Source organism: Medicago truncatula, chromosome 7 (assembly GCF_003473485.1).
Source record: "Medicago truncatula cultivar Jemalong A17 chromosome 7, MtrunA17r5.0-ANR, whole genome shotgun sequence".
Classification (NCBI taxonomy): Eukaryota; Viridiplantae; Streptophyta; class Magnoliopsida; order Fabales; family Fabaceae; genus Medicago; species Medicago truncatula.
Genome location: NC_053048.1, coordinates 30,842,815 through 31,128,203, shown reverse-complemented (window position 1 = coordinate 31,128,203; position 285,389 = coordinate 30,842,815). Strand labels below are relative to the sequence as shown.

The 285,389-nt window shown below is 34.1% G+C and overlaps 31 protein-coding genes, 2 long non-coding RNA genes and 4 other non-coding genes across 45 annotated transcripts; 25 read left to right on the top strand and 12 right to left on the bottom strand.

Moving 5' to 3' along the window:
- The first annotated feature begins 10,953 nt into the window (after positions 1–10,953).
- Positions 10,954–13,709, top strand: LOC25498706 (protein OCTOPUS). Its single transcript, XM_013593638.3, has one exon. It carries the CDS (start codon positions 11,246–11,248, stop codon positions 13,484–13,486), a length of 2,241 nt encoding a protein of 746 aa, XP_013449092.1. The 5' UTR covers positions 10,954–11,245; the 3' UTR covers positions 13,487–13,709.
- A 5,648-nt stretch (positions 13,710–19,357) lies between these two features.
- Positions 19,358–22,604, bottom strand: LOC25498705 (uncharacterized). The gene is made up of 3 exons (XR_003006889.2): positions 22,480–22,604; positions 22,254–22,353; positions 19,358–19,640 (listed from the first exon to the last, which is right to left on the bottom strand). It is a non-coding gene; the product is annotated as an uncharacterized lncRNA (long non-coding RNA).
- Positions 22,605–26,209: 3,605 nt separating this feature from the next.
- Positions 26,210–42,648, bottom strand: LOC25498704 (E3 ubiquitin-protein ligase HAKAI homolog). The gene is made up of 4 exons (XM_013593636.3): positions 42,635–42,648; positions 28,761–29,029; positions 28,469–28,527; positions 26,210–27,353 (listed from the first exon to the last, which is right to left on the bottom strand). Exons 2-4 carry the CDS (start codon positions 29,013–29,015, stop codon positions 26,363–26,365), a joined length of 1,305 nt encoding a protein of 434 aa, XP_013449090.1. The 5' UTR covers positions 29,016–29,029; positions 42,635–42,648; the 3' UTR covers positions 26,210–26,362.
- LOC25498702 (mitochondrial uncoupling protein 1) lies at positions 30,968–35,348 on the bottom strand. Of its 2 annotated transcripts, none has more exons than XM_013593634.3 (10): positions 35,217–35,348; positions 35,024–35,109; positions 33,629–33,847; positions 33,448–33,526; positions 33,225–33,358; positions 33,016–33,114; positions 32,822–32,926; positions 32,438–32,512; positions 31,806–31,892; positions 30,968–31,281 (listed from the first exon to the last, which is right to left on the bottom strand). In XM_013593634.3, exons 2-10 carry the CDS (start codon positions 35,105–35,107, stop codon positions 31,246–31,248), a joined length of 918 nt encoding a protein of 305 aa, XP_013449088.1. In that variant the 5' UTR covers positions 35,108–35,109; positions 35,217–35,348; the 3' UTR covers positions 30,968–31,245. The 2 variants fall into 2 exon arrangements, with proteins under 2 accessions (XP_013449088.1, XP_024625342.1); XM_024769574.2 differs by having other exon boundaries at positions 35,024–35,112; positions 35,217–35,265.
- Positions 38,862–40,273, bottom strand: LOC25498701 (uncharacterized). The gene is made up of 3 exons (XM_024770957.1): positions 40,144–40,273; positions 39,878–39,957; positions 38,862–39,785 (listed from the first exon to the last, which is right to left on the bottom strand). The coding sequence occupies exons 1-3, from the start codon at positions 40,271–40,273 to the stop codon at positions 38,862–38,864; spliced, it is 1,134 nt and encodes a 377-aa protein (XP_024626725.1).
- A 14,546-nt stretch (positions 42,649–57,194) lies between the features above and the next one.
- Positions 57,195–68,618, top strand: LOC25498698 (receptor-like protein 14). 2 transcript variants are annotated; one of them, XM_024769462.2, is made up of 10 exons: positions 57,195–57,500; positions 57,580–57,717; positions 57,828–57,998; positions 63,744–63,893; positions 63,999–64,067; positions 64,161–64,256; positions 64,358–64,504; positions 64,780–64,854; positions 65,170–65,319; positions 66,402–68,618. In XM_024769462.2, the coding sequence occupies exons 1-10, from the start codon at positions 57,215–57,217 to the stop codon at positions 68,507–68,509; spliced, it is 3,390 nt and encodes a 1,129-aa protein (XP_024625230.1). In that variant the 5' UTR covers positions 57,195–57,214; the 3' UTR covers positions 68,510–68,618. The 2 variants fall into 2 exon arrangements, with proteins under 2 accessions (XP_024625230.1, XP_024625231.1); XM_024769463.2 differs by lacking the exons at positions 63,999–64,067; positions 64,161–64,256.
- Positions 68,619–74,935: 6,317 nt separating this feature from the next.
- On the top strand, positions 74,936–75,793 carry LOC25498696 (receptor-like protein 56). The gene is made up of 3 exons (XM_013593628.3): positions 74,936–75,307; positions 75,390–75,527; positions 75,656–75,793. Exons 1-3 carry the CDS (start codon positions 74,953–74,955, stop codon positions 75,733–75,735), a joined length of 573 nt encoding a protein of 190 aa, XP_013449082.1. The 5' UTR covers positions 74,936–74,952; the 3' UTR covers positions 75,736–75,793.
- A 625-nt stretch (positions 75,794–76,418) lies between these two features.
- Positions 76,419–79,795, top strand: LOC120577162 (uncharacterized protein NKAPD1-like). The gene is made up of 2 exons (XM_039828243.1): positions 76,419–77,030; positions 79,745–79,795. Exons 1-2 carry the CDS (start codon positions 76,452–76,454, stop codon positions 79,748–79,750), a joined length of 585 nt encoding a protein of 194 aa, XP_039684177.1. The 5' UTR covers positions 76,419–76,451; the 3' UTR covers positions 79,751–79,795.
- A 17,203-nt stretch (positions 79,796–96,998) lies between these two features.
- LOC25498695 (receptor-like protein 15) lies at positions 96,999–116,136 on the top strand. Its single transcript, XM_039827310.1, has 10 exons — positions 96,999–97,771; positions 97,854–97,976; positions 98,098–98,268; positions 98,369–98,518; positions 98,611–98,679; positions 98,771–98,932; positions 99,886–99,960; positions 113,223–113,372; positions 113,513–113,662; positions 113,831–116,136. Exons 1-10 carry the CDS (start codon positions 97,444–97,446, stop codon positions 115,987–115,989), a joined length of 3,537 nt encoding a protein of 1,178 aa, XP_039683244.1. The 5' UTR covers positions 96,999–97,443; the 3' UTR covers positions 115,990–116,136.
- Positions 116,137–117,454: 1,318 nt separating this feature from the next.
- On the bottom strand, positions 117,455–119,085 carry LOC25498694 (uncharacterized). The gene is made up of 3 exons (XM_024770956.1): positions 118,588–119,085; positions 117,643–118,410; positions 117,455–117,535 (listed from the first exon to the last, which is right to left on the bottom strand). The coding sequence occupies exons 1-3, from the start codon at positions 119,083–119,085 to the stop codon at positions 117,455–117,457; spliced, it is 1,347 nt and encodes a 448-aa protein (XP_024626724.1).
- Positions 119,086–124,377: 5,292 nt separating this feature from the next.
- LOC25498693 (uncharacterized) lies at positions 124,378–127,017 on the top strand. Its single transcript, XM_024770955.1, has 6 exons — positions 124,378–124,770; positions 124,882–125,022; positions 125,119–125,865; positions 125,938–126,018; positions 126,136–126,330; positions 126,943–127,017. Exons 1-6 carry the CDS (start codon positions 124,378–124,380, stop codon positions 127,015–127,017), a joined length of 1,632 nt encoding a protein of 543 aa, XP_024626723.1.
- Positions 127,018–127,249: 232 nt separating this feature from the next.
- LOC112416803 (Werner Syndrome-like exonuclease) lies at positions 127,250–128,355 on the bottom strand. Its single transcript, XM_024771556.2, has one exon. It carries the CDS (start codon positions 128,196–128,198, stop codon positions 127,488–127,490), a length of 711 nt encoding a protein of 236 aa, XP_024627324.1. The 5' UTR covers positions 128,199–128,355; the 3' UTR covers positions 127,250–127,487.
- Positions 128,356–131,877: 3,522 nt separating this feature from the next.
- Positions 131,878–137,845, top strand: LOC112416502 (Werner Syndrome-like exonuclease). Of its 6 annotated transcripts, none has more exons than XM_039827560.1 (3): positions 131,878–132,619; positions 136,526–136,577; positions 137,443–137,845. In XM_039827560.1, exons 1-3 carry the CDS (start codon positions 131,969–131,971, stop codon positions 137,574–137,576), a joined length of 837 nt encoding a protein of 278 aa, XP_039683494.1. In that variant the 5' UTR covers positions 131,878–131,968; the 3' UTR covers positions 137,577–137,845. The 6 variants fall into 6 exon arrangements, 5 of the variants coding, with proteins under 5 accessions (XP_039683494.1, XP_024626177.1, XP_024626178.1 ...); XM_024770409.2 differs by lacking the exons at positions 136,526–136,577; positions 137,443–137,845 and adding exons at positions 135,312–135,361; positions 136,111–136,507; XR_003007036.2 differs by having other exon boundaries at positions 131,879–132,619; positions 136,514–136,577.
- Positions 137,846–140,644: 2,799 nt separating this feature from the next.
- Positions 140,645–141,653, top strand: LOC112416371 (uncharacterized). The gene has a single exon (XM_024769979.2). The coding sequence runs from the start codon at positions 140,844–140,846 to the stop codon at positions 141,504–141,506; it is 663 nt and encodes a 220-aa protein (XP_024625747.1). The 5' UTR covers positions 140,645–140,843; the 3' UTR covers positions 141,507–141,653.
- A 4,944-nt stretch (positions 141,654–146,597) lies between these two features.
- Positions 146,598–147,395, top strand: LOC112416654 (uncharacterized). The gene has a single exon (XM_024770954.1). The coding sequence runs from the start codon at positions 146,598–146,600 to the stop codon at positions 147,393–147,395; it is 798 nt and encodes a 265-aa protein (XP_024626722.1).
- A 5,784-nt stretch (positions 147,396–153,179) lies between these two features.
- LOC120577134 (uncharacterized) lies at positions 153,180–153,827 on the top strand. Its single transcript, XR_005643187.1, has 2 exons — positions 153,180–153,290; positions 153,446–153,827. It is a non-coding gene; the product is annotated as an uncharacterized lncRNA (long non-coding RNA).
- Positions 153,828–156,646: 2,819 nt separating this feature from the next.
- On the bottom strand, positions 156,647–159,644 carry LOC25498690 (uncharacterized). Its single transcript, XM_024770953.1, has 5 exons — positions 159,089–159,644; positions 159,007–159,047; positions 158,713–158,866; positions 157,000–157,427; positions 156,647–156,745 (listed from the first exon to the last, which is right to left on the bottom strand). Exons 1-5 carry the CDS (start codon positions 159,642–159,644, stop codon positions 156,647–156,649), a joined length of 1,278 nt encoding a protein of 425 aa, XP_024626721.1.
- Positions 159,645–164,399: 4,755 nt separating this feature from the next.
- On the bottom strand, positions 164,400–166,883 carry LOC25498689 (uncharacterized). Its single transcript, XM_013593621.2, has 4 exons — positions 166,245–166,883; positions 164,928–165,482; positions 164,786–164,843; positions 164,400–164,674 (listed from the first exon to the last, which is right to left on the bottom strand). The coding sequence occupies exons 1-4, from the start codon at positions 166,881–166,883 to the stop codon at positions 164,400–164,402; spliced, it is 1,527 nt and encodes a 508-aa protein (XP_013449075.2).
- Positions 166,884–173,760: 6,877 nt separating this feature from the next.
- Positions 173,761–177,725, top strand: LOC120577059 (uncharacterized). Its single transcript, XM_039827965.1, has 2 exons — positions 173,761–177,191; positions 177,476–177,725. Exons 1-2 carry the CDS (start codon positions 173,761–173,763, stop codon positions 177,723–177,725), a joined length of 3,681 nt encoding a protein of 1,226 aa, XP_039683899.1.
- A 50-nt stretch (positions 177,726–177,775) lies between these two features.
- LOC120577058 (uncharacterized) lies at positions 177,776–181,221 on the top strand. The gene is made up of 3 exons (XM_039827964.1): positions 177,776–180,287; positions 180,510–180,904; positions 181,168–181,221. Exons 1-3 carry the CDS (start codon positions 177,776–177,778, stop codon positions 181,219–181,221), a joined length of 2,961 nt encoding a protein of 986 aa, XP_039683898.1.
- Positions 181,222–186,372: 5,151 nt separating this feature from the next.
- Positions 186,373–188,059, bottom strand: LOC112416653 (Werner Syndrome-like exonuclease). Its single transcript, XM_024770952.1, has 2 exons — positions 187,474–188,059; positions 186,373–186,539 (listed from the first exon to the last, which is right to left on the bottom strand). The coding sequence occupies exons 1-2, from the start codon at positions 188,057–188,059 to the stop codon at positions 186,373–186,375; spliced, it is 753 nt and encodes a 250-aa protein (XP_024626720.1).
- An 8,369-nt stretch (positions 188,060–196,428) lies between these two features.
- Positions 196,429–198,410, bottom strand: LOC25498686 (uncharacterized). Its single transcript, XM_013593618.1, has 3 exons — positions 197,787–198,410; positions 196,662–197,423; positions 196,429–196,551 (listed from the first exon to the last, which is right to left on the bottom strand). Exons 1-3 carry the CDS (start codon positions 198,408–198,410, stop codon positions 196,429–196,431), a joined length of 1,509 nt encoding a protein of 502 aa, XP_013449072.1.
- Positions 198,411–202,516: 4,106 nt separating this feature from the next.
- On the bottom strand, positions 202,517–206,190 carry LOC25498684 (uncharacterized). Of its 2 annotated transcripts, XR_005643199.1 has the most exons (4): positions 205,296–206,190; positions 203,633–203,806; positions 203,036–203,544; positions 202,517–202,925 (listed from the first exon to the last, which is right to left on the bottom strand). XR_005643199.1 is itself a non-coding variant. In XM_039828200.1 (3 exons), exons 1-3 carry the CDS (start codon positions 205,308–205,310, stop codon positions 202,842–202,844), a joined length of 870 nt encoding a protein of 289 aa, XP_039684134.1. In that variant the 5' UTR covers positions 205,311–206,185; the 3' UTR covers positions 202,517–202,841. The 2 variants fall into 2 exon arrangements, 1 of the variants encoding a protein (XP_039684134.1); XM_039828200.1 differs by having other exon boundaries at positions 203,036–203,806; positions 205,296–206,185.
- Positions 206,191–210,269: 4,079 nt separating this feature from the next.
- LOC25498683 (uncharacterized) lies at positions 210,270–211,472 on the top strand. Its single transcript, XM_024771598.2, has 2 exons — positions 210,270–211,217; positions 211,326–211,472. Exons 1-2 carry the CDS (start codon positions 210,270–210,272, stop codon positions 211,425–211,427), a joined length of 1,050 nt encoding a protein of 349 aa, XP_024627366.1. The 3' UTR covers positions 211,428–211,472.
- An 8,422-nt stretch (positions 211,473–219,894) lies between these two features.
- LOC25498679 (uncharacterized) lies at positions 219,895–221,499 on the top strand. Its single transcript, XM_013593611.1, has 3 exons — positions 219,895–220,524; positions 220,636–221,283; positions 221,398–221,499. Exons 1-3 carry the CDS (start codon positions 219,895–219,897, stop codon positions 221,497–221,499), a joined length of 1,380 nt encoding a protein of 459 aa, XP_013449065.1.
- Positions 221,500–224,875: 3,376 nt separating this feature from the next.
- LOC25498678 (uncharacterized) lies at positions 224,876–227,158 on the top strand. Its single transcript, XM_013593610.1, has 4 exons — positions 224,876–225,520; positions 225,620–226,264; positions 226,353–226,422; positions 227,088–227,158. Exons 1-4 carry the CDS (start codon positions 224,876–224,878, stop codon positions 227,156–227,158), a joined length of 1,431 nt encoding a protein of 476 aa, XP_013449064.1.
- A 1,119-nt stretch (positions 227,159–228,277) lies between these two features.
- Positions 228,278–228,358, top strand: TRNAL-AAG (transfer RNA leucine (anticodon AAG)). The gene has a single exon. It is a non-coding gene; the product is annotated as a tRNA-Leu (tRNA).
- A 10,174-nt stretch (positions 228,359–238,532) lies between these two features.
- Positions 238,533–239,779, top strand: LOC120577057 (uncharacterized). Its single transcript, XM_039827963.1, has 2 exons — positions 238,533–239,186; positions 239,285–239,779. The coding sequence occupies exons 1-2, from the start codon at positions 238,533–238,535 to the stop codon at positions 239,777–239,779; spliced, it is 1,149 nt and encodes a 382-aa protein (XP_039683897.1).
- A 9,157-nt stretch (positions 239,780–248,936) lies between these two features.
- On the top strand, positions 248,937–251,066 carry LOC25498672 (uncharacterized). The gene is made up of 4 exons (XM_013593605.1): positions 248,937–249,590; positions 249,684–250,346; positions 250,436–250,505; positions 250,969–251,066. Exons 1-4 carry the CDS (start codon positions 248,937–248,939, stop codon positions 251,064–251,066), a joined length of 1,485 nt encoding a protein of 494 aa, XP_013449059.1.
- Positions 251,067–252,048: 982 nt separating this feature from the next.
- On the top strand, positions 252,049–256,954 carry LOC25498671 (protein SSUH2 homolog). The gene is made up of 7 exons (XM_013593604.2): positions 252,049–252,248; positions 252,373–252,570; positions 253,387–253,453; positions 254,160–254,491; positions 254,608–254,749; positions 254,914–255,039; positions 256,339–256,954. The coding sequence occupies exons 1-7, from the start codon at positions 252,227–252,229 to the stop codon at positions 256,721–256,723; spliced, it is 1,272 nt and encodes a 423-aa protein (XP_013449058.1). The 5' UTR covers positions 252,049–252,226; the 3' UTR covers positions 256,724–256,954.
- Positions 256,955–258,194: 1,240 nt separating this feature from the next.
- Positions 258,195–259,378, top strand: LOC25498670 (DNA-directed RNA polymerases II, IV and V subunit 12). The gene is made up of 2 exons (XM_013593603.3): positions 258,195–258,319; positions 259,029–259,378. The coding sequence occupies exon 2, from the start codon at positions 259,031–259,033 to the stop codon at positions 259,184–259,186; it is 156 nt and encodes a 51-aa protein (XP_013449057.1). The 5' UTR covers positions 258,195–258,319; positions 259,029–259,030; the 3' UTR covers positions 259,187–259,378.
- On the top strand, positions 258,359–258,450 carry LOC112416879 (small nucleolar RNA snoR26). The gene has a single exon (XR_003007392.1). It is a non-coding gene; the product is annotated as a small nucleolar RNA snoR26 (small nucleolar RNA).
- Positions 258,506–258,594, top strand: LOC112416880 (small nucleolar RNA snoR27). The gene has a single exon (XR_003007393.1). It is a non-coding gene; the product is annotated as a small nucleolar RNA snoR27 (small nucleolar RNA).
- Positions 258,650–258,752, top strand: LOC112416858 (small nucleolar RNA R32/R81/Z41). The gene has a single exon (XR_003007369.1). It is a non-coding gene; the product is annotated as a small nucleolar RNA R32/R81/Z41 (small nucleolar RNA).
- A 1,030-nt stretch (positions 259,379–260,408) lies between the features above and the next one.
- On the top strand, positions 260,409–260,914 carry LOC112416233 (DNA-directed RNA polymerases II, IV and V subunit 12). Its single transcript, XM_024769393.2, has one exon. It carries the CDS (start codon positions 260,583–260,585, stop codon positions 260,769–260,771), a length of 189 nt encoding a protein of 62 aa, XP_024625161.1. The 5' UTR covers positions 260,409–260,582; the 3' UTR covers positions 260,772–260,914.
- A 1,779-nt stretch (positions 260,915–262,693) lies between these two features.
- On the top strand, positions 262,694–263,418 carry LOC25498668 (uncharacterized). The gene is made up of 2 exons (XM_024771538.2): positions 262,694–262,851; positions 262,940–263,418. The coding sequence occupies exons 1-2, from the start codon at positions 262,788–262,790 to the stop codon at positions 263,197–263,199; spliced, it is 324 nt and encodes a 107-aa protein (XP_024627306.1). The 5' UTR covers positions 262,694–262,787; the 3' UTR covers positions 263,200–263,418.
- A 2,288-nt stretch (positions 263,419–265,706) lies between these two features.
- On the bottom strand, positions 265,707–267,177 carry LOC25498667 (L-type lectin-domain containing receptor kinase VIII.1). Its single transcript, XM_013593600.3, has one exon. It carries the CDS (start codon positions 266,930–266,932, stop codon positions 265,874–265,876), a length of 1,059 nt encoding a protein of 352 aa, XP_013449054.1. The 5' UTR covers positions 266,933–267,177; the 3' UTR covers positions 265,707–265,873.
- Positions 267,178–285,389: the final 18,212 nt, after the last annotated feature.

The window sequence follows — 285,389 nt, the reverse complement described above, 5'->3', positions numbered from 1 at the left end:
GTGTTTCAGCTATATATGACGTTTTTTGTTTGTATTCTCACTTTCATCGATCTCTATTCGTCTTGAGCAAATATATAATTGTTTAATAAAATTTGTTGTTAAAAAAATTGTAACAAAAAATAAAACATTAATTTTGGGGAATATTTTTTTATTAATATTTATGCTCTTCAAAAGAAAACAGTACAATTTTCTTATCGGCCTTTGAAACAACAACAAACTTCAAATCCCAAACATGCACCACCTTTCTTAAAGCCCTAACGAATACATGTTTCTTTGCATTGTACACATTGTCCATGGTTAGTACAGTCAATTTGTGGATCCGTTGAACATGTTGCTGGTCCTGTCATAACAACAAAAATCATAAATTCAGAACCCTTGTTTTGTTTTCATAAAATATCACTGTATCACATATGTGAAAGATATCTTTTCTTTTATGAGATTTGAATCCATATATTTAGGTGTGTGTTCACATGGGAAAGGTTAATCATTTCCCACTATGGGAAATTGGATTCAATAATTAGATTAAGTGAAGAACATATTCTTAACATGTTCTCTGAACACTAGATTTTTCTTCTCACTATCTTCCAACAATTTAAAAATTCTGAAAATTAATTTTCAGAAATTAAAAAAATATAAAAAAATTCAGATTTTTTTTTTAAATTCTGTAATTCATTTATTGAATGTTAGAATTTTTTTTTTGAAAAAATAAAATTATTTTAATAAAAATAAAATTTTGGAAACTAAGATAAGTTTTTATTTTTCTAAAAAGAATATATTTTTTAATTTCATAATAAAATAAGATATTCTGAAAAATAAATTAAAAATCCTAAAAAAAATATTTTGAAATTGAAGTTTTTTATTTTTCTAAGAAAATAAAATTTTGGAAATTTTTTTTTTTCATTTTTTCAAAAAAAAAAAATTCTAACATTCAATAAATGAATTACAGAATTTTTAAATTATTGGAAGATAGTGTGAAGAAAAATCTAGTGTTGAGAGAGCATATTAAGAATATGTTCTTCATTTAATCTAATCATTGAATCCAACTTTCCCACACTTTCCCATGTGAAATGCCACCATATGTTTATGGTAGCGTTTAATTTTGGAAAGGACAGTTTTTTCCCACCATGGGAAAGGGTCCTTTTCCTGGACAGGTGGCAGTGGTAAACTGGCTAAGAAAAAAACAAATAAAAATGAAATTGGTTTTTTAATGTTTGTATTTTCTAGTGTATCTCCTCTGCTTCAGTTCAATTCTTTTCAGATTCATAGAACACAAATTACCTCAGCCACTTGTTAATGTTTAAACTCATTTCTTTCCACCCATTTCAACAGCTGAAATCTGGATAAAAATCTGCTGCAATAACAGCTTAAAGAACCTAAAAACATATTATATAACAACATATTTTGTTACCAATAACACCATAAATTCATATCATATAATCTGAGATTGGAATAGAAAAGGTGAAAGCTTTGGAATTGAAAATTGTTGAAAATTGAAAAGTGAAGTTGTTGTTTTGAAATAGTTCTGGAAAGTGAAGTTGTTGTTATGAAATTGAAATTGTTTTGGAATTAGAAATTGGCATTGGAAAGTGAAATTGAAACTCATGAAATTCTGACAATGTTATATCACCATTGTTGTTCCTCCTTCTTCTGATGCTGGAAACAACCCTTTAAATTTCAGAGATCTCGAACAGGAATAAGAGAAAGGAATATATATATATATATATATATATATATATATATATAGAGAGAGAGAGAGAGAGAGAGAGAGAAGGAGACGAGGGTGTGGTCGATGATGGTAACAACGCCGGAGAGGGTGAGGCAAGCGGCGGAGAGGAGGACAGAAGCGATGGGGTTGTCTGAGAAAAGCTTGAGGATGGTGGTGGCTGGTGTCAATGGAGGATGCGGTGGTGGGGATGAAAGAAAGTGTGTTGGGGATGTGAGATTACCAAAATAGCCCTCATTTTTTGTCTATCAACAAGTTGCAAAGAGGTAGCAGGTGAAAGATCTGGACCATTCAATTAAAAAATAATAAATCTATGGTTGAAACACTCGCTTTCCCATGATGGGAAAAAAGTTTCCTTTCCCAAATTAAACACCACCTATGTTTATGTGTTAAAAAGGTGGTGCCATTTAATTTGGGAAAGGTTAGTTTTATCCCACCATGGGAAAGGTTTTTTTGACCGTTAGATCAAATGAGGAACACATTTTTATCATACTCTCTCATCACTAGATTACCCTTTTCTTCCCTTTTTCATTCATTTTTTCATCCCAATCTCTCTCTTCTTTTTCTTTTCACGTTTTCTCTCTCTTCTCTCTCTTTATTTCTTTCTCTTCTCCGATGGGAGATTGGTTTTTTTGGGGAAGAATATGAAGATAATTCCATCACTCTCCTTCAAAAACACTTCTTTTTTCTCGATTTGGCTGAAGGGAATTCTATCACTTTGAGGAAAATAGTTGCAACAAATCTACGTAGATCTACAAATTGATGAGTAGCAGGAAAAAAGTGATGGATCTACAAACCAATTGAAGCTAATTTTATTTTGATATATTCTCATATCTACACTTTCATAACCACCCATTGATCTATGAATGTGAAGAAAGATAATGAAAATGAATTGTTTTGGGTTTTTTAAGAATCTATATTTTGAAAAAGATGGTGATGTCGAATTAATGATTTTTGAGTTTTACTAATAAAAGATTAAGATGAATGGATGAATCTGGATCGGTTGTGTTGTGATTATGGTGTTTGGAATTTTTGTGTTATTGGACTTGTTGATTTCTTGCAGGTATATGGATTTCTTGAAGGTATATAATCACTCCGGCGCGGCGGCGCGGCCATCTTGATCGGCCGGCCACCGTGCCGGCCACTGTCTCTCCCATCGGAGAAGAGAAAGAAATAAAGAGAGAGAAGAGAGAAAAAACGTGAAAAGAAAAAGAAGAGAGAGAGTGGGATGAAAAAATGAATGAAAAAGGGAAGAAAAGGGTAATCTAGTGATGAGAGAGTATGATAAAAATATGTTCCTCATTTGATCTAACGGTAAAAAAAAACCTTTCCTATGATGGGATAAAACTAACCTTTCCCAAATTAAATGGCACCTAAAAAGGTATTATTGATCATAGAAATTATATTCCTAAAAACTGTACATAATTCATTGAATATGCAAAGAAAAGAATAAAGTAATTTAATGGTAAATAATGAATGATATACCAAAAAGAAATAATATCTTTGCATGAGTTACTTCCTTCAATTCTGGCTTTAAATTATTTTGCTTGATCTCTTCTTTGAGAAACAATTTCACTTAACCTATAATCACAAGAAAAGACGCAAAAATACCCATTCTCCTATCTAAAAACATAATACTAAATATATATACAATAACTGGGGTAAAGTCAAGTGTTTTCTGGAAACAAAAATGCAAAACAAAAATCATAATTTTAAATAAAATAAAGAACCACAATTGCATATTTTTATTTTTATTTTGTAATAAGGGAGGGTTGACACCTAAAAACGAAAAAGAATTTCGAAGTTATTGAATGTTTCTAAACATACAAGCCTCATATATGTCATAAGAAAGGAGACTAGAGACCTCACTAAAAGATGTCTCCGTAATATGAATGTTAAAAGAATCTAGAGAAAATGTTTTTTTTTTTAACAAATCAAAATGATATAAATTTTAACATTGAATCATAAAATTAGTTAGCCAATTAATTTTGACTTTCCTTATAATCACACGTTTAGTTAGAATAGAAGCTAAGAGATGGCTTCGTGACAAACAAAGGCTTAGACTTGAAACAAAAATTTGAAAATTTATTTTAATGTGAGAATTGATTTTTAAACTTTAATTTATTTATTAAAAATAACTAACAAAATTTTGGTCATCTCTCCTTCTCAAACCTTACTCATCACCAGTGGCGGAGTCAGGAATATTGTAAAGCCCGGGCAAAAAAATTTTGCAACACATTTATAGGGCGTACATAAGAAATTGCAAGCAAATAATAAAAAATGTAAAGAAATTGCCCAATTTATAGGGGTTTATATAAGAAATTCGTAGGAATTTACACAAGAAATTGCAAAAAATTTGGCCCGGAGCCCGGGTTCGTCGGGCCTTAGAACCGCCCCTGCTCATCACCCTTTTTTTTTTTCTTCTTCTTGTTAGAATGGTTATTTAAGGTCAATTTTGACTCAAAAATCACTCATTCGAGTTGTTTTTCCTTCTATCTTAATTTAATAAGTGATTTCACATATTTTTTGTTTTCTTTTGTTTGTTTTTGTGATTTCATCGTCTCTGCACGACTCTGTTTGTTTTGATTTCCCGTCTTTCTGCGGTGTGTTTTTTATTTTCCGTCTTAGTGCGGTGTTTATTTGATTCAGGTTGAAAGATTAGCTTTGAGCAAGTGCAGATCCGATCTATGACAATGACTTTGGTGTCGTCAACATTGCAGATCTGATGACATGAGTATTCTGGAAACTTGAATATAGTCATATTAATCATATTTGTAGGCATAGGTACTTTGCCGTTTTATGCTATCAACATGGATGTTGTGAGTTTGTTCACATATTCATCTTTTTTGTTTTTAGCGAATTTAGATTTGTATTGTATCGATGTACTCTATCAATTTAAATGAATGAATATCGTTTATTTTTATAAATATATATATATAAATATATATATATATATATATATATATTGTTCAAGTAACTTTTACATCACATTAATCAATTTACTTTCAATTGTAGTCAAAATCTATTATTCAAAATAAATTGTTTCCATCATATATAATCAAACACAATTATTGCAATTAGGTAGACTTGAATGGAAGACATTAGGTATTAGGTAATGTTAAGTGTAATTAACCAGGTAGAAGTTTTGCTTATCCAAAAGTTGGCATGGTTGAGTTAGGCATTTGAGAAACTATAGTTTTATGAATAAAGCATGTTTCCTTTTGTAGTCAATGGATGGAGGAGCTTATGGTCTTTCAAATGCTTTGAGGGATACCATTTTTGTCTTTTAGGGGATGTGGGACTTAGTTGATTAAATTGTCTAGTCTTTATAGTTACCTACGTACTCTTTCTTGCCAAATGTATAAAAGCATGCCAAGATAAAGCCATTTTCCCTACCTTATGTCACATTCTTCAACCCACATAAGGCAAAACATCTTTGACAAAACACAAACAAGAAATCAAACCAAGACTAAGAACAAAGAAATTCACATACAACATACTTCGTTTGTAAGGAAAAATCTTTTGTGCGTTTTGAGATTCTATGCTCAATTTAAAAAGCATGCCTTATTTAACAAAAATATTTTCATAAATTTGATCAAATGTATTTTAGATTTGATCGTAAATTTTGGATGAAGCAATTGTAATAGGTCATATTTTTAATTTTTTTTAAGAAAGGTCATATATTAAATATAAAATCATACATTTTTAGAATGGAGGAATATGATTTAAAGAGGAATATTTGAGTTTTTTTTCTATGTAGAATTAAATTTTATATTTTAATACGTAAGGTCATATATTTCAATGAGGAATATTTATCACGGATATGTTTGACCACTATGAGTTTTAGGTGTCTATAGTGGTTCATCATACAGGAATATTACTATGAATTTTAATGAGGAATATTTATCTTTTATTTTAATATTTTTAGGATGTTGCAAAGGGTTTAACATATGCATCTCATTTGCTTGAAAAAAAATTGTGCATATTGTTTCTTTTGTTGAGGAAATCATGCGTACATTGTTAATTTGTTGTGTCCACCATTGTACTATAGCCTATAGCTAAGATTTTGTTATGAACTTGTCATATGTATCAAAAGTCTCCCTGTGCAATTACTTCCCTACACGATCAAGATTTATTAGATGTCTTTTAAGACTTAGATAAGGTTTCACTTTATAAGCAGCAAAATTAATTATAAAAATATAAAATGATTTTAAATATATTTTTGGTATGTTTGCATTTTATGAAGTAAAATTGATTCTAACTTGAATTTAAAATTGATAGGTTTTGTCTCCATAATTGAACTATTTTTTGGTGGTTCCTTAATTGAATATAACTTTAAATATATTGGTCATATGATTTTTATGTAATTTTTTTTTTTTATATTCAATATACTTTTGATTATAATTGTTATAATTTATTTGTTTAAGATATAGTTTTCCCATCATACTATTCAAAAGCAAAGACGCTCTCATTCATTCATCAATTTAACTTTATAATAAAACTATTTTTGGCTATGAAGTGAAGTGGGGTCTATATCATGTACCTTGTGTTTTGTACACTGATGGTAGCAACAGTATATGTTTTCTCACTAAGCAGAAACCAAGTGGGAAAATTGAAGAAAAAGAAAGCCGAAAAACAAAAAGGAACTTGAAACAGGAAAAAGAAAAAGAGAAAAAAAAGAAAGTGAAAGATAGAGAAAAAAATATAGAAAAGGAAAAGAAGGTAGTGAGAGAGAGAGAGAGAGAAAGAGAAAGCAAAGAAAGAAAGCGAAATGTGAGAAAGGAAAAAATGTACATAGCAGATGATTTCTTTCTTTTTCTCACTCTCTCTCTAAATGTAAATTGTTTTGGTCTAATTAACTTTTGCTTTTTCTATTGGCATGGAATCTTTAAAAATTGGAAGCATCCACATGTAACAAAAAAAAGACCAAGTAGTATATGTCACCAAAACAGAAAAAATATTTAGAGCATCTTTAATAGTTACCCTCCATTCTATATATAAGAAAAAGTTTGGTAAAAAAATATTAATGTATGTGGATAAACTTTTAGATCAAATACATCAATTTTTGTTGACTTTATTTTTTTTATATATAAGATCGGATGTAATATTTTTTTTTTTAAAAAAAAAAATCCTTTTTAGTATCATGCACTAATTTTTTTTTTTTTTTAGGGAAGTTTCATGCCCTATGATTAAGTGATCTCTCAAGGCCATATCATATGCAACTCATACTCATTATGGTCAAATGGTAAAAAAAAAACATTAAGCAATTTTTTAAGCAACTCACACTATTATTATTATTATTATGCATTAAATGAATAGACTTAATTTATTATCGAATTTGTGATTACATGATGTATTTATAGGCAAGTGATTCTATGCATTGAGCTGCTACACATTTGTCTATAACTAATCACTCTATTGCACTTCGTTGCTTAACATTGCACTTCGTTGCTTAACAAGCAAGTAAACTCTATAGGAGCTTAATTAAGATATCTAATCAAATTATATAAAACTCACATTGTCACGTTTGGTTCCACCGATGAGAAGAAAAATAAGATATAATTCATCTTGTTATGAAACCATTTATCTATACCTTCATTGAAAATGTTATTATATTTTATCGTCATGTTTTAGGCGAAGGCTACATTGAACTCTCTTTGTAAGTGTCTATTCCACCATAGGCCATGCTTGACAACATTGAATTAAGCAGATTTTTTTTAAGAGGCTAAAATGAAATTTATATAACCATCAAAAGAGTCAACCAACACATAAGATATTAAAGATTCAGTTAAGTTATAATAGACTAAAAGACAAGAGAGAGAAAAAAAAACAGAAGAGAATGAACAATTAAGTTACAGTAGAAAGACAGAACAAAAGATTTTGCCTCCACTTATTACAGTGGAAACCAAAGGAAACAAACTTCGCTTTGAACCACCAAAAAGTTGTGAGCTTAATATGTTCACAGATATCATGAATAGATGCTTCCTTGTTACGGAAAATTCGTTCGTTTCTCTCCTTTCAAATAACATAAACAGCTGCCAATTAAATCATCTTGAGAGCTAAAACAGTAAATTTCAATCCACCCCCAAACTGCAGAAATGACGCATATGCGACAAGAGGTTCGGTGAAGAGGCCGTAGAAAAACCAAGCCAGACACAAATTAGAACCCAAATATTACCATAAAATGCACACAAGACAAACAGATGATCTCTATCTTCAGTGCTCCCACACCCTCTTATACAAAGTTGAATTAAGCAGACTTAAGACATGTTTGGTATCATAGTAGGTTGTTGGAATTACGATGAGCATTACGCTTTTGCAAAATCATGATCACTTACCCTAATCTAAGAAATTCATTGTAATATCAAACACGCACTTATAGGTATTTCTTAATGAAATATATTAACAAATGTCCTTAAGGCATTGTTTAAACATCCATAATTAGTAGATTTTATCTTGGAAATTGTGTAATTATAACTTTTATACATATTTGACTTGTATTTTCAAAACAAACTTTCTTTTTGTAGATTCCTCAAACAATATCATTAGGACACTTGTTAACCAGACCTTTTCTTAATAATATAGCAATCGCAAAATTTATTACTTCCATCTAGCCTCCTCCACTGCAAACACAGAAAACCAACAGTTTGTAATTCGGTTAGAATTTTTAATTTTGTTACAAGTAATTCCGTTAGAATGGTTTGACAGGTCGGTCTTGACAAATGTTGAATTGAAGTTTTGGTTTTACCACTTGTTTAATCATTAAAATCTCTTGAATATATTCATCAAACAAAATACATTGCAAAAAGACAAAAACAATTTTACCGGCTTAACGGTCATTGGGAGTGTTCCATTTGTTGAAACAAAAATCTAACTATCAAAACAAAAACAAAAAACACAATTTTATTTTGACAAAACAAACATAGAAATTAGAATGATAAAGATATTAATTTAATCACATTTATTTTTTTTTAATTATACTAAATTATTTATTTATTGATTATTTCAGTCGTAAATCAAATGAGACTGGATATTAGCTAGCTGCCGAGCTTCTCAACCACTTGGTTACTCCAAACTCACTTTATTTTCATTGATTATTTATAAATTTTAAATGCTCTTAATTAACATTTAATATTCTATTAAAAAATTGTACATGATTCACTAGATGCTGGTAGTACTAATATCAATTAATTAATCAAACAATAAAAGACACTAATTACTCATAAACTTAACGTGACATACTTCAAGTAACAAAGGTTGCAAAAATCATAAAGAAAGACTTGTCATTAATATATCGATGTTTCCTAGTAGGCATAAACTATAGTATTAATAATAGCACTCAGTTCCCGTGAGCTTAGCTCATTTAGTAATGGATAATGCACAATATGTGTAGGGGTCGGGGTTCGAACCCCATACATTCCACTTATTTATTTTAAGGTGAACTTCTCTAACCACTAGATTACTTGATAAAAAAAAACACTTAAAATACAAGTGTCTTGTGTTAATTTTAGAAGAAAGATCTTATTAATTTAGAGTTTGATCGAGACCTAAGTAATATCAAATATAGAATTAGTTCATTAGAGAATCGAATTTATATTTTTTTTGACTAATCCATCTTTAATAAAAATCATTAATCACTTGAGTTTAAATATAAGTGCTAAGGAAGAAGTCGTGCATCAATCTATGAAATGAAACCTACATCTAATCTTTAAGTGTATGTTTGATTATATACATTGACTAGATGTTTGATATTTGGAATGAATGATTATATGAAATTAATTTTGATTAAACTCAAATTCAATATAAAATTGTTTATACTAGAAAACGTTTATGCATAAGTGAGATGAACAAAAAATTCAAAACTAAAAATCAACTACTGAGGTAAAATTAATTATTCTTGAAAATATTCAAATATATCAAAATTAATTTTATAGGACTAGAATTATTATTTTTTATTTGTTTGAATTAATATCACATCATTCAACAGTGAAACACAAACATACAATTAATTCTCCTTTATATTTTCATTTTCATTTTAACTGTTCTTTATCATTTTACAATGATTCGATCTCGAAGTCAGATCACCAAAATTGAAGAGTTAATTTTCAACTAGATGACTTCAAAGAAAAACAATTAACTATTCTCTAACTAAAGTATCATGTGTAAAGCATTTACTTATAGAGCATTCCTCAATTTAAGTGTCATGTTTGGCTCATCGATATAATGTCGTGCATGTTTGGGTTTATGGTGACACTAATTGTTTTGAATGAATTGATTTTGTAAACTTGATTTCGATTAAACGTAAATTGAAATTTAAGTTAAAATGATTTGTGTTTGGATACTTCTTTTTAGAATTAAGTGTCTTTTGGTAAGACATAGTTTTGAGTCTATAAATCATAGCTTATGTCTTAGAAACTTATTTGACTAAAAAAATCATGTTTGGTAATGACCACTTTATCACGAACTTATATCTTATTTTTACTAGTTTATAACTTATCATCGTTTATCTCAATTTTACTCTTTGTAATCTTAAATTGAAAAAATTAAATATTCATTAAATATATCACTTTTATGCCATTTCATATTTACAAACTAATTCAACCGTTAATTTTACCAAAACTACAAATTCAATCAGCTAATTTATCCACTTTCAACCATAAGTTAACTTATCAGTTATTCATTATAAGTTCATCCCTATAAGTTAACTTATCAGTTATTCACATTTTTTACCAAACAAAGCTTAAAAACTATAAGTCATTCCTTCAAAAAAATAAAAAAAATAACTATAAGTCATAATTTCTAGTAAAATCAATTCAACTTTAAAACAATCAAACATATTATAATCAATTCTATACATTCATAATACTTTTGTCCACTCTAAAAATGAAATCAAACATACACATCATCTAAAGCACAAACAATGTTAACATCATATTTTAAGTTACTTTTGTAGTTTCACACAAATTAAAAAAAAATAAAAATTTGAAAAAAGATACAATAATAAATAAATATTAATATTTTATTGATAGTATTATAAAAAGAATCATAATGTGAGACAATTAGTTTTTCAACTAAATTATAGTTTGGAACATAGTAGTAAAACACAATTTTCTTAAAAAAGTCCAATATTTATATTGTTTAGAGATGTATAATTATAGTAATATTTTAGTTAAAGCAAATATAATATTTATGACGGTGGTGTTCATAACGATTTTATAATTTGATTTCACACAGCATTTTCTTTCTTCCTGTTGAGTCCCCAATCACACAGATTCTCTCTCTTCACTTTTTCTCTGTGTGTGTCCGTTGGAACTAAACACTTCTCTTTCTCTCTCTCTCTCTCTCTCTCAAACACACACTCACTCTTTCATTTCTTCTTCATTCTCTTCACTCCCATCACCTCTCTTCATTCTCTCTCAGAGAAACAATTTCACAATACACCCCCCCATTTTCTACTCATTCTTCTCTCACTCACCGTAACATGACCACACTATTTTCCAACACACACCCCCATTTTCTGTTATGAATCCCCCCAATCAATCACAACCGCCACAAATTCAACCACAACCACCACCACCACCGCAACAACCGCCACTAATTCTCCAACCAAACCGTCCGTCCACCTCCTGCGAAACTCACCCGCAAGAAGTTTTCACCGGTTTCTGCCCCTCATGCCTCTGCGAACGCCTCGCCGTTCTCGATCCAAACAACACCTCCACCACCTCCTCCACCCGTAAACCTCCCACTTCCTCAACCGCCGCCGCCGCTCTTAAAGCCATTTTCCGTCCCTCCACTTCCCAACGCCGTCCTCCAACTTCCACCACCGCATCCTCATCACTCTTCCCAGAACTCCGCCGCACTAAATCCTTCTCCGCCTCCAAAAACGAAGGGTTCTCCGGCTCATTTGAACCTCAGCGAAAATCCTGTGACGTTCGTGGTCGTAGCACTCTCTATACTCTCTTCAATCAAGCAGACGAACGCAAAATCCCTAAACCTCAAGCTCAAGAGTTTGAAGCTTCATCTTCAACTGTTCAGAAAACGTTCATTGAGTCTGAAGAAGAAAACGAAGAAGAGGAAGAAGAAGGTAGCATTGTTGTTGAAGAAGATTCAGACGAAATTAGGGTTATAGAGCCACAAATACAACAACAACAACCGCAACGAGAACTCTCAAATGTGATTGAAGAAAGTTTTCACGAAATTGTTGAAGAGGAACCAGAAATTATACCCGAACCAGAGCTAGTTTTCACAGAAGAATCATTGAAGCCGATGAAGGAGCACATGGATCTAGATTCGCAACCGAAGAAAAATTCCGGTCGAGATTTGAAAGAAATCGCCGGAAGTTTCTGGTCCGCCGCGTCGGTTTTCAGCAAGAAGCTTCAGAAATGGAGGCAGAAGCAGAAAGCGAAGAAGAGAGGACCACGTAACGGTAGCGTTTCGGGTTCGTCAACGCTCTTGCCGGTGGAGAAACCAATTGGTCGGCAATTCCGGGAAACACAGTCGGAGATCGCGGATTATGGCTTTGGCAGGAGGTCTTGTGATACTGATCCGAGGTTTTCGCTCGATATTGCTCGAATGTCGTTCGATAATGATCCGAGGTATTCGTTTGACGAGCCACGAGCTTCGTGGGATGGTTACTTGATTGGAAAAACGTTTCCAAGAGTGCCTTTGCCTACTATGCTTTCTGTGGTTGAAGATGCCCCTGCTGTTCATGTTCAAAGAACAGATTCACTTATACCCGTTGAGGAGCCACCGGTTTTGAATGAGAATGGTGAAGAGATTAATGTGAATTTTCCGGGAAATCAAACGCAGACGAAAGAGTATTATTCGGATTCTTCTACAAGGAGAAGGAAAAGCCTTGACAGGTCTAGTTCTATCAGGAAAACTGCTGCTGCTGTTGTTGCTGAGATGGATGAGCTCAAACCGGTTTCTAATGCTAAGGTTACTCCTGCTACTGCTAGTGTTCATGCTAGTGCTAGTGTTAATCCTGTTGTTAATGCTAATGCTGGTATTGATTATTTGTTACATGGTCAGAAAGTTGTGGATAGGGATTTGAGGGATTATTCAAATAATTCGAATTCTAATTCGAATAATTCGTTGAGGGATGATTGTTCCGAGAGTTTTGAATTGGGGGGTTTTAGAGATAATGGTTCTGTTGTCGGGAGTAATAATGGTGGTGGTGATCGGAAAGGAGGGTCGAAGAAGAGTTCAAGTAAATGGAAAGCTGCTTGGAGTATTTGGGGTTTTATACATCGTCGGAGTGGAGGGAATAATAATAAAGAGGAGGAGGATGATAGGTATAGTAGTAGAGGAGGAAATGGTAATGGGGTGGAGCGTTCTTATTCGGAGTCATGGCAGGAGTTTAGAGGCGAAAGGAATGGGGATGTTAGAGGTGGTGTTGGAATTGGTAGTATTGGCGGTGGTGGTAATGGTTTCGATAGGAAGATGTTGAGGAGCAATAGTAGTGTGAGTTGGAGGAACGCGCCGAGCATGGGAATGGGTGGAGGCGGAGGAGGAGGAGGAGGAGGAATTTTTGGCGGGAGGAAGAGTGATGTTAATAGCAGTAATGGGTATCTTGGCAGAAAAGGAAGGGATGAGTTTGTGTTGGAGAGGAACAGGAGTGCCAGATACTCTCCTACCAACAGCATGGATAATGGTGGTCTCTTGAGGCTCTACTTAACGCCCAGTGGCCGGAGAAACGGTGCCTCGAAAGGAAGGTCCAATCAGGCTCATTCTATTGCTAGAAGTGTACTTAGGTTGTATTGAAAGGAAAAAAAAAAAACAAAAAATTGAAGTTCCATAAAATGTTCTTTGGTTTCATGCTGTTGCATTTGCTGCATTTCTTGTGTAAAATTCACACATGGCTATGTATTCTTCATGGTTGGTTGGTTGGATTGGATAAAAACACCCTGCATTTTTCTTTTACTGTTATCAGCTATACTGCTTCTTAGATTATATTATTAGATTAGATCACTCTCAATAACAAGTATTTTTCGGCGTTTCTTTCTTTTCCACTAACCATATGCTGATCATGATGTTGCTTGAGGGCTTGTGAGATTAGTCTCTACACTAGTGTCACTGGTTTGTACCGAACAAAATATGTATATGTTGATGATGTTAATTAAACGAGTCTTTTATTTTTTTGCTCCATAGTGTTGTGTATGTTTGGACTTGCGGCAATAAAATCTCGACAAACCATTGTAATTTTGCAAAAATTACACTTTTGAGCATCTATGAAGTCATATTGCACAAACCCAGTGTGATACCATACATGCGAATTCTTTTCTTTTATTGCCTGAAAAAGGCCCGGGAATATGGTATGGCAGTATGATGCCACTGAAAATTGTGCTCTAACTTTGGACAGGATGTGTTTTATTTTTGTGTCTTTATTCTGCAAAAGGTTAACTGATTGGTGCAATGTTGGGAGGGTTTATAATTTGGGAGCATTTTAACTTGAATTTTTGGAATGTTATGGATTCCTGCAAAAGTGATAACAAGGTGGGCTCATGCCACCTGGTTTTGCTGCTTGTCATAAGTTGTAGTTTTGAGTACAACATGATAGATATCTGTTGTAGTCGAGAGTGCTTTTTTCTTGCTTAGTTGGTATCAATTAATCAAACTTTATTTACATGTGACTTACTTCAGACAATGGTCCCAAACAAAACATTACCTTATTAGCTTTGTGTTATATCAATATATTCATTCATACCTTTATGTCTATTCCTTGCTGGCTTGTGTGATGGAAAGGTAAATTTGAAGCTTAAAAAATTCCCTGCAGTTTATGAGCTCTACAGTGATTCAATTATGTATTGCAAATTTCTGCAATCTTGTCTCTTGGTATTTTTAATACTGTTTGGATTTTGTTACTGTTCTTCTGAGAAGTTGATTTATTTTCATTTATACGTACACAGTTACCTCTATGTGATGTTTTTTCGGCGTTTGTTATTTTAGTGATGCATGGGCCTTGAAGGCACTGAGTTACTGAACAAGTGTTTTTGACATTGTGGAAAAGAACAGGGGTTAACTGTAAGAATTACAGTGTTTTTGGTTTTATGGTGGGTAACGTTAGAATCAGGATGATCAACTATGATTTTACAGAAACTACAAAGCGTAGCTAATCATGGTGGGTCGTCGTAATTTTGACATATCCACCATGATACCGAACATTGGTTAAAGTTTATGTTAGGTGTCACTGAATGTGATGTGGCTATTAGAGTAACACTTTGAGTTTGACGAAACTACTAAGTATAAGTTTTACAAAATTACAACAGTTCATTGTGATTTTGTCAAACTTATTGTGTAACAAACAAACACTAACTAGAAATATTAAGTAATAAAAAGGTTTTTCCTGGTCTCCCTGCATGTAGAAAAAGAACAATTTTGTAGATTTTTAATGTTGGAGCTATTATTTTATTTGAAACTAGAATATGTTGTTGCATGTGGTATGAAAGGTCAACATCGTTTGAAGCTTTATATGATTTTCATTAATGTAGAGATTTGTTTGGTATATTTAAAAAATAGAAGGAATCTACTCCTTTATTCTTTTCTAAAAATATTATTGTCTCTAATTATTTGCTGTTCTTCATACATACTTCAATACTTCCTGTATATTTTATACTATTTTCTTGATGAATCAGGAATAATTTCAGTTACTTTACTTTCCAATGAAAAATGTCTTTGTTGGCATTGGTGTGCTTGAACATTTTAGAATTTATTGGGTTGTTCAATTGCTTCTTTTTATTTGCATATCATAGACACTACGATCAGAGCTTGCAGTTTATGGAGCATTTTCTATGGTAATTTGTTTAAGGAATTTTTAATTTTTTTTTAAAGAAATTTGTTTAAGGATTTTTTTTTTGAGGGGTTGTTTAAGGAATTTGTTGAGTTTCATACCAGTGGTTCTCAGAATGTCACATCATTCTTATAGAATTTATACACAGTTTGATATAATGTTAAAAAAATTATGCAACTCTTAAGCAATCTCATTTTAACAGTTCTTGTTTGCATGAAACATTTTTTTTTTTATTCTAATGTTACCGTATGTATGTTCAAATACAATTTTATTTAAACCCTCTATTTTGAAATTTGGAATTTTAGTCCACCTATTATGGTTAGGACATCGTAAAAAGCTTCAATACTTAGTGGCGGAAGTTCTTATGATATTTTAATCATGCCTAAAAAAATTAGAACATGGAATTTGACTTGTGAGTATATGCGTACTAAGAACAAAATTGCAATTGTGTACATTTTGGTTGAAAAATAAAAATAAATTGAGCTTAGTCAGGATGCCACAAAATTGCAATCAAAGTGATTTGTTGGGGTATAAGCACTAAAGACATTAAGTTTAGGCAAAATGGGTTAGTTACCGGACAAAGTGCGACGCATACTACGAGCCACTCATCACACAAGAAGGAAAAATAGGATGTTCAACTAGTGTCTATGATACGACGTGTGCTTTGAGCTGCGAAATTTTGCCGCAACAATAAATTTTGAAATGCACAACCGTTGTCTATCACACAATGCGTTGAAGCTTGTACGCGTCGTGCAACTATTACATAAAATTAGGGTTTTGCACACCTACAAATACGAAGGCCTTGCCTCATGAGAGAAAGGCAAAATCACAATTTAGGAAGGTTAATAATAATTAGAGGCATCCTGGAGGTGAGGAATCAACCAACAACGATTTCAATTCATGTATTTCTTAAAAGGATTATAGGTCCAACATGAAACTAGCTACTATGATCAAATGTCTTGAAAACTTTATTTTATTTAAAGAATGTAAGAATCACTAGGATTCTAAAGATGTCAAAAGAACTTCATTTGAAAAAAACGGAGTTGATAAAATTTGAAGAATCACAAGGATTATAAAGATGTCCAAAGAATCTCACGATTCTAAGGATAGTGGAAATTCAATAACGACAAAAATCTCCATTTTACTTGGATAGCTACTGTGCTTAGTTGTAAGTGAAAATGGTTCTTTGAGGTGGAGTTTAGTATGGGAAAGGGGAGTTCTTTTCCTTCATGGGAAAGTTGAACCACAACCATAAATTTATTTACTTTTTTAATTGAATGGCTAGAATTTATGACCTGTTAATAATTGTGAATTGTTGCATGACATTGTGGACTGCAGGAGTGGTTCCCACCTTCTGATTAAACAACAATATTTCATTTCTTTGTTCCCTTGGTAATAATATTTCATTGATATTTACTCAAAAAAAAATTCATTGATAATTAATTTCACTCATTTTTTTACCAATTAAAAAAAAAATTGACTCTCTGTATCTGTATCGTGTTCTTCATCTTCTCTCTTACCCTATTTCATTTTAATTGGGAAAAAAAAGAAAAAAAAAAAAACAATTCCATATACAAAAGAGTATACTAAAAAAAACCTTGAAGAAGGAGAAATCTGACACTATAGATGAATAGATTATGTTATTCTAACTATGACGATCACTTTAACATTGACAACTTGACTTTTTTTTTTTGTTGAGACAAACACTTATTTTATGTTAGACTAGATTAATATTTATTGCATTTTTCATTTGAGACTTGTTTACGCTATAATAGATTGCTGTTTTTCTTAAAACTTTTAGACAGGTGTTTATTTAGTCTCATTTATTTTAACATATATAAATGTTGGGATAGGATCAAATGACACCATGATGTCAAAATTAGTTTGACATCAAATCTCATCCATTCATTTCATTTAATCCAAAGGTTTAAAACTATCACCAAATTAATTAATATACACCAAATACTCTCTATCACCTAATTAAGAAACATATCTATCATTATTAATTTATAATCAAACATTCCATTTTTATTTCCCCAAATTTATAAATTTTTCCAATTTCTATAATCATACTCAAACTTTTTTTCTAAACTTTTTTATAAAATGAATGGTTGAACTCATATACCTATGGTTGTTTGAGTCATCATCACCATCAATGATTTTTATTTTTCTTTATCTCATATACTCATATTTTTTTAATAATTAATTAAATTGTATTAAAAAAAAACCAACAAGCTCGACAAATGATTCTTGAATTGTTCATGCTAATTAGATTATTTTGTCACTCATAGGTCTAATGTTTTTTTAGAGGACTCGTTGTGTCTCATGTTTAACTGAATTAAGATTTATCATGATTTTATAAAAATTATAAAGTTTGAGTTTGTGCTTATGGCCAAAAGAAAAAAATTAGGGGAAAATAAAAAGGGTTTGAATCTACCAAAAACAAGAAGGTATTGTTTAATTATGAATTAATGATGATAGATATGTTTCTTAATTAGGTGATAGAGAGTATTTGATGTATGTTAATTAATTTGGTGATAGTTTTAAGCTTTTGGATTAAATGAAATGAATGGATAAGATTTGGTGTCAAACTAATTTTGACACCATGGTGTCATTTGATCCTATCCCATAAATGTTATAAAAAATAATATTTTTTGTTGTTTACATATCATTCAATCTGAAACTTTTGATCAATCTAAATATTTATACCCCTGTTTTATTTAAATATGTATTTGTTTTTATTATGTTTTTAGAAGTATTTTACTACTTTTTGTTTATTTTCCAATACATATGTAATATCAAGATAATTAAGTAAATGATGAAGAATTAGTGGAAAAAATGCAATTAATGAAGTCTTGATGACCAATGATCCATTTATGTTAGTAGAGAGCTTCTTCAATTCAAAGTAAATAGAAAATGACTTCTTGTAGTTACATATGATTTTTTACCATGTGTAATGACATAATTTCTTTTATTTATCTTCTATAGTGACTTGAGTGTAAGTACTACATTGTCGTATTCTTAGCATCATGACCCTATTTAAAATATTTTTTTTTGCAGTATAAAAGAAATAGAATATCGATAAATGAGTCAACAATATTAAGTTCTTTATATTATAAGACAATTAGAACTATCTTTACTTCATATCAAGGTTCCTTGTTAAACACCTTGTTTAGATCCTAATTAACAAGTTAAAATCTTTAGGTCAATCACATATTCATCATTTTTTTTTGTTACAACTGAACTCTTCTAAGACTTACTTTACTCTATTTTGTAATCGTTACAACTGCCCAACCCAAATGATAGTTTAAATTTGATGACTTTGCTTAAGGACATGTCTCTTTTTTTCATTTATAGTAGATTTTCATCAAGTATCAACTTGAAAGCTCAAATCTCTAGTTTAGTCACCAAAGAACCGTAAAATAGTTCACCTAAAGTGTTCAACAATCTATAGGGCTTCAAAATCATTTCATAAAAAAGGCACAAGACATACAACAATGACACAAAATTGTACAATAACATCTAACATGCATATATACACAACCATTATTTTTATTATTTTTTAGACATTATCAAGCGATTGCGTTAAAAGGAATGAAGTTACTTAAACATAGTAGACACATAACATACGTAAGCCTAATGAAAAATATAGGCTTCGATACTACTAATATGACACCCTAAACCCAAAATACTTATTACATAAATTATTCAAAAGTATGTAATTTTTTTTATTAATAGTAGTAAAAACCAAATAAAATACAATTCATAATGGTAATAAATTTTTTTGCAGACTATATTAATTTTCATGCAAGATAATATATCAAAGCATCGCCATAAATAATAACTTAATGTCATCATCCAAAATAAATTATTTTGACTTCTTAAAGGTCTTACAATTATCCTCGTAATAAAATAATATATGTAATATTTTCTCAAGATCCAATGAAATAAATGAAGACCAATTATTCAGCATCGATGTTACAATATTGAAGCCTTAAACCCTATTTAAATATAAGAAATAATATGATAAAATTTCAAGAAAATCATGATGTGGGCGAGAGAATTATAATCCATTTTATTCTCATCAACAAACACCTTGATACTACACAGTCTCGTCTTAAGGATAGTCTTCATGTAATTCATTAAAAAAAACATGTAGAAAACAGAGAGTAAGATATAATCCAAATCACTTAAAGTGGTGTAACAATATGAATAGATGGAACAAACATAAAAAGAAATTTAAACTTACTGATATTCAATTTTCAAAAAATATAAACGTGAATCCTATCTCCTTCATTATGCATCCAACCCCAATTTATCTCTTTATCTCTCTAGAAATAGTTTCCCAATATCACTATCTCTCTAGATTTTTTTTAACTAAAATACTTTTATCCAAATAAATATTATTCTAATTAAGATGTTGTCGATATCTTGGTACGACTTAGGGGTTTGATCCAAAAGGTTGATAGTCTTTTTTCTCTCTCTTGATAAGATGTTGTTGCCTTGAGCCAACTATGCCTATTTGTTGTTTTCAAATTTCTTTAATCTTTTACTAAGTCATTTTAATGCCCTAATAAAGTTCTCACTCATGTCCCCGTAAGCATAGCTTAATTGACAGGAACAATGCATTATTATATGCAGGGGTCGGGGTTCGAACTCCGAACACCCCATTTATTCACTTTAAAAGTAAATTTCTAGCCACTATGTCATTATCCATAGTGAATTTCTAGCTGACAAAAAAAAAAATTTCTCACTCATAATTAGAGTTTTCAATGTTACATGAGCCTTTTGTTGCCAATTATTTTCTCTCTTGGTAAGGTGTTGTTTCCTTAAGCCTACTATGCCTATTTGTTGTTATCAAATTCCTTTACTAAGTAATTTTAATGCCCTAATTGGGTTCCCACTCATAACCAGTTTCCAACGTTATAAGGGCCTTAATAGACTTTTGTTGCCAATTATCTGTAAGTCTTTAATTCTCTATATCTAATCTATTTAAATATTAAAGACACCTTATCATATGATGTTTTTAGCTATGTTATCGCGTCTTTTCCTTATCATTTGAGGACTTTCCAGAGATTTTAGAGTGGGTTACTTCTAGTGTGGAAAATGTTTTGTAATGTTTTAATTTAGGTTGTTGTAATTTGTTTTTTCCCCCTAGCCAAACTAACTTAATGTGTTTTGAGTCCTTTTAATATAAATCATGGTATTAGGACAACCAAGACATCTCATTAAAGTTATCGAAGTTCAAGAATCAAGTTGAATAAAGAATATGTAGACAAATTTTTTTTTAGGGAATTCCGTCCCAAATCTCAAGCTCATATCAATGATGAAAATCTGATGAAGGATGAAGAAAACAAAGGAAATCGCCTCTGATCCATGCACCCCACACACAGACCCATGCGCCTTGCACATACTTAAGTTTGGGGATAAATATAATATTTCTCCCTAGTTCCTACTACCCACATGTTGTTGACAAGTTATTTTTTTCTTTTCAGCCATGCGCATTCTGTGTGCGAATTTTTGCCTATTTAAATCGTGTTTTGACCCAAAAGTATTCATTCAAAAATCTGACGGTTCAAAAGTTAAGGAATATGACCACAACCACAAAAAGGGGTGTTTTTCAACCCCCCCTTCCACTATTTATTGTGAATTTTCACTTTCTTATGATGTGTTTAGTTACCATGAGTAACTAAAAACTTTAGGTTAGAATTCAAAGATGAACCTCTATTATATGTTGGATATTTTTCCAGTTTATGACACACTCTTTTATCGATGTTATTTGAATTATGTTGATTCAATATAAACCATTCTTCATGATTTTCATAAAGGAATTTTTTATTTTTTATTTTGTGTGAAAAATATCCAATATACACCGAAAACGGTTAGACTAAAATAGCAACAATAATATGCGTAGGATGATCTCAGTCCTACTCAGTCCTACTATGGATATATAAATAATAGAAGCTAATGCTCATCTGGTGATTTTAGAGAGTTATGCTGTAATTAGTCGTTTATCAATATGAATGACAGTAACATTGATTTTGAGTATAATTGTGTTGTTTAATTTTTTGTGTGCATGTTCTTGTGACAGTAGGAACTTGTTACTCCTTCCGTCCCAAATTGTATCTCGCTTTAGGAGAAAAAATTTATCCCAAATTATATGTCGCTTTACAATACCCATGCAACGTTAATGTTACTTTTCCAATTATAACCTTAATTAATTATTACTCACTCTTCTTTCAATTCTTTCATTTATCTTTCCCATATTATTTATTAAGGACAATTTTGTAAAACAACTCATAATATCTATTTTCCACACAATATTAATTGCATTTCTTAATATGTGTGAAATATCCAAAACGTCATACAATTTGGGACGGAGAGAGTAATTTATTAGATTATATATTTAAGACGTAGGTGATATTTATCCTAAAACATATATACATTGTTTTCTAGAAAATGAAGATAACAACAATTTCATAATATATTTAACATGATTCTCCTTTATATATATATTATGATCTTGCATTGGTTGGAGTATCCCTTGTACTGTTTTTATTTTTATTTTTTATTTCAACATATATTTTTCATTCAAAAAAATATTTAACATGCGTCTAAGAGTAACAGAGAAATTGAAAGGTTAGATAAATATATGAAAGTGTGAGAGAAATTACAAGAGTAACAACATTGTGATGGGAAAATAAAATAAAAGGTTTAGACATAATAGAGAAATAGTGTTACCTTAACTAGATATGTATTTTACAAAAACCTTGAATGCACTTCATAACTGCGCGTTGAAGAGCCGGAAGTTTTTCATAACAATCGGCATCAGTAACACACTCTATTGTAATGTACAATAAAAGCAAAGAAATATTATGAAAAAATGAAAGATTGTATATAAGATTAATTAAGGCATTGTCAAAAAAAAAAAAATTAATTAAAGCAAATTGTATGAGAATGAACCTACCTATATCGTCTTCCTTGGCAACTATAACAAGAAATAGGGAAACAAAAAGGATCCATTTATAAACAAATTTGAAAATTTCAGCCATTTATTAGCACTTTTCATATAGTAAATATAAAATTATTTGGTTACTTTATATAGTGAAAAATCTCATGCAAGGTTTATGTCAATTAAATATTTTTAATAATAGTATGTTGCTACAAGAAATCAATCATTAAAATTAGAATAATTATTACATGTCTTTAAAGTATCTTGATGCATCATTTTTGTCCTTTTAGCTCATAGAATAGATCTCATATAAATATATTGCTTGTAATTTAATGAGAGAGAGAGCCAATAATATATTATGTTGGTATGTGTAGAACTTGAATCACATATTTTGAACAATGTCTTGGTTGGAATCTAATGGTTAAATAAAATGTGATTAGAAGGACAGACCCCATTAAAGATGGGCAATAAGATTATATGGTTGAGATTAGTCCTTAAACTACTAACTAAGATTGCTTCCAAAATACAAGATAAAAATGATCAAGATAAGCCAAGTATTGTCATCCCAAAAAATGAAGTGGTCAGAGGTTAAATCAGAGTTTGCAAGATAATCTGTTACTTGATTTCCTTCCCTACATATATTGTCCCTACATGCTTTGTCTATGTCTTGTTATCATCAAAACTTACGATTTTTTTTAACCAATTTTGATCTAACCTAGTTGTGGGCTAAAATCGATTTTTACAAGTATTGTTCATCAACTACCATATAAGATGTGTGCTAGAATGGTTAAATTAGTCAAGTTAACCTAAATGCATAAATTTATGGTTAAATTAAGTCGATCTTTGGATCGAATATCGATGTTAATCAAGTGAACCTTGAAGCATAAGATATGAGCTAAAACTCTACCCATGTTAAGTTAATGAAGTGAAGCTAGCAACAAGGTGGGAAAGCAATTAACCAAGAAGTCCAAAACAGAAGCACTATACTTGCTTTAAAACCCTACAAAGCTCAAATCCCATGAGCTGGACATAAATTTTGAAGCTAATGATTGTAGCTCAACATTTAAGATCATTACATTGTCCCACTGGGATATTGAAAAGAATCAAATCTATTTACATTTCAATTACCAAGTCTCTGAGCTTTGTGCTTTCTCCCTTTTCAATACAGTTTGTAAAGCTCCATTACCACCGATTTTGCCACAAAAGTCAAAAAAGCAGTAGAAAAACATCTCACTATGTTGTTCTCTCATGGAGAAGGTAAGAGATAAAGAAAGTATGTGATGGAAAAATTAAAAAGAGAGGCTCGTAAACCTATGCTATGTCTAACTTGACTAGGCTCAATTTGGTAAGTGGAGATGTAATTATTTGTATTAAGATATTTGTTTGTTTAATTACCCCACAATTTGCTTAGTTATCGGTCTCTATTTTATAATTTGAGTAAATTTCTTTTTTCTCGTATTATATAATTAATTATTGTAGGTGCAATTATGAAATATTACTTCCGTCCCTAATTATAATATCTTTTTGAAGAAAAAAATTGTCACTTTTTATAAGACCTCTTTGCTACTTTCAACTATATTACTCCCTCCGTCTTTGAATAAGTGACCTATTTGTAAAAAATATTTGTCCCACAATACTTGACCTTATCAAATTTCTAAGCAAAATTTGACAGATTTACCCCTTATAAATACTTTTTGTGGTCCCCATGTTAAAGTTTGTAGTGAAACAAAGAAAGTAATCATTACTTAAAAGTGAAAAAGTTTACAAGGGCAACTCAGTAAAAGTATCACTCTCTTTCTTTCATCTTCACACTTTTCTTAATCTGTGTGAAATGGTCAAATATGTCACTTATTTATGGATGGATGAAGTAATTATTTCTTTACATACATACCCATATTTATTATACATCTTTTTCTTCAATTAGCAACAAATAACATGTTGAAAACATAAACCAACCCTCTCTTTTAAAGGATAAAATTATAAAAACAATAGTAATTACAAACATATTTAATACAAATATTCACTATCTTAATTCCCGTTATTTTTTTAAAAGGGCTCTATAATTAGAGACGGAGGTAGTAGTACATATTTTCAACAAATTTATCATTTCAACTAATTTTTATAATATCTTAAATTTTGTGAGTCTTATAATAAGAGACTGATGGTGTATAATTTTATTTTTATGTCTTCTAAATATTTATCAGTTTAAATTCTAACGTATACCAATTTTAAGAGTCAAATTAATGCAAATATCATTTTTAGCATTCAAAATTTTGAGAACTAAAATAAAAATAGGGGCTCCAAAATGTTTAACACAACCTGCTTACGTCGACAATTTTTTTGGTATTAACCCTCTGATTTTTAGGAGAAAGTGATTATAGTAATCCGAAGTTCGTTAAAAAGGTAAGTAAAGTTTAACAAAAAAAATTATTTTCATTAGAAATCGAACTCTGGATTCTCTCGAACAATTCAGAACGACAATTAATTTAGAACGAAGAGAAAGGTAATGAGTAACTATACATAATTAGAATAATGATGAATATTTTCAATAGTTTAATGAAAATCATTAGTTTAACCTTATTTAGGAGACATAAATTTCAACTTTATTAATCACACAACTACATTAGACATTATATCTTCACCCAAAATGACATTGGATACATCATATATGAGTTCTATCTTAAGGCATTGTGCATAGAGATTCTTCCACTAATATATTGTTCAACACTCACATTTTTTTTTTAATTAAAAATAGGGTTTTGTTAACGAATGCCCCCGAAATACTTTTTAAGCATGTTAAATTAAGAAATTATTCCTTAAAAATGTCAAATTTTTTAATTTCCAATGCACTGATTATACAACTTTTCATAAAAAGTTATTATTTAAGGCTCTTAACTTATGCCCGAGGGCACTAATTAACATTTCCCTTAAAAATATACATTAATAATAGACCAAATTAACAGCATCAACGCATGCTGCAGCTATAAAATGTGCTTACTATTCTCTAACACCATAATATGAATATGGATGTATGCTTGTAAAACCTTGGTGGTGTTGAACTTCTGATAGATCCATTTCATTTCCATTTTGTGATAACTAAAGGGGAAGTATGTGTGAATTGTTTGATTTATTTTGTTTGCCTATTTTGCCCTGACATACTTGTGATTTTGTTTTGATTGATCTTCTAGTTTGTTTTTCTGCATTTTCCTCCTTCAGAAAAGTAAAATAAGTTAAAAAAATCAACGTAGCTTAAATGAGATTGATTTTGAATCTTAAAAATAATTAACTCGTTTGTTTTGTAAGCAATTTTTAATAAGTGTGCAGTTATAAGATGAGAGCCGCTAGGCTACTTGAAAAAAAAAGAGTTTTTAATGTTGAATTTTGATCTCCTACCTTGAACTCCTTTGAAGGCCCTTTCTCCAAAAAAAACCAAAACTACATATTTTGAATATTAATTCTCATTCTTTTCAATCTCTTCTCTTTAAAATGATTTCAAATTTTAAAATGTACGGAAATAACATTTGGATTGATAGTACATTTTAGGTTTCATGCTTTAGTACTAACCACACTACCATCAAATAATTGATGAAGGGAAACTTTGTTACTCATATAGTTCGATCTAAATTGATGGTTGTCATTCGCATTCATACCACAAAAAAAAAAATCGATGAGGTTGAAGAGCCATATTATCCCAAGTTTTCGAACACATTCGATTCCATTTTCACTTGATGATTCTAGTGCAAAATACGCAAAATAAAACTTTTGATTACCTATGGTAAACAATAAAGGAAAAACTCAACTCTATCAGAATGTACAAATACAAAAAGACCAAAATGTAATAGAAATTGCAGTTTAGTGATTTCAAATATGCAAGAGACATGACATGAATGAAACCTTATCAGCCTTGAGCATTAAAGCTATCACGGTTATCATGCTGCCAACCATAACTTTTACCATCATGTCCATGATCACCAGGATAGTAGTTTGGTTTCAACATGTGGGCCGGAGGTGGTGGTGGTGGTGGCAGAGCCATGGGCTGTGGTGCCAATATATCTTTGGAATCCCTTGGATCCACAGCCATACCACCACCTTGTGCTTGTTCAAAAGGAACACCTGCTGCATTCCAGGGCTGGGGATAATTTCCTTGAAAGTTTGGGCCATTTGGGACCCCTTGTGGGTAACCCATTAATGAATTTGGGTCTCCACCAATATCAGAAGACGAGTCCTGCCTAGGCATATCATAGGGAGCAGCATAAAATGGTTGAGCTCGGTCTTGCAGGAAAGGGGGATAACCAAATGGCATAGGTGGGTTCAGCATTGTGTTTGGGTGTGGGGGAACATTGGTGGGTTGTGCAGGGTGCATTGTTGGATACTCAGGAAATGAGTTATCTGGACCAACTGATTGCTGCCTGTCAGTAAACTGAACAGGTTCTTGTGGGGGGTGCTGCTGCATGTCGAAACTTTGTTGATGAAAGCCCTGCTGCGTACCTCCGACAGAACCAGACATGGAATCTGAAGGGTGATGTTGTTGGCCGAAAAATGGTGGCTTTTGCTGCATTGCTGGCCTTGAAGGAGCTTGATCTCTTGGTGGTTGCCGACGGGTTCTGTCTTCCAGATCATGTTGAGAATTTGAACCTGGAGAAAAAACTTGCCTTATGGGGCCTCGAGCAGTGGAGTCTGAGGCTGTAGGTTGTCTAACACTTTGTGCTTCTGACTCATTTCCGTCTTCTTTATCTGCATTGGGGCGAAGAAGATCGGCGTGGAATTCATGGATATGAGATTCAAAATCAACTCTCTTCAAGAATGACTTGAGACAATGAGGAGCTGCACATATCAGGATTCCTTCCATCACTTTGATAGTCTGAATCTTCTGGATTCGTTCTTCACACCTGTGTACCAAGGAAGATGAAAAACCGTTTTTAACATACAAACAATATGCCACACAGAAAAGAGAACTTCTACCAATGGAACCTATCAATTGCAAAACATAATCCCTGAAGGTCAACATTAAGGTTGATATCATCCCGAAAATTCAAGTTTTTTAATATAAGCGTGTGAATGATTTAACATGCTTTATCACGAAAGAGCCTATTGGCCTTAAAGCATGCATAATGCAACAGCCTTACACTTGCACATAGGCTCATAAAGTACCATTAAGCTTTTTATTAGTGGACGGAACTCAAAGTGCTGAACTCCATTAGAGTTTAGTACTTTAGTTCATATAGTAGCAGAAACATCTTGAGATAAGCTATCATGCTTCTTACACTTGCACATAACACTCGTAAATAACAGAATGTGCTGAGGATTCTCTTCAAGTACTAATTTACTCAGTTAGTTCTGTTAGGCTGAGTCAGCTAGGCAGTTATGACTTATGATAGGTCGTCTTAAATATAAATCTATGTTGTACAAACAAACAATTCATGCAATATTTTATAGATTTTCAGTTTCATCTCACACAAATGCTCTCTTCCGTACTCTAAATTTTAAAATTCAGAGTTACCTAGATTTCTTTCAAACTCTAGACCACTTGATATCATTTTATAAATCAACAATCCTTAAACAAAAAGTTCTTCAGTTAGAGATCGTTAATAATTTTATATCAGAGACAAAACACAAGGAAAACAGAAAAAATGATTGAATAAATGTGCCACTCTAGTATCTATTTTATTGCAAAGTGGGGACAGATATTGCTACATACATGCCAAAATGAAAAGCATGTGTACACATTACAATTAAGCTTAGTTAATGTGTGAAAGAAATTTACAAAACAACTAAACGAGGGGCAATGATTGTGAAAACGAAAAAAACAGAGTAGTGAAGCGAAGAACTCAAACAGTGAAAGACAGCATGCGAACAAGACGATTACAACACGGAACAGTGGCGACTGTTTTCTAATAGCTACCTTACTGCTTAAGTAACTAGCAAACATTAAGCTTCAAAGTGAAGAGTCAATGGTCTTCATTACTTTGCTGTATGAAGAGAATAAGATAAGAAAAATACTTACAGGTAGCACGATGAATCACTTCTAGCACAATCGAGACAGAAAGCATGGTCACAAGGGCTCTGCAACAAAACAACCCTATAGTAAGCCAACATCAAGGAAACTAACAAGTTCTAGGCTTCTAGCACATATTCAACGAGAAAACCCATTATCAAAATCAAAATTTTAAACATAGCAGCAAAATCACAAAACAAACCAAACCACCTTTGGAGTCATGCATAACATCTAGAACACTAAACATCAAAAGAAAAACTACATAAGAAAAAAAGGTGTTTTGATGCGGGTATAAAATTACCAGCCTTCCATAAATCGCAATCGGAAAATCACATCGAACACAGAAATGAACTCGCTCACCAAGCTGGCGACGAGATCTGCGACCAATATTCCTAACAACGGAAGAAGCAGTAGCTATACCAATGCCCTTTGCAACAGGAAGATCAGCAAGGACCAAATGGTCAGGGCAGGCAACCGTAACAGTCTCAACAGGCGATTGCTTCACGCCTGCCGACCCATCAGAGGATGGATTCTTACTAAGCCGAATCTGAAGCATATTTCAATCGACCTCTTTCAATGCAATACTACAAATTGTAGTATAATATTGAATTCAATCTAAAGAATCTTGAATGTTTCAATCTTGAATTTGAATAGCTTTGAGGTTCTTCGTTCTGCAATTCAGGAACTGATGGTACTAATTATAAACATGGATTGATAAACTAATCAAATTTTAAAAAATTAAATAAAATAGAAAAATAATTTTGAGAGGAGGGAAAGAAAAGAAAATGAGTTATAATTTTGAGTAAAGTAGCAAACCCTATTTTTCGATTTGTGCGTGTTATCTTTGAGCGTGGGTCAATGTTGAAGCTTGGATTTAATCGGCTGAAAAACGAGTAAGATTAAATGAAAATTTCAACTAAGTTGACACGTAGTCGCGTACTTTCACGAAAAACACCCAAATATTATTGATGAAAGAAGGTAGGGTAAAAGATCGAAGATAGGCAAATAAAAGTCGAAAAACAATAAATATATATTAAAAAATTATTCTAATTTGGGTTTACGGATAATTGAGCTTTTAACTATAGTTATGAGTATGCAAAATAAAAAATGTGTTTATATTCCTCTGAGGTGTGAGTATAACTCAATTGTTAGGGACGTTGCATGTATACAAAGGTCGGGGTTCGGACCTCAGATTCTTTGCTTATTCACGTTAGGAGATGAATGTCTACCACTAGATTATTTGACAAAAAAAAAGTGTCTTTATACAATGTATATACATATATATTGAAAAAGATATTTCCAAATAATTTAATCAACAAAAACAAAATTACTCCCTCAAAAAAAAATTTATATAGACGACATGGCAAATAAAATTTTACATCTGATTTTAGATTTAAATTCGATAAAGATGTTCAACCTAACAATATTAATTTTATAAGTTGAACTAAGTCTTAGTGACCACCAAATCAGGTCTTTTGATAACTCTATCAAACTATTAATAATGTATTGTATTGAAACATTGCTTTATCCTTGTAATAATCAACTTATTTTAGATTTAAAGTTTTGATACTTTTTAATCAAGTGGTTAAGGTTGAATCTCATACTTTTCAAATATAAAAAACTTAGTTGGAAGGGAAGAATCAACCTTATACATCAATCAATCTTTCAACGAAGATTAATCATTGTTCAATGATGTGAATATATTTCTTACCTATGACATGGTTATAATAGAACAATTAACAAAATCTAATTTGTTGGAGCAAGTTATATGCAACACATGCCTCGATAGTCTTAAAATGATAGTAATAGTTGAAACTTGTGGTCTCAAGATTATAAACTCCAGTAGTGATTTGGCCATAAAATCTCTACCGCTCTTTAGAGGTTTCTGTATGTGAAACAATGACCATTCTATCCTGTAACAATCACTGCAAAAAGTATTGACATTACCAGCAGCAAAGGCCCTCAGAAATGCTTAAAAGTCACCGATAATGTCACTTTTTCGAGGGTGACCCTGGGTTGTTGGCATGTTAGAAAGGAAACTGTTTGCTGCAAGAAGTTGTCAAAAATAATCGGGTACCCGTGGCTGCCAGAAATTGGTGCCAAGGCAGCCGGAAATGCGATTTTTATATTAAATTTTTTATCGCGTCGCATTATATTTTTACTGATTTACCTGAGTCTTATTTTGCTTTCACAGTTCACCCTTGGATGCATACAACATTCTGTCTCATAATAACATTTTATATAACAAGTTTATGAAAAGTGATATTTTTTAAATTTTGATGCCAACGAAACAAAAAAACCTTCAGAATGTTAACTTTGAGAACCTATTTAGTCCAAAGCATTCAGAAGTTATATCATTTTTAATAAACAATATATTTTTAAAAATTCAGATAAGAATAAATTTCCCGAAAATGCAATTTTTTTGAGAAGTATGAGGCACATATATGGGTGTATTAGAAAAAAAAATAATAGTCACGAAAAGCAACCCAATTTCGAAGCACTCGGATATCAAACAAAACCAAGCCCAACTCGTGATAAAATTGTACTGAGTAAGAGGATTATAAAGAAATTAACAGTAATTTGAAGGTCTAAAACTAACATTTATGAATTTGTTGATGTTGGTGGTATCTAACATGGACCACATTACATTATTTTCATTTATTAATACTACTTAATTTTACTCCTGCAAAAAAAAAAAAAAGAGAAGAGATTTATTTTCTTGATGATTTCTGTTTGCACCCCCGGTTGCGGCCTTCTAATAAAATCCTAGTGGTCCTTGTTTGAGCTCAGGCTGATTCCAATTTTTTGACGAACTTTTTAGTCTGTATCAAAAAAAGAAGAAAGAAAACAACAAAATTAATGCATGTAAGAACATATTCAATTAAAATGATTGGTTTTGATTTAATGTGAGATAACATATATTTTCTTTTCAATAACTCTCTGCGAATTTTCAATTATAAGTCAATAGATTAAAGGTCTAACTCAACCCCACAAAACAGAGTAGTAAAGTGAATACTATCATGCTGTATAAACTATATATGTATTTAGGCCTCATCTTTAGTGTCGGCCAGTTTAAGAGAATATTTCTTTTCAAAAGTGTCACCCTTAAGAGTGACACATTTTTTATTTTTATCCAATTTTGTCACACATGCTTCTCAAACCATTGTCAATATCTAAGTCATCTTGATACTAATGACGAAAATTGTTTTTGCAAATTTTGGATTTTCTGAACTCTGCTACAACAAACATTATATGTTATAAAATAATCTAGAAATCCATGAGATAGGGTGTGACAAAAAGTAATGGATGATGACTCAAAAGCTATCACAAAGTACCCAACTCATACCTGTTCTAGTGTTAAAAACATGATCACATTCCACGATCCTAGCCGTCCGAAATTTGGTATGAACCCCTTATAAAAGGCTAAAGGTCCCTGCAAACCAATTGAACGAGATAAATGATACCATTGACTAATACACACATAATAGACAAATGCAAGCCATGTAAACACCGAAGCAAATCACGTGTTCTGGCTTTAATATTTCTTCAATTAAAACAAAAAAATGAAACAAATAAAATAGCAAATGTTAATGTTTAAGAAAAGAGAAAATCCATTAGTGATGTGTTGTGTTCCCACTAGACAGGGAAGGGAACAAGCAAACGGGACAGGTGAATTAAAACCGTGACGACAGGTACATCATCCAATAATAATGAAAAATTCTTGGACTATTCCTACTGCATTTCCCAACAAAGAAATTCATGCAGAGAAAAAAAAAAGGCATATCATGCAACATAAGAAATAAAGATATCATAAAAACCGAAAAGTCACAAGGAGGTCTGTTTAGCTCACAGACACTAACTAAGCTTAAAACTTGATGTGATCAAATTCTGCGAAGTATTTTATTCGCATACTGTTGGTGATTAAAATTAAAGAAAAACAGGGTGAGAGGAAAGTAATGATAGGAGAAAAAACCATACATCATTTTTTAATGTTTTGACGAAACAATCAATCGTGCTTTTGTAACTAGAATCTCCCATCATTCTTGACTTAACCTGCATATTCATAAGAAAGAAGATGGAATAATTAAATCACGGGAATGATAAGGATGACTTCACAGTGAAGAAGCTCACTAAGCAACTGAATGGCGATAGAAAAGAAAAAACTGTCATCTGCCTGAATGGAACTTAAAACGATCTGCTGTCAAATTTACTTTTATTTATATTAAGCATTAAATGTCAAATTGAAGTACAAAATTCAAAGCGAATGGTAGTATATAAATTTATCAACACACTATATATATTACAACGAGACAATAAAAAGTTTTCCAATCAAATATTCACAAATAAACACCAATAAATTACCACATCAACTGGAGAGCCAATACAGACTGCAAAGAAACCTGCCCCAAGACCAGAAAGAAGATGTGTGACAACATTATCAGTGAATCCTGGAATTTTCAAAATGGTCTGCAGTAAAAAAGATCAGGTTATTAAAATTACGAAAGAGAAATAATAAAATTTTAATTGAAAGTGCAGTTTAGTATCTTTCACATTACCTGTTTCACTTGATCGTAGCTGGCTAGCTCAGCAGCATTAATGATAGCATTTCTTGCAACATTGGGGCCAATTCCAGTCCAAAGAGCTCCGATTCCTTCCTGTTTGTTTGATACAGATTAACAAAACTTATTAGTACGAGTTTAGAGCCAAAAAAAATGACTTACCACATCTTATCTTTCAAAAACCATAGAAGGTTAAAGAAGTATACCTGTCTCATAATTGTTGAATATGCATTCAACGATCCAGTGTATCGCCTGGGCACGCCTGGAGGCAATTTCCCTTCCGCTTGAAGTCTAACTTTGACAAGATCAGTAGGATTTGCCACCGCAATTGCCACAGCACCTGTCGATAAGACAAATTCAGAGGGTTCAATATCATAATTTTGCATTATATATCGAGAGTTTTAGAAAAAACTGAATGGGATTAATTACCAGTTGTTAGTGCAGCAAGAATTTTTTTTGTCAACGGAGCATCTCCAACATGGTCTTTCCCAACATACAAATTCTTAACCTGTTCAATTCCAAAGTAATTAACACATCAGATTGCATATGCAAAAAATTAGATATGAACTCAAAGAAATGAACAATCTTTCAGACACGGTTGATTACTCACAGGTTCGTATAACCCAATTCTTAATCCTCCATACAAACATTGACGATGTAACCCTGGCACAATTCCCTTCCAGAGTGCTGAAAGACCTTCTTCCCTGGCAATGGTTCCAACTGTTCCCAGCATACCCTTGTATTTAGGTAAGCTCACCGTATCACCAGCTACAGCTTGCTTTTGAAGTTGAAGCCTAACTTTGGCAGTGTCCAAAGGAATAGTACATATCTATATCAAAAATAAGTATGAGTATATAATTTCAATATAAGCTAGGACTGAGTTTTTGAAAAAGCACAGTGAAACGAAATCCAATAAGCAAACAGAACATACAAAACAGCATAGTTAGTTTATGACAAGCTGAACCAATCTCCATAAGTAAGGAGACTGAATAAATGGAAAGCTTTCCCATAGTGTAGATTTATTGAAAAAATTTCAATCATTATGCCACTTTTTCACCGTTGATTCAGTCTGTGATTATCAAATACAACAATTTCAGAATTTTCCGAGCCAAAGTACCAAACTGATAATTAAGATTTTCAATAATAAATTTATGCCAAATATCCAATTCCATGATCTGCAATTACAAATCATCAAGCATAGAATGATTGTAATCCATGTCAAGTGTTGAAAAATAAACAGCCAAGATTGTAAGCCAAATGCCTTTAATCATATCACTGTCACAGCACTGAACATAACACAGTTCATCTAGGACTGTTCATGTTTGGAATCACAGTCAACAAGTTTGACGAAATCACGGTACCAGCGTAATTTTGTTGAAACTACAAAGTTTTGTTCTCAAAATCACTGTAGCACGCCGTGATTTCACCAAACTCACTGGCAATCCAAACAAGCACGCTACCCGCCACTACCAACCGGGGTAGGCACAAATAGATCCAACCTAAATAAAATCCTATTTGATCACAAAACAGATTCACTCACCATCTCACATTCAATTCAATTCTCACCTATGAAACACGGACACTCCTCAGATTAGGAGTGTGCGACAGAGACACTGAATTATGTAATTTTCTCAAATTATTGGCGGTGTCGGCGTGTGTGTCCGTGCTTTATAGATTCTCACCAACCAAAACGATAATAATCAAAGTCAAAAACATGCAATCTTATACATCAACAACAACAACAAAGAATCACATTAATATTTTAATTAAAAAAAATGCACCAAACAGAGTCCATTACAGTTAAAACAGTGCAATTAATTACGATCCATTAGAATCATTCATCACTACATAACAAAAATCAATAGGGTCCAATTCCGAAAAAAAACCAGATGGGTTTTACACAAGATCACAACAAAAAATGATCACAACAAAAAACAGAATCGAAAAATAACGAAAACCCAGACGAGAATTTACGATAAAAGGGTGTATACAGCGACATGCATACCTCAGCGAAACATGCAGAGAAAGCACTACTGGCGAAAGTGCCAACGAATGAGATATCGGAATTCGCGTTACCACCTCCCACCATAGCTGCTTCAAAAACGAAAATGTTACGATTAATGAAAGAAATTAGTGAAGAGAACGATGAAGATGATGGAAGTAGAAAAATGGTGGTTTTAGAGGAAGAAGAGAAAAACCTGGTTTTGTTGTACAAATGTAAAGGAATGAAGTGAAAGGGTTTTTATGCCACTGATCTGTGGCTTATATGAATATTTTGCAATATTGGGTGCATTTTTAAATGGAATTTTGAGAATAATATTTATTTTTAGTCTTGATTGATGGAATCTAGTCATATCTTACGTGGAGATATATGTTTTTCTTTTTACAACATTTGTGAACATATCTCAGAAGAATTCATAATAAAACCAAAGAACTTGTCAGAAAATGTTTGCATAATTTCATACAAAAAATGAAGGTGTAATTGATATCATTAAATTCTTGAGTAAATCGTTTTGCTGTCACAAAGATCTCTAACTCAGGATTAATTACAAAGTAGTCCTTGAATGTGCACTTCCATTATCACTTTATTCTCTGGCGTTATATAATTCTGTTAACTGATGATGTGACAAAGGTTTTATGCTGACAAGGAGTATGATGTGTGACATGGACTAAAATAAAAGTAGAAAATGGTAATTTTGATCCTTGAACCGAAAATAAATATCCCTAAACAAAAAATCAATATCCCAAACTCCTCCCAACAAAGTGTTGCTCTTCGTCAAAGATTATGCCATCCACCTCAATGAAGTTGTTCTGTGGTTGCGGGTGACTTGTTCTTAGGTCCATGACTGTGCATACTTACTACTCCCTCTGTTCCAGTTTAACTGAGCCAGTTCCATTTCACACAGATTAAGAAAAGTGTATAAAGTAAAGAGAGATAAATAGTTTTGAGTGCCTTTTTCAAGTATTTGTGCATTCTTCTTTATCATAAATGTAAAGTAGAATATATTGAATTGAAAGCTGTGAATGTAATATTAATTAGAGTTATAATTGGAGTAAAGTAATTAATATGTTGCATTGAAAAGTGAAATGGGTCAAGATTCTTGGGACAATATTTTTTTTACAAATGGGTCAGTTAAACTAGGACGGAGGGAGTAGTAGTCAGATCCCTGATAGTAAACATTTACTATCACAAAGGTCATTGGCAGTAAGTTTATGTTCATAGTTTATTTATGTACTGAAGTTGCTAAATTATAAGTACAACTGTGGTGAAATATTTTGTTGAATCATTATGTAATGATTTATTCAATTATATGCATAAATATGGTGCAATTTTTTGATTACTCTATGGTTGACCTTTATGTAATGACTTAATAGTTGTGTTATGAAAATATTTTTGTATTCAATTATGAAATCATTTTGGCAAGTGTTATACTAGTTTACAAACTTTTAACATGGATATAAAAAAAATCAAATGCTGCAACACCTCTTTCCTATTTATTTTAGATACGATCACTATTTGTAAATGGAAACCATGCTGTGATTTATATGTGTATACTATGTGATGCTGCCACACTTTGTGCCTGTAAGTGTTTACTGTCAGGGATTTTAGTGACATTAAGTGTTTACTGTCAGGGACCAAACTGATAGTAAGTATGCATAGTCAAGGACCTAACAACAAGTCTCTCGCACTTTGTTTGGACGAGTTTGAAGATATTGATTTTCGGTTTAGGGATATTGATATTCAGGGATATTCATTTTTGGTTCAGGGACTAAAGCGACCATTTTCTACTTTCACTTTAGTCCCTGTGACACCTCATACTCCTTGTCGGCATAATTTTTTTGCCTCATTATCAATTAACATAATTATTTAACGTCAAGGACTAAAGTGATAACTTAAGTGCACATTCATGAGCTACTTTATAATTAATTATGAGTCACGGACCTTTGTGACAATGAGGTATAGAGTCAGAACCAAAGATACCATTTACTCTTAAATTCTTTTAACCATCTGATTCTTAAGAAAAGAGTTTTCGTAGTTTAGAGTTCTGCCGTAAATAAAACTTGGTTGTGTTTTTACCAATAGAATTTGAGTTTTCCCATTCATCTTTATAAAGAGAGTTCATTAATCATTTGAATTCAATCACTTGTTTAATCTTAATTTTAGATGAATGATATTTGAAAAACTAATTGTAAACAACTCTAGTGATAACATTTTTTCCCTCTTCTTATTGGACAATATCATTAGAGAGAGATAAAGGGAGAAAGAATTAATGTACAATAAGAGTATGAAAGAGAAAACTGTCTCTTTAAAACGATTGTTTAAATATCATTTCTATAATTTTAACATTATTTTGTTGTTGAAGAATTTTCTTTTATGGAATACCATTAATATCCTTAAATATTCAAAGTAATTTTATATTGTTATTTAATCTGTTATTTTGATGCAAAAAATTATAATCTTTTTGTAATTTCATTTACTTATTCTAGATCATTTTTTTTAAGGATTTAATTATCCTAGATCATAAGATGGATAAGGGACACACGCGTATTTGAGTCAGATCATTCTAATTAACCATATTTAGTGATACAAATCCATTAAACTAGGGGTTTTTATATATAAGGGGGCCGTAGAGTAAGTGCATGAATGTTTGACTAATTAAAATAGAGGATAATGATCACTGCATGCACACACAGCCTTGACGCTATAAATAGATTTGTAAGTCTACCAACCATAAATTTTTAAGTGAGAGATAATAATAATAACAACATAAAATTTAGTAATTTTATAAAATTAACTGAAAATTTATTTACATTGGTTAGTATTGAAATCTCAATAGGAATAGGGACGTATGAGAGAGGGTACTATGTAACTAAATGGCATTATTCCAGATCAAATCATAGATTTTAGTTTTGGAAGAATATGGTGCAGCTTGGGGTGGGCAAAAATATCATCTTTAGCATGAATATCACCTTCTTTTAGAAAAAAAAGATGGATTGAAAAAAATTCTCCTTCAACCACGAAAAGGAAAGAGACTTTATTTTATCCACTATTCGCATAATCAAGCATTCTTTGACCTTGAAAATTCTATTATTTCTTTCTTTCCATATTTCCCAAAGAGTAGCAAACCAAAATAACGTTTAATAAATTGGACCGCACCCGAGTGCCACCAGCTATGAATTGAGTAAAATGATCCTTTACATCGAACGGGGCGACCATGGAAGTTCCAACCCAATGAAGAATACCATTTTACACTGATCTAAAAAGAGAGCAATGTAAAAATAAATGATTAGCAGTTTCCTACGAGCCGTATCCAGACGCACACAAACAAGAATTATTATCTAAAATGTTATGCCAAAGCAATCTTTGGTTGGTAATCTATTATGAAATAGACGCCAAGCAAACGTTAATTCTATAGAGGACGGAAGCATAGAAATCAATTCCACCGCAAACAAGGAAATCCAAGTAGTAGTGAATTTTCTTATAGCCTCTAACCAAGACGTGTTCAAATTCTAAAAATTGGACATAAACTCAGCAAGGAGAGGTAGTGTCCAAGATTACCCTTCATTCAAGCAAAAAAAATCAAGAGCCATCTCCAACTCTAAGAAGAGTTGAGAAGAACCATAATAACCATTTTCAATTCTAAAAGTATAACCGCGGTGCGTTGAATATAGAAAATCAATTATGGAGAGATGGAAATATAAGTATGAGATGTTCAAAATAATTTAAATAAAACATAGATAAAATATCTGATGAAATAGTAGTCGATATATCAACTATACAGGTCTAATTATGTTTGTAAACCAAGTGTTCATAGAGGAAAATAATTGGTCATTTCGCTTTCTTAATGGTTGTTGTTAAGAATTGGTTGAGAGTTGAGACCATTTGTCAAAGCAGACGTTGATGTCAATGAAGCCTTCAGAATGCTGAGACCTTGCAACATGTAAACAAATAAAGCATTGTAATAATGTATGGAAATGAAAATTAATTGCAATAACAACGCGAAAAGTCTTAAGTTGTGAATTACCTCGTTCACACCAATTCTAACCACTTTTTCCTCTACATCAGATAGGGGAACGTTTAAACTCTTCAGATGTGAAATAGCATTGAAGGATGAGGTTGGAGTCACAACTAAGTCATCTGTAACCATGTATACTGATGGTCCTTTTGCAAATTCTCCACAACTTGATGATTTTGAAGCAGAATACTTAGGATCAACAAAATTCAAAAGCACACACCTATCATCAGAAACACAACAATAATATGTAATACGAAGAGAGCGAATCCACTGGGAATTATAGTAAGTATGATAATAATAGACAGGCAAGGTATCTGCAGAAATTGGTGAAGTTGGATTGCTGAGCTCAAATTGTGCTGCAATGGGAGGCTTAGTTAGTTTATCTTTAAGTTCTTGTGACGTTAGATATGTATCTGGACTCAATTCAGTTACGCTTTTATATAAATTATCAATGCAGCTTAAAGAAGAGAATCCTTGAAGCATATGCAACACTCCCCCCAAGGGGAAGGTTAGAAAACTAAAAATAAAGTCAATAAAATCTACCCCTCCTTCAACAAACAAAATCTCTCCGGTTGATTTTCTTTGCAGTACTTTCACTGACATCTGCCTACCCTCTTTGGAAGTCACCTCTCCATTCTTATACTCTGGTTGGTTTATCTTGACAAATTCATCACAGAAACGTTTCTTCTTGAAGATAAAGTCAGTTAAAGGGGTCTTTGAGACCAATGGCATTTTGAGAATATCAATTACCTACAAAAATGAAAATATATTGAAATATTCAATGAGAAAATTAACCAACTAAACAAATTAATGATATACAAGATGAGAGTTATAGAGTATGCCTCTTGCTTGCTGATTTCAACAGATTCTTCAACAATAGCACCAATGTTTGTGATTTCAAGCTTTTGAAGTAGTGGTATAACTGTTCCAAAAACATTAGGCATCACAGTAAGATCATCAGAAATTATAAATGTGGCGGTTTCCTTAGCAAAGCCATTTCCTAGACTCAAAAATTCTTTTGGTGGGAACATTACTAGGTTCATTACTTTTCCACAACTGCACTTTTGATTCCTAAAAATGCTCAAACGGGCTCCACTTTGTTTCTAACACAATCCCAGTTCTCGCACACGAAGTGCTGCAAAGGTTCTGTGTCGTCTATATTCAGCTGGAGCTTTTGACAATAAGCTTCCATAGAGCTTCTTGGCTGCAGCAGCATTTCCTTGCAGGTATTTGTGCATAAATATTGTTGATCAAGATCTTTTACACTTTGATACAGTGAGCTAATGCTGCCAAAATTGAACTGCTTCAATATTTGAGTCTGTAGCAACGAGTCTTGCAATAGTCCCTAAGGGCAAGGTAAAGAAGCTGAAGAGGACATCAACAAAATCCTTCACTGCTTCAGGATATAGAACTTTGTTACTTTCTTTATCCACCATAACTCTCAAACGTAATTTTGTCGTTTTGTTCAACCGATTCAGTTGCACCGTCCATAGTAGTAACAAATTAGCAATCGCAGAAACTATACCTTTGTCAAAATGTAGAAAAAGTAAATTAGTACTTATAATACTTCTTCAATTAGTGGACATTTATATCTATGAAGAAAATTAAAATTGATACTATACCTCCGTTCCTTTTTAATTGTCATTTTTTTACCTTTTACACAAACTAAGACAATTAATAAATGTTACTACTTTTGATATAATTATTTTACTTTTACTATAATGACTTTGTTAATTTAATATTTCAATTTATATGTTTCTCTCCGCAATAAATATCTAAGGGTAATATTGATAAAACATCATTTAATGTTGCATTGAACTTTGAAAGTGACAGGTAAATAGGAACAAATTTTTTCTCTAGAAGTGACCGTTAAAAAGGAACGGAGGGATTCCTTCATTGTGTTCTACTAGTTCTAGTTTCTAAACTATATGACCTTGGAAAGGAAAATATATTTAATAACCACAACAGAGAGAGTGCAACAGTTTAAAGGCTCGGTTGTTAGTTAGCCAAATCCCCAAACAAAAGGCTTGGTCATTGTGACGCTTCATTAAGCATTTACTTAGAGAATAACAATGGCTTTGCACTTAGACATAAATATAGCAAGTCAGAGCAACAATAACATCTTGAACAAAAATGGAAAACTCGGAGTATACTTCTACTAGTATATGCATTCATTCAAGTTTCTATGCTATTCATTCATGTTACAAAATGAGTGGTACATTTGTTTATCGGGAAATGCTAACATCTACTCTCTCCAGTCACATTTATAAGTAAAACATTTGTTTAGGTTCACTAAATATTCAATGTATCCGGTTTATATATATGTCAGATACATTAGTTATTCAATGAATTTAAAAAAGACTTATTTGATCCGTTGGTTCTCCAAATAATTTCAGATTTTCATTTTGGTTCCACAATTAAAAAACAGGCGCTTTAGTCCCTCACATTTTCCTCCGTTTGCCAAATAAATCCATGGGTGTTAACTTTAACCCCAAATGTCTATGGTGGATCAACATTATAGATGGTCCGTCGTAAACTTTATCAATTTTGTTAATTTTAACCCTTTGATCTTTGTTTTAAAATATAAACCATTGGATCGTGCAGGTCTATTTTAACTTACAGTGGACCACCTACAACTAATTTATTTTTGCTTTCTTCATCTTCTTCCTCATCTTATCCTTAATTTTCATACTCCCTCCGTCCCTTATTATAGGACCTTTTAGAAAAAACACGGGTTTTAAGAAAGTTGATTATTTTGTTAAATTTGTTGACAAATGACATTTTTTTTTCATGTTTGCCCTTCTAATAATTGAAATCACAATTCATTATTTTCCTATATTAATTACCCACTACTACTTGAATGTAAACTTGGAAAGGCCATTGCAAAAAAAAAATAAAAAAATGGAACGTGAATAACCACTACTACTTGAATAACCATTCCATTTTTTTTTTTGTCCACAAAAATTTGGAATCATTCTTTTTTTTCCCAAAATTTCAAATAGTGCATGACAGACATCAGCAACTTCAAGACCTTCAAAGGAATCCTCAATCATCTCCACTTCAACATCTTCCATAGAATCTTCAGCAAGTTCCATTACAAGCTCTTTGACAGACATTATAAGTAAAAAAAAATTGAACCAAAGAGGTGCATGAATTGGGAGTTACCACTATTTGGGACATGAATATCATAATTATAAAGGCAGCCTTCAATGCATGAATTGGGAGTTCCCACGTAAATTTATTGCTATTTTTTTTATCAAAGGAAAAAAGAATTTATTATTGCTTTTCAAAAAAATATGTAGGGTAAATAGGGGTAATTTTGTAAAGAAAAAATTAATGCACTTGAAAATATCAAAAGGGTCTTATAAAAAGGGACAATTTTTTTTTCTTCTAAAAGGGTCCTATAATAAAGGACAGAGTAGTACTATCTTCACAAACCTTCATCATCTTTCATAAACCAAAAGAACTCTTTCATTTTACCATAAATCAAAGGTATGGTTCCTCGTTACAGAGTACCAAAACGTGAATATTGCATATGCATCACAATCTTCTTCCTCTTACTTGGCATTATACTGCTCATCTTATGGCTTGCATACCACCATCCCTCAACCTCACAAGTAACACATTCAACAAAATAAAAAAAAAGTAACACATTCAACAACCTAATCAAAACCCAGAAAATTACGAGGTTACTGTAGCAGCCAAGTTGAAAGGAGATTTGTGAGTACTGTTCATTGGTTCCAGAATCACAATAACAATCAAATTTGCGAGTTACTGTTCATTGCGGTTACTATAACAATCAAATTCCAGATTGCAAGTTACTGTTCATTGAAGAAAAAAAAAACTAATCTTTTTCCCCATTTTCAATTTCTTCACCAATTCTCAGATTCGAAATTCGAATTTTGCAGATAATGAAGGAATTTCGCAGCGAAACGAATCGAGGAAGAAGAAAACGAATCGACGAAGAAGAAAAAAGAAATTCAGATTGATGGAGGTTTGGTTGAATGAAATTGAATTGAAAAGGGGCTTGAATTTTGGGATTTTATTAGATTTGATAAATTTAGGGTGTTTTGGGAGAGAGAGAGAGAGAGAAGGGAAATTGTAAAGGGTATGAAAGTGTTTTGTTTGATGACTTTTTTTTTCTAGGTATTTTTTTTCATGAATCCTATGAAGATGATGAAGAACACAATGGAAGAATCCTATTTTCTGGATTTTCTTTTGCCACATAAGCTCTTACTAACGGAAGTGTTAATTATCTGATAGAAGGGATTTATTTGGCGAACGGATAAAAAATTGAGGGACTAAAACGCTTGTTTTTATTAATTGTGGGACCAAAATAAAAACATGAAATTATTTAGAGGATCAAATGATCTAATAAACCTTTAAAAAATTAGTTTTTGCTTACAAATGTGTCCGAATGAAGTACTCTAAAGGCACAAATTAAAGAAGTTGTAATTTTTCAAATTAATCTTATCAAGTTCCCTGTTACACTCTTAGGTCACTATTATAAGTAAAAATCTACATTTTAAATTCATTCAATTAATGATGTATATAATATTTATTATAGACCACATACATTATTTAAAGTTCAAGGGAGTACTTTAAAAAGGAAATATTCCGACCAAATATAATTAGTAGTTTAATAATCAAAGGGCATTATTGGAATGTCATTCCATAAAAAAAAATCTAACCAATTATCATCTTACATTTTCCAATTTTACATTTAAAGAATAAAAATCTTTGATCTATTTTTATAGGAAAATGTTACGTGAACACCCTTTATTCATACACCCTATTCTACATCCCATGCACTAGAAATATTTTGGTAAATTCATCTCACAATCACACTTTCTCTTCTATTTGTGTGGGGTCCAAGTTGCCATATATCAGAATTTTGTGCGAGTGTAAGAGGTGTATTATCACGTAAAGGTGTACATGTATCACCACTCATTTTTATACAAGAAAAGAAGTTGTATAAATTGTTAGTAAGGACATATTTTCAATGTTTGTCCGTCTGTTTACTATGTGACTCAATTACATATATAAACCATTGTTTCTTAAATCAATAGCCGAGTTTGTTTAAAATTAATACATTGTGTTATTTGAACTGTAGGATCTCAAATTAACGATTTAGTATGACTTAGAGAGAAATGAATGAGAATTAAGAGTTTCATTCATTTCTCTCTAAGTCATAATACCATTGAGATCGCCTACAACGTATCCAGGTCTTTCTTTGTTTGGTAGCCATACACACACTAAGAACTAATATGTAATTTTAGCAAATACTATCTTCACCCTTATATATGAGACCACGATGATTAAATCACAATAATTAAAAAAATTGGTTGTAATATTGAGATATAAGACCCCGTTATTATTCCAAAGGCTCGTTATGCACTTAAGCTTGGATGCATTTTCTATCCCCATTTTCATGTCTTGTGTGTTATTAGCTAGAATTTTGATTGAGTATTATTTATTATTTTTTTTGGGTATGGAATAAGGACCTTTAGAAGGGTAATTCCAATCACCTAATAGTGTTCATCTCATCATACTCTAAGAATTCTAGCTACTCGTCATGTTTGTGGAAGTAAACATCGGAAAATATGAAATTCCATAACTAGTTAGCTCAGTGCAACTGAAATAAAAGAAATAACTGAAATTTAATAAGCTAAGTTAAAAATTTATAGGTTCTGTGAATTTCCCTTCATGCTCTATTTGAATTGACGGAGCAGAACGGAGCAAGCAGAATGAAATGAAACGGAATGGAGCGGAACGGAACCGATATTCCATTCGACCGTTTGAAAATTTTATGATGTAAGGGAATAATATTTTATACTAATCATTTTGATAATAATTTATAATTTTAAATATGCTTATTTCCACTTTTGATCCCCTATGTTTTAAGAAGTTGCGACCCTATGTATTGGATCTTTGGCAGTTTTGGCCCACTAGATCAATTTTGACTCGGTGAACGCTGACATGACACTTCAAAGCCGCCACGTGCGCATTGTTTTAATTAAAAATAAATAAAAAAATCACATATAAATTAAAGAATTAAATAAATGAAAAAAAACAACAAATAATAATAAAAAAAGAACAAAAAAGGAAGGAAATCGTGTTCCAAAATCTGATTCTCCCTCTTCTTCCTCTCATCTCTCTCTAAAATACTGATTCTCTCTCTCCAAAACCCTTTGTTCCAAAATCTTGAAGCTTTCTGCCACTGGTTCATCACCACCATGGATTTGCTCCGATTGAATCCCTCTCGTATTCGAATTGTAACCAGAAACACAAGGAAGTAAAGTGACATTCTAATTTTTCAAACACAGGTAAACTAGTTGTATCATTCAGGAACAGAGTTGATGAGGAAATATAAATATAAACTATCATTATACTTTTAATAATGTAAACAGTATGTGATTGTTCTGATTTTTTGGGAGATCATAAAATTGATAATACATGGAGTTCTTATTCATGCATTCAAGGTAACATGTAAGAGTTATTGTGTCTCAGATGAGGAGTTTTAAAACACTTTTTAAGTGATTCAAGAATAGATATTCATACTATTAAAGATTATTCAGATATTCTTGCATTATTCATGCTGACACTGATAATATTGCATTTATGACTGCAAATTAACAAATAACTGACCAATTTATAATAAATATACAGATAGGAAACGACACAGTAAGGGAGGAAAAAAAGAATTTATATGATAAATATATCAGGCTATTGGATTGTTAGTGAACAATGGAGGTGTAATTCTTATTCAAGTTATGTATATGCAACATGCAACTAATATAGCTGCCTTGTTTTGTGCCCTTTATATATGTCAAAGTGCATGTGATATGCTCCTTTTTCTTTTGATAAAAACGAAACTTTCGTTTCGTTCAATAGAACATTATTTCATTATCATGCTTGCATTGAGCTACTCATCATTTTTACACTTTTCCATGCTTCTGTCAATGAAGCAGGTTCTTGAATCGGTGTTTTAGAGAGAGATGAGAGGAAGAAGAGCTAGTATCAGATTTTGGAACACAATTTCCTTCCTTTTCTTCTTTCTTTTTTATTTTTTTTAATTATTTGTTGTTTTTTCATTTATTTAATTCTTTAATTTATATGCGGTTTATTTATTTATTTTTAATTAAAACAATGCACACGTGACGCCTTTGAAGTGTCACGTCAGCGTTGACCGAGTCAAAATTGGTATAGGGGGCTAAAATTGCCAAATATCCAATACATATGAGGCTATTTTGTATTTTAATTAGTTAGGGATCCAAAATCGCAATTTCTTAAAACATAAAGGATCAAAAGTGCAATTAAACCTTTTAAATATTATACTATCCTCTACTCCTTAAAAAAAATTATATTCCCAACATTTTGTCTTTATAATGGATTGATCATTGAAAGTGAGAGACCTCTCACATCACAACTGTTATGGACATAGTCATATTCCACATAGTGACGCGCTTATGAATAAACAATTCTATTTGCGATACAGTAAAACCCATGAAATGAAATTATGTGGAAGGAGAGATGTGTAGCTTATTTCTGATGTGGACAACAAAATAAATATAAACAAAGGTAACAATAAAGCAACTTGAACTTCTCAGAAGTAGCCAAGTTGACTACTAAGTCAATGAATGCTATCCTTTTACAAAGAAATAGATAAACATTACATACTTATTTACTTCAAAGGCCAATCGCATTCTCTTACAAAAAGTGAAAAAGAAAATGAAGAGCTTAATTTGTGTGTTTTTGTTACTTTTCATTTTTTTACTTGAAGTGATGTATTGTGTGTTTTTGTTGTTTTTCATACTTTTCATTTTTTTAATTTGTGTGTTTTTGTTGGAAGCAAAACTCTTAATTCAAAGTTTGAACAATAGATAAGTAAAATCTTGCCAAAAATTGTCTATATGGCTTTAGCACCCTATAGAAGGATCTCTTTTTATTCTATTTGATAATGTAATATTTATTTTTCCCTGTCATTCCCATCAAAGAACACCTTTTTCTATTACTAGTAATAGTAAAAGAACAGCATTTTCTCGGAAACTTCACACAGAAAAGTTTTTCTTGTTATTTCACATAGAAAATCCATACTATCTAAATCTGTTGGGTGTTGCGAGGGAAATGTCCGAAACCAAATCTATCCTACTTTTTGTTAGGATTTTCTCTCATAGTATAGGTAATTCTTTTGTCCTCGTCAAAAAAGAAAAAGAAACGCGATTTCTCTAAAAGCATATTTTGATATTGATTTATGATTGTGAGATAAACATATGAAGTCGTGTCACTATTTGAGTTACTTTACTAATAGATGGAAATCAATGAACGTAGCATAGAAAATTAAGCCACCAAAGATGACTACCAAGTCAAGAAATACGTATAGGCATCACAAACTAAGCACCATTTGAGTATCTAAGCATATTTGTTTTGATACAGGGACCGTTTTACCACTCGGCGAGTTTGGGCACATGCTCGGGTTAAACCCAAACTTTCTTTGTATCACTACAAGAAATTTACAAAAAAATTGAATTTTAGTGATAGCCAAAATCCTTCACTATAGGGAAAATTTCCGTAGCGAAATCCATCTGTCATTGTCAAATGGCTATCACTAAATGTTTTTCATCTTTACTTACAGACAAAACCGTAGGTAACTCTAAGGAGACCATTTTAAAAACATTATGAACATCTTCCTACGGTTGCGGCTGTCAGTAAAACTTATCATTGTTTTATTTCATTTTTTATATTTTCTATTCTACTTTAAATTCTAGAAAGGAATAATTCATAATATTACCTCTAAATTTAGTTTAATCAATATAATAAAATATTATAATCAATATTATTGGAATTTTAAATTGATTACTATAATCAATTTTTAGAATAAATTCTTGAAGTGACTTAACTAGAATAATTATCCCTAACTATAAACTAATATAGCGGGTGCACCAAAGCTATAACCAACATCAACAAAAGTTGGAAGTCCACCAGTTGTCAAGACTCTATCAATAAGCTAGTAAATTAATCTTATAACCTCGTTAGAAAGAATTGTTACCAACAACATTATAAGAAATATAGCATTTTGCGACACCTACTTTGCGACTCTTGTCTCAAAACTTTCGCAAAGCACACATTTCCAATGGTTATTGCGACCTTTATGCCCAACTATCGCAGGTTTTAAGCCAAAAAAGTTTAGCGCGTTCTCAATTTGTCAAAAATTCATTTGGCCCAAATATTTTTGTCACTCCCTCCATCTTTCTCAATTTAACCATCAACCACCTTGCTGTTCTCTCCCAAAAGGGAATTACTCTTCAATGAACTTGATGAAGTCCAAGCAATGCTTGAACCTTGATCTAGGTAATGACTTGGTAAACACATCCGTCGGATTCTCTTCCGATGCCACTTTTTCCACCACAATCTCTTTTGATTCAATCATGTCTCTTACAAAGTGCAAGCGAATGTCAATGTCCTTTGTCCTCTCATGATACACTTGATGATTTGCCAAGTGAATGACACTTTGACTATCACAATGTATCTTCACACATTCTTGAGTAATTCCTAACTCACCAATCATACCTTTTGTAACGCCCTCTTTGAAATATTTGATTTATTTGATTGTTTTAATAAGTTTAGAATATATTTATATGATTATGTGATATATTAAGTGATTTATTTTATTATTTAATGGAATAGGATTTGAAAATAAAATAAGATTAAAGTTGTGGGGGCTGTTTTGGAAATTAGATGAGTAATATTTTGTTATGTTATATGTTGGTATTTATTAGTATAATATATATGTTATTTATTAGTATTATATATATATATATATATATATATATATATATATATATATATATATATATTATAATAGAATATTGAGACTTGTATGGCATATTTGGAATAAGAGAAAATAAGTAGGTTAATGATTTATATAAAAGGGGAGAGTTAGAATTAGAAAATAAGGATTACGTGCAAACTGCTTTTGGGAAAAAAAGCGAGAAAGTGAGAAACTAAGAGAAGTGAGAAGTTAGAGAAAAACAAGAGAAGAGAAGAATCGAGAGGAAAGGCTGCCGATCGTTAATCTTAAGGTAAGGATGGGACTAACATTCAATAATCTTAAGTCTATGATTCTAAAAATACGATATTGTTCATGATTGATGAAGTGTTATATGTATATATGATGTTTTAAGATGTTGATTACCATTTGATGTTGTTATATTGTGATATAATTATATATGCATTACTTGAATTATATGTGAATAATTGAGACGTTGTTGACTTGCATTTGATATTATTATGTCATGCTGTTTTTGTATACTGCTGTGTTGCTGTTGTTATTTAACTAAGCTGCATGAGTCGGTCTAAGTTGATTAAGATGTTGATGATTATGTTCCAAATTATTGGACTATTTAAGAGGTCGTTGAATTAAGACGTTTAAGAGGTCGAGTCCATGCATTAACATTTAGCGATTGGGGCTTGATGCTCCAGAAGTATAATAATACTCAAATAGCGATTGAGGCTTGATTCTCCGGAAGTATAATAATACTCAAATAGCGATTGAGACTTGATGCTCTGGAAGTATAATAATACTCAAATAGCGATTGGGACTTGATGCCCCGTATTGGTACCACATGCATATAAGAGGTCTAAGTTGCGCATAGTTGAGTTGAAGTTGCATTGTCGAGTCAAAGTCGTTGTTGATGAATTATCATCCATGAATTGTTAAGTTGTTGTTGAGTTGTCTTCTATCCATGTGTAGTTAATGAAGTACTTATGAATAATTATGATTATGACATTGTTATGTTTGTGATATTGATTATGATGATGTTTACGATGTGATGATTATGTTGTTATGATGCTTATGAAAATTGATTATGATATTGTTTATGATATTAATATGATGTTGATTATGATGATGTTATGATATTGTTATATGTGATGAATATGATGTTTATGTTGTTATAAGATGATGTTTATGATGTGATGATTATGTTGTTATATGTGATGAATATGATGTTTATGTTGTTATAAGATGATGTTTATGATGTGATGATTATATTGTTATATATGATGAATATGATGTTAATGATGATTAGAAGTTGATTGATGATTACATGAAGTATTATTATTGCTAAGTGATGAAGTTTAAGTTGTTAGATGTAATTGATGAATTATATGCTTAATATTATTATTTGTGAAATCTCACCCCTTCTATGTTGCCCACCATGGGTAACTTGCAGGTAACAAAGAATAGTTGATGTCGTGTGAGGTTTCTCTCTCGTGGGTCTTAAGTGCTCTGATACGTAACGGGAAGGGAATTTTGTTGTTGCTTTCTATTCCTTACGTATTTCTTAATGAAGTTTATGACTATGTTTTTAGATTGGATTTTTATGTGACATTTACGAAGAGGCCTTCATGCCAAAGACTACTATTTTTAGAAGTTGAAATAAATTCCGCTGCGAAGTTTTGAATATTTATGTTGATTGAACTTTGAAGGAAAATTAGTTAATTATTCCATGTATGATCTTTTAGAAGTGTAGCATCCGTTTATATGTGAATTACTCTGATTATCTTTATGAAATTTTTATCTTGGGAAAACGGGGTGTTACACCTTTCAACCATATGGCCTCTTTGACCCCTTCAACAAGGGAAATATACTCCGCTTGAGTTGTTGATAATGCCACCACGGATTGTTGATTTGCCTTCCAACTAATAGTTGTGCCATAGAGAGTAAACATAAAACCCGATAGAGATTTTCTTGTGTCCACATTTCCCGCATAGTCCGCATTAACATACCCCTCCAAAGCGTCTTCCTCTTGAGCTGCTCTTGTGTACTTCAAACCGCCCTTCAAAGACCCATTCAAATACCTCAACACCCACTTCAAAGCTTGTCAATGCACAATACCCAGATTTGCCATAAACCGACTCACAATGCTAACCGCATAAGCTAAGTCCGGTCTACTACAAACCATTCCATACATGATGCTTCCAACCCCACTTGCATAGGGAGTACCTTCCATCAATTGCTTCTCATCCTCGGATTGAGGACATTGTTTTGTGGACAACTTTGTGTGGTGCCCCAAGGGAGTGCTCACGGTTTTAGAGTTAGACATTCTAAAACGCTCCACCACCTTCTTCAAGTAAATAAATTGAGATAAGAAAAGTTCTCTTTTGTCACGATTCCTCAAGATATCAATTCCAAGAACTCTCTTTGCCGGACCAAAATCTTTCATCTCAAATTCACCATTTAACCTTTCTTTGAGCTTCACAATCTCATCCTTGCTAGAGCTTGCCATCAAGATATCATCAACATATAAAAGAAGATAAAAAAATGAATTTCTCATTCCTCTTCAACATGTACACACAATAATCATATCCGCTTCTCATAAAACCGGTCTTCAAAAGAAATTCATCAAACCGACGATACCATTGCCTAAGACTTTACTTCAACCCATACAAAGATTTCTTCAATAGATATACCTTAGACTTGTCCTCCACAAAATCTTCTGGTTGCTCCATGTAGATTGTCTCTTCAAAGTCACCATGTAAGAAAGCGGTCTTCACATCCATTTGTTCCAACTCGATCAAGATTGAATTGATTCACAATAGCCATAAGTATCCTTATGGAACAATGTTTCACCACCGGTGAGAAGATCTCATTGTAGTCGATCCCCTCCATTTGAGTGACACCCTTAGCCACAAGTCTTGCTTTGTACCTTGAACCTTCAACACCCGGAATACCTTCTTTTTTCTTGAAGATCCACTTGCATCCAACTACCCTTTGGTGTTTAAGTAGCTTCACAAGTTTCCAAGTTTGGTTCTTTTCCAATGAATCCATCTCTTCATTCACCGCCTTTAACCAATACTTGCTCTATTTTCTCTCAAATGCCTCTTTGAAGTTTCTAGGCTCCGAGTCTTGCACATCTTCAGCCGCATTTAGAGCAAAACACACCAAGTTCGCATAACCATATCTACTCGGAGCCGTAATGGTCCTCCTTTCTCTATCTTTAGCCAAGAGATAATCAAGATCCACTACCGGTTGAGTTCCACTTGTATCCGATGTCGAAGCTTCATCTTCTACATCATCTTCTTCTTCATTTGGAAGCTCCACCTCAAACTGAGTTTTCTCCACCATTGTTTCCGGTACTAAAGTCTCTAGGTCTTTACACTTCATCCCCATACGGGTCTCATCAAAGGTAACATCCCTACTAATCAAGACTTTTAATCCTCAACTAGATTCCAATTTCCACAACTTGTAACCCTTCACACCTTCCGGATAACCAATGAAGACACATTTCAAAGCTCTAGGCTCAATCTTGTCTTGCTTGATATGCGCATAGAAAATCAAATGAAGAACTAAACTAAAAGGGTTAAGAAATGACAATGGCCTAGAGTTTGTTTCAGAGCAATTTAATGAGTTTTGCAGGTTAAAAGGAATCAAGAGGCATAGAACCGTACCGAGAACACCGCAACAAAATGGTCTTGCTGAACGCATGAATAGGACCCTTTTGGAGCGTGTAAGGTGTATGCTTCTAGGAGCTGGGTTACCTAAGAGTTTCTGGGGTGAAGTAGTGACTTGTGCTAGGGCGCAGTCTTCGTCAAGGTGATCCTCTTTCACCTTATATGTTCATCATTTGTGCTAAAGGACTCTCCTCCCTTATTCGGGAAGCTGAACGTCGTAATGATATTAGGGGTACTATGATATGCATTGATGCAACAATTATTTCCTACCTTCTCTTTGCAGACGATTGTTTTCTTTTCTTTAGAGCTTGTGAACGCGAGGCTATTTGCCTGAAAAATATTTTGGCTACTTATGAGGAGGCTTCGGCTCAAGCCATTAATCTACAGAAGTCAGAACTATTTTGCAGTCATAATACCCCAGATGATCTAAAGAGCCTCTTTGCTACTACTCTTTATAACACCCCGTTTTCCCAACATGCAAAATATTACATAATAATCAGAGTATTCAACTTAAACAGGATGTCACACTTCTTTAAAAGATAAATAGAGTAAAATTAATATTTATTTAAACATCTTTTATCAATAATTCAAATTACATCGCAGCGGAAAAACATTTCATTATTCAACAAAATGACACTACGACTTCAACATAAACAACCTCTTAAAAATTCCATTTCAAATGGTTCATCAACATAATTCATAATAATACGTAACAAATGAAAAACAATACAAATATCCCCATCCCGTTACATATCAGAGCGACCCTAAGACGATGCGTGAGAGAGTCAACTCACATCCGCAACTAATCCTGATTATCTGCACGTTACCCACGTAGAGGCAGCATTAAAACAGAAGGGGTGAGATTCACATTCAATAATAATACGCATATAATTCATCAACATAATTTAACAACATAAACAACAAAAATTAAACAATGTTAATGCTTCACATAATTTCTCAATAACAACTCATTAATTATTTCGACAACTTGACAACATGACGACAACACCGACAACTCGACATCAACGACAATGCAACGAAAACAAAATCAACTTGACAATGCACTATGCATGTGGTACCAATCAGGGCATCAAACCCCCAACTTATAGAGCATAGGCTCTCAACGTGGTATGAATGAACAAGCATTCAACAGGGCATCAAGCCCCCAACTTTATATGAATGATTATACATTCAACAGGGCATCAAGCCCCCAACTTTAATGATTATGCATGGACTCAGCAACAAATGCAACAAAAACCAACAACTTCAACGACATCGACAACAACTTACAACTTTAACAACATTGACGACAACAGCGGCAACGACAACAACAACGACTTCGCATCATAATATCATAATTCATCAATCAAAGATATTCACGTCAAACCAAGTTAAATTCATCACAACATAGGTTAAATACTCTTAAACACCTTAATTGAACTCACAATACACAAGCTTTGAAGTTTGGAGACAATCCATAAGTTTTCGGTTGACTTAAAAATAGTTATGCGGAATTTTCATAAAATTTCACTAAGACCTCATTGGAGTATTTTCATCATATCTCAAAAACCAAAAATCATTTTCAAGTCAAACCAAAGCCAATGGAAAGCTAACACAATTATCTAAAACTTTCATGTTTACACCCAAGGCCAATTCAAAACATAAACGTGTGAAAAAGACGCAAGAACATGAAACAAGGTATGTTGTCACTGTGCAATTTTGCTAACGGCAAAAATCTGGCTATTACCGAAATTGTTACAGAGGATTTCGCCAATAGCGAACTTCTAGCGAGTTTTTCCCCTTACGATTTCTACACATTTTTCACCAAAAAAACTCAAATTTCATCTACTCAAATCCCAAATTTGATAGGAACGTTGCACTATGAATAACCTATGGTCTGAACATCAATTGTACACAAATTCAATGGATTTTCTACTCTATTAACAACCAATTACGACTTCAAAACCTAATTCCCAACTTCACAAATTCACAAACAACAACATGCTAAACTCAATTTCAGAATTATACAACTTAAAATTAGAGAAAGTTAATCCCACCCTTACCTTAGATTGGTTGATTACAAGGTTCTACAAGCTTTCTCTTCTCTGACTCTCCTCTTTTCTTGAATTCTCCCTTTTCTCCAAAAACTTGTTTTTAAGTGAAAAACTCTCTGACTCTTAGTTTTCCTATTAATTCTTATTTCCTTAACCAATTCTCTTAATTCTACTTAATTCCACTAAACTTTTCTAAATTATAATTCAGCCCCTCAAGTCTAATTATTCTATTTTTAATCGTATTCTACTAAATAATAAAATAGAGCCATTTAACAAAATAACAACATACCACATAATCAATTAAATCATATAATTAGACTCTAAACCCAATAAAATAATTAAATAGATAAATAGGGCGTTACACTCTTCGTGTTCGTCAAGTCTTAGATACCGATAAATATATTAGGTTGCCATCTATGATTGAAGGTAGAAAACATGCAACCTTTAAGTTTATAAAGGATCACATTTGGAATAAAATCAACTCTTGGAGCAGTAGGTGTGTCTCGTAGACTGGAAGGGAGGTTCTCATTAAATCTATTTTGCAATCTATTCCTTCCTATGTGATGATTGTTTTCCTTCTTATGGAATCCCGCATTAATAAAATAGAAAAATTGTTAAACTCCTTATGGTGGGATCATAATTCAACAAACTCTAGAGGATTGCACTGGCTTTCTTGGGGACGCCTTTCAGTTCCTAAGGTGTTTGGATGAATGGGTTTTAAGGGCCTCAAGGCATTCAATATGGCTATGGTTGGCAAGTAGGCTTGGAAGTTGGTTTCTTCTCCAAAGTCTCTAATCACTCGTTTACTCAAAGATAAATATTTTCCTCGAAGTGATTATTTTGGAGCTAGAATAGGCCATAATCCTAGTTATGTTTGGCGTAGTATTTGGAGTGCAAAAGATGTGATTCGTCGCAATTTTCAGTGGAGTATAGGAACATGTGAACATATACCAATTTGGAATCATCCATGGCTCAGTAATGTTGCACAAATTGTACCGTCTAGTCATCATTTAGAGTGGCCACATATCACTATTTCTGACTTGTTGGTTACATCTCAAAAACAATGGAATATGGAGCCAGTTAATGTTTTTTTTGACAATGCTACTGCTAGAAATATTTTCAACACCCCGTTGCTCCCTTCGGTGACTCATGATGTGCCTGCTTGAAAGTTCGAGAAGGATGGTGCTTATTCATTTAAAAGTGTTTATAAGGATATTCTAAATCATGATGTGGAAGTTTCACAACACCGTGTGTTAGGTAATTGGAATTGTGTTTGGAGCTTAAAATTATCCCCAAAGGTTAAGAACTTCCTGTGGAGAGCTTGTCGTAATTGTTTGCCCACGAGAATCCGCTTGCAATCAAAAGGAGTTCATTGTACTGATAGGTGTGCGGTGTGTGATGAATTTGGTGAAGATAGTACTCATATGTTCTTTATGTGTAGTAAAAGCATGCTTTGTTGGCAGCACATTGGCTTATGGAGCCCTTTGATGTCTGCCTTTGATACTAATACAAGCTTTCCACCCGATGTGTTTGCTATTTTACAACATCTGGATCAGCAGCAAAAGCAAGTATTTGGTGGGACTCTATGGAGTATATGGAAGCACCAAAACAATAAGGTATGAAACAATGTTACTGATACAGCTCAAACTATCTGTGATCGTTCAGGTTCCTTCTTACTAGCCAGAGGAATGCTCAGATTATTCGTCATCCCATCCCTCAACACTCCATTACATTGAACGATTTGAAGTGGGTCAAACCAAGTCCCGACGGATTTAAATGTAACATAAATGCTTCCTTTTCTCAAGCTTTGAATCATGTCGGCATTGGTATGTGTATTCGAGATGATGAATGTCGTTTTGTTTTAGCCAAAATTGAATGGATGACTCCACTCATTGATGTGGATTTGAGTGAGGCCTTAGGTTTACTATCAGCAATGTATTGGGTTCATGATCTGCAACTAGGTATTGTGGACTTTGTGCTTGATTCCAAAATTGTGGTGGATAGTCTTTATGGTGGTAAAAGTGGCGTCTCTAATTTTAGCGCAGTAATTAATGATTGTAGACGCTTGTTAGTTTCTGATTTAGTAACCTCTAATGTTAGGTTTATTCAGAGACAAGTCAATGAAGTCGCTCATAGTTTTGCTAGGATGACTTTGCGTCATGTTAGTTTCCATATTTATGTTAGGATTTTATGAATGTATATATTTTTTTATTATTTCATTTTTTTTACACTTTTTTTTAAGAGAAATGATATATGTACATCCACTTTTTGACAACTTTTAGACAACTTTCTCTCTCATACTCACATTATATCATTAATCTCTCTCTTTCTTTTTCTCTCTCTATTGTTTTGGACCAATAGAAAAAGAGTAAATAAAAGTTGTCATCAAAGTTGTTAGATATGGTTGTACAAATATCATAACTCTTTTTTTTAATGGATTTTGAGGTGACACTTTTTTTTATTCTCTAAAAAAAAAAAAGAGTGGTATGGAAGCCTTCAACACGGCACGTACAATAAAACCATTTGAACGGGTTGACTGCCAAAGGGGTTAACTCAACGTTTCCCATTGGTGCATTACTGTTGCTATCATGGCTGGACCCCAACAGGGGTTTTCTTTATTTAAACGGCCAATTAATCCAATTATCTTACACAATTAAACGTGAAGAAAAAATGAAGAGCTTATTATGTGTGTTTCTGTTGGTTTTGGTTTTAGTGGAAGGGTGTTGGAAGCAAGAGAGAGAAGCTCTTATTGCTCTGTCTTGGGTAAACATCGGTACTGATTGTTGTGAGTGGGTTGGAATTGAATGCAACACTACCACTGGAAGAGTCACCAAAATCAAACTTCAATCTTACAATACCGGATCACTTAACTATTCGGATTTTGCAATCTTCAAAGATTTGACGACTCTCGACCTGTCCGGGTCTGGAATATCCAATTGTACAAGAACTGATCAAGGTTATTTTTCAAGCAAAGTAAAAATCAATAGATTTTTAACATAATAAACCATAATTTTCATTTACATATTATTATGCAGGGTTGAATAATTTGGAAGTTCTTGACTTGGGTTTCAATCTTTTCTATAATGCTATCAGCATTTTGTCTTGTTTGGATGGACTTTCTTCTCTTAAATCTCTATCGTTAGCTGATACGAGCGTTATGGTTTCATTTCACGGTGAGGACAGGCCAGTTTTAGTTTTCTTTCTTAAAAAATAAAATAATAATTTTTAATTGCTTTAGCAAATTAATTTCATAACACTAATACATATTTGTATTGTACCATAGATTTTCAGACAGTTTTGGAGACAATTCCATCAAAGTTGCTACATTTGGAGGTCCTTGACATAAGTTACAACAATTTGAGTAATGAAATCCTGCCTTCACTAAGGGGATTCAAATCTTTGAAGGAACTCCATTTGAGTGTGATTGGATTGGACTCAGATCTTCATATACAAGGTAAGTCTATGTTGTGAATCCGGCTCAACTAATGAACCTTCACACCAATGAGAATAAATCAAAGATGTGTGGAGCAAGAGATAGAGGTAATCTATGAGTGCAAATGGCCTCCAAGCTAATCAACAACAAAACAGCCTAAGCCTAATGTAAGCAAATCCACACTAAGAGCTAACAAGCATACAAGATAAACGATAAAGGAAAACGAACAAAACACCAAGCAAGATTGTTGACCCAGTTCAGCCAATGTGGCCTAATCTGGGGGAGAGAGCAGCTCTCCAATCCAATATGTGAATGAGTTACAAAAGAGTTACAAGAATCTAGCTTATCAAGCTTTACACAAGACAAAACCCTAGACCTACCCTTGAGTAATTTCCCAACCTCACACTATGAACCCATAATCCCAAGATGATTACAATGTTGTTTTCCCAACCTAAGATTCACTCTCATCAAAGGAACACACCCCAAAGGATCCCATCTTTGATCTCCAAGTTTCCTCTCTTAAGTTCTCTCAAGGTTAACCTTCAAATGAGCACAAGAACACTTTAAATACTAGTCCTGTCCTGAGGAAATCGTGCCACGATTTCCCTAGATCGTGTCACGATATGCAACGGTCCCCAAGATGACCAGTCCTTATCAGAGATACTTAACCAGCAAGTTTCTGAATCGTGTCACGATTTCCCAAGATCGTGTCACGATTTTGCTTTCAGAGAACTTGGCTCACTGCCTCCCTGATCGTGTCACGATGGCCAAATCGTGACACGATTCCTCTGTTCTCCCAAACCACAAATTTGAAGCCAATTCCAACATTTCTCCACCTTGACTTCTAATTTGGTGGTGATGTCAATTTAACCATCAACCACCATGCTGCTCTCTCCAAAATGGAATTACTCTTCGACAAAATTGATCAAGTCCAAGCAATGCTTGAATCTTGATCGAGGCAATGACTTGGTGAACACATCCGCCGGATTCTCCTCCGATGCCACTTTTTCAACCATGATCTCTTTAACTTCAATCATGTCTCTAACAAAGTGCAGGCGAATGTCAATGTGCTTTGTCCTTTCATGATACACTTGATGATTTGCCAAGTGAATGGCACTTTGACTATCACAATGTATCTTCACACATTCTTGAGTAATTCCTAACTCACCAATCATCCCTTTCAACCATATGGCCTCCTTCACACCTTCAACAAGTGCGATGTACTCCGCTTGAGTTGTAGATAATGCCACCACGGATTGTTGATTTGCCTTCCAACTAATCGCCGTGCCATAGAGAGTAAACACAAAACCCGACAAGGATTTTCTAGTGTCCACGTTGCCCGCATAATCCGCATCAACATACCCCTCCAAAGCGTCTTCATCTTGAGCTGCCCTTGTGTACTTCAAACCGCCCTTCAACGACCCATTCAAATACCTCAAAACCCACTTCAAAGCTTGCCAATGCACAATTCCCGGATTTGCCATAAACCGACTCACAATGCTAACCGCATAAGCCAAGTCCGGCCTACTACAAACCATTCCATACATGATGCTTCCAACCCCACTTGCATAGGGAGTACCTTCCATCAATTGCTTCTCATCCTCGGATTGAGGACATTGTTGTATGGACAACTTTGTGTGGTGACCCAAGGGAGTGCTCACGGTTTTAGAGTTTGACATTCTAAACCGCTCCACCACCTTCTTCAAATAACCAAGTTGAGATAAGAAAAGTTCGCCCTTGTCACGATTCCTCTTGATATCTATCCCAAGAACTCTCTTTGCCGGACCAAGATCCTTCATCTCAAATTCACCATTTAACCTTTCCTTGAGCTTCATAATCTCATCCTTGCTAGAGCTTGCCATCAAGATATCATCCACATATAGAAGAAGATAGAGAATGACTTTCTCATTCTTCTTCAACATGTACACACAAGAATCATATCCGCTTCTCACAAAACCGGTCTTCAAAAGAAACTCGTCAAACCGACGATACCATTGCCTAGGGCTTTGCTTCAACCCATACAAAGATTTCTTCAAAAGACACACCTTAGACTTGTCCTCTACAAAACCTTCCGGTTGCTCCATGTAGATTGTCTCTTCAAGGTCACCATGTAAGAAAGCGGTCTTCACATCCATTTGTTCCAACTCAAGATTGAATTGATTCACAATAGCCATAAGTATCCTTATGGAACAATGCTTCACCACCGGTGAAAAAATCTCGTTGTAGTCGATCCCCTCCACTTGAGTGAAACCCTTTGCCACAAGTCTTGCTTTGTACCTTGGACCTTCAACACCCGGAATGCCATCCTTTTTCTTGAAGATCCACTTGCATCCAACTACGCTTTGGTGATTAGGTAGCTTCACAAGTTTCCAGGTTTGGTTCCTTTCCAATGAATCCATTTCTTCATTCACCGCCTTCAACCAATACTTGCTCTCTTTGCTCTCAAATGCCTCCTTGAAGTTTCTAGGCTCCGAGTCTTGCACATCTTCCGCCGCATTTAGAGCAAAACACACCAAGTCCGCATAACCGAATCTCTTAGGAGCCGTAATGGTCCTTCTTTCTCTATCTCTTGCCAATAGATACTCAGGATCCACTACCGGTTGAGTTCCACTTGTATCCGATGTTGAAGCCTCATCTTCTACATCTTCTTCTTCTTCATTTGGAAGCTCCACCTCAAACTGAGTTCTCTCCACCATAGTTTCCGGTACTTGAGTCTCTAAGTCTTTACACTTCATCCCCATCCGGGTCTCATCGAAGGTAACATCCCTACTTATCAAGACTCTTGATCTTCCACTAGATTCCAAATTCCACAACTTGTATCCCTTCACACCTTCCGGATAACCAATGAAGACACATTTCAAAGCTCTAGGCTCAAGCTTGTCTTGCTTGATATGCGCATATGCCAAAGCTCCGAAAACCTTCAAAGAGGAGTAATCCGCCGGTTTCCCACTCCATACCTCCATAGGTGTCTTGAAGTCTATTCCCGTTGATGGACATCTATTGATCAAATAAGCAGCCGTTGTCACGGCTTCACCCCAGAAACTCTTAGGTAACCCAGCTCCTAGAATCATACACCTCACACGTTCCAAAAGAGTCCTATTCATGCGTTCCGCAAGACCATTTTGTTGAGGTGTTCGTGGTACGGTTCTATGCCTCTTGATTCCTTTCAACCTGCAAAACTCATTAAACTGCTCTGAAACGAACTCCAGGCCATTGTCAGTTCTTAAACCTTTTAGTTTAGTTCCCATTTGATTTTCTATGAGAGTGTGCCATTCTTTGAACTTTTCAAAGGTGTCACTTTTGTTTTTCAAAACAAAGACCCACACTCTCCTAGAATAATCATCAATGATAGAAAGAAAATAGGAACCTCCCCCATGAGTAGGAGTCTTAGAAGGACCCCAAAGATCCGAATGCACATACTCAAAAGGTCTACTAGAATGATGCATGCCACTTCCAAACTTCACCATATGTTGTGTGCCTAGTATGCAATGTTCACAAAATTCTAGCTTATCCAATTTATCTTTCCCTAGCAAACCTTGTTTAGCTAGTTCAACTAAACCCCTCTCACTAACAAGCCCCAATCTCAAATGCCACAATTCAGAATTATTATGAGATGCAACACTAGCTACCGATGCATTACCAATTACTATGGAACCATCTAAAATGTATAAATCATTCATTCTAGACCCCTTTACCGTAATCAATGCACCATGCGAAATTTTACAAACCCCATGCTCTATTCTAGTGCAATAACCTAGATTATCAAACATGCTTATGGAAATTAAATTTCGCTTAAGTTCGGGAACATACCTCACATCCCTTAAAAGGAATTCACGGCCATCAAACATCTTTAGACGAACGTTGCCCATGCCTTGGACTTTGCAAGCTTTGTTATTTCCGAGTCGAACAACTCCTCCTTCTTTTAGAATCAAAGTCTCAAAATATTCCTTTCTAGGGCTCATGTGATAAGAGCATCCCGAGTCCAAAACCCAACTCTTCTCCGGTTCCCAACTTGTTACCACTAGTGCACCCGCACTCTCATAACCTTCTTCATTCGAAGCCTCCGCAACTTGAACCGAAGGACTACCTTCGCCCCCCTTATCCGGACAATCTTTCTTGAAATGACCTTGCTTGTGACAAAGAAAGCACTTATACTTTGATTTGTCAAAGCCTTTGGACCTAGACTTGGATCTTGATTTCCCTTTGCCTTTTCCTCTATGCTCATTCCTCCCTCTTGTAACATTCAAGCCTTCACTACCTTCATCAACCCTCATGTCCTTGAACTTGGTCAATTCTTTGGTTCTCAAAGCCGCTTGGACCTCCTCCAAAGTAGTAGTGCCCTCCTTACCATAAAGGATGGTGTCCTTGAAATGCTCAAAGGACTTTGGTAATGAACAAAGTAACAACAAAGCCTTATCCTCATCTTCCATGTTAACCTCAATATTGGCCAAATCATCAAGAATCTTGTTAAACTCCGTTAGTTTCTCCGAGATCGATTTAGACTCCACCATCTTAAATGAATAGAGTTGTTGCTTCAAGAGTTGCCTATGAGCCAAAGATTTCGTCATATACAATGACTCCAACTTTGCCCACATCGATGCCGCGGTAGCTTCCCTCGCGACATCCCTTAAGACCTTATCTCCGAGACATAAGACAATGGCACTCTTTGCCTTGTCTACCATCTCACGCTTCTCCTCTTGTGTCAAGGTTGCCGGCATCGCCGCTTCACCCTTCAATGCTTCTACACACTTTTGTTGTGTCAATACCGCTTGCATCTTAACCTTCCATAACCCGAAATCATTACTTCCGGTGAACTTCTCGATGTCCCACTTTGACCCCATGATACCTCCTATCAATCACGCCTATGCCCCACGGTGGGCGCCAATTGTTGTGAATCCGGCTCAACTAATGAACCTTCACACCAATGAGAATAAATCAAAGATGTGTGGAGCAAGAGATAGAGGTAATCTATGAGTGCAAATGGCCTCCAAGCTAATCAACAACAAAACAGCCTAAGCCTAATGTAAGCAAATCCACACTAAGAGCTAACAAGCATACAAGATAAACGATAAAGGAAAACGAACAAAACACCAAGCAAGATTGTTGACCCAGTTCAGCCAATGTGGCCTAATCTGGGGGAGAGAGCAGCTCTCCAATCCAATATGTGAATGAGTTACAAAAGAGTTACAAGAATCTAGCTTATCAAGCTTTACACAAGACAAAACCCCAGACCTACCCTTGAGTAATTTCCCAACCTCACACTATGAACCCATAATCCCAAGATGATTACAATGTTGTTTTCCCAACCTAAGATTCACTCTCATCAAAGGAACACACCCCAAAGGATCCCATCTTTGATCTCCAAGTTTCCTCTCTTAAGTTCTCTCAAGGTTAACCTTCAAATGAGCACAAGAACACTTTAAATACTAGTCCTGTCCTGAGGAAATCGTGCCACGATTTCCCTAGATCGTGTCACGATATTCAACGGTCCACAAGATGACCAGTCCTTATCAGAGATACTTAACCAGCAAGTTTCTGAATCGTGTCACGATTTCCCAAGATCGTGTCACGATTTTGCTTTCAGAGAACTTGGCTCACTGCCTCCCTGATCGTGTCACGATGGCCAAATCGTGACACGATTCCTCTGTTCTCCCAAACCACAAATTTGAAGCCAATTCCAACAGTCTATATAGAAGTGATTAACAGTTTCCATTTTATTAAGATATGCAGCAACACACACTGCTAATTAATTAATTTAACGTGCAGGATTATGCGCCATATTAAAGAATCTCGAGATCCTTGACCTTTCGAACAACAACTTCAAAGAAACTGATATTGCATCTGCTCTTAGTGGACTTTCTTCACTCAAGAGTTTAAGTTTAGGATGGAGTCAACTTACAATGAGATCAATTCATAGTATGTGTTTCTTTGCATAATAATTATTAATCTTATTTTTTTCTCGGTTTTTGTTTGAAAACCATATAGACAACCAATGATGTATGTTTTATCATGTATCGATAGATATATCAAAACTGAGGTCTTTGGAGATCCTTGACTTATCTTCAAACAATATGAACTTATGGACCCTAGGTTTGTTGTCATCTCATTTGATAATTTCTGGTCTCTAAGCTCCTTATTCCTAGTGACTACAGATAATGACATTTTCTCAATTTTATTTATCAGAGAATCATGGATTTGAATTTGCATGGCCCTCCAGTTTACAAGTTCTTTCGTTGAGCCACAACAGTTTGAGCAACAATATTCTTTCACATCTAAATGGTATGTGTTTCTTTGCATATTAATTATTAATCTTATTTCTTTCTCCATTTTTGTTTGAAAAACATATAGACCTCCAATCATGTATGTTTATATGTTGCTAGATATATCAAAACTGAGGTCTTTGGAGATCCTTGACTTATCTTGGAACAATTTAGGCAACAATATATTTTCATCCCTAAATGGTCTTCCACGTCTCAAATCTCTTGACTTAAGTTACAACAACTTGAATGGATCGCTTGATATTAGTGGTGAGTACTACTGATATTTCGATTATATTTCAAACTTATTGTAAAAATAATAAAAGAGTATATTTCAAACTCTGTACTTGCATGTGATCATCATGGCAATGTCATTAGAAAATCATGTACAATATTCCTGCATCAATTGTTGATAAAATTAGACAAACAAAAGATAAATTTTTATTGATCGATAAGTGCAATTTTTTATACCATTTTTTTACTCTTTTCTTGGAAGGAGTATTTTAATACTTCTGATTAATCAGTTCATTATTTACGTCTTGCAGGATTGTCAAATTTAACCAGCTTGAAGATTCTCGATTTTACTAGTAATCAATTAGTCGATTTAATTGTTCGTGAAGGTATTTAAGCATTTAATTTTAAATGTTGCATAGTTACAGCTCCATTACTCTTTGAATTGAATGTATATTGGCTGCCAAGTGCATTTAACAAATAAAAATAACTGCATGTATTCGACATACATTTAGAAGGGTACCCAATATTCTGCTATACCATATTTCAATCATTTGGGTTCGTGTTACAATGGTGTTTTAATTTTTAATGATATCTATTTATTTACATGTGTAACTTAAGTTGGGACATATTTGCTTGACAAATTTTATCCAATTAAAACAACAATTATTGAGTTTTTAGTCAAACGAACTTATGTTTTTCAGGATCAAAAAATTTAAGCAGATTGGATATTCTTAATTTAGATTCCAATATGATAAATGGAAGCAATCTACAACAGTGGTTATGGGCTTTCCCATCTATTAGGAATCTTACTTTGAGAAATAACCAGTTTAAAGGGACAATTCTTGATGGAGGTAATAATGCATCTTATCTAATTCATGTGATTGATTATTATGCACCAACATTGTAAACTATCTTTAAACATTGATCCAATTATTTTACACATTTCATATCCTATAATGTTATTTTTTTAAAATATCTCCAAAAATATCGAGATTTTAATATATGATGGGATGCACCTCGTTATCTTATTTGTGGTAATTCCATTTGCTTTTAACTAATATGTCCATCCCTCTTTTAACTAAGAAATGAGTTTTTCAAAAGTATTGGAGACTTGCCTTCTTTAAAAGTTTTGTCTATGTCTTATTGTTGGATAAACGGTGTCCTTCCAAATGGAGGTAATTGTTTTAATCATTTCAATTATTAGAACAACTTTTACATTATGAATTAATGAAAAGAAGAGAGAACACAAAAGAATTTTGTTCATCTAATTCGGTCCAAATTGACCTAGTCTGAAAGAGAGAGCAGCCCTCCGTTCCACTATAATAATGATGAGTAACTTTACAAAAGAGATATCAATGGGTTACAAGAATAAGTTTTCCGCCTAATTCTATCCAAAGTCTCAATCTTTTCCCGTGACCAAGAGACTCAATCCTAATAGTGTTTTCCAAGGTGAATCAACCCTCAAACCATAGTGTTTGTTGCCAAGAGACAAACTCTATACAAACCCTAATTTTGTTGTTGCCTTTCTAAACCCTTGTTTCAGCCCCCTCTATCTCAATGTTTACTCTGATACAAAACCTATATTTATAGAGAAATATAACTCATAAATTTGGAACGAATATCACACACTGAAGATACATTTCTTTATTTTTTTCTCCTTCAGTGAAAGAATATTTACATCAAAAATATAATATTCCCTTTCAAAATATATTTGCATCAATCGTCCTTCATACTGTACAAAAATATATTTATTGTCCATAAATATATTTTCAGCACAAAATATATTTGAAACAAATCTTTTATATTTTTAGCAACAATATTCTTCTTCCATCAAATTTTGAGTCATAATGCAAAACCTTTTTATTTGTTGAAATGTATTTTCATCAATATGCCACGGTTTTAGTGAAATTTTTGTCAAACTTTTATTTTTCAGATTGGTCGAAGCTTAAGAAGTTGGAAGAGTTAGATCTATCAGGCAATGAATTTGTGGGGAAACTCCCCTCATCTTTTTTCAACATGACATCACTTCTTACCTTGAACCTTTCTAATAATCACTTTATTGGTAATATTGGTCCTAACCTTGCAAGTTTTACTTCCCTTGAATATCTGAATTTTGAAGGAAACCAATTCGAATTCCCTATTTCATTCACACAATTTTCCAATCATTCAAACCTTAAGTTCATCTACGGTAATGGGAACAAAGTCATCCTTGACTCACACTCAACTATGAAAACATGGGTTCCCAAATTTCAGTTGCAAGTGCTTCAGTTGTCATCAATAACCGAGTTCAATTCCATTCCACTTCCAAACTTTCTTCTTTACCAATACAATTTAACTTATGTGGATTTCACTGGTTGTAAACTAAGAGGAGAGTTCCCAAATTGGTTATTAGAAAACAACACAAAAATGGAAAATCTTATTCTTCAAAATTGTTCCTTTGTAGGAAATTTCCAGCTTCCATCCCATCCTCCTCTCAACATGGCAACAATTGATGTATCTTACAATGCAATAACAGGTCAAATGTTGAGTAATAATATCAGTTCAATTTTTCCAAATTTGGTTCATCTAAACATGTCTAGAAATGCAATTCACGGTTCAATTCCTTATGAGCTATGCCACTTGAGCTCTTTAAGGGTTTTGGACCTATCTGATAATGAATTGTCTGGAGAAATACCAAATAACTTGTCTGGAGATGGGAGTCAACTCATTGATTTGACATATTTGTTGTTGGGTGGAAATAGCCTTTCTGGTAGCATCCCAAGTAACCTTTTTAACTTATATAGTATCAAAGGTTTGGACCTAAGTAATAATAATTTCACCGGAAAAATTTCAAACCAAATAAAAAATAGTTCAAGCTTGATTGAGCTTTCCATGTCCAATAATCATTTAGAAGGGTCAATTCCATCGGAGGTTGGAGAACTTGAAAGTCTTACATTTTTAGATCTTTCACAAAACAATTTCTCAGGCTGTGTTCCTTCTTTTGTAAACATTTTTCCCACCGTTATCCATTTGGGCAACAACAAATTAAGTTGTTTATCCAAAAACATGTTCGGGCGGAATCTTGTTTTGTCTTTTCCCCTACTGACTTTAGACCTTAGCAGCAATGAAATATCAAATGGAATTCATGATCTAATACATGACCTCCGTGATACCGGCTTGAAATTTCTCCTTATGAAAGGTAATAACTTCACAGGGAATATACCAAAGCAATTATGCCACCTTACTGATTTAGATATACTAGACCTTTCTTACAATAATTTTATTGGGGAAATACCTAGTTGTTTGGGTAAAATGCTTTTTGAGAATGAGGATCCAGATGGAACAGTATTCTATGAAGCCATATATGGTGTTGATAGAATATATAACAGATTTGGGAAAGAGAGAGAAAACTTTACTTCAAAGAAGAGATTAGAAACGTATACAGTAAGTATTCTTATTTATATGTCTGGAATTGATTTATCTCATAATAAGTTAAATGGTAGCATCCCATATGAACTAGGAAACTTGACAAGAATTCGAGCATTGAACTTGTCCAACAATCTTTTAACTGGGAAAGTTCCAGCAACATTCTCCAATTTGGTACAGGTTGAGAGTTTAGATCTTTCTTTCAACATGTTGAGTGGCCAAATTCCTCCTCAGCTAAGTGGATTGCACTACCTTGAAGTATTTAGTGTGGCGCACAACAATTTATCTGGTGCAACACCTGAATGGAAAGGACAACTTAGTACATTTGATGAAAGCAGTTATGAGGGTAATCAATTTCTTTGTGGGCCTCCATTGCCAAAAAGTTGCAATCCAAGTGAACAAGCACCTGCTACATTACCAAATGGTTTGAACAATGATGGAGATAATGATATTTGGGTGGACATGTATGTTTTCCGTGTGAGCTTTGTTGTGGCATACACATCAATAGTGTTGGTAATTCCAATTGTTCTGTACATCAATCCTTACTGGCGGCAGGCATGGTTTTATTATATAGGATTGGTGTGTATGAATTGCTACTACTTCATCGTGGACAACTTGTACAAGTTTTTTTATTAGTGGTAATGTATTACATTTGAGGTTGTATGTCATGAATATCTATTTTGTTTACGCTATTTGTAATTCAATAATGAAGTCACTTTGGTTTAGTGTAGGAAAATGATTTAAAGATTTACTGTCAACTCCATTTAAAATAGTTTAAGTGTGAAAACTTGAAAGAGTTTAGCCAATTGCATATGGTATCTAGTATCTGCATCAACAAAGAGAGTATTTCTGACTTTTATTACTCTATTGATTTGAACAAGGAGAGTATTTCTTGGCGGCAGTAGCATTTCTTTGCAGGTATGTGACCATATATATTGTTCATCAAGTTCTGACTTCTGACACACTTTGATTCAGCGAGCTTATGCTGCCAAATTTCACTGCTTCAATAGTCCCTAGAGGCATTGCTAAGAAGATCAAAAGAACATTACTAAAATCCCTCACTGCCTCAGTATACAGAACATTGTTACTTTCTAGCCACCATAACTCTCAAGGTAATTTTGCCAATTTGTTCAGCAGATTCAGTTGCACGGTAAGCCATAGTATTGCAAACCAATATTTTTGCCAACTTGTTTAACTTTGTTACTTTCTATTAACTTGTGCATAATTTTGTTGGCACAGATTACAAACAAATTTTAGAGGGATTACAAAGAGTTTTCACACGACATAACTGATTTCTGTTATCCACTAACAGGTAGATATAAATACAGTAATCAAACCGTCTTGAACAATGGGGACTGTTGTCAATATGATTGAAAAATCACACTAATACTTTGATGGAGCAAAATTAACTGTATCTAAAATCAAAGTGATCATAAATGATAAATGGGAAATATTAACAAGTGTCGTTTGGGTACTTGTTTAGGTAAAAAGAAAAAACTTCTTGAAAATTGTGTATTCAACACATTGAAGCCATAGTAACATAATTCGTTAGTTTTATGAAAGAACCACGAATTGGTTCGCGATTCTTCGACGAATTGGTTTGTCGAAATTCGTACCAAAGTTCGTGCCACTCAACGAACAGAAGTATTGAAAGTAAATTACATTCCATAAATAAACCTTGGTGATTTAGAGATTGGGATTTAGATATAATTGGTGAAATTCATCATTCTTCGTCTAGAGGTCATCGTTTTATTTTAGTTGGAATAGACTATTTCACTAAATCGATTGAAGCCATTCCTTTGTCTAAAGTCGACCTGGGTGATTGTGATTAGTTTTATTCAAAATCATATTCTTTATAGATTTGAAATTCCTGAAACTATCACTACAGATCATAGATCAGTCTTTATTGGTCAAAATTAAAGATGGTTGATTTTGCCAACCAAACAGGTTAGTTGCTCACTTCGACACCACATTATGCTCAAGCAAATGGTCAAGTCGAAGCTGCCAATAAAATTGTCATTACTTTGATCAAGAAGCATGTACATGTTAGACAAAAAATTGGCATAAGACTTTAAACCGAATCCTTTGGGCATCTAGAACATCTCCAAAAGAGTCAACAAACTCTACACCATTTCGTTTGGCTTTTGGGCACGACACAATTTTACTAGTGGAAATCTATGTACAATCAACCATAGTTCTAAGACCAATGGAAATTCCGACAGATGAATATTGGAATATGATGTTGGATAAGTTGGTTGATGTAGATGAAGAAAGGATGATGGCATTGGAAGTGCTTTTAAGGCAAAAGGAACGTGTCACAAAGGCCTATAATAAGAAGGTAAAATTAAAATCTTTGAACATTGAAAATTTTCTTTGGAAAGTACTTTTGCCTATGGACAAAAGAGATAAGTCTTGAGCAAATGGTCGCCAAATTGGGAAGGACAATTTAAAGTTATACAAGTATTTTCAAATGGTGCGTATGAGATAGAAGAATTAGCTTCCGACAATAGAATATTCAGAATAAATGGGAAATATTTGAAAAAATATAAGCCTATATTGCAGGAAGTTAAAATAATACAAGAATAGTTTCGACAAGAAACAAAAAACTTGGCATTAAAATTAAAACTAAGGTTAGCGCCAAGAAGCAATTATTCTGAGTCATGCATGTTGTCGAATATTGCAACAAGAAAGCATAGGAAATAGAAATGGCACTTCGATTAAAATTGGAAGCCAACTAATGGGCCAAATACATCAATGTCGAAATTAAGATAAAACCATCAAAATTAATTGGACATCCTAGTTACAAAAAACTATTTCTTGGCCCTAAAAAATTAAAAGTTTAAAATATTGCGTCCTCTAGGAAGCGGAAAAGGACGAGGAACCAGGCAATCTCGACATCAAGGCAGCTGAAATGGCAGAGGTTCGTCATCGAATATTCCTCATATGTCCCTGGGAGCGGCCAAAAGATGTTGGTCCTCCTCCCATACCCTTACCAGGTCCCATTTGAAGTGCAGGTGAACCTATAATCCAAGGCTTCGACCAATAATACCCCATTTGACGACTATATAATACACTTGTTATCTTGTCCACCAGTGTCCAACCTCATACTCACGTTCATAAAAAAAAACACTTGTACTCTAGTCCATAACCTCATGGACAACAAGTTGGGTGCCCAACCCCGTACCCGGATGCCTAAGCTTCCATTCATGTATCATTAATGTTTAAACTTTAACAACAATAAATAACAAAAAAAAAAATATCACAATGTAATTGAAATATGATCTAAAATCTTTAAACAAACTTATAAAAATTTAGACGCCGTAGTACAAAAACAAGTGCATATGACAATAAATTTAAAAACTAATGATTAATTAATTTTAATATTATATAAAATTACGGTCATTATTTATATAATGTGTGGGCTGCAGGGTGGGTTGAACACTACACTGTTCGTACCTGTTTAATTATGTTTAATTACAGATGTCTATTAAACATAGGTCTAATTGTCATCCCTACATGTATGTTCTCTAACATTGCCACGTTTGTCCTTGTTATTAAGTTAGGGATTGCTCATTCATCGGAGGTTAGAGACCTCGCAACAACCATTACGGAGACATATGAATATACAATTCTTTTTGCTACAGTGAATATGTGTGAAATGGAATGGGGAAGGAAAGGAAATGTGAATATCCAATTTCATCTTTATGTGTGAAATTCTTTCGAAAAAAAAAACTTTATGTGTGAAATGAATTGTCGAAGGAAAGAGATGCGTAACTGCTTTTGGTGTGGAAGGAAATGAGTATAGACCCTACCCTGTCTTTGACCGTTTGAAAAGCTTTCTAACTAAACCATGGGTGGGAATTCATGTTAACTACTTATGTTAATTATATTTAATTTGAGGTTTGCTAACTTAAGCCTACTCCCATTTATCATTTACTAAAAATCCAATTCCACACTAGTTCAATAGTATTTAAATGAATATTTTTTTTTTCATGCATAAAAAGGAATTGTGTTATTCTAATGAATCATTTAACGGTTTTGACAAAATAAACGGTTTATTTGGCCACACTAACACCGTCGAAATACAGGTATGAGGGAAAAAATGTTTGTGACATGTTGTGCTTTCAAAAAAATGAAATGTAATTCTCTAAAAAAATGAAATTGACTAAATTGTCCTTAATCTAAAACTAACTCAAAAGAGTGTGATTGATTATCTACTAAAAAGTAAGTCGAAGTAGGCTTGTTAATTTACTCCTTCATGTTTTTGGGTCGGAGTAAGTTAACAACCCCATTGACAATCTTGATCATATTATTTAAAAAAAAGGTAACAATAAAATAAAATTAGGTGGAATAAATGCAGAACTAATTATTTAAGTTTGTACAAGTTTTTTTTAGGGGTTAAGTTTGTACATGTTGTAAATTTGAATACCGTGACGTGTATACCCTTAATCCAACTAATAAATAATACTTTTTTTGTTCAACTTTCAATGAAAAAGAGTGGTGCCGATGATCCAGTGAGATTTATCTTCATGACATCAAATAAATCAAGTTATTTACTTTCAATTGAGTTTTGCTAATAGGAATTATCGTATACGAGTTTTGCTAGAAGACGAAGGTGTTTTTTAGCAATTCACGCCTTACCTTAAGATGTGATAATCAACTTTTTAGTTATAACTTGTTAAAAGACACCTTCATAAAAATTAATTGGTGTCTTTTAGCAAATGCTTATAGGATAACTTGCTAATACACCTTCATAAAAGGTGTCTTCTAGCAAAACACACACACACACACACATATATATATTTTACCAAAACAAAGTTAACTATTATCATTAATCAACCAATGTTCAATACAAGGATAAGAATTAAAAATACGGTGACTAGCTCAAGAACAGGCCGCCCTAGCTAAAGTATGAGCAACCATGTTCGCTTGTCTCCTAACAAACTTCACCTCGAAGTTGGAATGTAAAGATAACTGATAAATAATACTTAAAAACTCTAGCAGCCAGAGAATCAGGTTTAGATGGGAAACTCCATCCTTGCTTAGCTACCATAGCGAGATTAAAAGCTTTGAAATTCCAAAACCCCATTCCACCAAACTCTTTTGGGCATGCCACACGTTCCTAAGCCATCTATTTAACCCCTCGGTTGTTACTCCTTCACCAAAACGCATTGATCATCTTCTCAATATCATTTATAACTAAATTCGGCAAAAGATAAATGCTCATTATATATGAAGGAATAGATTGTAACACAGATTTGATCATAACTTCCTTTCCTGCCTTCGATAATGCTCGACCCCTCTACATATTTAATCGTCTCCAGATACGATCGTTGATAAAAGAAAAAATCGACCTCTTATCTCTACCAATCGTCGAAGGTAATCCCAAATACTTTCCGGTACCTATCACATGTCGGACGCCAATAATGCGTGACAAACCCTCCTGCGCTGCCCCACTCATATTGCGACTGAAAAACACCTCAGACTTTGATAAATTAATTTCTTGCCCAGATGCTACCTCATAAGTTTTAAGAATAGTGAGTAAACGTTGTGCTTCCACCACATTGGCCCTGCAAAACAAAAAACAATCGTCTGTAAACAACAAATGGGACACTACTGGTGCACCGCGACATTGTACCCCATGAATATCACCTCTATTAACTGTTTTATGTATTAGAGTTGAGTGGCCCTCGACCACTAATATGAATAAATATGATGATGATGTGTGTTAGTTCTGTTACTTACTCAGTGCTTATGAACTTTGACAGGGTGCCTATTGTGCCTGAGTAAGTAACAAAACTAACACACGCCATCATCCACTGAATCCATTTCTCACTGAACCCCATTCACATAAGCACGTCCGGAAGAAACCCCCAATCCACTCTATCATAAGCTTTGCTAATATCAATCTTGAGAGTCAATTCCCCATGAGTTTTTCTATCATGTGGAAATTTGAACATGATAAGAAGTTTAAAGTAGTAACTTTGACTTGGAACTTGTGTTTTTATATTAAGAGCATTGCTATCTATCTAAAGAGATTTTATCAAGAATTGATCAAGAAAAGATCTTATCCAATTTAATTTGTTATTTGTCGGAAATCAAGGGAGGTAATGGTTTGTAATTAAGAAAAGATATTAGTAAATACGCTGTCTTGAAATGATAAAATTTGTCACTGTATCAATCATTTCCCTTATATTAAATATGTAGCTTTTAATAAATAATTGTTGGTTTTCAATGAAAAGTTAATACTTTTAGTTTCCTTAACATGTGCAATATTGCACATGTTAGACAAACCCTATATATATATATATATTTATCATAGTTTTCTCTAATAAAAACTCGTAGTTTAATCTTGTAAGTGTAACTCAGTTGGTAGCTACCATGAACATTATGTGCAGGGGCGGGTGTTCGAACCCTGGATTCTCCACTTTTCCACACATAATGTGTGTGAATCTAGTCACTAGGCTATCTGGCAAAAAAAAAAAAAAAAAGAAATCGTAGTATAATTGCACTTTTGCTCTTTTCTTGATCTTGAGCCTATTTATATATTTTGCTTAAATTTTTTAATTTTTTTAAATTAGGTATCCGATGTAAGGACCGACTAATCCGAAGAAAAAAAATCTTTTTAAATGGAACTTTTTTATTTCTAAGGTATTACATTTATTACAACTTTTGTTAAATTGCAGATCTTTTGTCCAAAAATTACAATAAATATGATGCCTGATAAAAAAGTTGAATTTTATAAAAGAGATGTTTTTTATGGTACATGAAGTGGCCTATTTTCATTAGATAAATGATATTTATACAATCATTTTATAATAATTTTTGAACAATTATTATAAAAACATCACATATATTATTAAGACACAGAACAAGTGGAAAGGAGATACAATGGATAAAGATAATTCAACACGGTGAGTGTTTGATTTGAACTTCTCAGAAGCTTAGTGCAAGAGAAACAATCAAGTTGACCACTAAGTCAATTCTCGAATTTATTATTATTAACTTAACTTTATAAAGAGATATAAACATATAAACATCACATATATGGACACCCAATCTCTTAAAAAAAATTGAAGATGAAAATGAAGAGCTTATGTGTGTTTCTGTTGGTTTTCGTTTTACTGAAAGTAATGTGTTGTGAAGGGTGTTGGAAGCAAGAGAGAGAAGCTCTTAATGCTATGAAATCCAATTTGGAAAATCCTAATGGTGACACTTTTGATATGGGAAATGCTCTGTTTTGGACAGCCAACACCGATTGTTGTGAATGGGAAGGAGTTGCATGCAACAACATCACAGGAAGAGTCACCAAACTCAAACTTCAATATTCCTATACTCGATCACTTGATTATTCGGAGTTTGCAATTTTCAAAGATTTGAAGACTCTCGACCTATCAGAGTCTGAAATATCCAATTGTACAAGAACTCATCAAGGTTATTTCTCATACAAAGTAAAAGTTAATCTAATTTTGACATAGTAACCATAATTTTCATTTACATATATATTATTATGCAGGGTTGAAAAATCTTGAAGGTCTTTACTTGAGTGCTAATCCTTTCGATAATGCTATCAGCGTTGTGTCTTGTTTGGACGGACTTTCTTCTCTTAAGTCTCTATCATTAGCTGATATGTACTCTATGACTTCATTTCAAGGTGAGGTCAGGCCGCATATAGTTTTCTTTCAGAAAGGGAAATGGTTAAGAATTCTATTAATAGAAACAAATTAATTGCTGCGACAAATTAATTTAATAGTACTAATACATATTTGTACCGTACCATAGATTTTCACACAGTTTTGGAGACACTTTCATCAAAGTTGTTGCATCTGGAGGTCCTTGACAATTTCCTTCTGAAATGGTAAGTGTTATACCCTGTTTTTGGACCTAAAAATACTGGGCCCAATTTCATTTCAAACTTTGTCAATTATCAAATTTCAACTGCACAGTTCAAATTGTCTCTGCCTCGCAGTATTTCCAATCGCAATTTTACCTATGTTTTTCTTGCATAAAACCTTTTGAAATGTCTTTACTTGTCTTACAAGTCATTCAAAAGTGTCTCTGAATCATTGCGTTGCTTTTTCTACAGTTTATTTCAAAATTTGCAAAAAGTCATACAGAAGGGTATTTTGGTCATTTCCTGCAGTGGGACCCATTTTCATCCTTGTGACTGTCTCTGAGTCTTTTCAGATTGTTTTTTTTACATTCCATCAGTAAACCTTGCTAATTTCATTTCAAACTTGCATCTGAGTCAGTGTCGAGTTAATTTGAATCTGTTTAGGTCATTTTTAGCCCTAGGGGCATTTTGGTCATTTCACACAAAATTTTGGCATAGAGAGGTTACTTTGAAGTACCTCATTTAGGCCATTGGTTCGTTTTAGTCCGTTTTGTCAATTTTATTTTTGTTTCGCTTTACGTTTTATCAAATTTGTTTTTTAGTCCAATTTTATTTTTAAAATTACATTTAAGTCCAAAAGTTCCTAAAAATTGCATTTCAGTCCTTTTATTATCATTTTTTTTTGCAGAAACGCCCAAAGGGCATTTTGGTCCAAATTTTCGCACAAATTTTAGTCCAGTCCAGATGTCACTTTTTTATTGGTTCAGGTACACATGGCAGCATATAAAAGGGAAACAGTGTCAGATTTTTTCAAGGATCCCAATTACACAGTGCCACATCACAAACAGATCCAAACTTTCTCTCTCCATTCTGTTAGATCAAAAAAACAGATTCACCAAGAACACAAGAACCAAAACCGAAAATTCATCAGAAATTCTCAGAGATTCGTGTACGAATCTTCATCATCGAATCGATTCCACCGCAATACAAGGTGCGAATTCCTCACCGGAGGTGAAGAACTCCAGCACCGATCACGGTGGGAGAAGAAGAAGGCAAACCGAATCTGCACAGAGGAAGGAGAAGAAGACAGAACCAAAGAAACAGCAAGCAACACGCAAACAAGCAACGCGCACGCAAACAAGCAACGCGCACGCAAGCAAGCAACACGCAAGCAAGCAGCGCGCACGCAAGCAAGCAACACGCAAGCAAGCAGCGCGCACGCAAGCAAGCAACAAGCAAGCAAACACGCGGAGCAACAAGAACGTGAAGAACGCGAAGAACACGAAGCAACAACGCCAAGCCAAGAGTCACCGCAATCGTGAGGTAACCGCCGTCGTTCTCCCTCTTTTCCTTTCCGTTTTCTTAAGTTTTTTCATCAAGGTTCAAGTTTAGATCTACTCCGATTCAAAGCTCTTTTGAAAAATCTAAACTCGGATTCGAGTAGTACGTAAAAAAGGATGTTTAAAAACGTAAAAAAAATTTGAATCGGAGCAGTTTAGAACTCCGGCGCGGAGGCGCCACCGCCGTCCGCCGCGCCGGAAAAGCCATGCCAACCGGAGAAGATGACCGGAAAGTTAGAGAGAAGGTGGAGCTTCTCTCTCTAAAAGAGAGAAGAAAGAGAAAGAGGAGTAACAAATGAGAAAAAACCGGATTTTACATATATATATAGAGATTTAAACCGGTCCGGTTTATTTTCGGTTTTACTCCCTCGTTCTCAGCCTTCAGATCAATCTAACGCTCCCTGATGCTCCAGATTTTCTTGTTATGGTTTGGGCCTTTCATTTTCGTTTTTGCTGCTTTTTTTGCTATCTGCACCCTATTTCTTTGCTGTTTGAACCCCTGCATGCTTAAAATTTTCTCTAAAAATCTCCAAAAATTATCACATGTTTCTTGATGTATTTTCATGACTTTTTTCTATATTTCTCAATGGTTTTAAAATGATAAAAAAAACATGTGATATTTCTTGGTTAACTAGTGTGTTTGGACATAAACTTGTGTATTTTTAGTAGCATGTCCCCTATGAATTGTTGGCATGTGATTTGAATTTTTGAAATGCAATTTTATGATAATCTTGTTGCTAATCCTATGTGTGGCTTGCTGTTTGTGAATATGAATCTTATTTTTCTTCTTGCCTTGCAATTAGTATGTGTTTTAATAATTAAATAAGGTGTAAAATGGCTTAAAAATGTGCCATGAGTTTTAGCTTGAGTATGTCCTATTAATTCTCACCTTATGGCACAAAGTAAGACTTCTAAAATTTTGCCATAATGAAGGGGTCATAGATCATACACATGCTAGAATCTTATGGCCACTTTCATGCACATTTGGTCACTTTATTAGTCTCTTTTATGTCTTTCCTTTTAATACTTTTTTGTGCACTTCTCTTATTCTATGCTTTATTTTACTAATCACCTCATTTCTTTTGTTCCATTCATTTCATGAGCATTTCTCCATATCACCACCATCTCCTTCACTTCCTTTAGTTTAGTATTCATTTTTGCAAGTTTTAATCCATTTAGTGATGTAATTTGTTACCATTGGTTTGTAGCTTGGCAAAGAGGCCATAGAATGTATTTAGGCAATTTTTGTAATATGGACTATGGACACTATGACGCACCGACACGCACACACTCACCTTAGATGTATGCATAGGATTGTATGGTTAGATAAGCGTTTAGGTTTAAACACTTAGAGAAAATCCATCTTTTTTAAAGAAAAAACAATTGAACTTCACTTCAAAAAATTTCATAATAAATATGAAGTCAACACTTCATTTTTTTTTCCTTTCTTTTTTTCTTAAGAAAAATTCAATTCATCTTAATCATTTAGACTTTCTTTTTAATCACTAATCAAACCTCACTTTTTTTGCTAAATCTAATGCTCATGAAGCCTCCCAATCTCCTTCTTCAAAACCTTTTTTTTCAAAACTTAAAACCAAACAATTAAAACAAAAAACAAGTCTTTTTAGCAAGAACTACGCCGGTTTTGATCCCGTAAGACGGTACGTAGGCAATGAGTCAAAACTCATCCAAGCCGAAATAAAAAATCAAATTCTACTTCTTCTCACCCCCCATTCTTAACTAATCACACTTTCTTTTTTACAAATAAGCAATAAAACTAAAGCGTAGAAATCAACTTAGGAAAGCGGTTCTTATGGAATACCATAATCGCTCCGGGTGCCTAACACCTTCCCGTAGCGAAAACGACCCCCGAACTTAGAATCTAAGGGTTTTTTCTCAATTTTTCCCTTCCCAAGAAAAAAGAGAGATATCAACGGTCAAAAGGTTCAAGTCCAATTAATGGCTTGGCACCCGAAAACCATGATAACAGAAATGGCGACTTCACTGGGGATGTCTTTTTAGCGGGTCGCGCCTAGTTTTCCTTAGTTTATATTTACGCTTTGTTTTATTGCTTACATATGTGAATACTTGTTTACTTTCATTTGACGTGTGGGGTGAGAATATCAAAAGTCCTAACCCGGGCTGAGTGAACTTATGTTTAGGGAGAGATATAATCGACAATTCGATCCGGGGGTTGCCTCGTGTATTGGATTATGCGATCAATCTCACATAGCTGAGGCATTTTGAAGGTGATATTGTCGGCGTGTGTTGTCATGCTTAGGCACTTCACTTTCAATTGTTCGACGAAGCTATGAACCGTAGTTACCAAACCCATCCTAGCCTTTTTAGGACGTAGTGCGGTGGCTAAATTGAGTGTTGTCTCAAACTTTAGTCGTCACGCGATACTACACTCAAACTAGACCTTCTCACAAATAATCATGGAACGGGTGTCGTCCTGTACTACCATGATATATGTGAGAGAGGTTGCAGTTTGGGAACTGTGTTAGAACCTTGGTTACTACTATCCAAAGCCTTAGTTCACCGGACGCCGTGTCCATCCGTGGCCCTGTTACTTTGAACCTCAACCCACTTTGTAACTAAACAAAACAATCATGCATACATGCATTCATGCATAAACATTTTTCATGCATTCATCGAAGGGTTTAAACAAATGAGAATTTTTGTAAATAATCACAGGTATGAAGAAAACTAAGTGCTACAAGTTCAAGGAAGTGGATTTGGTTAGTTTGAGAGAGTTGGCACTCAAGGTCAAGAGTCAAACAGGGTTCCGACTCCGATATGGGGGATTGCTTACTTTGCTCCGAACCGATGTGGAAGAGAAGCTAGTGCACACTCTAGTACAGTTTTATGATCCGAGCTTCCGTTGCTTCACTTTCCCGGACTTCCAGTTGGTTCCTACTCTCGAGGCTTACTCCAATCTAGTGGGTTTACCTATAGCCGAGAAGACACCTTTCACCGGTCCCGGGGCTTCTCTTACTCCTCTGGTTATTGCTAAGGATCTCTACCTCAAGACTTCCGACGTCTCCAACCATCTTATTACCAAATCTCACATCCGGGGGTTCACTTCGAAGTATCTTCTTGATCAGGCTAATCTCGGTACTACTCGTCAGGATACACTCGAGGCTATTCTTGCTTTACTTATCTACGGGCTCATTCTCTTTCCGAACCTCGACAACTTCGTGGACATGAATGCTATCGAGATCTTTCATTCCAAGAACCCGGTTCCTACTTTGCTAGCGGATACTTACCACGCCATCCATGACAGGACTCTCAAGGGCCGTGGGTATATTCTTTGCTGCATATCTCTTTTGTATAGGTGGTTTATTTCGCACCTTCCGAGTTCCTTCCATGATAACTCGGAAAATTGGTCCTACTCTCAGCGGATTATGGCTCTCACTCCTGACGAGGTCGTCTGGATCACTCCCGCCTCTCAAGCCAAGGAAATTATCATGGGTTGTGGAGACTTTCTTAACGTACCTCTTCTTGGTACTCGTGGAGGAATCAACTACAATCCCGAGCTTGCTATGAGACAGTTTGGTTTCCCTATGAAGTCGAAGCCCATCAATCTTGCTACATCTCCAGAGTTCTTCTTCTATGCGAATGCTCCTACCGGACAAAGGAAAGCTTTCATGGATGCTTGGTCCAAGGTTCGAAAGAAAAGTGTGAAGCATCTAGGTGTGAGATCCGGTGTCGCTCATGAGGCCTATACCCAGTGGGTGATAGATCGAGCTGAGGAGATTGGTATGCCTTATCCAGCTATGAGATATGTGTCTTCATCCACTCCGTCTATGCCTTTACCTCTACTTCCCGCAACTCAGGATATGTATCAGGAGCATCTAGCTATGGAGAGTCGTGAGAAGCAAGTGTGGAAAGCTCGGTACAATCAAGCCGAGAATCTAATCATGACTTTGGATGGTAGAGATGAGCAGAAGACTCATGAGAATCTGATGTTGAAGAAAGAGCTAGCTAAGGCCCGGAGGGAACTAGAAGAGAAAGACGAGCTGCTTATGAGGGATTCCAAGAGAGCCCGAGGACGACGAGACTTCTTTGCCAGATACTGTGATTCAGATTCCGAGTCCGATGATCCTCCGACTACTTCCTATGCTTGAGGGCTTCATGTGTTTATCTTGTTGAAATTTTAAAGTCTTCCTGTTAAAAATACTATGTAGTTTTGATTATTTGCAAGATTTCTAATTTGTTTAAAATTCCTTCGATGAAAAAATAAGTCTTTTGCATTTGCATTTGCATATCATGCATCATATGCATCATGCATTGGTCACAAAGGCTTCCAAGCGCTCACTATCTCCTGGTTTCTCTGCCTCAGTGTGAAAAGTGGCTCGTGCTCAGAGAGTTTACGAACCAGATAGAATTGATCGAACCAGAGAATACAGAAGAAAGAAAAGGGCTATGGAAGAAGAGAACGCTCAGCTTCGCACCGAGTTAGCCTCTCTAAAGGAGGAATTGGCTAAAGCTAATGACGTCATGACTGCTCTACTAGCTGCTCAAGAGCAATCAGCTACAGCTATCCCTACAACCACAGCTGCACCAGTAACTACAAGCGTGCTCCCTACCACTTCTGCAGACAATCGCTTTACTATGCCAGTGGGGTTTCCGTATGGGCTTCCACCGTTCTTCACTCCCGTTGCTACAGCAAGCACCTCGGGCACTGCTAACAATGTTCTGATCCCTGCAACAAATGCCGCCTCCATCATTGCTACTTTGCCACAAACAACAGCAGCTGTCACTGAGCCTCTGGTACACACTCTGCCTCAAGGTATTAACATCAACACACAGCACAGAAGCATCCCCGTAACCAAGACTATGGAAGAGATGATGGAGGAACTTGCTAAAGAACTCCGTCACGAGATCCAGGCCAATCGAGGGAATGCAGACTCTGTCAAAACTCAAGACCTTTGCTTAGTGTCAAAAGTGGATGTTCCTAAAAAGTTCAAGATTCCGGACTTCGACCGGTACAACGGGCTAACTTGTCCTCAAAATCACATCATCAAATACGTCCGGAAGATGGGCAATTACAAAGACAATGATTCCCTTATGATCCACTGTTTTCAGGATAGTCTGATGGAAGATGCCGCAGAGTGGTATACTAGTTTGAGTAAGAATGACATCCATACCTTTGATGAGTTAGCCACCGCTTTCAAGAGCCATTATGGGTTTAACACTCGACTGAGGCCAAATAGGGAGTTTCTCAGGTCCCTATCTCAGAAGACGGAGGAAAGTTTCCGTGAATATGCGCAAAGGTGGAGAGGGGCGGCTGCCCGTATCACTCCTGCTTTAGATGAAGAAGAAATGACCCAGACGTTCTTAAAGACGTTGAAGAAAGATTATGTTGAGAGGATGATCATCGCTGCCCCGAACAACTTTTCGGAGATGGTCACCATGGGAACCCGCCTTGAGGAAGCCGTCAGGGATGGGATCATTGTGTTTGAGAAAGCTGAATCCTCTGTGAGTGCATCGAAGAGATATGGTAATGGACACCACAAGAAGAAAGAAACTGAAGTGGGGATGGTGTCAGCTGGAGCCGGTCAATCAATGGCTACTGTTGCTCCTATCAATGCAGCTCAAATGCCTCCGTCATACCCATATATGCCGTATTCTCAGCATCCGTTCTTCCCACCGTTTTATCATCAGTACCCTTTGCCGCCGGGCCAGCCTCAAGTGCCCGTCAATGCAATTGCCCAACAGATGAAACAACAGATGCCGGTTCAACAACAACAACAAAATCAGCAAGCTAGGCCTACTTTCCCTCCGATACCGATGTTATATGCTGAGTTGCTTCCAACTTTACTCCAGAGAGGGCATTGTACAACTAGACAGGGTAAGCCCCCACCTGATCCGTTGCCTCCAAGGTTCAGGTCTGATCTCAAATGTGACTTTCATCAAGGTGCCTTAGGTCATGACGTCGAGGGGTGTTATGCTTTGAAGTATATCGTGAAGAAGCTCATCGATCAAGGGAAGCTGACTTTTGAGAATAATGTCCCACACGTCCTCGACAATCCTCTTCCAAATCATGCCGCTGTGAATATGATCGAAGTGTGTGAAGAAGCTCCGAGACTTGATGTCCGCAACGTCGCAACTCCTCTGGTACCTCTACACATCAAGCTGTGCAAAGCTTCTCTGTTCAATCATGATCATGCCAAGTGTCTGGGATGTCTCCGTGATCCTTTGGGTTGTTATACTGTTCAAGAAGACATCCAAAGCTTGATGAATGATAATCTTCTGACTGTCAGTGATGTTTGCGTGATTGTGCCGGTTTTTCACGATCCGCCTGTCAAGAGTACACCTTTGAAGAAGAATGCTGAGCCTTTGGTGATAAGGTTACCAGGACCAATTCCTTATGTTTCGGACAAGGCAGTGCCATACAAGTACAATGCTACTATGATAGAAAATGGAGTAGAGGTGCCTCTAGCCTCCTTTGCCACAGTAAGCAATATTGCCGAAGGGACTTCTGCAGCGCTAAGAAGCGGGAAGGTTCGTCCGCCGTTATTTCAGAAGAAGGTAGCTACACCGACCATTCCACCAGTTGAAGAAGCAACTCCAACCGTTGTTTCGCCCATTGCTACAGATGTGAACCAGTCCGGCAAATCTATAGAGGATTCAAACTTAGATGAGATTCTGAGAATAATAAAGAGGAGCGACTACAAGATCGTTGATCAATTGCTGCAGACTCCTTCAAAGATATCTGTATTGTCATTACTCTTGAGCTCCGAGGCTCACAGGAATACCTTGTTGAAAGTGCTGGAGCAGGCTTATGTTGACCACGAAGTTACGGTAGATCGTTTTGGTGGCATAGTGGGAAATATTACTGCTTGTAACAACCTCTGGTTCAGTGAAGAAGAGTTGCCGGAAGCGGGAAAGAGTCACAATCTGGCTTTACACATATCGGTGAATTGTAAATCAGACATGATATCAAATGTGTTGGTGGATACCGGTTCCTCTCTCAATGTAATGCCCAAGACAACTCTAGATCAGTTGAGCTACCGTGGGACCCCGTTGAGGAGAAGTACTTTCTTGGTCAAAGCTTTTGATGGATCTCGAAAGAATGTGCTGGGAGAGATAGACTTGCCGATAACCATTGGCCCTGAGAATTTCTTGGTTACTTTCCAAGTGATGGACATTAATGCATCCTACAGTTGCCTGCTGGGAAGACCGTGGATACACGATGCAGGTGTGGTTACTTCCACCTTACATCAGAAGTTGAAATTTGTGAAGAATGGAAAACTCGTTACAATCCATGGTGAAGAAGCATACTTAGTCAGCCAATTGTCTTCTTTTTCTTGTATTGAAGCAGGGTCTGCTGAAGGGACTGCTTTCCAAGGTTTGACCATTGAAGGTGCAGAGTCTAAGGAAGCTGGGGCTGCTATGGCTTCATTGAAGGATGCTCAGAGAGCCATTCAAGAAGGTCAGACTGCCGGCTGGGGCAAGGTGATACAGCTCTGTGAGAACAAGCGTAAAGAAGGTCTCGGGTTCTCCCCGTCATCAAGGGTTTCCTCAGGAGTCTTCCACAGTGCTGGGTTTGTTAATGCTATCTCTGAAGAAGCAACTGGATCTGGTCTCAGGCCTGTATTTGTTACACCAGGAGGCATTGCGACAGATTGGGATGCCATTGACATTCCTTCAATCATGCATGTTTCTGAGTAATGTGTCTTGTTGCTTTAATGCTTTGTTTTCAAAATAACAATCCTCTCGCTCTGCCCAAAGCGAGAGTGATATTTTCTGTAAGGGCATGTTTGTTTCGGCATTGCCGTTGATTAATAAAATTTTGTCGTTTCTTCCACGACTACTTTTTTTTAGTGCTTTTTCCCTTGGAAACAATGGTAATGCCAGAAAAAACCAAAACGTTTGTATTTTCTTATTAATTTCAAAAATCTGCATGAAAAAAAACTCTTTCTAAAATCATCCAATCATTATATGCAGGTTGAACCATAATAAACCCGTTGAACACAGTAATCCTACGGTTCCTCCAAGTTTTGATTTCCCTGTGTATGAAGCCGAAGATGAAGAGGATGATGACGTACCATATGAGATTACTCGGTTACTTGAGCAAGAAAAGAAAGCCATTCAGCCTCACCAGGAAGAGATTGAGCTTATCAACATAGGTACCGAGGAAAACAAGCGAGAAATCAAGATTGGTGCTACTCTAGAGGAAGGGGTTAAACAGAAGATCATCCAACTCCTCCGGGAATATCCGGATATTTTTGCATGGTCCTATGAAGATATGCCAGGTCTAGACCCTATGATCGTGGAGCATCGGATCCCTACCAAGCCTGAATGTCCTCCCGTCAGGCAGAAATTGAGAAGGACTCATCCTGATATGGCTCTCAAGATCAAGAATGAAGTTCAAAAGCAGATTGATGCGGGTTTCCTCATGACAGTTGAGTATCCCGAATGGGTTGCCAATATTGTGCCTGTGCCAAAGAAGGATGGTAAAGTCCGGATGTGTGTTGACTTCAGGGACTTGAACAAAGCCAGTCCAAAAGACAACTTTCCATTACCTCATATTGATGTGCTTGTTGATAATACTGCTCAATCTAAGGTGTTCTCCTTCATGGACGGTTTTTTCGGTTATAATCAGATCAAAATGTCTCCTGAAGATAGAGAAAAGACATCTTTTATCACTCCATGGGGTACTTTCTGCTACAAGGTGATGCCGTTCGGCCTAATCAATGCTGGTGCTACCTACCAAAGGGGAATGACCACTCTGTTTCATGACATGATTCACAAAGAAGTTGAGGTATATGTGGATGACATGATTGTGAAGTCAGCAGATGAGGAGCAGCATGTTGAATATTTAACAAAGATGTTTGAAAGGTTGAGAAAATACAAGCTGCGATTGAATCCCAACAAATGTACATTCGGTGTCAGGTCTGGAAAGTTATTAGGCTTCATTGTCAGCCAAAATGGCATTGAAGTCGATCCTGATAAAGTCCGGGCCATCCGAGAAATGCCAGCTCCACAGACAGAGAAGCAAGTCAGAGGTTTCTTGGGACGTTTGAATTACATCTCCCGATTCATATCTCATATGACTGCAACCTGCGGGCCGATCTTCAAGCTACTTAGAAAGAACCAGCCTGTTGTATGGAATGATGAATGCCAAGAAGCTTTTGATAGCATCAAGAATTACCTGCTGGAACCACCTATCCTTGTCCCACCCGTGGAAGGAAGGCCGTTGATCATGTATTTGGCAGTATTTGATGAATCCATGGGATGCGTGCTTGGTCAACAGGATGAAACTGGAAAGAAAGAGCATGCTATCTACTATCTAAGCAAGAAGTTCACCGACTGCGAAACTCGGTATACAATGCTTGAGAAGACTTGTTGTGCTTTGGCCTGGGCCGCTAAACGCCTGCGTCATTATTTGGTGAATCACACAACTTGGTTGATATCCAGAATGGATCCGATAAAGTATATCTTCAAGAAAGTTGCCGTCACTGGAAAGATTGAACGCTGGCAGATGCTTTTGTCTGAATATGATATTGTGTTCAAAACTCAAAAGGCAATCAAAGGTAGCATTCTTGCCGATCATCTTGCCTACCAACCTCTTGATGATTATCAACCAATTGAATTCGATTTCCCCGATGAAGAGGTCATGTATTTGAAATCCAAAGACTGCGACGAACCGTTGATTAATGAAGGTCCAGATCCCAATAGCAAGTGGGGTTTAGTCTTTGATGGTGCTGTCAATGCTTATGGTAAAGGAATCGGGGCAGTCATTGTATCCCCGCAGGGGCATCACATTCCTTTTACCGCCAGAATTCTGTTCGAATGTACCAACAATATGGCTGAGTATGAAGCATGTATCTTTGGGATCGAGGAAGCAATTGACATGAGAATCAAACACCTCGACATCTATGGAGATTCTGCGCTCGTCATCAATCAGATAAAGGGTGAATGGGAGACCCACCATGCTAAGTTGATCCCTTATCGTGATTATGCGAGACGTTTGCTGACATATTTTACAAAGGTTGAGCTGCACCATATTCCTCGTGATGAGAACCAAATGGCTGATGCTCTTGCTACTCTATCCTCCATGTTTCGAGTAAACCATTGGAATGATGTGCCAATAATCAAAATGCAACGCCTTGAAAGACCTTCACATGTGTTTGCTATTGGGGATGTGATCGATCAGGCTGGTGAAAATGTGGTTGACTATAAACCCTGGTACTATGACATCAAGCAGTTCTTGCTGAGCCGTGAGTATCCGCCGGGTGCTTCCAAACAAGATAAGAAGACCCTGAGAAGATTGGCCGGTAGATTCCTGTTAGATGGAGATATTCTGTACAAGAGGAACTATGACATGGTATTGTTAAGGTGTGTTGATGAACATGAAGCAGAACAGTTAATGCATGATGTACATGACGGTACCTTCGGGACCCATGCTACAGGGCATACTATGTCAAGAAAGTTGTTACGAGCAGGTTATTACTGGATGGCTATGGAGCATGATCGCTACCAGTACGCCAGAAAATGCCACAAATGTCAAATCTATGCTGATAAGATCCATGTGCCTCCGCATGCTCTCAATGTTATGTCATCCCCATGGCCGTTCTCAATGTGGGGCATTGACATGATCGGAAGAATTGAACCGAAGGCTTCAAATGGTCATCGTTTCATCTTAGTGGCAATTGACTACTTTACCAAATGGGTTGAAGCAGCATCTTATACCAATGTGACCAAGCAAGTGGTAGCTAAGTTCATCAAAAACAACATCATCTGTCGATATGGTGTTCCCAGCAAGATTATTACCGACAATGGTACCAACCTGAACAACAATGTGGTGCAAGCTCTTTGTGAAGAATTCAAAATTGAGCATCATAACTCTTCTCCCTATAGACCTCAGATGAATGGTGCAGTTGAGGCCGCCAACAAGAATATCAAGAGAATTGTCCAGAAGATGGTAACCACTTACAAGGACTGGCATGAGATGTTACCCTATGCTCTGCATGGCTACCGTACTACCGTGCGCAGTTCAACCGGGGCAACCCCTTTCTCTCTTGTATATGGTATGGAAGCAGTTCTTCCTTTGGAAGTGGAGATCCCATCTCTCCGTGTGATAATGGAAGCAAAGTTATCTGAGGCTGAATGGTGCCAAAGCCGGTATGATCAGTTGAATTTGATTGAGGAAAAACGTATGGATGCCATGGCTCGTGGACAGTCATATCAAGCAAGAATGAAGACTGCCTTTGACAAGAAAGTCCATCCTCGAGAATTCAAGGTAGGAGAACTTGTTTTGAAAAGGAGGATAAGCCAGCAACCCGACCCAAGGGGCAAGTGGACGCCTAACTATGAAGGTCCTTATGTTGTCAAGAAGGCCTTCTCCGGTGGTGCTTTAATCCTTACACACATGGATGGTGTAGAACTTCCAAATCCAGTGAATGCTGATATAGTCAAGAAATACTTTGCCTAGAAATATGAAAAGAACAGCGTGGTAGGTCGAAAACCCGAAAGGGCGGCCTAGGCAAAAATGCGCTTCCCGGTGGATCGAAAACCCGAAAGGGCGGTCCAGGCAAAAATAAGGGACAAAAAAAACAAATATGAAAAGCTCGCTGAGATTGTACACAACTCAGGCAAGAATGAGCGTCTCGATGAGCCGAAAACCCGGAAGGGCGGTTCATGCAAAAATGAGATTGAAACAAAAGGCAAGTAACTATATCTGGCCAACCACCGTCCCCCTTGGGGTATCTGCAGCTGTCAATGCCTATCTTCATCAAAAGCTTCTGTACTTGTGAATTCAAAGTTTCTAAGAACTGTCATGATTACTGTGTTCAATGTACCACCAACCAATAAAATTACCATTTTCCAAGCTTTGTAAATCCGTGGAGTCACGCCTTCGGCTGACCACCACTCTTATACATCAATTTGAGCCTGTGCTTTTGTTTGAAACTCTGTTTTCTTTTTACTTTCAAAGCTATGTACAAAAACATTTTCTTTCTATTTTGATAATGACAATGCTTGAAACAAACATTTTGAAAATTGAAAACTTTTTGTCTATTTTGAAAAGCAAACCTGAGCAACAGGGTACATTCAAATGAAACATGCATGAGTGAGAGTATGTTGATGTCTATTTCAATAGGTGTTACAAGCAGGTTCTCCTCCAGGATAGTCTATGGTCAATGGCAAGAATGAAAAAACAGAATGAAAATGCATGAAAATGAAAAGGCTCGCTAAGTTGAAAACCCGGAAGGGCGGCTTAGGCAAGAATGAGCACCCCGCTGGATTGAAAACCCGAAAGGGCAGTTCAGGCAAAAATGGGGCATTGAAAAAAACTTATTTCCCCGGTGGATCGAAAACCCGAAAGGGCGATCCAGGCAAAAATGGGATGCAAAAAATGAATGAATGAAATTGAGAATATAGCATGCAAAAAGCATTGACCACAGATGCAATGTCTACAACATACCCAGCACTGAAATGCCCAGCACAACGGCATTTTCCCCAGTCAGGTCTTCCAAGATTCTATCTCCAGCAAGTTGCATATCTACCTGCCCTCAGCTATGGTTCCGACACGTCTCCCAACGATGTCACCTCCAAAGAGGATTTCCAAGAATGTGTAATATAGCACGAGCCACTACGTGCCCAATGATCTGATGTCTTGTCTTCCCCGTGAAGTCGTGCCTACAAAATGCCAACAGTCATGCATTACAAGCATTCATACATGCATAATCATGCATATTACGTGCCCATGCATTTAATGAAACTGTTATATCATCCATGCATATCGCATTTCCAATGTCAACATCAGTCTCAATTCAATACTCATGTCAGGTTCTCTGTCAAAACCTTGTGAGCCAATAACATCAGTCTCAATTTCTACCTTTCAAATCAAATCGATGTCAAGCCAATCTCAATCTATATTTTGTCAAACAAACCAATCCCCAGTGAATATGTTTCTGTTTGGTCAAGTGGCTAGTTCAAGTCCAAGAACAGCTTGTACCCGTCTATCTGTTTCTGTTCGCTCAAGTGGCTAGCTCGATCCAAGAGCAGCTTGCGCCTGTCTATTTTGTATTTGTCTCCGGTGGAGTAACCAGTTCGCATCCAAGAGCAAGCTCGCACCTGTCTATTTGCCTTGCTTTCAGTCGAGTAACCAGTTCGAATCCTTAAGAACAACTCGTACCTGCCAATTTTACATGTTTTCAGTCGAGTCACCAGTTCGAATCCATAAGAACAACTCGTACTTGTCAATTTTCTCTTTTTCCAGTCGAGTCACCAGTTCGAATCCGTAAGAACAACTCGTACTTGCCAATTTTCTCTTTTTCCCAGTCGGGTCACCAGTTCGAATCCATAAGAACAACTCGCACTTTCCAACATCCCCAAGTGAGTTACCAGTTCGAATCCATAAGAACAACTCATGTTTGTCCAGTAACCTCTATCCCCTGTGAAGTGACCAGTTCGAATCCATAAGAACAACTCGCAGTTGTCTGTTTGTTTCATTCCCGGTCAAGTGGCTAGTTCGAATCCAAGAACAGCTTGTACCTGTCCAACTTGTTTCTAGTTTCCCGTTGCTCTGCTATTCACTACCTTTGTCAATGTCTACCAATCCCGCAATGGATACGACATATTTTGTTAATTCCAATCCCCATGAGGTCTTGCATTCATAATCCAAATGATGCATGACATGCATATTATTTGAAAATGGGTAGGCGTATTTTTACGTCCAAACACAGTGCAAATGCTAATATTTAAGTATCTTCGTCCTGTCAAGCCAAAGACTCCGTCTCTTGACTCTCCAGACAAAGAAACTTAAATAGGGGCAGCTGTTATACCCTGTTTTTGGACCTAAAAATACTGGGCCCAATTTCATTTCAAACTTTGTCAATTATCAAATTTCAACTGCACAGTTCAAATTGTCTCTGCCTCGCAGTATTTCCAATCGCAATTTTACCTATGTTTTTCTTGCATAAAACCTTTTGAAATGTCTTTACTTGTCTTACAAGTCATTCAAAAGTGTCTCTGAATCATTGCGTTGCTTTTTCTACAGTTTATTTCAAAATTTGCAAAAAGTCATACAGAAGGGTATTTTGGTCATTTCCTGCAGTGGGACCCATTTTCATCCTTGTGACTGTCTCTGAGTCTTTTCAGATTGTTTTTTTTACATTCCATCAGTAAACCTTGCTAATTTCATTTCAAACTTGCATCTGAGTCAGTGTCGAGTTAATTTGAATCTGTTTAGGTCATTTTTAGCCCTAGGGGCATTTTGGTCATTTCACACAAAATTTTGGCATAGAGAGGTTACTTTGAAGTACCTCATTTAGGCCATTGGTTCGTTTTAGTCCGTTTTGTCAATTTTATTTTTGTTTCGCTTTACGTTTTATCAAATTTGTTTTTTAGTCCAATTTTATTTTTAAAATTACATTTAAGTCCAAAAGTTCCTAAAAATTGCATTTCAGTCCTTTTATTATCATTTTTTTTTGCAGAAACGCCCAAAGGGCATTTTGGTCCAAATTTTCGCACAAATTTTAGTCCAGTCCAGATGTCACTTTTTTATTGGTTCAGGTACACATGGCAGCATATAAAAGGGAAACAGTGTCAGATTTTTTCAAGGATCCCAATTACACAGTGCCACATCACAAACAGATCCAAACTTTCTCTCTCCATTCTGTTAGATCAAAAAAACAGATTCACCAAGAACACAAGAACCAAAACCGAAAATTCATCAGAAATTCTCAGAGATTCGTGTACGAATCTTCATCATCGAATCGATTCCACCGCAATACAAGGTGCGAATTCCTCACCGGAGGTGAAGAACTCCAGCACCGATCACGGTGGGAGAAGAAGAAGGCAAACCGAATCTGCACAGAGGAAGGAGAAGAAGACAGAACCAAAGAAACAGCAAGCAACACGCAAACAAGCAACGCGCACGCAAACAAGCAACGCGCACGCAAGCAAGCAACACGCAAGCAAGCAGCGCGCACGCAAGCAAGCAACACGCAAGCAAGCAGCGCGCACGCAAGCAAGCAACAAGCAAGCAAACACGCGGAGCAACAAGAACGTGAAGAACGCGAAGAACACGAAGCAACAACGCCAAGCCAAGAGTCACCGCAATCGTGAGGTAACCGCCGTCGTTCTCCCTCTTTTCCTTTCCGTTTTCTTAAGTTTTTTCATCAAGGTTCAAGTTTAGATCTACTCCGATTCAAAGCTCTTTTGAAAAATCTAAACTCGGATTCGAGTAGTACGTAAAAAAGGATGTTTAAAAACGTAAAAAAAATTTGAATCGGAGCAGTTTAGAACTCCGGCGCGGAGGCGCCACCGCCGTCCGCCGCGCCGGAAAAGCCATGCCAACCGGAGAAGATGACCGGAAAGTTAGAGAGAAGGTGGAGCTTCTCTCTCTAAAAGAGAGAAGAAAGAGAAAGAGGAGTAACAAATGAGAAAAAAACCGGATTTTACATATATATATAGAGATTTAAACCGGTCCGGTTTATTTTCGGTTTTACTCCCTCGTTCTCAGCCTTCAGATCAATCTAACGCTCCCTGATGCTCCAGATTTTCTTGTTATGGTTTGGGCCTTTCATTTTCGTTTTTGCTGCTTTTTTTGCTATCTGCACCCTATTTCTTTGCTGTTTGAACCCCTGCATGCTTAAAATTTTCTCTAAAAATCTCCAAAAATTATCACATGTTTCTTGATGTATTTTCATGACTTTTTTCTATATTTCTCAATGGTTTTAAAATGATAAAAAAAACATGTGATATTTCTTGGTTAACTAGTGTGTTTGGACATAAACTTGTGTATTTTTAGTAGCATGTCCCCTATGAATTGTTGGCATGTGATTTGAATTTTTGAAATGCAATTTTATGATAATCTTGTTGCTAATCCTATGTGTGGCTTGCTGTTTGTGAATATGAATCTTATTTTTCTTCTTGCCTTGCAATTAGTATGTGTTTTAATAATTAAATAAGGTGTAAAATGGCTTAAAAATGTGCCATGAGTTTTAGCTTGAGTATGTCCTATTAATTCTCACCTTATGGCACAAAGTAAGACTTCTAAAATTTTGCCATAATGAAGGGGTCATAGATCATACACATGCTAGAATCTTATGGCCACTTTCATGCACATTTGGTCACTTTATTAGTCTCTTTTATGTCTTTCCTTTTAATACTTTTTTGTGCACTTCTCTTATTCTATGCTTTATTTTACTAATCACCTCATTTCTTTTGTTCCATTCATTTCATGAGCATTTCTCCATATCACCACCATCTCCTTCACTTCCTTTAGTTTAGTATTCATTTTTGCAAGTTTTAATCCATTTAGTGATGTAATTTGTTACCATTGGTTTGTAGCTTGGCAAAGAGGCCATAGAATGTATTTAGGCAATTTTTGTAATATGGACTATGGACACTATGACGCACCGACACGCACACACTCACCTTAGATGTATGCATAGGATTGTATGGTTAGATAAGCGTTTAGGTTTAAACACTTAGAGAAAATCCATCTTTTTTTAAAGAAAAAACAATTGAACTTCACTTCAAAAAATTTCATAATAAATATGAAGTCAACACTTCATTTTTTTTTCCTTTCTTTTTTTCTTAAGAAAAATTCAATTCATCTTAATCATTTAGACTTTCTTTTTAATCACTAATCAAACCTCACTTTTTTTGCTAAATCTAATGCTCATGAAGCCTCCCAATCTCCTTCTTCAAAACCTTTTTTTTCAAAACTTAAAACCAAACAATTAAAACAAAAAACAAGTCTTTTTAGCAAGAACTACGCCGGTTTTGATCCCGTAAGACGGTACGTAGGCAATGAGTCAAAACTCATCCAAGCCGAAATAAAAAATCAAATTCTACTTCTTCTCACCCCCCATTCTTAACTAATCACACTTTCTTTTTTACAAATAAGCAATAAAACTAAAGCGTAGAAATCAACTTAGGAAAGCGGTTCTTATGGAATACCATAATCGCTCCGGGTGCCTAACACCTTCCCGTAGCGAAAACGACCCCCGAACTTAGAATCTAAGGGTTTTTTCTCAATTTTTCCCTTCCCAAGAAAAAAGAGAGATATCAACGGTCAAAAGGTTCAAGTCCAATTAATGACTTGGCACCCGAAAACCATGATAACAGTAAGTTTCGTCAATTACTTCCCTGAAATTAACAAAACTTCAATTACCCTTTGAAATTGCATAACGTTAATTAATTTACCCCTCCGTCAATTTTTTATGTTAACTGTTTACGGTTATGATCAAATAACCCCCTGAAATTTTGCACTTATTTGCAAAATACCCCCTAAACTTAAAAATTTAGATTTTTTTCTTACCAAAAATCATACATTTAATTCTTCAAGTAGTATATTGTACCTATTGTCATAAAAATTCTATTCACAAGAAAATGAATGAATATATGCCAAAGAAATCATGGTTTTCTCATTTGTAGCATTTTCATTCATATTTTATATTTATCAACAAGGAGCAAGATAAATTTTTTACAAAGAAGGTAAAACTAAAATTCAAACATTAAAAAGATATCAAGCTGTTGAAATAGACCAAGACAAGAATGTCATAGCAGCCGGAAATTGATATGTATCACATAACTTTGTAGTACAATGTGATATACCGACTTCATGCAGAAAGTCTATGACATATTCTATTTAACATGATGCAGCTAACAAATATGACATTTCCTGCATTATAAAAATTATATCATTAATTAAGTTGCAAATTCACAAACTTAAACATTGTTTCTTCTTCCTTCTGCAGATATTAACCTATGAATTTTCTTTATGGACACACAATTATCAAAGACTTGTGTACTTTATGACTGCATACTCTAACATAATTACCAACTTGTGTAAAAAAAAGTATTCTAAATATGTATATATTTAAAATACATGATAGTAACATATCGTCCAAAAAGATTTATATGACCAAAACTGCATAAACATACATTCCATAAAGATTTATATGATCAATAATTGTTAATTGTTTGCCTTTAATATCTTTTGAGTCAAAGATAAAAAAAATAAATTTTCAGGTTTAGGGGGCATTTTGCACATAAGTGCAAAATTTCAGGGGGGGTATTTGATCATAACTGTAAATAGTTAACTGAAAAATTTGACGGAGAAGATAAATTGATTAACGTTATGCAATTTCAGGGGGGTAATTGAAGTTTTGTTAATTTCAGGAGGATAATTAACGAAACCTACAATTTCAGAGGAAAATTGACTATTTACTCCAAAATTGTCAATATAAAAAAAACTTATATATATTAAGTTTACTTTAAATTTATGTTGATTTATTTGTCAAATAACTTAAATATTCACTAAACTTTGTGTGATATATATATATTTTTTTTTTGTGTGAATTTTCAATTGAATTTAAATTATTATTTTTATTAAAATTTTGTTCAAAGATATGGGCTTATCGAGTCCTTGTTATAAGAAAACAGGTGACTTTTTAGGTTTATTATGCAACTGATGTATCTAGTTTATATTTATAACAAGAGGTATAATGTGCAATTGATGTATCTAGTTTATATATATAACAAGATATATTAATTATTCAATTTATCTACAAAATCAATTGTTTCTTATAAATAAGAGTCAAAAGAGGTACTCCCTCCTTTCCTATTTATAAGAAAAAGTTAACTTTTAAATTCATTACCTAATTAATGTACTTGCTATATAATACAGACCAAATACATCAATTATGCAACAATAAAGATAAATAGAAAAAGAGTGGTATGGGTCGTTTGGTTCCGCAATGGATAGAAGTCTTCAACACGGTGCGTGTACAAGTAAAAACCACTTGAACTTTCCAGTAAGCTTCTGTCCCCGGTCCAAACAAAAAAAGAAAGATCGAGTTGACTACAAAGTCTACTCTAGCTAGTCAAGTCATTCTATATTTTTTTTTGGTCAAGAGTCATTCTATATTTTTTAAAAGCCCATTAGGTATACATAATATGATAGAGACAAAATATAATTAGAAAATTGATAAAGATATAGTATGATAGTGACATGATAAACATTTATCTTGTCATGTGTTTGGTGCACAGTTGTTAATGACATGATAAAAAATTAACAACATTGCATAATATTCATCTCCAATGTCCGTCTCCTTTGTCATTCCATCAAACCAGATTCATAATTTTTTAGCACCGTCGTCGAACATCATCTCCGGCCGACGAAGCACCTCACCTTAAACTCCTGACTTCACCAACTGGAATTGGAATATAATTGATTGGGAATAAAATATTCAAACTGTTATCGAAGAACATATTGGGAAGCCCCTCACGATTGGAATTGGATGAAGTAGTTGGAATTGGAATATAATTATTATACGAATGGAGTTGGAATTGGAATTGGAATTGGCATTGGACGAAGCAATTTTCTTCCCAATAAGTCAGAATTGGAATATAATTGAACGACGAGGTAATGTGAAAATAATTGTAAAAAAAAAAAAAAAATGGAACAAAAACTAAAAGAAGTGGGAGCCAAAAATCGACCTACTATGGGGGGAGAGTAGTTCTTTGTTCTACTTGATGAGTAACTTTACAAAAGATTTCAAAGGGTTACAAGAATTAGTCTTTAAACTTAAGTCTACCCAAAGTCTCAAATAATCTTTTCTTGTGAGCAAGAGACTCAATAGTAATAGTGTTTGTTCAAGGTGAAACAATGAAAAATTCAATTTCAACCTTAATGTTTGTTACCAAAATAAATCTCTATAAACCCTAGTTTTGTTGTTGGGTAAAAATCCTTGTTTTTTCTACTTCTCACTTTTCATCTGATACCAGATCTGTATTTACATATAAATATAACTCGCAAATTTGAAAACGGATATCACGCGCTGAAGATATATTTGAAAATATATCTTTTATATTTTTAACAACAATCTTTTTTATCCATCAAATTTTGAGTCAATTTCAAGAGGACAACAATGGAGAGAAAATCAAATGCTCCACAATCTTCGATATAACTAGTTGAATTATTGATGAGTTGAAAAAGGAAGTGTGTAGATAGCTTCAAACTTGTTGATGTTGACGATGGTTTAAAGGTACCGACGGGTAGGACTGGGAAGGAGGGTTGAGATTGAAATCGACTAGACTTTGGATGATTCAGAAAATAAAGCAATGACAATTGAAGATGCCAGAAATAAGAAGAAAAAAAAAAAGTATGTGTCGTTTTGTCATGTATGCAGTTAATGGAAATCTTCAACATGGAGCATACTAGTCAAGAGAAAAGGCTACCAAGTCAAGTTATACAATTATGATAGAGTTGAAAATAGAGAAACAATAGAGTTGACTAGCAAGTCAAGCAAAGTTACACTATCTTTTCTCTAATAATTTATTAAATATTTTACTTTTCAAAGGTATGATATTCTTTATTTAAACTGCCAATTAATCCCGTTATCTTAAAAAACGTAAAGAAGAAAATGAGGAGCTTAGTAGGTGTGTGTTTTTTGGGTTTGCTTTTCCTTGAAGTAATGTGTTGTGAAGGGTGTTGGAAGCAAGAAAGAGAAGCTCTTATTGCTCTGAATTCCCAAATGGGCAACTATCTGTCTTGGGGAAACACCAATGATTGTTGTCAATGGTATGGAGTCGAATGCAACACCACCACAGGAAGAGTGTCCGAACTCGAACTTGAATCCATGGATGGACGAACTTGGCAAGTTAACTACTCGGATTTGATATCCTTCAAAGAGTTGAAATTTCTCAGCCTGTATCTTACTCAAATATCCAATTGTACAAGAACTGGTCAAGGTTATTTCGCAATTACTAAAGTAAAAAGTGAATCTATTTTGTTATAGTAACTATCATTTTTATTTACATATTATTATTGCAGGGTTGAAAAATCTGGAAGTCTTACACTCTCATGATAGTTTTATGATGGATAATGCTATTTGTTTGGATGGACTTTCATCTCTTAAGTCTCTATCATTAGCTGTCGACAACACTTCATTGCACAGTGAGGCCAAATATAGTTTTTTATTTTTTCTTAAAAAAATAATAATAATCAAAGGCAATCAATAATTTTTATTTCCTTCAGCAAATCCATTAACCAGCACTAATACAAATTTGTACCTTAGTTTTTCAGACAGTTTTGGAGACAATTTCATCTAAGTTACTGCATCTGGAGGTTCTTATCTTAAGTGCAGAAAACTTGACTAATGAAATCCTGCCTTCACTAAGGGGATTTACATCTTTGAAGGAACTAGTTTTGGATGGCATTGGATTGGACTCGGATCTTCATTTTCAAGGTAATTAACACTTTCCATTTTCTTTTATCGGAGGAATTAATGTTGATTGATTGTTGCATACCAGTAAGTCGGTAACACAATATATTAATTTAACATGTAGGATTGTGCGCTATATTGAAGAACCTTGAGATCCTTGACCTTTCAAACAACAACTTCAAAGACACTGATATTGCATCTCCTCTTAGTAGACTTTCTTCCCTCAAGAGTTTAAGTTTACAAGGGAGTGAACTTACTATGCAATCAATTCAAAGTATGTGTTTCTTTGCATAATCTTATTTTCTTTCTCCATTTTTGTTTGAAAAACATATAGACCACCAACCATGTATGTTTATATATTGCTAGATATATCAAAACTCAGATCTCTGGAGATCCTTGAATTGTTTGGGAACAATTTGAACTTATGGCCCCTAGGTTTGTTGATTTTCATTTGATAATTTCTGGTCTCTGATATTCCTAGTACTGAATACATATAATGACATGTACTCAATTTTTTTTATATCAGAAAATCATGGGTTTGGATTTGCATGGCCATCCAGTTTACAAGTTCTTTCCTTGAGCCGAAACAGTTTGAGTAACAGCATTCTTTCATACCTAAATAATCTTCCACATCTGAAATCTCTTGACTTAAGTGCCAACAACTTGAAAGGATCACTTGATATTAGTGGTGAGTGTTATTTCTATTTAGATTATATTTAAAACTCATCTTTTGTTCTACCAAAAAAAAAACTCATCTTTTGTTTCATATGTCAATTGAAAATGTCTTTTTTTGTAAAAAAAAAAATGACGATGTCTTTTGAAAATCATTTTAGTGTTATTTGTGTGTCACACGCATCAATTGTAGATAGGTTAAACTGCACTTTTTGCCCCTTAAATTTCAAAATGTTGTTTGGTTCCCTATTGAAAAAAATGGCAAAAGTAGCACCACATGTTTAGGAAAATATGCTCTTTTGACCCCCTAAACATAAGGATGATCTTTCAAAAATTTGCGATTATGGCCCCTGTTTTGGGACACGTGGCATCTTCTCAGCAATTTTGGGATTTGATAGTTTCCAAAATTGCCATTTTTTCTTAAGCTTAATTGCACTTTTGGACCCCTATCTTTCCAAAAGTTGCGGTTATGGACCCCTAAATAATTTAAATACAAAACAGCCCCCTATGTTTCTTTGGCAGTTTAGGACCGCCAAGGCAAAAAAAAAAAAAAAAAAAAATTGACACATGGCACCTCACTTAGGGTGCCACGTCAGTGTTGACCGAGTCAACAATGGACTGGGGGTTCAAAACTGCCAAAGAATCAAAACATAGGGGACTGTTTTGTATTTAAATTAGTTAGAGGTCCATAACCGCAACTTTTGGAAAGATAGGGGTCCAAAAGTGCAATTAAGCCTTTTTTTTAATAAGGGATCAAAATCGCAACATTTTAAAATTTAGGGATGAAAATGCAGTTTAGCAGATATTAATTAGACACTAAAGATAACTTGTGATTGAGTGATAAATAATAAGAGCAATTTTTTTACAACATATATTTTTTACTTTGTTCTTGAAAGGAGTATTTTAATAAGTACTGCTAATTTATCAGTTGGAAAAATTATTAATCAGTCTTCTATTTATCTCTTGCAGGATTGTTGAATTTAACCAGTTTGAAGATTCTTGATTTTAGTTATAATCATATAACCAATTTCATTGTTCATAAAGGTACTTAAGCATTTGCTTTGAAATATTTAGAACTTCAGTACACTTAATTTATTATGTACCGGCAATCAAGCGTGTTTAACAGATAAAAATAGCTACATGGATTCAAGAACAGATACTTTTTATTTTGAATCTATACTAAAGAAAATAAGTTTAAAATACATGAGTTTTAGCTGACTTTTATATTTTAGTGCTTTGTTAAAAAAAAAATCTATGTTACAACTATGTAAGTGTACTTGCAATGAGTACAATATTAGAAATTAGGATTTAGTCTATTTTTATCATGTCTTAAGAATGTTCTCAAGAGATGTATTTATAGCCCTATATAGGTTTGTTTTCTCGTGACTTAAGCCCCAAGCATCCTGGGCCTTAGGTCATTTTACAATGCTCTAGAAGCTTTCTAGAAGTCTGTTGAGGCGGTATAATGTCCTAAATAAATAATGATGGCTAGAAAGATATTCCACATCCATCCATTAAAATCCACACATAATATATGTGCGTATATGAAAGTGGCGTGTGTGTGAATATAACATCATGTAATTAGTTCTCCTTGAATAATCATAGTGAACATGCATCATGAACGGCAACTCGAAGCAATTCGATTTGCTCCTTCGAAACAGATATCTCCTGATCATTTGAATAAAGCATGATTTTAGAGAGAAATAACCTGATTTATCTATCAATCGTTGCTTCTGAGGAGCTGTACGTGGATCTTGAGGTTGGGCGAGTAACAACCTTTGGTTCAGTCTTTGCCGGTCATCGTTTCTTCGAGATGAGGTTTTTAGGTTTAAGAGTGTGGCCCGGGTTAGTTTTACCGAGGTTCCCACAAACGGTGCCAACTGTACAATACAACATTAGAAACTAGGTTTAGTACGTTTTTGTGTATTTATAGCCCCTTGTGGGCTTGTTTTCTCGTGACTTAACCCCAAGCAACATGGGGCTTAAGTCATTTTACAGTTCTCTAGAAGCTTCTAGAAGCCTGTTGAGGCGGCACCCCAGGAGGAACGCACCTAGGCTTTAGGAGCCCTTCTGAAGGGCGCCTAAGTATTTCTAGAGGGAATTCGTGCCCTTAGGAATAGATTGACGGATCTACAGCCCCCCAAGCACGAGCTTTGGGACAAGGCGAAGTGATGAATTTGTGAAGATGATGGTGAAGGTGTGAAAAACACAAGAAGGGGGGGGGGGGGGGGGGGGGGTTGAATTGTGTTTTCTTTTTCTCTCTAAAAATACTTCTTCTGATAAAACTTCAGAAGCAGTTTGTGAATGCTTATGATGAAATGATCAGAATCAGATATGCAACGGAAAAGATCAAAGCAGAGAAAAGAAAAGCAAGACACAAGCAGTTATCCTGGTTCCTTCCACAAATCGGAAGTAGTCCAGTCCCCCTTGCACTTCCAAGGAGATTTCACTATAATCACAAAGATTACAAATGCTCAATACTCTCTAAGTATGAGACTTCTCAAAAATGCTCAAGCACACACGCAAGAGTCTTCCAATGCTCAAGCACTAAGCAAGAGTCTTCTAATGCTCAAGCACGCAGGCAAGAGGCTTCTGATCAAACAAAAATACAATGAATTAAGTTTGACTTGAACACTTGATATACAATCAGTGGTGTTCACAATACAATACAATAAAGACTCTAGACTTATGAATTTCTAAGATGTATCAAATCAGTGCAGAAATTCAGTGTGCTTTGTAGAATCAAATTGACAGAGTTTTGGCGCTTTTTAACTTGTGTATGTCTCTCTGCAATCTTCAAGTCTTCACTCCTTTATATAGAGGCATAAAAGAGACGTTGAGATAATTAGCACGTCTAAAGAGTCGTTTGAAATCCTTTGATCATTCACCAATAATCCTTTGCCTGATTTGGGTGTAGTCCTTTGAAGAATTAGCTTCAAATTCATTCCCATCTTGAAGGCACAAATTCTGCAGGCATAGCTGTTGTCTTGTCTTGTAGCGTGGACAAAACAGAGTAGTGGAGGTAGTGGTTGTACACTTGTACTTTGTCAACTCTGTTAACGAAGGACAAATGCTCAGCGCTATCCAAATGACCGTTGATACCTCCCTTTCAATTCTTCGTTCTTCTTAGATAAGGTTGAAATGAGAAACAGCTACTTTGGATCTTCAGTTTGAATATATGGATTAAATGTAGCTTCTGGTGATGATTTCGCTTCTGATGAAAACCTTGCTTCTGATGACCTTCTGCTTCTGATGACGTCATCACTTCAGAAGCACTTAAGCTTCAGAAGCACTTCAGCTTCAGAAGCACTTCAGCTTCAGAAGCACTTCAGCTTCAGAAGCACTTCAGCTTCAGAAGCACTTCAGCTTCAGAAGCACTATAGCTTCAGAAGCACTATAAGCTTCAGACGCAGTTTTCTTCAGATGCTTAGAATTTCTTTTTCTTTCCATTGTTCTTCCAAGACCTATTGAAATAACTTGACTAGCCTTTGGTCCTGTACACTTGAACAATTATTAGCAATAACCAATTGACAATTTTTAATACCTTGTTATCATCAAAACTTATTAAGGTTCATTGTGAAACACATTTTGTTCCAACAATCTCCCCCTTTTTGATGATGACAAACAATAGTATTTAAAATGTTCAATTGTTGTTGATCTAATTAATAAGTTGACTTCTGGGGTAGAGGTTTGTAAGCTCCCCCTGAGTCCAATAGATCTTTAAGGTGAGGTTTGTAAGCTCCCCCTGAGTTCTATTCTTATTAATTAAATTTCAATAAAAATACTCATAAAATATCAGAAGTATTAAAGAAAATGTTTAGAAGAGGTTCTGAGCAAAGCTCATCAAAAAGTTAACTTAATCAAGTTATTATAATGGGGCTCAGAGCCTTAAAATACTATACATCTACTCCCCCTTTTGTCATCAACAAAAAGTAAGTAAAAACAAAAGAAAGAGTTTCAAAGCAACAAAAGGAAAAACCTTAAAATACAGTGTATCAGAGCAAACAACATAAGATGCAGCAACTATTATTAGAGCAAAAGCTTATAAATAGCATGATTCAGAAGCAATAATAAAATATATTGATAAGCAAGTCAAAGTACAAAGTCAAAGCAATGATAATACTTAGAACAAAAATCTAAACAAGTAACATATGTGTGCAACTAAGGTTTGGCTAGCTTAGACATCTGTTCCAATAGATATTTAATCTGCTCATCCTTCTTCTGAAGTTGTTCATTCTGTGCTCTCACTCTTCTTTTCAGCCCAGCTTGAATTCTATCAGCCCTTGAAGTGTAATCATCTTCTGGATAAAAAGGAGAGTTGGCTAACAGAGGCACACAATCAAGCTCTTTCACTCTAGCTGCTTCATGCATATCATCCAACATTTTCTTCAGCATTGCAGAGTGAGATGAGACACATTTCGTGCTCAGTTGATCCAGCAGCTCATTAAAACCTTTCTTCAGATCCATCCATTGATCAAGATAGTGAATGGGAGGTACAGGAACTGTTCTGAGAAGAATCAGTGTATGAATCTCATCACTAAGCCTGATAAGCTGTTCATCTATATACTCAGATTCTAGGATGGTGTCTGGGATTGGTGTTTGAGATGTAGAAGGTTTATTTGAGGCTGTTTGATGGTCAGAAGAGGTTAGGTCAATTATTGGTGGTTCTGGTTGTTGTTGTTGTTCTGTGTTGGTCTGGGGTTGTTCTGTGGTAGTTTGATCTAGGTCAGAAACATCCTGTTCAGGAACAGTTGGTTCAGGAACAGTTTGTTCTTGGTCAGAAGCAACTTGTTCAGGAACAGTTTGCTCGGGGATGGTTTGAGTTTCTGTTTGGGTTTCTGTTTGTTGGTTTTCCAAAACAGTCTTTTCAGGGACTGTCTTAGAGGCCTTTGTGGGTGTAGGTTACATTTCACCACCTAAATGCTTTTCTAAGTTATGAAGGGTTGATGATTCTTGGTGTTGGGGGGTTTCTGAAGTAGTTGCTTCTGAAGCTACTTCAGAGGCTTTTTGTGGAGATTGGTTATTTTGTGGGTTGGTTTCAGGAAATTGTATACTAACAGCTTCTGGAATTTGTGGTTGGAAAAAGTGATCTGGAGGCAAATTGAATTTTTCACAGATTTTTATCCTCTGTTTAGAGAATTCAATTTGTGTCTGCTCATAATCAATTGTTCCATAGGTTGTTAGTTTGGTAGGTTTGCGATTTAGTAGTTTTTCAATGTGTTGACTAAGGGATTGGTCATCTGATTCAGTGGATGATGATGAGGGTGAAGAAGGAAGGTCAGGAATCTGAGTATTGATATCAGCTTTTAGAGAAGTACCTGAAGAGTGAGCTTCTGGATGAGCTGCTTCTGAAGCTTTAGATGCTGGTTCTGATGAAGTAGCTTCTGAAGCCTGCTTGTCTTTCAAAGCTTGAGATAGTAGTTTCACTCCCTCCTGGACAGTTTCCTTTTCAACCTCAGCAGCCAACGCAGCAAACTCAGCAGCCTTCTCAAGAGCAAGCTTATACCCTGCAGCCTTGAGTTGTTCCTCTCTTTTCTTCTGCTGTCTCAACTCCTTCTTCTTAGCCATCTCAGTTGCAGTATAGTTTCTAGCATATAGCCATTGTTCTGCTGTAGGAACAAACATTGGCATTACACTAGGCTTATTCTTAGCCTTTTTAGCACTTGGCTCTTCTTCTGGCTGATCAACTTGATCTTCTGTGCTTCCTTCAGAAGCTTTCAGATCCCTTGTTCTCTTGTTACTGATGGTTTGAAGAGCAGCTTCCCTAGCATCAGATTTCTTGACTTTCTGCTTCTGAACATCTTCTTCAGAAGCAAGAACTTCTTCAGAAGCAGAAACACTTGCTTTGGATTTCTTGGGCTTTGGTGCTGCAACCTCAACCTTTTTCTCTTTTCTTGTCCTCTTCCCTTTAACTTTGAGAGGAGCACCTCCAATCTTCTCAGGGATAGATGCAACACTGATGATTTTCCCGGTGAGCTCAAAGTGAGCTTTGATGAACTGATACAGAACCTCAGGATTATCCTCTTTAGAGATTGAGGGGAAATCCATCATAAGATCTGATTGAACAGTTTCTATAGTCAAATCCCTGTTGGACGTGACTACATCATCAATTAACTTCATAGACCTCAGAGTCCTTCCATTGATGATTTTTCCAACACATGTTCCTAGCTCCTCATCTGAAGATACTCCTGTTTCTCTGAGATACTTCAGAAGCTTCCCTTGAACAAAAATTTCAGAAAGTAGCCTTCCAAAGGGAATTTGCCTTCTTCCGTTCTTTTGGCTTTCCTTCAGAGCCCAGCACATATGATGAAGGATATACTTTGGCAAATTAATTCTTTGATAAGTTGCAAGGCAGTACAAAACTACCTTGTGATCCAAAGATGGAGCATCTGTACCTCCTCCCTTTTGGAAAATGCATTCTGACAGAATTTTCTTGAAAACCTTGTGAACAGGTGATAGTTCTGAAGATTTTCCCTTTGCATTTCCTTGAAACAGGACTTCATTGACCTTGTCTTCCCATTGGCTCTTAACAGCTTCCACCTGATATAAACCAGAATTTTCACATCTGCATACTCTTGCAATGATGTCTGTAGTAATACTGATCTCCATTCCCATCACAGCAGACCTTATCTCAGTTCCTTCAAACGGTTTCAAACCCATTTCTATTCTTGATTTCCCTTTCAGCTTAGGGTTCTTCTTTACCATCTCAGATTCTTCTTCTTCAGCAGCTTTTCTGTCAAATACCTCTGCCCTGACCCAAAAGTTTTTTACCAAATTCATATATGTAGGACCATTCAGCATACTAACATATTGAATCATATGCTGAGCGGTAAAATGATTTTCGATATCCATCCCATTCCTTTTTAAAGAACCAAAGTCTATGGAAGATTCCACTTGAACGTCCAATCTATCCAAGGGTACAGTCATAGTTCTTTCCTTTAGAACATATGATTTGTTGGTGTTGATTCTGATAGATGGAACTGAGCTAGAAGATGCCATTTGATTGATTGAAGATTGAAGAGGGTTTCTAGGGTTTGAAGTTTCTTAGCAACGAAGGTTTGAAATGAAATGAGAGTGTGAGTTGTGAAGTGAGTAGTGTGTGTTTTTGCTTAAGTGTATTTATCAAAACGTTTGCAATTCAAAAGAGACAAACAAACATAGCATTAATGACAAATTGGGGGCGCGTGTTAGTACGTTTAAAAACAAATAAAACATCATTGCCCTTTTTGTTATACTCCAATACAAATAGACCACGTCAGAAATTTTTCAAAAAACTAACCTTTGGGTAATGGGACAGCTGTTACAAAAAGTAACTGCCAACGTTCCCACTAGCCAGCTATTCAGAAGCAAAGAATACCGCTTCTGAAGTTTTAGTGCTGACGTCATCTTTAGAAGCACATTTTCCTCAGAACCTCAGTTAAGAGCTTCTAATGGACCAGATGCTTCTGAATGGACTTCAGAACAAAACTTCTTATTCAGAGGCAAGCAATTTTTCAATCAGAAACAAAGTGCATGTTCAAATTTTTCTTAATAAAATCAAATCTTTCCACAGATAAAGGTTTTGTAAATATATCAGCCCATTGATGTTCAGTATCAATGAATTGTATATCTAAAATTCCTTTTTGAACATAATCTCTGATAAAATGGTGTTTGATCTCAATATGCTTGGCTCTAGAATGTAGAATTGGATTCTTTGACAAGCAAATAGCAGCAGTATTATCACAAAAGACGGGAATACTGTTAGCATTAATCTGATAATCTTCCAACTGATGTTTCATCCATAGTAGTTGTGTGCAACAACTTGCAGCTGAAATGTATTCTGCTTCTGTTGTAGACATAGCAATAGTTGCTTGTCTTTTGCTTGCCCAGGATATCAGATTCTCTCCCAGGAACTGACAATTTCCACTGGTTGATTTTCTTTCAATCCTGTCACCAGCATAATCAGCATCACAGAATCCAACCAACTTATAATCTAGAGATTTCCTATACAGGAGTCCAAGATTAGTTGTTCCTTTCAGATACCTGAAGATTCTCTTAACTGCAGTTAAATGAGATTCTCTAGGATCTGATTGAAATCTTGAACACAAGCATACACTGAATAAAATATCAGGTCTAGATGCAGTGATGTATAACAGAGAACCAATCATACCTCTGTATAGCTTCTGGTCTACTACTGTTCCAGTATCTTCTTTGCTTAAGGTGCAGGTTGGATGCATTGGAGTGTTCATCACTTTACAATCTTCTAGCTTGAACTTCTTCAGAAGCTCCTTTGTATATTTTGTTTGATGAACATATACTCCTTCTTTTCTTTGGTTGATTTGAATTCCAAGAAAGAATTTCAATTCTCCCATCATGCTCATTTCAAATTCATCCTGCATTAGCTTAGAAAATTCTTTGCAAAGAGATGCATTAGTAGAACCAAATATTATATCATCAACGTATATTTGCACAATCAAAATGTCTTTCTTAAGAGTTCTTCTGAAGAGTGTTGTGTCAACTTGTCCTCTTTCAAAATCATTTTTAATTAAGAAATTACTTAGTCTATCATACCAAGCTCTGGGAGCTTGTTTCAAGCCATATAGTGATTTCTTAAGTTTATAAACATGGTCAGGATGCTTAAGATCCTCAAACCCAGGAGGTTGTTTAACATACACTTCTTCTTCAATGACACCATTAAGAAAAGCACTTTTGACATCCATTTGATATAATATTATGCCATGATTAATTGCATAGGATAGAAGTAACCTGATTGCTTCCAATCTTGCAACTGGAGAAAATGTTTCAGTGTAATCAATGCCTTCTTGTTGACTGTAACCTTGAGCAACAAGTCTGGCTTTGTTTCTGGTTACCTCTCCTTGTTCATTCAGCTTGTTTCTGAATACCCATTTTGTTCCAATAATGTTCTTCTGACAAGGTTTGGGTACCAGATCCCACACATCATTTCTCTGAAACTGATTTAGCTCTTCTTGCATAGCTAATATCCATCCATCATCTGAGAGAGCTTCTTCAACAGTTTTAGGCTCAATTATTGAAAGCAAACCTATTAAATATTCTTCTTGTCTGAAATGAGATCTTGTTCTTCTAGGACTATCTTTGCTTCCAATGATTAGCTCCTCAGGATGTGAAGATTTGTGCTTGAATTTAGGTTGAATAACCTTCTGAGTGTTATCTTGAATATCCTCATAAGCATTTTCATTCTGTATTATTGGACTAGGTTCTGCTTCTAAAATAGACTCAGCTTCTGGAGTAGTTTCAGCTTCTGGACTAGATTCAGCTTCTGAATGCTTTTCAGAATCAGAAGGTTGATCAGATTCTGATGCATCTTCAGAATCAGTTGTACCTGCATTACTTTCACTTTGCTCTGGGGTTTTACTTCCAGGCTCTCTATCATCAAATTTAACGTGCATAGATTCTTCAACACAATGTGTTTCTGAATTATACACTCTGTACGCCTTTGACCTTTCAGAGTAACCTAAAAAGATTCCTCTTTGAGCCTTGGCATCAAATTTCTTCAGATAGTCTTTAGTGTTTAGAATGTAACAAGTACATCCAAACTGATGAAAGTAAGAGATATTGGACCTTCTTCCTTTAAAGAGTTCATATGCAGTTTTCTCCAACATAGGTCTGATATAGATCCTATTTTGAATATAACATGAAGTATTAACTGCTTCTGCCCAGAAATGTTTAGCTAAATTGTTTTCATGGATCATGGTTCTGGCCATTTCTTGTAAGGTTCTGTTCTTTCTCTCTACAACCCCATTTTGTTGTGGAGTTCTAGGAGAAGAAAATTCATGGAGAATCCCATGTTTTTCACAAAAAGATTCAAATGGCTCATTTTCAAATTCACCACCATGATCACTTCTGACTTTCAAAATTTTCAATTCTTTTTCAGATTGTATTTGAGTGCAGAAGCTGCTAAACACTTCACATGCATAGTCTTTACTTTTAATGAATTTTACCCAAGTCCATCTGCTGTAATCATCAACAATGACTAATCCATATTTACTTCCATATAAAGATGCAGTGTTAACTGGTCCAAAAAGATCAATATGGAGTAATTCTAAGGGTCTTGAGGTTGATACAATGTCTTTGAATTTAAAAGAACTTTTCACAATTTTCCCTTTCTGACATGCACCACAAAGTGCATCTGAATGATAATCAATGTTAGGCAATCCTTTGACAAGTTGTAACTTGCTAATTTTAGAAATTAATCTCCAATTAGCATGTCCCAACCTTCTATGCCATACCCACTTTTTATGATTCAATGACAGAAGGCAAACTACCTTCTGATCAGCCAGATCTGAGAAATTAATTTTATAGACATTCTCAACTCTCTTTCCCTTGAATGTAATGGATTTGTCATCCTTGTTGACTAGTGTGCAGTTGGTCTTACTGAACATTACATCATACCCATTGTCACAAAATTGACTAATGCTCAATAGGTTATGCTTCAGACCATCTACAAGCCACACATTATTAATTGAAATGGAGGAATTACCAATAGTACCTGTACCAATGATATTTCCAGTTTGGTTGCCACCAAACTTCACTTCTCCTCCATCTTTCATGGTGAGGGTAAGGAACAAAGCTTTATCTCCAGTCATGTGCCTTGAACACCCGCTGTCTAGGTACCATGACCTTTGTTTCTCTTTTGCCCTTAGGCACACCTGCAGTTTTAACCAATTCAGATTTAAGTACCCATATCTTCATGGGTCCTTTTGGGTTAGTTCTGGAGGTTTTACTTTTCCTCCCTTGTACCTTGAGGTGAGTGCTGGGTAGCTTCTGATCATTCAATACTTTAGGTTTAACACCTTTGGGTATTGTTTTCTCAGAAGCAGTAGCTGCTTTGTTCTTCTGATCCTTTGGCTTTGGGATTTTAGATTCTGGTTTAATCAGATTCTGAGGAACAGGTTCTGATCTTTTCAGAATTTTAATCTTTTGAGTCTTAGGATCAGATTTTGTCATAACCTTAGACTTGAGTTTTTCTGGCTTTGATGTGATCTTAGCCTTCGAACCAGAAGCTTCAGGTTCTGACTGAACAGCAGTTACAGCATCTGTACCTTCAGGCACAAAGGTGGATTTCAATCCATCCTTGATACAATCACAGTAGCTCTTGAGACTGTATTATTTGGATTTCTCCTCAGAGTATCCAATCCCTTTGCCATTGTTCTTGTATGTGCTGTAGATCATAGAAGAAACTTTGCTTCTGTCTATTCCAGCCATAATAAAATCATCCAAGGCAATCTCATGTTTATTGCATGAACCTTTATCACATTTTTCTTGTAGCTTCTGACAAAGAATCTTGAGTCTATCTTCATATGTTGTTGATATGAGGTTAAACCCTTTGAGTTCTTCTTCAGAAGCTTTCAGTTCCAATAGAGTTGTCTTTTGTTGTTTCATTAAATCAACATATTTTTCTTTTAAATCTGTCAACTCATTGGTTCTGTGTTCAAACAGTGATAAAAGTTCTTTTAGAGAATCAACAAGTTCTTGTCTAGGAATTTTGGAATATACCTCATTTTCATCTTCTGAATCTGATTCAGCTTCTGATACTGCTTCTGAAGATACTGTTGCCACTAACCCCATGGCTGCCTTAGCATCATCATCTGCTTCTTCTTTATCAGAACCAGATTCATTATCCAAATCTTCCCAGGTCGCCATCAAGCTCTTTTTGATTTGCTTTCTGAATTTACTGGAGCTGAAGCTTGATTTCCTGGATTTGCCTTTATACTTCTCCTTCTGAAGATCAGGGCAATCAGCAATGAAATGACCAGGATTCTTACAATTGAAGCATCCCTTCTGATCTTCTTTCTTGGAGTTCTTGTAGCTACCTCTCTTGCTCAAAAATTTATTCTGCTTCCTTGCTAGATACTCAAGCTTGTTGGACAACATAGCCATCTTTACAGATTGATCTTCATCAGAATCTCCATCAGGTGATTCTTCTTCAGATTCACTGGCTTTGTAGGCTTTGGAAGATTTTGAAGTCTTTCCTTTAGATGGTAAAGCAATGGATTTACTCTTCTTAGAGGTTTCATGCTCATTTAAACTCATTTCATGCACTGTGAGTGAGCTAACAAGATCTTCAACACTTAAAGTATTTAGATCCTTAGCTTCCTCAATAGCAGTTACTTTGGGTCTCCATCTTGAAGGCAAGCTTCTCAAAATCTTACTAACATGATCAGAAGCAACATAGCTTTTCTTCAGTATTTGCAATCCAGAAACTAAAGTTTGAAATCTTGAGTACATTTCTTCTATACTCTCATCATCCTTCATTTTGAAAAGTTCATACTGATGAACTAGCATTAAAGCTTTAGCCTCTTTCACCTTCTTGCTGCCTTCAAAGTTGGCGCATAGTGACGCAAACATAGCCTTCGCAGTAGATTTGTCACTCATCTTCATGTATTCGGTGCGAGGTATAGAAGCCACAATGATTCCTCTGATCTTGTGGTGTTTCTTATAAAGCTTCTTCTGAGCAGGAGTATGTATTGTTCTGTCTATAGCAGCTCCTTCTTCATCTAAATCCAGATCATCAACTCCATCTTCCAGTATGTCCCATAGCTCTTCATCCAATCCCATGATAAAGCTGTACATATTTATTTTCCACCATGAAAACTCTTCTGGATCTCCATTAAACTTTGGAGCTTTTCCAGAGTCTGTTTTCTTGTCAGCAGTATCATAGTCATGCTTGACACTTGTGTATTTTGTAGTAGTTGATTCCTCTCCTCCAGACATGTTTTTCTTTTGGATCTTGAACTGTCACACGGTTAAGTGCTTATGATAACAGAGCAAGCTCTGATACCAATTGAAGGTGTGAAAAACACAAGAAGGGGGGGTTGAATTGTGTTTTCATTTTCTCTCTAAAAATACTTCTTCTGATAAAACTTCAGAAGCAGTTTGTGAATGCTTCTGATGAAATGATCAGAATCAGATATGCAGCGGAAAAGATCAAAGCAGAGAAAAGAAAAGCAAGACACAAGCAGTTATCCTGGTTCCTTCCACAAATCGGAAGTAGTCCAGTCCCCCTTGCACTTCCAAGGAGATTTCACTATAATCACAAAGATTACAAATGCTCAATACTCTCTAAGTATGAGACTTCTCAAAAATGCTCAAGCACACACGCAAGAGTCTTCCAATGCTCAAGCACTAAGCAAGAGTCTTCTAATGCTCAAGCACGCAGGCAAGAGGCTTCTGGTCAAACAAAAATACAATGAATTAAGTTTGACTTGAACACTTGATATACAATCAGTGGTGTTCACAATACAATACAATAAAGACTCTAGACTTTTGAATTTCTAAGATGTATCAAATCAGTGCAGAAATTCAGTGTGCTTTGTAGAATCAAATTGACAGAGTTTTGGCGCTTTTTAACTTGTGTATGTCTCTCTGCAATCTTCAAGTCTTCACTCCTTTATATAGAAGCGTAAAAGAGACGTTGAGATAATTAGCACGTCTAAAGAATCGTTTGAAATCCTTTGATCATTCACCAATAATCCTTTGCCTGATTTGGGTGTAGTCCTTTGAAGAATTAGCTTCAAATTCATTCCCATCTTGAAGGCACAAATTCTGCAGGCATAGTTGTTGTCTTGTCTTGTAGCGTGGACAAAACAGAGTAGTGGAGGTAGTGGTTGTACACTTGTACTTTGTCAACTCTGTTAACGAAGGACAAATGCTCAGCGTTATCCAAATGACCGTTGATACCTCCCTTTCAATTCTTCGTTCTTCTTAGATAAGGTTGAAATGAGAAACAGCTATTTTGGATCTTCAGTTTGAATATATGGATTAAATGTAGCTTCTGGTGATGATTTCGCTTCTGATGAAAACCTTGCTTCTGATGACCTTCTGCTTCTGATGACGTCATCACTTCAGAAGCACTTCAGCTTCAGAAGCATTTCAGCTTCAGAAGCACTTCAGCTTCAGAAGCACTATAGCTTCAGAAGCACTATAAGCTTCAGACGCAGTTTTCTTCAGATGCTTAGAATTTCTTTTTCTTTCCATTGTTCTTCCAAGACCTATTGAAATAACTTGACTAGCCTTTGGTCCTGTACATTTGAACAATTATTAGCAATAACCAATTGACAATTTTTAATACCTTGTTATCATCAAAACTTATTAAGGTTCATTGTGAAACACATTTTATTCCAACAGATGGTCCAGTAAGTAATGGATATGATATTTGGCAATCATATCACAATGTGTTCTAATTTCTAACGATATCTTTTTATCTCATTGTATGACTTAAGTTGAGACAAATTTTCTTAAGTTTTGTATGATTAAAAAGTTTAGTCTAACAAACTTGCATTTTTCAGGGTCAAAAAATTTAAGCAGATTGGATATTCTTGCACTAGATTCGAATATGATAAATGGAAGCAATCTACAAGATTCGTTACAGGCTTTTCCATCTATAAAGAGTCTTACTTTGATAGAAAATGAATTTAAAGGAACCATTCTTGCCGAAGGTAAGAACACGTAAACTATCAATTCCTCCTGACAATGTAAACTATCTTTTCACATTCATTCAATTAAATAATGCTATACTGCTACTTTTGTAGTTCTATTTCCTTTTGGTCAATATAGACTTGTTTCATTTTGTGTGTAGGATTTCGTGGTTTAAGTAACTTGGAATACTTGGCATTGGACTACAGTTCTAACCTGGGAAATGAGTTTTTCAAAAGTATTGGGGACTTGCCTTCGTTAAAAGTTTTGTCAGCGTCAGATTGTGAAATAAATGGTACCCTTCCAATTGGAGGTAATTGTTTTCATCACTTCAATTAATTATTAGAACAACTTTTACGATATGCATAACAACCCAAAAAAAAAAAATCTTCTTCTTTGTTATTTTTTGATTTGTCAAAACGTATTTTCATCAATATGCCTCATTTAAAGTGGATTTAATTTTCAAAATTTCATTTTTCAGATTGGTCTAAGCTTAAGAATTTGGAAGAGTTAGATCTATCCAACAATGAATTTGTGGGGAAACTCCCTTCATCGTTTGTTAACATGACTTCGCTTCGGTCTTTGACACTTGCTAATAATCACTTTATTGGTAATATTGGTCCTAACCTTGCAAGTCTTGCTTCCCTTGAATATCTTAAATTTGAAGGAAACCAATTTGAATTCCCTATTTCATTCAAACAATTTTCCAATCATTCAAACCTTAAGTTCATCTATGGTAATGGGAACAAAGTCATCCTTGACTTACACTCAACTTTGGAAACATGGGTTCCCAAATTTCAATTGCAAGTGCTTCAATTGTCTTCAACAACTAAGGCAAATTCCATTCCACTTCCAAACTTTCTCTTTTACCAATACAATTTGACTGATGTAGATTTCACTGGTTGTAAACTAAGTGGAGAATTTCCAAATTGGTTATTAGAAAACAACACAAAAATGGAAGATCTTACTCTCGAGAGTTGTTCATTTGTAGGAGATTTCCAGCTTCCTTCTCGTCCCAATCTCAACATGGTAAGAATTGATATATCCAACAATGCAATAACTGGTCAAATGTTGAGCAATAACATCAGTTCAATTTTTCCAAATTTGATTCTTCTAAACATGTCTAGAAATGCAATTCATGGTACAATTCCCTCTGAGCTATGTCACTTGAGCTTTTTAAATGCATTGGACATGTCTGATAATCAATTATCTGGAGAAATACCATATAACTTAACTAGAGATGGGAATGATCTCACACATTTAAGATTTTCAAACAACAATCTTCATGGACTTATACCTCCTATGTTGTCAATGTTCCCTCTTCAATCGTTATTGTTGGACGGTAATAGTCTTTCTGGAAACATCCCAAGTAACTTTTTTAAATCATATGTCATCCAACATGTGGACTTAAGTAATAATAATTTAACTGGGAAAATTCCAAGCCAAATGTCAAATTGTACAAATTTGATTGAGCTCTCGATGTCCAACAATCATTTTGAAGGATCTATACCATCAGAGCTGGCAGGACTTGGAAGTATTAGTTATCTGGATCTTTCCCAAAATAATTTGACGGGTTGTGTTCCATCTTTTGTAAGTAATTTTACCAGCTCTATCCATTTGAGCAACAACAAATTACGTTGTTTGTCCAAAAACATGTTCAGAGAAAGGTCTTCCTTAGTGACACTAGACCTTAGCAACAATGAAATAACAAATGGATTTCATGATTTAATTCATGACATCCATTATACAGGATTGAAAATCCTCCTTTTGAAAGGCAACCACTTTAAAGGGAATATACCAAAGCAATTATGCCACCTAACAGATTTAAATATACTAGACCTTTCATATAATAATTTTGTTGGGGAAATACCTAGTTGTTTGGGTAAAATGCCTTTTGAGAATAAAGATCCAGAGATATCAAGGGATCGATTCAATGGTATGAATCTACATGGACAAAATGGCAGTGAACGATTAGAGAAAGAAAAAGCAACCTTTACTTCAAAGAAAAGGTCAGAAACTTATACAACAAATGTGCTTATTTATATGTCTGGAATTGACTTGTCTCACAATAAATTAAATGGAAGTATTCCATCTGAGCTTGGAAACTTGACAAGAATTCGAGCATTGAACTTGTCCAACAACTTTTTCACCGGAAAAATTCCAGCTACATTCTCTGATTTGGTACAGGTTGAGAGTTTAGATCTTTCTTTCAACATGTTGAGTGGCCAAATTCCTCCTCGGCTAAGTGGATTGCACTACCTTGAAGTATTTAGTGTGGCACACAACAATTTATCAGGTGCAACACCTGAAATGAAAGGACAATTTAGTACTTTTGATGAAAGCAGCTACGAGGGTAATCAATTTCTTTGTGGGCTTCCATTGCCAAAAAGTTGCAATCCAAGTGGAGAAGCACTTGCTACATTACCGAATGGTTTGAACAGTGATGGAGATAATGATAGTTGGGTGGACATGTATGTTTTCCGTGTGAGCTTTGTTGTGGCATACACATCAATAGTTTTGGTAATTCCAACTGTTTTGTGCATCAATCCTTATTGGAGGCAAGCATGGTTTTACTATATAGGATTGGTGTGTATGAATTGCTACTACTTCATCCAGGACAACTTTTGCAAGTTCTTTTAATATTTGAAGTGTATAACATTTGAGGTGATATGTTTGGATGTCTACTTTGTTTGTGTAACATGCAATTTCAAATCTTACTATCTAAACCTTGCATTTAAAGTAATCTTGTTTTTGTGAAGAAATAGTTAGTACGTATATTTGTTTTTAGATGCTTGAAAATACTTCATTAGGGTGAAGTTTTGAAAAAGAGTATTGTCTGATAATTTTAAACTTATCTTGTAATAACATATACAATTTATCAGGGTATTTACACGTAAGTGTTAATTTTGAGCAGGATAATTGGTACATAAGTTTTAAAGTTGAGGGGGGTATTTGCCTATTTTTATAATCACAAAAATTTTAAACCAAAAAAAGCAACAAAAAAATTAAATAAAAAAGAGTCAATTACCCCGCTATGACGTGGCATAACTTTCAGTCCACATGGAGGTGCCACGTGTACAGTTAATTGCCACGTCACAGGGTGTAACAGCCAAAACAGACAGAGGGGGGTAATTGACTAACATTTAACAATTTCAGGGGTTTTTTTGAAGCTTTGCAAAAATCAAGGGGGTTTTTGACAAAAGTTACAATTTCACGGTTTTTTTTGCATATTCACTCGTTAAAAATATAGGACGACATCGACACCGCTACATATACATACATAGATATGTTAGCGGCCAACTCTCGGGTGGGATTTAGTCCCACATCGGATAGATAGGAATCTTAAGAAGAGTTTCCTCACCGTACAAGCCGGTTTTGTACGGATGAGTTAGGCCTTGATGTTCGTTACATGGTATCAGAGTCTATCGAGTCCATGTCGTTGGGCTTCCTGCATCTACACGCTTCGTCCCATTGGACCGGGCTGAAGCGTGAGGGGGTGTGTTAGCAGCCAACTCTCAGGTGGGATTTAGTCCCACATCGGATAGATAGGAATCTTGAGAAGAGTTTCCTCACCATACAAGCCGGTTTTGTACTGATGAGTTAGGCCTCGATATTCATTACAAGATACACATAGGATCCCTTATTTTTTGGATCAATTAACAAATTTTTCTTTTATGTAACCAATTTATGAACTTACTTTAATGAATTGACTCTCTGTCTCTTGATATCATAGCACAGTGTTAAAAATCAGTCCGGACGATGCTTGTGGAAGTGTTTTGTGGAATGAAGTTTGGAGTTTAGTTTTTGGTTTAGAATATGATGATGATACAAATTTCAAGGTTTCTATGGTTTTTACATGTTTGGGCTTAGCAGTTAGACCCGTTTGCTCCTTAAAAAAAAAACATATAAAACCTGATAATGTAAGAAAAATCACAATGTAAAATTCATTTTATCTGATATGTTAAGAAAAGAGCACTAAATACTTTTATATAAGAAATGAAAAGATAACATTGACAGATTCAAAAAGGAAAATAAAAAGACAAAATATTGATAACTTCATGTCCATCAACAACTATCAAGCAACAAAAGCTGTAAAACAAATGTTTTACAATTCTACAAGATTAGTTCTTATAATCTGGCTGAGACCATTTGTTGAGATCAAAGAAGCTTTTAGTATGCTGAGACCCTACATTAACATAAAAATAAAAATACTAATCAATATCAATGCCATGAAAGCCAATGAAAATACATAACGATAAATGACAAGGATCAAATTATTAGGATGTTTCTTACCTCCGTTACACCAATTCTGATGACCATTTCCTCTAAGTCAGATAGAGGGACGTTTGAGCTAATTAGATATGAAAGAGCAGTTACAGAAGACATTGGAGTCACTGCCAAGTCGTCTGTCACCATGAACATTGATGGCCCTCTAGCATATTCTCCAGAATTTGATGATTTTGACATACAAAACTTAGGATCAACAAATGACAATTGTGTATTTTGTTGAGTGATACAATCATTCATATACTTTGGTGTAGAAGTAAGAGTGCCGGGGACAGGCCCCCTTAACCCATGCACACCATTCAATTGGTAAGTATGACAATAATATAAAGGTAAGGAAACTGCAGATATTGGTAATATCTGGTTCCTGAGCTCAAATTGTGCGGCACAAAGAGGCTTCACTAGTTTGTTTTTAAGGTCCTGTGACATCAAATACCTATCTGAACTCAAAGCAGTCATGCTGGTGTATAAATTATCAATGCAGCTTATAGAAGAAAATCCTTGAAGCATATGCAACACTCCTCCTAAGGGGAAAGTGAGAAAACTCAAAAGAAAGTCCGCAAAATCTTCCTCAGCTTCAGCATACAAAACCTCTCTTGTTGATCTTCTCACCAGTACTTTCACAGACATTTGTCTAAATTCATAGGGTGATACATCTCCAATCACAAATTCAGATTGGTGTCTTAGGTTACTATGAAGGAATTGATTATTATTCCCAAATATAAAATCAGTTGAAGGAGTATTTGAGAGAATTGACAACTTGAGAAGATCAAGTACCTACACAAATCAAATATCAAATATAAAATAATTAATTAAAAAAAAATCAACAACAAAGATATGTACAGGCTAAGAAAGCATGCCTCTTTTACGCTGATGAGATAAGTTCTTTCTTGAATTGCTTGAATGTTTCGGACTCCAAGGTCCTGAAGTAGACGAAACACTTGTTCTGATAACGTTAGGCATGACATAAAGATCATCACAAATGATAAATGTAGCCGTTTCCTTGACATATCCGTTTTCTTGAATCAAACCAGAACCCGGGATTACTACTCTGTCCATTACTCTTCCACAAGAGCAATTTTGATTCCTAAAAGTGCTCAAAAAGCCACTTATACTACTACAGTAACAAGACCGATTCTGACAGAGGAAATAATTCATTGGTTCAGTATCGTCAATGTTCAATTTCATATTCTGGGAATAAACTTCCATGGAGTTCCTTGGCTTGAGTAGCATTTCCTTGCAGGCATGCGTCCAGAGATATTGTTCATCAAGATCTGCTACACTTTGATGCAGTGAACTCAGGCTTCCAACTGTTACAGCTCCGATATTCGACTGCTTAGCCGCAAGTCTTGCAATAGTTCCTAAAGGCAATGTTAAGAAACTGAAGAGAGCATCGACAAAATCCTTGCCTGCCTCAGCATACACAACTTTGTTCCTTTTTCCGTCCACCATAACTCTCAGCCGAACATGGTTAACTTGTTCAATGGGTCAAGTATAATTATCTGTCATTGTAACAAATATTGGCAATTCACCTAGAGAAGTAATATTAATGCAACTTTGTTTTGTTTTTTTTTTTCAATGGCAATACAACTATGCTGAAACTTGCTTATAAAACGTTTGGTTTTAAAAATTGACTATTTATTTCTTTAGCGTGTGCAACTTTGGAATGTGAAATGAAATTATTAATCACATCGGATAATGCTAAAGCCTTGGAGTAGTTGGCCAGACAAAAGGTTTGGTTATTGTTATGATTTATGATGATTCATTGAAAGCATAAACAAATAAAAATGAATTTGTGGTTATCCAAGAGATTGTTTTGGAATTGATTACAGTAATTACAGGAATGAAAAATTTAAAATTTAAAAATTAGTAGTTTTTCAACCATGGTAGTCAACAGCGGCACTATAGCGGCCGCGCGTAGCGGCGACGAACCGTTACGTTAATTTTCGTAGCGGTGCGGAATGAGATAGCGGCCGCTTCAGGTGCTATAGCGGCATAGCGGATAACGGCCGCTTCAGCCCCTATTTGATTTTAGTTGAAAATTTTCAAATTGACATTATTTTTCAAACATTCTGTATGGTTTTCAAATTTCTAAATTTATTTTAGGGTATTTTGGGGATTTTAAAAATCAAATTGACTCTATTGTATGGTTTCTCTGTTCTTTTTTTCTTCTTCTTTTTTATGGTTTCTCTTGTTTTATGATTTTTTTATTTGTTTTTCTATCTTTTGATTTTTGGCATTTTGATTTATGGAATGTCTCATGAGATTTGAGTGATATAATTAATTTTATATTAAATATACGTAAGTTTTTTTAAAAAAATATGTAAGTTTGTTTATACTTTATAACATTATTCATGTAATTTGTTCAAAAAATAATCAAATATCGGTGACCACTATTTGTCATACCACTATACGCTAACTTGATATCCCACTTTTGAGGTCGGCCTTTACGCACTATGCTATCCGAGATTGACTATTATGTTGAATTTTGATTAAGACTTTTGATACTATGTTGGTTACTTTAAAGCTTTCAAAAGATTTAGGTGTTTTGTATGATTTATGAATGATTCATGAGTAAAAGCTTTCATACGATTTGGGTGTTTTATATGATTTATGAATGTTTCATGAGATTTGAATGTTATATTTAATTTTATATTAGATATATGTTTTTTTTTTATATAATTTATAGTATTATTTATGTAATTTGTCAAAAAATAAGACTTGTTTCTTCTTTATTTGATAAACTAAAACTTGTTGAATACTTTAGTTTTTTGTTTTTTATTTAGATAAAGAGAGGTTTTGTGGAATAATTTGTCAAACCAATTGGGTGCTATTGTGCGATAAAAATTGAAATGTCGATGACCTTTGTTAGTATGTTATACGGAGCTTTGCTAAAAAATTATTGTTTGTTGGCAAGAATATAAGTATTTTTTAACAGGAGAAAAACTTATAGCATTTCATTCAATATAAGATTCTGAATACAAATTTAGATGTAATTATAACATACAGTACTAGTATGAAAACAGGATGCCTTTTTTAGATTATGAGCCACTCGATTAACTTGCCTCTTAATACAACTCTCAGTTATTAAATATAAGGCTTAATTGCATTTTTGCACCCGTATCTTTCTAAAAGTTGCGGTTATGGACCCCTAACTAATTTAAATACAAAACAACACCCTATGTTTTGATTCTTTGGCAGTTTTGGACCCCCAAGGCAAAAAAAAAAATTGACACGTGGCACCTCACTTAGGGTGCCACGTCAGCGTTGACCGAGTCAACTATGGACTGGGGATCCAAAACTGCCAAAGAATCAAAACATAAGGGGCTGTTTTGTATATAAATTAGTTAGGGGTCCATAACCGCAACTTTTGGAAAGATAGGGGGCCAAACTCGTTAAGATAACATCTTGTTTTGTTGACAGTCTCCACTGCTTGCAAGCAGTCTAGTTCAATGACGACATTGTTAAAATCTTGTTCCTGCAGCCATACCAGCAGACCATAAGCTTAAGCAGCTCATGGATTCCCCTTGAAATGAGCAAGCAGTGCGTGGACAAATTCACTGCCATACGCCCATACCCGAAGCAGTTCTGATCAATGAACAGTGCCGCATCAGAATTACATTTTAGCATACCTGTATCGAGTTTTCTCTCTCTATCTGAACCTGTCTTATTGATCTGAACTGCAGTTACATCCTATTTCAGATTTGTTTATTTTCAATCTTCCAATCTAGTAATATAGCTCTCCCAGACGATGTTACTTCTTTTCCAACCGTAACCTCCAAATGATGTAATATCTTGTAATATTGACTCTTTTTTTTTCTTTTACAATAGAGGAGTATTAACTATATGTCTAGTAATATTGTAAGTCAATCCCCTACAGTCATGCAATCGAGCAAGCAAATTACCATTATTTGAGGGATCATAATTACAGAAAATAAGATTAACATTGCATGGAGAATAAGGAGCTCAGATATAGTAAAAAAATCTGACATCCCCAAAAGTAGCCTATTGCATTGTGTTTTTTTTTATATATATATATATATATTTCAAAGGTAACAGGCCTCACATCGGATAGTTTTATGAGTTGTTGAGTCTTTATATATTGATGTTTAATGCAAATTAAATAAGCAGTTGGCAATAGGGTAATTTTGATAATGTTAAAAAAAAAAATTAACCTTATAAATGAAATTACTTTAGGTTGATTGTTTTTTATAATATAATAATTTACATTACATTTTTAATTTTTTAAAGAGTTTAGTGACGATTAAGATTCTTCAAATCCACTATATCTCTTTATTTGGATTAATACAAATAATTATCTATTATGAAATGATGGATCTTATTCAAGTGGTTAGTTTGATGGGATCTAACGTCCTCTAGATGTCTTGTTGCTTCTCAATCACCCAAAATGTCATACATGTAATACGGGGTAAAGGGTCGTCACTCCTTTGGAGTCTCATTCACGATCGGATAGTTATTAAGGTAGGGAATCACACTCTCGCAAGTAATTGAAACAAAAAGTAGACTAGGTATTCCTACATTGCCATATAAAGAAACCACTTTTATATATGAATCTTAAAATTTCACCACATACCTTTGATTGACCTTAACATATTAAATGGATAGGCCTAACCCTATCTTATTAGAGTCCAAATATTTTGTTACTTTTATTGATGACTTTTCTTGTTGCACATGGATATTTTTAATGAAAAATAGTTTTGAATTATTCTCTATTTTTGAACAATTTTATCATGAAGTTAAAGCTCAATTTGGAGCGTCTATTCGAACTTTACATAGTGATAATGCCAAAGAATATATGTCTCACCAATTTCAAAATTTGATGTCCTCCAATGGTATTATTCGTCAAACATCATGTGCCCATACACCTCAACAAAATGGGGGTGTCCGAACGAAAAAATTGTCATCTCATTGAAACCACTAGAACTCTTTTACTTCATTGTAATGTTTCGTTTCGTTTTTGGGGGGATGTTCTTATGGCATGCTATCTTATAAATTACATGTCTTCCTCGGTCTTAGGTAATCAAGTCCCACACTCGGTCCATTTTCCTAATACCCTTTTACACTCGCTTCCACCCCGTGTGTTTGGGTCCACATGTTTTGTTCACTATCTTTCTCTTGGTCTTGACAAACTTTCAGCCAGATCATTGAAATGTGTCTTTCTTGGTTATCATCGGTCTCAAAAAGGTTATCGTTGCTACTCTCCTACTCTTCGATGGTACCTCATTTCAGCTGATTTTACATTTTTTGAGTCCGTTCCTTTTTTTGGGGTCAACTAATGTACCTCTTGACCCACTTCAGGCTGATATTCAACCTCATCTGATATTGTCCCTCTTCAACCTATTGTGTATGTCCAGCTTGACTCAGATTTCCCTCCAAGTTCTGGATCTTCCCTCATATTCTAGTATTGAGCAACGGGTATACGCGTTCTTGTTCATACATCCATGTATCCTTGCCTTGTGCATGTTTTTCTCTCTCATCAAACCTCGCTGTCTGTGTTACTTAGTTACAAGTATGACTTTTTTTAACGACAATGATCAACAATTTTATATATGATAGATATGAGTATAAGTAGTACTATCCAATATTAAGGAAGAGTATAAGTGGTACTAAATCTAGAGATGATGTAAATGTGGTAAACTTAAGGGTAAAGTTACTCTTAAACGAAAAATTGTTAAGTTGTTATTATTGGTTAGCAAACTTATACAAGTTATTTATATATCCTTTTTAATTGTCATTTTTTAACATTTTACAAAAATCAAGACATTCAATAAAAATTACTAATTTTAATACAAGAATTTACACTTTTACTATAATAATCTTATTCATTTAAGGGTTAATAGTGTTTTACCCCCTATAATATAGGTCATTTTCGATTTTCCCCATGTAATTTTTTTTTGGATTTCGATCCTTGTAATTTAAAGATTTTTTGGTTTCGGACTTTCATGACAAATTTTGCTCCCTGTAATTTGAGAAAATTTTGGTTTACTCCCTTGTAATTGAGGTAAATTTTGATTTACCCCCTGTTGATTTGAGTAAATTTCAGTTTACACCCCACCATATCATCGATTTTATATAGTCAAAATTCATGAAGGTCTAAAACCAAAAAATTTCAAGTTACAAAGACGAAACCCAAAAAATAAATTTTACAGGGGATATCCAAAATGATCTATATTATAGGGGGTAAAACGCTATTAACCCTTCATTTAATATCTCATTTCATAAATTCATGTCTTTGTAGTAAATAAATAAGTAGTATAGATAATATTGGTAAAACAACTTGTAATGTTGCATTAAACTTCAAAAATGCTAGTTAAATAGAAACAAAAAATTTATTAAAAGAGACACTTACAAATAATCGGAATGTTGCTTTTAATTAATTCCACCGAGTTTTTTCCTTGTCCATTGGATAGCCCCACACCGATTGTTATCTCTACGTTTTAAATCAAGCATACAAAATGATCAAGTGTTTCGTTTGGCTAACCAAGGCTTTTAATGGTTCCACTATCTCATGTGTGTGATTTAATGGTTACACTTTTAATTTCACTTTTCAAAGTCGTCTAGAAACTAGTAGAAAACATTGACGCCGTAGTAGTAACTTTTAACTTCACTTTTCATAGAAGAAAGAAAACGTCAATTTAAACAAAAATCTCTTTATTATAAGCACATTTTGGATAGTTGTTTTAGGATCTCGCTGTAATTTGTGTCTTCTTCCATTGATATACTATGGCTTCCATTCAAACTGAATCAGTTGAACAAGTTGATAATGTTCGCCTGAGAATTTTGGTGGACAAAGAAAAGAACAAAGTTGTGTATGCTGAGGCTGGGAAGGATTTCGTTGATGCTCTCTTCAGCTTCTTAACATTGCCTTTAGGGACTATTGCAAGATTTGTGGCTAAGGACTCAAATATTGAAGCAGTGAAATTTGGCAGCATTAGCTCATTGTATCAAAGTGTGTCAAATCTTGATCAACAATATTTGTCCTCACTTACTTGCAAGGAAATGCTACTGCAACCAAGAAACTCGATGGAAGATTACTGCCGACAGCTGAAACTGAATATAGACGACACTGAACGCTTGCAGTACTTTGTGTGCGAGAACTGGGATTGTAGAAGAAAGGTTAGTGGCTGCCTTTTGAGCTTTTTTAGGAACCAAAAATGCTATTGTGGGAAAGTAATGAACAGAGAAGTATTCCCAAAGTTTTTCAATATAGAAAATGGTTTTGTGAAGGAAAATGCTACTTTTATCATTTCTGATGATCTTTGTGTTATGCCTAATGTTTTTGGAGCAAGTTTAAATCTACTTCAAAAGCTTGGAGTCGAGACTATTGATGCTATTGAGGAACAAGCTGTTGACATCAACAAGAAAGAGGCATGCTTTTTTCGGCTTCTATATCATCTACATTATACATATCATCTTTGAATATTGATTATTTTTTCTAATTGATTATTTCTTATTTTTGTATAGGTAGTTGATCTTCTCAAGTTATCATTAATCTCAAAGACCCCTTTGACCGATTTTTTTTTACGAAAGAGCCAATCTGTTGATAATTTGAATCTAAGAAACAATATTGAGTTTCTGATTGGAGACCTACCATCCGATGAGGATAGACAAATGTCTGTGAAAGTGACATTAAGAAAAACAAATGAACAAATTCTGTTTGTTGAAGCAGGAGATGATTTTATTGACTTTGTTTTTAGTTTTCTAACATTTCCCTTAGGAGGAGTGTTGCATATGCTTCAAGGATTTTCGTCTTTAAGCAGCATTGATAACTTGTACAAGAGCTTTTCTGATTTGAGTCCGGACATATATTTAATGTCAGAGGGACTCAAGGACAAACTATGTAAGCCTCTCATTGCCCCACAATTTGAACTCAAGAACCCGATATTACCAATTGGCGCTGCTTTCTTACCTGTGAATTATTGTCATACTTACTATGATTACACAAGAATGAGGTATACCGACCTTACAAAAGAAATGGTGTATTCTAACTATAATAGAATTCATGAAGAAAAGCATGTACCATTTAAAGTGGTTGATCCCAAGTCTTCTAATGCAAAATCATCATATGCCAAAGGACCATCAATGTATATGGTGACAGACGACTTGTGTGTGAGTCCAATGTCGTCCATTTCTACTATGTCACTTCTAAAAAGATCAAAAGTCCCACTATCTGATTTGGAGGAAAGAGTTATCAAAATTGGTGTCAAGGAGGTATGGACATGTTCATCTTGTAATTGTTTTTTATTTGCGAACACTACACTTACTTTTGGTTACATATTACAGGGTCTCAGCATACTTAAAGCTTCACTGACCTCAGCTTCTGCTTTGACAAATGGTCTCAACCAACTTATAAGAACTGTTAAGGTGTAGACATGACTAAATATTTTCCTTATCAAGTTTAGATTACTCTCTTCTCCATAATAGGGTTATTCTGTGCTAAAGATGTACTAACCTAACAAACTTACTTTTGTTGATCATAAGGACATACAGGTCTCAACTTCTGCCTTTTCTGCTCCTGAAGATGGGGCTGGACCAGAATCTAACTTTGAGGCATTAGGCATAAATAATGCTTCAAGTTTGAGCGTTCAGCTTCCAGATTGTTCGAGTGGTACTCAAGTTTTGCAAGTTCCAACAGCCACTTTGGTGGAAGAATTGCCCCTGCCCCCTAAAATACAGGTATCACTCGCTATTTTTTATTTATTTACATCTTTGTTGATATGTTTATTGCTGAACCGAATTCTCTTTTTGATAGAGCCACACATCAATATTGCAAAAAAGTTTAGTTTGTTACTCGGTACATAATAGTCCAATATCTTGATATATGTCAAACTCCTGCTGACTTTTTGCTTCCCAAATTATTTTTCATTTCTTTCATGGATTTTTACTTTCATTGTGTTTTTTGTCATTAGGCGTGTCTTCATGTCTTACATTCATCGGTTTTCAACACTTGTATGACACAAGTCCGACAGTTCAAACATTGTCTTAATTTTTTCTTCTTTACTTCACACTTTATATATTCTTTAGACACGTCTCTATGAGATTTAACGATATGTAGAAGCAACGATACTATGAGATTTTAAGAAGTATAGAAGCAATGATGAACAATAACAAAGGTTGAAAACACATTAAATACATGTGTATAATTTGATTAACAATATAGGTAGTTTTGGAATAATGTTTGTCTTTTATTTAGTGTCAGTGTTGCTATTGTTATGTATTTGTAGTGTTGATATGTCAGTATCTATATCTTTTTGGAAGGGGAAGCTAACACTGGTCTTTTGAATTCAGGAGAAAGAGAACAAGACTCCTGCATTGGCTTTGCGAAGATCAACTAGGAAACGCAAAGCTAGCGATAATGCTTGATGATGCACAATAGACAAAACATGTAACAATTGATGCCTTGTTATTCCTTTGACTAAATACCTCTCTAAGAGTGTGTTTGTATTAATGTATGCAAATGCATTTTTTATTTGTTAAGATTAGACGTTTGTGACATGTGAAGATTTGACATGGTGGCCACTGGTCTTAAGCATGCAAGTCTTGGTTGGTGCTAGCAAAATAGCTGAATCAATTTAACAAAGTAAACTTCCGTTAATGCAGAATCAAACAATAAAATACTCACCTAAGATTCGAAGAACAAATTTCTGGCACAAATGATAAACCATAAAATAGTAACTACTTCAACCCCAGAATAATCATATCGATTACATCATCAAATTCACCTAAACATAAAACTAGAATTCTACCAAAAGAACACTTGCAGATCCTAAAGTTAAAACGACACCAAACACATCAAAACGACATAAAAAAACAGAGGAATCAATCATCTTCAATCATTCAATAACCTGATGAGAATAAAGACGACGAGCAATCTCAAAGGAAAGAAAAGCATCAACAGTAGCATACTTAACCTGATCCCAATCAAGCATTGGATTATCCCACCTACTCCTCGTAATCCTCGACGGCTTCTCAACAATCTTCCCAAGAACACGTTCCGCCAATGTCTTAATCCCACTTCTCAACAAATCACGATCCTCTAACACATCAGCAGCAAGGTTACGCAGATCAACATAATTCGCAACGGTGAGGTTGTAGTCTTCTATAATCTTCTCGATGTCGGATTCAATTCCGACGCCGACGAATCTGTTGTTAGGGTTAGAGAGGAAGGTGAAGAGGAAAGTGGGGATGGAGGGGGAATGGATGAGTTGGAATATAAGACAGCGGTTGTTGGTGTAGAGTTGAAGAGTGGCGGCTGGGTTGGATTGGCCGCGTTGGGAGTTTGGACGCCATTCGATGTCAAGGCCGATGATTGCGGGGGAGAGGGATTGGGTTTCGAGGAGCCAAGATTCGACGTGGATGGGGGAACAGGTGAGGAGGGTTTGGATTGTGAGGGTGGTGTCGATGGTGATGGAGTAGGTGTTGTGGGTGTCGTAGGGGAGGTGGTTGTCGAAGAGGGTGATGTTGAAGGGTGATGGTGTGGGGTTTGGGTTGGGGATTGGCATGTAGATGGGATTGTCGTTTTGGTCAACGAGGGTGATCGGCATTTTGAAATTTGGGTGATTGGTGAAGAAAAGAGAGAGAGTGAGATTGGATTTTGGAAGAAGAGGTTGAAGAAAGGGAGAAAGAAAAAGTATTGTGGGGTGGACGGGGCGTGAGTGGAGGAGTGAGTGAGACGAGTGGGGTAGTCACGGAAGTGAGGTGTAATAGTGTAGTGTTTGTTAAAGATTTGGATATTTGATTGGCTGATTTTTTTCTTTTTAATCTATAGTATATATTAAAAATGAGGTGACAATTAGGCTACCCATGAAAGAATGATGGATAATTTACCCAAACCAATACACATTAGCCACATAAGCATATATTCATGAACTATCTTGACCCCACAAATAAATTGCTCATTTTCATTGGTTGGTTGGTAAATTACCCACCATTCTTCAAAGGTAATTTAGAAAAAACCTAAAAATGATTAATACCTCAATTTCGTTCTTGAATTTTAAAAAATTGGCCAAATTCGTCCCTGAATTTTGCGAAATATCTATTTAGTCTCTGAATTTTACAGACGTCCATCAAAATGGTCCCTTCGTCCAAAAGCTCCATTAGTGGTGATGATGTGTCCTCTTGCATGTTGTGTTGTCATATACACGTGTCAACAAGGCAGCCACGTGTACGAAGACTAAATTGATGGAAATTGTAAAAATTTGAGATTTAATTTTTCAGTCTAATTTTTTCTGTGTTTTCAATTATACCCCTCTATTACATATGTTGTCCTAGATCGATTTGCGACTTACTGTCATAGTTTGAAGACTAATTTGATGGATATTGTTATAATTTAAGGGTTGATATGACTGATTTTATTTGCAGAGAATGAGTACAAGGAGATATGGCATGAGAGGACCAACGACATGCATAAACAAACATCATTGAGGGGTTCTGCTCCACAAAATCCAACTGCTCCTGGAGTTATTAGATTTCCAAATCCAAATTATGGGCAATCCTCTTCCACTCAACCCCAATACATGGAGTTTATCCCAACTCCAGGATTTTCCGAAGCATTGATGCATGTTTAAATTATGTTTTTGGACTAGTTTAATTAATGTTTTTTGGATATGTAATTCCTTAAGAATATCGAATGATTTGATGACTTTATGGCAATGTAATGTTATTTTTTTGGCTATGTAATGAATTTTATGAACATCAAATATATGATTTATGATGGTATACAAATGTCTGTCTTTTTGTAATCAAAGTGTCTGTCTTTTACTTTTTACTTTGTTCAGCAAATGTATGTACCAATGATCACAGTGATATCTGTTGTGAAAATTAAATGTCCTATTTGATGGTATTTTCACTAATTTGAGGATTGATATGATGGATGTGTATATAATTTAAGGACATATTTGATTGAAATTTTTTGACAACAAGGTTTGATTCATTCATTGACAACCTCTTTTCATTGCAACATTACATGGACTTGGCACAATACAATAGCATTTTAAACAACTCAATGAAACAAAATACTCCTATCAATATCTTAATCAACCTAAGCTCACTTCCTACACAATCAACTTTATCCATCAACCTTGCCCTCCAAACTTCTTCTCTCCCCTTATCGTTTGACTTCTCCATCAAACTTGCATTTCTTCCATGACTAGTACCATTGTTTTTAAAATAGCCTAGTTCTTCAGCTTCATCAACCCACACAAAAAATTCACAATTTCCACCGTCATCCTATACAATCAAAAGACAAAATCAGTAATATTTAAACAAATCATTCACACATCACATAATCATTGTTAACAGTGTTGGCTTTTCTTACAACACAAATTCTAGGACACTAACATTGAAGCTCTCTCATCTCATCATTGTACATAGAGCTTGAAGATGAAGACCGACTGTTGTAGTTGTCCATACACACACCTCCCATCATTTCTGAACACCGAATCTTCAACAATGACCACTGATTTTCGAATTTCGAATTGAATCAAAAAAATTAGGGTCTTAAGTTTTTTGAATTGGGGAAGAACATTGACATCAATTCATGGAAGAAATTTGGGGGATTTTGAACTCTAAGTGGCAAATTATAACATTAGGGTTTCAAATTTATATATTTGGGGAAGAAAGAGCCGTTAATGAGGAAGAGGAGAAAGATCGTTGGCAATTTTCTGAAAATCCATCAATTTGGTCCTTGACAATTTTCTCTAAATCAATCAATTTGGTCCCTGCTTGTGTGATATCTGACGTGGTAAGCCTTGTAAGAGGTCAACGTTACACGTCACCTCCGTTAACAGACCAACTTAACGGAGGGACTGATTTGATTGACATTTTGTAAATTCAAGGACAAAATAGCTATTTCGCAAAATTCAAGGACGAATTTGGCCGATTTTTGAAAATTCAAGGACGAATTTGAGGTATTAGTATATTAAAAATAGTCTTTTCTATTACATATCCTTGTTCTCTTTCTGTGGATGTGGGAGAAGCTTTGGGGCTGCACTCTGCATTGCAATGGTTGAGTGATATGTAGCTTGATAATGTGAATTTTGAAACAGATTCTAAATTAACCGTTGATGCCTTCTCTTCTACCAGGAACGACTTGTCTGAATTTGATGGTATTATCTCTTCCTGTCGTTCTTTGTTTCAGAATTTATTTTCTAGCTCTAGGGTGGAGTTTGTTAGGCGACAAGCCAACGCGGTTGCTCATGCTCTTGCACGAGAGGCCACGTCTTTAGCTAGTCCCGACGTTTATTATGATATACCCACTTGTATTTAAACTCTTATTATTAATGAAATGCTATAAGTACGTTTCCCTAAAAAGAATAATTAAAAATAGTCTTTTTTATTAAGGAAAAATAGTCTTAAAATACATGAGTACTTTGTACTGACATTTTTTTATTATCTATTTTAATTTTTATTTAAACTATTTTAACTTTTAATAATATTGTTTTAAATTTTGTCCTCGTGAACTTAGCTCAGTTCGTATGGACAATGCATAAAATATGTAAGGTCCGAGGTTCGAACCTCGACCACCGGCAAAAAAATATTGTTTTAAATTTTAATTAATTTTTATTAAAATATGAAATATCTCAGTACAAAATTATGAATATTATATATGAAGGAGATTGAGATTTTGAGTTGAATTTTTTATAATTCTAATTATACTTTTAAACAATTATTTTTTTATATATTTTTTATATTATTTGTGGATTCTTATAATAAAATAGAATTGTTTGATAAAAAATGAGTTATAAACTAGTTATAATTGATAGCATACATGCTACCTGAATTTACAATTAGCAACTGAAATATCGTATAAGTATCAAATTAACTTCAAAATTTTAAGAAAAATATCATTTATAGTTTCAAAGATAAAAAACCCAGTTGAAAATTAATCTATGTTTAGTTATACAATGATAATAATTGATTTTATGTAAATTGATTTTGTAAAATTGAGTTGAATTTAAAGTTATTTATGATTAAATATATTTAAGTTAAAATGAATTTAACAATAGATTCAATATATTTTCTTTCAAAAAAAAAAAAAACTTCAATATATTTAAGTGAAAATGAATTTAACAATAGATTCGATGCTAAATATTTAAAAAAAAAAAATAGATTCAAAGCTAAATATAAACATTTTGTTTCAATCTTAAAAAAAAAAAGAAAGTTTCAAATATAATCAATCATACAAACAAAGCCAATTTTTTCTTTTAAATTTATCCAAAAAGACTAAACTTCTTCAATCGTACAACTTGAAGTAGTATATTCCTTACCGTCTTCGTATTCTTCCTCTTTCCCGAATCAAACTTCAAAATTCACAATGTCAGCTATCAAAAGAGACCGTAACGGAAATCCTATCACCACCCCCACTCCAAACCCTACACCCTCACCACCAACACCAACTCCCATCAAAATCACCATCATCGACAACAACCTCCCTCACGATACCCACGACACCTACTCCATCACCTTCGACTCCACCTTCACAATCCAATCCCTCTTAACCTCCACACCCTCCGTCGTCGACACCTGGCTCCTCGAAACCCTCCGCCTCCACCCCCCATTCCCCGTCCTCGTCGGCCTCGACGTCGAATGGCGCCCCAATTTCAAACGCGGCCAATCCAACCCAACCGCCGTCCTCCAGCTCTGTATCAACAACCGCTGCCTCGTTTTCCAAATCATGCACTCCCCCTTCATCCCTGTTTCCCTCTTAAACTTCCTTGCTGACTCTAATAACAAATTCGTTGGTGTTGGAATCAAAGAAGATGTTGACAAGCTTATGAAAGATTATAATATTACCGTTTCGAATTACGTTGATTTGAGAAACCTTGCTGCTGAGGTCATGGATGATCATGAAATGTTGAAGACTGGGATTAAGAGTTTGACGCAAAAGGTGATTGGGAAAACTCTTGTGAAACCGAAGAAGGTTTCGATGAGTAGATGGGATTATCCTTGGCTTAATGTTGATCAGGTTAAATATGCTACTGTTGATGCTTTTGTTTCGTTTGAGATTGGTCGCCGTCTTTATTCAAAGCAGAATTGATTTCAATGATTCATGTATGTTCTGTGTTTGGTTTTGTTTTATCTTTGTGATTTTTCAGTGCTGTTATTTATACTTGAATGAATGTGTTAGATTTGGGGAATTTTTCTTGTGTGTTTGTTATGTGTGTTAATTACAGTTATTGTTTCTGGATGTTGGATTGAAGTCATTAAAACTTAAGATTTGATGGATTTATCATTTGTGCCTGTTTTTCTTTTCTTTGTCTACTTTTCTGTATGGTTAGTTTTTGGATTTGAAACTGTCGAATATGTTATTTCGTGTGTTTGATTCTCTGTTGGTTTGATGGATTGAGTTAAGATTGTGCCAGAATCTGAATTACATGCTAATTACTTAGGTAATCTGATACATAAGTGCTTATCTTATCCAAATGGGCTCTAATCTAGGTAGTTGCTTGAAATAAAAAAGTTCATGCTTAAAAGAGGAAGGAGATAGAGTTGAAAGTGTGGTAAGCTGATAGAGTGAAAGACTGTGAAAGTGAAAAGTTATTAAAATTGATGTCACCAGGAAAAACTTGTTAGAAATGGGTTAAGCAACTTCAATTGAGCTCACATGCTGATTATTAGGTAAATAATGAAAGATGAATGGTTTTTTTAGTAGGAAGGAATAAAAAACTTTATTGTGAATTTTAGAGTTATCATTTGACAATTGCTCCTCCCCTAGGGCGATGTTTAAAAATTTGGGAGTGAGAGCATCTTCAGTGAAATTTTTTTGTTGAGATTTTTAATGTTAAGAACTGCCCCAGATATTGGAATTTTTTTGAACAATAACTGCGTTTTGATTGACTTGTGAAGTGTGAACAACTTATCTGAGCTTATTGAGGTGGCACTTAACCGGGCCATTCGGGAGAGCTTAGAAAATATCTTGTGATATGCGAATAAGTTGTTGTATTCATCTAATTTTGATAAGATCTGTAAAATAGTTTCTGAAAATAGTTTTTTCTATCTTCTTTTTGACTATAAAACTCACTTATACATAAGTGCTTATCTTATCCAAAATGGGCTCTAAGTAGTTGCTTGCTTGAAATTAAAAGTGCATGCTTAATAGAGGAAGCAGGGGATAGAGTTTAAAGTGCAGTAAAATGATGGAGTGAAAGATTGTGAAAAGTTGTTAAAATTGATGTAACTAGGAAAAACTCATTAAACATGGGTTAATTAACTTCAATTGTGTTCACAGTTGAAGATGCTTTACAGAGGCGTTTGTTTTACAATAATCAAATTTGATTATAGCAGATATGCAGAACCTTGGTAGTTCAATTGACCAAGTGCTTGTTAAGTGAGATTCTGATCTCACATGCAACCCATATTGTCTTTACTCAGTTAAGCACATACATCTTTTTTTTGTTTCCCTTTGTACTCTTATTAAAAAGTTGAATCCAAACCATATCATGTCTTACTAGAGATTTACTTATAGTAGCATTTTTTTATGCTAATATCCTATGGTCAACATGCTGTTCCTGGAATGAAACTATCATTACTCTGTATTTTCCTTGACTGCATTATCGATTGATAACATTTATTATACAAGATAGATTTGTTCTTCAGAAATTCTACTACCATCAATCCATCGTGCATGCTATTAGGCAATCTTTAGTGGAAAATAAGACTAGCCGGGCTGGGACTCACCTTGCTACCATGAACATGCCAATAAGACTCGAATTTCATAAATGATTTCATTGTTTTGTACAGATGCCATCCGAAAGTGTTAAGCAGTCTCTGCTGTTTTTTTTTTCCCACTGTTTTTGGGGAAAAGTTTGTACATACAGATTATATTACTTTCCTCTGTTTCTAATCAATGCCAGAATTTAAAAGGATGGTACAAGACCCAGGTTGCTAGATAGCTACTTACAAAATAATAATGATTTCATAAATGATTTCATTGTTTTGTACAGATGCCATCCGAAAGTGTTAAGCAGTCTCCGCTGTTTTTTTTTTCCCACTGTTTTTGGGGAAAAGTTTGTACATACAGGTTATATTACTTTCCTCTGTTTCTAATCAATGCAAGAATTTAAAAGGATGTTACAAGACCCAGGTTGCTAGATAGCTACTTACAAAATAAGAACGAAGAATCTAGTAATTCTAATTTAACCTTTTTCACTAAGGTTGTAGAAATTTGTAAAGTAGCTTTACTAATAAGTGGTTGTATAAGTACAAATTTGATGTCATCGAAACAGTGTCTTGAGTAATTCATCTTGATTTTCAAAGGTTACAACTGCCCTTCAAATTCACTGAATCTCGAACTTTTGCGTTTTCAAAATCAACAATTCACTCCAACTTTAACCTTCTTGCTGGAGCTCCAAAAAAGGCAATGATGATCAACTTGTTCATATTGAAAATGACGACACAGAAGATGAATCCATGTAATTGAGAATTAACATAAACAATAGTGTTTCATTTGTGTTACAAGAACAAATTCTTTGTTGATCTAAATGAACCTAGGGTTCTTAAGGCATGTATTACACATATCTTGAATTCTTATTACGTAAATACAAGTGTTGTTGATACATAGGTTTGGTTTCTAAACCATGCACACCCCTAATCTTATTGCGTAAATACAAGTTTTGTTGATACATATCCTTTGTTTATACTTTATCTTCTTTTTAAAGGATCTGTCACGAGTTATGCGGGATCGAACATATGCTTGTACGAGGAAATGGTAATGTCTTATTGTATCTCGAGTAATACAAACTTGGAAAGTATTCATGTTTCTCTAAAGCATTGTCTTTACTTCATTTTTTCTTCTCTTTTATGTCTATGTTCTCAACTTATACATAGCATCCCATGAACCTTTCCACATTTTTTAATTTATACTGATAGGGGCACATAAGCTATCAATTGTTGAAGTCAAATTTCTCAATTGTAATTCCATAAGCTATTAATTGTTGAAGTCAAATTTCTCAAAAGTTCTAATGCAACAACTTTAATTGTGATGGTAAACTATTTTTTGTACTTAGTTCGGTTAGAGTTTATAAGCACATTCTCGAGCAAGGCACGTTTGTTTATGTTATGGTTATGAAAAGTAGTTCAAAAAATGGAGCTTTTTGTTCTTAGCAGATTAGATTGGAACATGAGTATTATCACTCCCTTTTCATTCCTTTCTTACTTCATCAAGGATGTGAATTTCTTTGTTCATATTTGAGAAAGATGTGAATTTCTTTGTTCAAGCACGGGTTAGTCAAATGTATGTTTTCTTATGAGTACGCGGGGCAAAGCTCGTAAATTGTTTACTATTTATTAGCCAAATCCAATCCATTCAAATCATAGAGGCAATTACTATTTATCGTTGTAATTCCAAGCTATTCAAATCGTCTTGCTATCTTGGCTTGTTTTTGTGCATAAGAGGTATGCATAATTCATTTTTCTGATGTTATTCTGTCATTCTTTGGTGTTTGTTTTTTCATGCAGGGTTGATTGCTAAGGATGACATGACACACATTTGATGCATGCGTAGCATACATGATGATAAATGATAATAAAGATCACATGGTTTTCCTTTGTTTTTCTCTGATTGGAACCATGAGACTATCTAATTTATGTTAGATTTCCCTATCTGTTGTGCCGGAACTTTTGTTTACTTTTATTTAGCTAATAACTTTCTTTCAACTTCTTGTTAACCAACTTTTATAAACCAATGTTTTGTTTGTTTCATTTATATGTTCTGTCACTTTTTCAATGTTTTTATGTTACTTATTTTTGTCGAAGAAAATAAAGGCTTCTTGTGGTTGTGCTTGTTACTATTATTATTATACAGAAACTAACTATCGATTCGTACATATTATTGGTGTGATGTCTACAATTTTGATGTTAGGATCACTAGCAGATAGCAGAATATCAAGTTCTAAACCGAACAACTCTGAATGCCCTGCTACCAGGTATATATAGTCACTCTTTTTTCTATTTGAATTGAATTTTTCGAAGTATTGTAAGATACTTAACGATATATAACTGTATTTTAGTGTGTAATGGTGTAATTTTATTTTGTCGGATGAAATGAACAAAATGAGAGATTCGAGTGTGACGCATTGATGTGTAGGTTTTATATTGTAGGGAGCTGAAAAATTTGTGTTGCATGTTTTAAACAAATTTGTATAGTATTATTTGTATTAGCATATGCATGTATTACTCTTAACGAGGGAACTAAAGATAGCATTGACATGGCATTGTATGATGTATTAGCATATGTATTACTCTTAACTTGAATCTCTTTATTTAAAAAATTTCTGAGGGGTGGGGGAGTAGAATCTAGGAAAATCAATTGGGTCCATTGGAATAAAGTGTGTCAAGAAAAAGAAGAGGGAGGGTCTGATTGCAAATGGTAGAGTGAGGAGAGAACAGTTCATTGTCATCTGGTATGCATGCATTTGGATACTGTGGGAAGGTCACAATGACTAAACTTTCAAATACAAAAATGGATCGTCGGAGACTTGGTTTGAAGAAATAAAGTTACTGTCATGGAAATGGTTAACTAGCAAGCTACGGGGGTGCAACTACACTTTCAATCTATGTTCTTTAAATCCTCTAGATTGTTTGGGGATAAAGATTACATAGGGGGAAATCTAGATATCAGAAAAAGTAGAAAAAGTTCCATCATAACTGTCTTAGCGGAGTTGTTGATGTGTAGTGTTAACTAGGCATCCTTTAATGTTCATCGTCGAATTGGTGTTAGCAATATGTCCCTTTAGTTGGGCTTCAATTTTGAATTAAAGATTACTTTGGAGTGTTTTTAATGTGCTTCAGGTATTTGTATCGGCTTGGACATGTGTTACTTCGACAATAGGGGTGGTTGTTCCTTGAGCAGCATTCTACATTATCTGCCGCAAATGTTTTTGCGCTCACTTTATTCAAGTTTTTATCAGCTTTTTTATCTTTAATTGGCTTCAGTTTAGCAGCTGTAGTGAGCACTTTGATCGGCGCAATTTGGTATTTTTATAGCAGGAGTTGGGCAAAACATGATGAGTAATGGCTTACTATCATATATCTTATGTTACCTTTATGTATTTGCAATTCTGGGCATAGCTAGTCTCAAATGTATAGATTTTTGGAGTAGTTGTAAGTGGAATTTAGTTGATTAGAGCTTGTGACACTTTCATTTAGTTTTGTATTTCCATTTGGTGGCACCACTGGTACCATTTTAATCTAATAAATTCTTTTTTGGCTTTTAAAAAAAATATATATGTCTTACCCAACCATGTCTCACCCAAACAAAAAATATCGCACAACTCAATAAATGGGTGATGAATAGCTGAAAAAGTAACGTGACACTCACTTTTTTTCCCATGGTATTCTACCATGCTATTGGTGAGCGGATCTTTGGAGATGCACTAAAGAGAAATAAATAAAAAGAGAGTAACAGTAGGGTACTGTATAATAATTCCACTAACTTTTCCTAAAAAAAATATCCACTTTAACTTCCCATTATATAATCTTTTTCTTTGAAATATATATAGACAAAATGACAAAACCATTATAAACTCCTAGACAAAGTAGATGTGTCGGAGTCAAACTTCAGTAATGATGACCGGCTTAACAATTTTAACATTTTTGTCCGTTGAACTAAGACTCATAGGACTATATATCCTTTATCTAATAATGTATTAAATGTTTAACTTTTCAAAGGAATAATATTCTTTATTTGAACGGCCAACTAATCTAAGGCTTACTTAGATACAAGCACAAATAATATTATTTAGAAAATTAAATGATAAATAAATTAGTCATATCATTCAATATTATTAAACCAATTTATCTTTTTAAAAATAAGCATTTTGTGAGTGTCCAAACTTTTTGCATTTAGGTTTGTTCCTAAGCAAGACTTTCTCCTAATCTCAAGAGTATTTTTTAATACTTACAATAATTTATCTATTGGAATTATTATGAACCGGTCTTCTATTCAATATTCAATACGAGTCATATGTTTTTGTCTCGTACATGTCGTGAAAATTCTGCACAATTTCATCTAGGGTAGAGCATCGGTCGGGTACGGATGGTTTTGGTTTGAAAATTGCCATAAGAGATGAAACCGATGACAGAAAAATAGGACCCATTTTCAACCGCTGAAGGCATCGATTTAGGCGGGTGACGGGTTGTGTCGGAGACGGTTTGCATGAGTGGGTTAAGGCAGTTTGATCAGAGGGAAGAAGGACATAGGAAGTCGCAAAAGTGCATGGAAAAATGAAGTAAAGTCTGCAAGTTGTATTATTAGGTATGCTAGGGTACATACTAAAAAGATAAGCTTTGACTGCATGCTCACTTTTTATTAGATGCACACATAATTTCAGACGGGTGTGGGTATCTGTGGTTTTAAATTTGCAAAACCGGGCCCGACCGTTCCAATCCACCCTCAACTGAACTATTTCATTTTAATACCTGAAACCCGTGACAACCCACCCGCATCACCCAACATTGTGTCGGTTATTCTTCTCAACCCTCATTTCATTCATTTGTGTTATGTTTTCACTCGTACACATTCTGATAACTCCGTAAAAGTCACGCATTCTACAATTGCTCCAACCCAACTACATTTAACTTAAAGAAAAGAAAGTCGTTTTTATTTTTGAAGGAATGAAAAGAAAGTCTTGTAAGTCATCTTTTAACTATACATGGGTCTCTTTGCATAGAAATATATCGAAATCTGCTTTTAATCGTACCTTGTACATTGACGATCACTCTCCCTACTCCTTTAATCGTGTCTTGTACATCCACGATCACTCTCCCAAATAATCAATACTCGAAATCCACCATCTTTCTCTCAGTCTTCTTCACCAGTAACTGCACATCCATCAACATGAGAAACTCCAACAATCCTACTCCCACACCAATGGTTCCAACACCCTACCTCATCACCTTTATTGACTACCACCTTCCTTACAACACCCATAAACTCTACGACATCACCATTGATTCAAACCGCAAAATCCAAACCGTCCTCACTTCTTCCTCTAACCACGTGGAAGCCTGGTTTATCGAAAACCTAATCCTCCCTGTCCCTTCCCCCATCATCGGCCTCCACATTGATCATCCACCCCCCCTACGTTTTTGCCTCTCTCTAATTACCTTGCAAGCCCTCACAACAGATTCATTGGTACTTAAAATATTGTATATTTTACGGGTACTTAAAATATTATTTATTTTATTTTATTTGTGTGTAATATTAAGATACTCGTACTATACCAATCTGCGGTGAATTTTATTCGTTGATATATACATACAGAATTTTAGTCTTCTTTAATTATAAATCTAACTTGAACAACGCCGACTAAATACACTGGTAGCTCAAAAAGTAACGCGACACTCACTTTTTTTCTAAATATCCCATGGTATTTTTCCATGCTATTGGTGAGCGGATCTTTGGAGATGCACTAAAGAGAAATATAAATAAAAAAAGACAGTAACAATAGAGTACTGTATAATAATTCCACTTTAACTTTCCGTAAAAAAATATCCACCTTAACTTCCCATTATATATCCTTTATCTAATAATGCATCAAATATTTAACTTTTCAAGAGAATGACATTCTTTATTTAAATTTTAAACTAATCCTATTATCTCACAGGAGTATTTTAACACTTACAGTAATTTTTTTTTGGTCAAGAACACTTACAGTAATTTATCTGTTGGAATTATTATTAACCGGTTTTCTATTCAACACGAGTCATTGTCACGTGTTTTTCTCCCTTACATGTCGTAAAATCTTTGCAGAATACCATTCATTTGTGTTTTGTTCTCACTCGTACACATTCTGATAACTCTGTAGAAGTCACTTATTCTACAATTGCTCCAACCCAACTACACTTAACTTAAATATGGATTTATTATGGAATGGGCCAATGAAAAGATAGTCGTTTTTATTTTTCTTTTAATTTTGAAGGAATGGAAAGAAAGTCTTGTAAGTCGTCTTTTAACTATACATGGGTCTCTTTGCATAGAAATATATCAAAAACTGCTTTTAATCATGCCTTGTACATCGACGATCACTCTCCCTACTCCTTTAACATGTCTTGTACATCCACGATCACTCTCCTTCCCCTGCTTAGCTCTCTATTAGTCCCTTTATATTCTCTCTTTCTGCCAAATAATCAAAACTTGAAATCCACCATCTTTCTCAGTCTTCTTCACCAATAACTGCACAACCATCAACATGAGAAACTCCAACCCCACTCCCACACCAATGGTTCCAACACCCTACCTCATCACCATTGTTGACTACCACCTTCCTTACAACACCCATAAACTCTACGACATCACCATCGATTCAAACCGAAAAATCCAAACCCTCCTCACTTCTTCTCCTGACCACGTGGATGCCTGGTTTATCGAAAACTTAATCCTCTCCTTCCCTTCCCCCATCATCGGCCTCCACATCAAACGGAGTCAATCAAACTCAGCCGCCACTCTCCAACTCTGCATCAACAACTTCTGCCTCGTTTTCCAGATCATCCACTCCCCCTACGTTTGTGCTTCGCTCTCTAACTACCTCGCAAGCCCTCACAACAGATTCATTGGTATCGGAATCAAAGCAGACGTTGTAAAGCTTCTAGAAGATCATGGTCTCCACTTGGCGAATTATGTTGATTTGCGTAACCTTGCTTCCCAGGTGTTGGGTGATCGAGAGATACTAAGGAGTAGTGAGCTTAAAACATTTGCAGAATGCCTGCTTGGGAAGATTGTTGAGAAGCCGCATAACATTTCTATGAGTAGGTGGGATAGTCAGTTGCTTAGTGCTGATCAGGTTAAGTATGCAACTGTTGATGCTTTTGTTTCATTTGAGATCGGTTGTCGTCTCTATTCTCGTCAGACTTGATTTCAATTATTCGTGTGTATTGTGTTTTGTATCGTTTTATCTTTGTGATTTTTTAGTGCTGTTATATATATGAGTGAATGTCTTAAAATTGGGTTTTCTGTTTTGTCAATGTTTGTGTTTGTGTATTTCAATTCAGAATTTTGTTTATGTCGAGTGGTCCTTCGATAATTCTGTGTTTGTGTCATTATTATGTATAGATTTTGGATTGAAGTTATTAAAACTTCAGATTTGAAGGATTTTTCAATTGTGCAAATTTTACTTTTCTTGCTTTATTTCTCTACTTATTTATATGTTTGATTCTCTGTGGGTGTGATCGATGGAGTTAGCATTAGGGCTGGACAAAAAACAGTCGACCGGCCCAAACCGTCCGATCCGAATGGCCCGTTGACTTGCGGGTCGGTTTAGATGGGTAAAGCGGTTTCAACGGGCTTGTAGATTCGGTTCTGTGTGGATTCGTACGGTCGGTTTCGGATTGTAAAAATTCAACCACGGTAACCCATTACCGACCGTGTATGCTGCATATACTCTAGCCTACTCTATATGTCCAGTACAATCCTATTAAAATTGGATAGAATATCACTCCTTGAGACACACAATGCTGACACATTCACATGCTAATAGTAATACTCTTTCTTTTTTTCTCATTATTCTTTCATTGACAGGTCCACTCACTCCAATCTCACGTTTTCAACTTTCCACACTTTCCCATCTCTTTTCTCTCTTTCCCATAATCCTTCTAGCTTCTGGCTTCTTCTTCTCCTCCACATAAACAAGCACCTTTTGTATTACAATGAAAAAAAATCATATTCCAAAAAGAAAAGAAAAAAATACAAGTTGACATTGTATCAAATTTGCTCAAGGCTTATAGAATAAACCTTCATTTATTAAAATATCAACAAACACAGGCGACACTTTCTCAGAGTCTCTGTATTTTATTGTTCAACAAATTCAACATCATTTAATGTGTTCTTCCTTCCCCTTTTTCATCTCAATATATCTATACTCTTTTATTGTTCAACAAATTCCTCATCTTTGAAGTGTTCTTCCATTCTCTCTTTCCATGTTTATTTTTTTCATCTCAGTCGCAAAATCAACCACCCAGAAGAAGAAAAAAACTCATCTCTGTTTTTTAGGCTTTGAAGAATCCGAAAAAACCGTCCGAGTAAACTGTCAACCGACAAAACCGATACCGAAGTTAACCGTTAGCTTAAACGGACGGAAATGGGTGATATATTCCCACCCGCGGTTTGCCTTCGGATTGAGGTTTTTCACCCGAAATCCGACCGAACCGACCGTTTGTCCAGCCCTAGTTAGCATGTGCCAGAATCTGAGTTACATGCTTATTAAAGAAGAATCGTTTTATTTAGTAAGAATGAATCGACAACTTTTAATGTGATTGAAGAGTTTTCATTTGACAATTGCTCCACTACTTGGGTGGTGTTCAAAAAGTTAGGACAAATAATATCTTCGATGGAATATTTTAATGAGATTTTTAAAACCAATAATTGTTTCGCTAATTCAAGTTATTTGACTATTCAAGAAAATTACAAACACACAACAAAATGCGTCACTAAGTTGAGATTTATAAAGCCAAGAACTGTTTTGCTAATTCAAGTTACTTGACTATTCAAGAAAATTACAAACACGCAACAAAATGCGCCGCTAAGCTGAGATTTTTAAAGCCAAGAACTGTTTCGCTAATTCAATTTACTTGACTCTTCAAGAAAATTACAAACACGCAATAAAATGTACCGCTAAGCTGGGATTTTTAAAGCCAAGAATTGTTTCTCTAATTCAAGTTACTTTACTATTCAAGAAAATTACAAACACACGCAACAAAATGTTCTGCTAAGCTGAGATTTTTAACGTCAAGAACTGTTTCGCTAATTCAAGTTACTTGACTATTCAAAAAAATTACAAACAGGCAACAAAATGCACTGCTAAGCTGAGATTTTTAAAGCCAACAACTATTTCGCTACTTCAAGTTACTTAACTATTCAAGAAAATTACAAACAAATGCGCCGCTAACTTTTTGTAGAGCAAAACCAATTATCTAAATTTATATTTGTAAACCTAGAAGATACAACATTGCAAACCAGTTCTTATTAATGTTTGTATGTGTGACTGCCACGTATGTTATTGAGGTTTCGTCTACAAGTATGTTTGGATGGACTTATGAAAACATATCTGAGATTCTTTAATGGTAGCACTTAATAATAGTGTTTTGGAGAGCTTAGGAAATATCTTTTCTGACACATTTATAAGTTGTTTTTAACTAATTTCAAACACTCTTCTGTTAATCAATATGACGTTTTGCAAATACCTCCCCTCAAATTTTGCACTTATGTGCAAAATGCCCCTTAAACTTGAAAATTTATATTTTTTTTCTTATTACTTGGCTATTCATTTATAACTTGATGCTGTTTAACTTTTAATTTTCTTCATGTGATCCTTCTTCAACAATCAACGTGTCATTTTAATTTTACAGAATTCAAGTATTTGGTCCCAAAGTCAAGTTTAAAGAATTCCTACATTAAGCAGCACACTATAAAGCATAAAACTTCCTACACTTATCAACGAGAAACCTTGGGATGGATCTATATATACAAAATCCTTCGATTGAAAGTTATAGAAGTGAATGAAACCTCCATATGCTTGAAAACAAAGCAAACATTATTAGGGAAAAAGCACTTCCAATAATTTTCTTCACTCAAAATTGCTTGAAAACAGAGCTAAACACAATGGTCAATGTTCTCATCCATATGCAAATTATCTCTCATCATGTATAATTGAAAGAATGCATATGCATTGAAAAGAGAATCACATATAATATCAAACTAAACATTACAAATGTTCAAAGTTTGACATGATAGTATTGAGAATTCATATGACATAGATGCTGACATTAAAAAAATTACAAAGTATCAAAATAACATAGCACAACTAAACATAACATTTCAAAAAGCTCATGAGTTCTTTCTTTTAATGATACTTTAGAAACAATTTTTTTTTTCATCAATCAACTCAAAGCAATAAGTGTCTTCAATCTCCAAATTGCAATCTTTCTTAAAGCTAACGGTTAATTGTTTGCCTTTAATATCTTTTGAGTCAAGTATAAGAAAAAAATATATAAATTTTCATGTTCGGAGGGCATTTTGCACATAAGTGCAAAACTTCAGGGGGGTATTTGCAAAACGTCATGTTGATTAACATAAGAATTTGACGAAGGGGATAAATTGATTAACGTTGCGCAATTTCAAGGGGTAATTGAAATTTTGTTAATTTCAAGGGGGTAATTGACGAAACTTACAATTTCAGGGAGACAATTGCCTATTTACTCATTATTAATTACTTGATTTTTCAATTTTACCCTAAAGTTAATTAATATCACTTTCATCACTTTAGAGTCAATATATTTGACTAAGCATTTATGGTAATGATGATTACATCAATACATGGAGTCAATATCATTTTCTCTCGTTCATTTATACATTTTTTTAATGAGAGCTTCTACGGTGCAGTCAGGAAACTGACTTTTTTGAAAAAGTTAATTTTGATTTTAATGTTTGATTCATTTTTAAATTGTTGATTACTGATTAATGATCAATAGTATATTCATCTAGTAATGCTTGCAACATCTTGGACTTACAGGTACTATTTTATCGTTGGAATCTTTAACATGCAAATAAAGTTGATGATATTATGTGATAGTCTTAGGTGTTACACTTTGTAGGATGTTACACTTAGAACAAGGTATGATAAAATTATATTAAGTGTAGTCTTGTTAACCTGATGAATTGATGATACTATGAGGGCTGAACTTTTGATGCCATTCTATAAACAGTAGGGTGTTACTCATTACATTTTTGATGTTATAGTGTTAACTTCACCAAAAAAGTCATTCTTATGACTTCACCATAGAATTTTCTTTTTTTAATTTGTTGGAAAGTACTCCATCCGTTTCAAAATATAAGCAAATTTTAGTTTTTAGGTTCATTCAATTAATGATGTATATGATCCATATTATGAACCACATACATTATTAATTGAATGAATCTAAAAAGTAAAATTTACTTATATTTTGAGACGGAGGGAGTATCAAAATGGTCAATCAATTTATGGGACAAATGAAGTATTATTATTTGGGAAATATAAGACATTGATTAATGGAATAAAAATAGAAGGGAAATGTTAACTTGTCAAGGCACAAGTTAAGAAATCAAAGATAGAAATATTTTGTTGGAAATTGTGTATTCAATATTCAAGAAATTGGAAATCTAATCTTTTCAAAACATAATTTATGATTTAATTCTATTTTTAGATTCTTAACTTGTGTCCTTACGCACAAGTTAACACTACCTAAAATAGAAATGTTGTTTTAGAAAGTGGTGAAAAATATTGAATTTAACTTCTTTGTTTTGAAGAAAGTGAATATAACTTCTTAAATGTTTAAAAATTATACTACAACCGTCCTTAATTATAAGACCCTTTTGAGATTTTTTTTTATCTCTTTTTATAAGATCTCTTTGTTATTTTAAACTACATTAATTATTTCTTTATCTACATACCCCGATTTATTATACATCTTTTTTTTTAATCAACAATAAATACAAGTTGAAAATATAAACTAACTCTCTTTTTTAAGATAAAATTGTAAAAACAATAGCGATCACAACAACTTCAATACAAAATGGTCTTATTGTTTTCTTAATAGCTATATGAATTTTTAAAGGGAAATGCTACTAAGTATGCTTAGGATACTTCTTAAAAAGTTTAAAATAGAAACTTTTATCTTAGAATTTATGTATTTAACACATTAAAGCAACAAACTTTTTTCACGAATAAAATTTATGACCCGTTTTTAAAAACTTGTTCCAACTTCCAAACTTTCAACATTGAGGTTTAATTTTTGTTTCTCAATTCATAAATTAGAGGACAGATTACCAAGAACAAAGTAAATGAGGTAGCTTTTCCACTTCTCAATTCACTTCCTTTTTTCACATTAAATACACATTCGTTCTTCACATTTCTCTACAATAATTCCCCATTCTTCCATCTTCCTATCAGTTTCACTATCCCACACCCATCACCATGAGAACCAACAACCCCAATTCAACACCAACAGTTGCAACACCCTACCTCATCACTCTAGTTGACCACCACCACCTTCCCATGGACCACCACAACCTCTACGACATCACCATCGACTCAAACTACACAATCCAAACCCTCCTCACCTCCACTCCTGACCTCGTGGACGATTGGTTTATCGTAAACAGAATCCTTTCCTTCTCTTCTCCCATCATCGGCCTCCACATTGAACGGAGTCCATCAAACTCAGCAGCCACTCTCACCCTCTGCATTAACAACTTCTGCCTCGTTTACCAAATCTTCCACTCCCCCTATCTTAACGCCTCCCTCTCCAACTACCTTTCTAACCCTAACAACAGATTCGTTGGGGTTGGAGCAAAAGAAGATGTTAAGGAGCTTCTAAAAAATCATGATCTCCACTTGGCAAATTATGTTAATTTGCATTCCCTTGCTGCCTATGTGTTGGATGATCAAGAGATGTTGAGGGGTGAGATTAATACATTAGCGGAACGTGTTCTTAGGAAAACTGTTAAGAAGCCGCATTGGGTTTCGATGAGTAGGTGGGATAATCCTTGGCTCAGTGCTATTCAGGTTAAATTTGCAACTGTTGATGCTTTTGTTTCCTTTGAGATTGGTCGTCGTCTCTATTCTCATCCATGTCTTAGAAAGCCTAGTTCTAAGAATATCTCCAATGGATTCATTTTTAGATTTTTAAAGTTTGGAACTGCCTCAAAACTGGTTTTACTACTAGTGTTAGCATGTGTGATTGCCAGATATAATGGGAGTTTCTTATCCTAAAAACTATGTTTGGATGGACTTATGAAGAACTTATCTAACCAGGAGTGTTTGGGAGAACTAAGAAAAAAAATCTTTATGGTTTCATTTGGATTGATTTATTTTGAATTTATGTGAGCTTATCTACTAGGTCGTTGTAATGATGTTTCTTTATGGATGCATATGCCATTTTTTAATAAGCTATTGCTTTGAGCTTAAACATTTATCTATCAACTATATGTTCCTTAAAAAAAAAAATCTATCAACTATATGTAATTTTATGAACATTTTGACAGAATATAACCTCAAACTACCAAGATGACAATATTTGGAATAATGTTTACATTTTGAAAGATGTATTGAAATGTAAAATGCAACATATGATGCAGAACTGGGTGGAACTATATAAAAATCTGTCAAACAAAGATCTATGAGCAACATCAACAAATAGGAGACAAGTAGCATAACTTCATCTAAAATGAACTTTAACTGTTCATGAAACAACTGAGTTATTATTCTCTCTTAACTGGTAAGAGTTTCTGCACTCAAAAAGCAATTACTTGAGTAGATTCGCATTTTCGCAATTGTTGTACTAGTTTTAAGGGAACTTACTCTCTTGTTCCAATGGTTTAAGCCATAAAAATTTGAAAGGGTTCTACATTTTTATGTAGTTCCTCTGACTTTGTTTATAAGCGAAAAAGAACCAAACTTAATGGCAACATTACCCGAACAAAAATCCTTATCTATTCACAAAAACACATTGCCCATGGAAGGGGCAGTTAATTGTTGTTGTCAGATCATTTATCTCCAACGGTGAACCCATAAGAACAAATGGTTTAAGGGATAAGGACTTCGAACTAACTGATTTTCAACACTGAGGAAGAGTTACATATTTAAGTAAAATTGAATATGAATTGGTTTGTGATTAAACATTTGAACTGGCTTAGACAATCATCAAAATTCGATCAAAACTATCGAGTTTGTAGTGAATTTTTGATTTGTTACATTCTTATAAATTACAGAATGAAAATTTTTCCGAGAGAAGAAATCAGTGTATGATCAATGGTTTTTGAGTGACAAAGTAGTTTTGAATGCTATGAAATGGTTAAAATGCCGAGGGATTAGAATAGAGTATTGTTAGTAATGCATGCCTTGAATCGTTAGTGAATCGGGTCCGGTTTATCACAACCGAGATTTATTAAACATGAGAATCCTCTCTACTCTTCTCTCTATAGGCCGTCATCACCACCTTGCTCATTCCTCAAGGGATTTGTGCAAACTTGATATTGAATCAAAGCTCACCGCGAATCTTGTGAGACATCCTCCTTCGGAGATGTAATCCTCTCTCTTTTCTCTCTCATTTTTGCTGCAAGTTTGACCCTTTTCAAACGAGGTGCGATTATTCTTTCTTTGGTGCTCTAAGTTCTCTGTAGGAAAGTAGTTGATCATTGTTGTGGGTATGTTTATTCTTTCTCTTGTCGATCTTCAGAATGGTGGCATTTGGGGCTGTTGAGTTTGAACTATAGGTTGCAAAATCCTATACGCGACCGCGACCTTGACCGTGACAGTTGTTTAAAACCTTGGCTACTCTACTATGGATAGAAATTGTGGTCTCCAATGCCTCTTCCAAAAATAGAAAAATGACTTATCATACTCCTTATCCTTAAGAGTCTGCTTTTGTCATTTTCCAACTCCATACATGCTCATTTTTCCGTCATTGTATATTGCAAAACAATTCCAAAATCATCAAGGAAGATCATAGATGGACATGGACGTTGTTCTCCTGATCCATCATCATACAAATGATAGTATTCTCCACAACGCATGATACTTGACAGCCTTTATTTTCTTTCCATGTTGAATAGGTTTTAAAAAACGGTCCGTTACCGAGAAAAAAACCGCGACAAAAAGGTATTGGTAGCCGACGTTACCGTTTTTCACCGTATTTATGGAGTGAACAAAAATCACGAAGAAATGCCGTTACAGCCCCGACGAAACACCGCTACGGCCGCAAAAAAATGCCGTTCATGACGATAGACATAGAATCCGGATATTTTTTTCAATTGAGATAGATGAAAATCATATTTTTAGTACATATTTGATCATAAATTACACAGTGTTATCTCTTTATCTAGTTTAGAACTCCAAATCTATCTCTAGTTTAAGTTATTTACATTAGTATTATTATTTAAGAGTTGTGCAATGTTGTGATTAATTCACACCGCGACAACCGCAATTTGTATCGCAACAACCGGCCGAAATTGCAAAATCCTATACGCGACCGCGACCTTGACCGTGATAGTTGTTTAAAACCTTGGCTACTCTACTATGGATAGAAATTGTGGTCTCCAATGCCTCTTCCAAAAATAGAAAAATGACTTATCATACTCCTTATCCTTAAGAGTCTGCTTTTGTCATTTTCCAACTCCATACATGCTCATTTTTCCGTCATTGTATATTGCAAAACAATTCCAAAATCATCAAGGAAGATCATAGATGGACATGGACGTTGTTCTCCTGATCCATCATCATACAAATGATAGTATTCTCCACAACGCATGATACTTGACAGCCTTTATTTTCTTTCCATGTTGAATAGGTTTTAAAAAACGGTCCGTTACCGAGAAAAAAACCGCGACAAAAAGGTATTGGTAGCCGACGTTACCGTTTTTCACCGTATTTATGGAGTGAACAAAAATCACGAAGAAATGCCGTTACAGCCCCGACGAAACACCGCTACGGCCGCAAAAAAATGCCGTTCATGACGATAGACATAGAATCCGGATATTTTTTTCAATTGAGATAGATGAAAATCATATTTTTAGTACATATTTGATCATAAATTACACAGTGTTATCTCTTTATCTAGTTTAGAACTCCAAATCTATCTCTAGTTTAAGTTATTTACATTAGTATTATTATTTAAGAGTTGTGCAATGTTGTGATTAATTCACACCGCGACAACCGCAATTTGTATCGCAACAACCGGCCGAAATTGCAAAATCCTATACGCGACCGCGACCTTGACCGTGACAGTTGTTTAAAACCTTGGCTACTCTACTATGGATAGAAATTGTGGTCTCCAATGCCTCTTCCAAAAATAGAAAAATGACTTATCATACTCCTTATCCTTAAGAGTCTGCTTTTGTCATTTTCCAACTCCATACATGCTCATTTTTCCGTCATTGTATATTGCAAAACAATTCCAAAATCATCAAGGAAGATCATAGATGGACATGGACGTTGTTCTCCTGATCCATCATCATACAAATGATAGTATTCTCCACAACGCATGATACTTGACAGCCTTTATTTTCTTTCCATGTTGAATCTCAACTTCAATGATTTGAACATGTCCAAAGATTGAAGTATCATGCGTTGTGGGGAATACTATCATTTGTATTAAAGTCCGAAACATTAGGGTCCAAGAATTTTCTTCTACACAAGCCCTTGAATTTTTGTTCAGAGACATGACATTAACACTTATGCCATAAAGTGGTGGAATTTTGTTTTGATTTGTGGTCGTACCTTGTGACTCTATTTGCAATAATTCATTATGGGAACGCTCAATGTCGAGCAAATATAGATTAACAACTAAAGACCTATAACGAACAACATTCGAGTCATATGGGAGACTAAGTTTATCATCTCTTAATGAGCACGCATAACCAAATTTGTCCAGAATAGAAATTAAATTCTATCTAATAGACGGTGCAACAAAAGTCTCAACTAAATTCAAATGAAAATCAATCTTAAATAATCTAAAAATCCTTATAATTTTCATTGCAACTTTCAAGAATTCATTTCATATATATTTCAACGTGAACAATTTCATAGGTTGTATTGTTTGTAATTACTATTAAGAAAAGCCAAAGAAAATGACTTAGGCTAGTTGAAGTGCATCTTTCACAATTAGCGTTCTCAAACAGCCAACTATATATATATATATATACATACTATATTAAGAGTCACTTCCAGCAATAGTTTAAAAAATTTGTTAACTGACAAAAATAATGTCTTTACAAAAACTATTTCCAATATAGTCAACAAAGAAGTTTTTTTAAAATTTGTAAACTGTATTGTGAAATGTGATACGTGTTAAGAGATTGGTAAGCTATAACAAATGCAAATTTTATGGTACATCCAAAAGTTTGAGTATACCGATATACTAATTTGTTAAAATAATAATTAAATGAGTTGATTTTTGAGAAAAGTAATTATTTTCTGTAATTGACAATTATCAAAATTAAATATTATTTACCAAAAGTGTCGACAAAATAAATATAATTTTTCTGAATTTTTATTACTTATAACAAAGAATATTGATTATTTTTTAGGGTTAATAAGTCTTTACCCCCAAGTAATATAGGTCATTTTTTATTTTTATTTTGATTCACCCCCCTGTAAAATATTTTTGTTTTGATTTACCCCCCTAATAGGCCAAACAAAAACCAATTTTTTTTTTTTTGGGTTAATGGTGTTTTACCCCCCTGTAATATAGGTCATTTTTTGTTTTCCCCCCTGTAAAATATTTTTTTTGATTTACCCCCTGTAAAATATATTTTCTTTTGGAATACCCCCCTAATAGGTCATAAAAAAACGAAAAAATTCTGAAAAAAAAAAAATAAAGTCGTTTTTTTATGACCTATTAGGGGGGTATTAAAAAAAAAAAATTTACAAGGGGGTAAATCAAAAAAAATATTTTACAGGGGGGAAAACCAAATATGACCTATATTACAGGGGGGTAAAGCACCATTAACCCTTTTTTTTTCAAGAAATTTTTGTTTTTGTTTGGCCGACCTATTAGGGGTAAATCAAAACAAAAATATTTTACAGAGGGGTGAATCAAAATAAAAATTTTACAGGGTGGAAAACCGAAAATGACCTATATTACAGGGGGGTAAAGACCTATATTACAAGGGGGTAAGAAATGTTAAAAATTAAATATTATTTTTATAAACAATGGAATGATGTTTCTTATTATGAGATGATGTTTTCTAAAATATAAACAATTATAAATAGCTTTTTATTTTCATAAAATAATCGTTAATTTATCAATTTATGAAGCAAGAGTACCGGTACATCTCATTTTATTAGGTGTATCGTAGAAGTTCCCTATAACAAAAACGTACCTTTCTTATTTTAAAGGAAATAAATGCAAGTCACATATCGCATGTCACTTATTTACTTTAACAAGAAAAGAGGAACTAACCAAGTAATTGGTTACACGTGGTTAATAAACTTCTTAAAAAATGAATTATTTGAAATAACTTGAGTTTGGTTCTTAGATCAAACAATTCTTAATTAAATTATACTTATCTCAGAAACGAATTTCAAATAACTAGGGACCCCTCCTTCTAAGAGCTGAATAACACTAAGACCATGTATAATGGAAAAAAAATTTCAATACCCTTCAACACCCACTTTTTCAATTCTCAACAATCCACATCATACATAAAAACTTGTAGTAAAGTTATTGTGACATTTCCATATACATAAAAACTGCATGAGTCACATGTCATGCATTGGTAGATGATACTTCTAGGGATGCTAGTCGACAATTTGCCTATGTTTTTCTCCATTCTCTTTCTCTACTTTTTGGGTATTTACTAAAACTGTGAAAAAATTCTTAATTTCTAACTTCCTAAAAAGCATTTTAGGTTAAAGATTTAATTTTGAATATTTCCATCACATATCCAAACATACCATATTTCCTCTTTTTCTATCTAATTCTCCTTGCTTTTATTTAAAAAATACTTGTCAAATGAGTACTATATAATGAACTTAAAGCTTGCTATCCATATTACACGAACATAAGATAATAGAGTTGAAAGATAAAATTTTCACAAAAAATGGAAAAACACATTTGCCAATCTTTTCTCTTGGGACTTTTTTGCATTATGGTTGTCCTGGCTTCGGGTAAGAAACATATGATATCTTTCCCTTAAGTTCTAATTCTAACACATTTAACAAAAAATATTTATTATCTTCTTAATCTTTTTCTTGCATTTCAGTTTTTGAACCTTTTTCTTGCATTTAACAAAAATGATTTATTATCTTCTTAATCTTTATAGCAGGACTACCAACAGGAACCGATCCAGACATCGACTGCACTGGTCATGGACCATGTGTAGATTGCAAAGAAAGGTGCATTAATGAAGGATACAAAAAAGGAGGTGCGTGTTTAGGGTTTCCTCTTTGTTGCTGTATGAAGAATTAAAAGAAATCTACATTGAGGAGTTAACTAAATAAGAAGCTTCTTCCTCCATTGCTTTATGGAAGCTTTAATTATGAAATAATTATCAATGTGTTTTTACATTTCATTTTGGATGAATGATAAGAATAATGCATGTAACATGAAATAAAATATTCATCGGTGTATTTTCTTTAAGCTTCTTCCCATTTGTGTATTTAATTTCCATGTCATACCCTTAACGGAATCATATATTTAAGAAAGGGAGTTTCTACGGTACACCCTTAAATTAAGATGTACTGGTACACCTATTTCATAAATCAATAAATTAATGATTATTTTTATGTAATAAAGAGATATTTGTTGACTTTTATATTTTAGAAAATATTATTTCATAAGAAAAAACATCATTTCATTCTTTTTAAGAATCATACAATTTTTTTAAAATTTTATCGAAAAAATAATCAATATTCACTATATTATGAGTAATAAAAATAAAATAAAAAATTGAATTTTGATTTGCGGACACTTTTGAGAAATAAAATATAACTATTATAATTATAACTGATAGAAAATATATATTTTTTTCTAAAAAATAACTCATTAAACTATTAATTTAATATGTAGGTGTACCACTGCACTCAATTTTGTTGAGTGTACCGTAGAAATTGCCTTTAAGAAAATGATTAAATTGATTGTAAAAAAAATGATCAAATTGATTGACGTCATACAATTTCAGTGTTCTTTTTTTATCAATTAACTAAAATGACCGATCCTTATAATTTTAGAGACCAAATTGACAATTATCATTTCAAGAATAGATTTACTTCCTCCATTGTGTTCTCATAACCAAGTATATAGCACGAGCATTTGGGGAGACTCACCCGCACAAAGTAAAATTATACTAACTATAACTAATTTTTTCTCGACAAAAAATTAGGTGTTGTTCTTGTAGAGTAATTTTTTTTAATTAAAATTAGTATAAAAAGTTGCAAGAGATGAATCATAAGTAGTAATTTGCTATTTGTTTTTAAATGTTTTCGTTTCTTTTAACTCTAAACACATATCCCAATTCATCAAGGGTAACATAGAAAAAACCTAAATAAAGGGGTATCTTTTACTTAAAAAACATGCAAAGAGGTATTTTTCGATAGTTTTCACAATGCAACTTTTTTATAACATCAAAATGCATAGATGACGTTTATAATTTGTAAAAGTTTGGACATTTAAAGCTCTTTTGTCATATATTTTGCTATCTACAAGTCTCAGTTCAAATAAAATATAATTGTCATATATTTTGCTATCTATAAGTCTCAGTTCAAATAAAATATAAAAATTGATAATACAAAGGTCGTGACTTTGGTTCAAACTCCGGCCCCTTATCTTGTTTGGGTGAGTATTAGTGATTATTTTTCATCTTGTCTATTTATAAAAAAGATTATATATTTTGTTAAAATTTATAATATTTTTGTACTAAAAAAATAATGAACTACATCTTTACTCACTATAGAAAATTTCAACACCCACCGTAATTGGATTTAATCGAACATATTGAGAAAAAACATTGAACATAAAATAGATCTAACAAACATCTCAATATATATAATAAAACGGAAATGATTCTAAAAATATAGGAATGGACTACCTGTATTTTAGTCACACAACTTTAGCATATTTCAGGAAAAAGTGACAATAGTGTATTTTATATATTTCCCTAAAAAAAAAAAAAAATAGTGTAGTTTATATAGGGATTGCTAGAGGGTCGGTGGGGTTCACAACCTCTTCCTTCCTGGTCTGGCTTCGTGGGCTCTCTTTGGGCTCTTTTTTCGTTGTAGGTGTTTCTTTGGTGGGTGGCGTTCTTCGTTGGATGGGTCCTCTTAGTTGTTGTTACTAGTATCTTTTTTCTTTCTCTTTCAGGCGTTTGTTTTTCGGTGCCTTTGGTTTGGTTCTCTTACCCCGGTTGTGGGGCAAGAGTTTCCTCCTTCGGGTGTTTGTTAGTGGCGTCTTTGAATGCTCTTATTGGTTTATCTTAGCTTGTACTTTTCTTATCTTCTTATTTTTATTTTTATATAGTTTGCCATTAAAAAAAATAGTGTATTTTATGACATACAATTTCAGTAGGATAAGAGGTGGAGACAAAGAGATGGTGCCTACCTTTGAGGTAGGCTATACGAATCCATAATTTAACTAAGATGGTGTGGTTATTGTGTCTAAATATGTTTTTTTTATTTTTTAGGGATCGTCTACCTATGTGAAAGAGAGTGAATTTGGTTGTTTGGAGTTCAAACCTTGACTATATAATGCAATGAACTTACCAATTGAGCTAAATTTACAATGACTTTGACTACAAAATTCTAGTTCTAAATTAATATAATCAGTTGGTAGAGATAATGCATACTAACATTGGAGTTCAAACTCTGGACAACTTAGTTATTCATCTTAAAAAGTGAATTCTAACTGCTGGCTATTTGACAAAAATAAATTCAACAAAAATGAAAATTGTAGGTTAACAAAAAAAAAAAAAATTCTGCTCAAAATTCACAAAGGTAAAACAGAATAAAAACTTAAACCAATAGAAGTTGATAACAGAATGAAGATCTACAAAAAAACTGAAATGATAAAAAAATCCAGAGACAAATCTTAAGAAAGCAACACTAAAAAATTCAGTACGAAATCTACAAAAACCATAAATCAACAAATAAAAAACTAAAAACCAAATCCATCAGAGTTACTTGTGCGTCCAACCATCTTCGACGCTCGTCACACAAATATGAGAGAACCATTTGACATGTATGAGAGAAGGGAGGGGCCATTTCAATCTCTGATTTCTCTGGATATATGAGAGAACTAAGGAGACTAACTTGGAGGACGAGAGGAGATGAAGTGAAGAGTAATACCGGAGTGACTAGCTTCGAAACATAATAGGACTAGAATGTATCATTGGCATAAGGCAAACAAGATAATTAATTATTAATGCAAAGTCCTTGACTCTAAATATGCAAAATTCATAATCATCAAACAAAGAATATAGCATAATCTTAATGATTTAGCTTTATTTGATTGTTTCAAATCATGAAGGGCATTAGTTTAAGATTTTCTTGTCATTGGTTGCAAGAAATGGACCAAGACCATTAGTGAGAGCTGATGATGAGATCAACGAAGCTTTCAGAAGACTATGAGCCTGCAGTTCCACAAAAAAAAATTAAATATAAAAAACATGAACTTGTCAATACAAAATATTTTGCGTTGTCAATTATCACAATCATTCATACATGTGATTTTATAAATAGTTTATGACCAAAGTCCCAAGAGTTTTTATGATTGACAATAAAAAATTACTTATATTGAAGGGGAATCTGAACTAAATCATAATAATGAATAATCTAAGGAGCTTTGTCGAAATAAAAGAAATTAAATCGACAACTGCAAGTTTACCTCTTTATTGCCAATGCTAATCCTTCTTTCTTCCAAATCAGAGAGAGGAATTCTCATTTTAGTCAGAAAGGAAATCGCATCGGTTGAGGAACCTGGTGTGATGGCTAAGTCATCTGTTACCATATATGTTGAAGGACTCTTGATAATTTGTTTTCCATCAAAATTAGATTCGACTTGCTTAGACAAAAAATCTGATTTGGATTTAAAATATCGTGTACGATCCAAATCAACCATGCTCTTGAATAGATTATCTATGTTGTCTATACCAGAGTTTCCATTTAACATGTTCTCAACTCCTCCCAAAGGGAATCTCAAAAAATTCAGTAACAAGTCTGCAAAGTCCTCTTCACCCAAAACATACAATATTTTGTTGTTGGATTTTCTCATCATTGCCTTTACTTCTATTGTGCCCTTCACAAGTTGTGCTCCTGTAATGTAACAGCCCAAAAAATTGCCAGTTATTTACTTTAACTAAAGTAGTGAGCTAGGGGATAATTAGACAGTGGACAAAGAAACAAATAAAGCCCAACCATATTTCCTTAGGCCTAATCTTAGAAAGCAAAATCATAGGGATTTGATAAATTAGTAAGGGAAAAAGTGGCAACTTGGACACAACTATATAATCCTAAACATCAAACCAAAAATCAGAATTTTGGAAAAACTCTCTTCCCTCACTTTAATTCTCCATCACGTTCTCTCACTCTCTTCTACACACAAACCCTAAACCATAGTCACATAATTAATAATTTGCATTGGCACGCGGTACAGGTACGAGTTGACCGGTGATTTTGCAGAAAAATTATAGAAAAATATTTTTTTGTACCCTATGTAGACTTATGTTTTATGCTTTCTTAGGAAGTATTATATGATATATATTACATGGATTGATGATGATTGATTAAGACATATATATATATATATATATATATATATATATATATATATATATATATATATATCTCTTTTGGCAAAATGGAGGTGGCGGTTATTGATCGATGGAAAGTCCAAATGGAAAAGGGTGGTCAAAGAAAAGTATGGAATGTCGATGGCTTTTAATCCGGATGTTGTTAGTGCTAGTAGGCTTCATGTTAAATCATTGTGGTGGAGGAACATCTGTGGTCTAGGTGGGATGCTAGGTCACATGGGTTTGGTTTGGTTTTTAGGTAGAATGTCGGGACCTCCGTGTTTATATTATGAAAGTCATGCTTTACTGCTATATTGTATGCAAAACAGGCGGTGATTGTGGTATTGGGATTTCTAGACTTTGTACATATTTTCATCTATTTTACAAAAAATATTCTCTTTGACTGTTCACAGGAAAAAAAAAAACTAATTGAGGATTGCGGAACTGCATATTTTACATGTTTTTTTTATAATGTTTATGTTTTAATTGAAAATCTAGTTCAATGACAAGATTATGTTCTATCCCATTTTGAAAAGCTCAATGTGATAATTAATATCTCATATTTCATTTTTCAAGTATAATCCCTTTTAAAGTGTTAATAGTGTCGGATTACAGTCAGAGTCTAGATTAGGATTTTTCTATTTATATAGCATTGAGTTTTGTAACCTTTTATTATGTTTTAACGTTCAGGTTTAATGTATAAATTTTAAACTATAATTTTATGCTGAAAGTTTTATGAAAAGTTTTGAGTAAACTACATTAAATTTATTAGAAAATAACTCCACAATTGAGAAAAGGAAAACATTTACCTCTTATTTCAAAATGAGATGTTTCAGATCCAATGTTACTACCAATATCAAATACATTGAAAGGTCTTGGATTCTCAAGAAATAGTTTCTTCGACAAGAATACGTCTGTCAGAGGTGTCGCCGAGATTAAGGAGCACTTTACTAGATCTAGTATCTACAATAATAGAAATTGTTATGTCTTTTACACATTACACACAAATTGTAATGAAAAGAAAATCACATCACACATAAATTATACGAGTGTTGAGACTTGTATAAACAGACAGATAAACAGATAGATAGATAGATACATACCTCCTTACGAGTGACATCCACAGTCACTATCTTGATAGTATCTATGTTTTCACATCCAAGATACTTGAGTAGAGAGAAATACTATTTTGAGAAAGTTGAGAATTATCAGGCTTCACATTCAAATCATCTGAGATAAGAAAAGTTGCTGTTGCCGGAACAAAACCATTCTTAGGATGGTGTTTAACCACACATAACGAGGTTCTTTTCTTTTCGCAGCACTTGCAATTTCGCTTCGCAGGGTTATCAATGCACTCTTGTTTGCCACAATTAAAAGACCTCAATTTTTCTGTGTCATCAATGTTGAGTTTTAGATATTTGCAATATCGGTCCATTGAATTAATCGGTCGAACCAATAATTCTTTTTCAATAGCTGACCTGAATTTCTCTTTGTCAAGGTTGGCCACACTTTCGTATAACAAACTTAAGCTTCCAACACAAACATTCTCCATGTTAGATTCTTGACTCACAAGTCTTGCAATAGTGCCTAATGGCAAAGTTAAGAAACTTAGCAACACATCAACAAAGTCCTTCCCTGCTTGGACAAATAAAACTTTGTTTCTGACTTCATCTACCAAAATTTTCACAGAAACTTCAGTGCATGGGGACAAGCAATTGAAGTTACGTAGGAAAGTAGCCATGGAGAAGGGAAATAATAATTCTAAAGAGAGAGATAGTGAGAATAGAACACTCGAAGTATTCAATGGATTTATAAGTGATTTCCCAAGTTGCTGTTCGAACAAAATCCCATAATTATTGGGATAGTTAGCGGGTATATGGGAAGAACTATTCAAAAAGATTTTATCAATAAAAAAGAAAAAAGGTGTGGCACTTATGAATACAAATGGCATCAGAAGGCAATAGAAAATTATTATTCTTCCGAAAATAACTAGGGATTTTGATCAAAAGAATTAGTATTATTTTAAAATAGGCTAAAATATGCTTTTGGTCCCTGCAAATATAGCGAATTTGAGTTTTGGTTCCTGGTAAAAAAAAATTTTAAAATTCATCCTTGCAAAATTTTTTGTTTTTTAAAAAAGTCATTGACCCCACTTTCTTGTTGATTTGGCATAATATTGCTAAGGTGTCACTTGCTGAATGTACAAACTCATCCACGTGGAAAATACATGGCATTTCAAGTTTTTTTTTTAACATTTATAAATTAATTAATAATAATTAAATTGTTTTTCAAAATTAAGAAAACATTTAATTAAATTAAATAAATAGAATCAGAAAATGAAGAAAATTTTGAAATTAAAAAAACCTTTTTTTTTAATTTAATAAAAAAAAAACTAGTGAAATCAATTCATGATATCTTCTTTCCCACCGTGTTTGTTCATCAGCAAGAACAAGCTATCATCCTTATCTTCCACCCTTCAATGGATCAAGTTCTTTGCTTATTTACATTAAGAAGTTTACACCCAAAACAAAACTAATAAATTCTTATGTAACAAACTGCTTCTTCTTCAACTCAATTAAATCACACTCAAGTTTCACTTCTTTTTCAACTTTGTCAAATCAGATCCATATCCACTTCCAAACCTCTCTCCAATTATATCACTTCATTTGAGTTGATTTGTTGTAACTTCTCAACGGCAAAATCAAATCTTTATCTAATTGAGGAAAAACCCGGATGAAAAAAAATTGATTTTAAGGATTGGAGAGAGGAAAAGATTGAATCTCTGAAAGATTAAAGAAAAGGGTTTTGATTGAATGAGATGAGATGTGCAAAGTAGGAGAGTTGTATCATTACTGATTCTCACTATTCCCACTCCCTCACCTTCGTACCTTCTTCACCAAAGAAACTTATCACAAACAGAGGATGAGCATGGTGGTCGGTGGTGGTATTCCGGCGGCCATCGGTGGTTTCCTCTCAGAAATCTCTAGAAACAAAGAAACTTCATCTTTTTCTTAAATTTCTTCCTCAAACGTCATCCTTCTTCTTCACCAAAGATGAAAGAGAAAAAAAAATCTGGATTGGCTTTTTATGCTGATTGAATCTCTTGAAGATGAAGGTTATTGGAGAGAAGAAGAAAAAAACCGAATTGAATATGATGATGAAAAAGGATGGAGGTCAAATGAAGAAAGTCCATTGAAGATGATGAAGAATGATGGATGGATTGGGATTTGGGATGGATGAAGAAAAGGGGGAAATTGAACCCTAAAAAATTTCTTCCTTTTTAGATTATGTTTATTTAATTTAATTAAATGTTTTCTTAATTTTGAAAAACAATTTAATTACTATCAATTAATATATAAATGTTTAAAAAAAACTTGAAATGCCATGTATTTGCCACATGGATGAATATGTACAATCAACAAGTGACACCTAAGCAAAATAGTGCCAAATCAACAAGAAAGTGGGGCCAAGGACTTTTTTAAAAAACAAAAAATTTTGCAAGGATGGATTTCAATTTTTTTTTTTTTACCAGGGAGCAAAACCCAAACTCGCTATATTTGCAGGGACCAAAAACATATTTTAGCCTTTAAAATAATAATAAAAATAGATATTTTTCACTTTTACATCGTAAAAAACTATATTTGTCGATTATTATCCCATCACAAAAAAAAAATGTTATGGCAAAATTTTAGGCAAATTTAGCACCGTAGCATCCCCACCCTAATACCTTTCTTCATACATAGGAAACCACCATCAACCTCCACATACCACCACCGCTTTTCCTACCCATCATAAATTCAGAATTATTCCGTGGTCCTATCTTGCTCCACCTTCACAAAACATGATTCCAAAAGAAGCTCCCCAAAAAACTACACCAAAAGCCATTAAATCTATTTACGCAAGCTTTGAATAATATTTGCAAGATTCCATCATCACAACTTGGGTAAATACCTCTTTTCGTCCCTGTAATATTAGCGAATTCTGATTTTAGTCCTCTTGAATCGTTATTGAGAGTCGATCTCCATTAAGAAATGGTTGTGGAAGTTGTGAGCGAAATCCGGTTTTAGTCCCTGTAAAAAAAAAGATTTAGATTTTGTCCTTGTAATTTCATATTCTTCCACTTTTGGTCCCTCATTCCATCACGTAAGCAGAATCTGCATACATGATACGTAAAATGAAATGAGGGACCAAAAGTGGAGGAATCTGAAATTATAGGGACCAAAAGTGAGAGGAATCTGAAATTACAGGGACAAAATCTAAATCTTTTTTTTTACAAGGACTATATTGCAGGTATTTATAGATGTAACAATAATTTGTATGGAAGGATAATATACCCTAAAGGAGCTACCCCTTTAACTGTCTTTAACTTGCGAGCTAAGCTTGCACCTCTCTGGAAGGATCTGGGAAGTTGGGGTGAATGGTTTTTACGAATTTATGTTTTCGAATATTAAAATGTTAGAAGGGTTAGATCTGCTAGATCATGGAATCTTAACCATGGTTTTATCAAGTTTCTTACTTGGACCCGTGACTTTAACCCTAGTTTCCACAAAAATACATGTGCTGAAGTCTGGATGAAGATCTATGGTTTACCATAAGAATATTGGTACCCTAATATCATTTATGGTAGCATGTTTTCTTTCGTTACTTGAGAACAAGCAACAGTTTAAGTTTGAGGTTGTGATGACAAGTCATATGACGTTATTATTAGCATGTTTTTCAGGTATTTTTTGTAGTATTTATCCAGAATAGAGGAGTATTAGAACAATTGCATGTGGTTTTTAGGACATTTATAATGTTTTCTATATTGAGTGTAATTATAGTTTTACCCTAAACATAGAAATTCTAAGGTGTTTTGACGTAATTCTAGAAGAAGTCATGCAAACCGGGAAAACAAAACATTTGAAGACCTATGAAGACTTTGGAAAGATCATCAATGAAGATTCAATAGCCCTCATAAGATATTGCAAAGGAAGGAACTTTGTTCTCAAGTCCCAAGACATCTTATGTGAAAGCAAACACCCAATAAGACATAGAAACATACAATTTTGCACCGGATGCATCACCCCATGCACCTGGAGTATGCACCATGCGCCTAGGGCATGGCAAAAACAGCCTATGCTACCATCCATGCGCTTGGGGCATGCTTGGAGCGGGCCAGAAACCACTTTTTGAGTGCAAAAACCTGTTTTTAAGCCCAACCACAGGTGGAAACTGTCCCTATAAATATCATTCCTCTCATTCATAATTTTTCAGTCAGAACGAAGTGGTTTAAGAGGAAGGCAAGCACTAAGAGCTTCAAAGGTGGACGCTCTCTCCTCACTCTAAGAAAAAAAAAAAACTATTCTAACGGGGCATTTTTTACCCTTTATATTATTCTAGATAACTGAATTCAAGATCAAAAGAAGCAAAGTGTGAAGGGAGGATGCTCTGTCTCACCCTTTCAACAAACGTTAGCTTTTATAGTGTAGATGTATCATCCATGGGTGAGGATTCTCTCTATTTAATAAAATAAATGATGTATACATTTGAAGAGAGATAGACACATAAAATAGACAATGAGTCTTACCATTAAATGGATCCCATCATCAGTAATTACTTTTTAATTTTTTTTTTAATTTTTTTTGTATCTTTATCTCTCCAAATAAATGAAATGGAGATGATGATAGATGGAGAGGATCTTAACTCATCTTCCATACTCTCAACTTTTTACTATTTTGTTCCCAACATCTTGTGTTACCCTCCATCTGTACGAATGCTCTCTCTCTCCCAGCCTATCTCCCTCTCTCTCTAAGCTCTCTATTTGCATGACTCCAAACATATATATGCAAAAATGATTGATTAATTTTATGGGCTTGTGAAAATATGGACAAATACAAATATAAAAAATTGAAAAATTTGTGAATCAATTTTATTTTTGTAGATAAATGTCACTATATAAGTAATCAAAGTGGTTAATAAACTAGATTTAAAGAAAAATCTTTGGGCACAAAACCTCATGTATAACCTTTCTTCATGTCAAAATGTTAAAATTTGTGGATCTATTGTTGCTACATATTTTGGCCTTATCAAAATAAAAATAGTATCTTATGATATTGGAAATCAAGACTTTTGAAAGAGTGTGATATTGGAAAACTATTTTGCTAAACTATCGGTACATTTTGAGTACAAGATTCTAATTCTAACCAATCAATTGTTATTAGGATTAGAAGAATTGAACAAAAATGAAGATCGTAGGTTAACTAAAAATCAATAAAATGAAGCTCAAAATTCAAAATTAAATAGTAGAATTAAAACTTAAAGTAATAGAAATTGATAACAAAATCAAGATCTACTAAATCTGAAAAGATGGAAAATGCAGACAAATAATTAGAAAGAAAAAATAAAAATTAAGAACTTAAAAACTAAATCAACAAAAACCACCAATCTGCAAGTCAGAGACTAAAATCTACAAAAACCACAAATCTGCAAGAAAAAGTCTAAACCAAATCCATCAGAGTTACTTGTGCGTCCAACCATCTTCGACGCTCTTCACACAAAATATGAGAGAACCACATGTTTGAGAGAAGGAAGGTACCATTTCAATCTCTGATGTCTCTGCATATATGATAGAACTAAGGAGACTAACTAGAGGACGGGAGAAGATGAAGTGAAGAGTAATTCTGATATGACTAGCTTCGAAACATAATAGGACTACAATGTAAGATTGGAGGAAGGCAAACAAGCCAGTTATTAATGCAAAGTCCTTAACAATAAATATGCGAAATTCATAATCTGCAAACAAAGAATAAAGCATAATCTCAATGATTTAGCTTTATTTGATTGTTTCAAATCATGAAGTGCACTAGTTTAACATTTTCTTGTCATTGGTTGAAAGAAATGGACCAAGACCATTAGTTAGAGCTGATGATGAGATCAAAGAAGCTTTAAGAAGACTATGAGCCTGCAGTTCCACAAAAAAAATTAAAACATAAGAAACATGAACTTGTCGAAATAAAAGAAATGAAATTGACAACTGCAAGTTTACCTCTTTATTGCCAATGCTAATCATTCTTTCTTGCAAATCAGAGAGAGGAATTCTCATTTTAGTCAGAAAGGAAATCGCATCGGTTGAGGAACCTGGTGTGATGACTAAGTCATCTGTTACCATATATGTTGAAGGACTCTTGATGATTTGTTTTCCATCAAAATTAGATTTTACTTGCTTAGACAATAAATCTGATTTGGATCTAAAATATCTTTCAGGATCCAAATCAACCATGCTCTTGAATAGATTATCTATGTTGTCTAGGCCAGAGTTTCCATTTAACATGTTCTCAACTCCTCCCAAAGGGAATGTCAAAAAATTTAGTAACAAGTCTGCAAAGTCCTCTTCACCCAAAGCATACAGAATTTTCTTATTGGATTTTCTCACCATTGCCTTTACTTCTATTGTTCCCTTTACAAGGTGTGCTCCCATACTACCAAAATCTAAATCCAATACATTGACAGGTCTTGGTTTCTCAAGAAACAGTTTCTTCGACAAGAATACATCTGTTAGAGGTGTCGCCGACAATAAGGAGCACTTCACTAGATCTAGTATCTACAATAAAGCAATGTACAATGTTATACATTTTAGAATTTACAAAGGAAATTTAGATAAATTTGAACAAAATTTTGTGATTGTATTTATGGATAATAGTAATTAATAGTATGCTTCAACTTCATGGGAAATTATGTAAAATTCTATAGCTTTCAATATATGCAACATGAAAGTAGATACAAATTACAGCATATTTCTACCAAATTGTTATATGTCCATAACACAATTATATTGTAATCCTTAGATTTGGTAGGTGGACATGTCCTATGATTTCCTTTTAGAAGTAACTTCTTTTTACATTTTTTCATCTATATTCAAAAAGTTTTTTTAAGCAAAGAAAATCACATAACACATAAATTTGTATTTATGGATGGTAGTAGTATGCTTGAACTTCATGCGAGATCATGTAAAATTCTATAGCTTTTAATATATGCATCATGAAATTCTCTAGTTTTCAACATAATATGTAGCATTAACTTTCAATATATGCAACGTGAAATTCTATAATTATCAATATATATATGCAACATGAAAGTAGACAGAAAATTATAGCATATTTCTACGAAATTATTATATGTCTATAACACATTTATATTGTAATCTCCTAGGATTAGTAGGTGGACAATTCCTATGATTTCCTTTGGGAAGTAACTTATTTTTACGTTTTTTTCATCTATATTCATAAAGTTTTTTTTAGCAAATTTTAAAGCAAAGAAAATCACATTAGACATAAATTATACAAGAGTATTGAGAGATAGATACCTCCTTACGAGTGACATCAACAGTCACTATCTTGATGGAATCCATATTTTCACATCCAAGATACTTCAGAAGAGAAACACTATTTCGAGAAATTTGAGAATTATCAGGCTTCACATTCAAATCATCTGAGATAAGAAAAGTTGCGGTCACCGGAACAAAACCATTCTTAGCAGGTTTTTTAACCGCACATAAATTGGTTCTTTTCTTTTCACAGCAGTGGCAGTTTCGCTTCTTAGGTACATTGATGCACTTTTGGTTGCTGCTGCAATTAAAAAACCTCAATTTTTCTGTGTCATCAATGTTGAGTTTTAGATACTTGCAATATTCTTCCATCGAATTAATTGGTCGAACCAATAATTCTTTTTCAAAAGCTGACCTAAAATTATCTTTGTCAAGGTTGGCAACACTTTGATATAACAAGCTTAAGCTTCCAACACAAACATTCTCCATGTTAGATTCTTGACTCACAAGTCTTGCAATAGTGCCTAATGGCAAAGTTAAGAAACTTAGCAGCACATCAACAAAGTCCTTACCTGCTTGGACAAATAAAACTTTGTTTCTGACTTCATCTACCAAAATTTTCACAGAAACTTCATTGCATGGGGCAAAGCAATTGAAGTTACGTAGGAAAGTAGCCATGGAGAAGTGAAATAATAATTCTAAAGAGAGAGGGTGAGAATAGAACACTCGAAGTATTCAATGGATTTCCCAAGTGATTTCCCAAGTTTCTGCATCACTTAAAAGCAGCTGTTGTAAGTTGTAACAAAATCACATAATTGTTGGGATAGTTAGCGGGTAAGAGGGAAGAATTATTCAAAATGAAATGGTAAAAGACTTATCAGAAAAAGGTAATGCAGTTGTAAATTGACACATGGTGGTATCAGAAAAATAATTATCGAGGATTTTTGATTAAAAAATAATTATTGGTTTTTAAGATAATTAAAAGAATTAATGCACCAAAATAAAGTGTAAAAGCTTTTTTTTTTTTGAGAGCAAAGTGTAAAAGCTTTATTTACTGACGTTTTAGACGAGCACATCTTGTTCTTACGCTAATGTCTTTCGATTCCGATCACACCACCAAAACAATTCAAAGGACTTGAAGTAAAAATAGTGTTCATAAAGTGTAACTTCGTATCAATTCTTGAAGCAGGAAAAATTCTTTAAAGATGTGAAGACAATGTATCCACACCAAGACCAATTCTTACCTTCAATCTTTGATTAGTGGAACAAGAAAACTAGAGCATATTTATATTTTCTTTTGTTATGTTGTGATCAAATCAATTAAAGTCTATTTACAAGTCACACACAATACAATTAAATAGGATATGTTGACTCATCATAATGGTATTTTATTTTATATAATTAATTAATCATTATAAAAAGCAATTACCACATGGCAATTTCTACGGTTCACTCGATAATTTTGAGTGTACGGTACACCCGTGTATTTAAATGAATACTTTAATGATTTATTTTCTTTAGAAAAAAATATTTTCTATCATTTATAATTATAATAATTATATTTTATTTTTCAAAAGTGTCGGCAAAACAAAATTTAAATTTTTTTAATTTTTATTACTCATAATAGTGAATATTGATTATTTTTTTCATTAAATGTTAAAAAATTTAGTATAATTCTTATAAAAAATGAAATGATGTTTTTTCTTATGGGATAATATTTTCTAAAATATAAAAGTCGATAAATATCTCTTTATCACATAAAAATTATCGTTAACTTATAGATTTATGAAATAGGTGTACTGGTACACCTTAATTGAAAGGTGTACCTTAGAAACTCCCTTAATGGCATACTAACGCCAATTTATTTGCAAACACATTTTCTTACTAAAAGACCATTGACTTTTAGTAATTATATATCATTCTATATGTATAATGTCATATGATACAGAAAATGATCAACCATTGACCATTCCATATATACATATATATAATGTAACGTGCAACTCCCTTTTATTTTAATTTATTTTATAAACAAAAATATAATTTTCTCAATATATATATATTATTTGTATTCTTTGTACTAGCAAAAAATACAATAACTTCCACTTAGAAAATTAATATTTTGATTAATTAAATTCTCCATTCTAATCATCAAATAATAATATAATTCTTTAGCAATAACAATAACATTCGGTTGTGTGTGACCCTCAAGATTCAATACTAATAAACTGGTAATAGATTAATCAAATTAATATATTAATCAAGATAGGCGCTGAGTAACACTTTTTTTTTTTTTATCAAGTAGCCTAGTGGCTATGGCTCACACAATTTAATTGTGGAGAAGTGGGGTGTCTGGGGTTCGAACCCCGACCCCTGCATATAATATGCAGTATCCCTACCAACTGAGCTATGCTCACGGAGATTTGAGTAACACTCTTTAACATCTCATCCAGGTTGTATGAAGTATTATTTTACTTTCAAGAACCAAATAGAACGACATAATATTTTTCTTCCGCCGTTACAACTCTTGTTAACTTTAGAGCTTGAAACAATTGTCAAACTCTAATAAGTTAACATATATGACTTAAGAAACTCATTTATTTTTGGCTTAATTGCATGTTTGATCGCTTATGTTTATATTAGGTTTCAAGTTGGTCCCTTATGTTTTAAGAGTTTCAAGTTGGTTCAAAATGTTACTCACGTCGGAATAAGTTAGTCCTTCCACGACATAATATTTGTCATACCCTAAATTTTGACCAAGGATCCCATGGACGCGTGTCGTTTGACTCTAGCCGATCTCATGATTCAGTGAAAATTTCGGCAGGGAGGTATTTTAAAATACCTCATTTTTTGCTCCGATTGCAGGCACTTTCCTCTCGTTTTATTTCATTATCTAATTTCCATCTTTTATTTTTAATTTTAAAGTTAGTTACTTTTTTTTTAATAGTTAATAAATGTTTATTTTCCAGTTTTTGTCCAATAAAGTTAATAAGTCCTAAAATTCCAACAAGGGTCCTTTTTTTTTCTTTTTTCATTTCTCCTCCGTACGCCTCGTGTTCAGCCAATTTCACAGGGTCAATTTTTTGTTTCCAAATCTGGGAACGCGGTAGTAACTTCTGCAAGTTATTTCCTTATTCAATCCAACCCTAATGCTATAAAAGCAAACCTGCAAAATACAGAAAAGACAGACAATTTTCCACAGCCGCAAACCGAGAAACCACAGAATCACCAATCAGTAGCCGCAATCATCAAACCCTAATTTTCTTTCTCTTTCAAAAAATTTCAAAATCAAACACTCAAATCCAAACCGATTTCAACCAACACTTTATTCAAACCGAATCTGTTCATAAGCACCTCAAATAAATCAAGTTTCGCACTTAAACATCACCTTTTCTTTTGAATCCGTCACTTACAAACTCGAATCCGAACCCACAACAATAAGAGTAACGGATCCGATTTAAACAAAGGTTCAATCGCTCCGTTTCAACAAGTATCAGAACCGAGTTTGATGAACAGAAGCGAATTCAAAGATTAGAGAAGAAGCAGATCGGAATCCGAGGTAAAAAAAGGTAGTATTTTATTTTCGTGTTGTTTGAATGTAGATCTAGAACGTGTTGTTGCTTTTCTTTGAAATCTAAGTCCGGATCTATCACCTATGCGAAAAAGGATATAATAATATGTAATTGTTTTTGAAAAAGGAGGGTTTTGAAAACTCCGGCACGGTGGTGCACCACCGGCCACCGCGCCGGAAAACTCATGAAAAGAAGAACAGAGAAGAGGGAGACGTGAGATTAGAGAAGTGAAGAGAGAGAAATGAATGAAGAAAGTGAAAGAAATGGGTCTTACACCCTATTTATATAACCTCGAACCGGGCGGGTCTAACCGACCCGCCCACGACCCGTTTCTGCTTAAGCCCAGTTGTTCCTTTTTAATTTCACTACAGTTGTATTAATTACACCTCTGTTTTTGCTTTCTGCACCCCTTTGCTAAAAGAAAATTATCTAAAAAACTTACAAAAATATTGTGTTTGTTTTAATTTTTTATTTACTGTTTTTATTTTATAATTGCCATTTTTTTATTTATTTAGAATCATCTCATGCATATTTTAATTTCTTGTCATTTTATTGTCATTAATTTTTTATTTTTTTTTAGTGTGTATAATTAGGAAATTGATGTAATTTATTTTGCGCATTTTTTTATTTCTTATTATATTTCTCTTGAGACCATAGAATGTATCTAGGAGGGTATGTAATAGTGTAGTAACACACGCACCGACACTATGCCGCTTTATTTACCGCTTATTTTATTTTTGCTCCGTTACGTTAGTTTTTAAGGTTAGTCTAAAAAAAAATCAAATATGCAAAACTCCCAAAATATTTTCTTAATAAACCTTGGTTTGTAACCCAAGTGTTTTCCTTTTTATTTTCTTAATCAAATGCTTAATTGAATTAATATTCATAATAGACTTGACTTCTTTGTAATTAAAATTTGACCAACCTCACCTTATTTTATCTCATGCCTTGAGGCCTCTTATCTCTTCTTAAAACTATTTTCAAAAATTAAAATCAACCTAACCCACCAAAGAAATTCTTTAGGTGAACTACATTGGTTTTGATCCCTTTTCTTTAAGGGTATGTAGGCATAGGATTTTTATCCTTCCAAATCAAGTAAAAATAACCAAAAACATACTTCTTCTTCCCCCATTCTTTCACTTAGATTTTTTAGGTAATAAATTTCAAATAAGCAATGAATTTAGCACAAAGATAAATTAGGTAAGAGGTTCCTACGGGATACCGTAGACGCTTAGGGTGCTAGCACCTTCCCTTCGCGTAACCAACCCCCGAATCCAAAGTCTTGATGAGGGTTTTTACTCATTTTTTCCCTTCCCACGAATAAAAATCGAGAGTTCAAAGATTGACGATTCAAATCAATTAATGGTTTGATATCCGAAAATCACGAGCACAGAGATGGCGACTTCACTGGGGACTTAAATTCCACGCGGGTTAAACCCACCTTATTTTTATTTTATTTTGTGCTGTACTATTTGTTTATGCTTTGTGCATATTTGCTTGCATACCTTGTTACGTGAGTGGTGAGATAAGTCCTACACCCGGGCTTGAGTGAAGCATAAGATAGGACGGAGTACGATCATAGTGCCATACCAGGAGCGGTCCTGCGATATGTGTACACGTGATGTAACTCCACTCAACATAGGTCTTTCAAAAGTAATAATATGTCGTCATGAGCAGTCGTGATTGGCGTTATTATTTTTGAAGTCCGCTAAACGTTGAGGACCTTTAGATCACCCTTAACCCATCTTGGCTTTTTTTTAGGACGTAGTGCGGTGGCTAAACCAAGAGCAGTCTTGACTTTGGTCGACACGCGATACTACACTCAAACTAGACTTACTTATGGATGTTATTGGACTAGGAGCGGTCCTATACACCGATATGTTCATAAGGGAAGTTGTAATTTGGGAACTTGGTAGAACCCGTGATACAGGTACAATTTGAAACCATAGTCCTTACCAAATGGCGTTGTCACCTTTTGACTCCAACATTGTGGACTTAACCTCATTATGTATTCTATGTACTTCAGCATAAGCATGCATCCATGCATTCATTCATAAATGTATTTTTTTCATCCATTAAATTGTCGAAGGACTTAGACAAGCATTTTTTGTAAATATTGTAGATGGATTCTAAGACGAGGAGTATTAAGAAGTACACTTTCAAGAAACCGGATTTGACAAGGCTAAGGGAGTTAGCATCTCATGTGACTAATCCAAGAGATTTTCGAGAACGTCATGGGAGATTACTTGACCTCCTCAAAGTGAAGGTCGAAGATGGAATTTTAGAGACTTTGGTGCAGTTTTACGACCCAATTTGTCACTGCTTCACGTTTCCCGACTACCAGTTGGTCCCCACTCTTGAAGAATATTCCTTTTGGGTTGGCTTACCAGTATCCGAGGGAGAACCTTTCAACGGCCTTGAACCCAGCCCCAAAAATGCAACTATTGCAGAAGCCCTTCACCTCAAACCTTCTGACTTGGTTCATCCTCACTTCACCATTAAAAACAACCTCCAAGGCTTAACCGCCAAGTTCCTCTACCAAAAAGCCTCCGACTTTGTGAAAGCCAAAAAGACCAATGCCTTTGAATCTATTTTCACCTTACTCATATACGGCCTTTTCTTGTTTCCCAACATGGACAACTTTGTCGACCTCAACGCAATTAAGATTTTTCTAGCCAAGAACCCAGTTCCCACTTTACTTGCAAACACTTACCATTCTATTCACCACAGAAATATCCGAGAGGGTGGACTGATTGTTTGTTGTGCACCCCTGCTATACAGATGGTATGCTTCACATTTAACTAAGTCTGTCTTCTCCAAAGAGAACTCCGGGAAAGCTTCTTGGTCTGAGAGGATCATGCCTCTCACTCCAGCTGACATTGTGTGGGTCCATGCGGGTACTAACACCGCAGGAATTATTGGCAGTTGTGGAGAGTTTGAAAATGTGCCCCTTATCGGTACGTGTGGAGGAATTACTTACAACCCTACTCTTGCTATGCGTCAGTACGGATACCCTATGAAGGGGAGACCTGACAGTCTTTCTCTGTCCAATGAGTTTTATCTTAACAAAAATGATCATACAAATTTGAGGATGCGGTTTGTGCAAGCTTGGCACTCTATTCGTAAGTTTGATGGAATCCAATTGGGAAGAAAACAGAGCTTTGCACATGAATCGTATACACAGTGGGTGATTGATAGAGCTACAGCTTTCGGTATGCCTTATACCTTGCCAAGATTCTTATCTTCGACCGTTCCAGAAATACCTTTACCTCTACTCCCACAAACCAAGGAAGAGTACCAAGAGCGTTTAGCCGAAGCGGAACGTGAGATACATATGTGGAAAAGGGAGTGTCAGAAGAAGGATAAGGATTATGAGACTGTAATGGGCTTGCTGGAGCAAGAAGCCTATGATAGCCGACAGAAAGATGTGATAATCGCCAAGCTGAATGAAAGAATCAAGGAGAAGGATGCCGCCCTTGATCGAATTCCCGGGCGAAAGAAGAAGCGTATGGATCTCTTTGATGGTCCACATTCTGATTTTGAGGATTAGTCCGCTTCAGGAGCTTGAGAGTCTCAGTTTGTTTTTCATGTCTTTTTCTTAGTTTTTCTTTATGTATTTTGGAGTCTATCCCTTGACTCAGTTTGTTAAAAGGGAATTATTTGTGTTTTACTTTAAAGTCTATCTCTTGGCTTTGTTGTTAGAAAGGGAATTATCTTGTGATCAACTTTGTTTTTTAGTGAATTGTTTAGGTTGATATGTTTACAAAATTGCTTCTATAGGTCCTTCGATAAAAAAATATATATATAAAAATTGCATATTCTGGCATATAGCATATCATGCATCATATTGCATTCATAAAAAGTGTCAAAGCCAAGTCTCATACTTTCCTCATTTCTGCCTCAGGAGAAAAGCAAAGGTGGCCCGGCGTATTCAGTACAAACCTACCCGTGTTCATCATACCCGAGCATACATCAAGAAGAAAATGGCAGCTGCTGAACAAACGAACAATGATCTTAGGGAGGAGGTTAGTAGCCTCAAAGAAGGTATGGAAAAGATAACTGCAATGATGATGGACATGATGGCCGCACAGGCACAAGCCTCTCAAGCAAAAATTGTTCAGACTGTTCAGGGAGATGTTGAAGTCTCTCAGCCTGCGGGTTCTACTGCAACTATTAGTACTACACAGCCCTTGGTGAATCAGTTTTCCTCTGGTGATATGACAAATATGTATAGTTCAGGGTTTCGTCCTACTGGCTCTCTTGGTTCTTCTATTCCTCCTCAGTATCATATGCCGCCAGGCTATCCGTGGGGCATGGCACTCGCAAATAATGAAGGTGTTCGTCATAATGCACCAGAAATGCAGTTCCCTTTTGGACATCAACAAACACCGTTTTATCAGTCCGGCCAGCCTTTTCCTCAGGCCACTATGACCTATGCTGGACCCCTCGTTCATGCTGCTCATCAAGAAGAAGAACAGGTTTATCACTCTAATAGTGTGGCTGGTGATGATAGGGTAGGAAACTTGGAAGAAAGGTTTGAGGCGGTGCACAAAGAGTTAAAGACTATCCGTGGTAAAGAAATGTTCAGTCAGAATGTGAATGACCTCTGCTTGGTTCCGGATGTGGTGATACCTCATAAGTTTAAAATGCCGATCTTTGAAAAGTACACAGGGGATACTTGCCCTGAGATGCACTTAGTCACATATGTCAGGAAGATGGTAGCTCACAAGAATAATGAGCCTCTGCTTATTCACTGTTTCCAGGACAGTTTGACTGGTCCCGCACACACATGGTATATGAATTTGAAGGGCATCACAACCTTTGAGGAATTGGCCAATGCTTTCATCCAACAGTACAAGTATAACTCTTATCTGGCACCTAACCGGAAAGAACTGCAATCTATGACTCAGGGTGATAAGGAATCTTTCAAGGAATACGCTCAACGCTTCATTCAAAAGTCTGCTCAAATCCGTCCGCCTCTGGATGAAAGAGAAGTGTCCGATCTATTCTATGAGACTCTGAGCCCTTTCTACTCAGAGAAGATGCTTGGTTGTGCCTCACAAAAGTTTACTGATATGGTAGATATGGGTGTGCGCATTGAAGATTGGGTCCGTAAGGGACGTGTGAGTAAAGATGGTGCTTCTTCAGGTGGTTCATCTAATGGTAATAGGAAGTTCGGAAATGGGTCCTCAAAGAAGAACGCTCAAGAGGTTGGTATGGTGGCCCATGGCGGATCCCAGCCTATATACCCTAGCTACCCCTATGTTGCTAACATTCCACCACCTACCCTAACTCCACAAAATCCAAACTATCAACTACAAAGGCCTCAAGCACCCCATCCATATTATCCACCACTATATCAACCACAACCTTATCAACCCCAACCGTTTTATCAACAACCATACTATCCCCCACCACCTCAACAACAACAGCCTCGCCCTCGAGCTCAACAACAACATACTCGCCCTCAAAGAAACCAATTTCCCCCTATCCCCATGACATATGAAGCCTTGTTACCTTCCTTGCTTGCCCGAGGTCTTGTTCAGACCCTACCACCTCCTCGTGTGCAGAACCCTTTACCCCCTTGGTTCCGTGCTGATCGAAATTGTGCCTTCCATCAAGGGGCACCAGGACACGACATTGAACACTGTTACCCCCTTAAAGAGGCAGTTCAAAAGTTGATTCACAGCAAAGATTTATCCTTCACTGACCCGAACCCTGCTGCTCCAGACCATCCTCTGCCACCCCATGGGCCTACTGTTAACATGGTTGAAGATTATCAAGAAGGGGGTCTTGTCACTCGCTCTCAGGATATCAAAACTCCGTTGGTTCCATTACATGTGAAGATGTGTGAGGCAGCTATGTTTAGCCATAATCATAATAGTTGTGAGGTATGTTCTGTGGATCCCCGCGGTTGCGCGCAGGTTCAAGATGATGTGCAAGGGCTAATGGATCGGGAAGAGCTGGTTGTCACAAGGGAAGAGAAGAGTGTCTGTGTTGTAATCCCTGTGTTCAAGGATAGTGCGAAACCAATTGATGGTGTTACTCCGGTGTTCAAGGACAGTTCCAAGCCAGCTGTCGCTCCTCTGGTAATTTGTGTGCCGAGACCCAAGCCGTTTTTCTCTCAAAACGCCATGCCGTATAATTATGAACCTACAAGCATAGAGAATGGTAAAGAAATATCCTGGAGTCCCTCAACTTCCGTGAGTAACATTGCAGAGAATAGTCAAATTCTGAGAAGTGGACGCATCCTTCCGGCAGTTGTGCAAGCAAAGAAGAAAGCTCCGGTGATAGAGTCAGTGCCAATACCAGATCCTAGCAAGGGTAAGAGTATGGTTCAACCTGGTGAAACTGATAATGATGAGATTTTGAAGCTGATCAAGAAAAGTGATTATAAGATAGTGGATCAGTTATTGCAGACTCCATCAAAGATTTCTATCATGTCACTATTGACAAGCTCTGATGCTCATAGGGATGCATTGATGAAAGTGTTGAATCAAGCCTACGTAGACCATGATGTGACTTTGGGTCAATTTGGGAGCATTGTTGGAAATGTGACGGCATGCAACAATCTGAGTTTCAGTGATGAAGACCTCCCAGTGGAGGGGAAGAACCATAATATGGCCTTGCATATCTCTGTTATGTGCAAAACAGATTCTTTGTCCAATGTCTTGATAGATACCGGTTCTTCCCTCAATGTGATGGCAAAGACGACCTTTGATAAATTGACATATTCAGATGGATTCATTAGGCCTAGTTGTGTATCAGTAAGGGCATTTGATGGATCCAGGAAGACGGTATGGGGAGAAGTAGATTTACCTATCACTGTTGGGCCCCAAGAGTTTAAAGTTACATTCCAGATAATGGATATTCAAGCTTCCTATAGCTGTTTACTTGGTAGACCATGGATTCATGAAGCCGGGGCAGTAACATCCACCCTTCATCAAAAGTTAAAGTTTGTGAGTCGTGGAAAACTTGTTACAGTAAGTGGGGAATCAGCTTTTTTGGTTAGCCATTTGTCGTCTTTTTCCTTCATTGGTGGTGAAAGTCCGGATGGAACGTCATTCCAAGGGCTTTCGGTCGAAAGCGGTACTACAAGAGGTGAAACATGCATGGCCTCTCTAAGGGATGCTCAGAGAGTAATTCAAGAAGGAAAAGCAGAAGGTTGGGGGAAGTTAGTACAGTTGCCTGAGAACAAGCGCAGGGAAGGTCTGGGTTTCTCCGGCAATAATCAAGTGATGTTCGACCCAACTAGAGGTACTTTTCACAGTGCTGGATTCATTAATGCGCCACCTGAAACTAATGCAATCTTGGAAGATCAATCAGAAGAGGTGGCACCTGACTTTGTGACTCCGGGTGGAAACTGCTGCAATTGGATTGCTGTTGACATCCCTTCTGCGATACCTCTTTCTAAGTAATGTGTTTGTCTTTTTTGTTGCTTTTTTAAGAAAACTCCTTTCGTCCTACCTCAGACGAAAGTGAAATCTTGTAGGGTTTGTTTTTGCTTTGAGTTTATTTTCAGTATTAATGAAAATTGTCGTTTCTGTCACGGCCGTTATTTTATTTTAGTGCTTTTTCTGGAAAAATGGTAATACAAAAAACCAAAAAACTTGTTCTCTTTTTCTTTTAAAAAAAAAATCAATTTCAAAGGTCTGCATTCACTCTTTTGCTAAAAAATCAATCATGAATCATATGCAGACTGAACATACATGAGCCCGTTGAACATAGTGACCCTATGCTGCCTTCCAACTTTGAGTTCCCAGTTTACGAAGCTTGGGTAGAAGAGGATGAAGAGATTCCCGATGAGCTCCGATGGATGTTAGAGCAAGAAAGAAAAGCCTTTCAGCCTCACAAGGAAGAAATAGAGTTAATCAACCTGGGCACTGAGGATGATAAAAAGAAATTAAGATTGGAGCGTCGTTGGAGGCGTCTGTCAAGAAAAAGATAATTGAGCTTCTCAGAGAGTATGATGATATATTTGCATGGTCCTACAAAGACATGCCGGGGTTAGACCATGATGTTGTGGAACACCGTTTGCCTTTGAAGCCCGAGTGTCCTCCAGTCAAGCAGAAGTTAAGAAGATCTCATCCAGATATGGCTCTCAAGATCAAAGAGGAAGTGCGAAAGCAAATTGATGCAGGTTTCTTGATTACCTCTGAATATCCTCAATGGTTGGCCAACATAGTGCCCGTTCCAAAGAAAGATGGTAAGGTCAGAATGTGTGTTGACTATCGGGATTTGAACAAAGCTAGTCCGAAGGATGATTTCCCTTTACCTCACATTGATGTATTGGTTGATAGTACTGCTAGATGCAAGGTATTCTCCTTCATGGATGGATTCTCCGGGTATAACCAGATCAAGATGGCTCCAGAAGATAGAGAAAAGACGTCGTTCATCACGCCTTGGGGCGCGTTCTGCTACTTAGTAATGCCGTTTGGGTTGATAAATGCTGGTGCCACTTACCAGAGAGGCATGACTAAAATATTCCATGATATGATACATAAAGAGATTGAAGTGTATGTGGATGACATGATCGTCAAATCAGGCACTGAAGAAGAACATGTTGAGTATTTGTCGAAGATGTTTCAACGGTTGAGAAAGTACAAACTCCGTTTGAATCCTAACAAGTGTACCTTCGGTGTTAGATCCGGCAAGCTCTTGGGTTTTATTGTCAGCCAGAAGGGTATTGAAGTGGATCCCGACAAAGTCAAAGCTATCAGGGAAATGCCTGCTCCAAAGACAGAAAAACAAGTTAGAGGTTTTCTAGGAAGACTGAACTACATCTCCAGATTCATCTCTCATATGACTGCCACATGTGGGCCGATATTCAAGTTACTCCGTAAAGATCAAGGGATTGTTTGGACGGAAGATTGCCAGAAAGCTTTTGACAGCATCAAAGGGTATTTGTTAGAACCCCCGATTCTTGTCCCTCCGGTCGAAGGGAGGCCTTTGATCATGTATTTGACTGTGTTAGAAGATTCTATGGGCTGTGTGTTGGGTCAACAAGACGAGACTGGAAAGAAAGAGCACGCCATTTACTACTTGAGTAAGAAGTTTACTGATTGTGAGTCCCGATATTCTATGCTTGAGAAAACCTGTTGCGCTTTGGCATGGGCTGCTAAGCGTCTTCGTCACTATATGGTTAATCACACTACTTGGTTGATATCCAAAATGGATCCGATCAAGTACATTTTTGAGAAGCCGGCTTTAACAGGAAGAATTGCTCGTTGGCAGATGTTATTGTCCGAGTATGACATTGTCTACCGCACTCAGAAAGCCATCAAAGGTAGTATTCTTGCTGACCATTTAGCTCATCAACCAATTGAAGATTATCAGCCTATCAAGTTTGATTTTCCAGATGAAGAGATCATGTATTTGAAGATGAAAGATTGTGACGAACCATTGTTTGGTGAAGGTCCTGATCCAGACTCTAAGTGGGGTTTGATATTTGATGGGGCCGTTAATGTCTATGGTAATGGAATAGGGGCGGTTATCCTTACTCCAAAGGGTACTCACATTCCTTTCACTGCAAGACTCCGGTTTGATTGCACGAACAACATTGCAGAATATGAAGCTTGCATCATGGGTATTGAAGAAGCCATTGACTTGAGGATCAAAAATATTGACATATATGGAGATTCAGCTCTTGTGATTAACCAGATCAAAGGAAAATGGGAAACTCACCATGATGGTTTGGTACCTTACAGAGACTATGCAAGACGTTTGTTGACTTTCTTCAACAAGGTGGAACTGCACCACATTCCTCGGGAGGAGAATCAAATGGCAGATGCCCTAGCTACTTTATCTTCAATGATCAAAGTGAATCATGGCAATGACGTGCCGCTGATCAGTGTCAAATTCCTTGATAGGCCTGCTTATGTGTTTGCAGCCGAAGCAGTTTTCGATGATAAGCCGTGGTTTCATGATATTAAGGTGTTTCTTCAAACTCAAGAGTACCCTCCTGGGGCATCCCGTAAAGATAAGAGAACTTTAAGAAGATTGTCTGGTAACTTCTTTCTAAGTGGAGATGTTTTGTACAAAAGGAACTTTGATTCAGTTTTGCTCCGATGTGTGGACCGACGAGAAGCAGATTTATTAATGCATGAGATACATGAAGGCTCATTTGGGACCCATTCTAGTGGATATTCAATGGCTAAGAAAGCATTGAGGGCAGGCTACTACTGGATAACAATGCATGCTGATTGCCATCACTATGCCAAGAAATGTCACAAGTGCCAGATTTATGCAGATAAGATTCATGTACCACTGTCTATGCTCAACGTTATCTCGTCTCCGTGGCCGTTCTCTATGTGGGGCATTGATATGATTGGTCGGATCGAACCAAAAGCTTCCAATGGACATCGTTTCATACTAGTGGCCATTGACTACTTCACCAAGTGGGTTGAAGCGGCTTCTTATGCCAATGTGACCAAGCAGGTGGTGGTCCGGTTTATCAAGAACAATATCATATGTCGCTATGGTGTCCCTAACAAGATTATCACGGATAATGGTACGAATTTGAACAATAAGATGATGAAGGAATTATGTGATGATTTCAAGATTGAGCATCATAACTCTTCTCCTTATAGACCCCAGATGAATGGTGCGGTCGAAGCTGCAAACAAGAATATCAAGAAAATTGTGCAGAAGATGGTGGTCACCTATAAGGACTGGCATGAGATGTTACCCTATGCTTTGTATGGTTACCGTACTTCAGTGCGTACTTCAACAGGGGCAACCCCTTTTTCCTTGGTGTATGGTACGGAAGCGATACTTCCTGTAGAAGTTGAAATCCCGTCTTTGAGAGTCTTGATGGAAGCTGAGTTGTCAGAGGCTGAATGGTGTCAGAATAGGTACGATCAGTTGAATTTGATTGAGGAGAAGCGCATGGCTGCTTTGTGTCACGGACAACTATATCAGACAAGGATGAAACAAGCATTTGATAAGAAGGTTCGTTCCCGTGAATTTAAAGAAGGAGACCTAGTAGTCAAGAGTATCAAGTCTTTTCAACCAGACCCTAGGGGCAAGTGGACACCTAATTATGAAGGTCCCTATGTAGTGAAGAGAGCTTTCTCTGGTGGTGCTTTAATTCTTACAACCATGGATGGAGAGGATTTACCTCGTCCTGTGAATTCTGATGCAGTCAAGAAATACTTTGTCTAAATGTTTATAAAAGAACAGCTCGGTAGGTTGAAAACCCGAAAGGGCGGCCTAAACCAAAAATGAGCGTCTCGGTGGACTGAAAACCCGAAAGGGCGGTCCAGGCAAAAATTAGAGACAAAAAAAAAAAAAAAAAAAAAAAAAAAAAAAAAAAATATATCCTGATAGATTGAAAACCCGCAAGGGCGATCTATGCAAAATTTAAGGATTATGACAAGTAACTGCATCAGATGAAGCATCACTCACTTGGGGCACCTAAGCCGTCAAAAGATCTTCGATATTGAAGCAATCGAAATAGTGGAATCCAAAGTTGGTAGGAAGTATGATGGTTATTGTGTTCAATGTACCTTCCCCATATTAATTACCATGTTCCAAACTTTGTGATCTGTGGTGCCATACCTTTGGTTGGTTACCATTTATTTTAAATCAATTTGAGCCCGTGCCTTTTATTTGAAGTTCCTATTTATTCTATGTGCAAGTTCTCTTCCATTTTTACTGTTAATACTTGAGGTAAAAACTTTGAAAATTCCTTTTAAAAAAAAAAAAAAAATCTTTATGTTTTCTTTTGGAAAAAGCAAAATTGACAAACATTTTATCTTTAATTCACGTATCGTAGAAACATGTGTCAATGTTCGATTCAAAAGCACGGGTATGGTCATTGCTAAAAAAAATATAAAAAAAAAAAAGAAAAAAAATGAACTCGCTAAGTTGAAAACCCGAAAGGGCGGCTTAGGCAAAAAAGAGCATCCCGGTGGATTGAAAACCCGAAAGGGCAGTCCAGGCAAAAGTTAGGGATTTCAAAGTATACCAAAGGAAAAGCAATGACTATTTGAAGCATGAGCTTGTGGAAGTACTCCAGTTCAATCCAGAAATGGCGACTTCGGCTAGTGGTCTGACTATTGGTTCATTGCCCCATCAGTGTTTTGCTTAAAGGGTTGTGCCCTGATGAAGATTACTGGGTTGTTTGTACTATGGTACCGGGCCATTTCCGTTCTGGACCTGCCCAATCACCCCTCAAAAATCTTGCCATTGTATTGTCATATGTGTCTCATACATATTCATTCATTCATGCATAGATAGCACGCATACAAATATCATTCATGTATGGTTGCATTATTACCAGGTGTCTTATTTCAGTGTGTCCCGTAAAAAGTATCTTCCCCAATGTGTTTAATTCAAGGTTGTCACCAGTTAAAGCTTATTTCAAGTGGCAGGTCCCTCCGAGCAATCTTTGTGTCAATTCAGTTTAGCTCCCCAGTAACTTTTGTAAGCTATCCTCGTACTGGTAGCAGTTGACTTTTATTATGTTGGTCGTTACCCGAGTTGAGGTAACTGACGGTATTTCCTTTTCATAAGTTGGTCGTTATCCGAGTTGAGGTAACTGACGGTATTTATTTTTCGTATGTTGGTCGTTACCCGTGTTGAGGTAACTGACGGTATTTCCTTTCCTTTTCGTAAGTTGGTCGTTATCCGAATTGAGGTAACTGACGGTATTTCCTTTTCTTATCGTATGTTGGTCGTTACCCGAGTTGGGGTAACTGACGGTATTTCCTTTTCATAAGTTGGTCGTTATCCGAGTTGAGGTAACTGACGGTATTCATTTTTCGTATTTCGGTCGTTACCCGTGTTGAGGTAACTGACGGTATTTCCTTTTCATAAGTTGGTCGTTATCCGAGTTGAGGTAACTGACGGTATTTATTTTTCGTATTTCGGTCGTTACCCGTGTTGAGGTAACTGACGGTATTTCCTTTTTGTAAGTTGGTCGTTACCCGTGTTGAGGTAATCGACAGTATTTTCTTCCGTATGTCGGCCTTTACCTTAGTAAGGGTAATAGACAATTTTTCTCTCCGCATAATGGTAAATGGTTTTCCTCCCCAATAATATTTATCTGTATGTCCCCCAGTCAGTAGGTGTTCACTATCCTTGCATTCGTAAGTGCATCGTAAGTATTCATATTATTACAGTCACGAGCATGGCATTCTTAGCATTTCAATTGGTCAAAATTAGCGTACTTAATATTTAAGTCTCTCCCACCCATGGATTCTAAAGTTGATATTTGTAAATCCCTGTGACGGAGAAACTTAAATAGGGGCATCTGTCATACCCTAAATTTTGACCAAGGATCCCATGGACGCGTGTCGTTTGACTCTAGCCGATCTCATGATTCAGTGAAAATTTCGGCAGGGAGGTATTTTAAAATACCTCATTTTTTGCTCCGATTGCAGGCACTTTCCTCTCGTTTTATTTCATTATCTAATTTCCATCTTTTATTTTTAATTTTAAAGTTAGTTACTTTTTTTTTAATAGTTAATAAATGTTTATTTTCCAGTTTTTGTCCAATAAAGTTAATAAGTCCTAAAATTCCAACAAGGGTCCTTTTTTTTCTTTTTTCATTTCTCCTCCGTACGCCTCGTGTTCAGCCAATTTCACAGGGTCAATTTTTTGTTTCCAAATCTGGGAACGCGGTAGTAACTTCTGCAAGTTATTTCCTTATTCAATCCAACCCTAATGCTATAAAAGCAAACCTGCAAAATACAGAAAAGACAGACAATTTTCCACAGCCGCAAACCGAGAAACCACAGAATCACCAATCAGTAGCCGCAATCATCAAACCCTAATTTTCTTTCTCTTTCAAAAAATTTCAAAATCAAACACTCAAATCCAAACCGATTTCAACCAACACTTTATTCAAACCGAATCTGTTCATAAGCACCTCAAATAAATCAAGTTTCGCACTTAAACATCACCTTTTCTTTTGAATCCGTCACTTACAAACTCGAATCCGAACCCACAACAATAAGAGTAACGGATCCGATTTAAACAAAGGTTCAATCGCTCCGTTTCAACAAGTATCAGAACCGAGTTTGATGAACAGAAGCGAATTCAAAGATTAGAGAAGAAGCAGATCGGAATCCGAGGTAAAAAAAGGTAGTATTTTATTTTCGTGTTGTTTGAATGTAGATCTAGAACGTGTTGTTGCTTTTCTTTGAAATCTAAGTCCGGATCTATCACCTATGCGAAAAAGGATATAATAATATGTAATTGTTTTTGAAAAAGGAGGGTTTTGAAAACTCCGGCACGGTGGTGCACCACCGGCCACCGCGCCGGAAAACTCATGAAAAGAAGAACAGAGAAGAGGGAGACGTGAGATTAGAGAAGTGAAGAGAGAGAAATGAATGAAGAAAGTGAAAGAAATGGGTCTTACACCCTATTTATATAACCTCGAACCGGGCGGGTCTAACCGACCCGCCCACGACCCGTTTCTGCTTAAGCCCAGTTGTTCCTTTTTAATTTCACTACAGTTGTATTAATTACACCTCTGTTTTTGCTTTCTGCACCCCTTTGCTAAAAGAAAATTATCTAAAAAACTTACAAAAATATTGTGTTTGTTTTAATTTTTTATTTACTGTTTTTATTTTATAATTGCCATTTTTTTATTTATTTAGAATCATCTCATGCATATTTTAATTTCTTGTCATTTTATTGTCATTAATTTTTTATTTTTTTTTAGTGTGTATAATTAGGAAATTGATGTAATTTATTTTGCGCATTTTTTTATTTCTTATTATATTTCTCTTGAGACCATAGAATGTATCTAGGAGGGTATGTAATAGTGTAGTAACACACGCACCGACACTATGCCGCTTTATTTACCGCTTATTTTATTTTTGCTCCGTTACGTTAGTTTTTAAGGTTAGTCTAAAAAAAAATCAAATATGCAAAACTCCCAAAATATTTTCTTAATAAACCTTGGTTTGTAACCCAAGTGTTTTCCTTTTTATTTTCTTAATCAAATGCTTAATTGAATTAATATTCATAATAGACTTGACTTCTTTGTAATTAAAATTTGACCAACCTCACCTTATTTTATCTCATGCCTTGAGGCCTCTTATCTCTTCTTAAAACTATTTTCAAAAATTAAAATCAACCTAACCCACCAAAGAAATTCTTTAGGTGAACTACATTGGTTTTGATCCCTTTTCTTTAAGGGTATGTAGGCATAGGATTTTTATCCTTCCAAATCAAGTAAAAATAACCAAAAACATACTTCTTCTTCCCCCATTCTTTCACTTAGATTTTTTAGGTAATAAATTTCAAATAAGCAATGAATTTAGCACAAAGATAAATTAGGTAAGAGGTTCCTACGGGATACCGTAGACGCTTAGGGTGCTAGCACCTTCCCTTCGCGTAACCAACCCCCGAATCCAAAGTCTTGATGAGGGTTTTTACTCATTTTTTCCCTTCCCACGAATAAAAATCGAGAGTTCAAAGATTGACGATTCAAATCAATTAATGGTTTGATATCCGAAAATCACGAGCACAATATTGAATATAATAAAACGAAAGAATTAAAAAAATGTTTTGAAACCGGTTTTCTAAATAAGTTAAATTATATCACACATATTGTTAATTGAATCTTTAAAAGGTCAAGTAACGGAAGGGACTAACTTATTTCAACGTGAGTAAATATTTGGACCAACTTGAAACCTTTAAAACATAAGTGACCAATTAAAACTTTTAAAACATAAAGGACCAACTTGAAACCTAAAATAAACACGAGTGACCAAACATGCAATTAAACCTTTATTTTTCATTCAATTTCAGAGTTTTAATTTTATCATAGAGTTCAAAGTCATTACCAAGAGTTGACGGATCTTGATTAGTTATTAATTATACAAGCATTTAATTGTATCCAATATCCTTTCAACTAGCACCCTAAGGTGTTAGGTGTTCAGAATCAAAATATAATAAATAATATGTTAATTATTATGACAATCTCAGGTCAAAAAAAAATTATTTATAATATTCTTTCTTGAGAACTTTTCTATTTACAGTAAGGTAATATCGTCCATTAGAAATTCTCACTTGAGTTAGTTCATTGATCACATCACTATATGCATCATCTATATATGTAGTTTAATAAATGAGACATCAATCTTTATCCAATAAAGACTATCACATATATATTGATCTATCCAAATTATTGTGCCCTTTTCACAATAATCATACGATCAATAACAATTTAGATTAAAAAATAATAAAATACATGTTTCTCATTATCATAATATCTATTATGATAACAAGTCTATAATTTTAATCAAGGACATTATCAAATTAACTATTTTACTAAACAGTAAACAAGATGATAAATTAAGTCTAAAATTTTAAGCCTAAAACTAAGTAAATCAATCATGTATTTCAATCCTATTCTGCACTTGTGTTTGTCAAAGACATTTATGCCAAGTGCCTTGGTGAATGGATATGTTGCATTCTCTTTTCCATCCAACTTTTCAATCTTGACGTCACCATACATTCAATAATCTCTCTGATCAAGTAATATCTTCGAAGAATGTGTTTCGGTTTCTGGTGTGATATTGGCTCCTTTGCTTGAGCAATCGCTCCATTATTGTCACACAATAATGGTACAAAATCTTTTAACGAATAGACCACCCCAAGTATAAATATAACTTTTTCATCCAAACAGCCTCTTTAGCAGCCTCACTTGCTGCTATATAGTCGGCTTCTGTAGTCAAATCTGCTACTATAGCTTGTTTGGAACTTTTCAAATTTACTGCACCACCATTCAAGGTAAGGACATAATCTGAAATAGATTTACTATCAGTGCAAAACTTGCATCAGTGAAACCTTTTAATTTTAGTTCAGAATCTTCATAGATGAAGAATTGGTCTTTAGTTCTTCTTAAGTACTTAAGAATAGTCTTACCGCTTTCCAATATTTCTCACATGGGTTTGCTTGATATATATATCGACTAGATAATAAATATTTATTAAGTTAAAGTTTGTTACATAATTGATTGGATCTTGAGCATCTCCAACATTATTCATCAACGATTCGAAGACATTGTTAAGGTACTGCTTTAACCACCACCATCACATAGAACCTGACCAGTAGTTTTTTTGTTTTTTAATAATAAATGATACTTAAAGCAAATTTAAATAAATGAACCTTTTTTATTCAAAAATAAATAAATGAATGAATCCTTTTGTCTCTACATATTGCGCTTTTGTTGTTTATAAAATCGAACAGGACTTTTTGTTGTTGTGCCCAACCAGGACTTTAGCAGTATGATTATTTTTTATTTTGTCAATAAACCAAATTGTATACGATTATAATCAAGTGAGGTTGCTTATCTTTTGCTGCATAATTTCTCTTCACCCTCAATATTTTTTTGCTTGCTCATTCCCTAATCAAATCCAAGCTCGCATGGCAAACCCATATACAAACATAATTCAATAAAAATAACAAAGATTCACAAATTATTATGTGAAGAGAAAAAACTCATAATTCATAAATCAAAAACTCCAAAGTTGCATTACATACTAGACCAATGCACCAGATTTCCATTCTAGACAGCACAAACCTACAGAACATCAAAGAAAACCAATCCTAAACCAATGCACCAGATTTCCACTTTAGATAGAACAAACCTACAAAACATCAGAGAAAACCACCCCAAAAATAAAATTAACTAGATCAATGAAGTAAGAGAAACCAACCAATCAAACCCTAGTTACGAGCATTAAGAATCCTTCCAATCTCAAATGAAACAAAAGCATCAATACATGCATACTGAACTTGCTGAGGAGTAAGCCTAAAACTATTCCACCTGCTCATAGTAATCTTCCTTGGTTTCTCAAGATCCTTCCCAAGAACACTTAAAGCCAATGCTTTGAGTCCACCACATCTCATATGTTCCCCAAATCTCTCAGCAGCAAGGTTGCGAAGTTCAACAAAGTTAGCAACAACCAAAGAGTAGTCTCTAAGAAGCTTACCCACATCCTCTTCGACACCAACACCAACAAATGTGTTATCTTCGTTCTCAAGAAATGCAACAAGAGATTGTGGAACAAATGAAGCATGCAAAATTTGAAAAACAAGGCATTTTTTCTTTATGCAGAGTTGGAGAACAGCGACGGGGTTTTCGACATTGCGTTGTCTGTTTGGGAGCCACTCCACATCAAGGCCGACAAGGAAGCGGCGGCTGCGGCTAGTTTGGGAGAGGGTTGAAAGCCAGCAATCAACCATGGAAGGATCATGTGTGACCATTGTGTGAATGGTTTCGGAGTGGAAGACAACATTGTAGTTTTCGTAAGTGGACATTTTGGCTTTGAAGAGAAGGTTATTTCTGAAAAACGATTTAATAATGACACTCTTTGTTTCTGTTTAAAGAGTGTAATAATACATTGAAACGGAAGAACAATTCCTTTATATAGAGTAAGAATGAAAATAGTAGGGAGTAGGAGTATCAAATTAGGTGTACACTGTAATTTTATTCACGCTTCAATTTTTTAACTCTTATTTCCAAGGTTTACTGCATTTATTATAATCAATTTTTATTTATGGATCAAATAAAAGCTGTGGATGTAACCAAAAAAATAAATACTGTAGATATTAGGTGTTTGCCGATTAACTTGACCGTTAAACGTCCTTCAAAAAAAAAAAAAAACTTGACCGTTAAACGTTGGGTTGGAGTAGTAAATAGTCAATTTCCCCTCTGAAATTGTAAGTTTCATCAATTACCCATCTGAAATTAACAAAACTTCAATTACCCCCCTGAAATTTCACAACATTAGTCAATTTACCCCCTCCGTCAAATTTTTCTGTTACTGAACATAACGTTTTGCAAATACCCCCCCTGAAGTTTTGCACTTATGTGCAAAATGCCCCCCAAACTTAAAAAATTATATTATTTTTTTCTTAAAAACAAACAATTAATAGTTAAATATTAAAACTAACTATTAATTTTGGAATTTGGGAAAACTACATGCATATATACATCAAAATAGGGAAAAATGTGTATTTTTAAAGTGACAATAATGGTTATTTCTAATACACAAATTATTATTTTTAGAGGTTTATAAACAAATTAAGTAGCAAATTTATATTTATATTTTCTCCTTCACCATCTTAGTCTTTTAACTCCTCCAACTCTTTCAACAATTTGCTCAAACCATTTAAACTACACAACCCCCAATATTAATCCACAAATCATCCCATTATTGTCACTTTAAAAAGTACATATTTTTCCCCATTTTGGAGCCTATTTTGATGTATATATGCATGTAGTTTTCCCAAATTCCAAAATTAATAGTTAGTTTTAATATTTAACTATTAATTGTTTGTTTTTAAGAAAAAAAATAATATAATTTTTTAAGTTTGGGGGGCATTTGGCACATAAGTGCAAAACTTCGGGGGGGTATTTGCAAAATGTCATGTTCACTAACAGAAAAATTTGACGGAGGGGGTAAATTGACTAACGTTGTGAAATTTCAGGAGGTAATTGAAGTTTTGTTAATTTCAGGGGGGTAATTGATGAAACTTACAATTTCAGAGGGGAAATTGACTATTTACTCAAATGTTCAGGAAGGGGAAAATTCCAATTTCCCAAACCCAACCCATACATACTGTGCGACTCTTGCTATTTTTCTACGACCAATATTTTCTTAAAAGGAGCATCTGATTGAATGAAGTTCAATGCAACTATAAACAAAATAATAATATTAACTTATATAAACAAAATAATAATTTTCTTTTTGAGAGAATAAACAAAATAATAATATTATTAACTTAGAAATGGTTAATGTGTTTGGAAAGTTAAAAAAAATAAAAAATAAGAGTAGTACTATCGACACTTTATTTTGAACATTCTCTCTAACATTGACATATATTGTTCACGTGTTAGATGATTTATTTCAGTCAGTTTAAAAGATAATATTATCAAGTTATATAAATTTTGAATATGTTTGGAAAATAAAAAATAAAAATAGTAGTAATGTCAACTTACATTTATGCAGGTTATTAGGCTTCCTCAGAGTATTTGTGATATCTTATCGACGAAACAACCTGCAATTTCATTTGGAGAGATAATAATAACAAATGTGTTCATCTGGTAGGTTGGAAAAAAGTCACTTGGCATAAGCATTATGGCGGTCTTGACATCAGAACTGCAAGAGATATACCAACGTTTGCTTATTGGGCAACTTATTAGGGATCTGATTCAGTCTTCAAAAAACTTATGGGTTGAGATTCTCTTAGACAGGTATGTCACTAGTACGAATATCCTCCATTCTCCATCTCACTCTAGTGACTCTCTTTTTTGCTCATATATCCTTTACGCAAGAGACGTCCTCAAAGATGTCTATTCCTGGCATGTCGGGTCGGTAACTTCTTATTTATGGTCTTGTCCTTTAAGTTATCTTGGATTTATAGGGACCCTTACACAATACATTGACATTCATGATCTTCATTTGACGGTTAAAGATGTAATATCCTCAAGCAACCCACGTATAAATGTCCTTTACACTCAACTTCCTCCATTTGCATTAGACACCATATAAAGTATGAATCTCAAATGCAATGCTTCCCTTGAAGATGCATTCATCTGGTTCAACAACAAAAATGGCATCTACACAACTAAGAGCGGATACTCTTGGCTGCTCTCTCACATGGATCTGGTAATTTCCTTTAATCCTCCTTCTTCTTGGTCTTGGATTTGGCTTGCCACAACTTGATGCCTACACTATCCTTGCTCAACCATAGAAACATTGCCTACTCTCTAGTTTGCTCTCAGTGTTGACCCATTGATGAAACTTTTCTCCATTGTGTGCGGGATTGTAATCACTCTAGACACATTTGACAGCCGCTCGGTTTCAATAAATTAAAGTTTTTAACATATAATGTTACTCATGATTTGCTCAAGAATGGCTTGATGGGTCTTCTCTCTTTCCTCTTTACAACAACTGTATGGTGGGTTTGGAGGAATAGAAACATGACGTGCTTGGGCAATGATAACTGGTATGTTATTCAACTTTCCTTCAACATCCAAGGTATGGTCAACACATTCAAAGCCTCTTACTCTTTGATCACAAACAACTCTATGGATGATAATATTAATCTGGTCAAGTGGAACCAACAACAACCATTCTAAAGTCATTATTAAGAAAAGATCAAGGCTTTTACTTGTCAGGTTTTTCTAGATATATCCATTATACTTCTGATATTCTTTATGCCGAGGTGTATGCCATCTGCCAAGGCCTCTTGCTGGCCAAAGAAAAATGTATTGTTGACCTCTTCTGCTATTATCATTCCTTACTTTGTATCAACTTCATATCGGCTCCTTCTAAAGTTATATGCTTACATTGTTTTGATTCAAGACATAATACAGTTAATGGAGCAGATTAATGAAACAATTAACCACACCCTTCGTGAAGGAAATTATTGTGCTGACTTTCTGGAAAAGTTTGATGCTTTGTTGACCTCTGACCTCTTTCGCCATGATACTCCACAAGCGGATCTCGATTCTCTCCTTCAAAGTGATGCTGGTGGAACTTTTTATTTGAGATCTTAGCTATCTGTTTTTTTTCTTGTTTAATTTAGCCTTTGAAAAAAAAAAAAAAAAAAAAAAAAAACTTACATTCATCACTAACAAATCTTTGTATGTTTGTTTTTTTTCTTCGTATTAATGACAAACATTTGCCTCAGTTTTTTTTTTTATTTTCTTATATATTTATCAATTAAAAATCGATGTCCCATGTTTTTCTTCTTACCTATAGATAAAACATTTGTTCCGTCCTATTTTACAAATCAATGAAAAATATGTGTACTGTATTTTTTATGAATCAATGACATATATTGTTCAATTGTTAGATGATTTATTTAAAATCATGGTTTTTTTTTCCTTTGTCGCTATAAACGATAGTACCACCAACTTATAAATTGGGAGTATATAGTGAAAATAGAGAATTAAAGGGAGGGAAATGTTATAATTTTTTTGCAAAAGTAGTAGTAGGTGGATAATTTGTCAATGTAAAGGTAAGCTAAGGTTGACAATGTAAGTGATGAGTGGCGACGGCGTATCCAAGAGTGAGGGGTGAAAAAAAAGTTTAATTCATTGATTATTATTATAATTTTACCATTAAAAAAGGGTTAACAATGCAACTCGTTGTCTATTTGTCTTTCATTTCTATGTAATTTTTTATATATATTTTTTCTAGTAAAATAAAGATCTTCAAATATTTGTATAAATAAAAATGTTCATGATAAAATTATTAACATGTATATATTTATGTATGGGATGCCAATATTTGATATAGTATTTTTTTCTTCAAATATTTATATAAGAATGATAGTTTTCTGAGTAAAGTCCAGGTCAAAAGAGATTGTTTTAAAGATTGGCCTCGGTGTAAAAATGCCAAAACTTGGGATAAATATAAGATAGTTAGGAAAGAGGCTAAGAAGGAGGTGAGCGTAGCGAGAATTCAATCATTTGAAGGATTATACCAATCTTTAGGTACCAAGGAGGGAGAGCAATCTATATATAAGCTTGCGAAGGGACGAGAAAGAAAAACAAGAGACCTGGACCAAGTGAAGTGTGTTAAGGATGAAGAGGGTAGAGTTTTGGTTCAAAAAAGAGATATTAAGGATAGATGGACGAAGTATTTCCACAACTTATTTAATGAAGGATATGAGATCTTACCAGACTTTAACATGTTAGATAACAGAGAGGAGGACCGAACCTATAACTATTATTGTCGGATTCAGTAGCACGAGGTGAAAGAAGCAATGAAAAGGATGACTAATGGAAAGGCAGTTGGGCCGAACAACATACATATCGAAGTGTGAAAAAAGTCTTGGCGATAGAGGAATTGTGTGGCTCACAAAACTTTTCAATGAGATTATGAGGACGAAGAAAATGTCAGAGGAGTGGAGAATAAGCACCTTCATTCCAATCTATAATAACAAGGGATATATACAGAATTGCGTGAATTATAGGGGAATTTAGCTAATGAGTCATACCATGAAGTTATGGGAAAGGGTGATTCAACGAAGACTAAGAAAAGAGACTCAAGTTACGGATAACAAATTTGGTTTTACGCCCTGGAGGTCGACTATGGAAGCGATCTACTTGCTGCGATGCGTGATGGAGCGATACCGGACGGATACAAAAGGGTTACAATTAGTTTTCATTGATTTGGAGACGGTGTATGACAGAGTACCTAGAGAGATTTTGTGGAAAGCCCTGGAGAAGAAAGGGGTTAGGATTGCCTAAATTAAAGCTATCAAGGATGTGTATGAGGGAGCTTCGACTAGGGTGAGGACGCCGGATGGGGATACCGAAGACTTTCCCACAACAATAGGACCGCACTAAGGGTCAACCCTAAGTTCTTATCTTTTTATTTTAGTTTTGGATGTACTGACGGAACACGCCCAAGAGTTAGCACCGAGATGTATGCTTTTTGCAAATGACGTAGTCTTGCTTGGTGAGTCGAGGGAGGATTTAAACGGGAGACTAGAGACCTGGAGGCAAGCCTTAGAAACGTATGGTTTCTGCATGAGTAGCATCAAGATGGAGTATATGGAATGTAACTTCAGCAAAAGAAGAAGTAGGTCTAGCTTGTAGATGAAGGTTGGAGATCATATCATACCCCAATTTACACGGTTTAAATATCACGGGTCAATAGTACAAAATGACGGAGAAATAGAAGCAGATGTAAATCATCATATTCAAGTTGGGTCCAAATATGGTTTATGATAGAACACTATGGCGTCATTGATCCATGTAGCCAACCCCACTTAGTAGGATAAAGCTTGGTTGTTGTTGATGTATATTTGTATAAATAAACCATGTAGTTGTGGGGGACCGTCCACGTCGAGGCTAAGACAACCGCACAAGCAAGAGAGACGCCACACTCTTACCAAAAACTTTAAGGCAATGGGTTTATGGGTCCGCTTACTTATAAGGTGTTCAGCCTTTACTCTTTTATCCGATGTGGGACATATAACTCATACTTGCACACAACAACAGTTGTTTTAATCAAATGAGAAATCATTAAGTTACGATTTGGTGGAAATCATGGCTATGTACTCGTAAAAATCAACGGAGGACAACAATTTGTGCTTTTCAGTGGTGGGAATTCGTCGGATCAAGCATTACCCTTTCCCAAATCATAATTTATTGTTGTTCTTTCGTGAAAGAAAATTAATCTTGTAACGAAATACTCGCTCCGTTACGAAATGCATGTTAGTACATTTTTACAATGTACACTATTCACATAACTTATTTTGACTCTATTTTTTTAACTTATATATAAAAGTAAATGTTAGCATGAAAGATGTTTGATTTGTATCGATAAACATTTTTGAAATATTATATTTTTATAATTTTTTACTATAAATACTTAAAGATATCAACAATCAAAATTGTGTGTTAGCATGCGTGAAGTAGTTGACTGTGATTTATATTTTGAAACGGAATGAATATTTAATAAGTAGTTGAGAATTGTAAATTAGTCTTATAAAGAGGGACATAAAATATTCTCAAAAGAGAGTCGTAAAATTGTTTATATTTAGGGACAGAGGGAGAGGGACTAAATTTGACTTGTGGATCCTACACTTCCTTAAAAGAAAAAAAAAACTTGTGGATAGCCTTGTAAAAGACGACTGTAGGCTTGAAAATGGTAGACATACACACCCAGCTTGGAGATGAAATAAGGGAGAAATGATGCTGACCTAGGAATAATCAGTGAACTTTATCACTTGTATATATCATTGTTCCAATAAATGAAAAGTTTGTCTTTCATGCTAGCACAGTTGATTGGCCATTCAAGTAATCCTTCATAGATGTGACTCACTTGTGATTGTTATTAGAGGAAAGCATTGAAGAGAAGCAGAAGCAAATACATAATGAAAATAACACAGAAGTTACTTAGTGCGCAAGTTTCATCTAAGCTTTTGTAATTTCACTTTCATTTACATTTCATTTATGTTGCATGTAGTTAGTTAGAAGTTTCAGCTTCTATATATAGCTATTCCTGTAACCGTTTTACAATCAATGAATAAGAATCACTTTCTTCTTTCTCCAAAAGCTTGAAGCTTTATCCATGGCGGATTTATTCTTAGAATTGTGACAGAATTGCCTATTGTAAGGTTTGATTTCCACACCCTATTGCATATATAGTCACTACTATGTTTCAGCTTGTACTATTATAGGAGATAGCAAATTGATCTCATGCATGTTAATATATGTAGATGTGTACGTATCGACTAAACTATAAAATGTTCATTGGAAACGTTCTTCCATAAAACTTTACCTTATATTTAACCGTGTATTAATTTATGTTAAGGTAATGCTTCTGCATGTTATTGCATATAAAATCACTACAATGATTATTTATTCTTTTAGAATTGTAGGAGGTAGAAAATTGATCCATGTTTGTAGGTGTAGATGTATAGAACGACTAAATTATAGAATGTTCATTGGAAACATTCTACCATAAAGCTTTTACCTTCTTGTATTTAACTGTGTATTAATTTATGTTACGATGAATTAATCAATTTTTGCTTCCACTTTCGTAATGACAGAGGAACTACTTCAGAACAAAACATGTCACTGATATAAAATAAGGACAGTAACCAATCTACTTGATATCCAAAATTCTTCCAATAGTTAAGTAATCCTGCATGTTATGCTATACAGGTGATAGTCCATAAACATTGGTATACAAGGTTGGGGTCCAAATCTCAAACTCTCAACTTATCAACATTTATAGTGTAAGTCTCTATCTGGTTGACTACTTGACCAAAAAAAAACATATCATTGACAAAAACATAGAACATTAGACATTGAATTCATAGTAAAGCCACTGAAATGAGATTTGGAAGTCAAAACCATAGAACATTAGACACATCAATGGCAGAATATTAGACATTGAATTCATATTAAGCGTTTTTGATTTCGTATTAAATTCGGAAGTCAAAACCGGAAAAACTACCATTCCAACGCATCAATGGCAGACCCTACTCAGTCATCTAATAAGAGATACAGAATGCCCTTAAATGAACAAATCACCATTCGAGCACAACATTTACAGAGGAAAAAAAAAAACATAAAACACAGATAAGAGATGCATCTTAGGACATCGCTCCAAGCCACCGATGAGCTACCCGTCAACAAAAGAGAGGGCAAGAAACACCTACTAAAGGGCAAGGATTCATCCCATATTTTTGGCTTTTATTATTGTAGGAGGAAGCAAATTCATCCCATGTTAGTAAATGTGTGATAAAACAAACGTTCATTGGAAACATTCCACCGTTAAACATATAGCTTCTCGATCCTAACTGTGTTTAAAGCATTCTAAAAATTAACCTTCTTGAATCAAACCGTGTTGCTATTTTGTGTCAGGTAATCTAAACAACACTTGATGGCTGAAATCATCAATTTTTGTCACTAGTAAAGCCAGTGAAATGGAACTTTAGAACAAAATATAACATTGACAAAAACATGGAACAATAGACATTGTTTGATAATCAAAACATACCGAATCATAAACACAAGACACTAAACATAAATATAGTAGTACTAAACATTTCTAGACACAAAATATAGAACACTCAAAAACAACACATTATACATTAAGCTCCATGATTTTGATGTTGTTTAGTCGTCTCAATTCAGCATTGTAACAAGTGAATTAGTTTGAGATATTCTCATCCTTGACTTTGAGAAGTGTCTCAACCTTGACTTTAAGAAATGGAGCAAGACCATTTGTCAGAGCAGAAGACGACGTCAAGGAAGCTTTCAAAATGCTAAGACCCTGCAAAAAAAAAAAAAAAGAAAAAAAAAAAAGGGAATAAAATGAACCATTATGTAATGAAGTTTGTTAAAATAATGAATATAATTAATGTGAAAGTATCATGCTTTTACCTCTTTATTTCCAATGGTAATTATTCTTTCCTCCAAATCAGAAGAAGGAATCCCCAATTTACTCAAAATTGAAATGACAGAAACAGATGTGCATGGTGTGACAACCAAGTCATCAGTCACCATGTAAAATGCTAGACTCTTCATGAATCCTCTTCCACCACAATCACCATAGGCTTCGCCAGTTGATGACTGTGGCTCCAAAAACTTCAATGGAACACATAACGCTTTCGAATCAATATATGGATCTTCCAAAGCAGTTAAATATGCATGGAAACCAGTTCTTCTCCTATTATGTCTAGTGACACAAAATATATTAGGATCAGGCATTTCATCAAAGGGGAACAACTGGTTACGGAGTTTGAATTGGTGGGCAAGTTTAGGTTTAACCAGCTTATCTTTTAAATCAGAAGATTTCAAGTATGTGTCACTGTCCAATTCAAGAATGCTCTTGTATAAGTTGTCTATGCTTGATCCACATGAGTTTCCCTTTAACATATGTTCTACTCCTCCCAAGGGAAATGTTAAGAAACTAAGAATGAAGTCGGTAAAATCAGCATCACCGAAAGCAAATAAAATTTTGTTAGTGGATTTTCTCAGCACTAGTTTCACTTCTACTTTCTTTCCTTGATTTTCTTCAATAGTACCGATGTGAAAATCCAATACACCGATAGGTTTTATATTCTCAAAAGATGGTTTCTTAAGCAAAAACATGTCGGTCAAGGGGGATTCCGAGATTAAAGAGCACTTCAACAAATCCAGTATCTGCAAAATAAAAACATAAGCAAATTAGAATTATTAAGATACAATTTAACTACAGCTGCTCTCAAACATTCAGCGTTTATAATAACAACATACACCACTTGTTTAAAAAAAATATAAGATGGCCTCAGAAGATACCTTTACATTGTACCATTGATGTTGGTTACATAAACATTTGAAATATAATTTTTAAAAAACATGCAGTTTTAGTTAGGTCAAATACTAATTCACAACATTTAAATAAATAAATAGTATACACATAATTGCAAAATATTTCAATAAAAAAAAACAACAACAATGAATGAGCAAGATTTTCATTGAACAAAATATTGATAACAGGACATTTTTTGTAAAATAGAAAGATACCTCGCCACGAGTGAGATTGACATCCATAAACTTAATAGAATTGAAGTCTTCAAGTCCAAGAAGATTCATGGGTTGACAGATAAAATTTTGAAAACTATCAGGCTTCACACTTAAATCATCTGCAATACTAAAAGTCACTGCTTCTGCAACAAATCCTTCATTATCAATCTTTTGTTTATCAGCAAGAGATATTGCTTGAGACAGAAACTTCCCGCAGCTGCATTTTAAATTTGAGAATGTGGTCAGTAAGCCACCACTAGATTGGCGACTACAGTGCCAATCATCGCATATTAAAAACTTCAAGTCCTCTGCAACATGGATGTTATGATTTAAATTTTGGCAATATTCTTCCATTGAGTTCCTTGGTTGAAGCAGCATTTTTTTACACGCAGGTGTCCAAAATTGTTGTTCTCCGAGATTGGCCACACTTTCATATAAGGTGCTAATGCTTCCAAATCTTACTTTCTCAATGTTAGATTCCGTGTTGACAAGCTTGGCAATTGTAGCCAAGGGAAATGTTAAGAAACTTAACACTATGTCCATGAAATCTTTCCCTGCTTGAGCAAATAAAACCTTATTTTTCTCTTCATCGATCAGAATTCTCAGTGAAATTTTTGTAGCCATAATAAAATAAATGATAGCGTGAAATTTCTTCTCACAAATAGTAGTATATATAAGCTATACAGAAATTTGTAACGCATCAAATTATTTTTTGTAAGTTTCAAAACAATTACTAATAAAGCTGGAGAGAGGAATCGATAAGGTTCAATGGATTTTAATTTTCAACCAAAAGAACGATTGAAATTCTGCGTGTGTCCTACAATTGAAGTTATGTCAAAATACGAGAACATATATAAACGTTGTTAAGGTGCGAAACTTATATGTGATAATGTGACCAATTATATGCAAGTATTAATAGGCCAGTATCCCAAACAAATGATGATCGACGGTTTCAAACGAAATAATGTGGATTGGAAAATGCAACGTCTCAACAGAAAAACGAGTTACTTATAATTGTTTTTTTTTTTTTTAGACCGGGTATACTCCGCGCGCAACTGCATAGACTAATCCTTCGAGCATTGTGGGATCCAAGTGGGCGGCAAGCTCTCACTAAGAGAGTTTTAACGTTGTTGCATGCCCAAGGTTGGATTCGAACCCAGGACCATGAATAGAAGAGATTTGTTTTATCTCATCTAAGCGCTCTTGGATATAATATACTCCCTCCATTTCAAAATAAGGATCGTTTTATTAAAATGAAATTGTTTCACAATTAATGTCATTCTCACTTTTCAAAACACTATTAATTACTTTTTTCCAATAGTATCCCTTATTGTTATGCACGCTACTTCCAAAATACCATATTTTACTTTAATTTATAATGATCGGAAATGCACTACTAGTTAACAATACTATTTTAGTAAAAGTGTCATGTCTATAGACAAATATTATTGCATTTCTTAATATGTGTGAAACAACTTTAAACGACACTCATTTCGAAATGCAGGAAGTAATATACTGGTTTTGTCCCACCTTAACTGACTCATTTCGAAAATAATTAATTATTTTAATTTTTAATAGAATATTAATTACATTTTCTCAATTATTCACTCAAATTAATATTAATTTCATCACTCTAAATTTAATATATTTCACTTTACATTGTAATGTTTTTTTTTTTTTTACAGAACATTTATTGTAATGTTGAATACAAATAACTTGATAAAGGGCATTTAAAATCATTTTTTCTCTTTCACTTATATACTCCTAATATGGCTCTGTTTGGTAACATTCACGGATAGCTGATAAGCTAGCGGATAGCTTATAGCTTATAGCTGATGGCTGATAACTGATAGCTGATAAGCTAATTGAAGTGTTTGGTAAAATTAGTGGTTCAACTAGCTGATAAATATAAAATGACATAAAGGGACATTTTTAATTCACAATAAAATCAATATCAACTAATATTCAAAATTCTTTTTTTGACAAAATATTTAAGATACTTAGAATTAGTAATTTAAATATATAATTTAATATATATATATATATATATATATATATATATTATTTATTATTATTAACTAAATTTTTCGGTTGAATATTTATTTTTAAGTTTGTATACTTTATTAAGAAAATGTCAAAAAAATTAAATCCAATTTAACTTAACGTCTAAAAAATATAAATTTTTTTCTTTTTGATAGGTAAAAAGAAGATTTTTTTTTTCTTTTTTAAAGGTCAAAAGAATATAAGTTATAAGGGAACGTGAAAAAAATATAAAAACTTGACAAAAATTATTATTTTAAACTCTTGGAAAGAATGAATTATTATTTTAAACTTGACATTTAAATGTAAACGTAGAACGTACAAAAAATGTAAACGTAATATTAAATTGCTTTGTTTTAAATTATACTCCTAAAGGGTAAACTTGGTTTTAGATAAAGTAATAAGGGTAGTATTGGAAGAAAAAGTGATAAGCTATAAGTTATAAGCTCAAGCACTACTTGGAATAATGTCTGAAAAATAGCTTATAAGCTCATGAAAGCGTCTGAAAAATAGCTTATAAGCTCATGAAATAAGCTATAAACTCATGGTGAAAAAACATTACCAAGCAAAACTTTTTTGTCAAATGAACTTATAAACTATTCGTTATAAGATCATTTATTGGTCATACCAAACAGACCCATGTGAAATTAGCAAAGGACACACTTATTTTGGTACAAAGAATACTCCCTTTTATTGATTCGAAGAATTGGTAGGAGGAGTGCTAAAATTCATCTCTTTTCAACACCTTCACTAATTTATTGCATGAAATCTTTCACCATTTATGTGTCACCTATTTTATAAGTATAAGTGTAGGATCGACATTGATTTCCCCAATTAAATTGTGTTGGAGAGAATATTGAAAAGAAAAAAAAGAGTTCGTGGCATTTCTAATATCAGTAGATTATTGTGAATAAAATGGTAGAAAATATGCATGTTAAAAGTTTATTAAATTTCATTTCCATGGAAAATAGTGGAAAAAACTCATATGAAGAAGGATTAAGTCCATGTGTAGAGCTACTCATCCAATCAAATCATTCTATGTAACAAAAATCAATTCACTTTTTGATGGTATTTTTTAAAAATTAGTTTCTTAAATATCATCAGAAGTATTTTTTGTGTGTTAGCCCTCAGGTTTTTAGAAAAGGGAGACATAGTAATTCGGAGTTCGCGGGAGTATATGGTCAAGAATTGTTCCCCTAAAATATCGAGCTTCGTTTCTCCGTAATGATTCGTCATAGGTTTATCTCTTTAAGACGTTTCACGACAGTATCCGAATTTGTGCAAGGTAGGATAACAACCGTGCCGCATCCAGGAAAAAACAATCCAATTCACTTTTTCGATTACGTACTTCACCATAAGTAAACATGCGAGAAATAAAACCCTCAATATGATATAAACCCACTCGTATATGGTACGAAGACCACTCAAAACCAAAGGGACAAAGGGAGTAAAAGAAAATTAGAAAGTCTCGTCAACAAAAGTCAAAAAAGAAGAGAAAAGAAAAATATTAGAAGTAACAACAATATTTGTTGGTGTGCTAAATAAGTGGGGCGAGCTCTCCTTTTATAGGGAGAGTTCGTGACAAATCCGAAGCAACTTAAGGATTAAGCAAACTTGCGGATTAAGAAAACTTAATTATTAAGCAATCTGCGGATTTGTTTTTACATGACCTGATATATCCGGAATTTTCCAGATTTTCTGTCGGATCCGATTATAACGAAACTTATTTGTTAAGAAAACGCTTTCAGATAATGATTAAATTAATAAAAATTAATTTAACATTTTCAAATGATAAAAAATATATTTCTTTTTGACCCAAGCCCAACCCAGTCAACGGTGCCAGCGGCGGCGGTGTCGCGTGTGTGATATTGATAAGTGCTCAAAAGTGATATATTTCATGTATTATTTTAGGCACTTTAGTGATTTGTTTTGCAAGTTACTTAAGGAAAAGTTACAATTTGATGCAATTTATGCTTTAGGTGCCTTATTCTACCCAATTTGTGCAGGAAAGTACAAGCAAGGACCAAGAAATCATCAAAAATGCAAAGAAATGCAAAGACAAACTCGCTTAAGCGAGCTCACCTCGCTTAAGCAAGAAAGCTCCAGAGAGTCACAGGGAAACTCGCTTCCAACTGGCCACAACGAATTCACAAGAAAAAGGCAACTCGCTTAAGGAAGAAAACTCCAGAGAGTCTCAATTTATAGGCTTCTCAGCTCGCTTCCAACATGCCAAAGCGAGTTCATCAAAAAAATATGTCAAACAATACTCGTTTTGAAATGAATTGAGTATTAGGGTGACCAACCTTGTGATTCAAAATGGTTGGGCACATGTATGTATCATCTGGAGGTGCTAATTGCACTTTAATAAAACATACCCAGAATTTAATGAGCTCAAATCGACAAGTAAAGTTTATCGACACTTGGAGGAAAGACACAATACGTTGATTGGCTAGCAAATCATGGTTTTACTATGCTTACCATGGACACATAAGAGTTAGAATAATTACCAAGGAAACTTAAAGAACTTTTTCATGATGAACTATCTAGGGTATCCATGCCTTAAAATGAGAACTTAGCAACTATAATTGAGAAAAATCCCCAATTGACATGTAAATCATCAGGAACGTATCTAGTTGCAAAATATTTTGAAGAGCAAATATAGTTGTCATTGGATCTGCAACTATTAAGAGTGATGGCAAATTTCTCATCTCACATATTGTAAATAGTACATTAGTACTAATTCAAATACTACATAAGCAGAAAACTTGATAGGAAACCAGGAATTACAAAACATGATTAAATACATCAATAGCATAAGGCAATGCAGCCCAGCCCAATCAATCCTTACACTTCAAGTACTAATAAACGTTACTGAACATTTCATATAAGACATAGTAATTAGGATATAGGCCACTACGGTAGGCACCACGATTTAGGATCTTTAATCATAACTGCAACGAGGGTAGAAGTTTGGTTGTGCAGGATCAGATTCCATTCTCTATTCGTTTGCAGTGTTCATGTAAATTTTGTAAGGAATTGACTCAAACCATTAGTCAGAGCAGATGATGAGATTAAAGAAGCTTTCAAAATGCTGAGACACTGCAATTCAGCACAAAAAAACATAAGAATACTTAAAAAAAGAAACAATTTACTATTAGATTAGAAATATGAAACAAAACAGATTAAAATAACAGTGACAATCTTATTACCTCATTTTGGCCAATGTTGATTGAACATTCCATCACATCAGAGAGAGGAATTCTCAACTTAGTCAGAACGGTAATAGCAGAAGTGGACGAACCTGGTGTGACCACCAAGTCATCAGTTACCATGTAGAGCGATGGCTTCTTGGTGAATCCTCTTCCACCATAATTGTTATATGCTTCACCGATTGATGACTGTGGCTCCAAATATTCCAAATGAATACATGAGCGTAGATTTGTCGAATAAGAACCCCCATTTGAAGAAACTAAAGACCCGCTAACTACTTCACCATAGTTTTTCTTACTGTCACAAGCGTAACCGACAGCAGAAACTTCATCGATGGGTAACATCTGGTTGCTAATTTTAAAATGGTGTGCAAGCGGGGTTTTAAGTAGCATATCCATCACATAAGAAGATCTTAAATATTTACTACGATCCAAAACAGAGATGCTCTGGTATAGATTATCAATGCTTCCCATGTAAGAGTTACCATTTAACATGTTTTCCACACCACCTAAGGGGAATGTCAACAAACTAATTATGAAATCTGCAAAATCCTCTCCACCTAAAGCAAACAATACTGTGTTGCTTGATTTTCTTACCAGTAGCTTTACTGTTATTTTTCTCTCTCTTGACTTAGATTTAAGGTCACTAGTACCAGAATCAAATGAAGTGACGGATTGTGTAATCCTATTCTCAGTTGCCAAATTCTTTCTCAAGAATACATCTGTTAAAGGTGTCATTGAAAATAAGGAGCACTTGAGCAAGTCCAGTATCTACAAAAGAAAATGTTGTTACAAAATAAAAAAAATCTTCAACAAATAAAAAAAATGGATTTTTTTTTTTTTTTCGTTTTAAAAAGTTTACAGGCGAATCTCACGCATTGCATGTCCGAGTTCATGTCACAACCTATCAAATGTCTTTGTTGACGTTGCATCGGTAATCACTTGATAAACGTTAAACGATTTGTAGTACATGTTTGGTTTATAGTTCCCTCATAGCTTTATAGTTGATAAATAGTGACTTATAACTGATAGCTTAAAGTTAATCAGTGATGACTGATAAGTTATTTTTGGTAAAATTAATGTTATTTACTAAAATACCCTTATTAATAGTAGTTAGTGCAGTAGTTACATTGAATGAAATTCAAGAAATAAGGGAATAAAAGTGAAATAAAAATAATAAATATTGCATTGGTATTGTAAAGTGACAATTATTTTAAGATAAAAAAAAAAAAAAAACTAAAGAGACAATTATTTTACTCCCTCTGTCCTACATTGTATGTCGCTTTATGGAAAAAAATTGTCTTAAATTAAAAGTCACTTTACAATACCAATGCAACATTAATGTTACTTTTCTCATTCTAATCTTAACTATTTATTATTCTCTCTTCTTTCAATTCTTTCATTTGTCTTTCTCATATTTTTCACTAAGAACAATTTTGTAAAATAACTTATAATATCTTGTTTTCACACAATATTAATTGCATTTCTTAATATGTGAGAAATGCCCAAAATTTCGTACAATTTGGAACGGAGGGAGTAAGACGGATTTTTAAGTTATAGTAATAAACTACAAAGGGTAAAATTGGATTTTTGATAAACTAATAAGAGTAAAAATAGAAGAAAAAATGATAGACTATAAATCATAAGCCCAAAGGTTATTTAATATAGCGTCTAAAAAATAAGTTATAAATTAGTAAAATAAGTTATAAGTTCGTGTTAAAAAGAAACTTACGAAAGATGTACTCCCTCCGTATTTTAAATATAAACAAAATTGATTTTTTAAGTTCATTCAACTAATGATGTATGTGATCCATAATATGAACCACATATATCATTAATTGAATGAACTTAAAAAGTCAATTTTGCTTATATTTAGAAATGGAGGGAGTACTCCCTCCGTGTCAAAATATAAGCAAAATTTAATTTTTAGGTTCATTCATTTAATGATGTATGTGATCCATATTATGAACCACATACATCATTAAATAAATGAACCTAAAAAGTAATTTTTACTTATATTTTGACACGGAGGTAGTATATTATAGCCATACATGTCTATTTTAGACATACGAGTCTTATCAAACAGACCCCTTGTGTTTGCGTAGAATCCCTGGTAACGGGAATCCAAGTTCTCTTGTAGTTGTATTTCGTCTTAGATGTCAACAATTTATTTAAATGAATCTATTAAAGAAAAGAAAAAGACAGTAAAATAAGATCAACCACTTGAGTATTTGAAACTTCATGAGACAGATATAAATACCTCTTTGAGTGACATTTATAGTGACTTGCTTGATAGCATCCAAATCACGGCTTTCTGGAAGATTTAGAGGTTTGAAAATAGTCCCATGACAAGTATCAGGCTTTACACTCAAATCATCTGAAATAATGAAAGATGCAGTCTCTGGAACAAACCCATCAAAATCAACATTTCGATCGGTAGATGAACTTTCATGAAATATCTCTCGATTCATTGGTTTCCCACACCTGCATTTTTGATTCCTGAAAGTACTCAACAATGCCCCTGATTTACGACTACAGTTCCAATCCTCGCATACAAAGTACTTCATTTTCTCTGTGTCATCGATGTTAAGCTTTATATGTTCGCAATATTCTTCCATCGTATTCCTTGGTCGAAGCAGCATTTCTTTACAAACAGGTGTCCAGAATTGCTTTTCCTCAAGGTTGACAACGCTATCATACAAAGAGCTTATGCTTCCAACTCTAACTTTTTGGATGTTTGAGTTCTTACTCACAAGCCTAGCAATCGTGCCCATAGGAAAAGTTAAGAAGCTTAGTAACACATCCATGAAGTCTTTTTGTGCTTGCACAAACAAAACTTTATTTTTCTCTTCATCTATGAAAAGATTCACGCTGATATGTGGTTCTTTCGTTAGATATGCACCCATTGTATGTTGATTATTTTTCTCTGCATATGCTGATCTTTGCTTTCTTTTCCGGCACGGTGGTCGCCGGAATAAGTCTTCCGATCACGTATTTTTTGGAGGGGTTTTGTAGAATAGACAGAGGGGACTGATATTACGGTGATAGTTTTTGAAAAGGTGCAATGAGAGGAAGTCCACAGAGAGCAAATATTATTAAATGGGATATTTTGTTAGCTTGTTGGGGAAGAGTCCCCGAATCCCAAATTTCAAGCTTCGCTTCTGAAAGAATAAAGTGAGAAAGTAGTGCTACTTCTTTTATTTTCTTTTTTTAAAGATAGTGCTGTTTCTTTTCTTTTCTTTTCTTTTTTATAAAAGATAGTGCTACTTCTTTTGTTTATTTTTTTTAAGATAGTGTTGTTTCTTTTCTTTTTTATAAAAGATAGTGCTACTTCTTTTGTTTATTTTTATTTTGAAGGGTGCTGTTAACTTGTGCCTTTAGAGCACTAGATAAAAAACTTAAAATAGAATTAAAAAATAATTTTTGTATTGAAAAGATAAAATTCACAACTTTTAATATATTAAATGCACAATTTCCAATAAAAAGTTTTTATATTTAGTTTTTAAACTTGGGCATTATTTAGTTTTCAATAAAAAGTAACTTTTAATACTCCCTCCGATCCTTATTATAAGAAACATTTGACTTTTTAGGTTCATTATGTAAGTGATGTATCTAGTCTATATTTCTAACAAGATACATTAATTATTCTATGAACCAAAAAAATCAATTGTTTCTTATAATAAGGACCGGAGGGAATATATGATAGAAATTCAACTCCCACCTCTTTGAAGGGATAAAAGTATATGACCGACCATCTTGTCTTTGCTTGAACAATAGTAAATTTATTATTTATTTTAATCTAGTAATTGAACTTTGGTTTAAATGTGTCATTGGTCCCTACACTTTCATCAGATTTTGGCATTGGTCCCTGCACTTTTTTTTGTTTGGCATTGGTCCCTGCACTTTGTAAAAATATTGGTATTGGTCCCTCTGTTAACTTTCTGTTAAAAAAAAACACAAAACCAACGGAGTGCCACGTGGCCCAATCATTTCACGCCACGTGGCACCAATATCAATATTTTTACAAAGTGCAGGGACCAATATCAATAATTTTGTGTTTTTTTTTTTAACAGAAAGTTAATAGAGTGACCAATACCAATATTTTTACAAAGTGCAGGGACCAATTCCAGACAAAAAAAAAGTGTAGGGACCAATGCCAAAATCTGATGAAAGTGCAAGGACTAAAGACATATTTAGTCATTGTCTACGCAAAAATATTAGAACTTCCAACTGATTCATCCTGGGGTCATATCAGGACTATCTTTTATCACATGTAGAGGGCCGTTTTCTGAGATTTTGGTGGCTTAGTGTGAACATACAATTTGGGTCATAACCTAACTAATAAATATTTATAAACATCAAGAGAATTGCTCTTCTCCCATTTAAATTTTGCCCATTCCCATAAATAAAAAAAAAAAAAAAAAAAAAACCTGAACGTGAGTTAACTCACATACCATGGTAATGAGCTAAAACAAATGGGAGAAGAGCAATTCTCAAACATCAAACTTGATAAAAAACAAATAAAATAAAAAAAAACTAAGCAACTTTTTTTAGGACCTAATAGACCCCTAAAAAAAATTGAGGGCCCAAATTTAGACCCCTGCCTGATATACGGCTCTGCAGGTAGGTCATGATAATAACCAAGAGTTAATTCCAAATTAGAAGAGAGAGGAGATTCAAGAAAACTCTTATCGCCGTTACTCATTTGAGTTGACAAAACCTAATATCGCATTCTGTAAGACAATTAAAAACTTGCAACTCATATTCTTTTTTATTGTTTTCAATCAAATAAATTACTCTCTCCGGACCTATTTATAAGAAACATTTCACTTTTTTAATTCATTGCATAAATGATGTATATGGTCTATATTCTACGCAAGATACATTAATTATACAATGAATCTAAAAAGTAAATTTTTTTCCTATAAATAGGACCGGAGGGAGTATTTTAATTGCTTAGTTGATCGACAATACCTTTGTAGACGATAATTTATCACTTTATTACATGTTACAGTTTGGTGTACTTTTCAATTCGTCCATCATATACCCCTAAAAAATCACTTGATAATTCTTGTAAACAATATAGCACGACCACAAAGTTGTCTAATTTGAATGATTTGACATGGCTGACGCTTTGCTGCTTAATTACTCTTTCATGCTCATAGATTGAAAACACCAGTGTTGATTAACAACGTCTTTCATATTTTAATTATTTTATGCCATCCGAATTGGCTTGTCTAGCCACCAACTCTTTGGCTTGTTGAATCTCCTTGAGTTGGTTCATCGTCAACCCTACTATCACGAAAAGAAACTAGAATAATACTCTCTCCGTCACAAATTATATGTCGTTTTAGAGAGAGAAAAAATTGTCCTAAATTATAATTTGCTTTATAATATCAATACAACATTAAATGATTCTTTTCCTACTACACCCTCAACTATTTATTACTCTTATTTATATCAATTCTATAATTTATCTTTCATATACCATTAATAAAAGATAATTTTGCAAAATTACTTATAATTGCTCTTTTTCATACAATATTAATTATATTTTTTATTTGTGTAAAATGACCAAAATATCGTACACTGTGAGTAGTAAGTTGCAAATATTTTGAATTTATTACAATTTGCAATTGTGATAGCCGAGTAAACAAAGATTTTTTTTTTTTAAGTTTTCATTTCTTTTTAGTTTTTTCTTAAAAGAAACTCTTCAATTCTTAGGGGAAAATGTACGGTATTCCATTTATGTGTCTTATAGTCTCTCTTTTTTTTTTGTTTTGAAACAAGTCTTATAGACATTTTTTTTATGAGAAAAAAAGAATAAGTGCCCGTTTGTTACATATTAAAATAAAAGTGATTTTGACATAAAATAATTTAGAGATTTTATGAAAAATCAGAATCTATTTTGCATTTGTTTACCGTAATAAAAATAACTTTTTTTAAACAAATAATCTAGTTTGTTTGGATGCATCTATATAAAAGAGATTTTTTGTTACAAAATTAGTTCAATCTTTTAAACAATTGTTTCTCTCTCCTTTAAAAAAAAAAAAATCTATTTTTTGAGAAGCTGCTCTTAACAGCTTCTCATTTGAAGTTGTTTTTAGATTATTTTTAGATTCTGATTTTTTAAAATAACTGTAACAAATGGATGCAAAACTCTTAAAAATGATTTTTTTTTATTTTAAAATAAATGATTTTTTTCTTAAAAAAGCTATAACAAACGGACTCTAAGTCTTATGGACTTAGATAGCCGCAAATTTAATTGCTTTAGTTTTCAATGAAGAAAAATAATACTCCCTCCGTCCCAAATTGTATGATGTTTTGGTCATTTCACACGTATTAAGAAATATAATTAATATTGTGTGAGGAAGAGAAATTATGAGTTGTTTTACAAAATTATCCTTAATAAATGGTATGGAAAAGATAAATGAAATAATTGAAAGAAGAGAGAATAATTAATAATTAAGGATATAATAGGAAAAATAACATTAATATTTCATTGGTATCGTAAAATGACATATAATTTTGGATAAATTTTTTTTCCAAAGCGACATACAATTTGAGACGGAGGGAGTAAAAACCGTTTGATTTTTATTTGATCAATATCCTTTTCCTTTCCAAAGTGTCTAGAAACTATAACACATTCAATAAATTTATTCTTCTCCTTTTGACCAGCACGCAACTAATTTTTATTTAAGCAAGAGTTTGGTTTCGTTCTTTTCTAAATTGTAGCAACTGTGTTGTGTAATTCTCATCGATTCTGTGTTGAGATTCTTATCATGGCTGCCAATGCGTTAGATGATCAAGGTGTCCAAGTGCCCTTAACATTTATGGTGGACAAAGAAAGGAAGAAAGTTCTATATGCTGAGGCTGGAAAGGATTTTGTCGATGTTCTTTTCAGCTTCTTGACATTACCTCTAGGGACTATTGCTTGACTCATATCTAAAGAGTCAAATATGGAAGCAGTGAGGTTTGGCAGCATTAGTTCACTGTACCTAAGTGTGTCAGATCTCGATGCACAGTATCTCTGGTCAAATACCTGCAGGAAAATGCTACTCAATCCCAGAAACTCTATGGAAGCTTATTGCCAAAAGATGAAATTGAATATTGACGAAACAGAATGCTTGCAGTTCTTTCTCTGTGACGATGATAGTTGCCAAAGAAAAAATGGGTACTATATGCAAGTACTTTTGGAGATCAAAACTGCATTTGTGGAAAACTATTGAATGTAATGCGCACACGACAATCCACTACAGATAATGGCTTTGTTAATGAAAGTTCTACCTTTATAATTTCTGACGATCTTTTTGTGAGGCCTAATCATCTTGGAACAAGTTTGAATCTCCTTCAGAATCTTGGAATCAATGACTTCGATGATATTGATAAACAAATCGTTAACATCAGCAAGAAAGAGGCATGTTTTCTGAGTTTCTATGTTATCCTTTTCTGTTTATTATTATTTATTGTTGTGCTCTCATTAGTTTTTAATCTCTTGTTTCAACAGATTATTGATCTTCTCAAGTTTTCCTTGCTTTCAAAGTCTCCTCTGTCAGACTTTATCTTTAAAAAGGAACATTTTGTTGGTAATTTAGACCCAAGAAATCGTTTGGAATTTTGGATCGGAGAGGTAGAAGAGCCGTGTAATGAATCTGATGAGATGGTTGTGAAAGTAGTGAGAAGAAAATCAAATGAACAGATTTTGTTTGTTGAAGGGGATGAAAATTTCTCGGACTTTATTTTAAGTTTTCTCACCATTCCCCTGGGTGGAGTGGTACTAATGTTTGAAGGTCTCTCTTTTTTATGTTGCATGGATAATTTATATAACAGTATGACTGAGTTGAATCCAGACAGGTGTTTAAGGTCACAATATGTTAAAGACCGACTATGTGAGCCACAAGTCGGCATGCATCTTGAACTCAGGAACCAGATATTACCGATTGGTGAGACAAATTCATCTGGCTATATCATACACTGCAAGGATCATAAAAAAGAAGTGATATTTGTTGATCCCAAATCCCCTATTTCTGGAGGATTTCTCAGAGGGCCAACTTCGTTCATGGTGACTGACGACTTAGTTGTGAGTCCAATGTCATTGATTTCTGGTCTTGCGTATTTAGAAAGAATGAAGGTCCCCCTTAATGATGTAGAAGAAAGAGTCATCAGAATTGGTGTGAAGGAGGTAAAGGGAGTGTGAGATTTGATTTGGCACACAGTCATTCATTTTGATATTTCTTGTATCATTATATTCGTAACATCTAACAATATTTGATTGCATAAATGGTTGCAGGGTCTCAGCATTCTGAAAGCTTCATTGACCTCAACATCTTCTTTGACAAACGGTCTTAGCCTTTCCATAATGGAACAGTTCTTATATCAAAATTATCTGTAGGCGTTATACAGGCCAATAAAACTGAGGAGTTGAAGTTATTATATTAGAGCATTGCTTTTGTAACAATATTGTATTGGAGACTAGTTGATGGACTCTATTCGTTCAAATATTTTGTATGTGTCATCAATATTTTGAAATCAGATAATGGAGATTTTAATTTCTCATCAATTTTCTACCTCACTTTTTTTTAGAAGTACCACACTTGTTTTTGTTGAGGTAACAATTTGTTAATAATTATTAACAAATTGTGGTACTTCTAAGAAAATTGGAGCTGCATTAGAATCAGTCTTTAAGTTTCCATAGAATACCAGGCGAGATATGACTGCTTTTGCACGGGTATTGCAATGCGGGATGAAGCACTAATACTTAAGTTTTAAGTTTTAAGTTTCCATAGAATCTGTCTTTAAGTTTCCATAGAATCAGTCTTTAAGTCTTTAGGTTTATTTTTGGTCTTTTTCTTTGTTTTTGAGGCTTGAGTTTTTAATTTAAATTTTAGTCTTTTTATGTATTTGGATCTATGAAGCACTAATACTCCGGATTTAAATCAACCGTAGCATGGATTGACAGACAAATTTGCTACAGCAGAGGAAGATTTTGCAGACTTTGGGCCTGTTGGATTTACTTCTCAAAAACAGTTTTTCAGTTTTTAAAAACAAAAAACTACAAAATTTGTTTGATAAACTATTTTGAAAATTGTAATTTTGAAAACTAATTTGAGTTTTTCAGTTTTGAGAACTAAAAAATCAGAACAGTGAAAGGTAGTTTTGGTTTTTAGTTTTAGTTTTTGAAAAGTTGAAAAAGGCGGACCACCGTAACATTTTCATTAATGGCAACTTTGATAATTATGATAACATTTTATTTATTTTTAATTTGCGCTTTATTTTGACTGAAGGATACGTGTATATGCTCTAACAAAAAATCCATCAAACAAGTGTTCTTGTTTTCTCTTCTCAACAACAGTTTTTTAAAATAGAACTACCAAACAGATTTTTTTTTTTATTTACTTCCAAAAAACAGTTTTCAAAATCAAATTTATAAAATAGTTTTAAAAAACTAAAAAGCAAAAGTGAACCAAACAGGCCCTTTCTTTTCAGTTTTCTGACTTTTCCTCTAGGAGCAGTGTTGCAAATGCTAGAAGGATTCTCTTCTTTAAACTGCATTGATATTTTATATGAAAGCATGAATGTGTTGAGTTCAGAGAGATATTTAAGGTCAAAAGATCTCAAAGACAACACATTCATGGAATTTGTTGATCCCAAATTCCCTGTTTCTGGAGGATATGTTAGAGGACCGTTAACAACTATGGTGACAGACGACTTGGTTGCGACTCCAATTTCATCTATCGATGGTGTTTCATATCTAGAAAGAATGAATGTCTCCCTTGTTGATTTGGAGGAAATTGTCATTAGTATTGGTGTTAAGGAAGTAAAAGGAGTGTGTAAGACTTAACCTTCATTTTAATATATCTTGTATCAAATTGATAATAACTCGCAATATTTGATTGCATATATGGTTGCAGGGTCTCAGCATACTAAAAGCGTCATTGACCTCAACATCTTCTTTAACAAACGGCCTCAACCAGTACATAGGTTAGTACATTATTCAATCAACCAAAACGTCATCTGAAAATTGTTTGATATATCTTTAGATTGTGATAGGCTGTGCCTGCAGACTTTATTCACATGATATACTTCCTTTTGCTTCTCTTCAATATTATTTCTTCTAGCATGAATATATAGTATCCAACCTGTTTTACGTCGTACTTATTTCTCCAAGTAATGAAAGGTAATCAGTCGTATTAAAAATAAAGATAGAAGTAAAGAAGAACAGGAAGACAAAATGATAGGTGGGAAGGGAAGAGATATAATGAAGAAGGGTGGGAATTAATCTTATTTTTATTTAGATATAAAAAGGTCATGTTCACTTGTTTCTTGTCAATTACAATTTTGAATTGGTACTCATTATGTACATGTACATGGCAGGAAGTGGACCTGTTCAGGCCAATGCTGCTTTGATAGATACAACTTCAAGAAGCGAAAGGAAGAAAATGAAGCTTGAGCTAACCTATCGTGTGATAACTTACTAGTAATGGTGTGAGCAACAATGTCATCTTTTTGGTGTTTGAAATATGTGCTTATGTTTAAGTGATTTGGATGCTCATAGTTTATTTGGCATTCTGTTGTTTTAAGCTGAAAACATTTAACTTTGTGATGAAACTAGTATTCATGCATTCTTATGATAAATTATGTGTTATAGTTAGAGATCTTTTAAAAAAGTTAGACCTTGTTTTTACAGGTATAGGTTTTGGTTCTTTTGCAAAGTCTCTTGCTGTCGGCCATAAACAGCTACTAACAAATAATCTGCTGTCGGCCATAAACGGCTACTAACAAATAATCTAATTGCTTACCTAGAACTCCCTCTGTACACTCTTACATATATAGAATACTAACAACGAGATATTTCCTGATAATGTCTTTACTAAGAAGATATCTTCATAGAATATCTCTATTGCTACTAAGGAGATATTTTCAGAGAATATCTTCATAGGTTATTTATTATATGTTACTAATATTCTTATTACTTAGACACCCTACTGGTTACTGAAACACCTTACCCCAAATCCAATATCCTATCATTACTGACCACCGGAAAACAACCTTGTCCTCAAAGTTGGATATAATTTCTATCTCCATTCTTGCTAGCTTGCAATTTGCTTGAGAAACAAAAAGGAATGGAGCCATTGACGACATTGATGCTGGATATCAATTGCACCCAAATGCTTAAGGACCAAAACTGCCCTCTATCATATACTAAATTAAGCTGCATCCAAATGCTTGAAGACCAAAACTTCCCTTTGTCTAATACAAGTTTCAGAAAATAGTAGATATTTGAATAGTTTCTTCCATATAGTCCATAAGCAGCCCCTACCATAACCCCATAAGAAAGTTGCATTTTCCGGGGTCCCATGGTGCTACCAAAACTTGTGAATACAATACTCAAACAACTCCTCGAAGTAACAAGTGTTGAAATTCCACGCAAACATCAAGATAGCTGCTGGGAATTTGTCCTCAAGGCTGGAAACGCTAATCTGAAACTTGTTCTTGTCTATGAGGTAGTTTGGTGTATAACATTAGACTCGGGTATCAAATATTTTTGCTAATTTTGATTTAATTACAGTCCGGTTCCCTTTAATATTTTGAATCTGCAAAAGTTGAAGAATCAAGCAGGCTTTGCATGATTAATGCATTCTATTCACTTCTGTTTGTCTAATAAAATTATTGAATATATACTTTCTTTATATTTTATATAATTATTGAATATATATACTTTCTTTATATTTCATATATCCCTTGGCAATTACTACTATAATAAAGCCTTTGTTCTCTGTCAGTGGAGACTTTAGAACATATTCTAACATAGGCTCCCCTCAAGTCCCAACATAATGTGGTAAAGGGAAATGGCTTAATTCCATAGAAAATTCCATACAACATTTTCATAGGGCAGAGGAAATGGCTTAATTCCCCCATTAACCTGATTCGCAGCTCTTGAGGAATTGGCAAGAATGAACTATTGAAAATTCCATATGACATTTTCATGGGGCAGAGCAAATGGCATCCAATTTATTCCATGTATAGTCGATCAAAGTGAAAAGCAGGGGAATATTATGTGGGTGCAAGTGTTAAACAATCCCACGTCGGACAAAAGATGGCATGAACATGTGTTTATAAGTGGGGGAAATCTTCATGTGTATTTTTGTTCAAAGGCACTAGCGGGAGCTGAAACCCGCTACCAGAAGATAGAGAAGATTGCACTGACAATGATAGTAGTAGTGGTTATAAATCTTGGAAGATATTTTCTTACTCGTCCAATAATAGTCCGCACAGACCAATCACTAAACCAACTTCTATTCCGTCAAGACTTGGCGGGCAGAATGACTAAATGATCCATAGAGCTGTTGGAATTCAATGTCACCTTTGAAGTGTGCAAAGCACTAAAGGCGTAAATTGATGACACTGTGTCATATATTCTTCGTTGGTCTTTTTATGCACTTTTGGTAGAGTTCAATTAATTTCAACTTGTTTTGAAGCTACAAAAGAAAAAAAAAATGAGGAAGCAAATACTCCCTTCTATCACTATCATAAACAAAACTTCAATTTTTAGATACATTAAATAATTAATTTATCTAATACAAATTAGATACATTGATTATTGAGTTTTGCTTATAATAGTGATCGGAGGGAGTAAACCATAAATTGTGTCATGAAATTAGCAAATTGTGACACAATTTGGAGGAAATTTAGAGCATATAAATACGTCAAAAATAGTGACACGATTTGAGGAGTGTCAAATTAAGAATTTGAAAACCATGAGTTTCAAAAATTTTGGATATAAAAAAGTTTTTTAACATAAACACTACATTAACTTTGATATTTTAAAAATAGTCATGAATTATTAATTTTTATCATATTAACTTTCTCATATCGGTGTTTGCACATATATAAGGACATAAAACTCATTACCAACACAGTGTATGTATATAACAATGTTTTGCATATAAAATAACAAAATATTTAATGGCTATTTTGATATTCTAAAATAGTCATGAATTTTAAAAACTTTATTTTACTGACATAAAAATTTGTTTTCATCCCTTCAAAAAAGAAATTACTTCTACATCAATTATTATTTAATAAATATTGTTTATAGTTTCTTTAAAAAAAAAACTTTGTTTATTTTTCAAAAAAAAAAACTGTATTTTTGAAGAAAAAAAAACTTTGTTTATAAAGCGACTTTGTGGTAATTTTATTATGTTTTCATGTGGTAATTTAAACTTCGATTTTGCTATTATGTTGAAGTCTAATCACTAAATTCAATCCGCATAGGGGAGGGTGACCATGGATTTGATTTTTTTTAATGGCATGGCTAATTTAATGTGATTTGTGATTAGTATATTTTTCTTCCCAAAAAAATAGATTTTCCATTCATTATGCAATCAATTCCAATGACTTTTGACCGCCCAAAAAAGAGTTGAACCACCAAAAAAATTCCAACGATAGAGATACCTTTTTAATTTTACTCGTGAATGTATTTAATGTTTCACCTCAAAAATAGTTAAAAATTAATAATGATATTAACTTTGATATTTTTTTTTTTCTTCTTATAACAAGCACAGGAGAGTAGTTTCGTTTCACATTCCAAAACAGTCTAGAAATTTTTTGACAAATAAACCAGCCTAGAAACTTAAACACTTTAAAGAAAGAAAGCGTCAATTTTACAACTTGCTAATTGCTTAGTCTATGGCTGGCGGTGCAACTCAATCAGCTGAACAAGTTGTGAATGTTACGCTGAGAGTTTTGGTGGACAAAGCGAGGAAAAAAGTTGTTTATGCTGAAGCAGAGAAGGATTTCGTTGATGTTCTGTTAAGCTTCTTAACATTGCCTTTAGGTACTATTGCAAGACTTGTATCTAAAGAGTCGAATATTGAAGCAGTTAAATTTAATAGCATTAGTTCACTGTATCAAAGTGTTTCAGATCTTAAAGAAGAATATCTATGGAATAAAGCTTGCAAAGAAATGCTAATCAAGCCAGGGAACTCAATGGAAGCTTATTGTCATCAACTCAAACTGAACATCGACGAAACAGAACCCTTGCAGTACTTATGCGAGTATCCTTTTTGTCGTTTAGTTAGGAACAGTTGGAGCATTTTTTACAAACAGAAATGCAAATGTGGAATGCTTTTTAACTCAGGTCCTGTCGTTATCGATGATATGACTTGTGTTCCTGATGGCTTTGTTAAGGAAACTGCTTCTTTTATTATTCGGGACGATCTTTATGTGATGCCTAATCATCTTAGAACAAGTGTATGTTTGCTTAAGAAGCATGGAATCAATGACTTAGCAAATACAGAGAAAAAGACACTACTTATCACCAAGAAGGAGGTATGCTTTCACTGTTTCTCTATAGTCATCTTAGACTTGGTGGTTAATTTATTTTATTTATAAGATAAATTTTTAATGGTGCAGGTAGTTGATCTTCTCAAGTTGTCCTTGCTCTCCAAAACTCCTATAACAGACTTTATCCTTAAAAATAAAAACTTCCTTTGTAATTCAAACCCAAAATTCCAGTCCAAGATTAGGATTGGAAAAGACTTACCATCTGATTCTGATGAGGCTAAGAAGAATATGGTTGTGATATTAATGGTAAGAAAATCAAATACAAAAGTTTTGTTTGCTACTGCAGAGGAAGATTTTGCAGACTTTCTTTTTAGTTTTCTTGCGTTCCCGCTAGGAGTATTGCAAATGCTAGAAGGATTATCTTCTTTAAGCAGCATTGATGGTTTATATAGAAGCATGACTGAGTTGAGTTCAGAGAGATATTAAGGTCACAAGATCTCAAAAACAAACTATGTAGTCCTGGTATTTTTCCAACATTTCAACTCAGAAACCAGATACTGCCAATTGGAACGAGTGAGTTATCTTACAAGTTAAACGGTAAACTCTTAAATTATGATGATCCAAAACCCACTCTTTCTGGAGGATATGTCAGAGGACCTTTAACGATTTTGGTGACAGACGACTTGGTTGTGACTCCAATTTCATCTATTGATGCTGTTTCATATCTAGAAAAATTGAAGGTACCCCTTGATGATTTGAAGGAAATGGTCATAAGTATTGGTGTTAAGGAGGTAAAAGGAGTGTGTACAACTAAACCATCATCTTTAATATGTCTAGCATCAAATTGATAACAACTCACAATATTTGTTTGCATATATGGTGCAGGGTCTCAGCATATTAAAAGCTTCATCGACCACAACATGTGCTTTAACAAACGGCCTCAAACCGTACATAGGTCAGTACGTTTTCAACCAACCAAAGCGTCATGAAAAAATTGTATATATAGTAGACTATAGTCTATAGTTACATGAAATCCTTCTTTTCATTTCTCATCAATATTATGTCTTCTAACATGCATATATACTATCCGAGAATTAAGAAGGGTCGTACTTGATCTTATTTTTCTTAACTATAAAAAAATATAAATCCATGGTCTCTTGTTTCTTGTTAGTAATAAATACTGTTGAATTGGTACTCATTGCTCCATTATATGTACATCTACATGCAAGGAAGTAAACCTGTTAGAGCTAATTCGACATCTAATGCTGCTTTGACAGATATCCCATCGTACAACCTGAAGAAACCAAAGGTAGAAAATGAAGCTTGAGTCAACCTATGGTGTGATAACTTACTAAGAATGGTGTGGAGCAACCATGTCATCTTTTTTGTGTTTGAAATATGTGGTTATGTTTCAATGATTTGGATAACTTGCGTATTTGGTATTATGCTGTTTTAAGCTGTAAACACTGATCTTTGTGATGAAATGAGTGAAGTATTCATTCATAATTAAGATTAACGATGTATTATGATTCGAGACCTTTTAAAAAAGTTAAATAGTTCTTGCCCCACAGTGTTCAAGAAGACCAGATTAAGTAGTTTATCAACATTGCCTTGCATTGCAAGTTAAACTTCGAAGGGAAATATGAAAAAAAATTGTTTATTTAAATTGCTGTTTTTGGATTTGAAAAGTCTATTTTGAAAAAGCAACAGCAAATATGTTACTGGATTGAGTTGCTAACTAGGTCATTTTATTTATGATTTATCGGGGTACTTACCAAGATTGTGCAAGTAGACAGTTAACTACGACGCTCTAAGATAAAATAGGTTAACTACAACTGTACTATTAATTTCTTAGAAGGATCCTTTCAATAAATAGACCCCATTAAGGTACAAACCACTCAAATTTTAGACTAAAACCAATCGAATGTGACAATTTTAAACTTTTCACCTTCTTCATCTTTGATCTTGTCCTTTTATATTACATTATAGTAACATTTTTAATTTTGAGAAATAAATTTACAAAATCTACAAATAAATTTCTACGCTAAGTTTCTTAAAATATGCAACTTACTCACTCTAATCCAAATTATAAGAAAAAAAAAATCTATTTTCTTTGTCCCAAATTATAAGCAAAAAAGACCAACTTTTATCATATTTAATTATATTGTTTTAAAAAAAATATTTTTTTAAGGAAATTACATGCAAAGTACATTCAATTTGCTCTCTCTTTCTTTTCTCAATAACCAATAATCAGTGAAAATTGTTTTTACATCTTCCTATAAAACTTATGTTAAGTCAATAATGTATATTGTCAAATAGGTCACCTATTAAGGGACGGAGGGAGTAGAATACATGTTAGCATTTCGGATTAATTAATTGATAACCATGCATTTTGATTTACTGAGTGTAATGTGATTAATAAGGTTTTCCTTCCCAAAACCGTCAAGGACAGTCAACTTCCACTGATTTAAATAAGAGAGCCCGCATTTACCCATATAACGCTTTATCTTTTTCAATACAAGTAGCAACGGTGCTTTGTGATTTTTCAGTGACTACGAGTGGTTCCCATACCAATGGCTGAAGATGAACAAGTTGACAAAGTTACCTTGAGAGTTTTGGTCGATAAAGAGAAAAACAAAGTTCTATTGGCTGAGGCTGGGAAGGATTTTGTTGATGCACTCTTCAGCTTCTTAACATTTCCTTTAGGTACTATTGCTAGACTCGTGGCTGAAGAGTCAAATATCGAAGCAGTGAAATTTGGTAGTTTGAGTTCACTATATCAAAGTGTGAAAGATCTTGATCCACAATATCTATGGTCACATACCTGCAAAGAAATGCTACTTAAGCCAAGAAACTCCATGCAACCTTATTGCTGGAAGCTCAAATTGAACATCAACACCACCGAACCCTTGAACTGCTACTTCTTCTGTGAGGACAATTCTTGCAAAATTGAAAACAGGACTTGTGTGAGCTTATTCAGAAATCAAACATGTATTTGTGGAAAGCTATTCAAAAAAGAAAAACTTATGAAATACTCAATTAGAGAACCCGGATTTGTTAAGGAAACCTCGACTTTTATAGTTTCTGATGATCTTTATGTGATGCCGAATGAAGTTGGAACAAGTTTAGATCTTCTTCAGAAGCTTGGAGTCAATAACATTGACGCTATAGTGATAGAAACCCTCAATATCAGCACGAAAGAGGCATGTTTTTATAGTTATATGTCATATTTTCTGTATATTATTATTGTTATTTTTATTATTATCATTATTATATTGTTTTCATATTAATTATTAAACCCCTATTTTGAATAGGTTGTTGATCTTCTCAAGTTGTCTTTGGTTTCAAAGACTCCTTTGACAAACTTTATCTTTACAAAGCAACAATTAACAAACTTAGACCCAAGAAACCGATTGGAGTTTTGGGTTGGTGAAGAAGATGAACCATCTGATGACAATAACGCTGAGATGGTTGTGAAAGTATTCAGGAGAAAGTCAAATGAACAAATTTTGTTTGTTGAAGCACAAGAAGATTTTGCTGACTTTGTATTTAGTTTTCTAACATTTCCATTAGGAAGTGTTATACATATGTTTGGAGGATTCTCTTTTCTAAGGTGCATTGATAATTTATATAGGAGCATGGTTGATATGAGTCCAGACAGATGTTTAAAGTCAGAACAACTCAAATTCGAACTAACTAGTCCTTTTATTGCTGATCAGTATGGACTTAAGAACCAGATATTGAGGTTACCTTACCACGTTAGAAATTTTAGACTTTATAAATTTGTTGATCCTAAGTCCCCTATATCAGGAGGATTCTCTAGAGGACCATTAACATTCATGGTGACCGACGACTTGGTTGTGACTCCAATGTCGTCAATATCTGGTGTTTCATATTTAGAAAGAATGAAGGTCCCCCTTAATGATGTGGAAGAAAGGGTCATAAGGATCGGTCGTAAGGAGGTAAGGCAATGCTTAAAACTTGAATTTAGAGTTCGGACACATTTACATAGTTACATCTTAATATTACTTCTACCAGATTTATAACTCACAATATTTGGTTTCATGGTAATGCAGGGTCTCAGGATTTTAAAAGCTTCATTGACCACAACTTCTACTTTGACAAATGGTCTCAGCCTGTCCATAATAGAGCAATTCTTGCGTGAAAAAAGTTCATAGGCATTACATAGTTCATTGAAAGCTTAGAATGCTCTTCAATAATATTAGAGCACTATTGTGGCTGCATGGTAGTATTCGATCGAGGGTAGTAATAATTTTGTCTAAAGTATTGTCTTCTTGGTGAATCCTGCCACCACAACTTTTATATGATTCATCAGTTGATGATTATTGTCGTCCAAATAACTCAATGGAATGTATGTCTCTTCATTGTAACACTTTATGATCTTTTGATGAAATTAAATTTTCATTGCAATCTTATTTACCTAAAACAGTATTTAAATTAAATTAGACTATATAGTTCATCAATGGGTAAATATTTCTGATGCAAAAGCTTAGATGAGGGACGGATAGTTCTTTGGATCTGTTTGCAAGCTGACAAGGCCTATGTTATCCACAAATTAATAGGATTCGATTTATGATAATGAAGGATATGGAAATCCTAAATTAAATGAAGAAGAAGAAGTTTGATGTTATTTTGAATCGTTTTCCAACTTTTATACATAGTAGTAGTAGATGTTTTCGATGTTCAATTTTTAAGAGAAGGACAAAAAAATAAAACATTGTCATTATTATCATGGACCTTTAACGGTACATCTCATAAATTGAGGTGTACCGATACTCTGCTTTATAAATTTATAAATTAATGATTATTTTATGAAATAAGTTGTTATTTGTCATTATTTATATTTTAGAAAACATTATCTCATGAGAAAAAAAAACATCATTTCATTGTTTATATGAATTATATTAAATTTTTAACATTTTCTCATAAAAAATAATTAATATTCTTCATTATGAGCAATAAAAATTAAATTTTTTTTTTTTTATTTCATCGACGCTTTTGGTAAATAAAATTTAATTATTATAATTGTCAATAATAGAATTTAATTATTAATTTAATGTTTGGTGTACTGGTACACTCAAAATATTAGATGTACCATAGAATTTGTCTTATTATAATACTACTATCATTTAGTATCATCATCATCAATCAAATGCAGTCAACTAACTTTTTTTTAGAATGTACATATTTGTGTTTGGTTGCTAGACAAGAGGGAGTAACCTTTTCTTTCAAAATAAAAAAATAAAAAGAATGAGGGAGTAACCTTTACAATTAAAAAAGACTCGTTTTTGTACAAAGAAAAAAGACTCGTTTAATAACTATTATTTTATTTCAAAATCAATTAAATATTTTTTTATGTCATTCTTATTTATAAGTTAATAAAAGTGTTAAGTTTGCTAAATCCCTGCAAATTCAATCGATTAACTTATCAACTATCAACTAACTTTTCAGTTATTTGTTGTAAATTCATCCAATTTCCGTTGGGGATGAGGGAATACCGTTTCACTGGGCAATCATACAATTTAATATTTTGATTGTTACTAAACGGTTAATGTGATGTGATTAATAAAATTCTCCTTCCCAAAAAATACAGCCGATTGGTTTGCAACTAGGAGGAAAATATATTAAGTGTCTATGTTTTGTTAGACTCTAGTAAATCCATTTAATCATTTATAATTTCTTGCATTAATTCAGAATACAACAAGGATATAACTTCTTTAAGGATTAATGGATCATCTTTCAATATATAAACCATATAATTGAGTCCATACTCTTTAGCAGTTCTTGCTTTCTTATCTCTTCGAGGTTCTATAACATCTCGTATGATGTTTTCTTAACTATTTTTTTTTATTTTTTATTACAGGACCGTGATCAATGTAGTGCTCCCACTAGCTCCTAATTTAAAAGGGGAATTTATTTTACCCCTACTAGTGCCCATCACTAGTTAACATTTCTCTTCTTTAATTTACAAGGGTATTCATTTTCATAGATATCAAAATCATTTGATTATATAATCACTTTAGCATATCAGTCATAAAACCTAGATGCTTTGTTATTTATGTCATATCCAATGAATATACATTCATAGACTTTACTAGTGAGTTTAACTCTTTTGGGGTCTAGAATCCGAACATAGACAATACAATACTAAGTTCGAAAATAAGATAAATTAGGTTGTCTTTTCTTCATAACGTTATAATTTGATATTTTGTTCATAGACTTATGTACTATATTTAAAATAAATTTCAATTTATGTTACAAAAATTGAACATGTCAAGCTTATCAGTTTTTATTTTTCAAAATTGCAATTGTCAATAAATATTATAAAGTAGTATCTTTTACCATTTATGGTTAATGTGTCATCAAGTTCGCATATATAAAGTTTTTTTAATATTTTTAATTCTTCAAATTAAGTTTTTAAAAAAGAAATCCAAATAAATTAAAAAAATAGGAAATAAAATTAAATGCCTAGTCATTGTACAACCTCGCTAAAATTTTGAAAAATTTTCATGTCCATATTATTGGTCGTCCCTCGCTAATCAAGAAAAACCCAAACGACACAAAGCTGTTACCGTCCTTTTCCCGCTCCTCCCAGGCTCCCACCTTATTATTCAGGTTTATCAAGTTTTTCTTTTTCTTCTTTCTATTATCATGTCTCTTCGTGTTTTAATTTTTAAATATATGCGGCAACTAAAATTTACGGCAACTTTTTTTTTTTTTCTTCACCTTCTCTTCTCTTTCTCGTTGTTTTCTTTTCTCGTTATAGCTCTTGTTATTTCTAGGTATTTTCTTTTCATTATTTTTATAACATGTTAAAATATAATCAATTAATTAATCGAAAGGTTCTAGCACACAAAATCTGTAACTTAGTGTTTTGCTTTCAACCATGAATAAGATAATAGATTTGCTTAATAAATTTAATGTTGTATCGAGTCTTCCTTTTGTCGAAAAAAGCTATAATTTCGTTCCTTCCAAATTACCACGCACAAGCTATGAAGTACGGACACTCCTCGTATTAAGCGTGTTGTCAGACACCGACACATATAATTATATTGAATTATGTGATTTTCTAAAATTATTAGCATTGTCGGTGTGATGTCCGGTGTCCATGCCCGTATCTATGCTTCATAGCGCACAAGCGAACACTTATCAATTGTCCGACCAACACCCAAATGGACACAAAGAAATCACCCCACGAATAGATGGCGAATGCTTTCCATTGATCCGCGACCACTGAAACACATTAGAATTTTGTTGAAATACTCCTGCTGAACCAAAATATCTTTTGTAGAAATCCGGTAACAGAGTAACCGCTAAGCAAAAACGAGACAATTTTAAGGAAACTGATTCATTCCAGATAGTGTCATTAGTAACAACCTGCATATGTGATAAATGTGGTTGACACTTGACAGTATAACCTTGTTTGTTACAGGTTACTTGAACAGGAAAGCGTAATTAAACAAGTTATAAGCTTATCAAAAAATTCCTTTAAATTTGTTGCAGGTTATCTGACTGTGTTCTGAGATTCTTACCATGGCTGAAAATTCCTCAGCTGAGCAAGTCGACAAAGTTTCCCTTAGAGTTGTGGTGCTGAAGGAGAAAAACAAAGTTCTGTTTGCAGAGGCAGGAAAGGATTTTGTTGATGTTCTTTTGAGCTTCTTATCATTGCCTTTAGGGACCATTGCAAAACTCGTGGCAAAGGACTCAAATATTGAATCAGTGAAATTTGGCAGCATTAGCTCATTGTATCAAAGTGTGTCAGATCTTGATACACAATATCTTTGGTCACACACCTGCAAGGAAATGCTACTCAATCCTAACAACTCAGCGGAAGCTTATTGCTGGAATATGAAATTGAACATTGACAATACTGAGTCCTTGAAGTCCTACTACCTCTGTGAGAACGTTTCATGTTTATCTGTTGACCATAAGTACTGTTTGAGTTACTTTAGGAATCAAAAATGTATTTGTGGAAAGCCGTTGAACCGAGAAAAATCCCGGATTTTGAGTAAAGAAATCGGTTTTGTTAAGGAAATGTCAACGTTTATCATATCTGATGATCTCTATGTTATGCCCAATGTTGTTACGGCAAGTTTAAATCTCCTTCAGAAGCTTGGAGTCAATGACATTGATGCTATTGATAAACAAACCGTTAGTATCAACATCACCAAGAAAGAGGTATGTTTCTTGTTCTTTTTGTATGACATGTTTTTTGTTGATTATTATTATTATTATTGTTTTTTATCTCACTAATTCTTCAATATGTGGTTTGAATAGGTGGTTGATCTTCTCAAATTGTCTTTGGTCTCAAAAACTCCTTTGTCGGACTTTATATTTAAAAAGGAACATTTTGTTGAAGATTTAGTTCTAAGTAACCAATTGGAAGTTAATATTGGTAAAGAAAAGGAAGAATCTGATGAAATGGTTGTGAAAGTACTGAGAAGAAAATCAAATAAACAGATTTTGTTTGTTGAAGCAGAGGAAGATTTCGCTGACTTCGTTTTTAGTTTTCTCACTTTCCCCTTAGGAGCAGTGTTGCATACTCGCCAAGGATTCTCTTTTGTAAGCTGCATTGATAATTTATACAAGAGCGTGACTGAATTGAGTTCAGACAAGTGTTTGAGGTCACAGCTTTTCAAAGACATACTAACCAGTCCAACCATTTCTGCTCAATCTGAACTCAGACACCAGATATTACCGATACCTAAAAACAATTATAAGGAAAAAAATACGTCATACAAATTTATTGATCCTAAATCCCCTATTTCTGGTGGATATGCTGGAGCATCATTAACGTTTATGGTGACAGACGAATTGGTTGTGACTCCAATGTCATCCATTGATGGTATTTCATATCTTGAAAGAATGAAGGTCTCACTTAATGACGTGGAGGAAATGGTCCTTAATATTGGCCAGAAGGAGGTAAATGGGAGTGTGTTAGTCTTTCATTTTAATATTTCTTGTATTAGATTCATAACAACTCACCATATTTGATTTCATGTGGTTGCAGGGTCTCGGCATACTTAGAGCTTCATTGACCTCAAAATCTGCCTTGACAAACGGCCTCAACCAGTTCATTGGTTAGTATATTAGACCAAACATAATCTCATCCTACATTATAATTATAATAAACACAATTTTAAAGTTCATCGATAAAATTTTTCAAAAATAGTCGCTTCGAACACGTTCAGTGAAGTATTGTTAACCAGAATTTAGAGACCAAATTTTGAAGGAATTTGAAGAGTGATTAAAAATGGAAGTTGGTATATTTAGAGAGACCAATAACATATTTAGCCCTTGTTTGTATATTATCTTTAAAATTGACTGGTTGTGCCTGCATACTATTTTCATATTTGAAATACTTGTTTCTAAACTAACATAGGCACTAATTCACTAACACATTTTTAATATAACAATTAAGAAGGAGAAATTACCGACTATTTTCACAACTCATGCTTATAAAAATATTAGATGACTGCTAATATTAGATGACTGCATTTAATATAACAAGTAGTACTAATTTTCCATAAGGTAACTGTATGTATATTGGATGTTTATATGATCTAAGGGTAATGGGGAGTAAGGACACTTACTGTCAATAAAATTAAGTAATTAAAAATGAACAAAAGGTGAGAAGGGAAGAGAGTGACAGTCATAAAGGGTGTGTAATCTTGGTCACTGGTTTGTTAAATAGTTTTGAATATGTACTAACTACTTCTTTATTATATGTGCATGTACATGGCAGGAAGTAGATCTGTTCAGGCTAATTTGTCATCTAATGCTAGACCCTTAAAGAAGCCAAAGGTAGAAAAATGAAGCTCGAGATAACCTATGGTGTGAGTGATAACTGATTAGAGGATTGTTCTTTTTCATTTATCATCAACATTATTTCCTGTAACTATGGTGTGATAACTGATTACGGAGGATGGTTATGAGAAAGGATATTTCTATTTTGGTGTTTGAAATATGTGGTTTTGTTTTAGTGATTTGGATGATCATAGTTTATTTTGGTATTCTGTCATGGTTTACTTCTTGTGAAAAGACTAAGGGGAGTATGTTCCTCTATTGTCATGTCTTGTTAGCGTTTCGTTTTATTTTCCTTTTCACAAATATACATTTTGTTACTTCAGTTATATTTTTTTTTGAAAGATAGTATTGGTCCATAATTAATTCCAATGCCTTAATATGCGAAACCGCGGCATAATAAAAGTTAGACAAAAGTCGATGCAATTTGAAGTCCTTAACTTATGTTAAATTCCATTCAAGCAGATGTTGAATCACTTGGTTACTGAATGGGGAGGACTGCCATTAATTTGTTAGACTTCCATCCCCCCAATTCTAATTAATAGGAAGGTATTGTTCTGCAGATTAAGAAATGGAGAGCAGATAGCAAAACTATGAACAAAAAAACTCCTATCGAATTCCCTGCTAGGACTTCTCCTTCTCTAGATTATCATTGTAAGGAAAACAATCAAGGGTTTTGCTAGGGTTATCTCTGCTATATTGTGATATGGCTGAAATAAATATGGGATGTTTTCCGTTGGAAGGGGGTTTGTCACCTTGAATGTTATCGGTCCTCTAGCAAATCCTCCTGAGATAGGATTTAGGATCAACATATTTATAAAATCTGTCATTAAAAAGGTTTTTACGCAAGTGGTGAAGAAGAGAGGAGTGAATGGATTGGTTTGGAAACGAGGGTGAGGGTTGTGTGGTGAGAGCGTGGGACCCGTGCAAGGCAGTTTATGGCTACGTCGTCGGATGAGATCAGGTTCGAGTTTTGGTTCTTCTTCATAGCTTTCTACCTTTTTCTTTGCCTTTACTTCTCAGACTGGGGAACGATAACAAAATCACACATGTTTTGCTATGTTATTCTAGTTGTGTTTTGAAATATGATTATATAGTTATTAATATTTGATTCGGTGAAAGAAGCATCAAGTTGAGATGGCCGAGTTGGTCTAAGGCGCCAGATTAAGGTTCTGGTCCGATAGGGTGTGGGTTCAAATCCCACTCTCAACATGTTTTCTTTATTATTTTTTCAAATGCACGCGCACCCTCTATGGAAAGTTACGCACGCCACGCTATCGAATGGCCGAGTTATGTTGAAAGAGTTTTACCATATTAATTTGCTGAATTATGACATTTGATAGTAGGGATACTCTATTAGATCAATTTTTATTATGTTCCTGCAAAATGTTATGAAATTTGGGAATGGTTTCTTTTTAATTATCATCAATATTCTATCTTCTTCAATAAATGTACAGCACCTAAAGTGTTATTAGTAGTACTTCTTTCTCCAAGTAAATAAAAGGTAATCATATATAAGATGTTCATATGATATAAATCTAAGAGCAGTAGAGAATGATAGTTATTGTTGGCTCTAAAGAAAGTAGAGTAATTAAAAACGAAGATGAAAAAGTAAGAAAAAATGATTGAAAGGTGAGAAGGCAATAGAGAGAGTCAAAAAGCTAAGGTTATGTTTAAGTGATTTGGATGGTCATAGACTCGTAGTTTATTTTGTACTCTGTTGTTATAAGCTGATTGTGATGAAACAAGTATTCATTCATAAGATAAACAATGTGCTTTCGTTCTTCATTTATGACTGTTGGATCATTTTTGGACCAAAAACAATTTCAATGTCCTCCGTCCATACCTTGCCGTTCAAGTCCATTATTGTCGTCGGAGATGAAATAATAAAATTTGTTGAAAAGATCACACATCATAGTAAGATGCAAGGTTGATGATTGTGAATCTCAGAAAATAGCGATTTGCTCACATTCCTCTGTTACAGTGTTATATTTGACAACATTTTATACTAGATAGTGTAACCTGGAACAATAGTGGCTTGTTCCAATTCCGCTATGCTATAATCGATGTTTGAATACAGTCCTAGACTCCTAGCAATAGTATGGAGTTTACTTCAAAACAGGCTTCCAACCACTTGAGAGAAATCTATTACAACGAATCTTTGCACCCGACTTTGTCTCGTTATCCAACGGTGGTTGTTCTTAATACTCTCATCATAGATCCTTCACTATTTTTATGTAGAGGAAGAATCCATGTTGGTGTTTAATACACTAAACTTAAAAAGAAAAGTGATATGTTCTTTTAGAAAAGGAAATTTTTAAAGAAAAAATACCAAGAACATGATTTGGAAATACTTTTTAATATCCTCAAAATTGAGAGTAATCTAGATCATGATGTAAAGCAATCAAGTAGTGTGAATCAATTAAGTAGTGTGAATACGATTATATTGTTTTATCGAGAGTTATGATTAGAGAGTTATGATTCTAGAAATGACTTTATATTAGTCATATAGAAACGCAAAACTCTGGATGTACAACACCTAATGTTGTCAACAACCTTTATTTACAAAGTCCGTAAGAAATTCTATGTTGAGTCTTGTTAATTTCTTCAAGTCTTCAGCTCTTTACAGAGAGAGAAATCTGAGAGACGTTGAAGAGGTGTCAACGCACTATTTGAGTCCTTAAGCTTGATCATAGATGTTGGAATGTTTCTTTATATGATTAATGTCGTTGAAAGGTCATTTGAAGTTCTTTGTTTGTTTCTTCACGTGGTCACAAGAGAACAAACTATATTATCTGAGTCTGATAGTGACCTTTTCAAAAGATGACAAAACTAGTCAGAGTCTTCTGATGTTGACATGGCCTTCAGAGTCTGAGTCCTTTAAATGCTTCATTTCTTCAAAGTCCAAGTCTTTTAGTCCTTTAGTGGCCTGTATCCTTCGGATTTTGGTCCAAAACATCAGCTTCTCTTCAAAGTTCAAATGCTTTTAAGTGTGCTCATGGTCTTGTTCTTTCAAGATAAAAACTTTATTTAATATTGTGAATTTATTTCTCTTATCCTGCATATACTTAAACACACATAAGCATATTCAATTTTTCTTTTATACTTTGTTATCATCAAAACATCACTTGTATTGAACAAAACCCATTTTAGTTCAACATAGATCATCATGGTTGTTCCACTAGGTAAGTGATGGGAATGTCATTGTCTGGTAGCCGAGTATTGATGGGAGTAATGGACTTACTAAGATTGATGCATTGTGAAATCTTGAAGTGGATACCTTGAGTGTCGTAATCAAATGATTATAGTGAAAGATGTTCTCTCATTGATATTATAAAATACACTATGGAGTGTGGAGTGGACTGGACTAGCTATCAAAGTTGATAGTCAATTAGTATAAGTTTGTGTCTAATTCTTTATAGTTTAACTTCACAATATCTTTTTGTGTTGGATTAAAGTTAAATGTTTTGATAAAGAACTTTTGTTCAACCGTTATGAACAAGTTGTCTGAAACTACTAGGAAAAGTAAAATTAGGGAGGAAAATTTGTGACGGAAAATATAAAATTCCTCACAAATTCTTTGGTCGTAAAATTTAATGACGGAATTGGAGAAGGATTTTATGTTTTCCCTCACTAAATTTCCCTCACTAATTTTTGTTTTTTAGTAGTGAAAGAAATTGTCAACAAAAAAAGTACAAAAATAAAAAATACTAAAATACAATTCAAACTTCTCTTTATTGTGTTTTCCACCCACTTCCATTTCATTCTTCAAATCACAGTGTTGATATATGAAAGAAGAAGAGAAAGAAGGTAACTAAGTTTTTGTTCTTTCTTTCTTACTCATCAAACAGGGATGATTTTAGGTGTTTTTTTTAGCTAGAATTACCTCTCTGCATTATTTTTCCCTTTTTCTATCTAAATTAGTGTCACATAAATTGTGTAGTTTATAGTTTTATGCAGTTGTTTGATTTAACATCATTTTGCGTTGTTTGATTCCTATTAAAAGATTGTTTTCAGTCAATTACACATTCAACAAACGGTTTCCGTACTTATAAATATTACATTGATAAAAAACATATTTAACCATTTACTTTATAAATTATGATTTACATTAATTATCTATCAAACATTTTTTTTATTCTTTAAAAAAAAATAAAGTCAAACTTTTTTTATTTTTTTGAAATAAATAAATAAATAAAACGTCTTTCTAATGCAATAAATCCACAAACTCTCATAAAATCTTACTACCTTAGATCCTGTTATTAATTTATTTAAAACTTGTTCGTCGTGATTCAATTGTTGGTTAAACATGACTTCCATTTGCTGGTTCAATTTTCCGTCCGAATTTTAAATTATGAGTCGGCGCCACTTATAAAGGAGCCAAACACTCGATTCTAAAACCCTAAGGCTTTGTTTGCAAGTTTTGAGGGGAGGGGAAGGAAATGCTTAGGATCGGAAAGGAAGGGAAGGGAGAAAGGAGGGAAAGTCTTCCCTTTGTTTGTGAGTTAAAGAAACCAAACAAGGAAAAGAGATAGAAAGCTTATGTGATGATTTTACTATTTTACCCTTTTTCTCTTAAAATCAATATAGTGTGTTATACTTTGTAATTTATCTTGTATATTATTTTTGTCCTTAATTGGAATTTTGAATTATTATGAAGGAACAATTATCAATTTGTATGTTTAACCCCCAAAACCCCCAATTTTGGGGTACCTTTTTTTTTACCAAAACAAAATTAACTATTATCATTAATCAACCAATGTTCAATACAAGAAGGATAAGAATAAAAAATGCGGTGACTAGCCCAAGAACAGGCCGCCCTAGCTAAAGTATGAGCAACCATGTTCGCTTGTCTCCTAACAAACTTCACCTTGAAGTTAGATAATACTAGAAACAATAGCATAAAATTTCAAATCAACATGACCCGGAGACGACAGAGCTTGCACTAGAGTAGCTGAGTCGAATTTGTGGGAACTTTAAAATTGGACAAATGAATCCCTTTAAAAACCCCCAAAACTTTTCCCTTTTTTCATAAAACTCCCAAACAAGGATTTATCTCTCCATAAGTCTTTCCTTTCCCTCCTCTCCAAAACCCACTCCCAAACAAAGCCTTAAAGGACGCAAATCTATTACTCTCTTCTCCCCCTTGTCGCTCCTTCCACCTTATTGTTCGGGTTTATCAAGTTTTTCTTTTTCATCTTTCTATTATCATGTCTTTTCATATTTAAATATATGCGGCAACAAAAAGTTACGGATGCTATTTCATATTCTCTTTCTATTATTACCTTGTAACTTTTTTTGTTCCACCTTCTCTTCTCTTTGTCGTTTTTCTTTTTGCTCGTTGTAGTTTTTTTTTTTTTTTTTTCCAGGTTTTTTACCTGATCGGGAAAGGGAAATTAAACAAGTTATAAGTTTATCTGAAAATTCCTTTAACTTTGTTGTTACAGGTTATCTGACTGTGTTCTGAGATTCTTACCATGACTGGACAAGTTGACAAAGTAACCCTAAGAGTTTTGGTGGACAAGGAGAAAAACAAAGTTCTGTTTACTGAGGCAGATAAGGATTTTGTTGATGTTCTTTTGAGTTTCTTAACATTACCCTTAGGTACTATCGCAGGAATCGTGGATAAAGAGTCAAATATTGAAGCAGTGAGATTTGGCAGCATAAGTTCACTCTATCAAAGTGTGTCAGTTCTTGATCAACAATATCTACACTCACAAATCTGCAAGGAGATGCTACTTAATCCTATAAACCGATCGGGCGCTTATTGCAGGAATATGAAACTGAACATTGACAATACTGAGCCCTTGAAGTCATTCTACCTCTGTGAGAATGTGGCATGCAAAATTGAAAATAGGTCTTGTTTGAGTTACTATATGAATCAAAAATGTATTTGTGGAAAGCTGTTGAACCGAGAAAAAAACCCTGATTTTGAGTAAAGAAATTGGTTTTATTAATGAAATGTCGACGTTTATTGTATCTGATGATCTATATGTTATGCCAAATGTTGTTACGACAAGTTTAAGTCTCCTTCAGAAGCTTGGAGTCAATGACATTGATGCTATTGATAAACAAACCATTAATATCAACATCACCAAGAAAGAGGTATGTTTTCTTATTCTGTGTTTGTATGACTTATTTTTTGTTCATTATTATTATTATTTATTGTTTTTTGCCTCACTAATTCTTCAATATGTGGTTTGAATAGGTACTTGATCTTCTCAAATTGTCTTTGGTTTCAAAAACTCCACTATCCGAATTTATATTTAAAAAGCAACACTCTGTTGAAAATTTAGTCCCAAATAACTGAATGGAGGTTAATATTGGTAAGGAAAAGGAACAATCTGATGAAATGGTTGTGAGAGTACTGAGAAGAAAATCAAATAAACAGATTTTGTTTGTTGAAGCAGATGATGATTTTGCTGATTTGGTTTTTAGTTTTCTCACTTTTCCTTTGGGATCGGTGTTGCATATTCTCCAAGGATTCTCTTTTATAAGCTGCTTTGATAATTTATATAAGAGTGTGACTGAATTGAGTTCAGACAAGTGTTTGAGGTCACAACTTATGAAAGACAGACTAACCATTCCAATGATTTCCATACAATCTGAACTCAGGAACCAGATATTACCGATACCTAAAAACAATTATAAGGAAAAAAGTATGTCATATCAATTTGTTGATCCTAAATCCCCTATTTCTGGAGGATATGCTAGAGCACCATTAACGTTTATGGTGACAGACGAATTGGTTGTGACTCCAATGTCATCCATTGATGGTATTTCATATCTTGAAAGAATGAAGGTTCCCCTTAGTGACGTGGAGGAAATGGTCGTTAATATTGGCCAGAAGGAGGTAAAAGGGAGCGTGTTAGTCTTTCATTTTAATATTTCTTATATTAGATTCATAACAACTCACCATATTTGATTTCATGTGGTTGCAGGGTCTCAGCATACTTAGAGCTTCATTGACCTCAAAATCTGCCTTGACAAACGGTCTCAACCAGTACATAGGTTAGTACAGTATTAGACCAAACAAAACCTCATCCTACATTATAATTATAACAAAAAAAAATATTAAAGTTCATCGAGAAAATTCATCTAAAATCACTTTTTGAACATGTCACGTGAACTTTTGTTAAAAAGAAAGGACTAATATTGCTAACAGAAATTTATAGAAATACTGTATGCTACACAATTTATGCTTATAAAAACATTAGATAACTGCATTGAATTATAATATTTGATAGTTGTTGGACTTTATTATAGTCAATTTTTATGTTTCCTGTAAAATATTCTGAATTATAATATTTTGAATATGTACTAATTACTCCTTTATTATATGTACATGTACATTTCAGGAAGTAGATCTGTTCAGGCTAATTTGTCATCTAATGCTAGCCCCTTGAAGAAGCCAAAGATAGAAAAATGAAGCTCGAGATAACCTTTGGTGTGAGTGATAACTGATTACGGAGGATGGTTTTGAAAAAGCATGTTTCTATTTTGGTGTTTGAAATATGTGGTTTTAATTAAGTGATTTGAATTAATGATCATAGTTTATTTTGTATTCTGTCATGGTTTACTTCTTGAGAAAAAACCAAGGGGAGTTTGTCTCTCTATTGTCATGTCTTTTAAGTATGTCGTTTTATTTTTCTTTTTACATCAGAAAAAAACGAAAAAATTTTAAAAAAAATTCATGTATTTTTCTCACATACATTTTTCCACCTCAGTTATATAACTATTGTTGTTTATGTGAGATGACTATATATATATTATTGATCCATAGATTAACATTTAACACCAGAAAAAAGTCGATGCAATTTAAATTACTTTACTTTTGTAAAATGCCGTTCTACCAGAAGTTGAATCACTTGTTACTGAACGAGACGGAAGCCAAGGGTAACCATGGATCTATTAAACTTCCATCCCTCATCCTCCAATTCTAATTAGTAGGTGTTTGTATTAAGAGAAGTGCCTCCAATATTTTATTTTTTGTTAGTATAAGATGTGTTTCTTGCACTCTAAGGAACTAAAATGAAAGGATTGAATTGAGAAATTGAGAGGGAGAGAGTATGAGTGAATTGTAATTCTATTGGTAATGAATAGAGAGTGATTACATGTGGTGTATTTATAGAATTTTCTAATTACTTGGATCACAGGTAAACTAACTAATACTAACAAACTTGTTTGTTACTAACCACCAACTTCTCTAACTAACTATTTGTAACTAAGTTTGTTAAAAAAAAACTATCTGTAATGTAACTAAGAAATGCTTTGTGGTTCAATTTAACTACTATTCATCAATCAATTGACTGATGTCTATCTTCAAGTCCTTAGTTAGTATGTCTGCAATCTATGATTCACTTAGAAAATGTTTCACTTCTAGCCTGCCATTGTTTACTTGCTCCCTTAAGAAGTGAAAACTGATTGAGCTTCAATGTGCTTACTTCTGCCATGTAGAATAGGACTTTTGTCCATATTTATAGCAGACCTATCTTCAATTTGCATTGTGATTGGATTCTTCACTTGAATCTTCAACTCCTTTAGAACTAATCCGATCCAAATAGCTTGAAAAACTGCATAAGAACCAGATATGCATTCCTCTTCACATGAGGATAATGGTACTACTAGTTGCTTCCTTGAGCACCAAGAAATTAGAGCTCAATACAATTTAAACAAATAACCTGCAGTGCTTCTTTTATCAACCTTGTCGCCACACCAGTCCACGTCTGAGAAGCATGTGATGAATGCTTCTTCTTGGTCTGAGGATCGATGAACATGATACAATAACATATGGTGTTATTTAGATACCTGAGCATCCTCCTTGCAACGTTCATGTGAGATTTTCTAGAAACATACATGTTCTAATTAAGCTAACTACAAAACTTATGTCAGGCTTGTTATTGCATAGATACCTTGCTGATCCGACAATTTGTTTGAAAATTATTGAATCGATTTTCTTTTCATCAGCGTTCGTCTCATAATAGAGCATCCCATGACTTTATTGGTGGGGCCAGTGATTTTTCACCTCTCCTTGGTGGGACGAGTAGTTTTCCACTTCTCCAAAGAGAGGAATCACTTCCCAAGGCTTAATAGTAATTAGTTCAAAAATTCAGATATTTTTCTACTATCTCTAACATGGTTCGCTTGGTACGTGGTTTCTCGAGAATTCCTTGCGAATTTTTGACGAACTATTTCATAACAGTACGCGAACCGGTTCGCGGTTCTCAGGCCACCCATGCGAATTATGTATCTATGCTACAATCAACCATATTGAACCTTTCGATGATTTCTTATGATGCAGAATTATTCATGTTGAAGTTTTTATGAATTATATTCCTATGAAGTAGGATATATTACCTAAGTCTATCATCTCAAACTCTTTCATCGTAAGAATCTTGAATTTCATTGCATTGGTATTGATTAACAGTAAATCAAAGAAGAGGGTTCTAAGCCAAGCCATTATGGTGTTGTGATTAAAAAAAAATGTCTACACATTAAAGCCATCTTTATCATTTTTTAATATTTTGATATATATTCAGTCTACCATTTTGTAATATTTATAGTAACAACTATTCCAATGTTAGTAAATTAGTTAAATTGAGGTCATTTTATTCATTTTTTGAATAATTATAATAATAAGAGTAATTATACTTTAATATAAAAATCTTGCATAGTATACATATTTATTATTTATATAAAAATACACACATTTTTCAATTCATAGAAAGAAAAAAAAGTACAAATTAATATCATCTTTGTCAATTTGTAATATTTTGACATGTTTTTGTCCATCAATTTTTAATATTTAGTAACAACTATTCCAATGTTACTAATTAGTTAAATTAAATTTTTTAATGTATATTCTAAAAAAAATTAGTGAATTAATGTATCTTCTAATTAATAACAAGATTAATTATAATATAGTAATTATAGTTTAACATAAAAAAATATCATGCACATCATACATATTTATTATTTATAAATTTATTTAAAACTATAAATATTTGTCAATGATATATAAATAACATTGTAACAAAAAAATGATATATAAATAATACGAGACTCATTAACATTATCCTTAATCATTAACGATATCTTTATAATTTGTAATATTTCGACTTTTTTAGGGCAAATTGTCGTAGTTTTGGTTTACCACTTTATAATTGTTTCAGACTGGCATAAAGCCTAAAAAGAGTGGTCCAATAGGTTTAGACCCACTTTACTTAGAGTTGAGGATGCACACGAGAAGCTTTGTGCGACATACCACACAGAAGCGCAATTGAACCAATCCTATTGTTAAAGCCCACGATAACGGTTCCCACAGATGACGACGCATATCGCAAAGACAGTTACCATCATGTTCGCTTATATAAGTGTGACCATGTGTTACGCCCAAGGTTTGAAATAACGATAGTTAAGTTAAAAGATCAACTTATCTCTCTCTCCCTCTCTCTCTAATAATTAAAAAAAAGAATCTATAATAATAAGGATAGTTTTGTAAAATTACTTATAATTTCTCTTTTTTGTATTAAATTTATTACATTTTTTAATTCATCCGAAATGGTCAAAATTAGGGGTGTTAAAATCCAAACCAATCCAAAATGAAACTGCAAATCGATAAAACAAATCCAATTTTTTTGGATGCATTGGATGTTGTTTTGTAAAAACGGCAAGGATCGGATCATATTATAGGTCACTTTGCAAAATCGAATCAAACCAAACTGAATTGCAAAAGTAAATTTTAATACTGATAATATTTCGTTTCCTCAAAAAATTGTTTTTTAAATTTTTTACTCCCTCCGTTTTAAAATGAGTGTTGTTTTAAACTGAACGTCACTTTCAGTTTCCAATGCAATAATAATTTTTTCTTTTCAATTGTACCCTTCAATTAATACTATATATACTACATCCAAAATATTATTTTTTCTTTAATGAAAAACAAATCAATACAGTTGATTAGTATAATTTGGTAAAATAATATCTTTCTTTTAATTAATGTATTTCTTAATCCGTGTGCAACTGACTACAACGACACTCGTTTTGAAACGGAGGGAATATTTTCTAAAATACAGTTGCAATCAATTCTGCCTACTTTTGTTTTCCGTGTTCAAAGAAGATGTATCGTTAATTACAATCTCAAGGAAAACCACAAATGGTTGGAATTTGATCAAGTTTTTAATGAACCATCATGACAATAGCCAAACGTTTTTCTGGCCAATTGCTACTTCAAGACTTTTGCACTATCTGATGTGATTAATAGTTTCATTTCACATTCTGAAACTGTCTATAAACTACACGTTGAAAGAAAGAATCCATTTTATTTGTTGAAAAAGTTGTATTCCTATCCTAATTGCTTATTCTCAGGGTAATCTGCAATTTCTTTACTATGGCAGCTGACATTGCAACTGAATCATTTGAACAAGGTGACAAAGTTACCTTGAGAGTTTTGGTGGACAAACAAAAGAGCAAAGTTGTGTATGCTGAAGCAGGGAAGGATTTTGTTGATGCTCTTTTCAGCTTCTTAACATTGCCTTTAGGTACTATTGCAAGACTTGTGGCAAAGGAGTCAGATATTGAAGCAGTGATATTTGGCAGCATTAATTCACTGTATCAAAGTGTGACAGATCTTGATCAACAATATCTATTTAATCAAACCTGCAAAGAAATGCTACTAACGCCCAGAAACTTCATGGAAAGTTTAATTCAGCATATGAAACTGAACATAGACAACACACCTGTGCAGTATTTTGCATGCGAGGACTGGCAGTTTTGTAGGGGAGATATAAGTGGGACCCGTGTAACTACTTTTAGGAATCAGAAATGCATTTGTGGAAAGCGTTTGAATGCACCATCTCTCTTTCACGTTGTCCCGATTACTGATGTGAATGGCTTTTTTAAGGATACTGCTACTTTTTTAATTCGGGATGATTTTTGTGTGATGCCTGATGATCTCGAAACAAGTCTGTTTTTGCTTAAGAAGCAAGGATTCAGTGACTTTGCAAATGTAGAGAAAAAAACGCTACATATCACCAAGAATGAGGTATGTTTTCTCAGTTTCCATATTGTCATCTTAGCTGTTGATTTTTTTAAATGATTTTTTTTTTTTTTAATTCATAAGATAAATTTTTATTTGTGTAGGTAGTTGATCTTCTCAAGTTGTCCTTGCTCTCCAAAACTCCTATGACAGACTTTATCTTTAAAAATGGGAAATTTGCTAAACCAAACTCAACATTCCAGTCTGAGATTAGGATTGGAAAGGACTTACCATCTGACCAGGGTAATCATATGGTTGTGAAAGTACTGAGAAGAAAATCAAACAGAAAGATTTTGTTTGCTACATCAGAGGAAGATTTTGCAGACTTTCTTTTCAGCTTTCTTACGTTCCCCTTAGGAGGAGTATTGCAAATTCTAGAAGGATTATCTTCTATAAGCAGCATTGATGTTTTATATACAAGCATGACTGAATTGAGTTCAGATCAATTTTTAAGGTCTAAGGTACTCAAAGACGAGCTAGCTGATCCTCGTATATTTCCAGGATTTAAACTCAAGAACCAGATACTGCCAATTGGAACACGTGAATTAACTTCCAAGTTAGTTAATGGTACACTTGCGACATTTGTCGATCCCAATTAACAATTATGGTGACAGACGACTTGGTTGTGACTCCAATGTCATCCATTGATGCTGTTTCGTATCTAGAAAGAATGAAGGTCCCTCTTAATGACGTGGAGGAAATTGTTGTTAGTATTGGTGTGAAGGAGGTAAACGGATGGTGCAACATTTCAATTAGCACATTCTTTCATTTTAATATTTTTTGTTTCAGACTCATAAAAGCTAACAATATTTAATTGGATATATGGTTGTAGGGTCTCAGCATACTAAAATCTTCACTGACCTCAACATCTGCTTTGACCAACGGCCTCAACCAGTACATAGGTTAGTTCACTATTCAACCAAACAAAACTTCGTGATACATTATTATTTGTAATTATCATAAAAATGATACTAACGCTCATAGAAATCGTTTTTTGTATTGCCTAGAATTTGATTGGTAGTACTTGTATCACTTCACATGAAACACTATTCTCCAAGTAGGTAGTCTGGTTAATGAATTAAGAGAATCTAAAGAGTTTTTAATAGGAGGTCCAGAGTTTAAACTTCAAAAACTAATTTATCATAGCATCTGTTTGGTTTGGTGGTGGAAGTGCCAAACTCACGTTTTTAGCTTTCATGGACGTGAAAACTGAGAAACTGGAATTCTTAGCTTTCACAATAATGTGGTATTCTGCCCTGACTTCGTTTGATATGACGTCATACCAAACACACACATAACCACTAAACTACTTAAGTTTAATTCTTTGACATTTGTGAGTAGTTAGACTCTTGGATCAATTTTTTTGTTATGTTTCCTGCAAAGAACTCTGGAATGTAACAATTATGATCAATATTCTTTCTTCCAGCATGAATATATAGCATCCAAGTTGTTATAAGTAGTAGTACTTATTTCTCCAAGATCTAATGTTGAGTATAAAATGACAGTTCATGTTGAGAAAATAGAGTAATTAAAAACGAACATAGAAAAACATGAGAAGAAAAGGAAGAAATAATGAAAGGTGGTAAGGGAAAGGAGAGTATCAAGAGGGGTGAGGAAAGATCTTTTTTTTCTTGTTAAAAATTTTGTACACATTACTAAATTTGTCAACTAATTCCCCTTTGACAGATAGCCCATTGTACAACCTGAAGAAGCCAAAGAAAGAAAAATGAAGTGACGGAAACAGCCATGCAATCTTTTTGGTGTTTGAACTATGTAGACTGTAGTTATGTTTAAGGAAATTGGATGGTCATATTTTATTTTATATTCTGTTGTTTTCATATAAAATGCTAACAGCTTTGTGATGAATCAAGTATTCACTCATAAGATAAACAATATGCTCTGATTTGAGACCATTTAAAATATTTATATCTTTTTCTTTTACAAATATAGATAGATATTGGTACGTCAGTTATGATTGTGATATTGATTTTGGACCAAAACCGATATCAATGTTTTTATGCAGGATCACAACAACAAAAATTAATTGAAACCAAAATGAAAAACCAGGACATATAAATAGGGTTGGAATTGAGCTGAGTAGAATCGAACTCGTCTGAATTTGACTTGACTCGAGTTTAACATGAACCTCTTTTTTAACTCGTGTTCGACTCATTTAAAATTAAAGAACAACTCAATTCGGCTCGTTAGGTTCAGTTGTAACCCACTTGACAATATAACCTCAAACTTTTTAGGATTCAAAATTTTGCAATAGTTGAGAAACTTTCACTATATAACTTCTTTAGGTTCTTCTCATCACAAGCCAAGTAACATAAGCCTCCACTATATCTCCAGCTTCAGCATTTCAATGGCATTTTGCACTAGTTGAAAAGCTTTATATGAGTAAACTATCAATGAACTCCCTTTTGCAATAGCCTCGCAACATCCATGAGCACGAGTACCCACTCTCTTCTGTCAAATGTGAAAGACTCCATTAAAACTTCATTTCATTTCTTTCACTATTATTATATAGAGGGATGCTACCGTCAGTCACTTTGACACTCTCGGTTAGGCACTCGCTTGCATATTGGACCATGTCACAATTCTTTTAAAGGCAGTTACTTGTATACCGAGTCCCCAAGTTTAGCTCTTTTTTTTTTTTTTTTTTTTATGTACAAGAAAAAAAAACTCCAAGTTCTGATAAACGTAACTACGGCTTTTCGCTACTGCTCACAAGTACTCCGTAGTTCCTGCAACCTCAGTAGGAATCTGAACCGGCATCACCTTCACATAACCACAACAACCAGGGAACTAACCTTCAACTACATGTCAACCAAAAAATAAATCTTTCCCCAAATTTCACAAGAGGCCAGGCCAAATTTTTCAAATAAATTGTCTATCTCGCAAAAGTTCATATTCTCGTGCCAATAACCTTGCTTTGCATCCAGTAAATTCAAAAACATAATAAAAAATTATTAACACTCCAAATACCAAAAATGTGAAACTCAAGTATTTTATTTATTTATTTTAAATGGTTGTATTCCCTATCTCTCTGTTACCCAGAATTAGATGTGAGAAATTCAATGGGTTCAGCATACAAAAGAGTTTTTTTATTTGAAAAAAAATAATCGCTAAGATGAGCTTCTTCTCATGTTGTTATGGATCTTCTTCTCCAGTTATTCCTTCTGCTGCAACCATGGAGATCGAAGAGATTGGATTAAAGGTGTTTTTGGATCTGTGTGCAACACAGTTTTGAGAATATCATAATTAAAAAATAAAACGTTAGAAAATTCATTACTTTTTCAGCCGGTAACCGGTTCAAGAGATTGAAAAGTAAATGACGTGTCACCTATGCAAGGGAGAGTGACAGACCGCGACTGTTAGAGCAACTGCTCCTAGCATTGCTCTATTATATAATATAAATTAAATTTCTTTTACAAATATATCAATGATCATTTGGTTCATGAACCAAATTCAACGAGTTAATTATCGAATCAAGTTCCGAAATATGTTCGAGTGTGTTCGGTTCATTGCCAACCTTACATATAAACTATAGCGTAAACACAGCAGCCACGGTGCAACTGTAGGGATGATTATGATCACACTTGCGGTGTGTTGCCGTTGCAGACGCTACCACAACAATATTTTGTACTTTATTTAAAACTATCCACATGTATTATAATCACATTTCACACCACTAAGATTCTTACAACAAACTTTTTCAATACTTTTTAAAAACGTAACAATGGTTCGTCACACATGGAGGTTAATCATAGTCGTGTTCTGGTTTCAATCACAAAAACCAAGCTTAGGCGGAGAAGTTAGAGATTTGTGAAGAAAAGGGGGAGAAAACATGGATCTGGGAGGGACTGATTTATTTTTTAAATAAAATTTCAATCACCTTCACCCCAACCCGTTTACAGCTCCGTTGCTTCCCCCTGAACTGCTATGTGACCACCTGTTTATGCTTCCCCTCATTGTGCTCTGACGGTGAAATCAATTCCTTCACGACTCATTGAAGTGTTCCTCAGAAGGACAATTCACCACCTCCTACGTATCTCGTTGTTAGGGTTGTTATCTCAATTGAAAAGTTGTATAAGCAGCCCACTCGAATGCCACCATGGGCTACTCCATCTCACCGGGTTTGAGATTTAACGTCTTCGTGGTTGTTTTATTTGTTTCATTATTCTGTTTCTTTTTTCTGTTTTTAGTACTACTTAATTGGCTATAATGCTTGCGAAGGAATAGTTTCAAAGGTACTCCTATTTCGAGTTAGAGTTTTATGGAGGCTATCACTAAATTCAACGTCCTTTCAACCTTGGAAATGTCTTGTCGATACGAGGCAGAATTGGTCATTCTAGAGATCATAAATAGTCGGTTTGAGCAAACACCTGAAATATTTTTTTTCGAAGTTAACCCACTTGGGTTGGCCTGGTAGTATAGTGAATCTCTATTTATTATTGACTTATGGTCATATGAGTAAGAATTTAGCTTGGTTGTTAGGATTTTGATTTTGTTTTGCTACAGCCTGAATGCCTTCTTTCTTTCTTTTTGAGCAAGCTTGAATGCCTTCTGAAAGTTTAATATATACTTGATAAGTCCTAATCTATGAATGCCTGAATGGGGAATGTCCAGACCTACGACCATTTTGGTTGTATTGTCGCAATTTTAGAATTTCAATGGATGAAGCTTATTTCCTGTAAAAAAAAATAAAAAATATTAGTCTATAGACATATCTAAAAATCGTCAGATAATAACGAGATAATGTCAGTATGGAGGGACTATTTTGACTAACGAGGTGCACAATCAAGAACTTTTTTAGAATTTCAATACATTGATGGACTATTGTGCCTGCTCGTTGCACATTTACGGATCAAAATGACTATTACCCCATAATTAAATTCCTCATCAAATAAAAAAATCTATAACTAAATTCTAGTTTGTTTACAGCTAAATAACTTGTTAGCCAAGATAGGCACGCAGTCGAATTTAGGGTTATCTGAATTCCCCATGGTCATTGCAAGGAAATGCTTATCAAGCCAAGCAACTCAGCCGGTGCTCATTGCCAGAATATGAAACTGAACATTGACGATATTGTACCCTTGAAGACTGACTACCTCTGTGAGAACGAGACTTGCAGAATTGAAAATAGGAACTGTTTAAGTTACTACAGGAATCAGAAATGTATTTGTGGAAAGCTGTTGAACAGAGAAAAATCCCGGAAATTGAGAAAAGAAATTGGCTTGGTTAACGAGACTTCAACTTTTATCGTTTCTGATGATCTTTATGTAATGCCAAATGTTGTTATAACAAGTTTAAATCTCCTTCAGAAGCATGGAGTCAATGACATTGATGCTATTGATAAACAAGCCCTTAATATCAACATCAGCAAGAAAGAGGTATATATGTTTTCTTTGTATGACATATTTTTGTTGATTATTATTGTCTCTCTCACTAATTCTTAAATCTCTGATTTGAATAGGTAGTTGATCTTCTCAAATTGTCTTTGGTCTCAAAACTCCTCTGTCCGACTTTATATTTAAAAAGCAACAATCTGTTGAAATTGTAGTCCCAAGTAACCGAATGGAGGTTAATAATGGTAAAGAAAAGGAAGAATCTGATGAAATAGTTGTGAAAGTAGTGAGAAGAAAATCAAATAAGCAGATCTTGTTTATTGAAGCAGAGGAAGATTTTGCTGATTTTGTTTTTAGTTTTCTCACATTTCCCTTGGGAGGAGTGTTACTTATGCACGAAGGATTCTCTTCCTTAAGCTGCATTGATAATTTATATAAGAGTGTGACTGAATTGAGCTCAGAAAAATGGTTAAGGTCACAGTATTTCAAAAACCTACTAACTAATCCAAGCATTTCCATGCAGTCTGAACTCACGAACCAGATATTACCGATACCTTATAACAATTATAAGGAAAAATATATATTTCCATGCAGTCTTTTATAAGGAAAAATATATATAAGGAAAAATATATTTCCATGCAGTCTTTTGTAAGCTGCATTGATAATTTATACAAGAGCGTGACTGAATTGAGTTCAGACAAGTGTTTGAGGTCACAGCTTTTCAAAGACATACTAACCAGTCCAACCATTTCCGCTCAATCTGAACTCAGACACCAGATATTACCGATACCTAAAAACAATTATAAGGAAAAAAATATGTCATACAAATTTATTGATCCTAAATCCCCTATTTCTGGTGGATATGCTGGAGCATCATTAACGTTTATGGTGACAGATGACTTGATTGTGACTCCAATGTCATCCATTGATGGTATTTCATATCTTGAAAGAATGAAGGTTCCCCTTAGTGACGTGGAGGAAATGGTCGTTACTATTGGCCAGAAGGAGGTAAAAGGGAGCGTGTTAGTCTTTCATTTTAATATTTCTTATATTAGATTCATAACAACTCACCATATTTGATTTCATGTGGTTGCAGGGTCTCAGCATACTTAGAGCTTCATTGACCTCAAAATCTGCCTTGACAAACGGTCTCAACCAGTACATAGGTTAGTAATTATTCTCAAACAAAAATAGTCACTTCGAACATTTCACATGAACTTTTGTTAAAATGAAAGGAGTAATATTAGTAACAAAAATTTATAGAGACTAAACTTTGATGGAATTTTTAGAGTGATTAAAAATGAAAGTTGGTATATTTAGTGGGACCAACATATTTAACTCTTGTTTGTATATTATCTTTAGAGTTTCACTGATTGTGCCTTCATACTATTTTCATATTGAAATACTTATGTAAACTAACATAGCCATTATTTCACTTACATATTTGTTTATAAAACCATTAAGGAGGAGAAATTACCGACCTGTTACGTGTAGTACTAGTTTTCCTTGAAAATGTAATGAAAGGTAACCATAAATGGGATGTTCATATGATCTAGGGTAATGAGGAGTAAGGACATTTAATGTTGAGAAAATTGAGTAATTAAAAATGAACATAGAAAAAGAAGAGAAGTAAAGGAAGAAAAAAAGAACGAAAGGTGTGGAAGAAAGAGAGTGAGAGTCATGAAGGGTGTTTAATCTTGGTCACTTGTTTGTTATCAAGTTAATAATTTTGAATATGTACTAATTACTCCTTTATTATATGTGCATGTACATGGCAGGAAGTAGATCTGTTCAGGCTAATTTGCCATCTAATGCTAGCCCCCTAAAGAAGCCAAAGGTAGAAAAATGAAGCTTGAGATTAACCTATGGTGTGATAACTGATTAGGGGAGTTTAACTGATGGTGTTGGTGTTTGAAATGTGTGGTGTTGTTTAAGTGATTTGGATGATCATAGTTTATTTTGTGTTCTGTCATGGTTTACTTCTTGAGAAATACTAAGAGGAGTTTGTTCCTCTATTGTTATCAGTGTTTTCCTCTATTGTTATTGTTATCAGTAATGTAATTATCGTAATTTATGTGTGAAGATGATAGGTAAATGATAAGAAGATTCTATTTCATTGATAATTCTCATACAGAATTCCTAACATTTGTCCTAGAATTCTATTGGATTAGCCAATACACTTACAGCCAAATTCCTAACAAACTCATCAATCTTCTAGAATGCTTGTGTCGCTTGTCAGTTGTCACTAAGTTCTTCCATTTTCCTGGCTTGGTAATAGTTCTCTTGGTCATTCCTTGCACACTAGGCCCAACTGTTGGGTCCCTATCATTACTCTCCTCTTCAAAATCGACCTTGTCCTCAAGTAGAGCGCAATTCATCCCACTTCTCCCATGAAGTGCCATCTTGGAGAAGGCCATGCCACTGCACCAAGACAAAACGAGTAGGATTATTGTCAATGATGTGACTCTGAGACCTCATAATAGCTAGGTGGAAATTATGGGATGGTGATCAATAGAATGCAGAGGAAGCTGATCCACACTAGACAGGGGAGGAGGTGGGAGGGACAGTTTGTAGGTGACCTTACCAATACGCTCCAAGATCAAATATGGACCGTGATACCTTTTTGACAACTTGTGGTACTTGGAAACGGAGAGGGAAGTTTGTCACGACGATGCTTATCTGCCAATTATAAAAGTCAAAGGAGATTTTGGATTAAATTATTTATTATTTCAATTATAAACATCTTGTTACAATTCGAAATAACAAACAAGGAGAAAACTTAGGTACAACTTTTCGTATGGTTCTTAATTAAAAATACATATTTTTTTTGGATATAACAAACTTTGAGAAAATTATGGATTTGAGGAAATCATAGTATTTTTAGTTAGGAACCATACAAAAAGTACATAAGGAATTGTACCTAAATTTTCTCCAACAAACAAAATTACCCATCTGAGCGCTTAGTAAATACCCTCCACATAAATCCTTAGTTCTATTAATCGTTAAATTAAAACCCTCCAAACAAATCCTTTAAACCCTTCCTTCAAAATTAAAACCCTCCAAACAAATCCATTGAACCCTCCACACGCAGTTGTCTCCTTCGTCATCCTCTCCCATTCTTCTACGATTCCAATTTCTAAACCTAAGGTATTTACATGTGTCATCAACTTTTCAATTTTTAATAGTTTTCGAACTTTTAAGTATTGTTTCCTGCAATTGTAATTCTTTATCCATGCTTGTTGGATAAGTTATAATATTTGGGTTTGATAAATTTATTCATAGGATTATTAACAAAAGAGGAGATACCTAGGAAAGTCTTTTTTTATTCCGATCATTTTTGTTTTATCATTATTTGTAGATATTTTGTTGTTGTTGTATTAACTTGCATGTTGTGTGTTTGTCTAACTATGTTGAATGATATACTATATTGATTTGAATAAATGAATATCATTTTATTATTATAAAATAATATTAAAAAATAAAGAGGTATTTGAAATTTGGATTGAGTTATAAGTACTATATTGATACCGCTTCACTCATTTAATTTATTCATTTGATGGTGTAGTTAAATTTAGGGTGAGAGGATGGTGACCCAATCCAAGGCAGAGAAGACCTTCGAATTCAGATTCAAAGAATACTTACAAAGGTAATTACATTTACCTTCCTCTAAGAGTATTTGAACCCAAAACATCTCGAATTCAAGACCTGTCTTTTTACAATTAGACTAAATCATTCGCTTCACTCATTTAATTTAAGGACTAAACTGATTGCTTTTTATTTTTCAAATTATTTTTATTTTTAAATCAAGCACATCTATATTTCTATTGAGCAATGCTAAATCTAGCGACAATTATTTTCCCAAAAATTCCACGAACCGCATTTTCGCGTGATTAATAATATTTCCCTTTCCCAAAAAAAAAAAATCAATCTACTACATTTTAATTATCGTATTTGGGTTATACATGATTCATAAGGATATAATTAGTTTTTGTCAAAAAAAGGATATAATTAGCTGGGGTGATTTTAATAATAAAACTAGTATCATTTACTAAACATCATTTCCTTAAAAAAAACATCATTTTGTAGTTAGTGAAATAAATAAGTAGAATGAAATTCAATAAATAAGAATATATAAAAAATTGGTAGTACTTGCTCAAGATTTTAATGATCCATCATAATAATATCTAAACCTTTTTCCTGACCAATTACTACTTCTAGGTTCGAACCATAGACATCTCACTTATCTCAGTTATTCATTTTAAGAGGTGAATTTCTAACCACCAGACTATTTGACCAAAAAATGAAATTGTGTAAAAACTACACCCAAAGAAAGCATCCATTTTACAAGTTAATAATGATGTATTCCTAATTTGCTTATCTCAGGTTAATCTGTGATTTCTATCCTATGGCTGCTGGAAATTTAAGTGAATCAGTTGAACAAGGTGACGAAGTTACCTTGAGAGTCATGGTGGACAAAGAAATAAACAAAGTTGTGTATGCTGAAGCAGGGAAGGATTTTGTTGATGCTCTTTTCAGCTTCTTAACCTTACCATTAGGTACTATTTCAAGACTTGTGGCTAAGGAGTCAGATATTGAAGCAGTGAGATTTGGCAGCCTGAGTACACTTTATCAAAGTGTATCAGATCTTGATGAACACTATCTATGGTCCAATACCTGCAAAGAAATGCTACTCAACCCTAGAAACTCAATGGAGGCGTATTGTCAACAGCTCAAACTGAATATTGATGACACACCTGCGCAGTATTTTACATGCAAGGACTGGCAGTCTTGTAGGGGATTTATTAATGGGAGCCGTGTAACCACTTATAGAAATCAGAAATGCATCTGTGGAAGGCTTTTGAACAAAGCTGCTTCCGTCAAAACGGATTTGACTCCTGTTGCGAATGGCTTTGTTAAGGAAACTGCTACTTTTATAATTCGGGATGATCTTTGTGTGATTCCTAATGATCTTGGAACAAGTTTACATTTGCTTCAAACACACGGACTAAATGACATAGCGGATGTTGAGAAAAAAACACTAGTTATCAACAAGAAGGAGGCATGTTTCCTCGGTTTCTATATATCACCATCTTTGTTGTTGATTTTTTAGATGAATTTATATTATTCTTAAAATAAGTTTTTATTTGCGCAGGTAGTTGATCTTCTCAAATTGTCGTTGCACTCCAAAACTCCTCTGACAGACTTTATCTTTAAAAAGGAAAAAATTCTTGGTAATTCTAACCCAACGTTACGGTTTAGGATTGGAAACGGCTTACCATCTGATTCTAATAAGGGTATGAAGAATATGATTGTGAAAGTATTTCTAAGAAAATCAAAAAGAAAAATTTTGTTTGCTACAGCAGATGAAGATTTTGCAGATTTTCTTTTTAGTTTTCTAACATTTCCCATGGGAGGAGTGTTGCAAATGCTAGAAGGATTCTCTTCTTTAAGCTGCATTGATATTTTATATAAAAGCATGACTGAGTTGAATGCAGAGAGATGTTTAACGTCACAGGAACTCAAAAACAAACTAACTAAGCCTCGTATTTTTGCCAATTTTGAACTCAAGAACCAGATACTACCAATTGGAACGTGTCCGTTAACTTGCACGTTTGATAGTGGTGAACCCGCGAAACTTGTTGATCCTAAATCCTCTCTTTCTGGAGGATATATCAAAGGACCATTAACAATTATGGTGACAGACGACTTGGTTGTGACTCCAATGTCATCCATTGACGCTGTTTCATATCTAGAAAGAATGAAGGTCCCTCTTAATGACGTGGAGGAAATTTTCATTAGTATTGGTGTAGAGGAGGTAAATGGAGTGTGTGAGACTTTAGTTTTAATATTTCTTGTTTCAGACTCGTAACAACTAACAATATTTAGTTGCATATATGGTTGCAGGGTCTCAGCATACTGAAAGCTTCGTTAACCTCAACATCCGCTTTGACAAACGGCCTCAAGCAGTACATAGGTTAGTACAACATTCAACAAAACAAAACTTTATATTAGTATTTATAAAAGAAACATTCAAATCATTGGTTTTATACACTTGTTGCATAAAAAAAATATTATTATGTTAAATTATAATACATGTCAGCACTATAAGATCATTTCTATGTTGTGTTTCCTGCAAAATACTCTGAAATCTGGATTTTGTTTCTATATATTTATCATCAATATTCATTTAGCATGTATATCGCATCTGGCGTAGTACTTATTATTTCTCCATGTTATGATTGCAGAAAGGAAGTCCTCGTGACCCGAAGTTGGATCAAGAAGTATGTAAAGTCTAACTAAATATTGTTTCAAACAGGATTCAATTTCGGGTTCTCTCTCCAAAAAAAAAAATCATTGAATGAAGCATGGTTGTTGTCAAATTAATAATTTTTAATTGGTACTAATTATACTTCTTTATATCTGCATGTACATGGCAGGAAGTACAACTGTTCATGCTAGTTTATCATCCAGAGCTGCTTCGACAGATATTCCATTGTATAACCTGAAGAAGCCAAAGGAAGAAAAAGAAGCTTGAGCTAATCTATGTTTTGATAACTGATTAGGGATGGTCTAGAACAATCATGTCATCTTTTTGGTGTTTGATATATGTGATTATGTTTAATTTATTCGGATGGTCGTAGTTTATTTTCTATTATGTCATTTTAAGCTGAAAACGATTTTCTATTCTCTCTGTTACATATTTTGGTTCTTTCTGTTAATTTTAATTAAAAAATGTTAGATTTTCTTCATTTTCTTCTGGAATTTTTCTGGGACTCTTGTAGTTGAAAGGTTGATGGAGATGATATAAAGATGAAGAAGAGGAAGAAAAACCTAATGTTTTTGAATTAAAACTAACGGAAATGACCAAAATTTGTAACGGAGAGAAGTTAAGGGATCAAAAGAAATCAAATTTTAATTAAGAGACCAAAGTGATACTATCTAAATAGTTAAGAAACCAAAAATGTAATTTAGCCTTTATCAAATTTTACACTAAAGATGAGTGACTCTTTGTGTTATGTTTATAAGCTCAAACTATTGCTCCTTAGCGAAGAAAAAGACATGGTTGCATAAAAGTTTTTAAGTTTGAGAATTTAGAGAAAAATGAAATGAAATGACAAATTTAAAATGTCTATGTGAATTTTCTCAATATCAAATGTCATGCAGACTTTTAATAATGAAATTTGTTAAAAGAAATAACATTGTTTTTATGTAATTTTAGCTCAATTGGATAGGAATATTGTGTAATATATGTAAGAATCGAAGTTCGAATTTGAGACACATCATTTAACCACTTACTACTAAATAACATTTCATACTACATTGATTGATATTATAAGTAAAATTTTATTTAATAATTAGAGTATTTTAAAAGTGAATTTTTTAATATAAAAGTGATCTGGTGGAGTATAAAAATCAAACATAGTTTAATTAAATTGAAATGATTAATTTACATTTACCCACAATCTAACAACAATAGTTCTGTTGTTGGATTTTGCCGTTCGTTGTCAGCATCATGCCGTGTCTGTCTGTATTAAAAGCGTGGACCGTTTACAACGCTCATATCAATCTTATAGCATATCTTATTTTTTATAATCCAAAATTCTAATTCCTTAATGACAAAGTTAACTCAGTTAAACCCACATATATAATAAATAATACACCGTTCTCCATAATTTGGTCTCTGCCTAAACCATCATGGAACAACCTCTTCTATCAGGTACAATTTTCATTCAATTCTTGCCCATCACAATGTTCTTCAATAAATTTTCAATTTTTATAATTAATCTTGAAATTTAATGATGATTATGATTTTGGGTATTTTTTATTTTTTGATAAATTAGAACAAAGAAGTGATTTGGTTGGGAATCAGAGTGGAAAATGGAGCTCATATGAGCATGTGGGTCGAACAGGTTCTGCATATCCTGGAACTTGTGTAAGTGTTGATGAAATTCGATCTGCTGCTGCTGTTCCTTCTTCTGCAGGTTACTATCCTCCTGTTCATGGTGCTTTGGTTGGATCATCTGAGCCTGATCCTGCTGGTATGTTCTTTTCTTGTTTGTGTCTCTCTTTTCAATTATGATGGTTGGTTTAAACTTTGTGTTATGTTATGGTTCCTGGAAATGTTCAATAAACCACTATTGTTACCAAAGTTTTCAATAGTGGTCGAGGTCGCGTCAATTATTTTGCGATTTTAGCTGTTACGGGTGTTGCGTAACGGATTGCAGTCAACGTAGTGTGAATTCATCACAACATTGTACAAATCTTATTAAAATTATTCATACTATCATAAGGAATTAGAATTTTGGAGTAATGTATAATAACTTAATTTCTCATTGTTTCTTCATATTGTATAACTGTTGCTCTTTTTCATAATTTTGTAATGACTTTGTTTCTTCTAAACACCAAATTAACCACTGATAAATTCAGGTTTTAATGTTTTTAGAAGAGACAAGAGTATAAAAGAAAAAAATGTGACAATAATTTTGTTTTCTATGTTCACTGTATTAAAAAAGGAGAGAAACGGTATTGGACACTACCTAAACCTTTTTGTGGCCGGCTGTTTTCATGGTAACAGACCGTTTTTGAGAACCTTGATTGTTACACAATATGTGGTTTCATACAAACTGTTGTCAAATAGCAGCTATAGGATAGTAGCTCTGTGGAATTCAAACAAACTGCTATTTCCCTCGATATGCAATTGACAATACTGAATTTATGTTTAAGTAGGGGGAATTTCCTTTGTTTTACTTCGGCAATGTCTTTTGTAAGTATGAGGCAAATAGAGAGTTGCCAGCTTTTCTTGTTTAAGTTTTGTTTCAGAAGAGTTTTTGCCTAAAATATATTACCTGTTGCAGTACAAGCTGTTGCTTATCAAGGTGGATATGGAGGAGATTATGGTGGAACCAGACCTGAATTCCGAAGGTAAATTACTTGACTGTTTGTATGAAAATGTGTTTAAAGTAGTTCATAATATTGAAACTAGACTGTGCATGATGATATCTAATTTTGTGGTTGTATTTTCTGAAAGAAGTATTAGTTGCGGTTTCATGCTACTATGATATAGAGTATAGACCATAATATGGCAGATGTTAGTTGCTAAAAATAAATTTATTTTTGTGAAGTGTTGTAATGTTATCATCGATCAATATATCTAGTTTTCCCTGTTCTTAATTTCACTTTAGTCGTCCTTTATGGGTAAAAGCAGTGAGTTTGAACATTGTGTGTGTAAATGAGAAGAAGATAATAATTGTGGCGAAAAGAACAGGCCCAATAAAATTATATTACAATTAAGATTACGCTGTTAAACTACATAATAGATCAAGACATTATCAAGCTGCTTATTATTTGAAGTGTTGGCATTGTGATGAGTGATATTAGCTACTCTTCACTTTGTAGTAGGTATTATAGATAAACTTCTAATCATGTGTGGTTTCATTGAAATATGACTAGATTGTCTTGTTTCCAGTAATAGATCATGAAATTAGATTATTATTTTCAAGGCTTGTTCTGGTAAAGCTTAAAGTGTGTATGCTTTTCAATAAAGCCCTTTACGATTAAAAGTTCTTGAGTTGAATATTCCAGCACTATATTAATTAATAATCTTATCAAATGGCTAATCCACTTATAGGGAAACCTTGGATGAAGTAGAGATACGAGAGCTTCTCATTGATCATGTTGGTCATCGTTGTTGTTGGGGTAGCCGTCCTGCTCGAACATGGAAGATTCAGGCAGTAGAAGACTGTAATGTTTATGTTGGAACTCTGGATACGTTTATAGAAGAAAGGGAGATCATAAAAGAGACAGAGCCATACCCTGGGGGAAGTATTGATGGAAAGGATAAAGGACCTGAACTTGGTATTTGGGAATTGGATCTAAGGTCTCAGTTCCCTTTTCTATTTGTACCCTTCAGGGAAGTGCGTGAAAAGATTCCTCATTCTGAAGTTATTGAGAAATGCTCAGGTAAATTCTGGATTTACACTTCATATTCTCACAAATCGAATTTTCACGGACATACACTGCTATTTTCTTAATATTTCTTTTTACCTCCCCCTTAAAACCTTGGAAATTATTTTCAGGTTGTGCTGGGCGAGGAGGAATAGTCTGTGCTACATGCAATGCTGACGAAGAACCTGGACATTATAAAGAAAATCAGGTGACTCAGTGTCCTAGTTGTTATGGAAGGGGTTTGATTGCTCATAAAGATGGGTCTGACACACTGTGAGTATTTCTCATTTGCTCATAAATAGAATGAAATACTGAAAATAAAAATATTCAAATATTGAATTCAAGCTGAGGTCAAATATCTAGGCTGCATTTCTTTTCTGAAGCTGGAAGTTTTTTTATGCTCATAATTGACTTATTCCATTTACATGTTCTTGCAGATGTGTGAAATGTAGTGGTAAAGGGAAGCTTCCTTGTGCGACTTGTGGATCTCGTGGATTACTTAACTGTGAAACGTGTAATGGAAGTGGTTCTCTTTTAGCACGCAATGTAGCCATTATAAAATGGTATGTTAATCTGCTTGCGTCTTATATATGCACCTTTAATAACTAAGAATGTTAAAAAACACATGCTCCAATGGACTCTGGAATAAATTTATCCCTCAAACTTACAAAACTTTGCACAAACTTAATGTAGTTGTATATGATATATCATAATTCATACATCATCATCTGGAAGAATTACTTTAGTATGTTTATTTCAAGAATCATATAGTAGGTAAAATTTGTAATCTTTAAAATCCCATCCATTAAATACTTTATGTTTAAACTAGTGCGACATGCATTCAAAAGATCCTTATAGTAAATTGCATCAGCGGTTGTTATGAACTATATAATATGATCTATCCTTAATTATGGTTGAATGTTTTATTTGCTAAATGGTATGCACTGTCTATACAGTTTAATTTAAATAAACAGGGTCTTTAAGTCCATTAGCAAGATTGTATTACTCATATAGGAAGGTGAAATAACTGTAGTTTTTCAGCTTTCATTACTTTCCTGGTAAGACATGTACTTTTTGTTTATTACCTCTAGTTGCCACAGTTGTTTTCCGAAACACACATTCGTCAAAATAAGGGAACTTTGAACAATGTATACATAGCTATTAAGTGGGGAAACACAATTTTCAAGTGTCTATCTCAACAATTGAAGTAACCCAAAAGCATATATAACACTGTAATTTAAGCATGCTCTTGAAGCTGATGTTGGTATCAAAGGTTTAAAATGAATGTGCTGTATGTTGTGGTTGAATGCTGTAAAAAGATGTGAATGGTTAAGTAGTGATGATGGCAACACAAGATAAGAAAATCTTTAGCTTAAACTTTAAATTCTTGGTTGATGGGAGAGTTGTCTGACATGGTTTTCAGATGAATTGAACACAGGCATGCTAATCAAGAAAGTTGCAAGAGAGGTCCTAATATGGTTTGAAGTTGTATGAAATTAATACCAGAGTTTGTAGAAAATTTAACATATTATAGGGTTGATGGTTTTTAAAGATGTTAAGATATTGTAACTGTTTGATGGTACTTATGATGCGGTGACTCCACACAGTTAGGAACAAAGGCTTTTGTGTCAAAAAAAATTGATGTTTGAACATTACTGCTCAATCTGTTGTGCAGATTCAAAATATTTCACTAGAAATGAATTAGATTAAATATTGTGAGCCTTAAATGCTAATTTTAGTCATTATGCAATTTTGTGTATGTAATCTTTTAAGAATTTTGTAGTCCTACAGTATCATATTTTTCTTAAATTGACTTGTTTCAGCGACAATACTAATTTACAAAATGTTTGTGTGTTTGACAGGAAGACACTTTCAACTCGGAAAGTAAGTGCAACTAAAGGAGCGGCGTCAGTACCAGATGAAGTTTTCCACAGATCCAAAGGAGTTCAATTATGCAATACCCAGGCTCACCAATGCACTCCTGCCTTTTTTGCTGATTCTTTTTTTCTCAACATGTTCTCGTCTGAAGTCATTGCTGATAGAGCTCAAGTACCTGCCACTGCAAGAGTCATTTGTGAGAGACATACAATCTCGGTTGTTCCGGTAACTCGCGTCACCATGTCTCATCGTCGGCAATCCTTCAGTTTCTATATTGTAGGAAATGGCAGGGAGGTTTACTTAAAGGATTATTACCCCTCTAGATTTTGTTGGGGCTTGTGTCCTTGTTTGGAGTGGTTGAAGTTGTAATGTGTAAGGTTGTACATGTTTTTATCTATCTATGTATGTTTGCATGTTCTCTTTTGTTCGTTCTGAATAATAACAGAAGCATGTTTTTTGGTTTGAGGGGTTTGTAGATTACCTTTGTTGTATTATCTATTGGTTTGTACGAATCACAGCTATGGATTATATTTATTTATGAAATAAAGCCAAATTCAAGTGGGTCCAGTGCAACTGGTGAAACTTTGGATTTTGTTCTTATGTTGTTTGTTTATTTTATTTTCATGGTTCAGTTGGTTTGCTCATACTTGCTGTAACTTATGTTCTTTCAATTTGTGTTAGACTTTTGTGGATTACTTTTCTCCTAAGATACCTAGCTAGGAATTGTAAGACAAGCAGAAACATTTTGTAAGAATAATATAATCACTGGGGTAACATCTAGCATGCCGCACCATCATGTGGATTCAAAAAGTTTGCTGGTTTGTGTTTAGAGTTCTAAATCGTGTAGTATGGGGGGATCATCGATGGTGGTGGCGAGGAAGACCAAGAAAGGACGTGGCTGTGGTTTGGGAGGGGGGAAGGCCGCGAAGGATTGTGCGTGAATGAAAGGAAGAGGAGAAAATATGCCCGCCTTCACATGTTGTATTTCCACACTAGGCCAAAGCATCTTAAGTCTAGTAGAGAAACTGAAACTACCTTTGTCTGCACTATACATGAGGAAGGTTTTATGACATAAGAGAACATGAACATTAGAATTTGCACCATAAACTCCTACACAAACTTGAAGTTAATTTGAGGACTCTAACCAAGTCAACGTACCGGAAAAATTATTCAAATTGTTTTTAGGAAAAATAAAATTTGTTCATATTGTCGTTTAACTTAATTTTAGTTAACAATTTAGTCTCTTTTTTTTCTACGTTATTTTGGTCTTTCACACATAATTAAATGTGAATTTCAAGCTTCAAATATATGGTTATCTATCCCTAGATCTCAATCCTTAATTAGATCCTTGTTCTAAGAGAAATAATCCTCCTTAATGAGAACCTTCACCATAGAATTACTATCATTTTGAGGCTTATGACTTCTAAATCCAAAGAATGCTTCATTGTTGGAGGTATATAAAATTGAAAAATGTTTTTTTTTACATAAAATTTTGACAAATGTTAACTTTTTTTGTTATTGTCAAGAAAGTTGTGAAAATTAATTTGCAATTTTCCTATGAGATTGGAAAATGCAGACTACAATAATGTTTAAGAATAGATTAAAAGATATGCATTGTCAGTGTAAAATTGTTTTACACTTACAACCAATCACAAATCGTCAACACAACATACATATCTACCTTTTACTTTATTCTTATTAAAAAAGTTCAAACATGATGTAGCAACATATAACTTAAACTCTTAAAATAATCATGGAGGGTGCGAAAAGAAGTTAACGTAAACCCTAAAACTCTTATGGGCAGTTAAGAGTTGGGCCTAAGGCCCATATCAAATTATCCAAAGTCAAAACAATCCCTAGGGTTTACACAGTTCTATAAATACCTAAATTTCATTTCTTCTCCACATTCAGCCGTAAACAGAGAACCCTCTCTTTCGTTACAATTCATCAATTACCAATTCCTAGGTATAAATCTGTTTATCATAATTTCAATTTTTACTCTCGTTAGCATCAGTGATGAGATAATCCAATTTGTTATCCTTGCACTTTGATTGTTAGTGAAGAAAATCATGGGGAATTATTACTCTGAGATGCTCTTTTCTCTTAAGTTTTTTAATTTTTATTTGTTTGTTAATATTTTCCTATTTGATCTATGGATCTGTGATGTTATTTAATACTGCGTTATCTATCTGAAACCTCACTAGAGGATTTGAGGAGAATTTAGTTTACTGAGATCCAAAGTTATAGGATATAAGTATAAACTTGTTTTTGTTTTTCTCTGTTGTTGTTAATGGAAGATGAATATGATGAAAAAAATAATGAAAGATATCTGAAAATCAAATACTTTGTATTTGATATGATCGAACAAAATTATCGCTACGTTCTTTCTGATTCATCTTCCATTGATTTAATCATTTTCATTTCAATTTAAGTTTCTGTCTCTGAACCTTAATTAGAGAATATTTGTTGTTAGTTGCATATTGGTATTTTTTCAGTAAAATTCAATAAAAAATGGTTGCTAATGTGAGATTTACTTATGGGTAAATAAGTGTGTCTAATCCCTTTTTATAATCAAGATTAATTAGGTTTTGTGTGATTTCTCTGAATGCATTGTGTGATTTGTTATTGTATATTGTAAAGATATTAATATTTTCTGGATGGTTTTTTGAACCAGTGATGGATCCTCTGCCTGAGCCTGTGAGTTACCTCTGTGGTGACTGTGGAGTGGAGAATACACTGAAGTCAGGCGATGTTATTCAGTGCCGGGATTGTGGTTACAGAATCCTTTACAAGAAGCGTACCCGTCGCATTGTCCAGTATGAAGCTCGTTAAGAAGATTATGAGGACCATGACAAGTAGTCATTGTGAATCATTTTAAAACAAAGAATTTGGTGTGTACAAAACTTAAAGAGTAGTTTTAAGTAATGGGATGATCTTTCTTATTGTATTTTGATGGTATTGTGGAAATGAAATCCTAAAACTTGAGTATGAATTTATGTTTAGTAGTTTGCATCTTTAAGCTCATGGTTATTTTCTATGTGTGGGTGGGTTGCTATTGTTTTGAAAATACTTGGTTTAGTCCTTTTAAAAATCAACATCCTAATTGATCCTTGATTTTGGAAAAACGTTTTTCATATTGTTCGTAGTTGGAAACAAGTGTATTATAAAGTTAATTTCAAGAGTAATATATAAACTCAATGTCATGTCTCTCATATTATAAGGTAGGAATTTTTTTTTCAATCGAACTAAAACACATACAAATAATTGTAACATTATTTAAAATTGAAATATATTTTAACAAACTTCCTTTTAGAGTTTACGACCTATTATTTTTCAAATATATGTGAGGATATAGTTTAGTCATAGGAATTTTAGATAAGCTAATCATGAGAATATCTATTTTTTGTTTGGTATTTTTTTTTTTTCAATGGTTTTTTGGTTACTTTAAAACTTGTTTTTTTTTTTTTAGAGGAAGTTGATTTAAATATAAAAAATAAGATATGGTGTTAAAAAAAATCTTAAAAATATGGGCTTTTAACGAGTCGGTTTGGGCGCATGGGTTTTATCTAGTTCTAGGGTTTTATTTAGTTCTATAAATATTAAAAGCCACCACACTTATTTGGTAATTACAACCACTCCCTCAAAAGGTATAAACATACGCGTTTCAATAGTTTATGATCGTTTATGCGTTGTTTCTTGCAACTAATTCGTTATCTTTGCACTTTAATTTATTCAATAATATTAGGGTTTAAATGGTTGGTAAAAATTATAAAAATTATCCTTGAATCAAAATTACAAATACTTCTTTCTTTTTAATTAATTTGATCTCTGGATCGGTTTTTATTTTAGGTAGTTGATTTATTCCCGAATGTGTTCTTGGCCGGTAACTTTAGCCAATTCATACATTTAAGGACTAAAATTACTTTTGCTCTCTTAATTTTAAATTGGTCCATCTATAAAATAATGCAATGAATTTTTAAACTAAAAAAGATTGCTAGTTAATAATTTTAGCATTTTTTATATAATTGATTAGATTAGATTTACTAATGGCTTTAAGCATGTCTTTTATAATTGATTAGCTTAGATTTACTAATGGATAAATAATACACTGTCTCAAATATATTGTAAACCTTTGTGATTGAGTGAAAATGGGACCTCACAAAGTTTAGTTGTGTTCGTGTATTTTCTTTGAATGGACTACCTCTTGAGTTCATGATAACATGTTAGTATGTTTTCTGAAGGTCTATTACTTAAACCAGACATGGATCCTCCGCCACAGCCCATCAGATATCTCTGCGGTGATTGTGGAGCCGAAACTCCCCTGTATACAGACGGCGTTCTTCAATGCTGTGTCTGTTTTTATAAAATCCTTTACAAGAAGCGCACGCATCGCGTTCTCCAGTACGAGGCACGTTAAGAAGATTGTGAGGACCTTGACAAGTAATCTCCATGAATCAATCATCAAAACTTCCAAAAATATGATACCTAAATTTTAAGAACACTTTTTAGTAATAATGGAGTAGTAGTAGTAGTAGTATGAATGAATTTTCAGTAGTTTGCACGGTTAAACTTCACATATTGAACATGGAGTATGGTCTCTTAATACTTTGAGATACTCTCAAATTTAGTTCTTTAAAATATGAGTTTTCTACATTTGGTCCTTGATTTCTGAATAGCGTTTTCATATTTATTCTTTTGTGATTGCTCTTGATTAAATGTCATGTTACTTGATGATGTTTTTGTTAAGTGCTCTATTGAGAGTCTTATGAAAAATACAAAAAACAGGTGAGAAACATTTTTAGTCAGTTCACAACCAAATATGAAACTATCATGAGATTCATGCAATATACCTTTTTTCATCAAGTTATCTTTATTGGAAATCTTATTTTGAATAAGTCTCCATACAAAAACCATCATTTTCAATGAGATGGGTCCAGTTCAAGCAACATCAAATTTCCTTTACTCTTCAATCACCGATCTCTCCATTAATACTAAACAAGCTTCTTTAATTGAAATTTATTCTTCGACCACATCCATCTATCTTCACCATTTCCTCGTATATTTACTCTTAGGATTTTCCTTTTGAGCTCCTCTTCCGACATGGATTCTATGGGACTTACTTAACTCCCTTCTCCGTCTGAAATTCAATTTCCACTCATCATTTTTATCGGACAATGATTGGCAAAGAGGGGTTTGAAAAAATTGATGAAGAGTTAAAATATTCTCCTATCTTCGCGCATGTTTGGTTGTGCGGTCGGGAGAGTTAATTTTGGTTAAAAGGAATTCTGACTCTAAGTGTTTTGTGTTTTGATATGTTCATGTAAAAGTGAGCTGGACTATAGATTTGTGTGTGAAAATCATTTTTGTAACCAAAATCTACAAATCATAGCTTCAAGCAGAATCAATTATAAAGGCGGAATTAATTCTACTCGATGACAACCAAACATATTAAAATCAATTTTACACATCCAAAATCAATAATGTCCCTCTAGAACGGGAACCAAACATACACGAAGTCACTCCTCTCTCCCCTCTCTCTCGTAGAGGATTCTCCTTCTATCTTTTATGTCTTCTTCTATCTTTTTACCATCTGTTATCTCTATTCCCTGATTAGATTGATTCCATCTTTGTTTAATTTCTCGTCTTGATTGTAATTCCCTACTTGTAAATCAATATTGCATTTTATTCATTTTCATCCATCTGTATCTTTGCTATTTCCTGTTGGGACGTACGTAAATTCTCAACCCTTACAATGTACCTACAAATATCCCAAAGTACACTAAATATCCGACTAGAAACCTTCAAAAAATTAATTTATTATTATTATTATTATTATTATTATTATTATTATTATTATTACTATTATTATTATTGTAATATTTTTTTTATGTTAATCTTGAAGTGTTTCAATTAAATTCAAGTGTTATGTAAAAAGTAGCACTCTGCATTCCAAGTGTGCAAAACAGTGTTTAAAATCACTGTTTTTTCACGCACGTGCGAAGGGCGTCAATTCACACGCGCGAGACGTGGGCAACATATTTCTACTCTCTTTTTATATATATATTTTTAGGTTAAAAAAGTTATTTCTTATAAATGTAAAGTTTCTTTATTTGTGTTAAAGGGGCAAACAAGTTAGTTCAATATATTTAAGAGACATTCTATAATTGCTTTTATTTTTCTATCATAGTGTTTCAATTAAATTTAAGTGTTAAAAGAGACATTCCGGATGTGCATTCAAGTAAGTGTTATTTCTTATAGCTGTAAAGTTTTTTAACGATTCTATAGCTAGTTAATTTTATTTTATTTTTTGAAAGAATATAGCTAGGTAATATTTAATTGGTTTAAAGAAAGATTGAACTTTTAACATTATAAAGCGTTCAAAATCTTTTTAATTTCTTACGTGCATACTTAGTGGGGAAATATAGCTAAACTTATGAAGTATGTTTATGCTATGATCCTCTTTATTTCTCTATTTCTTATTGCAATGAACGTTCACGGTATGCCATTTTGCATTTTTTAATTCATTAACAATGTTTTTTCGCATTTGATTCATAACAATCTTATATTCGGTTTTTCGAATTTCAGCACTTTATGTATGTCGTAGTGTATCTGATTGTCCAGAAAACTTTTGTGTGCCTCCTTTGACTATCCAGTGTATTAATTACACATGTATATGTGATGATCCTCCATATGGTGAACCGGAATATGATAACAACGATGATTTTGTGACTTTGAATAGAGAGAAAGCAAAAATAAAAAATGAAGAGATGATGATGAGAGAGAGGGACATGATGATAGAGATAGAGACATATAGCGTCGCAGATGATCTAGATCCTCACTTATAATTATATCGTATGAGAAGAAGACCAAAGAGAATGCCAGATGCCTGGCAACGAAGAATGATTATTTCACTAGTATAATATCTAAGAAATATAGTTTATGATAAAATATTTGATGATATGTAATTTAATTATTGTGTTGGCACCCACTAATTGGGTGTAGTTTGTTGTTAATTTTCCTTTCCAAATTTTATATACCATGCATGATATTATGTTTTTTTTTGAGGAAACCATGATATTATGGTTTTGTAATTGTACTCTAAAATTATGGTAACTAAATGAATAGAAGTAATAAATAAAATTATTTAGACTGTCTTCCTCTCTGTATCTCAATTGGTTAAGAAGATGGTGTCATTCTTAAAAAAAAAAAAAATGATTGTCTCATATCCTCCTTGACATAGGTTCAAAACTTTGATTCGACAAAATATTATTACTTTTATTTTGAGTCGTTTTTATGTCTAGTGTTATTTATATATATATATATATATATATATATATATATATATATATCAAAAGATTCTACCGTAAAACTTGGTTTGATCCTCTAAATATGTTGAATCGATCTGGATAAAACATATCAATGTATTTTTTTATTTTTTTGAAGAAGCTAAATTAGTCCATCCAAAATAGTACTGGAGAGAATCCAATTTGAGATCTCGAGAAGGAGCACACTCCCTCCCAGATCTCAAGTCAATATCACTATGCCAACCCAAGTGGGTTTTATCAATGTTAAATGCCTCTCTCATCAATGGCAATATGTCATACGTGGCTATTTGGATTTGGGGAAATACTTGGGTTTGAATGAAATCACGGTACTACCTCTTGCTCAGCAAGAAGCCACCCTTTGTAAGTGAATGCAATGCGATGTGGAGGTGAGTTATTAGATTTCCAGACATGAAGAAAAACTAAAGCATGATATTTTTCGTACCACAAATTTTTTAGTGAGACATTTTGGTGTACTATAATCAAGAACATTGCTAAAGCCCTCTAAGCCTACCTAAGTCTGCTTCAGGAATTAACGGCAGAAGTCAATGGATTAGTAACTGTCGAGTACGACTCATATTCGCTAATATGTGGACACATACCATATCGGAGCAAGTTGAACTGGACCATAGTATTTAAACAAAGCTTTGTACTAGTAACTCTGAAACACTCTAATTCATTGCATAATAGAATATTACAGCAGCCGCATTGTTGTTTGTCGGAGATGTAGGTCGCATTGGCCTAATTTCGTGATCAATTATTGTGTTCTTGTGTGTTAACAAAATTATGCAGCAAATGGAAATCAATTTATCAAAAAAAAGTGAGCTACATATTACTAGTTGCCAAGCAATAATGATCAAAATAAATTTGCTCCACCTACTAGACTATACCAGGCAAAGTCACATGACTATGTTATTACTATTTGAGAAAACATTCACAGAACATACACATTCAGAGAGGCTATTTAATAACAATATGCCAAAATGTTATAAATGCTTGACAAAGGAAAACTTCAATATTAAAACAACCATAAACAAGTTCAAGGTAACATTATAGGATGCAGTGTAATCTACAGAGGATAAAATGCTTGATATAACATAAATAAAATGAACCCTATAGGTTGTAGTGTTGATAGAAGTATTTCTGCAGTAACATATATCAAGTGACTAGTCATTTTATGCAGAAATACTATAAGTTGAATGCAGAGAGCCAAACAGCATGATTTAAAGATGCTATAAAAGAATTCCTATACAACTGCATTATGTGGCAGAATATTTGGTTAAATGTAGCAGAATATGCAAACAAATCAAAGTTCTTGTTAATCAAACAGCTATATGGTTTTCTAACTGATAAAAATTCATCTCATAGAAGGAATGAAGGAAAAGATCAATCAAAGAAAGAGAAGTAAAATGATGATGTAATTTGAGAAACCTAAAACGAAACGAAGTCGCAATCTAAATCTTTGTAGTTGAAGTAATTTCATGGACACAATGTCATTCAAGAGATGAGAAATAATATGCATAACACTATTTTCCTTTAGTTTCCAAATTTCTTTAAAGTTCAATTTCTTAAAATTATAATTTATATTTAAAGTTACAAAATGGCATATCAATATAGAATAATTCTAACTTATGCAGACGGTCATAATTAACAATCTCTATGTGCACAGTCACAGTGAACAGAAGTGTAATGCAGATAAGGGCCAACCTACATTGTTACCAATGCCATGAAGCAATCAATGCTATGAAGCACAAACACTCCTCGGGTTAGGCGTGTCCCGGTGTCGGACACATGTTGTGCCCGACTCCGACACTTGTAATTACACTGAATCATGCAATTTTTTCAAATTATTAGCTGTGTCGGCGTGTCAGTGTCCGTGTCGTGTCCGTATCCGTATCCGTGCTTCATAGAATCAATGTTAAATAGACAGACAGATTTTGCTAATTTTCTACTCCATACAACAAAATCTTGTCAGCTAACATCATATATAACATAGACTTAGGTTTGTTAAAAAAGAAAAGCAATCCAAGTAACCTTTAATGCATAAAGAATGGATCTCAATTTGCTCAAAAATAGACAATAACATAAGAAAAAGTAACTTAATTAGTTCTTTATCAAACTACAAACACAGCAAAACCTGAATACAAGGAACATCGATTTACAACACACACGCATCCAACTAGTTCGATCTTTAGATCTACTCCTTACCATCTTTAAGGGGTTTATCAACAACAATGTTCACTTTCTTGTACTCGCAATCTACCGGCTGCATAACACACTCCTCAGGCACCACAGGACGTCTATTACCAAACATCGTCCACAAATAAAGCACGGTGAACGCCGCCAATGCTCCACATCCAGAACCAAATATCATTGCAGCAAGAATTCTTAAAACACAATCACTCCTCGGTTTGTCTGCCGGTGGACTGTATGTGTTCTTAGCATAATAAGCTTTTGTATCCATCGGCTCAGAATGCATCCAATGTCGAAAATGCCTTACATCAAAGCTCCATGAATAGAGAAAACATGCTTGAGAAGTTTTCCCTTTCATTGAACTAAATCCTGCAAAAATCTCCTCAGTTGTCCAATTATACGACAAATCAACCGATTGCCATAACAACGGATTAACCGGCTTTGAGTGACCATATCGGCTCAACCTAACTTCCAAACGCCTCGAATTCGAATCATAATCAATCCAACCATGCAACTTTCCACCATTTCTTATAACCATATTAACAGAAGACACATTGATTCTCTTAACAGGAACAGAATCACCAACATCAATAGCCATACCAAAACTATCAGAACTCTTATTTCTAACATCTCTTGAAGCAAGAAACTCAACAGCAACAACCTTAGAATCCTTCTTCTTCAACCCAAAAGAATCATTACCAAAAACCTCACCTTCATAACCCTTTGGAACCATAACAAAAGCCAACCCATTTCCATCACCAAAAGACAATGAAAACTCAAAATAGCTTGAAAATGACACCAACAACTTTGGTTCATCCTCAACATCAACAACCCTAATAGGTTTCTTATACATAACTTTCCCATTTCCAGAATCACCATACCCAGAAAGCAGAACTTCAGAACCACCATTAACAACTTTTGCATTGCCATAAAATCCTAAAACAGACTTAAAGTTTGGATCTTTACCAAAATCATTGAAGGAAAAAGATGAAACAGGATCAAAAGCATGGATTTTTAAGCACAAAATGAGGATTGTGAAGGGTATGATGAAGAATGTGGCCATAATTGAAGTGGGTTTGAGGTTAATTTTGGGGGGTGTGAAGTTAATTTTGGTGGGTTGAAGTCATTAGCATCAAAAGGGGGATTTGTTAATTTCTAGGGTTTGAAGAAGAAGAAAACTGAGGAAGAAAGTTAAGAATATTGGGGAAAGGAAAGAAAGTTGTTGAAGTTGGAGGTTGTGAAAATTAAATACGTTTTAACTGTTTTTGCTCCATTTGTTTGTTGCTGCATTGGGTGCACTTTACTTTCACTTTCTTCAGTGGTAGACAGTGATGGGAATGCAATTAAAAAGGTATTTAATAATACTAAGATATTTTATATTTAATGAATTTCTTCTTTTAAAAAAAGTAGTTAATCAATTTATGCTTTTTATTTAAGAAATAATTAAAAGATATTTAATTTTTAAATTTTAAGCTTTTTTTTTTTACTGTAAATGTCCTTTTTCTATTAACCTGGTTCAAGAAAGTATGATAATTTGAAATTCGACCATGATATAGTAAAGCATCGAAAATTATTTCATCTAAAAATTGAATTCAAATTCTCTTAAATATATTGTCATTTGATAAAACTCATTAACCACGTGAACTAATTGCTTGATTATTATTTTTTTTTATTTTGAATCTCTAATGATAAAAGAATGTTTGTAATTAAAATGTTTTCATTTTCAAAGTAGTATAACAACATCAAAAATAATTTGAAGAATTTGTCTAAGCCTTCTAAAATTCTTCTCTAATACATTTTTTAAGTTCTCTCATATTAAGAAAAATTTGTACTATGAAGAAAAATTAACTCTTCAAAGTCTTTATTTCTTTTTGCTTACTCTTCAACCATATGTGTCGCGGATAATGTTGGTTGTCCACCTTTGGTATGTGGGCTTATGTGACACGAGCTTCGTGAACTCCTTACATGAGGAGCCCTTTGGAACTTATCAGTGGTTGGGCATCGACACATGCCCGAACAGTTTGTCATAAACTTATTTTATAGGTTTGAGACAAGCCTTTCAAAAGTCTAATATGATATGTTAGTCTATTTAAAAACTTATTTAGTATGAACATAATTAAATAACAAATTAGATATATGTTTAAATAGATTTTAGGTGCGTTCATTTTAACTTTTAAAAATAAATTTTGTGTTAGAAAAATCTAGAGACTTTTTTTAAAAAAAAAAATGTTTAATTAGTTCACGTGTTAACTCATTGTTTTACCAAAAATGATTTTAGGAAAAGCTAATCCTAATAGGTTTTTATTTTAAAATCAAAATAAATTTCTTTTAGAAAACAATTTTTATAAAATTTCTAAACAAACACTTAAAAATGATAAAAATAATTTTTTTTCCTTCTAAAATTAGATTTTTCTAAAAGAATCCGAAATCAAAACAAATTATATTTATCTATAGTTATCATGATTGGTGGCAACATCATTTACTTTATATGGTGTTCATTTGTAATTTGTTTTGTTTCGTCGATGTTCCCTTAGTTTGGACACCTTGATCTTATATACACTCTTGGTTGATTTGCTTCTTGCACACATTGTACGGGGTGGAAAAAAAAATGAATATTTTGAATGTGTTCAACAAAAGTTTAGTTTGTCAAAAAAAAAATGCACCCATACTCTTAAAATGCGTTCAACAAAAGGTTGAATTCTGACTGTTTAGTGGTATCCACCGCTAAGTATGACTTGACTACTTCAGTGTAGTGGATAGACTATGAAGAAAAAAACTTGAATCATGCACTTTTCAAGAGAAGAGAATCTAAATATATTAGAAAAATGAATATTTTGGATTTCTACATAAATAGCTTCACATGATACACGTATGATGTCTTTTTCAAGTGTACAAAATACTTACCTGTTGAATTGTTGGTGCATCTCTTTCCATATTTAATGCCACAACAAAAATAAGGTTTTTTTTTTTTTTTCTTATGACAAGTGACATAAAAAATAAGGTTATTTCTTTAGATATTCGTTTTTAGGAATCTTTTTAGATATAATGAAAATATCAGTCGGGATTTTATTAATTTTGTTTAGTTTAAGGTACATAGTTCTCGTGAGTTTATCTCAATTGATATGGACAATGTATAAAAATATACAAGGTTCGGAGTTCAAATCCCGACCACCACTTAAAAAAAAAAATTAAGGTACGTTCATATATTCATGAAAATTAACCATAGATTTATTTAGAGGACTGCTAGCCAACAGTGCACCCTTAAAACATATTTTTTCTAACAATATATTTTTATTAGATAAAATTTATTTAGTCCCACCAAAACATGTGAGAAATTTAAATGAGAAATCTTTCAAAAATATATCATTAAAATGAATGTTCAACAAATATTAACGTTATTTCATTTATAAATTAGTTTAAAATTTATGTAGTCCTACCAAAACATGTGTAGAGCAATTTAAATGAGAATTTTTTCAAAAATATTAACAAAGGGAACTGGTTTCAACTTATATAAAAAGATGTTAAGTTAAAAACCAATTCACTCACAAGATTCCTTTAATATGTTTTTCAAAAGTTTATTTTTGCATAGCCTTAATTTATTTATTTTTACTTTAATTTAGTTTTCATTATATTGATAACATATAGTAAAAAGGAATAATCAAATTATTTTATTCATAAATTAAGGTAAAAAAAGGAGTATTATAATAAAAATAAAACCAAACTTAAAATATATATAATTTAGTAAAAAAAATGTAATATAAAAATAACAAGTCAGTTTTCAATAAACAAACCTGAATAGAGACTGAAAATGAAAGAGACGCCAGTATGCTGGAAGAAAAATAATAATGGAATCTAATGAAGCATTATTTTTTTTAAGAATGAATCTAATGAAACATGTACAGGAGTATCAATCTATTAAAATATAAATTGGTCTTTTCGAAAAAGAATAAAAATTGTACAGCTCTAACAAGAGTATGAATACTTTTTTTTAACAAAAAGAGTATCAATACTTGACTTCTGTTCAAAGGGATCCCTTGGAAAGTATTCACATTATTAATTAATCGTATGCTTTCCCTCAATTTTTTTTTATTCATATGCTTAGAAAATAGCCGTCCATGAAATCGAAAGCGTTGAGTAACTTTTGTTGTTAGAGGTTACGATTCCCAATCAAAAAGAAAAATTAGTACATCACATTGATTTCACATTATTGTTGGTTCATTATCAACTAATTTACCTATGAAATCAAGGTTATATAAGGGCAAATTTGTGATGGCAAGACAAGGATCGGGTTCATTATCAACATAAACAAAAGTTACAGGGCATGCCATAGACATAACTTAAATAAAGATTGGGTTTGAGTTATCCTTCAAATTTTCGGTCTCGTTTCAATTTAATTTAAGGATAACCGGTTTTTTAATATTATTTTACATAATCTCCCTCTCTCTCTCTCATACTCTATCTCGCACACACACACGACTCTTTCACTTCCACAATACTCATTTTCTATTTCAAATATTAACCTAGGATTCACTTCACATGCCGCCGTTCCTCACCTCCTCTGACTCAATCTCATGTCGTCGCTTCTCCAACTCAATCTCACTGTTGTAAACCGTTGACGATTGTGCTCTTTAATTGATACACCGTTTATTTTGGTCGGATAGAATACAAAATGTTAATTAATTTGTAACATAATATTCCTACTACTTTTGATTTGTTTATAAGATTGTGCTGCTTTTGATGATGATGTTGTTTCTTATGGTTCAAAAATATTTGTTGATTAATTATTTTAAAAAAAATGTTTTGGCGACTTGTATTGGGACAAACCCAATTGAATGAGAGGACTAGGTTTGGGTCACATAGAACCTGACCTTACATGTCCTTTGTCAACCCTACTAATTAGTAGAAATCCAGTCTCTAAAAGACTTAAATTTCATATACAACTATCTTATAGTCTGCAAATATTGACGTAGAATCAACGTGAAGAGGATGCAAATTTATTTAACGTATCACATTGTTGTCGAACTTGAGAGTTAATTACTGTATTGACCAATAACTTTCAACCGTGTGATTCCCTTTTCTTGGAGTGATACAATTGAAGAAAAAATGTATCGCTCTACTATAAGTTTCTTGACTACTCCAAATTATGCTAGATACAATGTTTGAGTTAATATTGAACCACTAAACTAAGAAATTGATAGACCGTAAAGGAAAGCAAAACAATAATTGGATAAATTGCGCGAACGATTGTTTGGTTGATTATGTATGTTGAACAAATTTAGAAACACAATACTTATAGGAAAACATTAGTCTTGCTGATCAAAATAACATGAACCGTAAAATTAAGCCTTGCTTGGCTAATCTCCTTGGTAATGCTAAGGATACATGTACCCCACATATGGCTTGGTCTTCCTTCTTTTGTGGTATTTCTGGTTTTCTTTGTCCAAGAACATGCTTTTGCGCTCATAGATACTTGCGATTAGTGACACTACAAACATGAAAGACAAATTTAATGTTTAAACGGTCAAATTTCACAAAATTTTGATTTATTATCACCCCATAATTTTAGTGGATCTCGTTAAATCAACTTATTTTCAATCCACTCGTTTTATATTCACCTGACCTTCAATCGACTAATGGAAACTCGCCTAATCCTAAATTCAATGTTTTTTTTTTAAAAAAAATAATCATAAATTCAATTACTAATATACTTATTTTCTTAATAAAACGTCCTACATTTTTTAGGTAACTTAGATCTAGAAAAGCTTCTCTTACAAGAAAACAAAACTATAAAAGGTGTGTGAGGTTGACATGTGCCAAATTGCAGAAAAGGGTTTCAACATTTATATTTAAAAAATTAAATAACACAAACATAATAGTATTAAGGGACCCATACACATATAAGTATATAATGATGATAATATTTTTTTTAAAGCAATCTATCAATTAATATTTTGTTAAAATTTTATTAATCTTATATATAAAATAAAAAACAAGATTTATTTACATTTTTGTTAAATATATGTCCTCGTGAACTAAACTCAATGTTCTCGTGAACTAAGCTCAATTGATATAAACAATGCATAATATATGTAAGGTTCGGGGTTTGAACCCGACCACCACAAAAATAAAAAAATAACATCTTATGAATTATGTTTTGTCCTCAATAGCTTGGACATCATATATTACAATCTCATGTGTAGCTTGGACATCAAGTAGATAGCACCATTGAGGCATTGACACAATTCAGATTCACTCAAATCTGCAAGGCAAGAGAACGACCTTTCTTGGTTTGCATTCAACTATTGATGTTGAGTTGTGCTATGCTATGCTTGGTTTGGTGGTCACCACTTTGTACAATTTTACTTACTTGTTTGCATAAATTAAGACCATAGGGTAAAACCAAATTAAAAATTGAAACAAAATAAAGTATACTACGCGTGCTTTCTTTGTCTTGCTCCTAAACCTGACATGTGAAGGGTATATATTAACATTCTTTGCTTTGCTTCCCTGCGACAGCTGTTGTATTTTGGATCTATAGGGTTTAATTCAACTGTAGTCCAGTTCAAAAGTACCGTATAAAGTCAGCTTTGAATTATTTTTCATCCGGTCTCAAATATAAACATATATTACGCCAACAAACGTGAGTGTATTTAGTTCAAATTTTAGACTAAATATATCAATTTTTGTTGATTTAACTTTTGTTTATATTTAAGACTGGAAGAAGTATTTCATAAAACATTAATTCTATCTATCTATCTATCTGCTACCAACAGTTTTTAACAATTTCAAAAAGTTTTGAGGTCATGAAATCAACTAATGTCACTCATTGATCAACCGATTCTCATTCGATTTGTATGAAAGATGTGGGTGGTTTGGTTTTATTCATCAAATTTAAACATTTTACATCTGAAAATTACAAGTCATGTATAGTTCGAATACGAGAAAATCCTGGGAGATCATCTACATAGGGGTTAAGAGCACCATATAAATTTGTTGAACATCACACTTTAACCTAAAATTTAGTCAATACTTACTTGGCTAGCGCACAACCCCATAAAAAATAATCTGGCACACAAATATAAATAAAAATATTTAGATAATGTCACTAAATTATTTCTCTATTAATTTTTTCATTTGTGTTCGTCCAAACATTTTTTAAATTATTAAAAATAATCTTTTAATGTGTATGCCCAAACAATATTCATTTATGCCTAGCCTAAACTCCATATCATCAAACCTCTCCATTGTTAAAATCCATATGTATTACTCTCTCCGGTTCTTTTTACCAGAGAAAAATTGGTCAACTAAAATTGATGTATTTGATTCATAATATAGATTAAATACATTAAATTTTGTTGACCTAATTGTTTCTTATAAAAAAGATCGAAGGGAGGATATAATTATGCGGTCTAAAATCTCTGCTTTTATAAATGATGCATCACATATGACTAGTTTATATGGCAGCTATAACTGAATTGTGAGAGCATGTGAGACTCTGATGATAAATCACAGAATGCTGAAAGGTCACAACCTTATCACTGGTTTGCATGAGGGTTGGTCTTGGTTTCTCCCTTTTGCTTGTGTTATTTCGCTTTCACAATGCTTTTATTAGCTTTGTGTTTCACCTTTTATGTGAAAATGTTTGGAATCGAGCAACAACAGAGTTTACTGCAAATGTCAAAGTTTATAACATATAGTTTCAAAGATTTAATGTGTATAATATTCTTCTATGCATGTATTTAATTAATGTTTACCACTTTTTTTTTTTCTTCAATAGCCTAGTATAGCAAGAAATTATTTACGTTAAGGTGAATAAGTGGAGTGTTCAGGATTAGAAATCCGGCCTCTACATATTTATGCTTAAAGTGAATAATGTAATGTCTCTATCAACTTATTTATGCTCAAGGAAATTGCTTACCACATTATTTAATGAGTATGACAAGTTATATATTTTTAATTCATTAAATAATATGACAACATATATTAAATATACGTGTAAAACTCTTTTATATTTGTGTATATAAATTAAAATTTAGGAAATACAACAATGTTAAATTTTTATAGAGAGAACTTTGTCATTAACTACACTCTTACATGGCTTTAGTCTCTAGCGTTACACATAATATTTGATTAAAAAAATAATAATTAAAATTGTAATTTGTGAGATAGGACCACCAAATTAACAGTGTAGTAGTGCTTACCATTAGACATGTTTAATTTCTCTCCTCTGGGATAGCAGCTTTAACGAAACATGATAAAAAGGAATAGAGAGATGATGATGACCACAATAATGAAAATCAGTTTTTTTTTTTTTTTTTTTTTTTAAAGAATTATGAAAATCAGCTTTTTAATGCGGGGTTCATCAACTTGAACTTGGATACAAGTTCAAACAAAAATATTTGGACACACACATACAAAATGAAATAAAAATTAAAAGAGAATATAATTATATGATATCATTTGATGTGATTAAATACTTTTTATTTAATTTTGTTAATTTCATGTGAATGTATCCAAATAATCATAGTTTTAAAACTCGGTTCGGTCATCGATTCGGCAGGGGTACTGGGTCACTGGATCAATGGTCGAACCACTGAGTCATTGGTCGAACCGCATGTCTGAACCAGATCAACTCGGGTGACTCGGTTAGATAACTCGATCTTGAGATTAAATTTATATAACTATTTAACCGGATTAAATCGGATTTAATCGGTGACTTGGATTTAACCGGATTAAAAAACTCCACTATTTTTATTTTTGACAAAAGAAATATGCTATTAATCACAACAATATTTACAAGCTAGTGTAATTTTTTGGTGTTAAAAATAATTGTATATAAGTTTAAATATAAATTGCAATATATCATTAAGCTAAAATTAAGAAAAATATCAATGAAACATTAAAAATAAGAAGAAAAACAGTAACAAAATTATGAAATATATCATTAAAAATAATTGTGAATTTCAATGTTTTATAAAAAAGAAATATGAATTATTGTGACATTTTGCAATTGAATTTAATATAATAAATAAGAATTAAAACAGTATCACAATTGAAGGCATGATGTGGTGGTTAATGCATTCCACATTTAAACTTGATGTTGTTAGTTCGATTCCCACTCAAGGCAAATTGGATTTTTTATTAAATAAATATAACACGCGCCCTTGTTTCTGTTCAAAAAAAAAAAAAACGAACAATTGTTGACCCGGTCGGTTTTCTTCAATCCTCCGAGTCACCGGTTTAATCCGGTTCTGGTCGAGTTTGACCGGTTCACAACGGTTCAATGACATATCTGATCCAATAAGTGGATCGGACCGGCTAACCATCCGGTTCACGGTGTTGGAACAAAATGTGTTTCACAATGAACCTTATTAAGTTTTGATGATAACAAGGTATTAAAAATTGTCAATTGGTTATTACTAATAATTGTTCAAGTGTACAAGACCAAAGGCTACTCAAGTTATTTCAATAGGTCTTGGAAGAACAATGGAAAGAAAAAGAAATTCTGAGCATCTGAAGAAAACTGCTCCTGAAGCTGAAGTGCTTCTGAAGTAATGACGTCATCAGAAGCAGAAGGTCATCAGAAGCAAAAGTTTTCATCAGAAGCAATATCTTCACCAGAAGCTACGTTTGATCCTTTAATCAAACTAAAGATTCAAAGTAGCTGATTCTCAATTCAGTCTTATCCAAGAAGAACGAAGAATTGAAAGGGAGGTATCAACGGATATATGGATAGCACTGAGCACTTCTCTCTCGTTAATAGAGTTGACAAAGTACAAGTGTACAACCACTACATCCACTACTCTATTTTCTGTCTACGCTACAAGACAAAACAACAGCCATGCCTGCAGAAGTTGTACGTTCAAGATGGGAATGAATTTGAAGCTTATTCTTCAAAGGACTACACCCAAATCAGGCAAAGGATTACTGGTGGATAATCAAAAGATTTCAAACGACTCTTTAGACGTGCTGATTATCTCAACGTCTCTTTCACGCCTCTATATAAAGGAGTGAAGACTTGAAGATTGTAGATAGAGATACATAAGTTCAAAAGCGCCAAAACTCTGTCAATTTGATTCTACAAAGCACACTGAATTTCTGCACTGATTTGATACATCTTAGAAATTCAAAGTCTAGAGTCTTTACTGTATTGTATTCTGAACACCACTGATTGTATATCAAGTGTTCAACTCAAACTCAATTCTCTGTATTTTTGTTTGATTAGAAGTCTCTTGCCTGCGTGCTTGAGCATTAGAAGTCTCTTGCTTAGTGCTTGAGCATTGGAAGACTCTTGCGTGTGTGCTTGAGCATATTTGTGAAGTCTCATACTTAGAAAGTATTGAGCAGTTGTAATCTTTGTGATTATAGTGAAATCTCCTTGGAAGTGCAAGGGGGACTGGACTACTTCCGTGTTGTGGAAGGAACCAGGATAACTGCTTGTGTCTTTGTCTTTCTTTTCTCTGCTCTGTTCTTTTCCGCTGCAATCTGACTCTGATCATTTCATCAGAAGCAATCAAACTGCTTCTGAAGTTTTATCAGAAGAAGTATTTTTTAAGAGAAAAAGAAAACACAATTCAACCCCCCCTTCTTGTGTTTTTCACCTTCAATTGGTATCAGAGCTTGCTCTGTTATCACAGCACTTAACCGTGTTACAGTTCAAGATCTATTAGAAAAACATGTCTGGAGATGAGGAATCAGTTACTACAAAATACACAAGTGTCAAGCATGACTATGATACTGCTGACAAGAAAACAGACTCTGGAAAAGCTCCAAAGTTTAATGGAGATCCAGAAGAGTTTTCATGGTGGAAAACTAATATGTACAGCTTTATCATGGGATTGGATGAAGAGTTATGAGACATACTGGAAGATGGAGTTGATGATCTGGATTTAGATGAAGAAGGAGCTGCTATAGACAGAAGAATACATACTCCTGCTCAGAAGAAGCTTTATAAGAAACACCACAAGATAAGAGGAATCATTGTGGCTTCTATACCTCGCACCGAATACATGAAGATGAGTGACAAATCTACTGCGAAGGCTATGTTTGCTTCTCTATGTGCAAACTTTGAAGGCAGCAAGAAGGTGAAAGAGGCTAAAGCTTTGATGCTAGTTCTTCAGTATGAACTTTTCAGAATGAAGGATGATGAGAGTATAGAAGGAATGTACTCAAGATTTCAAACTTTAGTTTCTGGATTGCAAATACTGAAGAAAAGCTATGTTGCTTCTGATCATGTTAGTAAGATTTTGAGAAGCTTACCTTCAAGATGGAGACCCAAAGTAACTGCTATTGAGGAAGCTAAGGATCTAAATACTTTAAGTGTTGAAGATCTTGTTAGCTCACTCAAAGTGCATGAAATGAGTTTAAATGAGCATGAAACCTCTAAGAAGAGTAAATCCATTGCTTTACCATCTAAAGGAAAGACTTCAAAATCTTCCAAAGCCTACAAAGCCAGTGAATCTGAAGAAGAATCACCTGATGGAGATTCTGATGAAGATCAATCTGTAAAGATGGCTATGTTGTCCAACAAGCTTGAGTATCTGGCAAGGAAGCAGAAGAAATTTTTGAGCAAGAGAGGTAGCTACAAGAACTCCAAGAAAGAAGATAAGAAGGGATGCTTCAATTGTAAGAAGCCTGGTCATTTCATTGCTGATTGCCCTGATCTTCAGAAGGAGAAGTTTAAAGGCAAATCCAAGAAATCAAGCTTCAGCTCCAGTAAATTCAGAAAGCAAATCAAAAAGAGCTTGATGGTGACCTGGGAAGATTTGGATAGTGAATCTGGTTCTGATAAAGAAGAAGCTGATGATGATGCTAAGGCAGCCATGGGGTTAGTGGCAACAGTATCATCAGAAGCAGTATCAGAAGCTGAATCAGATTCAGAAGATGAAAATGAGGTATATTCCAAAATCCCTAGACAAGAACTTGTTGATTCTCTAAAAGAACTTTTATCACTGTTTGAACACAGAACCAATGAGTTGACAGATTTAAAAGAAAAATATGTTGATTTGATGAAACAACAAAAGACAACTCTATTGGAACTGAAAACTTCTGAAGAAGAACTTGTTATACCCTGTTTTTGGACCTAAAAATACTGGGCCCAATTTCATTTCAAACTTTGTCAAAAATCGAATTTCAACTGCACAGTTCAGATTGTCTCTGCCTCGCAGTATTTTCAATCACAATTTTACTTATGTTTTTCTTAAAACCTTTTGAAATGTCTTTACTTGTCTTGTAAGTCATTCAAAAGTGTCTCTGAATCATTACATTGCTTTTTCTACAGTTTATTTCAAAATTTGCAAAAAGTCGTACAGAAGGGTATTTTGGTCATTTCCTGCAGTGGGACCCATTTTCATCCTTGTGACTGTCTCTGAGTCTTTTCAAATTCATTTTTAACATTTCATCAGTAAACCCTGTTAAATTTCATTTCAAAACTTGCATCTGAGTCAGTGTCGAGTCAATTTGATTCTGTTTAGGTCATTTTAGCCCTAGGGGCATTTTGGTCATTTCACATAAAATTTTGGCATGGGGAGGTTACTTTGAAGTACCTCATTTAAGCCATTGGTTCGTTTTAGTCCGTTTTGTCAATTTTATTTTTGTTTCACTTTACGTTTGGTCAAATTTTGTTTTTTATTCAAATTTTATTTTTAATTGCATTTTGGTCCCTCAATTGAGGTCCCAAAATTGCATTTTTGTCCAAACTTTTTTTATTTTTTTGTTTCATTCCAAGTTTTTTTATTTTTGCAGTCCAGTCCTTGTCATTTTCACAATTTGCAGATTGGTCCTTAAATGAAAATAGCAAGCAGCGCCCAAGTAAGCAAGTCCAGGGCACGTGTCACAATTCTATTGGCTCAAGTGTACACATGTCAACTATATAAGCATTGAGTCAGAATCAGAGGCAATGATCACACGCCACTTCACCAAAACAGATTCAATCTTTCTCTTTCTTGTCAGTTAAGATCAAACCAAGAAAATCACAGAGAAATCACCAAGAACACAAGAACCCTAAGATTTCCAGAACCAAATTCATACACAAATTCATTGATTTTCACATCAATCCTCAGAGATTCGTGTGAATCTTCATCACCGGATTGAAGATTTCCCCTACAATTCAAAGTGCGAGCTCACATTGAAGCAAGCTCAAGCACTGATCATAGGGATTTTTCACGCAGATTCAAAAACGTTGAAGCAAGCTCAAGCACGTAATCACAGAGAAGCAGAGAAAGAATCAGAGAAGATGAAGATGAACCGGTAAACCGATTTATTTTCGGTCCAAAAGCAAGCAAAATCATCAAAATCATCAAGCGCAGAATCAAGATTTCCAAAGATTTCCTCCATTAAAGGTTTCAACCAAAACCTTAGGTAAAAACTCATAATCTCTTTTCAAAAGGTGTTAATCATAGTTTAAAGCCTGTAAAAATCACGTAAGCGAGAAGAATAAATTTCCAGAACTCAAAGAGAAAACCATAACCGTAAACACGAAACCTAGATCCATAAGGATCTAAGTTTTGAAAGCAAGAACGAGTACCAGAAAAGTAATCATACGACGAAACGATGTAGATCTTTAAAAGATCTAAACGTTTTTGTTCAAAAAATCAAAAATTATTTCAAAACCGTATGAAGTTTTCCAAGATCTACGTCGTTTCAAACCGAATTTGAAAAAACGATTACTGGATTCGTGTTTAGGGTTAGAAGACGAATCGTTTGATGTAGAAACTTTGAAGTTCTGGAAATTTAGGTCACCGGAGTTGCTTAGGCGCGCCGGAGAAGATGAAGCTTCCGGCGGACCTTCAAGGTCTCCGCCGTGGCTTCATCCTCACCGGCGGTGAGGGTTTAGAGAGAGATGAGAGAAGAGAAAAGACTTAGAGAGAGAAAGGATTTGCAGAAATGAAAAAAACCGGTGCCATGCCTTATAAATAAGCTAGTGAACCAGACCGGTCCAAGACCGGTCCAATCCTGTTGATTCCAGGCCGTTTGATCTAGGGTTTCAGGATCCTGGATCAATCCTGTGGCTCCTGTGAATCCGGTTCTTTAGGGTTTTGGGTTGGGCTTTTGATTTCTTTGGATCTTCACGTTTTGCTATTCCTGTGCTATTCACACCCCTGTTTTCTGCTACCTGCACCTATGTCTTGATTAAAATTGTGATAAAATTCCTAGAAAAATTCATACATGTTTCTTGATATTTTCTTAGTGTTTTTATGACATTTTTGCACATTAAGGATCTATGAAATTTTTGTATAATTAATTCATAGCATTTTAATTCTCTTTGAATTATTTGTTATGAATTCTTCTTCACACATTTGTCCTTGATGTGAGAATATGTGATAAAAGCTACTTGATGTGTTAATATGAGAGATTGGTGCCTTTAATTTCATGTTGATTTGCTGTTTTGATTTGGTTCATAAGTTCTTGATTTTATGAACAATATTTGCACATTTTGAAAGATATAAAATGCCAAGTTTATCCTAGAAAATATGGCATGAGACCATGCTTGCATGCTTCCAATAATTCCATGCTATAACTTGAGATAAAGAAAACACTTTCAAATTTGTTAAAGCATGAGAATTAGAGGCCAAGAGTGCTTTAGGTGTCATACCTAAGTTTTTAGGATTTGATGTCATTTTGTTAACTTTTTGTGCCATCTTGCATGCTTTTATTTCTTAGTACTTGTTATATTTTTTTTCTTCTTCTCACTAACAAGTTTATTTCCATGTTTCATGCATCTCATTTAGCATTCCCTTCACCTTCTTTAGCTTAGCATTTATTTTTGCAAGTTTTAATTCGTTTTAGAGATGTAATTTGTCATCATTATTTTGTAGCTTGGCAAAGGGGCCATAGAATGTATTTAGGCAATTTTTGTAATATGGACTATGGACACTATGGCGCACCGACACGCACACACTCACCTTAGATGTATGCATAGGATTGTATGGTTAGATAAGCGTTTAGGTTTGAATACTTAGATAAAAATCCAACCTTTTTTCAAAAAACATGCAAATAACTTCACTTGAAAATTTTTTGGAAATAAAATGGAGTCAAAACTCCTTATTTTCTCTTTTATTTTTCTTAAGTAAAATTTTCAATAAACCTTAATCCTCCTTGGACTTTGTTTTTGCAAAATGACTAAATCCACCTCACACTTTCCAAATCTTATGCCCTTGAGGCCTCTCATCTTTATTCTTCAAAATCTCTTTTCAAATTTAAAATCAACCAACAAAAACAAAAAACCATTTTTGAGCAAGAACTACGAACGGTTTTGATCCCTTAAAGGGGTACGTAGGCAATGAGTCAAAACTCATCCAAGCCGAAATAAAATCAAAATCCTACTTCTTCTCACCCCCATTCTTAACTAATTATACCCTCCTTTTTACAAATAAGCAATAAAACTAAAGCGTAGAAATAAACTTAGGAGAGCGGTTCTTATGGAATACCATAATCGCTCCGGGTGCCTAACACCTTCCCGTAGCGAAAACGACCCCCGAATCTAGAACTCAAGGGTTTTTCTCCTTTTACCCTTCCCAAGAAAAAAGAGAGATATCAACGGTCAAAAGGTTCAAGTCCAATTAATGGCTTGGCACCCAAAAACCATGATAACAGAAATGGCGACTTCACTGGGGAAATCATTTTAGCGGGTCGCGCCTAGTTTTCCTTAGTTTATATTTACACCTTGTTTATTGCTTATGTAAATACTTGCTTACTTTCATTTGACGTGTGGGGTGAGAATATCAAAAGTCCTATACCCGGGCTGAGTGAACTTATGTTTAGGTAGAGATATAATCGACAATTCGATCCGGGGGTTGCCTCGTGTATTGGATTATGCGATCAATCTCACATAGCTGAGGCATTTTGAAGGTGATATTGTCGGCGTGTGTTGTCATGCTTAGGCACTTCACTTTCAATTGTTCGATGAAGCTATGAACCGTAGTTACCAAACCCATCCTAGCCTTTTTAGGACGTAGTGCGGTGGCTAAATTGAGTGTTGTCTCAAACTTTAGTCGTCACGCGATACTACACTCAAACTAGACCTTCTCACAAATAATCATGGAACGGGTGTCGTCCTGTACTACCATGATATATGTGAGAGAGGTTGCAGTTTGGGAACTGTGTTAGAACCTTGGTTACTACTATCCGAAGCCTTAGTTCACCGGACGTCGTGTCCATCCGTTACTTTGAATCTCAACCCACATTGTATTTAAACAACACAATCATGCATGCATGCATTCATGCATAAACATTTTTCATGCATTCATCGAAGGGTTTAAACAAATGAGAATTTTTGTAAATAATCACAGGTATGAAGAAGACTAAGTGCTACAAGTTCAAGGAAGTGGATTTGGTTAGTTTGAGAAAGTTGGCACTCAAGGTCAAGAGTCAAACAGGGTTCCGACTCCGGTATGGGGGATTGCTTACTTTGCTCCGAACCGACGTGGACGAGAAGCTAGTGCACACTCTAGTGCAATTTTATGATCCAAGCTTCCGTTGCTTCACTTTCCCGGACTTCCAGTTGGTTCCTACTCTCGAGGCTTACTCCAATCTAGTGGGTTTACCTATAGCCGAGAAGACGCCTTTCACCGGTCCCGGAACTCTTCTTACTCCTCTGGTTATTGCTAAGGATCTCTACCTCAAGACTTCCGACGTCTCCAACCATCTTATTACCAAGTCTCACATTCGGGGGTTCACTTCGAAGTATCTCCTTGATCAAGCTAATCTCGGTACTACTCGTCAGGATACGCTCGAGGCTATTCTTGCTTTGCTTATCTACGGGCTCATTCTCTTCCCGAACCTCGACAACTTCGTGGACATGAATGCTATCGAGATCTTTCATTCCAAGAACCCGGTTCCTACTTTGCTAGCGGATGCCTACCACGCCATTCATGACAGGACTCTCAAGGGCCGTGGGTATATTCTTTGCTGCACATCTCTTTTGTATAGGTGGTTTATTTCGCACCTTCCGAGTTCCTTCCATGATAACTCGGAAAATTGGTCCTACTCTCAGCGGATTATGGCTCTCACTCCTAATGAGGTCGTCTGGCTCACTCCTGCCGCTCAAGTGAAGGAAATCATTATGGGTTGTGGAGACTTTCTCAATGTACCTCTTCTTGGTACTCGTGGAGGAATCAACTACAATCCCGAGCTTGCTATGAGACAGTTTGGTTTCCCTATGAAGTCGAAGCCCATCAATCTTGCCACATCTCCAGAGTTCTTCTTCTACACGAATGCTCCTACCGGACAAAGGAAGGCTTTCATGGATGCTTGGTCCAAGGTTCGAAGGAAGAATGTGAAGCATCTAGGTGTGAGATCCGGTGTTGCTCATGAGGCCTATACTCAGTGGGTGATAGATCGAGCCGAGGAGATCGGTATGCCTTATCCAGCTATGAGATACGTGTCTTCGTCTACTCCATCTATGCCTCTACCTCTACTCCCCGCGACTCAGGATATGTATCAGGAGCATCTAGCTATGGAGAGTCGTGAGAAGCAAGTGTGGAAAGCTCGGTACAATCAAGCCGAGAATCTAATCATGACTTTGGATGGTAGAGATGAGCAGAAGACTCATGAGAATCTGATGTTGAAGAAAGAGCTAGCTAAGGCCCGGAGGGAACTAGAAGAGAAAGACGAGCTGCTTATGAGGGATTCCAAGAGAGCCCGAGGACGACGAGACTTCTTTGCCAGATACTGTGATTCAGATTCCGAGTCCGATGAACCTCCGACTACTTCCTATGCTTGAGAGCTTTATTTGTTTACTTTGTTGAAAATGTTGTGTAATTTTGATTATTTGCAAGATTTCTAATTTGTTTTAAAATCCTTCGATGAAAAAAATAAGTCTTTTGCATTCGCATTTGCATATCATGCATCATGTGCATCATACATTGGTCACAAAGGCTTCCAAGTGCTCACTATCTCCTGGTTCCTCTGCCGCAGTGTGAAAAGTGGCTCGTGCTCAGAGAGTTTACGAACCAGATAGAACTGATCGAACCAGAGAATACAGAAGAAAGAAAAGGGCTATGGAAGAAGAGAACGCTCAGCTTCGCACCGAGGTAGCCTCTCTAAAGGAGGAATTGGCTAAAGCTAATGACGTCATGACTGCTCTACTAGCTGCTCAAGAGCAATCAGCTACAGCTATCCCTACAACCACAGCTGCACCAGTAACTACAAGCGTGCTCCCTACCACTTCTGCAGACAATCGCTTTACTATGCCAGTGGGGTTTCCGTATGGGCTTCCACCGTTCTTCACTCCCGTTGCTACAGCAAGCACCTCGGGCACTGCTAACAATGTTCTGATTCCTGCAACAAATGCCGCCTCCATCATTGCTACTTTGCCACAAACAACAGCAGCTGTCACTGAGCCTCTGGTACACACTCTGCCTCAAGGTATTAGCATCAACACACAGCACAGAAGCATCCCCGTAACCAAGACTATGGAAGAGATGATGGAGGAACTTGCTAAAGAACTCCGTCACGAGATCCAGGCCAATCGAGGGAGTGCAGACTCTGTCAAAACTCAAGACCTTTGCTTAGTGTCAAAAGTGGATGTTCCTAAAAAGTTCAAGATTCCGGACTTCGACCGGTACAACGGGCTAACTTGTCCTCAAAATCACATCATCAAATACGTCCGGAAGATGGGCAATTACAAAGACAATGATTCCCTTATGATCCACTGTTTTCAGGATAGTCTGATGGAGGATGCCGCAGAGTGGTATACTAGTTTGAGTAAGAATGACATCCATACCTTTGATGAGTTAGCCACCGCTTTCAAGAGCCATTATGGGTTTAACACTCGACTGAGGCCAAATAGGGAGTTTCTCAGGTCCCTATCTCAGAAGAAGGAGGAAAGTTTCCGTGAATATGCGCAAAGGTGGAGAGGGGCGGCTGCCCGTATCACTCCTGCTTTAGATGAGGAAGAAATGACCCAGACGTTCTTAAAAACGTTGAAGAAAGATTATGTTGAGAGGATGATCATCGCTGCCCCGAACAACTTTTCGGAGATGGTCACCATGGGAACCCGTCTTGAGGAAGCCGTAAGGGATGGAATCATCGTGTTTGAGAAAGCTGAATCCTCTGTGAATGCGTCGAAGAGATATGGTAATGGACACCACAAGAAGAAAGAAACGGAAGTGGGGATGGTGTCAGCTGGAGCCGGTCAATCAATGGCTACTGTTGCTCCCATCAATGCAGCTCAAATGCCTCCGCCATACCCATATATGCCGTATTCTCAGCATCCTTTCTTCCCACCGTTTTATCATCAGTACCCTTTGCCGCCGGGCCAGCCTCAAGTGCCCGTCAATGCAATTGCCCAACAGATGAAACAACAGATGCCGGTTCAACAACAACAACAAAATCAGCAAGCCAGGCCAACTTTCCCTCCTATACCGATGTTGTATGCAGAACTTCTTCCAACTCTACTCCAGAGAGGTCATTGTACAACTAGACAGGGTAAGCCCCCACCTGATCCGTTGCCTCCAAGGTTCAGGTCTGATCTCAAATGCGACTTTCATCAAGGTGCCCTAGGTCATGATGTCGAGGGG

Excerpts from the sequence above, each read along its gene's own strand:
- LOC25498706 (XM_013593638.3), top strand. The coding sequence starts at position 11,246 with ATGAATCCCCCCAATCAATCACAACCGCCACAAATTCAACCACAACCA.
- LOC25498704 (XM_013593636.3), bottom strand. The coding sequence starts at position 29,015 with ATGCTTCAGATTCGGCTTAGTAAGAATCCATCCTCTGATGGGTCGGCA. Across the intron at positions 28,528-28,760 it reads TTGCGATTTATGGAAGGCTG|AGCCCTTGTGACCATGCTTT; the intron begins GTAATTTTATAC and ends GTTTTGTTGCAG. Across the intron at positions 27,354-28,468 it reads AGTGATTCATCGTGCTACCT|GTGTGAAGAACGAATCCAGA; the intron begins GTAAGTATTTTT and ends CTTGGTACACAG.
- LOC25498702 (XM_013593634.3), bottom strand. The coding sequence starts at position 35,107 with ATGGTGGGAGGTGGTAACGCGAATTCCGATATCTCATTCGTTGGCACT. Across the intron at positions 33,115-33,224 it reads ATTCAACAATTATGAGACAG|GAAGGAATCGGAGCTCTTTG; the intron begins GTATACTTCTTT and ends TCAAACAAACAG. Across the intron at positions 32,513-32,821 it reads TTGGCTCTCCAGTTGATGTG|GTTAAGTCAAGAATGATGGG; the intron begins GTAATTTATTGG and ends ATGAATATGCAG.
- LOC25498701 (XM_024770957.1), bottom strand. The coding sequence starts at position 40,273 with ATGCACAAATACCTGCAAGGAAATGCTGCTGCAGCCAAGAAGCTCTAT. Across the intron at positions 39,958-40,143 it reads TGTGCGAGAACTGGGATTGT|TTATACCACTACTTCAAAAG; the intron begins GTTAGAAACAAA and ends TTTTTGGAACAG. Across the intron at positions 39,786-39,877 it reads TTGAAATCAGCAAGCAAGAG|GTAATTGATATTCTCAAAAT; the intron begins GCATACTCTATA and ends TCATTTTTGTAG.
- LOC25498698 (XM_024769462.2), top strand. The coding sequence starts at position 57,215 with ATGAAGAGCTTATTATGTGTGTTTCTGTTGGTTTTGGTTTTAGTGGAA. Across the intron at positions 57,501-57,579 it reads TTGTACAAGAACTGATCAAG|GGTTGAATAATTTGGAAGTT; the intron begins GTTATTTTTCAA and ends ATTATTATGCAG. Across the intron at positions 57,718-57,827 it reads CGTTATGGTTTCATTTCACG|ATTTTCAGACAGTTTTGGAG; the intron begins GTGAGGACAGGC and ends ATTGTACCATAG.
- LOC25498696 (XM_013593628.3), top strand. The coding sequence starts at position 74,953 with ATGAAAATGAAGAGCTTATGTGTGTTTCTGTTGGTTTTCGTTTTACTG. Across the intron at positions 75,308-75,389 it reads TTGTACAAGAACTCATCAAG|GGTTGAAAAATCTTGAAGGT; the intron begins GTTATTTCTCAT and ends ATTATTATGCAG. Across the intron at positions 75,528-75,655 it reads CTCTATGACTTCATTTCAAG|ATTTTCACACAGTTTTGGAG; the intron begins GTGAGGTCAGGC and ends ACCGTACCATAG.
- LOC120577162 (XM_039828243.1), top strand. The coding sequence starts at position 76,452 with ATGTCACTTTTTTATTGGTTCAGGTACACATGGCAGCATATAAAAGGG.
- LOC25498695 (XM_039827310.1), top strand. The coding sequence starts at position 97,444 with ATGAGGAGCTTAGTAGGTGTGTGTTTTTTGGGTTTGCTTTTCCTTGAA. Across the intron at positions 97,977-98,097 it reads CGACAACACTTCATTGCACA|TTTTTCAGACAGTTTTGGAG; the intron begins GTGAGGCCAAAT and ends TTTGTACCTTAG. Across the intron at positions 99,961-113,222 it reads CAATTTCATTGTTCATAAAG|GGTCAAAAAATTTAAGCAGA; the intron begins GTACTTAAGCAT and ends TGCATTTTTCAG.
- LOC25498694 (XM_024770956.1), bottom strand. The coding sequence starts at position 119,085 with ATGGTGGACGGAAAAAGGAACAAAGTTGTGTATGCTGAGGCAGGCAAG. Across the intron at positions 118,411-118,587 it reads ATCTTTATGTCATGCCTAAC|GTACTTGATCTTCTCAAGTT; the intron begins GTTATCAGAACA and ends TGATTTGTGTAG. Across the intron at positions 117,536-117,642 it reads TCAGAATTGGTGTAACGGAG|GGTCTCAGCATACTAAAAGC; the intron begins GTAAGAAACATC and ends ATGTTAATGTAG.
- LOC25498693 (XM_024770955.1), top strand. The coding sequence starts at position 124,378 with ATGGCTTCCATTCAAACTGAATCAGTTGAACAAGTTGATAATGTTCGC. Across the intron at positions 124,771-124,881 it reads ACTGGGATTGTAGAAGAAAG|GAAAATGCTACTTTTATCAT; the intron begins GTTAGTGGCTGC and ends GGTTTTGTGAAG. Across the intron at positions 125,023-125,118 it reads TTGACATCAACAAGAAAGAG|GTAGTTGATCTTCTCAAGTT; the intron begins GCATGCTTTTTT and ends ATTTTTGTATAG.
- LOC112416803 (XM_024771556.2), bottom strand. The coding sequence starts at position 128,198 with ATGCCGATCACCCTCGTTGACCAAAACGACAATCCCATCTACATGCCA.
- LOC112416502 (XM_039827560.1), top strand. The coding sequence starts at position 131,969 with ATGTCAGCTATCAAAAGAGACCGTAACGGAAATCCTATCACCACCCCC. Across the intron at positions 132,620-136,525 it reads CTTGGCTTAATGTTGATCAG|ATAGCAGAATATCAAGTTCT; the intron begins GTTAAATATGCT and ends GATCACTAGCAG. Across the intron at positions 136,578-137,442 it reads TCTGAATGCCCTGCTACCAG|GTATTTGTATCGGCTTGGAC; the intron begins GTATATATAGTC and ends AATGTGCTTCAG.
- LOC112416371 (XM_024769979.2), top strand. The coding sequence starts at position 140,844 with ATGAGAAACTCCAACCCCACTCCCACACCAATGGTTCCAACACCCTAC.
- LOC112416654 (XM_024770954.1), top strand. The coding sequence starts at position 146,598 with ATGAGAACCAACAACCCCAATTCAACACCAACAGTTGCAACACCCTAC.
- LOC25498690 (XM_024770953.1), bottom strand. The coding sequence starts at position 159,644 with ATGGCTACTTTCCTACGTAACTTCAATTGCTTGTCCCCATGCACTGAA. Across the intron at positions 159,048-159,088 it reads TTCTCAACTTTCTCAAAATA|ATACTATCAAGATAGTGACT; the intron begins GTATTTCTCTCT and ends GTGAAAACATAG. Across the intron at positions 158,867-159,006 it reads TGGATGTCACTCGTAAGGAG|ATACTAGATCTAGTAAAGTG; the intron begins GTATGTATCTAT and ends CTATTATTGTAG.
- LOC25498689 (XM_013593621.2), bottom strand. The coding sequence starts at position 166,883 with ATGGCTACTTTCCTACGTAACTTCAATTGCTTTGCCCCATGCAATGAA. Across the intron at positions 164,844-164,927 it reads TTAGCATTGGCAATAAAGAG|GCTCATAGTCTTCTTAAAGC; the intron begins GTAAACTTGCAG and ends GTGGAACTGCAG. Across the intron at positions 164,675-164,785 it reads AGCTCTAACTAATGGTCTTG|ATTATGAATTTCGCATATTT; the intron begins GTCCATTTCTTT and ends CTTTGTTTGCAG.
- LOC120577059 (XM_039827965.1), top strand. The coding sequence starts at position 173,761 with ATGGCAGCTGCTGAACAAACGAACAATGATCTTAGGGAGGAGGTTAGT. Across the intron at positions 177,192-177,475 it reads TCTGCGATACCTCTTTCTAA|ACTGAACATACATGAGCCCG; the intron begins GTAATGTGTTTG and ends AATCATATGCAG.
- LOC120577058 (XM_039827964.1), top strand. The coding sequence starts at position 177,776 with ATGCCGGGGTTAGACCATGATGTTGTGGAACACCGTTTGCCTTTGAAG. Across the intron at positions 180,288-180,509 it reads CAAGATTATCACGGATAATG|GGGCAACCCCTTTTTCCTTG; the intron begins GTACGAATTTGA and ends GTACTTCAACAG. Across the intron at positions 180,905-181,167 it reads GAGAGGATTTACCTCGTCCT|ATGAAGCATCACTCACTTGG; the intron begins GTGAATTCTGAT and ends TAACTGCATCAG.
- LOC112416653 (XM_024770952.1), bottom strand. The coding sequence starts at position 188,059 with ATGTCCACTTACGAAAACTACAATGTTGTCTTCCACTCCGAAACCATT. Across the intron at positions 186,540-187,473 it reads TGGAAGGATTCTTAATGCTC|ATTATGTCCTTACCTTGAAT; the intron begins GTAACTAGGGTT and ends AATCTATTTCAG.
- LOC25498686 (XM_013593618.1), bottom strand. The coding sequence starts at position 198,410 with ATGGCTACAAAAATTTCACTGAGAATTCTGATCGATGAAGAGAAAAAT. Across the intron at positions 197,424-197,786 it reads TCAATCTCACTCGTGGCGAG|ATACTGGATTTGTTGAAGTG; the intron begins GTATCTTTCTAT and ends TTTATTTTGCAG. Across the intron at positions 196,552-196,661 it reads TTACCATTGGAAATAAAGAG|GGTCTTAGCATTTTGAAAGC; the intron begins GTAAAAGCATGA and ends TTTTTTTTGCAG.
- LOC25498684 (XM_039828200.1), bottom strand. Across the intron at positions 202,926-203,035 it reads TCAACATTGGCCAAAATGAG|TGTCTCAGCATTTTGAAAGC; the intron begins GTAATAAGATTG and ends GCTGAATTGCAG.
- LOC25498683 (XM_024771598.2), top strand. The coding sequence starts at position 210,270 with ATGCGCACACGACAATCCACTACAGATAATGGCTTTGTTAATGAAAGT. Across the intron at positions 211,218-211,325 it reads TCAGAATTGGTGTGAAGGAG|GGTCTCAGCATTCTGAAAGC; the intron begins GTAAAGGGAGTG and ends AAATGGTTGCAG.
- LOC25498679 (XM_013593611.1), top strand. The coding sequence starts at position 219,895 with ATGGCTGAAGATGAACAAGTTGACAAAGTTACCTTGAGAGTTTTGGTC. Across the intron at positions 220,525-220,635 it reads TCAATATCAGCACGAAAGAG|GTTGTTGATCTTCTCAAGTT; the intron begins GCATGTTTTTAT and ends TATTTTGAATAG. Across the intron at positions 221,284-221,397 it reads TAAGGATCGGTCGTAAGGAG|GGTCTCAGGATTTTAAAAGC; the intron begins GTAAGGCAATGC and ends ATGGTAATGCAG.
- LOC25498678 (XM_013593610.1), top strand. The coding sequence starts at position 224,876 with ATGGCTGAAAATTCCTCAGCTGAGCAAGTCGACAAAGTTTCCCTTAGA. Across the intron at positions 225,521-225,619 it reads TCAACATCACCAAGAAAGAG|GTGGTTGATCTTCTCAAATT; the intron begins GTATGTTTCTTG and ends TGGTTTGAATAG. Across the intron at positions 226,265-226,352 it reads TTAATATTGGCCAGAAGGAG|GGTCTCGGCATACTTAGAGC; the intron begins GTAAATGGGAGT and ends ATGTGGTTGCAG.
- LOC120577057 (XM_039827963.1), top strand. The coding sequence starts at position 238,533 with ATGGCAGCTGACATTGCAACTGAATCATTTGAACAAGGTGACAAAGTT. Across the intron at positions 239,187-239,284 it reads TACATATCACCAAGAATGAG|GTAGTTGATCTTCTCAAGTT; the intron begins GTATGTTTTCTC and ends TTATTTGTGTAG.
- LOC25498672 (XM_013593605.1), top strand. The coding sequence starts at position 248,937 with ATGGCTGCTGGAAATTTAAGTGAATCAGTTGAACAAGGTGACGAAGTT. Across the intron at positions 249,591-249,683 it reads TAGTTATCAACAAGAAGGAG|GTAGTTGATCTTCTCAAATT; the intron begins GCATGTTTCCTC and ends TTATTTGCGCAG. Across the intron at positions 250,347-250,435 it reads TTAGTATTGGTGTAGAGGAG|GGTCTCAGCATACTGAAAGC; the intron begins GTAAATGGAGTG and ends ATATGGTTGCAG.
- LOC25498671 (XM_013593604.2), top strand. The coding sequence starts at position 252,227 with ATGGAACAACCTCTTCTATCAG. Across the intron at positions 252,249-252,372 it reads GGAACAACCTCTTCTATCAG|AACAAAGAAGTGATTTGGTT; the intron begins GTACAATTTTCA and ends TTGATAAATTAG. Across the intron at positions 254,492-254,607 it reads AGTTATTGAGAAATGCTCAG|GTTGTGCTGGGCGAGGAGGA; the intron begins GTAAATTCTGGA and ends AATTATTTTCAG.
- LOC25498670 (XM_013593603.3), top strand. The coding sequence starts at position 259,031 with ATGGATCCTCTGCCTGAGCCTGTGAGTTACCTCTGTGGTGACTGTGGA.
- LOC112416233 (XM_024769393.2), top strand. The coding sequence starts at position 260,583 with ATGTTTTCTGAAGGTCTATTACTTAAACCAGACATGGATCCTCCGCCA.
- LOC25498668 (XM_024771538.2), top strand. The coding sequence starts at position 262,788 with ATGAAGTATGTTTATGCTATGATCCTCTTTATTTCTCTATTTCTTATT. Across the intron at positions 262,852-262,939 it reads TATTGCAATGAACGTTCACG|CACTTTATGTATGTCGTAGT; the intron begins GTATGCCATTTT and ends TTCGAATTTCAG.
- LOC25498667 (XM_013593600.3), bottom strand. The coding sequence starts at position 266,932 with ATGGCCACATTCTTCATCATACCCTTCACAATCCTCATTTTGTGCTTA.